This window comes from Pinus tabuliformis, chromosome 3_1 (genome assembly GCF_031772625.1).
Source record: "Pinus tabuliformis cultivar Carrire ecotype Pingquan chromosome 3_1, CPIR1, whole genome shotgun sequence".
NCBI lineage: Eukaryota > Viridiplantae > Streptophyta > Pinopsida > Pinales > Pinaceae > Pinus > Pinus tabuliformis.
This window is the reverse complement of record NC_142301.1, coordinates 167306717-167595074: the sequence shown is the minus strand read 5'-3', so window position 1 is coordinate 167595074 and position 288358 is coordinate 167306717. Positions and strand designations below refer to the sequence as shown.

The following is a 288358-nucleotide window of genomic DNA, read 5'->3' as shown; positions in this document are numbered from 1 at the left end:
AAAGCATGAAAAATTATGGACAGAAATAAAACGTTAATACCATAGGAAATGCAATATATACACATGAATAACTATGGCATAATGAATGTAAGGAACTTTTGTGGAGGTAAATCCTTTCTGCGGACAAAGACGATCCCTACTAGCCCAGACCGGGTCTAGCAACAATCACACAATGCTATCACGCAAGTTCCTAATTGCAAATAAAAAGTGGATGGTGAGAACCTACTTGGATTCCAACGCTAGTGTTCGTCGAAGAGATGTCGCCCTTGTTCCTTTGCCTTGGCCGGTCACGATCCCCACGATCTCCGTGATTGGACACCTGCACATGCAAAGAACAACACGAAAACAAGCATGAAATCTAGTAGATGCAATTATATATCAATCAGAAAAGATATAACTCAACATCAAACATAAAACAATGAGAGTGGAACCATAATGATAGTCATCTATTATTAATAAATAACAAAGAAGAATACAACCATAGTTCTGACGTCGAATCCTCCTTTGGCTGGGTAGTCAACTACACAAGTCTTGCAAAGCTTGTTGGGATGAGGAACAAGCCTCTCTCTCTTTGGGTGACAAGAATCTCCTTACTTAGATTTGGCCTTATGGGTGCAAAGAAGGCTCTTGCAGCTTCAAACTCTCTATCACTATGCTGGAACTAGAACTACTGTAACTATGACTAGCTTGCTCAAGGCATAGAGGCAAGATTTTATAGATAGAGAAGAAAGAGATAGGATCAACCACATTATTCATGGGATTGGCTTTATCATTTAGAAACTTCCATGAAAGGTGGCAAACCACTTTCCCTTCTATGGAGATTCAAAGCCAAACCATCCTAGCTCAACATAGATTCATTTGGTGAATGGGTTAAGGAGAACCTTCGGAAGCTTGTTGGTTAAAAACTTTACTCAATTCGGTTGGCGCGAGTGCAACTCTGAGACAGAGCGCCAATGGCGCGCCCTTTTTAGAGGATTTCCCTCATTGGCACGGGCAGTGAACTGTGGACCCGCGCTAATGCAAAAAGAGTTGTTTTCATGGGTATTTTGCAGGAGATGTCTTCAGGGCAAATGAAGCTCATACTTTGAGGAATATGATGCAAGTGGTTTCAGGTCATGTCACTTCTCACAGGTCCCGGAATGAGTCCTCCAGTGTGCGGGTGAGGGGTAAGAGGGACGGTGACAAATGGTGACAAATTGCTGTGTAACAGATGCCCCCTAAAGCATGAGGCCCGAGAGAGAGACGGGTGAAATGCTTTACAAGAACATGTGTGACTAAAAACACGGACGCCGGAGAACATGCGTAAAGAAGTACAACTGATATCGCGAGTACATGATATATGTGGTATGGGCGCAGCCATCCATAGCAGAGTACATAACAATCTAGATCCTAGGCATGGACGCAGCCATCCAGAGAGGATCAATAAATAGACTCAGGCATGGTCGCAGCCATCCAGTGAATGAGTCATGTAATGATCATAATAAGCCACAAATCGCAACCTAGATTCCAATAGACAAAATCTAGGGTCTTGCGCTCCATCTCGACCCGAACAGAGTACAAGCCCAAGCATGCGAATACATGAGTTGAAGTCGAACATGCATGAACATCGTCTGATTACGAGTCAATGATGAAAGTTGTTAACAGATGCGAGAGGCACCACCAATAATGACAATGGCCCTCAAGGTACTATAGGTACAATCTACGGTGTGCGAATAAGTGAGCTAGCGTCGAACACCCGTAGAATCATTCGATCGGAGGCCAATGATAAAAACCTCTCGTCGAACACGAAGAACCTGCCATTGAGGCATGCAGGCTACAAGGCACCGAAAGGGAGTCTCTAGATCAGCTTCCTGGATAATGAGCTGAAGTCGACAGGAAGTGACCTTGATCAAAGGTGGGCCATAGTGTTTCCCACATCAGTGACATGAGACAGAGGAAGAATGTTGTGGTGAATCAAAATTATGTGAGGTATCAGAGGAGGTTGTACTGCTGCAGAGGTCAACTTCTCTCGAACATATCGGCAGCACGACGGTGGACTTGGCAGTATTTGACATCAAATGAGCAAAGGTCATGGCGACAAGGCAATGAGCAGATGAGAGGTCAAATAGGATAACCCAAACCCACGGAGGCAAGTGTAAAACAAGATGAGATGTCCCCACCCAGACACAAATGCAGACTAGTGCCATGTTCAAGAGCGACATACTGCCGACACGACAATAATTATGGGTCCATTTTCCCCACCATTTCTGGCGAGTACCCCAGTTATTTTTAACAAGCTTGACGGGGATAGCATATGCTTGTGAGCGTCATTATGACATATCCGATGTCATTAAGTTTTAACGAGTCTGACAAAGGAAGAACTCGGCGTCTTTTCCTGTTTAGAGAGTCTGAAAAGACAACAAAAAAGAGAACTCCAGGGGGGTCCTTTTTCGTAAAGTTGTGTCTCCCAAGCCCGAAAAAGTATAAAACAATGCTCGAAAGAACCGCCCGACCATTACGATCGAGGAGTACTTTTCATTTATAGTGACACCGACCTGAAAAAGTAAAAAAGCGATCAACATCACGTCGTTTCGTAACCATTAACGAACCTGAAATGACAAGGGTTCGACGATCTTTTCGTTTTTACACGGTCGGAAAAGAGTTTAAAGACGACCGCCTCTTATTTACGTTTAACGAGTCAAGAGGGGTAACTCGGCGATCTTTTCATTTTTAGCGAGTCAGAAAAGAGCTGAAAGATGACTCCACAATGACTTTTTCGTGTATTTACCGAGTCCGAAAAAGTATAAAATACAACTCGTTTCACCATCGAAGTTGCGAAAAAGACCTGTCATGGCACCAAAAGCAAGCGTAAAATCCATTTTCGACCAAAAATATATTAAAATATTCAAAAAACAACTCTTTAACCCTAATTACAAGTCAAAAAGTCTATAAATATGGTGAAAATGTGAAAATAAGATTACTTTTACCTTTTTACCTCTTGCATAGTGGTAGTGGTCCATTTGGGGAGCGAACTTCGAGCAGCGATTACCGCCAATCTGTGTAACCATTTGAGATTTCGCCAGTTCCAGGTAATAGGCGCTCCCCTTAGCTCCATTTTCATACTATTTTTATGCATTTTGTTTCCTAATCGAGCCTCCGCAAGGGGGATTTCAAAGTTTAGGGTTGCACCCCATTGGCGCGGGTATCCGGCACGGGTCCGCGCCAATGGGGTGATTTGCCCAAAGGTGCCGCGCCATTGGCGCGACTGTTTTAGAAACAGTCGCGCTAACCGCGCGACCTAACTTTTTACTTAAATTTTCCCATCATTTTTTAAATTTGTCCGGTTTGTAAGCTTACCAGGGTTTCAATAATGATCTATTCATCCTTGTGGGTGCAGGAAACAAGCAAAAATGGTGGTGGAATGGAAAGAACGGGAGCATGATGCCGTAGATGCCTTGGCCATAGCGGATGAGGGATGTATGAATGCTCTGAGAGACTGTGGTCTCAAGAAATTCTTCCTCACCTCGTATCTACGAGCTCAACCGGAGCTATTACAGTTCATAGTGGATGCTTGGGATGTTGATGACCAAGTATTTCGATTACGGGATCAGACCTTAGAGCTGGATGTATCTGATGTGTACTTCATTACTGGGCTGTCACGGAGAGGGGCAAGCCCCATTCTGACCAGAAGCAGGCCTTCCGGAGAGAAAATAGGTGAAGTGAAGGCCCGAGTGTGTCCAGAGGCACAATTTGGGAAAAACAGTGCCAAGGTGGATATCGCCACCATCCATGACTTGGTTCTTAAGGTGATACTGTTCACCATCACACGTGCAGCTGGGGTACAGGCGCCCCATGAGGCAAGCAAGAATCATTTGTTACTAGCGACAGAATGTCTCAGCCCCACCATTTTTGACTGGGCTACAGCGGTGACTACAAATATCAAAAGGCAGCTTACAAAGTGTAAGCGCGGGGGAGTGAAACAGTTCGGGTATGGCTCGATTGTGGTGTCGTTCTTCTTGGAACGATTACCTCTCTTCCAGTACCAGGGAGCTGTAGTGGCGGACCCATTGCCACGAGAGCCTAGGATGGCTCATTGGGCAGCATTGATGCCCAGAGGAGGAGGGGGCCAGCAGATGTCTTGGCGGCCCGAGTTCTTCATATGGCTTCGCCGTCAGCTGATCGTGGTAGAGGATTGGCCATACGCGGGAACCAACTTCATGGGGGACCCAGACCTCCCACTGCCAGAGGGAGAGGAGTGGGAAGAGGAGTTAGGTATGACCTCTTCTTTTTGATGTTTTATGTATTTTCATTTTTTTTGTCAATACATGCATGTTCTGATGACAGTTGTATGTATATGCAGATGTGGGCCCAGAGCGACCAGCCGGCTTGTCTCCTATAGTGCGGAGGGGCCAACCTGCAGCTGATCCTCAGGCAAGGGGTGTCGTGGGGGAAGAGCTGGTGCAGAATCTCGAGGGACTTACCCAAGGGATTCCAGGTTACGCGAGATTGGCGGACGTGCCTTTTGCATACCAGAGGCACACAGTGGGGGTGTCGACCCGCATCCATCGTCTGTTGAGACGCTTGGTGCGCGCGGTGACGTGTTATCATGAGCACCACCACGAATAGACTTCTAGGCTTCTTTCATGCATATTTTTTGAGGGACATGTTGTCCGAGGATGTATCAGGATGAACATGTATTATTTTTGGACTTATGTAATGCACGCGGTGCAAAACTTTGTGACACACATATATATATACATATGCCTATGGTTTATTATTGTGCTTTTATGTGCTTACTTGTATAATGTTTTGATTATAAATTACGCAAATGTCTATCTAATACATGATTAGCCAATGCATCAGATAATGTGTTTAATCGTCTTGGAATGTGTTGATATGTAATAAAGTCAAAATTCCTTTCCAACAATTTAACACGTAAGTACAACCTTAAAATGTGACGGTCTCTGACGGAATATCGCCCATTGAGCTGATGGACGACAAGTTGAGAGTCTAGGTTAACAAGCAATGTACGAATACCGAGATTAATTGCCTCGGCTGATAATTCAATAACAGCGCTATATTTAGCAACATTGTTTGTAGTACAACCTAAACACACACCTTGAAGATCTATCAACTCACCGTGAGGATCGTAGATCACCCACGCCACAGAGGACAAATTACGAGTGCTGCGGCAGGCACCATCAGCAAAACCAATGTAAGGTGCACCCGACATCTGCACAAGAAGCAAAAAGACACAATAAGGTGCAATCACGCTTTCACACCAATCCGAAAACATGAAAACTCACACACACACACACGCATGTACAAATCGAAGCGCATGAATCATGCATAGTACTTTTTCAAGTACAGCCCATTGCGGGGCTTATCAAGAGGATTACCTTCGTAGTCGACCAGCTCGTATGCCCCTTTTTGCAATACTCTCTTCACAATGTAAGGGCCTAGCCACATGGGCTCGAGTTTGCTTGCCCCCAGCTTGTCATTTGCTTGGTCGTATAGCAGGACTAGATCTCCCTCAACAAAGGAACGAGGCTGAATGGTATGGTCAAAATGAGTTTTGACCCTCTTCTTTTGAGCTTCAATGGCTAGAGAGGCTAAGCGACGGGTCTCGTCTAACTATTCTAGATAAAGAAGCCGTTCCTCTACCGAAGTAGTGTTGGGAAGCAACTCAACGGCTATTTTCAATGAAGGAATTTCACATTCTATGGGAAGGGTAGCCTCCAGCCCGTAAACTAATTGGAATGGAGTGAAACCGGTGGCATCCTTCACAGAGGTTCGGTAGGCCCACAAGGCGGGAAACAACATCAGGTGCCAATTAGACTTATGCATGTCAACAGTACGTTGAAGCATCGTAACCAAAATCTTGTTAACGGCTTCAACCTGGTCTTTAGACTGAGGATAGTACGGGGTTGAAATATCGTGCCGTAAGCCTAGTTGGGTTGTTAGCTCGGTCATCATGTGATTACGGAAATGTTTTCCGTGATCTGTGACGATGGCCTGTGGAACTCCGAACCGCGTAATAACATGATTGAATAAAAACGGCGCGCTGTATGACCGTCTTCATTTAATGTGGGCATCACCTCGGCCCATTTTGTGAAGTAATCGACGGCAATGATAATAAACCCATGCCCCCCGGCCGAGCGAGGCTTACAGGTTGTATAATCAATGCCCCATTTTGCAAAAGGGCCTACGGTCACTACAGGGTGCAGCGGGGCCGGTGGCGCACACATCTTCCGCTGGTATATCTGGCATGCATGACACGAGCGAACAACAAGAATGCAATCCTTGAAAATGGATGGCCAGAAATAACCAGCGCGAAAGATTTTTTGAGCTGTGCCATATCCGGACATGTGGCCACCATTCAGGACTCTCTCAGCTTCCTCGAGGGTAAGACATCGGCGGAGAACGGAGTCAACGCCGATACGGTACAGGGTGTCCCCTATGATACGATAGGGTTAAGATTGATGGAGGATCCGCCGCCGAGCATCTTTGGATACAGAGGCGCGGAAAGAGGACGTTTGTAAATAAACGATAATATCTCCGTACCAGGGATAGAGGGTGTTGATCAGAAAAAGAGTTTCGTCCGGGATATGATCTTCTGAAAAAGATGGTGCAGAAGGAGACGGTAAAGAACAGAGTAACTCAGCGAAGACCAGGGACTTCTTAGACTTGGCAGCAGTAAATTCCAAGTCAAACTCTTGGAGGATTACGATCCATTTTGAGTATTTGCCCCCCAGCAACTGACGTGACAAAATGTACGTCATAGGGTTGCAGTCAGAAATCACGGTCGTGGTGCGCAACAGGATATAATGCCGGAAGCGTTGGACGGCACAAACAGCGGCCAATGCCAACTTCTCGACATAAGCGTATCGAGTTTCCGTATCCAGGAGGTTGCGGCTGAGATAATATATGACATGTTCATTGCCATCATCATCGTCTTGCACTAGAACCATGCCGATAGTGGTATCGGCGGCGGCTAGATACAGAGTATAATCACGGTGGTAGTTCGGAGGTCGCAATAATGGAGCAGAGACAAGGAGGCCCTTGAGTCGCTCGAAAGACTCCTGAGCGATAGCATCCCAATGGAAGGGTGTGTCTCGCTTCAATAACCGTGTGAAACCCTTAGCCACCTCAGCATAATTCGAAATGAATCGTCTTAAGAAATTCGCTTTACCCTGCAAACTCTGCAACTGCTGCAAAGAAGCAGGGGGAGGAAGGTTCAAAATAGCTTCGACTTTGAGGGGGTCCAGACGGATGCCCTCTCAGGAGACGATAAACCTGAGTAGTCGGCCTAATTCAACGCAGAAGACACATTTATGAGGATTGAGCCTGATACGGTAGTGTCGACAGCGGAGAAAAATTTCGCGAAGATGGGAAGGATGGTCCTGACGCCTGACTGAATGAGCTGGAAGGTCATCTAGGTACAGCTGTACAATGTGACGAATGTCATGAAAGGCATAGGACATTGCACGTTGGAAGGTGGCACCGGCATTCTTTAAACCGAAAGGGAGCTTCTTATAGGCAAAAGTGCCCCAAGGACAAATAAAAGTCGTCTTATGTTGATCGGTGGGCGCAATATTGATCTGGTTATATCCAGAAAAACCGTCCATAAACGAGTAGATTTTGCTTCCTGCACATTCATCAATAAGCTGATCGATGAAAGGCGTAGGGAAGTTGTCCTTAGGACAGGCGCAATTAATGTCACGATAATCAATACAGACGCGAATAGTACCTTGCTTTTTGTTCACATAGACTATATTAGAAACCCAATCCGTGAGTGGAATGGGGTAAATGAAACCAGCCTTGAGAAGTTTTTTGACTTCTGCTTTAATGGCTGCAGCCTTTCGGGGGTGCACGGGGCGTAGGCATTGACGAACAGGCTTAGCACCTAGATACGTAGGTATCTCGTGCACCACAATGCTAGGGTCGATGTCGGGCATCTCTTCGTAGGACCAAGCGAAGACATCACGAAATTCGCGAAATAGATTGGTGTAAAGTTGAACTTCCTCTGGAGTGCAAGTGACTCCAATATGAATATGCTCGACAATCCCTGGTTCCACAGAGATGTCGATAGGTTGGGTTTGCGTAATGTTTCCCATATTGCCCTCAGAAGACACTTGGTAAATCTGAATAGGTGCTTGAAGGGGCTGGAATGGGATACACGAAGCAAACTATTCGAGACATGCGATCATTTCCTGATGGGCAGGGAGAAACGAGGAACGGTGGTGATGATCTGACCAAGGAGGTTCCTCAAGAGACATGGTCTCTATGATGGCTTCATCGAAAGGAAATATTTCCTTTAATGGATCCGAAGTAGCATCATCTCCAAGCCAAGGGAAATGAACATATGAGTCGGGAACACCGCTCGGAAGAGCAGGTTCGGGAGGGGGAGCCGATGCAGCAACGATTTCGACGTAGTTGAGCTCGGCAGGACTCAACGGCATCATATCACCCCAGGATTCTATCTGATTGGCGGGAGGAAGGACCCACGGATCAGAACGCACGGAAATCATGTTAATAGGGGCGAGATTCGGAGGTGGAAGTGGAAAGACACCCATTAGGGCAGGATCCTTAAAGAGCCCAGCTCCCACACTCTCGAATGACTTGGAGGTATGCTCCACGAAAGGCACATTGCCTTCAGAAGAGGAGGCGAAGAAGGAGAGCTGGTCCACCGTGACAATCTTCCCCTGATGGGGGAAACGAATGACACGGAAAAGGGAGGAGGCCACGGCTTGCATGGCGTATGTCCAGCTACGTCCGAGGAGGAGGTTGTAGGTAAGATTAGCGTCGACAACTTCGACCTCCACTTCTACCGTCTTCCCTTCCAAGGAGATGGGCAAGCGTTGGAGGATACCGTAAGGATGGGACTCTCTTCCATCAAAGGCTTCTAACGTCGTAGGAGACTGGCTCAATGTTAGAGACCCAATAGCTTTCCAGCAAGCAACAGACATGATGCAAGTTAAGGCACCTTCATCAATGACTGTACGATGAATCGTTTTGCCATTGATGATGACCTGTATAAGGAAAGCGATTTGGTGAGGCAGTCTCGGTGTATAGCCCTCGAGATCAAAAGAAATCAAATCCGAGTCAACCGGGTCTATGCCACCGATGGTCGATAGCAAGGACTTCCTCTGGGAGGGGCAGCTCTGGAGGACTTCTAGAGAGGACATAGCAGACGGAGCCTGGGCTAAGTCCTCAACGATGTTGTAGTGCTGAGCAGCACGAGAATTAGGGTTGTAAGAAGACTTCCGGAGTACACCTTTTGGAGGGGGTCGGATAGTCGTCTCAGTGCTAGGTCTTTCGATGTGGAGTGGACTAGAATTGGATGGAGGAGCGCTGGAGGGGACCTCCGGCTCTTTCCCGGCCTGAGATGGATATTCTTTTGCTCGAGTAGTGACATGGATGGGAATCGTCCCAGCCATGAAGACTTGAGAGCCGAATGAAGAAGAGGGTTGCGATGGATCTGCCACCATTTGAGTTTGCTGTGAAGGGAAAGGTTCTTTAAGCACAGCAGGAGTCCCAGGAGCACCTTTCAATAACCGGCTAACTTCGGACCGCCTAGGGCAGTCTTTAGTGTAGTGATCCTCATCACAGATGAGACAAGGATACTTAGGTTTTCGTTTGGCTCCTTCCTCGAGTGGAGGTTTAGGGGAGTCCTGTTTGGGTTGTTCGGATTTATTTTTGGCCTTCCCTTTCTTTTTCCCTTTCGAGGATTTATCTGCCATGGTGGACTGAACGGCGTTAACCTCGGAGGTACTTCCAGAATTAGATTGACCCTGAGAAGTGTTTCCATTAGAAGCATTATGTTTTTGCTTCCCAGAGTTCGCAGATGACTTCTTTGAAGACGCGTTTACAGAGCCAATAAATCTGTCAACAGACGGTTTTGGCGGAGCTTTGGATGTTCCGGGTCTCGGGGCGTCTGGCAAATAATCATATAAAGTACCCGACTGAGAATATACTAAGTCAAGGTACTGAGCACGCGCGATAGCCTGCTCTTCAGTTACACAAGCTCCCATGGCGATGTCTCGTGCGATTGCAGGGACAAAGGAAGTCGTGAACCAATCGGTCAAGAGCTGATCAGGAATCCAAAATTTGATCAAGCGACGACGCCGTCTCCATTCATGTATATGATCGGATATATGTGTGGTCGTGTCCTGCTTGAGAGATGTAAGGAGATGTGTCCCTGTCTCATACCGAATGGGTAACTGAAAATGAGTTAGGAATGCCATAGCCAGCGAGTTGAAATCTTGAAATGTTCCGCGATTCAACTCAATATACCACTTAGCGGCCGAGCCGGTGAGAGTCCTTTGGAAGAGGCGGAGCCGGATGGAGTCATCAAGGCATGAGTTGGATGAGCACCAAAGGTGATAGGTCATGACATGGGCTTGAGGGTCCTCACCAACTTTGCCATCAAATTTCGGGCAATCACTGGGTATCATAGTTGGAACTGGTGGCCAATATGGATTATGAAGAATGGGGTCATTTGTCAACTTGGACACATCTGGGAGTTCCAACGTCGCTAAGAAAGGCAACTGGGGGTTAAAGGACATTTGTGGCTGTGGGCGAGAGGTAGTACCAGGGTTCCAACCAGGTGGTGGTTGCCCCCATGGACTTTGTCCGAATGGGCCTGGCCCATAAGGGTTCTGCCCATAAGGATTTTGCCCATAGGGGTTCTGTCCATATGGATTTTGTCCATATGGATTCTGTCCATAAGGATTTTGTCCATAAGGATTCTGTCCATAAGCAGACATTTGACCCTGGGTCTGCCCCCCAGCACCCCATGGATTAGCAACTTGACCGGCAGGTGCAACATACTGTTGTTGATAATTCTGGTAAGGAGTGACCTGCATTCATTGATAATTTTGATAAGGGGTAAATTGAGTTTTCCCCTGGGGTTGCTGGTAGCCATATGATTGCTAAGCTCCATACTGAGCCTGATAAGAAGGCTACGCTTGGTAGGAAGGTTGGGGTTGTGGCCCACCTTGCATTTGATAACCAATTTGAGTCTGGGGCCCAGAAGGATGTCCTTGAACAGCTTGAGCTTGGACCATCTGGCTGGAAGGTTGGCCTGGTTAGGTTTGGGACGGACCCGTTTGTCCAAAAGGATGAGCTTGCTGGGTACCGGGTTGTCCTTGAGCAACCGAGGGTTGTCCTTGAGCAACCGAGGGTTGTCCTTGCGGAATAGATGGTTGAGCGGGCTGGACGGCCGGTTGACCTTGAGGTTGGCCAGCCTGTCCAGAAGGATGACTAGGCGGGGCAGTGGGTTGGCCTTGCTGTGCAGAAGGTTGACCCACTTGCCCAGTAGGATGACTAGGCTGAGTAGTGGGTTGGCCCTGCTGTACGTAAGGCTGCCCCCCTTGCCCGGAAGGATACCCCTATTGGACTGCCGGTTGACCTTGTGGAATATAAGTTTGTCCAACTTGTCCAGAGGGGTAACCCTGCTGGATACCAGGTTGACCTTGTTGGATATAAGGTTGTCCTAGTTGTCCAGATGGGTAACCTTGCTGGATACCAAGTTGCCTCGGGTAACCAGAAGGTTGGGTCAGATAAGTAAAAGATGGACCACTAGCGGCCAAAGGTTGTCCCTGATAGGGTTGTCCTTGTAGGCCCCCAGGTTGTCCTGGGTAAGACTGGCCATAATATTGCTGCCCTTGGGGGGTTTGCACATAAGATGGCTGGCCTTGGTTAGGCGGTCCCTGGGGCTGTGCAGGCCTTACTTGGCCGCCATGGAAAGTGGTGGCATTCCAAGTAACGAATAATGGTACCGAAACCTCAAGAATAGGTTGAGTAGGCAAGGGTTGAGAGAGTTGAAGGTATTGTCCAGCAGAATCGTAATAATATAATGGACCTTGTGCGTTCGGATCCTGAACAGCTTGTCCATAGGCATCATATGGCCCCCCTCCTGGGACGGGACCAGAAGAGGGTGGTGCACTATGTGCAGGATGGATAACTTTAGGTGTGTGTGCTGGCTGGCCGCTACTCACTTGACCGTGAGGGGGACCAGCACCAGTGTTCAAAGCTGAAGACGTTGTAACGGCACTAACAACCGGAGTTGAATGTGCTATACAAACAGTTGGATTTATCGGAACTGAAGTGACAGGTGTAGTGTGGACTTGTGAAACAAAAGATCCCGTGGTGGGAGTGATATGGGGGTCCCACATAGTCGAAGCAGGGATCCTGGCACTTACCCTATCCCTCAACGACTGGTAGCGTGGGGGGAGTGGAGAAGTAGCTGGGATGGGAGTGTCGATATTCGACAACACAGGTGTCTCGCTCACTCTAGGAGATGTCTCATCCATGTGAGAGGTAGACATTGGAGACGAAACACCAGGGGGGTAACAAGAATATCGTCCTCGTCAGGCTCCCATATGGGATTCCAATCGACTTCGTAATCTTCGTCGCCCGGGGCACGAGAGTTGATTGATTGGATACTTGGGATAACAGGAAGAGTATCACTCACAACCGGCAGCTTAGGAGCAACAGAAGACGGAGACCCTTGATCGCTTGGAACAGGAGTCGATGGCTCAGCCAGGATGATAAACTTCAAACAGGACCTAAGGGAATCTAACGATAAAGGACCCTACTCAAACTAACGCACACAAGATCTAACCAGGTAATGTTAATCGTGGCCAAATAAATTTTAAGACGCATAGACACAACTTGACCTTTTCATGTTTTAAGAGTCGAGAAAAGGACAAAAAGGTGACTCTAGTCGCCTTCGAATGTTTTGTGAGCCCGAAGTGACAAACTGCTCAAGTGAGCCTTTTCTTTTAAGGAGTCTGAAAAGGATCAAAAGTGACTACTCTGGAGAGACTAGGCAAAGGGTTTACCAAACAAATCCGTAAAACTGCATATACACCTTGGCAGTCATATGAAAACCAAGGACTTCCCGTACAGCAGTCAATCTTCCCGAATGTTGTGTTCGGTGCGTTACGGCTTGTAAGGCGGCAGACACAGCTTCCTGTGGATAAAGGATGATAACCTAGTGGGGTCTCCCCTATATACGCGACGGTACGTGGGAGCTCAAGTCTTTGCTAGACCACTATCGAGTCACAAAAGGAGGAATCACCCAACCGTAGTGTGAAACAACAGTGACTAGGTTTAACGACGTCGGAGCACGTCTCTAGCCTAGACCTCTAATCAGTGAGCGTTATGTTCCAATGCGTTTTTAAGTTCATTCAGTTCATTTTATGGTTGATCTTTAGTTAAGTTTCAATTTCCAGGTCCTACCGTATGTAATCTCTCACAATTCCCTAAATGCAAACTATATGCCAAAGAATATCATTTCATTCGATGAATACTAACTACGAGAGAGTTGAGAATTTTTCAAACAAAATGACCACAAACAATCAAGAACCACTCTAATGCAGCTAATACAAACAAACGAAACTTTTCTTTGTTTTAAATCGCTTAATCAATGAAAAGCTTCTAATTTAAATTAACTAATGCAACGCAAAAGAGATTATTCGTTTTGTTTTCAATGGCAAAGTGCACTAAACAAATTTTGAGAGATAGTAACACCGAGCAAAAAGATCAATATCACTCAATGAGCACACAATCGAATCCCAAAACACCAAGATAGTCCTTGAAACCAAGAAGAAAACACAAAGACCTCTACGAGCTATGTAATCTAATCCCAAACGAAGTCAAGCGAAATCCAAGCGAAAAAGGAGCGAATCACTTGAATACCAACAAAAGGCTTTGACAACTACTAAGCAAGCGCAAAAAGTAATCACAGAGTCGACTGGACGATCAAAGAACCCAAGACTCCTACGGAAGGCTCGACGCACAAAGCCGCTAAATGCCCTAGGGCTAAAATGTGAAATCGACAAAAAAAGGCAAACACCCGAAGGATGAAGGTCTAAAACCAGTCAGACAAGGATCAAACACACTCCAGTAATTGAAAAAGACGCAGTAAAATACAAATCCAAGCTCAAAGGGCTTGAAGACAAGCGAACTGGAAAAGTTGACAGGCCTGGCACAACTGTCAGGCTGCAACTCGCGCTTTTATGGGATTGGCGCGGGTTGTCTTTGAGAAACTTGCGCCAATTGGCGCGACTGTAAAGCTAAAAAGCGCGCTAATCGAGTTTGCTAAGTCAAAAACAAAAGCAAGCAACCCAGGGCTTGAAAACAGTATCAAGGCAAACCAAGGAGCAAGAAACAGTAAGAAATCCAACCCAGAAAGCTATCTAAGCAATCAAACAAGAAACCAAAGAGACAAGACCTCCCCAGCGGAGTAGCCAAATTGTTGTGGAGGTAAATCTTCTCTGCGGACAGAGACAATCCCTACTAGCCCAGACCGGGTCTAGCAACAATCACACAATGCTATCATGCAAGTTCCTAATTGCAAATAAAAAGTGGATGGTGAGAACCTACTTGGATTCCAACGCTAGTGTTCGTCGAAGAGATGTCACCCTTGTTCCTTTGCCTTGGCCGGTCACGATCCCCACGATCTCCGTGATTGGACACCTGCACATGCAAAGAACAACACGAAAACAAGCATAAAATCTAGTAGATGCAATTATATATCAGTCAGAAAAGATATAACTCAACATCAAACATAAAACAATGAGAGTGGAACCATAATGATAGTCATCTATTATTAATAAATAACAAAGAAGAATACAACCATAGTTCTAACGTTGAATCCTCCTTTGGCTGGGTAGTCAGCTACACAAGTCTTGCAAAGCTTGTTGGGATGAGGAACATTCTTGTCTCTCTTTGGGTGACAAGAATCTCCTTACTTATATTTGGCCTTATGGGTGCAAAGAAGGCTCTTGCAGCTTCAAACTCTCTATCACTATGCTGGAACTAGAACTATTGTAACTATGACTAGCTTGCTCAAGGCATAGAGGCAAGCTTTTATAGATAGAGAAGAAAGAGATAGGATCAACCACATTATTCATGGGATTGGCTTTATCATTTGGAAACTTCCATGAAAGGTGGCAAACCACTTTCCCTTCTATGGAGATTCGAAGCCAAACCATCCTAGCTCAACATAGATTCAGTTGGTGAATGGGTTAAGGAGAACCTTCGGAAGCTTGTTGGTTAAAAACTTTACTCAATTCAGTTGGCGCGAGTGCGACTCTGAGAGAGAGCGCCAATGGCGCGCCCTTTTTAGAGGATTTCCCTCATTGGCGTGGGCAGTGCACTGTGGACCCGCGCTAATGCAAAAAGAGTTGTTTTCATGGGTATTTTGGAGGAGATGTCTTTAGGGCAAATGAAGCTCATACTTAGAGGAATATGATGCAAGTGGTTTCAGGTCATGTCACTTCTCATAGGTCCTGGAATGAGTCCTCCAGTGTGCGGGTGAGGGGTAACAGGGACGGTGACAAACAGTGACAAATTGCTGTGTAACAGGAACTAAAGCATGAAACTATACAGCAATAAACAAAACCTCGGCGTGTGCAGGGGCCCTCTGCACAACCTCGGGCAACAGCTATCAACCATGAATTATGCTTATGAACAGAGTCTTCTCATGTATTCAAAACGTAGTCATAAGAAAGAATAATGTCACGGAACAGTGGGCTTTCTTCACAGCAAAATTACATTACAAAGACTAACTACTATGCGTATGGAAACACATTATTTATAGCAAACGTTTACATAACTAATTTCCTAAAAACTGCGCTGACAGAGGACACGTGAACAACATCGTCCAGGGATCTAGCATCATGGCTGCCGTGATGATTAAATCTATTGAGGGTGGTTGTTGGATTCGGCTTATGGAGCAATCCACAGGTGTTGATATGTCCCCTGAGATCTAGGAACGGCCACGCAAGTCTTCACGTGTTGAAAAACGGAGTCCTGTTGTTGTAGGACTCTTATGTTGACCACCGCTTGACCACCTTTGACCACGACCTTCTTTGATGAATTCGACTGAGCCAATAGGACTCGGTCCATGTCCACGTCATTTCCAACTTGCCCATGTGGCTCGATTTGCCTAAAGACACCTGCAATATAGACTTTAACAAAAAGGCTTGGGAAAGTTGAATTGGCTGTGGAAAGTGACAAGATTCCGTAGCTCAATGAGAAAAAATCTAATTCAAACACCAGACACAAAACATAGTTAGGAAACCACTTTATATGCTCTTTTAAACTAATATGCAATGATGTTGACAACTTAGGAGGTCCAGGTAAATGGAAAAAGTCTAGAAAGGTGTATAGGAAAGATGCAACTTTGGGGCTCAACAATAATGATGAAGTGTTTCATATTTTGGAAAAGAGTCCTAAAGGTCTTTTCCTACATGCTTGACTTGAAAAGTCATTTGTTGTAAAGGCATGTTTTATTGGCTTGTTATCTAGTCAATCATTTGTATGCAGATATAAGACATGGAAGGGTTCACAAGATGTGAAATATGTTTCTTTGTTGAAGAAGGAGTTAGTCCATCTAGTTGTTGTCTGTATGCCTATTATTGTTAACAGTGTTGCTGGCAGCTTTTCAAATAGGTACAAATGAAATTTATGTGGAGCAGATGTACTTCACATTCATTTGAGCCATCTTGGATCAAGGATCAAGGCAAATAAGTTCAAAATACCTTCTGTAAACTTCACAGCAGAAGTTCTGCATGAAGTCAAGGAGGAAAACAGTTCTTCCCGAGATGACCAACCCATCCAAGAAGGGAAGTGGTTAGAGATTTTGCTTTAGAGGTACTATGTAAAGGCAAGTGTAGGGAGGCTGAAAGAAGAGGGTGTAGTTACTCTCATTTACTGCTCAGATCAGTATATCAGTCTTTTGGTGGACCAAAAGTTCTTTTAGTGGGAAGGCGTGATCCAAAATGGATCCTGAAACTCTCTAAGTCTTCATGAACCGTCTATAATTTATGCCAAAGATTAAAAATTTTGTGAAGATCAAGCTTATCATAGGAATCCTCATGACAGTTGCTAACTGCAATCAACGTGGATCAATGAGGTTCGTCGATCAAGCACGCGGAGCGGTGGACCATGGTAACGCGTGTTGTCGCGAATTAGAAAAATCAGTGATGGTTTGAGTCAACGGGGGAGGAATCTAATATGCGATTAGCGAAGCAAACACCTCGAAGAAGGAGAGCCACATGCGCCTGGACCGGAAAAATCATGAAATGAAGCGAAAAGTGTTTCGGTTCCGTTCGAGGTGGGATTCCACAGAAACCGGCAAGATATCGAAAGGGCTTTGAGCGGTAAGCGGTTTAGACCGAGTCCCGCTCGATGCCACACAACGAGTGACACACGTCCAGCGGAAGAGAGAGAAAATTGCTCACATCGGACGGGTAAACGTTGAGCAAGTTATCCACCCGATATGTGCGATGATCGTAGGATCTGGAGGGTCCAGATCAATGGCAGAGATGCGACCCGATGGATGACCGGATTTGACAAAGTTATAAAGTAGATTGTACAGGATTTTGAAGTCTGACGTGGATGATGAGTTGGAAGAGATTCGTGTTTTGTGGGCATTCTTGGAGTAAACGGAAATAACAGTCATTTCAAATGATCGAGTGTTTTCGGTGAACCTTACACGCCCATTCGTTAAAGGAATAGGTGGCCACGTCTCTATAAGGCGTTACGCAGTTACTATAACCGCTAAAAGAAGGGATTCGAATGGACAGAGGCAGGGAACCAGAAATTCGAGAAGCGGAAACGAACAGTAATGAAGCAGATTGGCTTTAAAGCCACAGAATGACAAAGAGGAGAGAAGGGGGCAGCCCAGGAAGCAGTAAGCAGACCGGGAAGCAGAGAAGCTAGAGCCGAGCTAACCTGAAGAAGAAAAGGCAGCAAGTGAGCCAGGGTCAAGACAGAGATAGAGAGAGTCAGAGAGTCTGTGTACTCCAGAGAAAGCTTGAGAGGTTCAAGCGAACTCCTCCGCATTGCCTGTCAGGTATTGAGTCTCAGATTGGACTCATACCATGATAATCAACAATGTAGGAGAGTCTGTGTACTCTAGAGAGATTTGGGGGATCCAAGTACATTCCTACTGATTGTATATGTTGTGTGAGACTCAAATTGAGCTCATTGTAATAGGCAGAGCCGCAGAGCCAGAGAGATCTAATAGACCTCTAAAGAGCCACGAGGCTGCAGTGAAGTTGCAGCACAACAGGAGATCAAATGATCGAGTTGTGGCTGGTTGTCTGAGGTGTGTCGAAGACAGGAGAAGGAGTTCTAGAGACAAATGCAGAATTCTGAGGGAGCCAGAGAAGCCAGAAGCTCAAGAAGCTCATAGCACTGACTGAAGGAGTCAAGTCCAGAGAAGCCTAGACATGTCTGCAGAACAAGGACAGCCAGGGTAAGATGGCATTCTAAGCCCATTGGTTCTGCTGTAAACCAATGGAGTTAAGTGTAGCACTTATAAAAGAATTGAAGCCATAATCCCAGAGAGCCTAATCGAGTTTATTAGAGCTCAAGGAGATGTAGCCCAAGATATCAGGGTGAACTCCATATTATATTGTTGTCTTATGGGTTTTTTGAATTGCTGCTTTATTTACTATTATTTGTGTTTCACATCAGCATAAGCAAATGAACATAAGCACTCAACAGTCAAAAATAAATACAAGCATACGCCTATATTTTCAAGCATTTCTTAATTCCACATTGGTTAATCATTAAGACTTGGGAAAATTTAAAGCTTTGGAAGTGGGAGAGGTTCTTGTAAGTTAGACAAGAAGCCTAAGAGCCCCATTTTCAAATCAATATCGAAGAAAAGTTTGCGTTTTGACAACCAAAAAATCAAAAATTTTACCACTAAACTTTAGCAGTGTTACCAATTCCATCCTGATCCATGCATCCTTGATTTGTTTAGCTTCATTCGATTCTCTTGTAGATTACTTAGTCATGTTGAGAACCTCTCTGAGATCTTCAAAATTATTAGACTCTTCCTTTCGATTTCTTCTTTTAATCTGCTTCAGTCTCGCTTGTGACTAATGATTATTGTCTATCTTCTCTCTTCTAGCTTCTTTCCTTATTGCATGAGGCTTCTTTCCACATCACCCCTAAAAATAAAATATGGTTTTTAATATTTGCCCTTATAAAGCATAAAGTTCACTGAAATCATATCTACAGAAAAATTTATCCAAACCCAAATCACTATCATACTTAAAAAACCAAAATAATTTTGTAAACTACCAAACCTTTACAAAACCCTAAACTCTATTTTTAATAAAACCCTTTTCTTTTTCTTTTAACTATTTTTTTAAATCAGTTTACAAATATCTCTTTTCTCTCTATAAACCTTTATAATCTTTCATAGAACTACATAAGCCTTCCCATTTAATGGACCTTTTATTTTTTTATAAAAGAAATATCTTTATAAAGCTCACTCAACAACACCTTTATAAGACATTTATAAGCAATCCTACACCTTTATAAGCCCTATAAGCCCTTTAATGAACAATACGTGAATATGACATGCATACTCATTATAAAAAGAAACTTTAACAAAGACTTTCGAATATTTTAAGCGCTTTAAACTTGCCTACGGATGAATATTAAAATTTTCACTCTATCTTAAAAAAAAGCTTTTCGATGGCCTAACTCTTCTCACAATATGGACAAGGCTCATTAAATGATTTTATAAAAAATGGATGAACCTTTTACTTGCCTCGAGTCAATTGAGACTAACTTGGCTTGAATAAGGTGTGGCCATGTTATTAAGTCGATGTGCTTTAATCTTGGGAGCTATAACATGGGTCTTTAAATTTGCCTCCTGCTTTACAACGCACATAGATCATTTTATAATGTGTTAAAAGAAAAAAAACAATTCTCTTCATACGCATAAAAGCACCTACTAATCTTAGCTTTCCCTTTGATATGTGACCTTAGCTATGATACCAATTTGATGGAAATGAGGACAAATAAACAAATATGCACATAAAATAATAATATTTTTATTCGTAAAACTTTTTACATACACAATTATCCATAGAGTTGGAGTTCTTGGTTTTCACACACTCACATTACGATGACTCAACCATGGGTATATAAGGACCTCATTCATTACGATGACTCAACCATGGGTATATAAAGACCTAATTTAATAAGTACAGAATCATGACAAAGCATAACTTGACTTGCCTTTTTATTTGGCTAACTCACACCTCACAAACTCACACTTGACTTCTAATATTGGAATTGACTTAACCCAACTCTTCTCTCCATGCAATTCATGCATATGGGAGTAATTTACTACTTCCAACAAAGTTATTTTGTTTTCCATGGGAAACTAAATAATTGTTCGCATCATTGCCCATGTTGCTGAAAATAAACACACATATAAATAGACAAAGAAGCAAGAAAACATGAACAATAAACATCTAAACGAGAAATTCATTAGATTATAAAATCCACTATTATTGTCATCCAAATGTGGTAGAAAATAGCAGGATACCTTCCTTTTTCTTTGACAGCTACCCATGGGGTCTCCTTTTACTCTCCCTAGTTGTATTAGCACCCTATTACTAAACAATAAGTTGTTAAATGAGCAAAGGTGTTGAACCTCCACACAACCCATTAGTCCATCAATTATTTCAACATTTTTTTGCAGGTTTGTCAATTAGCAATGTAAAAATCTATGAATAATAAATGAGTATCAATAATCCCAATACATGCATGCAACGAAGGCTTTCTCTCAATGCTCAACAAGTCTTTCTTTTTTTATGAGAAAATTCTTCGGTATAAATCACATGATCTTACATTTGTCCACGCGTTTCGAACCAACCAGTGTGGTTCATCGTCGGGACAAGTCTTTCTTTATCAATATTTATATAAATCCTTGCAGCATTAATGAACCTTGTTGTTACGTTGGTTTGAATGGGAACTTGACAAGTTGATCGAGTTGTCATGGTATAGTTGGTGATTACTCCAATTTGACTCCCATTTAATCTTGGTGCTCTTGTATTTTTTATGGTTTCTTTGTGTATGTTTTACTAAGCAGCATCCAGAAACGTCTCACTTTTCTTTTGTAGGTCCTTCGGTCTCACATTTTCTTTTGTAGGTCCTTCAGTCTCACATTTTCTTTCGTATTTGAACCAAAAGTATGAACTTTTTGCATGTGCGAACTCTTTGAGCAACATTCTCAAACTTTCATGATCATTTTTTTGAGTTTGCAATATTCTATAGAGCCTTAGAGTTCATGAGCAATTTTCCAGCCAATCATTCACTTCACCTCATACATTTACTTGTTACCATTAATTACATATATTCGATGACTATAAATAGCCTAAGAGGCCCCTACAACACCTTCCAATATCTATATGTCCCAAAATTATTGAGGGGGTGAATATAAACTAATCCAGGCTTGAGATATTGTGAATTTTTCTTTGTCTCAATAGAAGAGCTCCTTGTATAACTAAAGATATAATCCTACTAAGTTAAAGAAGTTTTTCCTATTTTGGAAATTCATGATCTGGTCCTTCAAGTTTTTTAATATTGTTGTAAAAATTACTTTTGATCCCAACTTGTGATCCACATCCTCTTTTGGCTACCAATTATTTCTAATCTAGCGTAAGAAAGCCCTTTTTGTTGGCCACATACCCATAAATTTTCCAATGAGGAATGATTCTACACATATTGAATTTTTTGCCTCACTTTGATGAACTAACCCCATATTTGGGTATCTTCTTTGCCTATTAAATCCATGAATGGGTGAGTGCATCGAGCTAGGTTACACTTTTTGGAAAAGAGAGGGCAAATTTATTTGAAAAAACAATGCTCGATTGAGCAATTTTAAGCACTTGATCAAGAAAATTTTAAGTGCTCGATTGAGCTGCTTATGTGCTTAAACATATCTCGATCGAGCATTTAAAAAAACCATTGACCAAGCTCCATTCTAACCTAATTTAAAATCTCAATCTAGAGTTAGGGCTCAATCGAGCTATATGGTTTGATCAAGCTCTATGGCTCAATCGAGTGTTATGCGTTGATCGAGCACTAATTCTTATTAAAAAAATCTAGGTCATAGTTTGTGAAAGCCATTTTGCGCAGACTGTGAGGAAAAAAGAGTTTGATGAAAGATTTCTAAGCTCGACTGAGATAGAGGAACTCAATCCAGCTACCCATCAAACCTGCCAACGACCCAGAGGCTAAAGCCAAGGTAGGTTTCCTGTCTTTTTTGTCTCTTTTTTTGTTTTTTCTTGAAAAATAAAATAAATTAATTCGTAAAAAATCCTACCATATGATAACCACAAAATACAACTTAGAAAACCACCAAAAAAACCCTTGAGGCCAAAAACATCCTAGAAAACCCTTGAGAGCTGCCCAAAAAAAATATTATTTAGGCTTTAAATTTTTATTTATTTCATTGTATAAGTTTTTTTTTTTCCCATGGAAAAATTCGTAATTTCATTCATAGTGAGAAATTACATTTTGTAGATGCATGTGCATATTTAGCAACTATCAATGACATGATTGTCATCATCCCCTTTCATTGTATAGGTTATCTACAATGGTAGTATGTTTATTATGAATATTTTCTATGATAAAAACTTTATTTTTAATTATTTTACATTTTAAATTTTTTTTCTTAGGAATTAAAAAAATAAAATCAACAAAAAATTGTTTTTTGTTATTTAAAATGCATTTTAAATTCCAAACAAATTTGACTAGAAATATGCCTAAAAAAATCCAAAACATAAAAACAACTGAATTATAACCAATAAATAATTAACTTAGGAGATTTAGATTGACATGATGAATATGGTTGCTCATGGTGAACTTCTATTAATTCATATAAGAAATTTTGTTTCATAGTTTATTTTAAATTAAAATTTATTTTTATTTTTATTTTTATTTTTTTAATAATAAATATAATAATTTGTTTAAAAAATTAATTGTATTTAAATAACATATTAACTAAATTAAAAGTCCAAAATGAGAACTTTTTGTTATTTAATTAAATTTTATTGACTACATATATGGTTTCGGTAGTTGGAACTAGTTTCATGATTATTAGCAACAACAGTGAAAGGAATTGGAACATGCAACAATATATTGGTAAAGCACTTTAGGAGCAGGGCCATTGTGGGACACTGGTACCCAATAATGTCCATTGATTTCCATAAGCATGTTATGATCAGTATGATGATTTTGAGGTTTTTGTACCTTCCAATGTGAGGAAACCTTGCTAAGGGATGGATCACCCAAGGGACTGGGAAGCAAAGAAGGGGATATCGAGGAACTTGGAAGGTGAGTGACTACACATAAGGGGGTGATTAGATTTCGTGAGGGACTGGGAAGCAAAGAAGGGAAGGCCAGGGAATAATTTTTATTTTGGTCAATAACATTGTTGATTGGAATTAGAAGCACATTGGGAGTGTGCCCTGGAACAATGAGCCAATAATTGTTCACTGAGAGAACAAGTAACACAAGGATTGTAGCGCTGGACATTGTAGGAAGGCTTTGATTTTGGTAGTGGATTTTCCTATTACTACATTGAGGGTGGAGGTGTGAGCCTTTGGATTCCCTTGTTGTTGATTCAAGCATCATATTATTTTATTTACTGTGCATATGTATGTATATGTATATTATGGTAAATATTGTATTGAGTTATGTTTAGTAAGCTCCATAAATAGTATGGTCATTTGCTAGTTGAAGCAAATGTGCATTCAACATTGTTCATGCTTTCCTGTATCAAGCACATAATTCTGTTAAAATCAAAAAGAAATTTTAGTAAATTCAAATCATACCTCATTGGTAGTTCATCAATAAGGTACACTTGCAATTTTGTTTACTTTATGCCACATCAAGTCTAATTATCTCTTTGATCAAATCATCATGTATAAACATATCACATCTGGTTAGCTCAAAGCTCTACTATCATAAATCAAAATCATAGACTCTGTGCATAATTAAAATTGAAATAAAATACGGATACTTATCTTTCAAATGGTTCTTTACTTCTTCCTTTGTTCTTTGTTCTAACTGAACACACATTGAATCGATTTCCAAACCCTGCAAGCACCCAGTGCCTTCTCTTCTCTTTGACCACATACACACACTAGATCAGTTGCCAAACCCGGCAACCACCCAATGCCTTCTCTTCCATATGAAATATCGAGAAGAAGGGAATCTAGAGACTATATCGCCTTTACCCTCCATATTAGCAACTCAAGATTGGTCTCTGTTAAACACACATGGGAGCAAGAACAATATGAATGATAAATCATGAAAGTACAATTTTTATTAACAAGAGATATACATTTATAGTACATTATGTGACCGTTGGGTTTCACATCCCAAGGTCTCTTGGACTCCTTTTGTCCATTCGGCTTCCACACTAACCCATTAAGGATTAGGTGTCCAACATTCCCCCCCTTAATCTGAAGGGTTATGTATGAGTCCAAGAAGAGAGCTGAAATACAAAATGTGCAAAAATGCATGGCAGCACTAGGCTGAATGTGCTCTATGAAATGTTGGTATAAAGGGCAGTGGTTTAAGGATGACCACCAACACTAGAACGCTTAGTGCAGTTCCCGGAACTCTTCCAAAACTGGCAAGAAACTGAAGTCCTCTGCTAGAGGAAGTGCTCCTATTGTTTTGAAAAGCGAAACCTTCAACCAAGAAAGGGAGGTCTCACCCCGCATAAAAAGGAGAACTTCAACCTAAAAAGGGAAGTATCAACCTGTGATGGTTTAAGGATGACCAACAACTCTGGAATGCTTAATGCAATTCCTGGAACTCTTCCAAAACTGGCAAGAAGCTGGAGTCTTCTGCTAGAGGAAGTGTTCTCAATTTTGTTCCTGGAATTCTTCCAAAACTGGCAAGAAGTTGAAGTCTTCTGCTAGAGGAAGTGTCCCAGATTGCCAACTGAAGGCATGTTCACAGGCATCTTAGTCTCTGGCTACAACTCTGAAACTGGTGTGGCAGGTTGTGGCTCAGGCTCGCTTGATGTGACTTTGAAGCTTGTAGATGACCATCATTTCCCCCCCTGTCAGATACAAGGTGAGATGATGGAGAAAACTCAGTTGCAAGACTTTTCAATACTCTGGAACAAGTTCTGACATGTGTTTGGAATATCTTCTTGGTTGTTGATGCCCATTGCCAAGAAGCGATCCATCCAAGATGAATCTTTGTTCTTGCAGGACGTTTGTTTTTGAATCACCTGTGTGAAGGATGGCTAGTTTTATGACAATGCTTACATGGATGAAGATCAAAACAGTGATCTTTCAGATGGCCAACTCGATCACAGTGTTGGCATTTCACAATCTGTTGTTGTTGTTGTTGTGGAAGAGGGGCAGAATCTGGAACAGCTGACAGTGAACTGTCATGAGGAGCAGGTGAACTGTCATGAATGAATCCAGCACTCTGAAACTGAATGGGCTTTGAGTAGTCTGGAATATGAAAGGACAAGTCCTTGTCATATCCAAGACCAGTTCTATGCTTGTTGTGGACAAGTTGTTCCCAAGGTCTGATGATGGGCTTGGGAAGAGCACACTGAGTTTCTACATCTGCATGTACAACTGCTGCTTTATTTGAATGAACGGTAACATTATTGACTTGTTGTTGATGGGTGGTTGTCTCAATGTTCTGAACAGAAACAGATTCAGAATGATGACTCCACTGTTGTAATTCTTCTTGTTGTAGCTGAGATTCAAGCTGCAAAAAATCAATCTTTTACTGTGCATTTTGTAGACATGTCTGAATTTATGAGAGAGATCCTATGTTGATTTGTAATGTGGCATCAATAGTAGATTGTATAAGAGTTTTCATGAACTCTAATACTTCACTGATTCTGGCCATTTTTCTTCAATGTCAGATTTACACCTTAAAAACGGATCACAATTATTACTTAATGCAAAAAAGTAATATCCACTCACAGTACACAGCAATATCTTGTATAAATGTGCAGCAAATGAATCAGGGAATCAATGCATATATATGTAGACAGAAACTATAATGGGTTTTAAATAAAATGCCACAATTGGGGCAGCAGTAACTGCAAACTTGCTTGGATCCTTCAAGTACTCCTTCAGAAATGATGGCTATCAAAACTTCAATAATTATAACACCATGTCATGAGTATTGGAATGAATCTCTAGCATGCTGAAACAACAGTGATAGACCTCCTTACATGTCCAAATACTTAGCAAACTGTATAGTGCTTGTCATATATACCATAGCATTTTATCATGACCTTTCAAGAGCCTTCCAACTATGCACAGTTTCAGGAAAACCTCCAGGAGATTGGAGAATACTTGCCCCTGCTTTAGATGTATATGCAGCCAATTATTAAGGAGATTTAACTATTTGACAGTGATAAAATCTACCCACAAAGGACAACTCGAACACAAACTAATAGAACTTGATTTGAAGATGCTTTTAAAACACTGGATTTTAATAATATATTGGCCTCCAACATATATTATTTTTTATATAATACCAAGAAGTCTTCTAACAACCGCAGAGCATTGTCTAGTACCACAATCCAACAGAAATTGTTAAGACATCGTATTCATCATAAACGAATATCATACACTAGGATATGAACCTGCAGTTGCCAACTTTTGTACATTGATAACAGCGACTATCGTGTACCTTTTCCATCATTCAAGCATGCCTGCCAGCCGAAGACACCTAATTTTTTTATCTTTACCATGTGGCTGAAGGAGATCCCAGATGATAGGATGAACTGACTCAATGCCACAACTTTAAGTACAATATTTTTGGGCAGTTCTAAAAGAATATTAGCTATTATTATCAAGTTGTCCTAAAAGAATATGCCTACTTCCACAACTGCTCGTGTGCTGAGAAAACCATGCGGTGCTTATTGATTGGGGGCAGAATAGCATGAAGCATTAAAGGATCTAGTAATCTAAGCAATAATAATTGGCACTGGTTAATGCGAAGGCATCGACTATTGATGGGCTAAGCCATGGTTACGCTAAAAAAATGAAATACATACTCCAGGCTCATAAACAGAAAGCAAGACTCGAAGTAGAAAGATGGCATGCTCCATCAGCTACAGGTAAGCATGCCCATTTGCCATCCTACATGGCATATAATAGTCTTGGTGTCCATTGCAGCATGAAGACAGCTGAAATGTATTAAAGCTTTTCTGAGAGATCTGGCGATGGACCAAATGATTTTACAACTTTTACTTTGAATGATAAGAACAGGTGCAGTCAATTTGGGTGTAACAATCAAAACAAAGACCGTAAACGCACAAGGATTTTCATGAGAACAGCCATCTTGGCCACTGATAAAGCCAGAACTCCACTTACTGATTAATACTGTGTCACTTCCACAAATTCTCTCAGTTTTGGCATTCTCGTTGATACCAAAAGGCCTGGAAATGACTCCCTGTCGGATGCTGCAAAACTGAATGTTCTTTGCAAGATAGAGCCACCACCACCTCGTGAAACGATCACAGACTTAGATCGGCTCAATCACACGAGCTCTGAATCGTTCATTCACGCCTCTGATACCAAATGGGGAGCGTTAAAGTGCTGGACAATGTTTAAAATATGGGACAGCATTAAAATGGAAACGCAGAGACCCTTCCGCTTTCCACTGATATACTGTAGGTAGAACCATACACTGCATTCAACGCATTCAAATATACCGCATTCAACGCATTCAAATGGAAACGCATTCAAATATACCGCATTCAACGCATTCAAATGTCGATACCAGGTGAATGCAAGCGTTAAGCATAAGACAATTTTAGCATTATACCACTTTTGTACCAAATGCGCAGCGTAACAGTAGGAAATACCAAGCGTTCATCAAACGGTTCTGACACCAAAACGTTGTTCATCAAACGGTTCTGATAGCAATGGGCATCGTAACAGTAGGAAATACCAAGCATTCATCAAATAGTTGTTTTCTACATCTCAGCTGAAACACAAGTCGACTTTTGAAAACTCCCCTCTGCACATCTGCATTAAACAATTATTGTTTCATTGATTCAGGACAGACAGAATCCTGACAAATTCTGCATCTAGATCAACCTCTGCACATCGATTAATCAGTGCTAAAAAAAATTAAATTGCTTTAATTCATGACTTTTTCAGATGTAATTCTTTAGCACTCGACTTTACCAAGCAACTCCATGTTTGAATTCACTGCATAATGTTCACAAACAGAAATCGACCCAACAAATCCTGTCTTCCTGTTATGAAATCGATTGCACAAAAATCGATTTATTAACCTCAACAACATTGTCATTTAGTTTAATTGTGATTGCCCATTTCATGCAACTCACCCAGCTTCAAATGCCTTTCCTCAACATGTGCAAACAAAGTCAATATGAATCGATACTCATTTACAAGCAGAGCTTACAATCTTTTAATACAAATATCGCTCATCATCCAAGAAAACAAAACATACTTCGATTACAAAATTCCTCTCATAGGCACACACAGCAAATTGTTGCTAACGTTTGAAGAGCATACATTACAATTCTTCTCTTATAAACCAGCAAATTAAATACTATCAAATTCATCATTTCAACTCTTAACACAGAAATTGACCCATACACGAATCGACCAAGTTAAGGCTCATAACTCAAATCCAACACTTTCATAAAACAAATGGTTCAAAGAAATTATGCAGGGCAGGAGTACACCCGCTCTGATACCATGTTAAACACACATGGGAGCAAGAACAATATGAATGATAAATCATGAAATTACATTTTTTATTAACAAGAGATATACATTTATAGTACATTATGTAACCGTTGGGTTTCACATCCCAAGGTCTCTTGGACTCCTTTTGTCCATTCGGCTTCCACACTAACCCATTGAGGATAGGTGTCCAACAGTCTCTTCCCAAGCTATCCAGGGCTCTTGGGACTACTATCTACCCCACAACCTCCAAGGAAACCAAGCTATTATAGGGCTTCAACTCACAACCTCTAGGGAACAAGATTTATTGCAGGGCTTCATCCCACAACCTTCAAGGATCCAGAGAACCAATCCCTAACATGTACACATACACAAATTATACATCCCAACTAATAAACCCACACACAGTGTATAAAAAAACGCATACACGTAGACATAGTACAACACAATGAATACACATGTCACTATACAATGACTACACAATACTCATGACATAGTACCACATGTACACACAAAAAACATGTACGACATGTACACAGTAGTAGTACCACCCATCCATAGACCACACCGTCTCTACTAGGAAACCTTTCCTCTAACGTCTTTCACACACCTTACTCTGTGCATCCACAACCCAAGTCCCGGGTTTATATCTATTTTCACTATCCATTCTTATCCAAGCCTACCATAAATCACACTGATTTCATTCTGCTAATGTATCCTTCAACATTGTCTATCCATAACATAAACATAGGCATAATTATAAGCACACAATATCAAATCATATCCACATGATACTAGGCTCATAAACCTTTTAAGGCCACTATGCACACTTGGTTCCTCATAAACTGGGAACCTTTTCATTCCATTCACCTGCATAAAACAATCATCCTTCCATAAGAATGACCCCTTACGATCTTGTCATATATATATTAACATAATCATGATCACAACACAATTACTAGTGTTCATAAGGTCAAGGTTAAGAGAACTTCCTTTATCCATGCACAACATGGAGAACAACATTTCCCAGCGTACAAAGGCATTTTCTACCTCAATCCATTTACTTTATCTTTCTTGTTACCTTTCTCATGATTGTCCTACCACTGTACATTTATCCCAATGGACCCAACCAGTGGAACTGGTTGTCATATTCTTTCCTTTAGCTTCCCTTTATTCATGTATTAGGCTTCATTCGAGTCTTACACTACCTATTGGGTTTCATTCAGCTCTCCCTGAGCTCCATTAACTTTCCTCTTTCCCAACCAATTCCTAAGACCCTCAAATCATAAAAGGAAAGATAAATAAAACAAGGAAAACCAAACAACAATACAACACCACAAACAAAGTGGCATGGCCATGCACTAGCCACAATCAATAATTCAAATCAAGCACAAACAAATGAAAAAACATTGAAAGCACAAAACGTCCAACAAACAACATGAATCAATCCCCACGGTTCCCAATGCTTCGAAGGGAAAGTTAAACTCGAGCCTTCCTCAATATCTATGGAAGTCTCTTTTTCCATGCAATTCCCTACATCATGTTACCATAAACATACAATTGTCAGTGCACAAATAAAGATGGCAATATACTAGTTACCTTGCCCTATTGTACCCATCTCACTACCTTGCAATTGAGCACCTGCACATATCATCTTTCAAGGGATTCCAATTCCCTTGAGGAATCCAGATATAACCATAAACCAGTTGTTATGCCTACATCTAGATAATCATCTTCCATGTAGCTTCCTTGGCCCAAAGTGCCTCCATTGCACTTAACTTGCTATATTTCACGATTCCAAAGCATGAGCATACTATACTACAAGATGCATTATGGATCTTGCTAGAACTCTTCCTTTGGTTCCACCGTCATCTTCATGATGGATTCCTAGTGACCTACCTGCATGTTATCCACTGCTACATAGATCGAAGGAATGCTTTGACCTACATCCCCAACTTTTTGCGCCTCCTAAGCACTGTATATATGAGGCCTACCATGCATCCACTATGCCACTTTGATACAAAAGGAAATCCTTCTTATGATGATATCCACCACAAGTTCAATACCACAATGGTTCTCTGCCATTACCTTTACCCTTCTTCTCCACTGGCTAAGACCCATGTTCTCTCTCAGGTGCATTGAATTTCTTATGAGGTCCCACATCTCCTTCTCACCTACATCCTGAGATCATAGAATTCCTTAGCCTCTCCATCATGATATTTCTCACACAAGTACTTCTTCCCAAAGATTCTTTCAAACTCATCCCATGTAAAATTATCTTCCTAATGCCCCTGACATGCTTAACATATTCCCACCATATATCTGCTTTCCCTTAAGATAGAAGGTACCTATCATGGCTTTAATATTTTCTGAATATTCATGCAATATGAAGAACTTCTTCATCCAAGCAACCATGCGTCTGCATCTTCAGATTTAGTCAACTCGGCTTCAAAAGAGAGGCTTGGATTTATTGAACTCATCCTATAATGATGTTTGCAATAATGGCAATGATTTCTCTCAGAACCGCAGCTAGAATAAAATCCATGAGTGTTAGCCCTCTTATGAGGTGTATCCAAGGATCTGCCACCTCTCGCTGTATCATGTCTATCCATGACTAATTCCTAGTTGTACCTGCTTTTTAAAGGCTATGGAGGATAGTTGCATTAACCTCAACTTGTTTTTCTTGAGCTCTGGAAAGCCTTTATTATGCCTTAATCAACTTCTCATTGTCTTCCTTGGAATTCACAATTTCCGCTTTCAAGCTTCCTTGGTGTATGTGCTATATCAGGAGAATGCCCCTCTTCTTTGTTCTCAACTTGATCTCTAAGATCCTTCCAAGGTATGTTTTGGCCTATATGGAGAGTTGTATGAACAATACTCAACTATTCTTCTCTTCATCTTTATTCTTCTATTGACTTGCAACAAGCCATGTTAGATAAACCAAATTGAAGGAATAATCAAAATCACACCTCAATGTATCTCAAGGGAGGATATCACATCTTCACAACTCCGTCCAAATTTGAATGATATGTAATAATATCAAGAATTAGCCGCAATGACAATAATTAGCATGCATTTGACCGCAATGCATGTAACAACAACTTACTATCATGCATGACTAACCGATGCTTGTGGATATAACTACACTAATTAACTAGCATCTATCATGCATATAACCACAAAAAAAATTAAAATGATAAGCATGCATATAGTCATGATGCACATAACAACCATTAACCATCATGCTTGCATACCACTCTGTAACACTTTCTTCCACATTTACCCACTTTTACAATCTATGTAGGGTGAACATAAGCTTAGTGTCACTATGGGATGACCCGACCTACAATTCTAGTTATTGAAGTGGGTCGTACAAACTAGAACACATACTAACATCCCTCAGAGACTATAGAACACTCAGGATCCTGATAGCCATCCCAGGTGTGTGAAAATTCCTTGAAATGCAGCAACTAGATATATTTCTCCTAACTAGAAAATTAATTATGCAATTTATTTTGTTGATGGAAAAATAATGAAGTATTCTCACAGCAATTTCTTCACCAAATAAAACATTGCAGACTTAAAAATTAGAAATATACTAGTACACATAACTAAAAATTAACACCTATATTTTGGACAAAAGTCTCTGGAAAAACCTAATGTGGGAAAACCAGTGGAGCAGTATGAGGGTTTATTTTACTATGAAGTAGCAAATTTCTGAGTACAATAATTTGGATGCTTTACTAGAAATCCAATCTAAGAGAAATACTGGAAAAATTATTGTGAGGATTTTTCCTCACCCCATATATAATTTATGTCCCTAGGACTGCCTCCTCAGCCACACATAGATCATTCTGCATCAACCTCTACACAGAGCTCGCATAGAATCTGTTGTAGCTTCCTCTGGAATACTATGAAATCAACAACTTTGTCTCTATCTGGAACTGGAACTGACTCACTGGATCATCTGACCAAAATACCGACCTCCAGATACTGAATCACTGGCTCCTCCAGCTAGATAGAACTATTATGCTACTATGCCTGTGTAGTCCTTATGCATACCCTTTGGGAATTTCGCACTCCCTCTCACTGCATCTTCTGGAACTAGAAGACTTCCTTCAAAAAATTTGTTGACCTCTTCTACAACTTGATACTCACCCTCTGGCTCAATATTCTCTGTTGGGTCTCTCATACCGAGAAAATCAAAATTCATGGGCAATTGAGTATCTGCACTAGTGTGTTCTCCATCTACCAATTGACCTCCTTTTATAATCTCTAGCTCGGACTCTAACGACCAAGATTAAAAGATAATCAATTGTTGAGATAATCTATGGATCAATCCATCTGAGTTTCTAAATTATTCACGCCTTATCTAAATTAATATTGATTAATTAACCCCTTTTCCTAAGTTTAGACTTAGGAACTATTTAAAAATAGGATAATAATCTAATTGATATGCTTCTACGTGGAATTTCCAGAAATAATTTTTGGGATATGGATTACTCTTAGTGAGGGAGGTGTTATAGTGTTGCATTGTTGCTACAACAAGTTGTCTCTATATCACCCTCTGTCACATTGTTGATGTCTGGCCACTATGACTTCCCTCCCCTGCCCACCAACCATTGTGTAACTCTAATGTTGCATCTGTGTTGCTATTGAACCTGGTATATTGTTGCCAACTATGCATCCGCACTGCAACTTCCTCTCATCTATTGTTGTTACAACTACAATTTAGAAGCATCCTAAATAAATTGTCCCTTCTATTGAAACAATTTTTGCACCATACCCATCTAGTCTCTAAAATAGACGAACTTATCTCTTCCTAGATATTTCGTGAGTATATCTGCAACCTACTCATCTGTGGGAACATACTATAGCTAGACCACTCCATGATGCACACAATATCTAATGAAATGACACCGAATATCTATGTGTTTTGATTGCCATAAAACATTGGATTCTCAGAGAGCTTGATGCAACTATTATTATCACAATAGACACTGGTCATCTCCATCCTTTTCCTGAACAAGCTTACCAACAACCTTCAAATCCATATAACTTCGCATGTAATTGTGCTTGCTATGATATACTTTGCTTCTGTAGATCTTAGTGCTTCTGACTTCTAATTTCTAATACACCAAGAAACCATTCCTAACCCAACATTGAAGCAATATTCAGAGGTACTTTTCTTGTCCACTGGACTTCTTGCCCAATCTACATTTGTGAACCCACACAGCCTGACACCATCCCCTCGGGTATATCTCAACCCATACTCAATTGTGTCATGCACATAACTCAAAATGTGCCTTGTTGTTGCCAATTGTACCATCTTCAGTTCCACCATGAACTGGCTGAGGGTATTGATCGTGAAGTAGATATTTGGCCTAGTGTTGACCAGATACAAGAGAGAACTAATGTGTTATCTATACAGGTGGGTTCAACATCCTTATCATCTGATGCATCTATTTTCTTCTAGTTGGTGATCATGGGCATAGACATGGGTCTACAATATAGCATTCTAAATCTATTCAAAATATGTGTACCTTATCTTCCTTGCCTAAGGAAGATCTCCCCATCCTTCCACCACACTTCCAATCCTAGGAAATAATTCATCAACCCCAAATCTTTCATATCATACTTTTTGCTAGGCTCCCCTTGCACTCCTATATGATCCTTGATGATATTGTTAGGAAGAGATCATCCACATACAATACTAGGATGAGTGGATCACCCTCTAACATCAAATAGTAAAGGTTGGGATCTACGTCACTCTTGACAAATCCCATTTGCTACAAGTAGTTGTCAATCTAACCATACCATGCCCTGGGAGCCTGCTTGAGCCCATATAGATCTTTCTTCATTTTACACACATGAGTGTGCCTCTCATGAATCTCAAAGCCCTCTGGGTATTCTATTTACACCTCTTCCTCTATTACCCCATTCAAGAATGTTATCTTGACGTCCATGTGGTGAATCTTCCACCCCATTTGGGCTACTAGGAATATCACTAACCGAATAGAAGTGTATCTAGAAACTAAGACGAAGGTCTCCTCATAATCTATCCCTTATTTCTATGCATACCCCTTTGCCACGAACCTATCCTTGTACTTCTCAACATTTCCATATACAACATACTTGATCTTGTAGACCTATTGAAAACCTACAATTGACCTATCCTTAGGCCCTGACACCACCTCCCAAACATCATTTGTCATGATAGAGTTGTATTCCTCAACCATGGCATCTATCCATAGGTGATGCTATGCAGCTTCCTGAAATATGGAAGTTTTTGTAGCCTGAGCCACCAATGCTTGGTACTTGTCAGGATATCTATGCTTTCTCTTGTTCATTCTAGGAGCTTCAATGAACTCCTCTGCATCTCTCAATGTTTGATGAACTTCTCTACTATTTTGAACAGTAGTGGTAGGAGGTTCAACTAGCTCCTCCTCATCCTCCCTTTGATGCTCTATCTATTGAGATCTCAATAGATCCCTTACACATGACGAAATGATAGTATTGGTCACTGTACTAGATCCCTATGACTTCCTCTCTAGTGGTCTGACTGGATGCCCCTCCTGCTATACCAATGGAGCTTCAATGGCTAATTTTGATCACCTACAAGAATCTCACGAAATCTCTTGAAAGCTCAATCTTCGATGAAATTTACATCTCGTCTTACTATAATCTTCCTATTACTAGGAATGTAGATTGTGTATTCCTTAGAGGTTTTGCTATATCTAACGAGGAACCTTTCTTTGCATTTGATCCAATTTGGTGCGCTTTTCATCTGGCACATGGCAATAAGCAATGTTACCAAAGATCCTGAAGTGACTAACTTCTAGCTATTCCCTGTGAAGACCCCTTCTGGCATTTTTCTTCCGCAATCTTCTATGAGGAGTCTTGTTCTAAATATAGAATTTTTGTTACATGCCTCTGCCCATAGAAACCAGGGCAAAACCTGGTCATATAACCTTGTTTTTGTAGCACAAACTATAGTTTTGATTTTCCACTTCACTACCCCATTCTTCTATGGATTGTATGGATTTGTCCACTCCCTTATCATGCCTTTTTTCGCACAAAATTTTGTGAAGCGTTTATCAATATACACTCCACCAGTATCTGAGCAAAGCACCTTGATCTTTTTCCATGTCGCATTCTCCATGAGAGCCTTAGATGCCCTAAAGCGATTGAAGACCTCATCCTTAGTATTCAAAATGTAGATCCAAGTTTTCCTAGAATGTTAATAAAAAAATGTGACAAATTATTCGTTCTCAAAGAGAGCTATATTGGACATTGGGCCATAAATTTCTATGTGTATAAATCCTAACACGCCATATGATCTGTTGTCACTTCTTGAGAATGTTTCCTTAGAATATTTCTAAAGCACACACTCTATGCACACCTCATCATGTTTCATGCCAACTTTTATAACCCCTGTTACTGTATCCTTGAGCATATTGAGTGCTCCATGGTGTAAAAGCGTCATTCTCCTATGTCATAGCTCATTCACTTCCTTCCCACTACTATTTTCATTGTCTACCAATGCCATTGGAGAATCGAGTTGAAACATGTATAACATGTTACTTCGAACTCCAACCTATCTCACCCTATTCTATCTTGGGTGTTTAACAAACACCCTCTTCCCTACGAAGTGGACATCATATCACTTATCTTGTAGAAAGGATATTGAAATCAAGTTCATACCTAATCCTGGAACATGCAATACATTGGTAGAGTTAGTACTCTCCCCTTAATCCCTCTGAAAATCGTTGGTACCTCTCCCTACTAGAGTACACTTCACTTTGTTTCCCATCATAATCTGGAAATCCATGTGTTCCTAATTATAGATAGAGAAATATTCTCTAACCCCTATCATGTGAGTTGACACTCCGCTATCGATATAGTAGACACCCTCTGAAGCTAACCTCAATAAGCAAACAAATTCCAATATGGAAGATAGATCTGAAGCCCCCTGAATATCAATTCAATCCATGGTCATACTAAATAATTCTGGGTATACTCTAGTGTGCTTATTTCTCTTCCTTCTAGTACTGAATATGCTCTAGAAAATTGTTTCAAACCCTTTGTGCCCAGAGAATAAATCTTCTCTGTGAAAATAGATTGAGCTGCTACTCCCTCTACCTGTTGGAATCGCTTCCTAGATAGTTCGAATTTTTTCGCCACCTGCAACTGAAAAATTGAACCCTCGCCAAAAAATTCACACTACTTAGATAGACACTTCACAACCCTTGAAATTTTTTTTCAACTACTCCCTATGAATAGTGAAATTTTATCCCTTCGACTTTGAGCCGTCTATCTGTCAAATATGCTTTGGTAGCATGCGAAAATTCCTTGAAATGTAGCATCTGGAATTATTTTGTTTACGAAAAAATAACAAAATATTCTCACTGCAATTTCTTCACCAATTAAAATACTATGGAAGTAAAATACAAACTAAGAAATATACTAGTGCACAAACATAAAAATTGACACCATTATTTTGGACAAAATTCCCCGAAAAAACCCAATGTGGAAAAATCCATACAGTAATATGAGGGTTTATTTTATTATGCAACAACAAATTTTTTAGTACAATAATTTGGATTCTCTACTAGCAATCCAATATGAGACAAATACTAGAAAATTTATTTTCATGAATTTTCCTCACCCCGCAGTTGATTTTTGTCCCTGGAATTTCCTCCCCAACCACATGCAGATCCTTTTGCATCAACCTCTATGCAGAGCTTCCACAATCTCCATTGTAGTTTCCTCAGGAAAAACTCTAAAATCAACATCTTTGTCTCTCTCTAGCTCTGGAACTGACTCACTTGATAATCTGACCAAAATCTTGATCTCCAGTTGCTAAATCACCGACTCCTCTAGGTACATCAAATTGTTATGTTGTTATTCTTGTGTAGTCCTTGTGTTGGGTTGTGTTATATTCTTTCCACAACTAACCTACGTAGTGAACCAGGGGGTTAGAGGGGGCGAGGATCCCCCCCTTCGTTGTGTCGATTGTGCAGTGAGGGGGGGTCACGGGGGGGCAGCAACCCCCCTTGTCCAGGGGGTTTGAGGGGGGGGGGGGGCCCCCCCCTATACGGGGTCCGGGGCATCACCCTGGGAAATTTTTTCTTAGACCCTATATTAGGTTGGGCGAACCTACCTATGGTTTTCGATCCATGGTATTGGATGCTTCGACATGTATGTATATGTATTATAACATTGAAAGGATTATAATGAAAAATCAAGCTGGTAGTCTCAGTTTTGGGATCCAGGGGAAAATCTCTGTGTATATGTGTTTAATGTGTTATGCTCTCGCATTGTTTATTTTCTATGTTTTAGAATTCATATGCAGGTAATTTCTGTACAGGGTTAAAACCTACATTTGGTATCGAAGTTGTTTTGGCTTCAAGGGGACACCTTTGTTGCTGAGGGGTTTCGCTTGGGCCCATGGTAAAGTCTGTTCAGTGGGAGATTTGTGAGATCGATTCTAGTGGTAAAAGAAGATGGCGAGCAGTGGAAAGATAGAGATCGAGAAATTTAATGGTCAGAGTTTTGAGTTGTGGAAACTTAAGATGGAGGATCTGTTGGTGGATAAAGATCAGTGGATCACAGTAGATCCAGGTACTAAACCAACGGGAGTGTCCGATGAAGAATGAAGAAATTGGATCGAAAGGCAAAGAGCATAATAGGATTGTGTGTCTTAGACTCAGTATTGTTGAATGTATCAGGGGAAGCTACGGCAAAGGCTTTGTGGGACAAGTTAGGGACTTTATACCAATCTAATTCATTGGTGAATAAATTGTTCCTGTGGAAAAAGCTATATAACCTGAGGATGAAAGATGGAGACTCGGTGACAGAGCATCTCAATGCATTTAATACTGTGGTAATTTAGTTAGCATATGTTGATATTAAAATTTCATATGAAGATAAGTGCATCAGTTTGTTGTGTTCTCTACCAGATTCGTGGGATAGTCTGGTTATTGCAATAGGTAGCAATGCAACTACCTTGCAGTTTGATGAAATAGTCTCAACGTTGTTGACGAGGAGATGAGACAGAAAAATATGGAGAGCCAAAATGGTGATGCCTTATCTGTACGAGGATGGTCCCAGAACAAAAATAAAAATAAGTCATCGAGTGGGAGATCTAAATCTAGAGGGAGATCTAAATCTCCAGGAAAAATGTAAAGATGGTGTGTTGGAAATGCGGAAAGGAAGGCCACTTCAAAAGGGACTGTAAATCTAAAGCTCCTGACAAAGGAAATGGATCTGATGAAGCTCCTTCTGTAGAGGTGAAAACCACCTCATATGAAGGTGGGGATGTGTACTTGGCTTCTTCAAGTACACATGTAGATCATGAGGCATGGTTGATTGACTCAGGTGCATCCTTTCACTTCACTCCCCATAGAGAGTGGTTCTACAAGTATGAGAAATATGATGGTGGTGATGTCTTCTTGGGGGATGACAGGAAGGATAAAATCGTTGGTCGCGGAAAGGTAAAGTTGAAGTTGCAAGGTGGAAGAGTTAGAACACTTCCGGGTGTTCTACATATTCCTGCATTGGCCAGAAATCTAATTTCTGTAAGCAAGCTGGATGATGCAGGTGTAAAAATAGTGTTCGAGAAGGATACCTGCAAGATGGTTCGGGGAGCACTGGTATTGATGTGGGGAGTTCGGATTGGAACTCTGTACAAGCTACAAGGTAGCACGGTTGTTGATGGGTGCAATAGTTCTATGGTTCCTGAATGTGGAGCAAAAAATCTAGTGGTCTCTGGAGAGAAGACCATGTTGTGGCATCAAAGGCTTGGACATATTAGAGAGAAAGGCCTTCGAATACTTCATGGTAAAGGTATGGTAGAAGGTATGAGTAATAGCTCTCTGGATTTTGATTTCTGTGAAAATTGTGTATATGGGAAGCAAAATTGGGTGAGTTTCCCCTCTGGTGGTAAGAGGGCGAAACAGATATTAGAGCTTGTGCACAGTGATGTGTTTGGACCTATGAAGGTTCCATCACTGGGTAAGTCTGTGTACTATGTATCATTTATAGATGACTTCTCAAGGAATACATGGATATATTTCCTTAAGAAGAAATTTGAAGTCTTTGACAAGTTTAAAGAATTTCAGGCTCTCGTGGAAAATCAGACAGAGAAGAAGATAAAGGTGTTGAGGACAGATAACAGTGGAGAGTTTTGCAATAAAGAATTTGAAGAATTCTGTAAGAAGTGTGGTATAGCACTATAGAAGACTACTCCATATACACCTCAGCAAAATGGAGTTGCAGAAAGAATGAACAAGGCGTTGATGGAAAGGGCAAGAAACATGCTCAGTGGTGTCGGGTTAGGACAAGAATTATGGGCAGAGGCGATGGATAAAACATGTTACTTGATCAATAGGTCACCTTCATCAGCATTGGAGGATAAGACTCCACAAGAGGTATGGACTGGTAAGAAACCCTCTCTTTCACATCTGAGGGTATTTGGATGTGATGCATATGTACATGTTCCAAAGGAGAAACGAACCAAGTTGGATAGTAAATCTGAAAATTGCATCTTTATTGGGTGCAAGGATGGTTTAAAGGGTTATAAGCTTTGGAACCTAGTAACAAGGAAGGTTGTGTACAGCCGAGATGTGGTGTTCAGAGAGGTGAAAGATGTTATTAAACATGAATTCCAACCAAAGGAACCCGAGAAGATAGAGTTTGAGCTAAAGGAGGAAGAATCAGACTCTACAGCAGAGGAGGAATCAGAAGATGAAGAGCCACAAACTTCAGATGTGAGAAGATCAGTTCGAGAAAGAAGGCAGCCAGAAAGGTATAGTCCATCTGCTTTCTGTTCAAATTTTTCTTTATCTATTACTGATGATGATCCCAGAACTGTGAAGGAAGTAGTAGATTCAGAGGATGGAAAACTCTAGAAAGAGGCCATGGTTGATGAAATGGAATCTTTGCACAAAAGTGAGGCTTGGGATCTAGTGGAGTTGTTGGCTGGAAGGAAACCCATTGGCAGCAAATGGGTGTTCAAGAAGAAGACAAATTCAGAAGGAAAGGTGGAGAAATACAAAGCTCGATTGGTAGCAAAAAGTTATTCCCAGGTGCCGGGAATTGGTTTTGGTGATATTTTTTCTCCTGTTGCCAAGGTAACTTCTATTAGGTTACTTTTATCGGTTGTTGTTGCTTCTGATTTTGAGGTAGAACAGATGGAAGTGAAGACAACATTTCTTCAAGGGTATCTGGAAGAGGAGATCTACATGAAGCAACCTGAAGGCTTTGCAATGAAGGGTAAGAAAGAACTGGTATGCAGTTAAAGAAGTCTCTGTATGGGTTAAAACAGTCACCAAGGATGTGGTATCAGAAATTTGATACATTTATACAGGGACTTGGCTTCACCAAAAGAAAAGCAGATCATTGTGTGTATTTTAAATTAATTGGTGACCGTGTTATTTATCTAGTATTGTATGTGGATGATATGTTGCTGGTTGGAAATGACAAAGAAATTATCCAGGATTTGAAGACCCAATTGTCCTCCAAATTCGACATGAAAGATCTTGGTGCTACAAACTATATTTTGGGCATGGAAATTAAAAGATATCGGGAAAAGAGGAAGCTCTGGTTAAAGCAGAGGAAGTATGTCGAGACAATATTACAGAGGTTTAATATGCAAGATAGTAAATCGGTGAAGGTTCCTATTCCTATAGGTGTAAAGTTATCTATTGAATAGTGTCCCAAGACACAAGAAGAGGAAGAGGATATGTCCCATGTTCCATATGCAAGTGCAGTCGGTAGCCCGATGTATGCAATGGTCTGTACTAGACCAGACATTGCGCAGGCAGTGGGAGTATTGAGAAGGTTTATTTCAAAACCAGGGAAGGAGCACTGGACATCAGTGAAGCAAGTTTTCAGATATTTGCGTGGCACGAATGATTATGGTTTGTGCTACCAAGGAAGACCAGAATTGGACAGAGTGTTGGATATTCGTGGCTTTGTTGATGCAGACTGGGCTGGAGATCTGGATCAGAGAAGATCTACAAGTGGGTATGTGTTTAACCTATTTGGAGGTGCAATCAGTTAGATGAGTAAGAAATAATCTGTAGTGGAACTATCAACTACAGAGGAAGAATACATGGCAGCCACTCATGCAAGCAAGGAAGCAGTTTGGTTGCAGAGATTGTGTTCAAGTATGGGGTTAGTACATGGAGCTATAAGGATAGACTCTGACAGCCAATGTGCAATTTTCTTGGCGAAGAACCCTACTTATCATTCCAAGACAAAGCACATTGATGTTTAGCATCACTTTGTGAGGGATATGATAGAAGACAAAAAGGTGTTGCTGGTAAAGGTGGACACTTTGAGGAATACTACAGATGCATTGACAAAATCTGTGAGCTCTGAGAAGTTCTCTTGGTGTGGAGAAACAATGGGTGTTTTCAGGGCTAGAAAAATTACTAAACTCTCCTGTGGCCCCCTTTGGAAAGAAAATAACAAGTGGGAGAATGTTGGGTTGTGTTATATTCTTTCCACGAATGGTGGAGCCCCCCCTTTGTTGTGTTGATTGTGCAGCGGGGGAGAGGGGGGCAGCCCCCCTGTCCGAGGGATTTGAGGGGGGTGGGTAGCCCCCCTCTATGGGGTCCGGGGCATCGCCCCGGGAAAAAAAAAAAAATTGGACCCTATATTAGGTTGGGCGAACCTACCTATGGTTTTTCAGTCCATGGTTTTGGACGCAATGGTTTTCAGTCCATGGTATTGGATGCTTCGGCATGTATATATATGTATTATAACATTGAAAGGAATATAATGAAAAATCAAGTTGGTAGTCCCAGTTTTGGGATCCAAGGGAAAATCTCTGTGTATATGTGTTTTATGTGTTATGCTCTCGCATTGTTTATTTTCTGTGTTTTAGAATTTGTATGCAGGTAATTTCTGTACAGGGTTAAAACCTACACCTTGCTTACACCCTCTATGAATTTTTCACTCCCTCTCACTGCCTCTTCTAGAACTAGAATACTTCTTCCAAAACTGGAAGACTTATTCGAGAAATTTTGTTGGCCCTCTCATTCTATCTTCACTGTTAGGTCGCCACTACTGAGAAAATAAAATTGCCTAGGAAATTGAGTATCTTCACTAGTGTGTTCTCCATCTACCCATTGACCTCCTCATATAATCTCCAGTTGGGATTCCAATGGCCGGTATTAAAACATAATTGATGGTTGAGATCATTTTTAGATCAATCCGTATGTGTTTCTTGATGATTCACAGCTTATCTCAATTAATATTGATTAACTAACCCCTTTTCCTAAGTTTAGACTTATGAAAGACTAATAATCTAATTGAGACACTTCTAGGTGGAATTTCCAAAAACGAATTTTAGGTTATGGAGAACTCTTGTGTTTTAGCCTTTCCACAAAATTTCGAGACTGGAACACCTATGATGCTACAAAAACTTTAACAAGGTGGTTAATCATTAAACTGGAAATCATTTTTCTCTGGATTAACTCCACAAACGCAACCATGACATAACATCCATGCGATTGGAAGGCTATAATCGCACCCACAAGCCTGTCTCCATGTTGTTGTGACCCAATATCCCCTAATTTGTGCATGTGATGGCAAAATATATACCACTTTTTCAAGCTAGCCTATAAACAACTACCCATAACTGCCTATAAATTTCCAGGAACATAACTAAGATGATAACAATTTTAGAGAAACAAAAATTGATCAAGATAGTCACCATAACATGCCTAGTACATGATAGACATTTCATCAAACAAATAGTAAACATAGAAGCTACAGGTCATGAATGCATATCTAATCATAAAGTTTTGAACTTCATCTGAGAATCACCAAGAAGGTTTTATGCCCTCTCAAACTAGATGCAACAACACTTGTTAGCCCATGAATTCGAAACACGTCGACAAAAGATTGGTTATGTGATTTTGCCGACTTATCAATTATGAACAATAGCCATAACTAGAGTACATCATAGAACCATGCATATAACAAACATATAACCATAATGGAAACCATGAAAATTAGCCATAAGATCACCATATTAATCATTACAAGTACTCATATATCACACATGTGAAAATGCCAACCTAGTCAAGGACTTCCGCGTACCACCCGACTATAGATTGGCCTGAACCAAATCTCTATTTTAACCAATCAACACCATGCCATATTCTAAGTATGAATGTGGGATCATAAGGGATTAAACAAAAAGGAACGAATGAAGGCTTTCAAAGGCCAAACCACCTCAACCCTCAACCACAGTGCTTTCACCCACTGGTCCAGAAATCACTAACATCAACCAGATCAATCTCTTCCCAAGCTGTCCAAGGCACCAAGGATTCTATCTCAACCCACAACCTCCAGGGACACAAGTTGTTACAGGGTTCCAGAGAACTACCATCTCAACACACAACCTCTAGGGACCCAAGTTGTTCCAGGGCTCCAAATATTCTATCCCAACCCACAACCATAGGGAAACTAAGAAACATTCAGAAAATCAAATGGGGAACCCACTATAGCATGGCTATCCAGGAAATGGCAAGGTAAGGCGGAAACCACCGTCAATCTAGGAAAATATCCATTCTAATGACAACACATAACCAAGGAACTATGTGCATATACCATGCATCCAGAAACTAGTAAGAAAATCACACATGCAACCTATTACCTACAAAGTATCCCTATTGTAGTTGTTGATCTCACCTTCTCCTTGCAATTCCTTTCTTTCCTTTGCTATCCCTTTGCTTTCTTTCTCCAATTCAATGTGAATGCTAGAATGATCCAAGAATGCTCTAAGCATGCAAGAGAGTAAGAGAGCAAAGATAAAACTGACAAAAAGATAGCAATTGTTTCTCTGATGCCATTTTATTATTGATGTCTCCTTTTTCTTTCATTTCCATGTAATTTCTCTTGCTTGCAAATTTGTGTCTCTTCACCTTCGTTTTCTCCTATTTTACTTTATTTTCATAATTAAAAGCCAATTATTTGCTCTTTTCCTTTGCCAATTTCCATAGTCATGACTAAACCACAAGTGGTTGCCATTATAATGTTTACCCACCATTCAACTTGTAATACGTGTCCCATGAGCTTGGTCTTATTTTATTTACACGGAAAACCAACCAGGGGCTAATACAAACCCCTCCTCCTTGAGGTAAAATCATCCTTGATGTTCAATGATGCTTATGACCAGAAAAACATATTGCTTATGGAGCTTTATATCATAACTCGATGTAGTATTTGCAATAAACAACTATTGAAAAACCATGACCATCATGACAAACATACCACTTATTAGAGCTTTATAACACAACTCGATGTGGTATTTACGAGGAAATACATATACTTATTCACATTTGCTTCAACCGACAAATAATCATATTACCTATGGAGCTTCATAAACACAACTCAATATAGTATTTACAATAATATACACATTCATACATACATACATACATATGCACATTTTTTTTAACTATCAAAGAAAAGGATACGATGCCTACATCTACAACAATGGAATCCAGAGGTTTACACCTCCACCCTCAATTTCGTAACAGGATTCACCTCCTTCCCAGGAAGTCCAGAATCCATTGCCAAAATCAAATCCTGCCTGCAATTTCCCTCGCTACAGTACTTGGGCTACTTGTTCTCTCAGTGAACAGTTACAAACTCATTGTTCCAAGCCACACTCCCAATATGCTTCTAATTCCAATCAACAATGATATTGACCAAAACAAATTTATTCCCAAACCTTCCCTACTTTTATTCCTAGTCCCTCAGGCAATATGGTCACCCACTTGCGTGCATTCACTCACCTTCCAAGTTCCCCGACATCCCATACTCTACTTCCCAATCCCTCAGACGATCCATCCCTTGGTAAGGTTTCCTCACATTGGAATGTCCAAAAACCTCAAAACCATAATATTGGTCATATCATGTTCGTGGAAATCAATGGAAACTATTGGGTAACAGTGTCCACAATGGCCCTACTCCTGAAGTGCTTTACCAACATATTGATGCATGTTCTAATTCCTTTCATTGTTATTTCTAACACTCTTGCAGCCAGTTCCAACCACCCAAACTGGGCATTTTTCATGCTTTCTTGTATCAAGCAGATGATTCCATTAGACTTAAAAGGAATTTTAATAAATTCAAATCATATCTCACTGGTAGCTCATTAATAAGTTACACCTATAGTTTTGTTTACTTCCTGTCACATCAAGTCAAATTAGCTCTTTGATCAAATTGTCATGTATAAACATCACATATGGTTAGATCAAAACTTAACCACCATAAATTAAAATCATAAACTGTGTGCATAATTAAAATTGAAATAAAATATTGATACTTATCTTTCAAATGGTTCTTTACTTTTTCCTTTATCCTTTGTTATTTTCATACCCACACTGAATCGATTGCCAAACTTGGTAAGCACCCAGTCCCTTTTCTTCTCTTTGACCACATAAACACACTGGATTGGTTTCCAGACAATCCAAGAACCTAGTGCCTTCTCTTCCATATGAAGTATCAACAAGAAGGGCATCCAAAGACTATGTTGCCGCTACCCTCCATATCAACAACTCAAGATTGGTCTAATCTCAAGCTATCTAAGGCTCCCACGATTACTCTCTCACCCATAACCTCTAGGGAACCTAAGCTTTTATAGGGCTCCAACCCACAACTTCCAGGGAACCCAAGTTGTTATAGGGCTTCAACCCACAACCTCTAGGGATCCATAGAACATATTCCCATCACGTACACATACAAATAATGCACACCGCAACACATACACCCACACATGGTATAACACAACACATATTCATACACATAGTACAACACAATGGATAAACATGTCACGATACAATGACTACATAATATTCATAACACAATACCACAAGTACAGACAAACATGTACCACATGTACATAAAACAACATGTACAACATGTACACATCAGTAGTACAACACATACAGAGACCACACCATCTCTGCCAGGAAACCTTACCTCTAGCATCTTTCCCACGCCTTATTGCATGCATCCACAAGCTAATTCTTGGGTTCGTGGCTCTTTTCACTATCCATGTTTATCCTAGCATGCCACATATCATACTACTTTCATTCCAATAATATATCCTTCAACATTTCCTGTCCATAACATAAACATAGGCATAGTTATAAGGACACAATATAAAATTATATCCACATGATACTAACCTCCTAGACCTTTCAGGGCTACTATGCCACTTGATTCCTCATAAACTAGGAACCTTTTCATGCCATTCACCCTCATTAAGAAATCATTCTTCCACAAGAATGACCCCTAACAACAATGTTAGACAATGGTATTCATAAATACATATATATAAGAAATTAGCATCATCATGATCATAACACAATTACCAGTGTTCGTATGGTCAATATTAAGAGATCTTCCTTTATCCATGCACAACATGCATAACATTGAGAATAATAGTTCACAACGTAACCAAGGCATCTGATATCCCAATCTATTTACTTTACCTATCATGTTACCTTTCCCATGATTGTCCTTCCACTGTCCATTTATCCCAATGGACCCAACTAACCCAACTGGTTGTCATATTCTTTCCTTCAACTGTTCTTTATTCATGCATTGGGCTCCATCTGGGTCTTACATTACCTTTTGAGTTTCATTCAACTCTCCATGACTTCCTTTAACTTTCCTCTTTCCCAATCAATTCCCAAGGCCTTTAAAACATAAAATGCAATAAATAAATAAAACAAGGAAAATGAAACAACAACACAAAAAAATTGGCATGGGAATGCACCAAACTTAATACAAACTACAAATCAAGCACAAAGAAATCACAAAACACAAAAATTCCAACAAACATGATGACTCAATCCCCATGGTTCGCGGTGCTTCCAAAGGAAATATCAACCCTAGCCTTTTGTTGGGCTATTAATTTTTCATTATTATTATAACTTCTTAACATCCATTTTATCCATTTCTACTATTCTTTTGTCACATTATTTACCATAATTTATTATATAATTCCATTTTATAATTGTTTATGCTCTTGTGGATAAGTAATCTTTGTTCTCCTTTATTTTTAATAAATTGATTATTATTATGCATGATTTTTCCAATGATGGTTTATTGGTGAATTTTTTATAACATCATTCATGATTTACCTTCCAAGGTCTCTTCCAGATTGCAAATTTGATTTTCAGCTCATAATCAAATATTTCAACTCAAAAATTCGTTGGGATAAAATGTGACAATTTTGCATCAGACGTTACGGGCAAACAAAGAAGAATTTTAAAAATACCAGACATGGGTTTTGTGTATAACAGACCAAATTAGTTTCCTTCTAAGACATTTTCCAAAATTCGATATGGATTAAGAGAAAATATAGGTTCTTAGAAAGACATATTCGCAGATTTTTTGTTGTGGCCATTTTCCAAATTGTCCCAATTGCAATAACCAGATTCGACTTGTTCCAACTGAATCATTATGGAAAGATCTCTCAGATTTCATCGTTTTTATGGAGATTTTGTAATCAATATAAATTGTATGGGAAATCATTTTGTTGTAAATTTCCCTTTGTTGTTTGTATATTTAAAAGACACAAATTAGAGAAAAAGGGGAGATAACACATATAGGGAGCAGATCAAATATTGAAGGTTTTCCTTTGAGAATGTAACAACATACTTCTGTCTTTTCCATTTGATTAATTCAATCTTGATCTTATAAGTATTATCTAGCCTTCGATCTTTTTTCCACAACCTTAATTAGAGAGTTGGGCCCACTCTCCTGATCAGGTGTTGTTGGATTAGTGGTGTGTGTAGATTTGTTTCTGTTGTGGTTATTTCTTTATCGCTATAATGGTTCATTAACTTTGTGTTGTTGTGAATCCTAATTTGTTGTTAATCTGATTGATGTTATTGTTATTTCTTGTTATTACACATTGTTATATTGTTGATTGAATGCTCAATGTTGGGTAGGGAAACTGTGGCCTGCATAGACTTTGCATGGTAGCCTTTATATAACAAGATGAACCCCAGATTGACAATTAATGTGGGGAAGGATGAATTCTATAATTCATATCTGAAAACCAACATTTTAGCATCATTGTCATTGAGGCTATCGAAGGCACAAACATACAACCATTATTGACCATAGGATCGATCTCTCGTCCTGGGGAGGGAAGTTTTCACCCTGCTCCAGGTACTGAGCATTAGATCGCTTTGGTTGCTTTGTTTTCTTGTTTTTCTCTCTCTTTTTTTTAGGACCACTCTCTCATCCCAGGGAGGGAATTTTTCACCCTGCTCCAGGTCTTGAGCATTAGATTTACTTTGATTGCCTTTTGTTGTTTTCAATTTCCTACTTTTTTATTGTTCGTAGGAACCCCTCTCTTGTCCTAGGAAGGGAATTTTTCGCCCTATTCCGGGTCCTAAGCATTAGATTTCTTTATTTGGTTCAATTTCTTTCTTTTTTTATTGATTATAGGAAGCACTCTCTCATCCTTGGAAGGGAAGTTTCCACCCTGTTTCAGGTCCTGAGCTTAGATTTGATGGTTGGTTTATTTTCTCTTTCTTTTGTCTTCTTGATTTTAAGGGCCACTCTCTCATCTTGGGAAGGGAAGTTTTCACCTTGTTCCAGGTCCTGATATTTGGATTCAATTGAATAATTCTTTGTTCTAGATTATATGAACAGAAAAACAAACAAAAGGGACAGAGGAAGACCCCCAAAACTCATGGGTCGAGGTCAAGGATGAAAGCATCAACAAAATCTGAAACCCAGTCAAATAACTTCATGATATGACAACTATGGGAAATCAGGACTATATTGAAGATTGGTTTCACTCTATTGTTTTCTTGCAACATCACTCCCTACTTCAAAAAATCTTGGCACCATCCTTAACAGGGAACTTGGTCTCTCATGCCCTAGTATTTATTGACATGCATTTCTCAAATTTGGGTATATACACACTTGAGGCCTTATTTCGAAAATGGTTCCTTTGTAAGTACTCTTACACATAAGTATATTTTATTTTTCAAGGTAGAGGAGGTTAGTGTAGAAAATAAAATAAATAAGTACATAAATAAATAAATTTCTTTATATGTAGAAAGGGTTGCGTTTGATGCAATATGCTAAGTAAATCAATATTGGTGGTAGATATTTGAATTTATTTTCGTATGTAGATGTATTATATTGAAAATCATATTTCTAGAAACACTCATCATCATTTAGGGAAGAAAAAAAAAATGCTTGATTATCATATCTTATGGCTTGTGGCCTTGATAAAACCATTGAAAACACAGTCGGGACAGACATTTTTTGAGGGACCAAATGGGCATATTTTCAAAACCTGTTTCTATTCTAAGTATCCCTTTATGTCTACTTTATAATCCAATTTGAATAACTCAATTTGGATTTGAAATGAAAACATTATCACCAAAACATTAACAGTATGTCTAATAGGCAGCTCAGGAACAGAGTTGGGACAGTCAGTTTTTGGAGGAATAAATAACTATATTTTGGAAACCTATTTCTATGATATATTCCTATATTAATATAATTTACAATGCAATTTGAATCACTCAATTTAGATTTTATATTAGAAATCTATGACCAAAATATTGATTGTCTATCGTAAATCAACACCTTTAAAACTTTGTTTTTCCGGTCGTTCCTTAGCACATTTGACCCATCAATTCTTCATGCCTTAAAAAATTGTTTCTATTGGATATTTATGAATATACTTTAATCTCCAATATGAATTAGTTCAATCCGTCACCAAACCAAAAAGTTATGCTTAAAATATCAATTGTTAGTCTAAGTTGGGAAATAAAAAATGACTCCCTTATGCAGGTTGTTCCAAGTAAATTTGACATATCGTATCATGGAATTTTTAAAATTTGCTTCTATTGGTGACATCTCTTTGAATTAATTTTCATTTGGCTTTGGAATAATTCAAATTGGATGAAAAGCAAAGGAGTTATGATTAAAACATTGTTGGTCAGTATGTGACCACTGCTCTCTCGTAGGTGACAAATAAATTTTTCTTTATCCTTTTGTGGATTTGTTTTACAAAGTAACCACTTGTTTTTTTTGCATATTTCTTGGAACAGGAGAACCCAATCACCTATCTTCTTCCATGATTTCATGTTTTATTGCATGTAGATGCTCATTTTTTGCAGGTCCGAGGAGAATAAAGAGGTCAATTTATGAACAAGTGATTCTTGAAGACAATGGTAATTAAATAATAACATTTCATCCAGGAATCTATTAAGAAATTTAATATTATATGATTTTAATTCTTTCTAGGTGCCATGATCTAAAAAAAATGCATCATAAGAGTTTGTTGCAAAATTGCTCCCGCTATTGTTCACCATCACAGAGGAAACAACATGAAGACTTTTCATCACTTAATAGATTTATAACAAGAGAAATGGGGAATTTATTTCCATTTGAAGATCCAAGTCATTTCCACCAAAACATTTTTCCATTCATTCACCATTGACTGATTGTTGTTTCTGGAAATAGATTAATGTTCCTAGGAAACAACATTGTTGCAGCCAAAATCACGGTGTTGTTTCTTTTCTTATTTCTCTTATGTTTTTATGTTTTAGGTGTTGTTTGCTTCAAATTCACATATTTTGTTCTCAAAATAAAATAAGTAAGTTCTCAAGTTTCATGACGTTGCTCCACATCTATACCTTTGTTCCCCAGTCTTATCAATATATGGTTTCCTCAGATCTAATATCAAAAACTATTATGGTGTTGTTGCTTCATTGGTGTTGATACTTCATCAATGTTGATACTTCACTGGTGTTGTTACTTCACCGATGTTGTTACTCTGTCAGTGTTGTTACTGTGCCGGTGTTGTTACTTCGCCAGTGTTGTTACTTCGCCAATGTTGTTACTCCGTCAGTGTTGTTACTCCTTCGTTGATGTTAATTCACTGATGTTGTTACTCGGCCCATGTTGTTACTCCGCTAATGTTGTTAATCCGTTAGTGTTGTTACACCGCCAGTGTTGTTACTTCACTAGTGTTGTTACTCTGCCAGTGTTGTTACTCCGTCAGTTTTGTTACTTCATTGGTGTTGTTACTTCGCTAGTGTTGTTACTCGTCGGTGTTGTTACTCTGTCGGTGTTGTTACTCCACCTATGTTGTTACTTCGTCGATGATGTTACTTCGTAGGTGTTGTTACTACACCAAGGTAAGTCGCCATGTACGTCAAGTAAGTCGCCAAGTACGTCCCCAACCGACTTCGTGGATTTGACTAGTATTTCACTTATGAGATGACCAACCATGACCGAGGACGATCATACCTTAGTTGGTGGGAGGTATTGCATTTAATAGCAAAGGTATCGTATTTAATAGAAATGATGTCCTGTCATCATTGTTATTAAATATCGTGTCAACTCGTACATCTCATGCTTATTACCACCATAATCCGTAACAATCTGTAACTCCTACCATACCTTGCACACTTATCCACACACATTGGAACTTGAATCATGTACGACGACATTGCCTTCGTGAATGGGAAATACTTTTAATTGTATAGATCCTCTTTGACATAATGATTGGGTAGTAAAATGGGAAATACTTTTAATTGTATGGGTCCTCTTTGACATAATGATTGGGTAGTCAATTTATCTTTGTTTATATATAAACGTAATCTTATTTTTAATGAATAATTATGCAAATATGATTTTATCATGCCAACTTTCAACTTTCCTAATTTGTCAAGTCCCTCATCTTGTAAAATTTATGATGATGGCCACAAAATTGTACTTAAATGTAACGAATAAAATATATAAATAATATATAATGTAAATGATAACAATCATAATTAATTATTAGTTAAGTAGTAATTAGGTTGAAGAGGCATGTCTAATTGAGACATGACGCTTCACGAAGAGACACTTCCTTGATATATAAGCAAGCCTCTCGTTCTCATTGTAAATCATCAATTCATTCTTATTCATATTTTTAATATAATATTTATATCCTCAATGGATATCTATATATTCCATGTTTTCTGGAGTAATTAATTTTTAGAAGGAACTTTGTTCGCTTCATTAATCTCGGATGGTTTGATCCCTTCGCAGTGCGACAATTTTGTTTGTCACTAAGAAGATCATATCAAGTTCTATCGAGGATGACTATTCCAAGAGAGAAAGACGTTCGAAGCCGAAAAAGAGATCAAGCCTTTTTTCATCGACAAGCTTTGGGGACAAAGCTCTTTGTGGAAGGAGGCAATGTAACGAATAAAATATATAAATAATATAAATATAATGTAAATGATAATAATCATAATTAATTATTAGTTAAGTAGTAATTAGGTTGAAGAGGCATGTCTAATTGAGACATGACTCTTCATGAAGAGACACTTGCTTGATATATAAGCAAGCCTCTCGTTCTCATTGTAAATCATCAATTCATTCTTATTCATATTTTTAATATAATATTTATATCCTCAATGGATATCTATATATTCCATGTTTTCTGGAGTAATTAGTTTTTAGAAGGAACTTTGTTCGCTTCATTAAATCTTTCTATCACTATCTAATGAACTATTCCTCAACCCCAATCTTAACAAAGCAAAATATATTTATCGTCATTTGAAGGTCATTAGTTTTTTAGAAGCAAAATTAGTTGAAAATAGTTACTACAAAACTTTTTACGCCATCCCTGGCCTGCCACCCCATCTATTAAGTAATATTTTTTTGATTAATAATAACCATAGTTGAATTTTAAACTTAAATAGTCAGCTGGAGGATAGGAGGTCTCATCACGAGCCGACCTACCATGATTATAAGTCTTAATAGAGTGACATTACAACCACTGGTCACCAAGCGAGGGTAATGGCCTTCGGTCATAAAACTAAAGGACAAGAGATCTCATCACGAGCCGATTTGTTCACTTTTATTAGCTCTCATGAATGGCATGGTTATTAACTGGTTACCAAGCCAAAACATTGATATTCAGTAGATATCTAAGTAAATTTAAATGCTTTTGTAACTATGTACTTTTTTCTAATAGATGGGACATTGGCATCTCAATGAGTTAAAAAGATATCCATGTCGAGGCTATGAATGCCTGCTAGAAACAGTGGCCATGCCTATGGTATATAAGTTAATTCAATACTATGATCTACTTGGTTACCTTGTTTACTCAAAACTAACTATCGATAAATCCCACTGTTGCATATATAAGTTTTGTTAGAACTCATTGTTCATGGGGTAATATTTAATCAGTTCTTAGATGATGGTGGTTATGGTTTATATCTATTATTGAGTTATAACTATTTACTTTACATGTTAGAGATGAAACTTTTAGGATATTTGATATTTGACATTTTGTATCATCTAATCTATCATTCATTTATTCTACAAGTTTTGTATCTTTTATCAAAGATAGTTGTTTTACCCAATCAATCTCCATTTATTCGTAGCTTAACAACACTAATATTATTTTGGGGTAGGATAAAGGGGCCTAATTCTGATTTTGAATCCTGACGAACTGTTGATTGAGGATACTCATGAGATGTTTTATAGAAATCTTGATGATATGGAAACTAATCAATTTGGGGGAAGGAAATCCTGCTACACTTTTTGATTACTTTCTTTCATATTGCATGGCTTCCACCTTCTGCATCACTTTCAGCATCAGCTCAACCTACCTCAACTTCAACAAATATCAATCCATACATGCCATTTCACATTTTATGGAGGTAAAACATGAGGTAAAAGAGCATAAGTTTTTTATTTATTAAAATTTTAGGAGAATGTCATGAAAAAAACCACTAAGCATTATTGATTCATATTTTTCAACCATTATTTCCCTTCTTTACCACTTCCTATTTTTCAAAAACAGAAAAGCCTTCAATTTGGGGGAGTGTTACTTTCATTAATTTATTCATCATGACCATGCCATTAATATTCTTTATCATCCATCAATCTCATTATTCATTCTCAAAACCTCTCGTATTTCATGTTGTTATACACCAAGCAAATATTTCAACAATGATTGTAGCAACCGCTTCAATTTGTTTTCTAGTGTAGCATGAGGGCATGTTAATTCTCCAGTTAGAGGGAAGAGTTGCTATGCATGATGGATGTTTTCTCATTCCTTCCTCATTTAACTTATACAATTTCATTCTCTTTTATAGTGCATAAATTGATTTGTATACATATTTGTGATTTTTGGACAACAAAGAGGTATCATTAACCCAAGAAAATTTAAGTTAAACCAATTTGTAAATTCCAAAAATCATGCACTGTTACCTACAACGATTTTACTGATATATTGAAATCCGTTCATTGGATTGCTTTGATTTTTGGTGTGGAGAAGTATTAAGGTAATAGGAACAAACCTGTGAAATTTCAAGCAAAACTTATTTATAATTTTTGAGAAATTAAACATCATTACCTACAGCCATTTTGTTTATATCTCGAGATATGTGCATCAGATAGATTTTATTTTTGGATTGGAGAAGCATTGATATAGTAGAAATTTGCTCGCAAAATTTCAGGAAAATCTCGTTTGTAATTTTTGAGAAAATGGTTAATGATGTTTGTTTTTACTTGTATCATACTTTGCTGCAACTTCATATGGTTGAAAGTAAATATGAAAATTGTTACAGCTTCACCAACATTGCTAGAATTGAACAACTATTGTTTTAAAGAAGCATTTGGGGAAGAAGCCTTTTGTTCCATCAATATCATGAGTTGGGGTGAGCATTTTGATTATTGTATTACATCTTGGTTAATAGAAAGGCATTGGGTTGCTTGAGGACATTCAACATGTTCAGTTTGGGGGAGATTTTGAGCTACTAATTTGTCATTATTATTATCAGTTCTTAACATCCATTTCTACTATATTTTATCACATTATTTACCATAATTTATTATATAGTTTCATGTCATAATTATTTATGCTCTTGTGGATAAGTAATATTTGTTCTCCTTTATTTTTAATAAATTGATGATTATTATGCATGATTTTTCCAATGATGCTTTATTGATGAACTTGTTATAACATCACTCGTGATTTTAGCCTCCAAGATCTCTTCCAGATTGCAAATTTGATCTTCAGCTCATAATAAAATCATCCAACTCCGAAATTCGTTGGGATAAAACGTAACATTTTTTCATAAAACATTACGGGCAAATGAAGAAGAATCTAAAAAATATGAGACATGGGTTTTGTGTATAACGGACCCAAGTAGTTTCCCATGAAGCAATTTTCCAAAATTCGATCTGGACTGAGAGAAAAGAAAGGTTCTTAGAAGGACATATTCATAGATTTTCTATTGTGGCTGTTTTCCAAATTGTCCCAATTGTAATAACTAGATTCAATTTGTTCTAGCTGAATCATGATGGAAATATCTCTCATATCTCATCTTATGGATATTTTGTAATCAATCTTAATTGTATGGGAGATCATTTTGTAATCAGATTTTTGTAATTTTCCCTTTGTTGTTTGTGTATTTAAAAGACACGAATCAGAGAGAAAGGAGAAATAACACATATAGGGAGCAAATCAGATATTGAAGGTTTTCCTATGAGAATGTAACAACAAACTTTTGTATTTTCCTTTTGATTAATGTAATCTTGATCTTCTGAGTATTATCTAGCCTTCGATATTTTTGCCACAACCCTGATTAGATAGTTTGGCCCACTCTCTTGATCAGGTGTTGTTGGGTTAGTGGTGTGTATAGATTTATTTCTGTTGGGATTATTTCTTTATCATTGTAATGGTTCATTAAGTTTCCGTTGTTGTGAATCCTAATTTGTTGTTACACATTTTTATATTGTTGATTAAATGCTCAATGTTGGGTAGGGAAACTGTGGTCCGCATAGAAATTGCATGGTAGCCTTGAAATAACAAGACGAGCCCCGGATTGATAATTAATGTGGGGAAGGGTGAATTCTATAATTCATATCTGAACACCAATAGCTTCCTTAGGATCTATGGAAGCCTCTTTTTCCAAACAATTCCTTACATCATGCTGCCATAAACACACAATTATCAGTGCGTAAAATAAACATAACAATATACCATTTACCTTTCCCTATTGTACCCATAACACTTCCATACAATTGAACGCATGCACATATCATCTCTCAAGGTATTCCAATTCCCTTGAAAAATACGGTTGTAACAAGAAACTATATTTTATGCCTGCATCTGATCAATACTCTTCCATGTAGCTTCCTCATCCCAAACTACCTACATTGCACTTTGACTTGCTTTGTTATTCAATTCTGGAGCATGAGGTTATTCTGCTACAAGATGCATTGAGGCTCTTCTTGGATCTTTTCCTCTGGTTCCACCTACACCTTAATGATGGATGCTTGGTGACCTGCCTGCCTTTTATCCACTGCTATATTGATCTAGGGAATGCTCTAACCTACATCCCCAACTATCTGCACGTCTTGAGCATTGTAGATATGAGGTCTGCCACATATGAACTACACCACTCCCATACAAAAGCTAATCCTTCCTGTGATGATCTCCACCACAAGTTCAATACCACAATGGTTCTCTACCATTTTCTTTACTTTGTTTCTCCTATAGTTGAGACTCATTTTATCTCTTAGTTGCATTGAATTTCTTATGAGGTCCCACACCTTCCTATCACCTACATCTTGAGATCATAGAATTCCTTGGTCTTTCCATCATGATATTTCTCAGACAGGTAGTTATTTATGAAGACTCTTCCAAACTCGTACCATGTCAACTTATCTTCCTAATTCCCTTAACATGCTTAAAATATTCCCACTAGATATCTGCTTTTCCCGTGAGACTAAAGGTAGATATCTTAGCTTTCATATTCTTTGAAGAGTCATGCAATCCAAAGAACGTATTTGTCCCAATCAACCATGCTTTTACATATTATGATTTATCCAACTCACCATCAAAATTCAAAGGTTTGGCTTTCCTAAACTCATCCTATAAGGATGTTGGTGACAATGGCGATGATGTCTCTCAGAACTAGAGCTAGAATAAAATCAATGAGTGTTAGCCCTCCTGTCATGTGTATCCAAGGATATTCCATCTCTAACTATGTCATCTCTGCCCATGGCTAATTCCTAAATGTCCCTACTTCTGAAAGGATCTAGAGGACAATTGCAATAACGTCAACTTATTTTTCGTGAGCTCTGGAAAGCCTTTCGTGTTCCTCAATCAACCACTCATTTTCTGCCTTGCAATTCACAATTTATACCTTTAACTTTCCTCATTGTATCTGCTAGATCAGGAGAATACCCCTCTCCTTGTTGCTCAACTAATCTCTACCATCCTACCATGGCCTCCTCTGGCCTATACGGATAGTTGTATAAACTATACTCAACTATTCTACTCTTCATCCTTATTCTTCTATTGTCCTACAACATGCCATGTTAGATAAACCAAATAGAAGACGCAATCAAAATCATACCTCATTGTATCTCAGTGGAGGTATCACATCTATACAACTCAGTCCAAATTACCATGATACATAATAATATCAAGAACTTAACCACAATGACAATAATCATCATTCATTTCACCTCAATGCATATAACAACAAGTTCCTATCATGCATGACTAACCGATGCACGTGCATATAACCGCACTAGTCAACTAGCATATATCATGAATGTAACTACAACAAAAATAAAATTATAGGCATGCATATAACCATGATGCACATAAAAACCATTAACCATCATGCCTGCATGCCAACTTTGCTCTGATACCACTCTATAACACCTCCTTCCAAATTTTCCCACTATTACAAGCTATGCAAGGTAAACATGAGTCGAGTGTCACTATGATATGACCTCACCTCTAAGTTTTGGTTATGGAAATGGGGCCTACAAACTGGAATATATACTAACATCCCTCAGAGACTATAAACCACTCATGAGTTTGATAACAACCCCAGTTGTCAATCCTGAGTTGGAACTCATTTTCTCTATCTTAACTCCATGAATGCACCCATAACACAACATCCATGTGATTGGAAGGCTATAACCACACCCACAATCTTGTCTCCATGTTATTATGACCCAAAATCCCTAGTTATGTGCATGTTGTGGCAAGAACTATGCCACTTTTTTAGGCTAGCCTCCATACCACTATCTATAACTACGTATAATTTTCCATGAACATAACTAATATGATAAGAATGATATACAAACAAACTTGAGAAAGATCTTGACCAGAAGATGCCTAGTACATGATAGACATTTCGTCAAACAGATAGTAAACATAGAAGCTATGAGTCATTAATGCATATATGTTGATAAACTTTTGAACATCATATGAGAATCACTAAGAAGGCTTTGTGCCCTCTCAATCTAGTTCAACCAACACCTGTTAGCCCATGCATTCGTCAACCATTGACAACTTATCAATCTTGAACAAGAGCCATAGCTAAAGTACATAATAAAACAATGCATAAAAGCAACATATTACCAGAATAGAAACCATGAAAAATACCCCTTAATATCACCATAATAATCAGTACAAGTACTCATAGATCACAATAGGGAAATAACTCATATTAATATATGAAAATACCAACCAAGTCAGAGACATCCATGTACACCAGACCATAGATTAGGTTAAACCAAATCTCCCTTTCAACCATTCACATCCGTGCCATATTCCAAGCATGAATGCGGGATCATAATGAATTGAACCAAATAGAACCAATCGGGCCTTCTAGAGGAAAAACCACCTCAGCCATCAACCACTATGATATCACCTAACCAAACAAGAAATCACTAACACCAACCAGATCAGTCTCTTCCTAAGTTATCCAGGGCTCCACGGATTCTAACTCAACCCACAACCTCCAGGGACCCAAGCTATTACAGGGCTCCAAATAAATATCATCTCAACCCACAGCCTCAAGGGACCCAAGATGTTCTAGTGCTCCAGATATTCTATCCCAACCCCTAGCCATATGGAACTTGAGAACCAATTAAAAAATAAAAAAGGGGAACCCACTACACCATAATTATCTAGGAACTGGAAATGCAAGGCTAAAGCCACTATCAATCTAGGTAAATCCCCATGCCAATGATAGCACAAAGCCATGGAACCACATGCATATACCATGCATCCAAAAACTAGCAAGGAAATGACACATGCGACTTGTTAGCTGCAAAGTATCTCTGATGTAGTTGTTGATCCAACCTTCTCCTTGTGAACCCTTTCTTTCCTTTGTTTGCATTTTTCTCTCTTTCTCCAAGTCAAAGTGAATGTTAGAATGCTCCAAGAATGATTTAAGTGTGTAAGACTGTAAGAGAGCAAAGCTATAACTAAAAAAAATCAATCAATTATTTCTCTGATTCCTTTTTATTATTGATATCTCATTTTTCTTTCATTTTCCTTCATTTTTCCTCTAATTTCCCTTGCATGCAAATTTGTGTCTCTTCACATTCCTTTTCTCCTATTTTCCTTTATTTTAAATATTAAAAGCCAATTATTGCCTCTTTTCCTTTTCCAACACCTTTGCCAATTTCCATGGCCATAAATAAACCACAATAGATGTCCACTATAATCTTTACCTACCACTCAACTTGAAATGTGTGTCCCATGACTTTGGTCTTATTTTATTTACATCGAAAATCAACTAGGGTTTGTTACAAATGCATCGACCTATGGGTAGTAGCAAGTAATTACACCATTATTACACTATTATATGTTATTGTTGTAATAACATCACATTCAAGTAAGTCGTGTAGTTCTTTTACCTAATGGAACCTGTGCCAATTTGCTTTGCTCATTTCACACACCCTTGAAGTCTTTTGTTGCAATGTTATTGTTCAACATATTTATCTGATTAGGTATCATTGAAGAGATCACTACAAGTCCTCTACCTCAATATTTATAACAAATAATACTTTATCCTATCATTGACTACAAAATTCTAATTTACAAATATGTAATGATTAACCTCTTCCAATATTTCCTTACGAGTTCGAGATGCTCCATAGACATGGGGAAGTCAGAAATATTCCCACCACTAAGCTAGATCTTAGAGTGTGGTTAGAAATTTAACATGAATTTCCAAAAACTGGTCCTATTTCCATTGATGTATACACTCTCGCCAAGGTCTACAATCTTCACCATTAGCCCCTACTTCTTTAATCAAAATAGTGGGCTTTTTCAAGTGTCAAACCATGCAAGCAAGTAGGGAGGTGCCTTAGTAGTTTCTTTACAATCAATTAAAAATCTCTCGAGTGCGTCATAACCACTTTCAATTTATACATTGTGAAGTCATCCAAGGTTTTATTATAAAGAACTAACATAATTACACCTCCATAATATATCTTCATCTTCATGCCTTAGCTACAAAGTACTCATAAGGTATGATTATATGTTGTTGTTGCCATTGATTCACGTTGCAATTCCTTTTGGCCTTCATTCCCTCTACTTCATTTATTAGTTCAGTTCATGCTCAAGAGATTAATATATGTAGCATTTGACAAAATTTAAAGATGATTCCTCCTTCGTTTTTTGTTTAGTATGGATCCTTTTGAGAAACACTCCCAACTTGTTATTCAAACATGAAGCAATAGACATGTGACCAGTTTAATGCTAACAAATTGTTTCTCTAACATTATTAATAATTACAAATTTCTTTATCACTACATAATTATGATCTCACTCCATTCAAGCAAATTGTGATATGGGCAATTAGTGATTGCATGCGACAATGGAATACAATTACTATTAATAGAAAAATTGCATTAAGGAAAATAAAGAAATTCAACCCCAAGGGGTTGCAATTGTGCTTAGTCTTTAGAAAATATTTCCTTGTACCAAATGCCAATAAAGCACCACTAAAACATTTCAGTGGTATTTGAAGTTTTAAAATGTTATACCAATAAATTTAGAGGATATTTTTGCTAGCATACAAATTGTTACATCCAACATTTTAGGTAATCAAATAAAGATAAATAAATAAATAAAAATAGTACTAATATTAATCTTTTACAAATCAGATAAGTCACGATTCATCGAACATTAGGCAATCAAATTATATATACATATATATTATTTATCTTATACAATAACCTATTAATCATCTTTCTTAAAAAAATAACGTGAATTTACAACAAATTACAATGACAAATATTAAACATATTTAGAAATACATAGAACCTTCTCTCCCATGGTATTTCATGAAATACATAAAAAGATTTTAAATATTAAAAAATAGTCTTTCATACAAATATTTGGAATATTTCATGTATAATTTCATGGTATTCCTAAAAGTTTCAATAACTACCTATAAGTTCATGGTATTCGCTAGAGTATCAATAGTTATCTAAAGACCTAGTTTTTATTCCCTAAAATTTATAATGCATGATTAGGGAATTTGCAAAAATGTTAGGGATATTTCTCAACATTCTTGAAATGTTTTATTCCTAGACTCAAACTCTAAATTTATAGAGAATTATTATCATAAATTAGGATACATTATTTTATTTTGCTTTTAATTAAAATATTTAATAATAAAAGAAAAGTCAACCTCAACTTTTTTATAACAGAAAATAACAACATTGGCTTGGTCATCTCTTAAAGATATTTTTTATGGTTTTCTTCCAAAATTTAAATTCATGAATGGTAATCTACATTTTGTACCTTGCTTTCTTTTCATATACATAGATGCACATTTTACTTACCCTAGCCAAACTCTATCTTGGGTTTCTAATCATTTGCCATTCTATTTTAGATGCCATAGCTAGTGCCTTTTTTCAAAATCTATGCAGCTTAGAACTATGAACTATGAGGCTTCATAAATCAATAAACTTTATCGAGATGGCCAAATCCTTGAATATTTTAAGCACAACCCTAATGGAACAATAAATAACATAAAAGGTGGAGACTATCGCCACCACCTAAATTTTGAAAAAAATTAATTGCTTCATATAAGGGATTGCATATAAACCTAAAAAATATAATGATTATCTTTGAATTAAAACAAAGATTAAACATACAACGCAATACCTTTGTTTGACTAGAAAAATCAAAATAGATAAATTTCAGTGCTACATACCAACTTGGTATGAAATGAACAATTTTTTGCATTCAGTGTAATGTTGGGCACCACATGGGTATTTAGCTAGAACAATCATCACTAGTAAAAATAATGCATTAACCTTTAATACAATTTTACGTAAATTAATTTTTTTTATACCCTGCCAACTCGCAAAGTTAAGCCAAAGTCCGAAAGGATCAATAGAAGATATGAAAGGTTGGAGAATATACCACCTTACATACATTAAATAAATTCGATATATTTCATATGAGGGACTGTGTATATAAACAAAACAAATTAATTACCATATCAGACTTTAAAAATGACAAAACAGAACACACAATACAATATTACATAGATTAATAAATAATTTTTTCAGATGGCCAATTCCTTGAAGAGTTCAAACATTACCCAAAATGAATCAATAAATGATGTGAAAATTGGACATTATTTCCATTTATTAATTTTGAATATATTTTAATGATCAATCTGAGCAACTGCATGATGCAGGGTTACCCTGCACATACCCACAATATGCATAAACACAATTGTCCTAGGTATTTGACTCTCAAAGGAGTCAAATCTTCACCATACGATGGTTCAAGCCCTTTATAAACAATTCCTTTTCTTTCAAAACCCAATCACCCTACCAATACCTCCTATTGGGAGTTGAATCACCCCTTAACATATAAATAAGACTTTATTAAAGTCTTCTTTTATATTCGTCCTATCGGAACCCTTAAAACCCTCTATCGGGACTTGAAGCCTCTTCAATCCTCTATAAAACCATAAACCGCATATATATTAACCTTTCCCCCTTAAAACGTTGGTTAATATATAAAAACCACACAAAACCAGATATCGGTGCTAAAATCCCTTAAAATCCATTTACAAAGGAAAACCCAACATTTCATACCTTTTCCGTCTTTCATATGGTCTTGGCACGCTTTTCAAGGTTGTACCTTTATCGTTGATCGCAATCAGCGTTCCGCGGGTCTTGAACATATATATATATATATATATATATATATATATATATATAGATATATATATATATATATATATATATATATATATAACTCATCACTCCTCTGACTCTGATCTCTGCATTTACATAGAATTATAAAGAAATCCACCCACAAACACGAAGGCTGGATCTCAAATGTTATTCTCTCGCATATATATTTATATCGTGTCCACACTTAAGTCACTCCACTCCTCCGATAGGCCGACCTTCAATTGCCCCAATCGCAGATCGCTTTATCACTATCGGCGTATTACATATATGTTGACCGACTGCTTCCACTTGGAACCGTCGATAATGTGATTAGCGATAAGATCTGGACCGTCGATCTAAATCTTTTTCTGTCGGTCTACACTTAATCGCAATTGCTCCATTTCAAAGGTTCGTTGTAATGTCCTCAAAAGGATTATGCCGACGTGATTTAATCCTGGCTGTTGATCTAAAGGATCCAACGGCTGCTGAGCTTCAATACTTCACTTCTCGCTCTTCCTTTTACTTTGGTTTTTACACTATTTTCAGTGTTGGCTATGGCTTACGATTTCTTTTAAAAGTTCTGATCCCTTGTTCTTTTCAATGCGTGCTATCTTCTAAGCTTCTCTCTTGAACCCTTTAATAGATTTAAAGGTTCCTCACACTTCTCTGTCTCTCCTTCTCTTTTGTGGATTCCACATAACTCGCCCTACATACATATTTACACAGAATGGTTGTTCACACCTAAATTATCATTCTACATGTGAATAACATAGTTACACGAACTGGAATCAAATCATTGGACATATATATATAAAGAAAGATTACAAATCAGGATGTTCTATCTCTTGGCCTAATTTTCACATTAGTGGCCTCTATTTCGATTATGCACATAGGCAACAAAATCTCAGATATCAGCCTAACCTTTCTCTCACCTGTCTAACCTATCCAACCTCTCTCTCTTAGTCTCGCTAACCTCTAAATTAGTCAAAAGCCCACAATTTATAGAAAAGTGGATTCATGAACCAATTCTGGTTCAGAACCAAAAATCTCTCTCTCCTAAAAAGTCTCTTCAACTCCACCCTTTTCTAAACAAACGCTAAATCAAGCTTTTAGTTTCCTCATTTTCCTATTCAAACCAAATAAAACTAACTATCTGGCCTAATCTCCACACAGGGAGGATCAATCTACCACTATACCCTTTTTTTCTCAAAATAAAACATTCTCACATATTTAAATAAATAAAATTAATTAAACTCTTGCCTTTCAACCCTTTGTTTGTCACAACATGTGATCATCCCATCACATTTCTCACTAGGTCTAAATGCTCTTACATCAAACTTCCAAGGTTGAAATATTTCATGGACTCCTATTCATGAGTCTTTCTACTTCCTTTGTTGTAAACTTCATCAGATTTCATATCCCAACTGGCTACCTGATCCCTTTCATCTGTAGGTGTATTCGCTGCTTCTTTTGTTTCTCTTGGGTGCTAAACTTTGTGTTGTGGATGTCTTTTTGCTCTGCATTCATAAGCATCTCCTTTGCATAATGTTTTGGTGTTGATATCCTGCATAAATACCTCCTCAAACAACCTAAATCTCTGCTTCTATATCCGTTGTTGTCTTGTCATCATCTCAATAGAATTTATCTCCATCTTAATGTATTTTCTCTTGTCTTGTACCTGATTGTTTCTTTTGATTTCTAATTCGATCACCAGCATCTCCTTCTGTCTATAAACTAGTTTCTTTATGTTGTCCTATATATCCTTCCATCTTCCCTTGACTCACTGACTTTGGAAATTCCTTATGCTCATTACCTTTGTAGTTTTCATCATCCACCTATCTAATAGCTTAAGTAGAGTCCTTCTAATCTCAAAAGAAGATTGGGTTTTGGTTAATACAAGAACATATAGCCTTCCAACTATATATTGTTCTCTAGCTACAAATATCTTAATTATTGAACTTTGTTCAATTTCCTCCATTTTCCTATCAAACTTAGTTGAACTGTTCACCCAATTCTCCAATTGCAACCTCAAGATAAACTCTTGACATTTAAGCCTCCTTTGTATTAAGAACAAAATCTATCTGTGGACTGTACTTTCACTTCCCCTGCAATTTTCTTCCTCTTTTGCAATAACTTGTTTAAGAGCTATGCCAACTCTCCTTCCCCTATTCGAAGCTTCTGAGTCAACTCGTTGCTTACTCTCATCTTCTTGTTTCCATAAGGAAAATTGACTTTCAGTAATTCCAGGATTTACACATTCCTTCATGTTTACTTGTGCAAACATATCTCCAAGAGTAGGTTGTCCTTCATCTTGAAAACCACATTCAACAATTAATAACTCAAAATCAGAAAATATACTACATTTTCCATCTCTTTCCTCATTAACCCTGCTCCATAATTTTTCTGATTTGTCATCCTCTTGATGTATATATGACATATCAAACTTGTCATGTCATCTTGTCTTGGAAAAGTCTTCTTTGGCTTCACTTTGTTCAAAATGTTGTCTAACTTCTGAATTCTGTTCTCTGCTCTTCTCTTTGGCCTTCCTTCCTTTCATACTCCTTTTCATTCTTCCCGTCCCTTCCTTACAAACCTGTAAACCACTGAGTTGTCATTTCCATTCCTCCTTTGTTTCAATCAAAATCTGCCAATCTCTGAGTTTATAACCTAAAGTTCTATTTGTTTCCATACAAGAAACAAAATCACCATATACCATAGGTTTTCCATTCCACTGTAGAGTCTCTTTTACAACAGTGAAAATTACTATCAACACCATGAATATCACCTCCCATTGCTCCCCTTGGCTACTCATTGCATATGCATAGTTCACAAAAGCATTCTTACCTTCATCCTCTGAGATTGTCTGTCTAATTTTAGTTTGTTGTTTACATTCACCTTTACTCTTTTTGCAATTTGTACAAATAACATTGTCTTCAATTTCCAGTTGTGCATCAGTGTCTACCAACCTCTCTTTGAGTTCCTGTTTATCCTCTTTTCCTTTCTTCTTCATAACCTTGAATGGATTAACTGTACCTCCTTGGGTTGAATTTTCTTTATAAGCCTTGGTTCTACCATTGTCCATAATACACTCTTTAGTAAGAGTTCTCTCCATTAATGATCCATTATGTCCTTTCAAGATAATTTCTTGTCCATTAACTATCAATACAGGTTCATAATTTTTGAATAAAAATTGAAGAGATAATTCCATTACCTCAAGTGTTTGTACTGCATTTACACTCTTGTTTGCTCCTTCCATAAGGTCGTCTTCATACCTCTTTTCTACTTCTCCTTTTACAACCTGCAATTTCCTTTTGTCTTCAGACTGTCTACAATATTTCTGCCAAGTCTTACTGGATTCATCATCTTTAGCCTCCTTAGTAGTCTTTAACATTTGTCCATCTCCAGTGTCCTTGAACAAATGGTCAATCAAGAATTGTTCTATGACATCCATCTCTTCTAACAGTTTCATTTCTTTAGTAACTTGCATAAACATATCTTCTAAAGGTTGTTCATCACCTGCATACATGCACAAATCATTAGTTTCAAAATACTAGGCTCCTTTTTCTTTGATGTTTCAATCATCACATCTCTCTGCTAGTTCGAACTTGTCCAACAATTCAAGAAATCATCTTTGATTCCTTCCTCAGCAAGGCAAACCTCTTGCTTCTATCCATAATAGCTATCTTCCATCTCTAACTCAGCTGCTCTGAGTTCTTCTCTTAATTTGATATACTTTCTCCTCTTTACTTGTTTCTGCAACAACTTCCACTTTATCTTCTTTCTTTTCATAGTCCAACCATACCTTTGGTTCTCTTCACATTTTTCTAGCAGCACTATCATGGCATCCATAATTGCCTTCAGTTCTGTAATTTCTCTGTCAAATACCTCTTGACTCATCTTCTCTCCTTTGCCTTTTCCCTTGGCATCTTCCTTTCTTTTGTTGTGGTTTCCCTTTGAACCCCTACTATGACTATCAGTAGTCATTTCCTCGTTATCTATATGAGCTTCTTACTCACTATGAGCTGCACTAAGCCTTTGCAACAACAAGTCCTCCCTGCTGTCACTTACCTCACCAATCCCTTGTCTGGACTTGGTCTTTTGGCAAGCACTATTTCTCTATCTCTGGGACCTCTTGAGCATTCTCTTTTGCTCTTTTTAGGCTTGTATCCTCACTCATCTTCTCTTGAGAACACTTTAATTGTCCTCCCTGTCCAACTTTCAGCTAGAATATTTAGGTTCACTGCCACTAACACAACTCCTCTCTTTCTTTACACAGTCTGCTACTGTGTGTTGCTGCTACCACTCTCTTCCCTTTATAAAAACAATTCAAATGAACCAATCATCAAAATACAACTCATACCTGTTGATCTATCTCTTTCATCTTTCACTGGCTGGATAATACACATGCTGCTTTACTTTTCACTATCTGTACTTCAATCCTCCTTTCAAGCGAATTCCTGTTCTAGCTAAATACATCCAAATTCATTTTCTTTCCTTACAATAGTTTTGCTGCAATTTCATTGCCTGCATTCACCTACACATACCATTTAAAGCTTTAAAATTTCAAGATCCTTACTAATCCTATCTTCCTCAAGTCCCTTTTTCCATAATCTCTCTTGAATAACTAATTGAAGTCTTCATTGCCTATAACATTTCAAAATTCTTCTATGCATGAATCTTTGTACTCTATTCTCCCTCTGTGTCAAATCCATTACAATGCCAATTATATATGCTGGAAATAAGATTCAGTCCCCCACTCAATCTCCTCGGAGCATTAATCTTGCTCTGATACCAAAATGATGCAGGGTTACCCCGCACATACCCAAAGTATGCATATATATGCATAAACACAATTGTCCCAGGTATTTGACTCTCAAAGGAGTCAAATCTTCACCATACGATGGTTCAAGCCCTTTATAAATAGTTCCTTTTCTTTCGGAACCCAATCACCCTGCCAATACCTGCTATTGGGAGTTAAATCACCCCTTAACCTATAAATAAGACTTTATTAAAGTCTTCTTTTATATTCTTCCTATTGGAACCCTTAAAACCATCTATCAACACTTAAAGCCTCTTCAATCCTCTATAAAACCATAAACCGCATATATATTAACCTTTCCCCCTTAAAACGTTGGTTAATATATATAAACCACACAAAACCACATATCAGCGCTAAAATCCCTTAAAATCCATTTACAAAGGAAAACCCCGCATTTCATACCTTTTCCGCCTTTCGTATGGTCTTGGCACGCTTTCTGAGGTTGTACTTTTATCGTTGATCGCAATCGGCCTTCCGCGGGTCTTTAACACACACACACACACACGCATAGATATATATATATATATATATATATATATATATAGATATATATATATAACTCATCACTCCTTCGACTCCGATCTCCGCATTTACATAGAATTATAAAGAAATCTGCCCACAAACGCATAGGCCGAATCTCAAATGTTATTTGCCTGCATATATATTTATATCGGGTCCACACTTAAGTCCCTCCACTCCTCCGATAGGCCGACCTCTGATTGCCCCGATCGCTGATCGCTTTATCGCTATCAGCGTATTACATATATGTTGACTGACTGCTTCCACTTGGAACCGTCGATAATGCGATTAACGATAAGATCTGGACCGTCGATCTAAATCTTGATCTGACGGTCTATGCTTAATCGCATGATCACGATCGCTCCATTTCAAAGGTTCGTTCGGATGTCCTCAAAAGGATTATGCTGACACAATTTAATCCTGGCCGTTGATCTAAAGGATCCAACGGCTGTTGAGCATCAATACTTCACTTCTCGCTCTTCCTTTTACTTGGGTTTTTACGTTATTTTCAGTGTTGGTTGTGGCTTATGGATTTCTATTAAAAGTTTTGATCCCTTATTCTTTTCAATCCATGCTATCTTCTGAGCTTTCTCTCTTGAACCCTTTAATATATGTAAAGGTTCCTCATGCTTCTCTGTCTCTCCTTCTCTTCTGTGGATTCCACAGAACTCGCCCTACATACATATTTACACAGAATGGTTGTTCACACCTAAATTATCATTCTACATGCGAATAACATAGTTACGCGAATTGGAATCAAATCATTGGACATATATATATATATATATATATATAAAGAAAGATTACAAATCAGCTTGTTCTATCTCTCAGCCTGATTTTCACATTAGTGGCCTCTCTTTCGATTCTGCCCATAGGCAACAAAGTCTCAGATATTTGCCTAACCTTTCTCTCACATGTCTACCCTATCCAACCTCTCTCTCCTAGTCTCACTAACCTCTGAATTAGACAAAATCCCACAATTTATACAAAAGTGGATTCATGAACCAATTCTGGTTCAGAACCAAAAATCTCTCACTCTCTCCTAAAAAGTCTCTTCAACTCCACCCTTTTCTAAACAAACGCTAAATCAAGCTTTTAGTTTCCTCATTTTCCTATTCAAACCAAATAAATCTAACTATCTGGCCTGATCTCCACACAGGGAGGATCAATCAGCCACTATACCTTTTTTTTCTCAAAATAAAACATTCTCACATATTTAAATAAATAAAATTAATTAAACTCTTGCCTTCCAACCCTTTGTTAGTCACAACATGTGATCATTCCATCACATTGCTAACTAAGTCTAAATGCTCCTGCATCACTACAAATAAATCTAAATAGTCTAACCACGATCTCATAATTAGAATAAAGACGAAGCATACACCACAATAGCCTTTGCTTGAGTACAAAAAGTCTAGTTAGATTAAATTTGAGGTATACATGTATCGTATCAACCAGGGAATAAATTAACATTTTATATATTTAATACAATGCTAGGTACTGCATTTATTGAATGCAAGCAACTATAGAGTACAATTAGGATGGAGATTTTCCCACCTTAAAAATTTTGAATAAATTTGATCTGCTTCATCTAAGGGGATCTACATATAAATCCAAACAATCTAATGGCCATATCAGTAGGAACAAAGACAAAACATGCAGCCACTCTACCCTTTGCTTGAGAAAAAAAAAATCAAGGCATATTAAATTCCAGGGCCACATATACCATCTCAACCTGGTAAAAAATTAAACAGTTTTTGAAAACATTCAAGACATTGTTGAGTGTCAAATAGTCTTATGTGCACACAAAATCCCTTATTTTTCGAATATGTGAGTATAACTTCCTAGTGCGATGATTTTATTAGGGTCTTCAATTCATTTATTATATTTAAAAATTATCTTGGAAAATTGTAGAACCTGTTGGCCATTCAATCAACCTCTGCGATTACACGTACCAATTGGCATATATAGCAAACAATTGAATTATTAACATGAAATTTGACTAGAATGTGACACAATCCAAAAATGTTTGAATATTATTTAACATAAAACAATATCTAAGACGCAATATCCTTCACATTTAATAATTTTTATAATTGGATATAATGAGCATCTTCAAAATTGGTTAAGTAATTTATTGATCCCAACCTTTTCTTTATTGAGCTTAGAGAATAAGTGATCAACATGCAAAAGGTCATATATCCTAGGGTAGTTTCCCATTCCTCTGATCAATATTTTCTATCAATCAATACAATTTCTAGATATTTTTGACTTTTTTCCTTCAACATACAATTGGGTTTTCACATACACTTGGGTATGTTAGTACCCTCAATCCCTTTCATGGTTTTTGTGCATATCTCTTTAAGATAACCTCTATTTTGTTGGGAATTCATTATCATCAGAGCGAAGTAGAAATGTTTCTAATGATTGATACACAATCACCCAACAAATCGTATGAGAATTTCCTGATGGAATATATAACTACTCATTTTTATGTTTATAATTGATTAACTAAGTCATGCTCTTTGTTTATAGTATAAAGTGATGGAATACGAATAATATGGAATAAAATATCATTGATATGGATTGAATCATTAGATTGTTTTTCATCCATCTTGATGCTTTCATAGTGGAAAAACTGGAGGAATCAACTCATGGGACCATTTTTATTGACAAGGCCTGGTTTGGGAAAATAGGGTCAGAAACCTTTCGGGAGCATTTTGAGGCATAAAACAATGTTTTCTAGGGCTAAAACTTTGTCACTGTAGTTCCACACCTTCTTTTCTCTTTTCTACACATAAATACATTTCAAATGGCATAAGAATCACATTAATCAAAGTTTGTATGCAAATGTTATGCCACTCAGAAGTTGACCTTGTTGTTTTCACCACCATAATTCGAGAGGATGCTAAGCTCAGTATTTTGATTGTTAACCTCAGTATTATGATTGTTATACCCGATATCCTACGAACCAATGAGTAATTACGTATTAGGCTCGTTGTTTGTCTCCACCGCAAGTAATGACTATGTTTGAATTAGGATCGCTTCTACATGACCTTTTATTTTTTCAAATACATGAGAAGAGGCTCAGGGATGGGTTTACCTAGAAGTGGTTTCAAACGCTCGTGCATGTTATCTTTCAAATGCCCATGCAAAGATCTAAGTTAAAATTATATAGCAAGTATTTAAAGGGTGGTGAAGAGGTCATCCAGGTTGTTGGTTACAATTAGGTAAAATCGATATTAATTCTAAGGGATGGAATGCATGAAAAAATGTTGTTTCTTGCTTGAACTTGTCAAAGGTATTCAAAGTATTAGAATGATATATGGGGTTTCCCAAATGATATATGAGTTAGACTGATTCATGATGATATTATTCTGTGCAATATGGAAACATTGGGTTTATGCTTTGTTTTTCATGGGTTTTTTTGGTTTCTGTTTACACTTCAAAACTCTAAAGTCAAGCTAAAGAAGCTTAGATAGCCCAAGACAAAGAGAATAGAGCTGACATTAAGAATAATTGAAGATAACATAAAAAAAACATAGAGTTTGCTTCCAAACAAAGAAATGATAACAACTATGTAATTTGAAGGTCTCACACAATTGGTAATTACAACTATTCCAGGCGTAACAACTCAGGTGACACACTACGACAGGGAACAATATTTAGAGGTATTTTTTTCATATACTCTTTCCCAATACATACCTATGTCTATATTTTCAATGAGTGTAAAATGAAATAAAAAATAAAAGCCCAAGAACATTCATAACTTAGGGAGAAAAGGGAGAGAATAAATAGAAACAAAAAAAATGAATACACAGAATTATATTTGCAGAGAAACATTTAGAGCCCAAAACTTTAGGAGAAAGAAACTGCATAGAAACAAAAAAAATGAATACATAGAATCATATTTGTAGACAAACATTCAAGGCTCAGAAATTTAGGGAGGAAATGTATATTTGGTATTGAATAATGAAGCGGAAGTTTACCCACAAGCGTTTTCCCTTTTTGATGAAGTTGGAAAATGGATACCCAAGAATAAGTATCACCTCTTGCAACACCTCCATGAACCATGGCACATTCGTAAGAAATAAATTCACATAATTATATTTGAAGAGAAACATTTAGTGCTCAAAATTCAAGGAGAAAATGTATAGTTGGTATTGAATAATAAAGCACAAGCTTACCCTCTAGAATTTTCCATTTTTGATGTAGTTGGGAAATAGATACCCAAGAAGAAGCAGCACCTCTTACAACACCTCCATGAATCATCACACATTCATAAAATGTGTAGGAAATTTTTCACGGCCTAATTCAATGGACAAATAACTCGATTGGTTCTTCAGGTTTATTGTATAGATGCACAGTGCTTGTTGTTTCCCTTCATTATTTCAAACCTACTAGTTTGAGAAAGATGGAAAGCAATTTCACTTCCTCCAAATGAAGAATCCAAAAAGACACATGCAGCTTTCCACGAAGCTATGGTTTAGCAGTTTTTGTGGCTTTGAGTAGCAGTGGCTTGGGATATGATATGTATTATCTATTGCAATGGCAAGTGAAAAACATTAAATGTCTTTCAATTAATGTTAAATCAAAACTATCATTAAACTTGCATTGGATTGAAATTTAAAACTTATTATCTTATGTTTTAAGAAAATGATACAATTTTCCCAGCAATAAGAGGTTGAATCTGAAACTTTGGATAAGATTTTGCTTGATCTAATATTTATATTAAAACATTGAATAGGGTAGTTAGTCATAGCACATTAATGTTGGGTCAATGCCTATCGATTACTATATTCCCTACAATGTCAAAGGCAGGGACTAAAAATTGCACCTGTGTTTATACTATTTAACCCATGCACATCAAACACAACATTCCTCTCACCTTTTCCATGCTTACGCATTGAAATTTTCTCACCATACCATTGCAATCAATTTCACGATGAATTCTTCTTTCCATGGCAAAAAAAAAAAATCATCAGTAGTAGCTTGGAATCCACTTTTAAAAAATATTGTAGACTCATTATATGTTAGGTAAATTGAATCAGGGATAGGGTCAAGGTTGACCAGGTTAAACAAGGGTGGTTTTGGGGCACGTGGTATTACATGTAATGGAGCCTATAAAAGGCTACGAGGACTTCATTGTAAAGAAGGTCAGGGAGGTGAGCAGTGTAGGCTCGCTTGGCCGAGTTGGCCAGGGTTTTGGCCAAGGATAATGAAATTTCATTATGGTATGTTTTTCCCCGGAGTTGGGGTTTTCCCAGGTAAAATAATTTGTGCATTATGTGTATGTGTTATTGCCTTGGTTATTTTTTTTTTCCTCTCGGTACATAGGTAATGCTCTCCAGTTAAATTTTCTTCATCTGGTATAAGAGTCGAAGGTTGTGTTTTGGCTTCAAAAGGATGCTTTTGTTGCCAAGAGTTATGTGGCCTGGTGAATGAAGGAGATTTGATTTGTTGATGCAGATCTATATCTGGAATATAATGGTTAGAAGAAATGGAAAATGTATCCATTCTACTGTTACACAATATTTTGTCACGCCTCCTGCACTTCCTTGTGGCATACCCCGAAGTGCCTAAAACATGCAGTGTACTCATCCTGATATATAGCTCATATCCTCCCTAAAACACTGATGGGAAATTGCCTTGAGATTCCCTGAAGAAAGGGGATCTAAAACCCTAAATTTGGGGTCACTGTTCCCCTAACATTGGCAACCTGTGTTGTCCGCTAGCTGCAGTTCACTAGCCTCGCGTTACCAACTCGCTTTTGACCTGGATACCTGCGATGATCCCTAAAAGGCAACTCTTCCCAAACAGAACAAGAAGCTTCATGATCTAGAGGCTTCCAAAATGATGAGATGGAGGTTGTTCGACATGGATGAGGTTGAGTTCTCTTAACTTGGCCCTTTGGTATTATCCCTATGAGCTACTTCCTTGAGATGAGGGTGTTCTCCTATGTTTGGAGAGATCCTAACTCCCTTTACCTGCCTATATATTCATATTTTCCCATTCCCAAATGGTGGGTCTTTGGCTATTTGCACTCTTATGCTGAGATTGTGCCTACATGCTACTCATTTGGCTTAGAGAATGAGTGCATGGAAAGCTTGAGCTTGGACTTGGGCATTCACTCAAGTAGAGCTTATTGACATCAAGGCTTTCTTGTATGCTTCCTCCTTTATTCTATTAATATATACAATTGCTGGTTCACTTTCCATAAATATTTGTATTGATGCATCATTTATCTTAATGCTATGTGATCTATTAAGTAGGTTATATTCGGTTATGTTATTTGTACTTGTATGTTTTGTTGTGTCTTTGATCTCTTGTGCATGCATTCAAATGCTGTGAGTAGTAGGACTGAGCCCGAGGTCCAAGCGATCAAGCTCTTCAATAAACGAGGATGCTATAGCATCAATATGAGGTAGGCCATCTTTCTTGTCTCTTATTTCATTTATAATCTAGGAAAATGTCTAGTAGATTGTCACGTAGGTTGCTAGTCCCACTGTTGTGGAGGTAAATCCCCTTTGCGGACAGAGGCGATCCCTACTAGCCCAAATGGGGTCTAGCAACAATCAAACAACGCTAACACGCAGGTTCCTAATTGCAAATCAAAGACCGATGATGAGGGCCTACCTGGATTCCAACGCTAATATTTGTAGAAGAGTCGTCACTCCCGTTCCTTTGCTCCGACCGGTCACAATCCCCACGATCCTCGTGAACGGACACCTGCACATGCAAAGAACGACACAAATACAAGCATAAAATCCAATAGATGCAACTACATATCAGTCAGAAAGGATATAACTCAATCACCATCATAAAGACAATAAGAGTGGAACCATAATGATAGTCGTCTATTATTGATAAACAAAGAAGAATACAACCATAGTTCTGACGTCAAATCCTTCTCAAGAGGGTCCAGCCAGCAAGTTCCTTAAGCATTCACCCTTGAAGGTAGATCTCCCAAGACAAAACTCTCTCACTCACAAGTTTACACAAGATCAAAACACTTCACAACCTTCCTTAAGCTCTCTAACAATCCCACACTTGTCACACCAGCTACCTATCAAGCTCACACACTATCAACAACACTCCAAGCACTATGAATTCCAAACTAGCAGCTCATAGTAATGGTGGAGACTTAAATAGGAGGAGTCTCCATGAATGGTGGGAAGATGAGCTTATCTCCAAGGAAGGTGGCTCAAATGATGAAACAGACATGCCAGAGAAGGGAGGGCGACATATACAAGGCCAACAACCAGGTCTGGAGTCATCTGGAAGGCCGGCTGTTAGAACAAACTCGCCTAGACTGGATCATCACGGGTGCATAACTGTACTGGAGCACTAACATCGTTACTGCATAACGGAGAAAGTCATGTCAGCGCGATCAAATATAAGCAACAGTCGCGCTGTCTCATGAAATTCGACCATCGTCGGAATCACGTGTACTTCTGCGATGGCAACGCGTTCGGTCTGTTTTGGAGCGCTCATCAGCGTGCTTATTTTTACAACAGTCGCGATGATGGAAAAACTTTGGCAAAGTGGGTCATTTGGCAACATCAAAGAGCATGAGCATGAATGATTTGGACTCATGACACAGTAGGAAGACTGGTATGAAGGCAGTGACAAATTATTGTGTAACAAATGCCCCTTAAAGCATGAAGCCCGAGAGAGTGGGAGGGGTGAAATGCTTTACGAAACTGGCTGAACTGGAACACCACCGTGAAGAACCTGCACTCAAGTACAACTGATATCTCTGATAATCAATTACATGTAGTCTAGGCATGGGCGCAGCCATCCAAAAGACATACGAAATGGGTTTGTGGTATGGACGCAGCCACCCAGCTAATGAGACCATGATGATAATAAAGGTATGGTCGCAGCCATCCATGAAGACTCAGGTATGGTCGCAACCATCCATCAACGAGTCATGTAATGATCATAATAATCCACAAAATCTCAACCTGGATCTCAACAGACAAAATCCAGGGTCTTGCGCTCCATCTCGACCCGAACAAAGTACAAGTGCACGAATGCAAATACAAGAGTTGAAGTCGAACATGCAACAACATCGTCTGATTACCAGTCAATGATGAAAATTGTTAACAGACGCGAGAGGTACCACCAATAATGACAATGGTCCTCAAGGTACTACAGGTACAATCTACGACGTGCGAATCAGTGAGCTGGCATCGAACACCCGTAGAATCATTCGATCGGAGGCCAATGATGAAAACCTCGCGTCGAACATGAAGAACCTGCCATTGAGGCATGCAGGCTCCAAGGCACCTGAAGGGAGTCTCTCGGTCAACTTCCTGGATAATGAGCTGAAGTCGACAAGAAGGGACCTTGATCAAAGGTGGGCCATAACATTTCCCACATCGTCGACACGAGACAGAGAAGGATAAGATGTTTTGCGTGAGGTATCAGAGGGAGGTTGAGTATTCTGCAAAGGTCAACTTCTCTTGAACATATCGGCGGCACGACAGTGGACTTGGCAGTATTTGACATTAAATGATCAGGGGTCATGGTGACAAGGCAATGAGCAGATAAGAGGTCAAACATGATAACCCAAACCCACGGAGGCAAGTGTAAAAACAAGATGAGATGTCCCCACCCAGACACGAATGCAGACAAGTGCCATGTTCAAGAGAGACATACTGCCGACACGACAATGATTGTGGTTCCATTTTCCCCACCATTGCTGGCGAGTACCCCGGTTATTTTTTGATGACAAGCTTGACGGGGATAGCATATGCTTGAAAGGTGTCATTTCGACAGAATCCGATGTCATTAAGTTTTAACGAGTCTGACAAAGGAAGAACTCGGCGTCTTTTCCTGTTTAGAGAGTCTAAAAAGACAGCAGAAAAGTGAACTCCAGGGGGGTCCTTTTTCGTAAAGTTGTGTCTCTCGAGCCCGAAAAAGTATAAAACGATGCTCGAAAGAACCGCCCAACCAGTATGATCAAGGAGTACTTTTCGTAAGTAGTGACTTTGACCCGAAAAAGTAAAAAAGTGGTCAGAAGCACGTCGTTTTGTAGCCAATAACGAGTTCGAAACGACAAAAACCCGGCGATCTTTTTAAGTTTAAACGGTCGAAAAAAGAGCTTAAAGGTGACCGCCTCTCGCTTCTTTTAACAAGTTGAGAGGGAGACTCGGCTATCTTTTCTTGTTTCACGTCGAAAAAGAGCTTAAAGATGACGTTTCGGGACCAAGTGCATATAGAACTGTCGTAATTCCACCAGCTGAGATCCTGCACAAGGAACACTGCACACGTAAACCCGTTCGAGATAATATAAACAATGCGCATAAAAACATAGTAAAAAACCATGTTGGAACCAAGCATATAGTAAAAACCCTGATAGAAACCCATATTTGTGGAAAATAATATTTAATTTTTAAAAATTACCATAAATAGGGGGGGTAAACAAATTTTTTTTACCATTGTTACCATTGAGGCCTTGTGGAGCGACTTGGAGCATTGAGGTTGGCGAGCGAAATTCGACCCCGTACGTGCATTATCCGTCCTGAAATCAGTTCCAGGTAGATACATCTTGCCCTACACTCTGTTTTGAAGTCTTTTTTCTGCATTTTAACAGTGGAATGTGGTTGTTTGAGCGGATTTTTTGAAATGCATCCCGCTCTCGGTCATCACGGATTTCCCTATCGGGTCCGCGATGATCGATAAAAACTTCCACAGGTCGCGCCCGGATCAGCGCGGAAAAGTGATGTACTTCTACGCTGACCCGAGAAAAATAACAAAGGCGCCCATTATCAGCGCGACTGTTTTAAAAAACAATCGCGCTGACGCCGCGCAACAAGTTTTTTAATAAAATTTACGTATGAAACTTTGCAAGCAAGGTGCTAATGTAATTTTTTTATTATTCCGGGTATAATGGCGTTCGTTTGGCAGGAACGCACTCACGATAACGATGATATAGCAGCTTTTGCTGATGCCGGGTGCCGAAATGCATTGCGGGGGTGCGGGTTGCTTAAATTTTTCTTAACTCCACGCTTGCGGGCACAGCCTGACCTTCTGGAACTCTTGATCAGGGCCTGGAATCCCACGGATGGGAAGTTCGTTATCCGAGGCCGAGACATTGAGTTTGATTACACAGACATCTATTTTTTGACCGGGTTGTCACGTCGAGGTGAGAGGCCTATTCTGGAGGGGCAGCGACCCGGTGGTGATACTTTAGATATGCTGATGGCTCAGGTGTGCCCACGGGCACGCAAGTCGCAGAGCGGAAAGGTGGCAATTCCTATGGTGGAGGACATAATCCTTTGAGCTATGCTCTTCATGGTGACACGGGTAGCGGGCTCCCAGGCCCAACACGAGGCCTCGAAGACCCATCTCTGACTGGCCCTCGAATGCCTGAATCCTACCATATTTAACTGGGCAGAGGCAGTAGCGACAAACATGAAGAGACAGCTGACCAACTGTCATCGCGGAGAGACGAAACAGTTTGGCTATGGATCGATCTTACTCCCGCTCATGCTGGAGCGGGTGCCGGCATTGCAACTGTAGGATATGGTTTTGGACCCACCCAGACCACGCGAGACGAGGGCCACATGATGGGCCCATGTCATGCCACGAGGAGGTGGTGGCCGACCAGTGGCATGGGGAGTATACTTCCGAGAGTGGTTGGAGCGACAGACGATCTTCATGGAGGACTGGCCGTATGCCGGCCTAGACTTCCACGGAGATCCTGACATGCTGCTGCCCGCTGAAGAGCAGTGGGATGACGGTGGTAAGACACTTGATCTCATTTTTTGATTTTTTATTTTTATGATGTTTTTTATTTTTCATGTACATGTCCTAATGACGAACGCTATGGTATGCAGATGTAGGACCGGCGAGACCCCTTGGCCTGGCTCCAGAGGCGCGGAGGGATGCGCAGGGCATTGGAGCTCTAGCCCTGGCTCCTCCGGGAGATGACACGATGGAGACAGTGATACGGAACCTTGAGGGCTTGCTGACAGGGATTCCAGATTACATGGGGATAGAGGAGGTCCCCATAGCATCCCAGATCCATACAGTGGGAGTAGAACCTAGGATGCACCGCCTGTTGAGGCGGGTGGCACGAGCGGCTGTGCAGTATAGGGAGCACAACCCGCCACAGTAGATATCTAGGTCTTTATTTCCTACTGGTGATTTTTGAGAGACATGTGTCTCAGATGTACAGAGAACACAGGCCCTATTTAGACATGTACACTTATTTTTGAGCGCCTTGGTGCGCCACACGATATATATATATATATATATATATATACCCATTTTGGATGGATCTTTTACATGTGATGATGTTTTTATATGCTATGCAAATGTCTAACACAAATGTAATCTAATGTATCAGTTGCATAACACACGACCCACATATTTTATTTTTACGCAAGCTTAAAAGCACACATGACAACACATATGCAAACTATGCTTGGAAATGGATTTTGTTTTATGCAAACTTAAAATCACACACACACAACACACTTGTTAAAAGCACACGTATGTACAAAAATAGAGTGCACGCATGATATTTGTTCAAGTCAAGCCCATTTCGGGACTTACCCTTTTGCATCGTTGTGTGACCGGCCTAGATAGTGTAGGCGTCGTCTCGGCCTGTTTTGTAAAATGATCGACGGCACTGATGATCTGCCCATGCCCCCCGGCCGAGCGAGGGTTACCGGCTAGATAATCAATGCCCCCCTGGGCAAAGGGGCCGAGGGTAGCGACAATGTGCAATGGGGAATCAGAACGAGTGGAAATCAAACCGATCGAGGCAAGATTCGGAGGTGGGAGTGAGAAGACACCCATGAGGGCAGGGTCTTTAAAGAGCCCGGCTCCCACATTCTCTATGGGAATGGAGGTATGCTCCACAAAAGGCACGTTACCTTCGGAAGAGGAAGCGAAGAAGGAGAGCTGGTCTACCGTGACAATTTTCCCCTGATGAGGGAAACAAATGACATAAAAGAGGGATGAAGCCACGGCACGCATGGCATATGTCCAGCTCCGGCCCAAAAGGAGGTTGTAAGTAAGGTTAGCATCGACAACTTCAACTTCCACTTCAACGGTCTTCCCTTCCAAAGTAATCGGCAATCGTTGGAGGATACCGTAAGGGCGAGATTCTCTTCCGTCAAAGGCTTCTAGTGTCGTTGGAGACTGACTCAAAGTGGGGGACCCAATAGCCTTCCAACAAGCAATAGACATAATGCAAGTTGACGCGCCTTCATCAATAATTGTACGATGAATCGTTTCCGAATTGATGATGACCTGAATCAGGAAGGCAATCTGGTGAGGCAATCTCGGTACATGGCTCTCAAGATCAAACGTGATCAAATCCGAATCAGCCGGGTCGATACCGCCAATGGCCGATAGCAAGGACTTCCTCTAGGGGGGGCAGTTCTGGAGAACTTCTAAAGCGGACATAGCTGACGGAGCCTGAGCTAAGTCCTCAACGATGTTGTAGTGCTGGGCAGAACAAGCATTGTTATAGACATTTTTGTGCCTTACAGCATTGAGCATGAAATGTCCATAATCCAAGGGATCCAAAGTCCCTAAATGAGTTGTTCCTACCCCTAAAGGAACAAGGTCAACCAATGACAGCTTCTCCCAGAAGTTCTCCTCCAAAAACCACTCAGAAACAGTCAATTCAGGATCAATTCAGAGGCTCCACTAGATGTCTGCGCTGAAATGCAGAGATTACACTGGCTAGGTGCACTGCAATGCAGGTAGAAGCACTACCAGGGTGCGCTGAGCGGGAAGTGACAAATGGCAAGCTCATTCAACGAGGTGGAAAGACCTTGGAAGCTTCCAAAATCTTCCTCAATGACACATGCCTCAATGAATTCGACTAGTGATGAGTAAGAGGTTCTCAACCTCCAAGTGGAAGCAAGAACTGACAGAGAGAAGCCACAAGTCAAAACATAAGCTGACTCATCCTCTCTGCTTACATCTATATATGGATCTCTCACCCAGAGGTTCAGGAGGCTGGAATTTGGTATTTTGTAGAGAATTGTTGTTGGTTTGAGATTGAGATTAGTAGATTGGGTGATTTATGCTTTGTTGGAGGAGAGGAAGGGATTGTTTTGCTGGGAGGTAGATGCTGGATCGGGACTCATTTGGTTGTATCTCCTCTTGAACCTTGTTATCATATTAATAAAGCTACTTGAGTTTCTCCTATATGCTTGTATTTCAATGATGTTTTTTTATATTTGCATATTTAGTTTATATATGATCCTAAACTAGTTATGAATGTGAATCTATGTCTTTTGTGTAGTTTTTCTCTCTTGTGATCTTGCAGGAACTGGGTGAAGCTGGACCAGTGAAAGAGCAGGAAGTGGGAAGCGAACAAAAGAGAGAGTGATTGGATCGACAAACTAGCGGAAGACTCCGGTTAGTTACATCCTTCTTACTCTATTTACATCTCATAAAGAAGAATACTCAGATAGTTTTCCTTGTTTGTTGCTAAGGCACTATCACCTCTTAGAGTGGGATAGGGGCATTCTGAATTGGATACTTTTCCCAACAACAAATTGGCGACTCCGCTGGGGAAAGTATCTTGTTAGTTTATTTGTGTTTCTATTGCTATTCATTTCATAAACTCAAGAGTGCCGAATCGAACTGCATTTTCTATTTACAAATGCAAAGTAGAGATCAGCTACTCTAGTCCACTCACTGGGCCTGTTTATGATCTGAACAGTTGATCCACAAGTGCTCTAACAGCCCTTTGTGATAGATCTTAGTCCTCCTATAAATCATCCTCCTAATTGTACCTAATTGATAGCTTTTATCCGGCCAAAAACTGTAGATCAAACTGCAAACCGTAACCCAGAACCCAGAAACAACTCTCATTTCTGCTTCAGCACAGACTCTGTGAAGAGGTTCTGCATTTCAACGCAGGTCCCATGAAGGCTACCTGTGCTGAATGTCAAATCCTCTGTGTTGGGAGTGCGCTGATCAGTCTTTGCCTTGTGCAGCTGTGGTTCCCTGCTTCCTTTTGCTCAGTTTCATCTCTGTTTTTTGCAGCTTGTTATCAGTCAGTGTACCTATCTGAAACCCCTTTTCTTTGCCTCAATTCCACCTCAGTTATATAAAGAAACTGTATTTGTTCTTTGTGTATTTGTTACAACATTTGCAGTTTCCCATTACAAAAGTAAACTAGTCATATTGTCGCCCTTAGATTTAGACCTGTCATAAGTGTCGTTTTGATCTTAGGAGTGAGTTTGTTTGTTGTTCACAGTTGATTTAGCTTTTACTTTTGTCTTTTGGTTTGAATTTATGCATTTCGAGTGTCAAAACAAGTAAATCATAAAGTGTCGTAATCGTCTTTTTGATTTCGAAAAAGGAACTTGTTTGTGTTTTCACTTGAAATCGAATTCAAATTTATATAACAGCTTTCTTTTTAGGCATCAATATTAAGAAAGTGAAAACAAATACATGCATATGTGCATTTGCATTTTGATAGTTTGCATGCTTTGATTTAGGGAAAAGTGCATTACAGTGTGCTCTATGCTCTTTGAGAAAAGATGGTGTCTTTCTTTTCCCCCTGTAGCTAGGATTTTCATTGTTGAAAAGATATAAAAGCTTGCTTATCATCTTTAGACTGCATTTAGGAATTGTATCATACATCTCGTGGTGATCCAAAAAGGCAAACTTCTAAGAAAGATCAACCTAAAATAAATTGAATGAACTTAACAACGCTTTGTAACTTAACACACAACATAGAGGTCTAGGCTAGAGACGTGTTCCGGCGTCGTAAAACCTGGTGACTGTCGATCTCGCTGATGGTTGGGTGATTCCTCCTGAGAGACGATAGTGCCAGTACGGATTGTGCTCCCACGTACCGTCGAGTATATATTGGGAGACCCCTATAAGCATAAAACCTTTATCCTTAGGAAGCCATGTCGGCCGCCCTACTGATCGCAATGCACTGAACACAGCATTCAGGAAGATTGACCGCCCGTACCCTAAAAACTATTCTGCGGTTTTGCGAAAAGTTTGGCACACCCTCTACCTAGAACTCCAGAGCAGTTCCTTTTGGCCTTTTTCAGACTCTATAACAGAAAAAGTCCATCTAAGCATTTGTCACTTCGGGCTCGTTAAAACATCGAAGGCGACTAGAGTCATCTTTAGCTTTTTCTCGACTCTTTAAAAGTGAAAAAACAAGTTGTGTCTAAAGCGTCGTTAAAATTTATTTTAAACGGAACAATCACCCCTTTTTCCTGCGTTGATCTTTGGGTTGAGAAAATGGAGCCCACCAACCAAGGAATTCCCCTTGGTGGAAATCCTAGTCCTTTCTCCTCTTGGGGAGATGTTGGTGCGCCCCATATGGCCACATTGTCGCTTCCAGGACTGACAATTGGCTTGCCAGTCTGGCTCTTCTCAACCAATGTCGTTCAGAACACCACTATTCCTGAACAGTCGAATCAACAGTTAGACCAGTCCAGAGTTGCCCACCAGCCTTCTACTTCCTCTAATTCTTCCTCTCCTCCTTCCTCTTCGCTTGACAGAACTGGTAAAACAAAAAACCAAGTTCCTAAGGAGAAGAAGGAAAAGAAGAAGAAAGAGAAGAAGAAGAAGGAGCCAAAAGCGACTGGGGGCAAACAAGTGTCGTCTGACAAAAATCCACACACAGCACTGACTAGGCCTAAATCGCCATGCGTCATATGCAAGGGAGACCACTTCCACAGAGATTTTCCCTGCATCCCTCGGATACTAAGGGACTGGTCTCCCCGTTTTCACAATCCGGTGGCATCAACCTCTGATAGCCATGTTGAATGCATACCGTCAACTAGCGAAAGTGAAGTCCTTGGACAAAAAGGGAGAGCTAGATCTCCCTGTAGACTGTGTGAAGGCAACCACGCCATCCACCATTGTCCCTTCTTAGACGAAGCGAAAAGAGTTTTGGATGATCGTCCGGTTTCACCGTTACGAATTCCTCCTGGATATAAAAAACTCTTGCCGAGTCCTTCGTTAGTTGAAAATCCAGCTGGCCCGCTCAAGTGGTCAGCTAAAGCGCCGGTCATTGAAGATGAACCAGCTGAATCCATACTCGATGAAAGTCAAAAGGTCGAGGCGGCAGTTGACCCGGTCTTGCCTTCAAAGGTTTTGTCTTCAAATGATACAGTCACTGAAGAGGATAAAGATGACACCATCCAAATTCTCTTCATCAACACAGACTCCGACGAGCACGAGGGCACTCCCCCCATTCCTTTATCGCAGGAAGGAAGTTCGTCAGAGCGATACCCGGCCGTCTACTCGGTCCCACCACCAAGCAACCTAGTTGTCTCCTTCGACTGGAACCAACTAGGCAGACCCCGTTTGCCAGCAAGCATACCATTCAGAATTATCGTCCAAATATACAGAATGGTCATGACTGGCACCATCATTGATGAGGGGGCATCTGTGAGTATCCTTTCCTCTACTGCTTGGAAAGCGCTTGGTTCGCCAACGTTTTTGCCTGAAATGAGAAATTTGACAGGCTTTGATAAAGGAACCAGTCGACCTTTAGGGATCCTCCCCAATGTGCCCATAACATTGAGAGGGAAGACCGTTCAAATGAACGTGATGGTCGTTCAAGGACCCTTGGATTATAACCTACTCCTTGGACGAGACTATATATATTGCATGGGAGCCATCGTCTCCTCACTCTTTAGAGTAATGTGTTTTCCGCACGAAGGAAGAGTGGTCAAGCTCGTGGACCAGCTTTCATTTCCCGGATCACGCATCGCAAATAGTCATATACCATCCCTAAATGGTCTCTTCACGCAAGAAATGTCTCAACCCACGGTCCGTCCCCCCGATGAGCGCGAGTGATTCGGAGGGATATGACTGGAACCCAGGGGGCATGCATCCTGGTCTGCTTCGGCAGGAAAAATTTGGGTATAAGGTAGGTTTCCGCGGGAGAATATGACCAGTCCGTACCCCGTCCGTGGTTGGAAGTGGGGTTGTTCCGGAATAAGATTCTCTTGTTAAAGTTATGTGTTTGGTGCTCGTTGTCACTCACCTTTGTCTATCTCGGTAGATATCGCCGAAGAAGTGTTTTATTTGAAAGATTAACAAGACAATCTTTGGGTAACCTGAAAGAGGTAGGTCTCTCTCGGTAAAACAATTGTTTTAGCGGAAGTGAAGTAGAGGTAACCTTGAAACTCTGTTTTATACCTGGGGGCATGCAAACCTTTTGGAGTGCAAGCAAAGAGCGGTTATTTATCTGTTTTTTGGGTTAATCGTTTCCTAACTTGCATAAAGAAAGGATGCGGGGCATAGCTTTGGTTAAGGCGCAAGCCCCATAAAAAATGGAATCTTACATGAGACATTCTTATCATATGACTGGATAATCGAGCAGTTTTAGCGCATAGTTAATGCTCGTTAAAAAATAAACATAAGATTGAGCAGTGTTTTCGTTAAAAAATGAACTACCCTCCGGTAAATAACCACCGCGAATGTAATATTATCAGCCATTAAAGCCTTGGTCATGTTTGCACCGTCACCTCCACTTTTCCATTGGCCGATCATTCACCTCCATATTTATTGTTTACCCATTTTGAGGAACAGCTGCGAAGAGTGATTTCACTAGCCATCCTTGTGACACTGCCGTGATTGGAAAATTCCAACCCTTACCTGGAATCAGCTGCTAACCCGTTTTATCACTCGTTCCTCAAAAGACGAGTCTCGTTTAAGCTCTTTTCATCTGACTCGTAAAATATGAAAAGATTGCCGAGTTTTGGCCTTCCAGCTCGTTAAAGTGATCGGAAGTGCTATCCCTCCTCTAGATTTTAATCTTTTTGGACCTGAGGGATTATTGCACAAAAAGATCGAGCGCTTATTTTGTTCGGCTCGTTAAAACTATCGAAAACTCATCCCTTCTGTATTGTTTTATACTTTTTCGGACTTAAGGGATTAGATGACGAAAAAGGAACTTTGGAGTTATCTTTATGTACCTTTTCAGACTCTCTAAAAATGAAAAGGACCGAGTTATCTTTGTCGTTAGACTCGTTAAAAAGCATTAATAGCGACAAACTTGTCTTTAGACGAGAACGAGTTTCACTATCGCTAGGCTCGTTAAAACATAGCGATGGGTTTGCCCGAAGGGCAAATTATAGAGCAAGCATATGTTATCCTCCTCAAGCTTGACAAAAATAAAGAGGTACTGGTCATAAATGACTGGGGAAAATTGAGAAGAAACTCAAAGAACTTTTATTGGTAGCAAGTTGCTCTTGAACATGACACTTCCACTCCGTGCCTGAGTCGGGTTGGGTTGTTTCATTCACCGGTCACATCACCATGGTCTCGCCATACCATCCATCTTTGGGGTAAATGCTACCAATCCATCACACAAGTGTCGCCGATATGTTCAAGAGAAGTCATCGAGAGAACTCAACCGTGTCCCATCCACTACCAAACATTATCCTTCATCCTTTCAAGACCACCACCCTGAACCATATATCATCAGATCGTTTTCACCTCCATCAAAATCATTTGCTCCGTTCCGTGTCAATGATGTGGGATACATTAAGGCCCTCCTTTGACGGATCGCTTCTTGTTGACATCAGCTCATTATCCAAGAAGTTGATCTAGGAACACCCCCTTCAGTACTTTGAAGCTTGCATGCCTCAATGGCAAGTTTCTCACTTCCGGCGACAGGTATACATCAATGACCTTCGACCGAAAGATTTTGCGTGGTGTTCGACGCCAAGTCCTTTATTCACACCACGTGAATTGTACTGTAGTACCTTGAGGGTCATTATCATTATCGGTGATTCCTCTCGCGCTTGTTAACAGTTTACATCATTGACTGGTAATCAAGCGATGTCTTTCCATGTTCGACTTCAGAACATTTCTCACATGGATCGACTTGTACTTAGAGTGAAGATCGAACGAGATTGAAGACCCAGGATCTAGTTTCATCCATCCGGGCTGCGATATATATTCAGGAAGAATAAAAAACATTGACATGTACAACATTGCAACAGATGATCATCCTACCAAAAGGATGATGATTTCATCAAAATCATCAGTCTACCATCAGACGATTGTCTGTTCTATGTACAGAAAAATGAATTTATAAAGCTGAGCATGGGAATGCCCACCTCAGCTAGATCATGAAAGTAGTATGAAAAATAATGTATTGTATTGTATCTTATTACAGGTCTCCTCCCAGCATTGGAAGAACTTCGGATCCTCCTAATAAAGCATTTCACCCGATAAACGGCCTCATACTTTAGGGGGCAACTGTTATAGACATTTTTGTGCCTTACAGCATTGAGCATGAAATGTCCATAATCCAAGGGATCCAAAGTCCCTAAATGAGTTGTTCCTACCCCTAAAGGAACAAGGTCAACCAATGACAGCTTCTCCCAGAAGTTCTCCACCAAAAACCACTCAGAAACAGTCAATTCAGGATCAATTCAGAGGCTCCACTAGCTGTCTGCGCTGAAATGCAGAGATTACACTGGCTAGGTGCACTGCAACGCAGGTAGAAGCACTACCAAGGTGCGCTGAGCGGGAAGTGACAAATGGCAAGCTCATTCAACGAGGTGGAAAGACCCTGGAAGCTTCCAGAATCTTCCTCAATGACACTTGCCTCAATGAATTCGAATAGTGATGAGTAAGAGGTTCTCAACCTCCAAGTGGAAGCAAGAACTGACAGAGAGAAGCCACAAGTCAAAACATAACCTGACTCATCCTCTCTGCTTACATCTATATATGGATCTCTCACCCAGAGGTTCAGGAGGCTGGAATTTGGTATTTTGCAGAGAATTGCTGTTGGTTTGAGATTGAGATTAGTAGATTGGGTGATTTATGCTTTGTTGGAGGAGAGGAAGGGATTCTTTTGCTGGGAGGTAGATGCTGGATCGGGACTCATTTGGTTGTATCTCCTCTTGAACCTTGTTATCATATTAATAAAGCTACTTGAGTTTCTCCTATATGCTTGTATTTCAATGATGTTTTGTTATATTTGCATATTTAGTTTATATCTGATCCTAAACTAGTTATGAATGTGAATCTATGTCTTTTGTGTAGTTTTTCTCTCTTGTGATCTTGCAGGAACTGGGTGAAGCTGGACCAGTGAAAGAGCAGGAAGTGGGAAGCGAACAAAAGAGAGAGTGATTGGATCGACAAACTAGCGGAAGACACCGGTTAGTTACATCCTTCTTACTCTATTTACATCTCATAAAGAAGAATACTCAGATAGTTTTCCTTGTTTGTTGCTAAGGCACTATCACCTCTTAGAGTGGGATAGGGGCATTCCAAATTGGATACTTTTCCCAACAACAAGCATTAGGGTTGTAAGATGATCTCCGAAGTACACCTTTAGGAGGGGGTCGAATAGGTGTCTCAGTGCTAGGTCTCTCAATATGGAGCGGACCAGAACTGGACGGAGGAGCGCTGGAGGGGACCTCAGGCTCCTTCCCGGCGGATGACGAATATTCCTTTGCTCGAGTTGTAATATGAACGGGGATCGTTCCAGCCATGAACACTCGGGAACCAAAGGGAGAAGAAGATGAGGATGGGTCAGCCACCATTTGCCTTTGCTTAGAGGGGAAAGGTTCTTTTAGAACCGTAGGAATCCCAGGAGCGCCTTTCAATAAACGACTAACTTCGGACCGCCTTGGGCAGTCTTTGGTATAGTGATCCTCATCACAGATAAGACAAGGATACTTCAGTTTACGTTTGGCTCCTTCCTCGGGTGGAGGTTTAGGGGAGTCCTGTCTGGGTTGTTCAGGTTTATCCTTCGCTTTCCCCTTCTTCTTTCCTTTCGAGGTTTTATCTGCCGTGGTGGACTGAATGATGTTGACCTCAGAAGTATTTCCAGAATTAGATACATCCTGAGAAGTGTTGTCGTTTGAAGCATTCAATTTTTGCTTCCCAGGGTTCGCGGATGATTTCTTTGAAGATGTATTTACAGAGCCAATAACACCATCAACAGATGGCTTTGGCGGAGCTTTGGATGTTCCGGGTCTCGGGGCATCAAGCAAATAATCATATAAGGTACCTGATTGAGAATAAACTAAGTCGAGGTACTGAGCACGTGCGATAGCTTGCTCTTCAGTTACACAAGCTCCCATAGCAATGTCTCGCGCGATTGCAGGGACAAAGGAGGTTGTAAACCAATCGGTCAGGAGCTGATCAGGAATCCAGAACTTGATCAAACAACGACGTCGTCTCCATTCATGTATATTATCGGATATGTGCGTGGTCATGTCCTGTTTAAGAGACGTGAGGAGATGCGTTCATGTCTCGTACCGAATGGGCAACTGAAAGTGAGTTAGAAATGCCATTGCCAACGTGTTGAAATCTTGAAAGGATCCGCGATTCAACTCAATGTGCCACTTAGCAGTCGAGCCGGTGAGAGTCCTTTGGAAAAGGCGAAGCCGGATGGAATCGTCAAGCCACGAATTTGACGAACACCAAAGGTGATAAGTCATGACATGGGCTTGAGGGTCCTCTCCAGCTTTGCCATCGAATTTGGGATAATCACTGAGTATCTTGGTTGGAACTGGTGGCCAGTATGGATTATGAAGAATAGAATCATTAGTCAATTTGGACACATCTGGCAGTTCCAAAGTTGCTAATAAAGGTAACTGAGGATTGAAGGACATCTGTGGCCGTGGATAAGAGGTAATACCAGAGTTCCAACCAGGTGGTGGTTGCCCCCATGGACTTTGTCCGGACGGGCCTGGCCCATAAGGGTTCTGCCCATAGGGATTCTGTCCATAGGGGTTCTGTCCATAACCGGACGGTTGACTCTGGATCTGCCCCCCAGCACCCCATGGATTACCAACTTGACCTGCAGGAGCAACATACTGTTGCTGATAATTCTGATAAGGAGTGACCTGCATTTGTTGATAATTTTGATACGGGGCCAACTGAGCTTGCCCCTGGGGTTGCTGGTAACCATACGGTTGTTGAGCTCCATACTGAGCTTGGGGACCAGGCTGCGCTTGGTAGGAAGGTTGGGATTGAAACCCACCTTGCATCTGAAGACCAGTTTGAGTCTGGGGCCCAGCCTGGGGCTGAAAACCGGGTTGAGCTTGAGAAGCAACCACCATTTGAGTGCCCGGTTGAGCAGGCCCAGAAGGATGTCCTTGAGAGGGTGGAGATTGGGCCACCTGGCCGGAAGGTTGCCTTGGTTGAGTTTGGGATGGACCTACTTGCCCAAAAGGTCGAGCTTGCTGGGTATTAGGTTGTCCTTGTACAACCGAGGGTTGTCCTTGCAGAACAGATGGCTGAGCGGACTGGACGATTGGTTGCCCTTGAGGTTGACCAAATTGTCCAGATGGTTGACTAGGCTAGGTAGTGGGTTAGCCTTGCTATACGTAAGGCTGACCACCTTGCCCAGAAGGGTACCCTTGCTGGATTCCAAGTTGTCCCTGTTGCATATAAGGTTGTCCTGGATTCCCATAGGGTTGACCGGAAGGGTATCCCTGTTGGACTCCAGGTTGTCCTTGTTGCATATAAGGTTGTCCTGGATTTCCAGAGGGTTGCCCAAGATACGTGAAAGACGGACCACCGTAGGCCGAAGGTTGTCCCTGGATGGGTTGTCCTTGTGGGCCTCCAGGCTGCCCTGGATAGGATTGCCCATAATACTGCTGCCCATAAGAAGGTTGCATGTAAGATGGCTGACCCTGATACAATGGTCCTTGGTAAGGCTGTCCTTGATCCGGACGGGGCGCTTGGCCACCACCATAACCAGTGGTGCCCCAAGCGACGCTCAATGGGACTGAGACCTCAACCGCAGGCTGAGATGGCAAGGAAGTATACAAATGATGCCCTATAGGGTCATAATAATGATATGGACCTTGCGTGCCTGGATTCTGGACGACATGCGAATACTGATCATGTTCCCCCCCTACTGGAATGGGACCAGAAGAAGGTGGGGCACTTTGTGCAGGATGAACAACTCTGGGTGTATGTGTCGGCTGGCTACTACTTACTAGGCCGTGAGACGGACCAGCAACAGTAGTCACAGCCGAAGATGTCGTAACGGCACTAACAACCGGTGTTGAATACGCTACACAAACAGTCGAAACAGTTGGAACTGAAGTGACGGGTGTATTGTGAACTTGTGAAACAAAAGATCCCGTAGTGGGAGTGATGTGGTGATCCCACATGGAACTTGAACAGGGGATCCTAGTACCCATATTATCCCTCAAATACTTATAGCGTGAGGGTACCGGGGATGTGGCAGGGATAGGAGTTTTGATACTTGACAAAACAAGTGTCTCACTCGCTCTAGGAGATGTGTCATCCATGTCAGAGGAAGACATTGGGGTCGAAACACCAGGAGGGGTAAAAGGAATATCGTCTTCGTAAGGCTCCCAAATGGGGTTCCAATGAAATTCGTAAGCCTCGTCGTCTGGGGCGCAAGAGTTAATCGGTTGGATACTTGGGATAACAGGGAGAGTATCACTCACAACCGGTACCTCAGGAGCAACAGAAGAAGGAGACCCTTGATCACTTGGAACGGGAGACGGGATCGATGATTCCGCCAGGATGACAAACTTCAAAAAATCCTAGGGAAACTAACGAGAAAGGACCCTACTCAAACTAACGCAAACAAGATCTAACCGGGTAAATGTTAATCGCGGCCGAATAAATTTTAAGACGCAAGGACATAACTTGACCTTTTCATTTTTTAAGAGTCGAGAAAAGGACAAAAAGATGACTCTAGTCGCCTTCGAGTGTTTAATGAGCCTAAAGTGGCAAGTGCTCAGATGGACCTCTTCTTTTAGAGAGTCCGAAAAGGAACGAAAGTGACTACTTTGGAGAGCTAGGCAAAAAGGTTTACCAAACAAATCCGTAAAACTGCATATACACCTCAGCAGTCATATGAAAACCAAGGACTTTCCGTACGGTAGTCAATCTTCCCGAATGTTGTGTTCGGTGCGTTATGGCTTGTAAGGCGGCAGACACGGCTTCCTATGGATAAAGGATGATAACCTAGTGGGGTCGCCCCATATACTCGACGATACGTAGGAGCTCAAATCCGTGCTAGACCACTATTGCGTCACGGAAGGAGGAATCACCCAACCTTAAGTGAAACAAAAGTGACTAGGTTTAACGACGCTGGAGCACGTCTCTAGCCTAGACCTCTAAACAGTGAGCGTTATGTTTCAATGCGTTTTTAGGTTCATTCAGTTCATTTTAAGGTTGATCTTGTATTAGGTTTCGGTTTTCAGGCCTTACCGTATGAAATCTCTCAAAATTGCCTAAGTGCAAACTATATGCCAAAATATGTCATTCCATTTGATGAATGTTAGTTACGAGAGGGTTTGAGGGCTTTCACGCAAACGAAATGATCACAAAACAACACATAGCTTCCCTAATGCAGCTAATGGAAATTCACAAACTTTTCTTCAAGATCACTAATCACTAATCAAAATGAAAAGCTTCTAATTCTCATTAACTAGTACAAAGCAAAAGAGATTTTTTTTGTTGATGGCAAAGTGCATTAAACGAACTTTGAGAAATGATAACAAAAAAACGTGAAAACACGGTTGACCCCAGACAATTGTGATCTGTGTCCGGGTAGTGAAAAGAAATCGAAACAATGTCAAGATCGGTTCAACAACGATCACTTAAACAACCAAGCAAAAGCAAGCAAAGAGGAAGGCTCAATCAAACCAATAGCAAGCAATAAACGAACCTCTGCAAACGAGTGACCAAGCAAAGTTGATCCAACAAACTTGGAATAATAAAACTAGGTCACAAGGCAAAAAGGCAAGATTCGCTCAACAAAACTCACAAGAGAGTGCTTCAATCTCCAGACAGTGAAAAACAAGTCATAAACCAAGTGAGAACAGCAGGGGATAGCAAGACCAACAGGTTCATGAGGCAGAATTGAAGAAATTCAATCCTACAGGAATCAGCGTGGGTGATACATAGCAACAATGCGCTGATAAAGATCTACGCGTAGCAACAATGCGATGTCGGCGCGGAAGTACACGCCTTACCCACGATGGTCCGTTTTACAGAATCGTCGCGATTGTTTGGTTTATTAACGCGATGAACAGGAGGTCACAGAAAGGGCAGCGCGATTGTTTAATTATAAACCGCGATGATGCTCAAAAACAACCACAATCAAGCCAAAAACTCCCAAACCAAGACAATCAATCTTTAAACAAACAAGGCATCTCCCAGACCGAACCAGGAAACCAATAAACAGAGAACTAATCCCCAAACTTTGAAAAGAGACCAAAACCAAGCTCAAGGAAAGAATGAACAAAAAGGACAAAAACCAGCTCCAAGCCGTTCAGTTCGTAAACCAAACCAGAGATTGACTGAAGTGGCGTTGATCTACTTCGCTAATGCAGAGCAATAGCGTTTCGAAGGCTATCTAGCCGTGCTTCAGGCTCCGTCTAAAGTTTACAAATTAAACAACAAAGTATCTCCAGCGGAGTCGCGAAATTGTTGTGGAGGTAAATCCCCTCTGCGGACAGAGGCGTTCCCTACTAGCCCAAATGGGGTCTAGCAACAATCAAACAACGCTAACACGCAGGTTCCTAATTGCAAATCAAAGACCGATGATGAGGGCCTACCTGGATTCCAACGCTAATATTTGTAGAAGAGTCGTCGCTCCCGTTCCTTTGCTCCGGCCGGTCACAATCCCCACGATCCTCGTGAACGACACAAATACAAGCATAAAATCCAATAGATGCAACTATATGTCAGTCAGAAAGGATATAACTCAATCACCATCATAAAGACAATAAGAGTGGAACCATAATGATAGTCATCTATTATTGATAAACAAAGAAGAATACAACCATAGTTCTGACATCAAATCCTTCTTAAGAGGGTCCAGCCAGCAAGTTCCTTAAGCATTCACCCTTGAAGGTAGATCTCCCAAGACAAAACTCTCTCACTCACAAGTTTACACAAGATCAAAACACTTCACAACCTTCCTTAAGCTCTCTAACAATCCCACACTTGTCACACCAGCTACCTATCAAGCTCACACACTATCAGCAACACTTTAAGCACTATGAATTCCAATCTAGCAGCTCATAGGAATGGTGGAGGCTTAAATAGGAGAAGGAGTCTCCATGAATGGTGGGAAGATGAGCTTATCTCCAAGGAAGGTGGCTCAAATGACGAAACAGACATGCCAGAGAAGGGAGGGCGACATATACAAGGCCAACAACCAGGTCTGGAGTCATCTGGAAGGCCGGCTGTTAGAACAAACTCGCCCAGACTGGATCATCGCGGGTGCATAACTGTACTGGAGCGCTGACATCGCTACTGCATAACGGAGAAAGTCATGTCAGCGCGATCAAATATAAGCAACAGTCGCGTTGTCTCATGAAATTCGACCATCGCGAGAATCACGTGTACTTCCGCGATGGCAGCGCGTTCGGTCTGTTTTGGAGCGCTCATCAACGCGCTTATTTTTACAACAGTCGCGATGATGGAAAAACTTTGGCAAAGTGGGTCATTTGGCAACATCAGAGAGCATGAGCATGAATGATTTGGACTCATGACACAATAGGAAGATTGATATGAAGGCAGTGACAAATTACTGTGTAACACCCACTCATTGGGTTACAGGGATTGTCTCTGTCCTCAGAGAGGATTTTCCTAAACAATAAAATGGTGGCTCCATTGAGGAAGTTATAACCCTCTTCATCCATTCCTTCAATCAAATTCTCTGATGAGTTTGACCAACCATCAGTTTCCTGGCTTGTTTGCTTCACTGTAGTTATTTGTACTCACTGATGATTTCCTGAGGACATTCAGTTTATTATGGTCTTGAAGATTTTTTATCCTTCCCTATTTTTCTCGCCCATCGCATGTTTGACTTTAACAGTCACGATGTATCGCTGCTTTTTTAATTACAGTCGTGCGGATATCCCTTGCAGCGCCCTTTTGCATATAACAAGCACGTTGATCCCAGAGGATAAAAAAATAATTAGGGTTTCTTCTTGTTTTCAGTGTTTTTGGCCTCTGTCAATGATTTTCCAGTGTGTATATAGTGTATTTGTCCTATTTGTTATGCTTATATGACTACAATCGTCTCTTGACTTTGTTAATGTGTGTTTAAGGCTTCATTTCTTTCTAGGGTTTCTGGGGCTTCTAGGTCACCCTCCGTTCATTTTTTGGTCTGCTTTCCCGAGGTTGATTGCTTTCATTCAGGATTCTTCATGCAATCAGTACATCTTTGTCAAGTTTCTTTTAGTTCATTGATGTGAAGTTGTTTTCATTTGTGTCGACTCATGTTGATGCTTTGAAAATTGCTTTAGGTTCCATTGTCAAGCATAGATTACAAATTGTTTGCTTTGGTTGGACTGAAAGAGAGTACTTGTTTTCATTCTTTTGCTTCGAAAAGTAAAACTGAAAGATCTCTTCATTTAAGTATTTTTGAGACGTTTCTGCATTCGAAATCATAAAGTGAAAGAATTTTTCATTTAGTTGAGTTGATTGCATTTTATTTTTCCCATTGCATTAGTTTGCATGGTTGAATCAAAGTGACAGAAGAAAAATCTTTAAGTGCATCTCAGTGGAAGGAAAATGATTTTCGTTTCTTATAGGATTGCATCATGGCATTGCATTTGTTGGTGAAATGAAAAATAGGATTTCGTTTTTTACATTTTGCATTAGAAGATAAAGAGTTGTGTTTGATTCATTTTACTAGTTTGATGCATTTTGTTGGTTGTCTCTCTTCCTTATGTAGTTTAGCCTTCATCGAATAAAAAGGCTTCATTTTCATCATTTAGCTGCATTATAGGAATACAGGTGACATCCTTGAGCCATCAAATTGAAACTTAATCCAAGATAAACTTAAAATTTACCTCAATTAACCTAAGGAGCATTTGTGACCTAATGCAAATATGTAGAGGTCTAGGCTAGAGACATGTTCCGACATCTTTAAACATAACAGTTGTTGTTAACTACCTGCAGTGTATCCCGGGGTGAAATCCCATCCCATTATGGGATGCATCAAGGCATCATAGAAGCCTTGAAAGCAAGAGATCGAGACATCATCATAGAGAAGCATGAAAGATGGTTGGAATCTATGAAAGTCAAGGATATAGCCATTGGGAATCTCATTGGGAACATAAGTGGCAAGGTCATCTAGTACAAGGTTCATCATACATCTATCAAAAGGAAACATCTGTTGATGGGGATACTTTAGATTCTCAAGATTCTTTGAAGGAATCTTCATTGAGAGGTTCACCGATCATGAGGAAAAGCAAGTGTTTCATCAAGAATTCCAAATTTGTGAAATTCATGGGATGATGGTATTATGACATAAAAGTGAAGAAAAATAAAGGGATTGAAGCTCTTTCAATCAAGAAAGAGGATGCATGAAGTCTAGATGACCCAAAGGAAAAATGAGGTATGTATGCTTACATTTGATATTATGGAAGTCATGTCATATGGTTGCAGGTAACATGGATCAATGCTCTATCTTGAGAAGCATAATCAAAAGGAAGGATCTCCTCCCTCGAAGGAATGAAGGAATGCATGGGTCATACATTCACAAGATGAAATCAACATAATATGTCCTCATATGAAGTATGATGTGGTTGACGAAAATTGAGGAACTCTAATTGGAAGCTCCTGGGAATGTAACGTGTGAAGAAAGGAAGGAATATATTTTAGAATATGCAATCATGGTAAAGGCAATCAACATCCAAAAGACCAAGAAGTTTTGACTAGGATATCTCCATGGAAGATATGAAGACTCTAATGGAGTTTGAGAAAGAAAGAGACCCTTTACAATATATATATTTGGGAGATGTGTCGATATGTATGCAAGATGATGATGTAAACTAAAATATGTCATGATGAAAGACCATCACAAAGGTAATGTTGATTTTAATGTTCATTCCTTTATTTTTGAATATTTTGATGGCTTTATGCGAGGTTTCCAAGGGAAGATCTATGGATATCTTCCACCACTAATGCACATGTAGTAGGATGAAAGATTCTTAAGTAAATATAGCATGAAGAAAGCAACATGGCATGAAGGAAGGCTAGATATGGACTGATGGATCACTTTCTGATGATGACATGGCTGACTCATGGATGAAAGTGATGGATGGTCAGTGCCTTGTGTAAAAATCCCAAACATGAAGACTCCTAGATAATGAAAAGAAGTTCATGACATGGTGAAGAGGAGCTCTTAAAGCAGCTAGTTGTTCCATTGATCCAAGTGGCTCGAGACACGTGCAGAAGTCCCAAAGGACTCAGAAATGGTCAAAATTCAAAGTGGTTAGATTGCTCCAAACTAGCACCAGATTGAGGTGCTCGTCGCCCTGATTCCAATGGTGCGAACGCCACTCAAATATAAGCTTGTATGGAGGAGATAGAGCCAGTGAAAGCTGTGGTCAAAGTTGGGTAGTGGGCCAGGTTTGAGTGTCCTACAAATTCACCGTCAACCAGCGTGGAAACTTAGCTCCCAAGAGCGGGCAAAATTGTTTCCTCTTTAATTTGTCTAATATCCCTTATATTAGAAAAAATCGAAAATGTGACCTATATTTAATAAAAATAAAAATAAAATATATTAAAATAGGTGGCGGGCCATGACCCCCATCACTTCCATCGGACCCAAATCCCAAACCATGTATCAATTTTTTTATTAAAAAATAGGTTGGCAGCGATGACCCCGCCAGACCTCCAACCACCATACCCACATGTTGTTATAACATACAAAAAGACAAACCAGGGTGGGCGGGCTATCCCCAATGGACCCGACCCACACCCAACCACCATACATATCACATTAAATTGTGGAGCTGGCAGGGATTGAACCCGCCCGACCCACATGGGCCAGCCCCATGTGGTAATACGCCAAAACAACAGATGGTTACAACCTCCACTCGAAATAAAAACGTGAACTGTAACCAAACTTTGTTAATTAATTCATTGCCATAATCGATGTTTAAAACTATAACTCACCGTGTATAATTTTGGAGATGTTAGGATTTGATCCCTGACCTCCCCGCCTTGAACACTCTGCCTTGACCAACACACCAGTGGCACTTTCCTGGCTAACTTTGCCCATTAAATTATATTTAAACCTTTATGTTCCCATTTTCCCGGGGAGAAGAATGGAGGCGCCGAACGGGGAATGGAGAAACAAAAGTGCAGTGGAACCATGACACAGTCCACAGAGGCAGAACCATGATGGCACATTTTTCGAGACAGAATTTTTGTAGAGAATCTTAAGATGCTAAAAAGATTCCTTGGGAGGTAAAAATTCATTTTGTCAGAATGTAATCAAGTTTACAGTCATTTTTCTCAGATTTTCACAGGGAACGCAATGGCGAGGTTGGATTCGCCTTTTGAGCAGCGGATTTGCATATTCCCAACAGAGGAGAATCTTGAGGGAATCTTCCAGATTCCTTGGAGGCTGAAATTTCCCAGATCCAGAATGCAGCCAACTTTATACTCATTCTTCTCAAAATTTCACAAGGATCTCAATGGTGAGATCAATTTTCTTATTTGAGTTGCAGATCTCCAGTCAACCCAGAGGAGGGAATCTTTGGAGAATTACAAGGGAATCTAAAAAATTCCTACAGGCCCAGATTTTGACAGTGTCAGAATTTAGAAAATAGATAGCCGATTTTACACCTCTCAACGACACAAATTCAGTAGTGCAGTCACTTTTTGTAGCTGAGCCTTCTCTTTTTTCAACCATTTTCTAGATTGGAGTGACAGTGTCAGATTTTAGAGTGTGGACAATCGATTTTATGCCATTTGACACCACGATTTCGATGGTGCTTTCAGATCCAGCAGCTAAGTATTCTATTCTTCAACCAAAATCAGAGTTGAGGTATATGAAGTGTTGTTGTCATGTACTTCTTTAATCATTTGTTGTGAGATGTATGATGTTGTTTCTATTCCTACTTGATGTATGACGCAGAATCTTTGTGTCTATTTCATGTGAGATGTATTCATCATGGATTATTATGTATGTTTTGATTCAGATCCCTATGTTGCCATGATGGTGTGATACTCAATGTCACCATGGGTGTTTTGTTTGAGATCCCTTTGATGCCATGATGTCGGGATACTCATTGTCACCATGTGTACAATTATGTCATGCTGATAGGAGGTATTTTGTAAGTGATAGTTCCTGTAGTGGAACGTCTCGTGGATAGACTTTGCCACTCATGTAGAGTGCACATATCCTTGTATGACAGAAAACATAGTCCATGTACATCTTCACCATTTTCAGCACTGAACGAAGTGACCAACACCGTCTTGACACCGGGCCCAGAGACGTAGTCCACACAGTACGAACTTCGTTATCAATGTCTCTTGTTTATGATTTGTTGATTGTCGTTATGTTTCCATTTGCTTAAGCATGTGTATATTCGCATTTATGCTCTTATAAAATGCAATTCTAACTACATCATGGAAGCACAAGATCTTGGTTAAATCCAGGATTTGAGTCAACTCGGATCAAGTTTGGTATCAGAGTGGTCTTCGCATGGATGTGAGCGTGAACAATGGAACGTGCAGCAATGGAGGATGACAAAGAGATGTACGAAACCATGCTCAGAGTGTCCCAAAAGGTGGACATAATGTATGAAGCTCTACAAGAAGAGACAGAGGAAAAGCAGCAATTGCAGCTTCAATTGCGAGCCACGGAAGAGGCCGTGGAAAAACTGAAGCACAACAACCAGAGTCTTCATGCAGATAACGATGAATTCAAGATGCTTCTACAAGAAGAGAAGGATGAGAAACATATTTTGCTACTACAGTTGTAAGCTAAGGACGAGGCCTTGGAAAAGCTGCAGCATAACCCCTGCGAGGTAAAAAGTAATTCTCCGGTTCAATGTATGTTTCCTGATGATGATTTCAATATTTTTTAAAATCATACCACTAGAATTGGCTCCAAACTTCTAAAGAGAATGGGGTATGAAGGAAAATTCTTGGGCATTAATGGCCAAGGCATTGTCACCCCCCATCAAAGTAGAGGAATTACCCCGTCAGGCAGGACTTGGGTATGTTGGGAAGAAAGTTGGGAAATGCACCAAGACAATTAGTGAACCTCCAACAACAGATGATGAGCATCCCTCATCAGTTCTTTCCAAATCGACATTGGATGTAAAAGATGTTGGTTTCCCTTTAGTTTCGTCTTCACATAGTATGATTTATGTTGGAGATGTGGAGATACCAATTATAGGGACAAACCTGAGGCTCCTTACCTCGATGAGGTACAAGGATGAAGAAGAACTTGGTGTTAATAGATAAGGAATTACTCAGCCATTGGAGGTTGTGCAAAGGCCTCAATTTGAAGGCTTGGGATACACCGAAGGAGAATGCTCAAAGGTGTCATATGCTTCCGAGACATCGTTGAAATCGTCAAGGAAAGAGAATGATGGGACACATATCCATCATCCCATGATTGTGACCATTGCAGGGAGAGAGCTGAGGCAAGCTCTCATCACCATAATTACACCAGAGACTACAAGGAAAGGTATACCAAGTCTTAGTATTCAAATGTTAATTTCAATTAGAATCGTGTTGTTAATGATAAACGTAAAACATGACATTGAAAAACATGTACTTTTGTGGTTTACATAACCATACATTTGTTGAGTGTTGGAAGAGAATGACAACACGAAAAAGGATGAGGCATGAAAGACCCTCTCAACAGCAAGCAAAGAAGAAGGTAAAGCAGATCTGGAGGAAGAAGACCTATTGCAGTCATTGCAACATAAGTGGTCACCAAAGGGCCACATGTTGGAGGTTCCATCTAGAGCAGTGCCTTAAAGACAAAGCGTTGGTGCATGAACTAGGTGAAATAGTTGTTTGACTAGTGAATGTGCCACAAGGAGACGACCCATTCACTTTGATAAGTGAGAAATGGTTCTTCTAGGTGTGGTAGAATTTCATGGTCTTATTTTTTCCAACGATGTGTTGCATTTTAAATTGTAAAAGTGATGAAGTGTTTTCCATCGCTTGTCGTGGCAACAATGATGTCTGGACTTATTTTGTGTTGCATTTTAAACTGTGAAGTAATGATGTGTTTTCCATCACTTGCTAAAGCAACAATGATGTTTGGCCTTGTTTTGATAATTGAGGTATTGTTTCCATTTTGATGTAAAATTGACCACCGAGTATGTGTTATAAACTCGTGGCAAGCATCAGATGCTTGGGTCATTAGTTGGTCTTGTAAATCAAGCATGTAATTTGCAAAAAAAATGTACTACAGGTTTACAGAGGATGCAGGTGTCGATGCATCGCTTATGGCTCCGAAGGACAAAGGTGAAGGAGAAGGGATGGTGGCTTATCAGACACTTGTAAGTGTAGACAAGGTAAAAGAAGATGCAGATTATTTTCATTCTTTTGGCAGACCAAAAGCTTCTCAGTGGGGAGGATTGATCTAGGTGGCTCCAGACACATGCAGAAGTCCCAGAGGACTTAGAAAGGGTCAAAATTCAAAGTGGTCAGATTGCTCCCAAACCAGCACCAGATCGAAGTGCTCGTCGCCCTGATTCCAACGGTGCGAACGACACTCAAATCGAGCTCGTATGGACGAGATAAAGCTTCAAAATTGCGGTCAAAGCTGGGTAGTGGGCTAGGTTTAAGTGTCCTACAAATTCACCGTCAACCAGTGTGGAAACTTAGCTCCCAAGAGCAGGTGAAATTGTTGCCTCTTTAATTTGTCTAATATCCCTTATATTAGACAAAATCGAAAATGTGACCTATATTTAATAAAAACCAAAAAAAATATTAAAATAGGTGGTGGGCCATGACCCTTGCCACCTCCATCGGACCCAAATCCCAAACCATGTATCAAAAATTTTATTAAAAAAATAGGACGGCGGCCATGACCCCGCTGGACCTCCAACCACCATACCCACATGTTGTTATAACATACAAAAGACAAACCGGGGTGGGAGGGCCACCCCCGGTGGACCCGACCCACACCCAACCACCATACATATTGCATTAAATTATGGAGCCAACAGGGATTGAAGCCGCCCAAACCAAGTCGGTCGGCCCCCACCGGGTGGCCCTATGTGGCAATACGCCAAACAATAGATGGTTACAACCTTTGCCAGAAATAAAAACGTGGATCGTAACCAAAATTTGTTAGCTAATTCACTGCCATAAGCGATGTTTAAAACTATAACGCATTGCGTATATTTTTTGAGAGGTCTGGATTTGATCCCTCGACCTCCCCGCCTTGAACGCTTTGCCTTAACCAACGCACTAGTGGCACTTTCATAGGTAACTCTGCCCACAAAATTATATTTAAACCTTTATGTTCTCATTTACATGGGGAGAAGAATGGAGGCGCTGAACGGGGAACAAAGAAATGAAAGAGTAGTGGAACCATGATGGCACTTTTTTCGAGACAAAATGTTTGCAGAGAACCTTAAGATACTAAAAAGTTTCTTTGGGAGGTAAAAATTCATTTTGTCAGGATGTAATCAAGTTTAGAGTCATTTTCCCAGAGTTTCGCAAGGAATGTAATGGTGAGGTTGGATTCTCCTTTTAAGCAACGAATTTGCAGATTCCTAGCAGAGGAGAATCTTTGAGAATCTTGAGGGAATCTTCCAGATTCCTTGGAGGCTGAAATTTCCTAGATCTAGAATGCAGCCAAATTTATACTCATTCTTCTCAGAATTTCGCAAGGATATCAATGGAGAGATCAGTTTTATGATTTGGTTTGCAGATCTCCAGTCAACCCAGAGGAGGGAATCTTTGGAGAATCACGAGGGAATCTAAAAGATTCCTATAGGCCCAGATTTTTTCGGTGTCAGAATTCAGAAAATGGATAGTCGATTTTACACTTCTCGACGACACAAATTCAATGGTGCAGTTAGTTTTTACAGCTGAGCCTTCTATTTTTCGGCCATTTTCCATATTGGAGTGATGATGTCAGATTTTAGAGTGTGGACAGTCAATTATGTGCCATTCGACGCCACGATTTTGATAATGCATTCAGATCCAGCAGCTGAGTATTCTATTCTTCAACCAGCATCATAATTGAGGTATATGAAGTGTTGTTGTCCTGTACTTCTTTGATCATTTGCTGCAAGATGTATGATGTTGTTTCGATTCATGCTTGATGTATGACACATAATCTTTGTGTCTATTTCATGTGAGATGTATTCATCATGGATTATTATGTATGTTTTGATTAAGATCCCTTTATTTCCATGATGGCAAGATACTTAGTGTCACCATGGGTGTTTTGGTTGAGATCCCTTTGATGCCATGATGTCAGGATACTCATTTTCACCATGTGTATGATTATGTCATGCTGACAGGAGGTATGTTGTGAGTGATAATTCCTGTAGCGTAACGTCTCATGGAGAGACTTTGACACTCACGTAGAGTACACATATCCTTGTATGACAGAAAACATAATCCATGTACATCTTCACAACTTCCAACACTAAATGAAGCGGCCAACACCATCTTGACACTGGGTCCGGAGACATAGTCCACACTTGACGAACTCCGTTATCAATGTCTCTTGTTTATGATTTGCTGATTGTCGTTATGTTTCCATTTGCTTAAGCATGTGTATATGTTCATTTATGCTCTTATAAAATGCAATTCTAACTACATCACATAAGAAAAATATATTAGTTAAATTCGGGAGTTGAGTCAACTCGGATCACCCTTCATCTCCACCTAAGATGTTGTATTAGGTCCTAATTAAGAGGGAGTTTGGAAACAAGTTTCTTACTTGGAAGAAACTTGGAAATTCCTAAGCCAAGAGGGGACTTATGTACATTCCTCCCGTATGAATGAGTACATTCCTTTATTGGAATAAACATGACCTCCCTAAATAAGAGGGAGAGATAGACACATCATTCTTTTCTTCACTTGGGAAGACATAATGGAGGATTGGGTAAGCATTTAGCATTCGATTCTCTTTGAGGATGTATTAGGGCATCCACGATAACAATAGTTGTAGAGGACCAATATTGTTTGAGGACTGGGAATCCAAGATAAGAATAGTCATGTTGGAACACACCCTCATAACTCGGGTGGGGTGTGTTCCGAGAGAGACAATGATTAGGGTGTATATACATTGTTGGTCTTGCCAGCATTGTGCTAAGTTCTCATGGAGAGATAAAGTTGTTAGTCAAGGCCTTGTTATGTGAAAATGCTGGTTGATATGATGCTATGTAGATGGGTTACCAATCTGACTCTTCTTATGAGAAATTCTTTAGATTGAGAATGAACAAGTACCATTAAGAATACTCCATAGTTAAGAGGGAGTGTTGAAAAATGTAACTAGGTTTGGTCTTCATAATGACATGTGTAATTGTTATTTTATGTAATTAATAAAAAGTAGAAAAATAAAATTATTATTGTAATGCTTATCTGATGGGTTTCACAAGCAAGGAATTTTATTTTTATTATGACTCCCATTGTGAGTCCTTAGGATTGGTCATAAAGTCAAATTGAGTCAATGTCATGTATGAAGGACCCTTCTTGGGCATATTACATTTTGTAACAATCATTAGATAAGTATAATTAGCCCTCCAAGACCAAGCAAGTCTCCTCCTCAAGTTAGCTTCAAAAATGAAATAATATAAGCCCTCTTAAGGACATGCCAGCTCACATACACTCGTGTAGGCTAATTACAAAGGCAAACCACTATAAATAGACGACTTGGCCTAAGTTCAGTGGGCAAAATTTCAGCAATACAGTTCCATCAAGATTTGAAGTGTGAGGGTCATCAAAGGAGCCAAATTACCAGAGATGAAGAAACAAAGTGCGGCGAGGTATTTTGTGTTGATTTATGATTGTTTTGTGGGTCAACTTACCTCCACACACGAAATTACAGACTTGTATATTACAACGGTGAAGGTCGAGGAAAGGTGAATTCTATTGAAGCAGTAAAGGCTAAGAAGAGAATTTTATAGCAGTAGTGAAGGCAGAAGTCTATTATGACAGTGGAAGCTAAGGAGAAGTGCAGTCCTCTTAGGGAGCCGAAGTGGAAGAAGGTCGAAGGTCTAACGTAAAGTAAAACCATAGTTGAAGAAGAAGTCGAGAAGGAGGAAGGAGCAGAAGGTTGACTATCATTGACTAAGGATCTTGTGTCTTGGTCTTGGAGTGACAGATAGGTCAAGCGTCTTGGTATTCATCAATTGGAATCTCTATAAGAAGAATTTGTTTGGGTTTTCCTCTCAAAGAGTGAGAGGTTTTGGCCCTTGCTGATAGCCTATATTCTTTGTCTCTTGTCTCTTTATGGTTTATGCATTGGTAGTTGTTTGATGAAGAAGAAAAATAATAACCTAAGTAAAAGAAGATCCTAATCTAAAGAAGTAAAAAGCACTCACAAGCAGTTACTAATAGAAGAGAAATCACTTAATCTCCATGTCCTAGATTTCTCAACAACTTTGTCCCTTTGCAGGTAGAGGTAATCCTCTTAAAGAAGTGGAATAACCCACTTGTGGTCCTACAATGCCGCCAAGGTTGAGAGGGAGAAGCAGGAGGGGAGGAGGAGCCAAAACTCAACCAAGGCAAAGAGGTGCTAAATTGTTCTCTCATGACTCATTGGTGACCTATTTCAATGCCATTCCTTTGGAGACACACTAGGAGATTTGTGAGCTGGAAATTAAAGTTGGGGAGGAGAGACAATCTCTCTCAGACTCAAAATTGTTGGAGGACATGTCTAAATGGGTTCCTAACCCTGGTAATATGAGGGGAAGGTGCAAGCAATACCTAAATTAAGTAGTTTTTCATTTGGAAATGAAAACGCCTTTGTGGTTGCTATTAAGAGACAAATAGGTTGAAAAATATAATATTTTCGCCTCGATTGAAAACGTGAAAAGGATGTTGAGGAACCCGAGGTTCTATGTGGACAATATAGCTACTCACTTAATGCTTGTGGAAAGCCACATTCTTTGTGATTATGAGGGAAGGGAGCAATTGAAACCCCTTGGCTCTAACGCACAAGCTCTAGCCAACATCTTTTCATCAAAGAATTATTAGTATGGGCAAAGGATGGTGAGATATCTCTGGGTCTTCCTGGTTGGCTATGCCAAGTTTGGTGGTAGTTCCTTCATTCACAGATAACGACGAGTTAGAAAGCTCATACTCATGGGCTTCATAATTTTGGTCATGGACAGAGTGCAGTGGTTGGTATGAAGCTATGGGTAAGGAAGGTTGTCTCCTCATTCGTAGCTTCATTGCTTGTTTTGCATGGATCGTGGACACCCTTGGATCGACATATGAACAAAATTCCCTTTTTCTTTTTGCGATGACAAAGTTTAGTTTGAAGAAGGGGTTCTTGACATTTCCTTGGGCCTGTTATGTGTGTAGTCATTGTGAAAATACATGGTTGTTTATGTTGGGTGCGATAAGTGCAAGTCTAATTGGAGTTGTCTAGTTTCAGTGGTTTTTTGGTGCAGGTAGATAAGCTTTTCCTCCCTCTAGCCGCCTAGATGTCAATGATGTAATCTAGCTTTGTAAAGTAATATACACATTTTAATTTACAAAAGAAGACAATTAAACCACATTAGAAAGAGGTACACTTTATTTCATTTTTATAAAGCTGGGACAAAAACAATAAAATCTAAGTGATATCATTTTACAACAACATGCAAGCAATGGAACACTCACTTGTTATATAAAAAAACCTACAAACTCATTGATGCACATTATTAAAGATTCTCTTTCACATAGACCCCTAAAATAGTAGTTAATAATAATTATATGAAGAGGAAGCTAATTATGTGTTGAAAACGGTTTAAAGCTTCTTTAGCCAAGTTCTTGTCTTGTGTTGATCGTGTTCTATTTATTAACAATACCGTGGAACGAAGATCTTCTATGGATGCCTATGTGAAGAAAAAGGGTGCATTTTCTTTAATAGTAGTGACATGTCCCCCAACATAATCTATTTTAGAAAATGAAGTCGTTGTTATGTGGATAGTGGATAATGATTTGATATTAGACATTGTAGGAAAAATGACAAGGCATTATGTCTAATAAAACCCGAATTATATTTTAGTGAATAAAATTTAGAACAAGCTTAGTATACGAGTTGATATATTATATGAGCCCCATTATTTGTAAATAATTTCTTTGTAATTCCACTATGGGGTTTTGCTAATAAAACCATGCAAATTATTATGAAAAATCAAATCTCGATTAGTTGCAGTAAACTCCATCATTTTATCACTAGGATGTAGCTTAACATATACTATGAGTGATTATATTATTGTTAAAGATTATGGATGTTTCAACATGGTTTTGGTTAGTTGGCCTTCAAGTATAACCTTACTACCATTTTTTTCTTTTTCTTATATAATAAAACTAATTTCCTTTTTTATTACCTTTTTTGTTTTGTTAGATTGGATTGAATTCTTAGGATATTTGCTTAAAAGATTCCAAAGTAGAACCACAAAGAATGTGTTGGGAATTGAGTTTGAATTGGTGAGGGTAATTTTTATTAATACATTATTGTAGCATGATTCAACCACTTATAGATAGCAAGCTTTGGGATAACATAGAGTTGAGATTGTATATATATACACGAGAGTCATGACCTCTTATTCTAAAAGTTGAATTTGTATGTTTACTTTAAAATACTGAAATGACTTCGTAAGAATGATTTTGGTCAAAATATGAGTTGAAGTCCATATAATTTGAACCTTGATACAAGGTATGAAACTCCTTGCTCTCCATCATTAGTCATCGTTAATTTAACATACACTATTCATATTTTTGTGCAATATGAGAATAGTAATCTTCATGGAAGATTGGTGCGTTCCATCCACTCTACGCATATTATTTATATTTTTCTCTAAGGAAAAAATTTCATAGGGATACCTAATGGACATGTCCTTACATTTATGGATAACATCCCTAGTAAACCCATCATCATAAACTAATACATCCCAAATAAGGGTACTCAAATCGAGAACATGTCCTTGGTGACAATGGGTGGAGCTAATCCCTTGGGCTAGTGTTGTGTGTGTATGTGGGCATGAGGACGCAATGAAGATGGTTTGCCTCAATCTCCTTTGTCTTTATAGTTTTAAGAGATCGCAAGATCAAGCCATATGGAAGGTGACCCTATGCTTTCTCACTGAAGAATCCACCATTAAAACACTTCAATTTATATGTCATGTTACAACCTTAATAGTGAGATTACCACTCCACCACTCCCAAATAAGTTTGAAGGGTTTGTCCCATCCAAAAGATGTAAGCGCGCTTCAATATCAAAGTAAAAAAATAAATGAGATTCCATTATTAAATCACTTCAATTTACGTCATTCTACAACCTTAATAGTGAGATTATCACTCCACCACTCCCAAATAAGTTTGAAGGGTTTGTCCCATCCAAAAGATGTAAGAACACTTCAATATCAATGTCAAAAAAATTGATTTGGGCTTGCCTAGATTACCCAACCACATCACCATGGTAAAAAGAAAAAATATCAATATAAAATAAAAATATAATTAAAAAAACAAATGGGTGCTACAACAAAATGATCTTTTAAAAAATACTTTGAGAATTTTTGATGTAATAAATTATTTATATTTTTAACTTTACAAAACAATTAAAAAATCCCAAACACCTCAAAATAGTTGTCATCTATAAATAATGAAGCTTTCAATGTTGAACATATAATTAAGAGACCTCTAACTATTCTATGTTTTGGATTTTTTTTTTCAAGTGTTTTTTGTTATTTAAAATGCATCTTTGAATGCATAAATAAATCCAGTATTTCAAAAGACTTACTATACTTTAGAATTGTGTAAATCTGAGTGATGTCATTGTGCACCATGAGAGCAACATAAAACCTACTAATATGAGTAATGTCATTCTACAACATGAGAGCAACATAAAACCTACTTAGAAAACCCTATAAATTTCAACTTGAGATGGATGGGGATTTGTTGACTTTTTATTTTTATTTTTTTAATTGACACCTTAGATTGATTCTCAAGGGAATATGCTGAACATATGCTTAGTCTGAATGCCTATTAGGGGTTGTAGTGTGTTACAGAGCTTGTTAAGTTGCATTGATTTTTAATAGATTTTAAAAATTAAATTCTTGCTAAGTGGCTCCCTGCCCATCAATTTCCTAGAGATTTGAGATTATTCCAATTCCAATAAGCTCCTCTATGATAAGTTCCTCATTATTATTTATAATATTCATTTATATATAAGCAAATTTTATTTAACAAAATGGTCTATTACTTTTAATAAATTTTAAAAATTAGATTGGTGCCAAGTGGCTTCCCGCCCACCAATTTCCAAGGGATTTGAGATTATTCCAATTCTAATATATTCCTCCATAATAAGTTCCTAATTATTATTTATAACATTCATTTATGTATAAGCAAGTTTTATTTAGCAAAATGATCCTTTTTACAATAAGATGTATAATTTTTGTTTTTTGTTTTTTGTTTTTTTCCAAGTTAAAGTTGACCCATAACCTTTTTATACATGGTTAATGTAAATGTGTGCATTGGTAAGACATTCTTCACGATGCAAGAGGTAGAGATGGGTATCAAGAAGTTGGGTGCTGGAAAAACAAAATATTTAGCTGAACTCCAAGCAGAGTATCTAAAGTGGGGCTTAAAGGTTCTTGCAGTTCACATTAAAAAATTTTCAACATCATACAACAAGGGTTCCCCACAGATTGGACAAATAGTCTCGCAATACCTCTTTTCAAGAGTGGCGACGTCAATAATCCCTCTAGTTATAGAACCATAATGATAAACCCCTTGTTTGTAAAGTTATTCAGAAGCATGCTAGAAAATAAAATCAGCAAGCGGGCAGAAAAAATAGATAAGCGTGCTAAAGGGCAAGCAGGTTTTAGACCTAAACATTCCACAATTGATCATTGTATAGCTTTAAGGCACATCATTGAAAAAGTTTGGGAGAAAAAAGAAGAAGCGTTTTGTTGCTTTGTTGATTTCATAAAAGCGTTTGACACGATTCCTAGGGATAAGTTGTGACACAAAATGAAGAAATTTGGGGTTCCTAAACATTTGAGAGCAGCTGTGCATAAGCTGTACGAAGAGGTGAAAGTTAAAATTAGAACTTCAACAAGAATTTCTAAAAGTTTCAAAAGCGATATTGGGGTCAAGCAAGGTTGCCCATTGTCTTCTACCCTTTTTCGTTTATATATCGACAAGCTTGAGGAGTGGTTAAATTCGCAAGTGGGTGAAGGTACCAATTTGAGCAAGTTTGTTATAAGGCTTCTTTTGTATGCAGATGACCTTATTCTGATTGCTAAATCTGCTCTTGGTTTGCAAGAGAACTTACTATCCCTTGAGCATTTTTGTAGAAGGGTGGGGATGCACGATCAATATTAGCAAAATGAAAGTAGTGTTTTTCTCTAAAAAAATAAAACATAACCAACATAAGTTCTACTTTGAAGGCAACATTCTCGAAGAAGTTGCAATTACAAATACCTCGGAATTGACTTCAACAAAAATTTAAGCTGGGATGACTGTAGAAATAAAAGAACTTTGGGGAACATTTTATGCTTTTCAAAATAGGTGTAGAGAGGCAGACTTATGGGATTGGAAAACCACTCAAACTCTTTTTAGGCTTCTAGTGATTCCGATGATTCTCTATGGTCGTGAACTGTGGGCCAACAGTACATCCGACATGCAATGGAAACAAATTGAGAAAATTCAGAAGTGTTTGATTACAAACAAATTCAAAATTAAAAGTACAATTCTTTATGTCGTCTTATTAAGTGAAATATGGGTTGCCCCTATTGAAGAAATTGCTATGGTGCGAGTCATAAGGTATTTAAAATTATTTGAACAAATGGAAGAGGGCACATGGCCTAAGGTTGTCTTTAATGACATATTGTGCAAAAGAAAGAAGATTTGGATGTAACAAAATAACAAATGGTTCAGTAAATGGGGTATTTGTGTGAACACGTGTTCCATAAACAGTGAAGAGATAAAAACATTTGTTATGGATAAGTTCCACAAGCACATTTGGGATAAGGAGCTAGGGAGAAAGAAAAAGTACTATATTGAAGTGTTTAATCCCACTCATAATCATCAACAAAAAGCGTAAATAGGGGCCAATATTTCTTGGAGAGCCAAAATTCTTATTGCTTAGTTAAGGACTAATTCTCATCTACTTTGTTGTGAAACAAGGCGCTTGAAAAGACCAAAAGAAGTGTGGAAAGAAAGAATATGTATTTTTTGTTTTTTTCGGAAAGTGGAAACAGAAAAGCATTTCATTTTAGAATGTGACGTCTTAAAAGACAACATAGAAAGTTATGTAGATATTTTGGCAACTAGCTCTTGGGATAATCTATTTAGCGAGGGGTTTGTCGAGAAGCTGAGAGCGTTTATTGTGAGGACTAATTCTCATCTACTTTGTTGTGAAACAAGGCGCTTGAAAAGACCAAAAGAAGTGTGGAAAGAAAGAATATGTATTTTTTGTATTTTCGGAAAAGTGGAAACAGAAAAGCATTTCATTTTAGAATGTGACGTCTTAAAAGACAACAGAGAAAGTTATGCAGATATTTTGGCAACTAGCTCTTGGGATAATCTATTTAGCAAGGGGTTTGTCGAGAAGCTGAGAGCGTTTATTGTGAGGCTTCAAGGGAAATCGCTGAATACATCAACTAGATGAAGAAACACCCTGTCTCATAGACTATCTTTAGCCTTATAGACATTAAAATAATTTTATTTCTTTCTTTCTTCTTAGAAAGCAATAATTTTTTTGTTTTATTTATAAAATCTTCAACTATATCAACCACATTAATATTTTTAATATCATTATAAAATATTTAACATTTTTAATATCATTGTAAAATATCCTGTGCTGAATAAACAAAATAATTAATAATAATTACACCATAATTAAGCCAATCTTATAAGAAAAGGACCTTTTTATTAATCTTCTTAAAATAAGAATTTGAATATTTTTAATATAAATAAAATTTTACCCTCGCTCAAAATGATCCAAAATCCATTGCAAGTCCAGTTTTCGAAATTTCCAATTGGGGGAAACCATCCATCCTCTACGTCCGAGGATTCCGACTGAGAAAAGGAAGTTTGTAGACTGCCCGGCGTACGCAGTTTCGAGGGGCCGACAGCCACAGTTCCCGACAAGACGGTCGGATGGTGTCAATTTTCCGTTGAAATATTCATACTTGGCTTTTCGATCAGAACGGGGCGGGAGGGACGGTATTCAGAATAATGTTACCTTTAACTTTAATACCGTTGTGGGAGGAGATGATGAAGAAACCGTGCTTGTGTGTATGAGATGGAGGGAGAGCGTCCATGGGTGGCATTGCCGTTTTTAGTTACCAGAATTGTCCTCACAGTAACCTACTACTCCCAATTAGGTCTCTTGTCCTGCACAGACATCAGTACCATCGCCGGAATCCACAGCAATGGCGGCCTTGCCGGACTTCGAGAAAACGAAATAACGATAATAGGCTTTCAATGAGAGGTGCCTTGAGGTGTTCAGCAGGTGGCGGAAATGGGATTGGGGATGGTGATGTGGAATGGGAGGGAGGGAACGCTAGTCTTGAGCAGCGGGTTTTCGATTTCATGCAATCTTCTGGGAAGCCCAACGATTTCCCAACGAAGGATGAGTTGTTGAAGGCGGGACACCCTGATTTGGTGAATGCCATAATTGCCCACGGTGGCTGGCTAGCTGCCGGCTGGGCTGTTGAGGAACTTTCCCACAGTGATTCTTCTAATGATGATGAGGAAGAGTGCATTGCTTTTGAGGAGGAAGAAGAATATTGCGAGGATGGGGAACTTCAGAAGCCCTCTTTTCAAAACCCCATAGATGTGAGCGCCGAGGAGGTGGCCGAGGTGCATGTGGATACCGGGGATGGAGATGAAAGTGGCATAGCTGGGATGCTGAGCAGGCTTGAGAGGGAAAGATCGCGGTTCTACAGTGAGGTTTCGACAGGAGAGAAAAGGAGTAAGAAATCCACCCACGGTACAGAATCTTGGAGTGGCGTCCATGACTTGCGGTTATCGGTAAGTTACAGAGTCCCTAAACTCCGCAAATGTTTTGCTCCAAAATTCAGTTATCGATGTTCATATTGTGCGTTAATGTTCATTGCTTAAGGCTTGTAACTAAGACTTGTACAGTCCCATCTAAACTATACACCTCCAGGTTGCATATCTCGAGTTCCAGTATTCGACACTTCAGCTATTAGTGTGAACTGAGTATATGCATCCTTAACATTCACAACGGCGGTTTGGTCGGGACTGTGCTAGTATCTATATTCAATACACTTAAATGCGCCATGTAAATTCAATGCACCATTACACACAGGGGCACACATGTATCTATATTCAATACAGTCGACGTGCCATCTAAATTCAATGCACCATTGCACAGGGGTACGCATTCATCCTTACCTTTACAACGTCAGTTTAGTTGGATCTGTGCGAGTGCCTATATTTACCGCACTCTACGCACCGTTTAAATTAATGCACCTTTTCAGACACTTGCATAGACACACAAAGGAAGAGTTGATGGATTGCGTCTACCCCTACCCGAGACTGGAATGCCCCTCGCTTCTCAAGGTGCAATGCTGACGATGTACACGTGAGACAAAATAAGACTACTCGAAAGAGCTTTTCTATATCTAGTGTGTCTCAAGGTCTTATGCCTGGGAGACAATCAACAGTTAGCTTAAGGATGGAGGATGAGGATGAGGGTGGGGTTGAAAATGGGGTGGGCAGTGAATATGTGTTTTTTCATACTTTCACCACCTACCATTGCCATATGCATTGAATTTCCCTTGAGGTGGAGAAGAAGGTATGTGTAGCCCGCCAAAAGTGGGGTACCCCTTTGGAGAGCTTTCCTTTCTAATGTATTCTCCTTCAGCTGGCAGCAGCAGCCCCTGACAGCCACCCGATAGCTTTGATGTGCTACTTTATTTCTGCCACATGAGCCAACCATTATGTACCCTTGCTCATCTGTCTAGATCATATATTTGAAGGTGGATCATTCAATCCTAAAGGTATGGTTTTTCATTATGCCATTGAGTGTTTTTGCTTGCTTTTCTTGGGCACACTTGGGTATGGATTACTGGGTGACTTGGAAGGAGGAAGGGTTTCACTGTAGTCTTGTACCTTTACCTTCACTGGGGGTTAATCTTCAACCCTAGTCCCGTGGGATCTCCTTTACTAGCTTATAGCTTTAGGATGGACACTACTTGGGAAACCCTGAGTTTGGTAGCATTGTCCCATTTTCCCATTCCACATTTTTACTCCCCTCCGCACATTACATGCCCTATTTCATCATCTTCCCTCTCTGGGTCCACAAGGCTTTGGTACTCTCCCTCCCCTTTTCCACATGTTTGCAGCTTTGGCTCAAGGCTCGGAACGATGCCCCAAAGGTTTATGCAGCTAAAAAAAAGGAGATAAAAGCATAAATGGCCACATACAAAAGAAAATAATACCACAAAATGCAAAAGATGGTCGGGACAATAAAATTAGCATGTGGGCAAAAGCAAAACATGAGCTCTACCCCTTATCATTATGGCCATCACCCTGGTTCCTAGGGCCCCTATGAGGTCCCCCTGCATCATTAAGGAACATGTGCATGTCCCAACCCCTGGTGGGTAATGAAATGCCTCACCTTAAAGGCGTAATCATTGCTACATCATACACAACATGCTCTCTTCCTTTGGAGCCCCGCGTAGTTTAACAAAAGAAAAATCAATAAAAGGCAAAAGGCAAATGAAGAAGGGTGGAAAAACAAAGGCTGTGGTAACTCATGTACCATGATTGCTCCCTTCTACATTCATACACCCAAGTGTGTGGGCATCCCTCATCATTACCACCCTTGAGTCCATGTCATTTGGCCTTGAGACCCCTGTGTCCCCCATCCACTTCATTATTATCCACATTACACCTACTACCACTTGAAGGTTGTACTTTGGACATGTCCTTCCCTTTAGGGGTTGGGAACATCTAATAGGGTTGTTTATTAGCCACTCCTACCTAGGAGATAACACCATTACATGCTCAAAGCCCCAAATTCGGAAAGGAAACCCACTATGAAGTCTCATTTTTGCCCTTGATTAACAAGCTTATTCACTAAATTGCACTAATGAATTATTGTGTCTGAAGGTGAGGAGACGCATTGGATCTTATACATGATTGCAGGTGGGTTTTCATCTTGGACTTGGCCTCCCTATATGAGATCCAAACCCTCTAGAGGATCATGATGGTATTTGTAGGGTGAGCATTGAGAGCCATGGGCCTCCATTCATGCAGAGCATTGATCGCCACACCATGGGCTTCGTCAGCACCACTATTAGCTTATTCGTTGCCCCAATTATTCAAGAGATGATGTACTTGGACCATGATTCCCTAATCGACTACACATTGCACCTGATACTTGGCAGCTGATCCAAGGCCTAAAGGAGGTTGTGTCTTTCCTAAGGAGACATGGGAGGGCATGTGTCATCCTTTGAGCCAGTTGGAGACCCATGAGACCCATTTTGGAGCCCCAAGCCCAAAATAGGAGTCCTGGAGATGTTTTGAAGCATCATGAGGATGTCACCCTCTTCATCATGATTTTTGAGGCCTTCTACCAAAGTTCTAGCACAAGAGGCCCCAACGTTGCCTCTCTAGGCCTATTTGCATGCATGATGTCAACCTTGCGTGGGCTAGAGAGAGAGATCAATTAAATTTTAAAAGCTATCATGGTTGGCTTGTAACCATGGGTGGGTTACCTAGTATTTTAGATATGTTAGAGGGGCTTGTTCATTTGTAATTTGACCTCTTAGGTCTTGTATGTATTAGGGAGACCTCATTTGAGATCTTACCATCACTTGGGATTTTTGTATACCTCATTAGAGAATTCAGACTTACAATTTGAGGAAACTTTTGAATGTTTTGGGATGCACTTTGATGTTTGGATCTTTATTGTTATATTTTTGGAGCATGTAAAGTATTGTTGATAGATGGATATACTCTACATTGTTGTGTAAGTGTTTCTTTATGATGAAATTATCTTGAAAATAATGTCTAATGCATGGAATTTGTTCTCATGATAGGAATTCACACTTTGTTTTATTGAATATCTTTCAAAATTATAATCTTGGGAAGTTTTGCACATGTTATTAATTGATCATGTGGAAAGATTGCTCCTAGTGGATAATAATTGCATTTAATCCATGAAACCCCATTAACTAATGCTAAAGAAGGTAATTGTTGAAAGGGGTAACTAGGGTTTCCTCTTTTGGCCTCCTCGAAGTTCAATTTAGCCAACTATAAGCACGCATGACTCCATACTCCCAATGGTCTAGGCACTAAACAAATCCCTTGGTGGTCACACATAAATTTTCCTTTTTTTTCTCTTTTAAAAAAAATTGTCCCTTTAAGGATAAGGAGGCCATCTAGGGCTTGGTGCAAAATCTCTTGGAGGAGGTATTTTTGAACTTTGTTTGGATAGAACTCTTCCTTTGTGTCTCCTCTAAAGGACCTCAAATTTTGGTGGAATTCCCACAGGGGATCCTCCATAAATTTTGATGCCCTAAATGTCGCCTCAAGAGGGAACTCTAGAAACGAATCCTTCAACTTAGGGATTCTTTGAAGGTAAATTCTTTAGTACTTGGTGAAGTAAATCATACATTGTCTTTTCTCTTACTTACCTCGACCTCGGATGCACATATATTTCATGTCAAGTCTCAATTTTAGGTCTTGTGTGTTATTTCCAAAGGGGTTTTTCGTGGAAAGTCTTATTAGCCTCTCCCAAGGCTTGCACTTTTGTTGAATCTTTCCATTGAGTGAGCTTCCTTTCCTCGCTTCAAACCTATCAAGAAGATCATATCACAAGTGAGTATTACAATTTACTGGGACTCCTCCTGTTGGTGAAAATCCGAGAAGAGTAGGGGACTTAGGTTGTGGTGGCAGTGGGCCTCTGTCCTAGGTGTTCTTGTGCCCTCTAGCCTTTGCCTTGCAAAGTATCCTTTCATAAGGTCTGCTAGTTTGTGCAACAAGAGTATGAAAATGTACTGCTGCATCCCCTCACACCCAATCCCACTTTATGATGCTTTAGGGGGTAAACGTGTGAAGGATTCTAGTCTAGATACAACTTAGGTAATAGGGATTAGAGAAGCTAATTTGTACAGGTTGTTGGGTGGACCTGTTTCAGCCTTAGTGCATAACAATGATAGCTTGTGTGAGTTGTGGCACAAGAGGATGGGGCACCTGTGTCACAAGGCATTGCCTAATTTTAGGGAGATAGTTATTGGATTTTAAATGTTTGTTTCTAACATGGAGCCTTCGTATAGCTTTAGTAAATTTGCTTTAACCACATAATGAATGCTCAAGTGAAATGGAACATCCAATTGAAAGGCATTATTACCAATCTGTTGGATGATCTTATATGAACCATAGTGCAAAGGATTCAATTGATGTGAGTAGTTATCTTGAATATTTATTGGTCCAAATCAGTGTGGAAAAAGTCCTGAAAAAATCGGGATTTATTCCTAAAATTGCGATTTTTTCAGCAAAAGGATTAAATCGGCCGATTTTTTCATAAACGAAAAAATCGCGATTTTATCGAAATACTCCCGATTAAATCGCGAGTCGATGGAAAAAATCGGCGTGAAATTTTTTTGGCAGATAAAAAGCCGCAAAGGGTTATTTCAGTTTAGTTTTTGGCCTGTGCGTTTTTCATTGCTCGTTGTGGCTGCTGTGGAGAACCGAGAGAACGAGGGTTTGCAAGCGTGGAGAGGAGCCGGCGTAAATTCAAATTGTGACCCGGATTGATAGCATTTGCCAAGGTTGACCGTTGAATAACTGTTCCAGTTCAACATTGCCGGTAGATCCAATGTTAAATCCTTTCCTGTTTATTGCTTTTCATTTCCCTATAAATATTAAAAACAAAAGTCCTGCATGAATTGGTTCTACTGCTACACACGTTAAACTTTTAAAGGATTCTGGTGGTTGATTTCTCAATTTTGTGGGTTTGAAAATTTTCGATTAAGAAAGAACTCGAAGGGGTCTTTTCATGAACAATTATCAAACCAACAACCTTCTCTTCCACTTTAGCACAAATATCAACACAAAAATATGCTTAATATAAATTTATTGAATGCTCCTTATTAAAAACTACAAGCCGTAGCATTGTGATCTAGAAACTTAACAAGTTAACAGTTTATTAACCAGTGGAAAACCATTCCAAGTCAAAGGGAATTGAATCATTCATCGTATCATAGGATCAACAGTTACAATGAAGGTCTGTTTAGGACAGCAGAAAGCATGAATTTGATGAGTAAAATTCAACCACAAAAATATCAACTGCTGTAGAAAAGGACGGTGAAATAGTTGAATCAAACCATTGAATATATGCTATATCTCGAGTCCTCATTAGTAATTACTAATTACCATATCCACACATCCAATATTTTTGAAATTTCTTAACAAGATGTGGAAATGACAAGGGCTGAAAATTGAAATCACAGTGACAGTACCACTTTCATGCATTCTTTCCATTCAAAGAAAATGCGAAAACAGTCATCAAGGCATTTTCATGGACAATAACAATAAAGTTATAAACTTCATCAATTGTGAAAGATTCATGGAAGCCAAATGGGGCTGTTCCAAAATCTGGGAACATGTTGAATCCAAACGTTGGGATGAAGTTGAATTCATCAAAAGGAAACTTGCTGATGCCTGTTACATGGTAGCTTTCCTCACTTGCACTATGCTAATTTTTTAACAGATTCATGCCCATGGAGTCACATTAATGCCTATGAAATTTGAATCTGTTAGTGGGCAGTGTAGAGTAGCACAGTTGGATGATGATGCTGAGGAGGAGGTGACACCATCTAGGGTGGGCAGCAGCAGCAGCAGCATAGCACAGAGGCCACCTCTTCCATCGGCTTCTAGAGGACGATTGAGTCCATTTCATTTTGTATCCCCAGGGGCAGGGTCTTCTTCCTCTAGAGGAAAAGGCAAAGCCATTCCCTATTCCCGTAAAAGGGGAAGAGGATCTCAGTGATAGTGATTACTTGATGACTTTTAGATGACTCATGATGTACATTTATTATTTTTTTGTTGATATTTTGACTCTTGAGAGTTGAGACTCAGACAGGGCTCAAAATTCAGGAGTTGATTCACTATTTTGATATGTGATGTAGCACTAGACTTCATATACATATTATATATTAGCTTTCTTTACATGTTTATGTGGAAATGCATTTATTTGATGTTGTGGATACTCTAGATGTTAAACAAAATTAAAAAAAAAAAGAATAATTTTGTGTTTTTTAAATTTAGCTGACTTTTTTGAAAAACTCCCGACTTTGCCGAGTTTTTCAACTTTTGGACCCTTGCCGAATTAATCCCGACTTCGACTTTTTCCACATTGGTCCAAATACAACTAAATTTAGTCGCCAACTTGAAGAGATAATGTGGAACTCTTTTTTTATCCATTTGTTCTTTCTATTTTGCTCGAGTGCAAAAAGGAATATCCAAAACATGTTGACGAAGTTACTTCATGCGAGAAATAAATGACGTAGATTTGAGTTGTTCATTTTCTTGATATTTAGTAGCTTGATGAGGCAATGCCAAAGGGAGCTCCTAAGGATCTGGCTACTTCCTAAACTCTCAATTATATGTGTAAATGTCTCAAGCACAAAGTGAAAACCCAAGGGTAACTTAGAGGGCTCACCATTGTCACCTCAATAACTCCTTCTGTCACTTTAGGTTGGTTCTTCTCTAACACAAAGGGGGATATTCCAAAGTAGGATTGCTAAGGCCATGACAAGGAGGTTCTAGGTTGTTAAGAGATAAAGCACAAGCAAGAAAATTAGGAGGAAAAGGCTTTAAGCTATGTTTTGCACATGTATTCATCTCATGATATTAACTTATACTACATGAATTTGACCACCTTTAGATCTAGATCTCACTGACAAGTGACAACTCATTAATGAATAATAACAACACTTTAGTAGTAGATAAGGATGACATTTCATAAGAAGCTGGTCTCAGATTTTGTGATTGTCTAGGGAATCACAATCTAACAAAGGTGATGTGAAGGGATAGCTTAGCAAAATATTGCTTTTTATAGCTCAATAAAACAATGGGGTGATGGAGGACAAGGGGCTAATGCTTATCCAATGCTTCGAAAAATGTAATCAAAAGGTCAAACTAAAGAGAACAAGTTTATGAATGGTTAAGACAAATAGAGCCATGCCACAACAGGCCTTAATTGTATTAAATGATGTAGAAATAAACTTGGAGGGGATTTTAAGGGTGCCATATTCAAGCAACACTATGAGGGTACTTCCTACAATGTAGTGTTAACCCAACAATAACTATGAAAAGATGATAGATGTAAGATGATACACTTAGAAATAAGACGTCATAAGAAATTAATTGGGGAAAATCTCTCGCATTAAACCCTTCCAACATGGGAAATGCACTCTTCCATCTTTTCTTCTCTATCATGTCCTTTGCGAATAATGTTGATTTTTGTAACTTGGGTGGGTACTTTTGCACAGGCCTTGCTTTTAGGGGGTCACACAATTTGGCTATGACCTTTGATTTATTAGCGCTAGTCTCAGTTGTTGAAAACTGCCCAGACGTTAACTTATATGCATTTTTTGTGTTTACGAAATCTGTGAGATATATCCCACATCCACCAGGTCGAGAGACTTCTTGGCTTTTATATACAACAACAGTTGCATCTCTTAACGACGCGTAGTGCACCACAATGCCCCTTGTGGGATCCTTCCTTGGCTCGACACTTGTGCTGGGCGCTGACTTGGTTTGTTGAAATTCGTTGCATATACATAGATGAACTTGGAGATCGGGGATGCGCCATTTTTAAAAAAAAATTATAATAATTTTAATTAAAAATAAATAATTTTATAAAAATTGATATTTCTATAAAATTAAACTCATTTATAATATAAAATTATTATTAAAATAACCAAAAAATTAGTATATGCATAGGAACATTTTTGCCATTTCAATTTGCATATGCCTGAGAATTTAGCCGCGAGGCAGACTTGCAAAAATTCAAAGGTGTCGAAAAAAGTTACATCGGCTCCAACTGGGGCCTACTTCCCCCTGTGGGATGCAGAGAACCTGTAGACCTGTGCCTTTCTGTTGGGCTATGGAGTCATGCCACAAAAAAAATTATCCATCTGCACTTTGAAACCTGCAACCTGTAACTTGTGAATGTTCTCAAACTGCAATTAAATCCAATTCCCTGTTGAAAACTGCTGCAAATCAAGAGCTGAAAACACGGATGCTGAGAACCAACCGACATTACATAAACTAATCCATACTGCAATCTGAAAGTTGAAACCAAACTGTATACCAATGCTTCTCCATTGGGCTATGTAGTCATTATTAAACTGATCTAATGCTTATAATGTAAACTGAAATTGCTGAAATTAAATCAATCTACACGCTGCATACTGAAACAATCCCTAACTGCACTCTAGAATCAATCTGATCTAGTACACACACTCCTATTTTATTGGACTGAACGTATAAACTGTCTAGTGTAGTCATGCTTCCAGTGCAACCATGGCAGCATTGGATTAACTGACAGACCACCTTGCATGTAGCTGAAAACTTGAAAAGTATATACAATATGAAATTCAAATTCCATAAGAAAGTGATGCTTACAAATGAATTTTGAATAGTGCATCCTCTTTAAACATCAGAAATTGTTGATCATTGCCATGAGGAAGAAAAACATGCAGCTGCATGCCATTATCATAGCAAGAGATGCACTTCTGATTATTTTGAACCAGTGGAATCAGTAACCTAGTGGAATCGCCATATAGACGAAGTGGAGCCGCTATGTGAAAGAAATGCAACCAATAGCAAATGCCTATCCTTTGTTCACCAGCAAGGAATAGAACTAATCAACTATCGTTTTCCGGGGATAGATATCTTTGTTACTTTGCTCCCCGACAATGGCGCCAAATGTTTCTTGAAGGCAGTTCTTGGCTGCGAAACTGTGCCGAGAAACCAACTTGACCAATCTTTAGGTTCAAGCTGGCCCTCGAACCAGAGGGGGCTCTCTCAAGTGTTACAGGGCTTTTTAATGCTGTTCACTGTCAATGGACTGCAACCTATGAAGCATAACGGCCAGATCTAGGATTTGTTGTGTAGGTGGTTGTTGACGTGTCACAAATCCCTGCTCACAAACAAAGCCATCTCTTGCAAAGACCTTATCAAAGTGCCAGCGTTCAACTATGGCAGAATAACATAGCTTGAAAGGATTTGATGGAGGAATGGAGGAGATATTAGGCAAATAAATATCCTTCCTCGATGTCTAATTATCTAACTAAGAACAAAAACTTATAGAAGGATCTCGACAACAAACAATAATACATTTAAGAATTTGTATAGAAGCAGCAATTTTATGATTTAGAGGGATCAGCAATGACACATTGTCAACATGATCTACTCAGTAAAGAACATAACACTGCGGTAGGCTGTCAGGGAGGTTGTGATACTTAACTTAGCCTTGCCCCAGTGTCCTATACAACCACAAACATATGCAGAAACAAGATATGTAATACTGGAAGCACAAACATGTGAACAATTTCTGTCATAAAACTGAAGCCATAAACTTTGATTCAAAATTCTGTAGTAGAAGTCTTTACAAAAAATGCCAGGGTTTTGGCATCAAAAGCCAACCCTTTTACATTAAAAATGAAACAATATATAGGAAAAACCCATCCTGAAATTAATACTAGTCTATAGGAAACAAATCCTAACAAATAAACTAAAAATACAATAAAATATTAAATTTGCTGTAGAAAATCTGGAAATGGCAGAAAGTCTTCTGCCTTTAAATCTGGGAGTGATCTTTTAGTTTCTGATTCTTCTGCTAAGAAATCTGAAGCTGTTTAAGATTCTGCCCTGTAAATTTGGAAATGATTACTTGACTGCTGATTTTGTTCCATCAAATCTTGGACTGCTGAAGTTGTTGAAACTATCCACTAGAAAACTGCTAATCTCCTTTAAGTAGTGTTAACACTGCCACTTGTATTCTTCACTTGACCTTTTACCATCCATGGTCAAAATATTGCTCAATTTACCTTTACAACGAGAATCTAGATCTCTCCAATGCGCATTTCAGGCATGAAAGACTGCAGGTAGTTACACTATTCCTATCTGATCGTGGTGATAACCCAAGTATGATTTGATGAAGTCCCTCACAGATCCTTGGAAATTTGCATCATTTAATTCCGAGTCCACATCTTCTAGCTGAGAGGAAATAATTCCAGTAATGTCCAGGCAAAATGACATTTATAATAAAAGCAACTCCACCATTCAGGAATTTTAGATTTGGGAATAAGAGAGCCTATAAAAAAATTCCATATTAAATAAAAGCGGATGACGCTACAGTTGCTAGCTGCTGAGTAGGTGTCAAGCCAATGGCCACCATTCGATAAAATGTACAGTAGGTAAAGGTCAGGAACATGAAGATCAGGTAAAGGAAGAATTTTCCTGTTGTCTTATCAAAATTGGGCATAAAGTATGTAACGGTGTCATCTATCAACTTTTGTACTAAGATATATGGAATTTCTCCCAGACCCTGAGCCAATGCATATGGAAAGGCAGCATACATTCCAGTTGCCTTCTCATGATAATATATGGTTCTTTCTACAGAAACTACTGGCTGTACTGAGGACGCATTACTGAATCCAACAAACAAGACAGTAGAAAAGAATGCCCCCATCACATTGAATACATCTTGAACTGTATCTCTTTTTGAGCCATGATCCCAAAATACTGAACCAACGATGAATGCACACATTGTTGAAAAGAAAATCCTAATCACATTGTAGTGGGGGTTCCACCAATATCACACATTTGTTTCCAATAGCATGCATGGACTGATTAAAAATACTTTGCGCAAACTGGGTTTGAAATAATGGTCTCAACTCTGGTACTAGAATGCTTAACTCTTAAATTAAAACCTCTGCTCTCTTATAAAGATCTGAATTTTTGTACATCGTTGCAAAGTCCCCTCCAATATGCTATTGAGCTGCTTGAGTACTGATTTCAAGTATCCACTTGGCTGGATTATAACCATATTTGATTGCAGGCACTCCAGTAATTGCCTTCAGTATGTAAATAGGCCTCCCGAACATCCCGTATATCTGAAGATGCTAACAATGCATTAAATGCCTCAGCTGTATCAATGACCTTCCAGTGGCCATCCTCATGAGACAAAAATATTCGACCAGATCCAGGATCATTCCCTGAAGAACATGTTACAAATTGCCAATAGCGATTATGTCTGCGATCTTGGCCCAGAGGAATTGACCTATAAACATATAACTCTCCCGCCTTCAGTCCTATGGAAGCTTTTAAACGTGCACGTGATTTTTCAGTTGTATATCCAGTTTGCTGTGCCATGGAAGCTTCCTAGATAAATGAATTCTCTTGCAATGGCAAACATTTTTCCACTGATGCATTAGAATTTGCTGATGCTGACAAATGGTTTGGAACTGAGATCAGGTCTGCCGATGCTTCACATTTGGGTTGAGGGAAAACAGATGCTTCAGTTCCCTTGATATCCATTCCAACAAAAAGGGCTCTGCCCACCCTCAAATGCAGGATTATTATTAGTTCCTTCAGGCTTTATTCCCCTGAGAGCTTGAGAGCTTGAGATCTTGAAAAAAGTTCTTCTTCTAGCCGTCTTCTATCACTTCGTGCATCTGCCCACATTTGGCACTTAAAAGCGTTTGCAGCTTCTAATCGTTCTTTAAGCACCACACGTATGGTATTGCCTTCATTTGCCATACCAAGTTCCAACCAAACAAACAAGAGCATTTAAGTGCTCTTCAACACTCAGATCAGAATATTTCCCTTCCATCAGCCCCTTTTGAGACCATACGCTGAAGAACATTTTGAGTATCCTGTACAAATTCCAAGACAGATAAAGGAGATGGCTCTGTCTCAGTAGTCTCACAATCTTTTGACTGATCATTATCTGGGCTTGCAGGAGGGCTAAGAGGAATCTCCTAAAAATGGCGTAGAAATATGGACAGCATGGCATGAAACGTGGGTCTCTTTGAAGGCTTAAACTGTAAACATTCACCAATCATCTTTCACAGATCTCCTGGGATTCCAACACCAACAACACTAGCATATTCTGGTGGCTGCTCCCGACCCTTGACAACAGGCCTATAGATCTCCTCTGGACTTGGGTTATTCCACGGAATTGCTCCAGCGCACATCTCAACCAAGGTGCAACCAAAAACTCTAGGCATCAGACTCTGAAGAAATTCCATTTTCCTTATCCCAAAAATGTTCAAAGAAGACTTCTTGAGTGGTTCCCAAGCTTCTGGGGCTGTATAATGAGGATTTAACATAGTATACTCGACACATGAATGTGTCCTTGTCACATCATCCTCTGGGGTTGAGCGAGATCTTCTGCATTGAGGTTTCTTCAAAATTTCTGGAAGACCAAAATATGAAACCACTGCTCACCCTCTTGTATCTATAAAAGGTCTGATGGTTTCAGATTCATACATGAGACACCTGCTGCATGAAGCTCTGCAACACCACGAGAAATATCTGCACCATATCTTCAAAGAAGTAACGCTGTGTGGAATCCAGCAGTCATATATAAATTCTGGAGTCCATCACGACTTTTGACCAAACGTTGACAACCTTCGAGGAAGAGAAACGGTGGTTTTGTTAAAACCGAGAAAAGAATGCGGAGGGGGGTCTTAGTGGTAAGCGGTTTTGTGCTGGAGGTCCCCACAATCCATATGGCGCTGCCATGTTTGAATAAGTAGTTTTGAAGAAACCACCAATTGCGGACCCTCGCCCCCTCATTTAAACTTCGAAAAGCAAGGGGGTTGCGCAATTCAACTATTACCTTTGATTTATTAGCACCAGTCTCAGTCGTTGAAAACTGCCCAGACGTTAACTTATATGCATTTTTTGTGTTTACGCAATCTGTGAGATATATCCCACATCCACCAGGTCGAGAGACTTCTTGGCTTTTATCTACAGCAACAGTTGCATCTCTTAACAACGCGTAGTGCCCCACAACACTCCTTGTGGGCTGCTTTCTTGGCTTGGCACTTGTGCTGGGCGCCGACTTGGTTTGTTGAAATTCGTTGTATATACATAGATGAACTTGGAGATTGGGCATGCACCCTTTTTAATTTTTTTTTTAATAATAATTCTATATTAAAAATAAATAATTTTATAAAAATTGATATTTCTATAAGATTAAACTCTTTTATAATATAAAATTATTATTAAAATAACCGAAGAATTAGTATATGCATAGGAACCATTTTGCCATTTCAATTTGCATATGCCTGAGAATTTAGCTGGGAGGCAGACTGGCAAAAATTTTGAAAATTTTGAATTTTTGCCACTCTTTAAAGATGTCGAAAAAAGTTACAACAGGTGGCATCCATCAAGTTCAAAGCAGGACCTTGACGGTTTGTGTATGTCAGTCTTGGAGATAATGGACATTATTAAAATAGTGTATTTCTCAAAGCAGGAGCATTAGCTTCAGGTGTGGCCTCTATAATGATGACTGATCTACTTCATCATTTTTGTTCAAAGTATGACTGTAGTTGCATTATTGATTTAACAGTAAATATAGGGCACGCTTTGAATTAGTAACAAGTATAAGCTATGATGCTGCTTGGCCACAGGTTTGTGGAGACCTCGAATGTTCTCTGCAAGTTACATGTTTATTCTTCTTTTTAAATCAGTAATAAAGCATCATTATATTATATTGGAGTTATTTATGTAGAATCTAGATTACAAAATTTGTTCAGGTGAACGAGTAGGGATACAGTGATACACCCTATTATGGCCTCAGCCATCAACAAAGTCATTTATAGACCAAGTAGATAACCATATAATCTAGATTGCATTGTAGCTACCTGACAGAAAATGAAACCCTAAACTATCAGACAAAGCAGCCATGCAATGCTTGTGGGTCAATGATAAAAGCAGTGCTGACAGTAGATAGTATATGGCCTGGCAATAAATGTTAGAACAGACAGTAGAAAGTGGGTAGTTAGACAAAGTAGAAGATAGACAAATGAATGCAGGACTAACTGGCATTGACTGACTCCCAAGCTGAGCATCAACCTCCTTGGCAATGGTCTTCTCAGCTGCAAGCACACTCTGTTGGAAATCACGATTGCCTTTATACCAAAACCTGCGGCTGTTAGTCGATGATCGCATTGCCAAAGATAAGGATCTACGAGAGCAGTTAGTCATGCCGAACACACGGGCAGCTCTGGTTTATCCAATGTCCAACAATCTCCCCCCAATGCGAGTCGGGTGTGTATCAAACTGGTGACCTATGCTTTTGAGACCACTTGTTGGGAATCACGATTGCCGTTAGACCAAAATCTGCAGGTATTAGTCAACGATTTCATTACCATAAATAATGATCCATAAGAGGCGGTTAATCCATGTCATGAAACTCATGGAGAACACTGGTTTATCCAATGTCAAACAATCTCCCCTTGCATGAGCCGGGTGTGTATCGAACTTGTGACCTATGCTTTGATACCACTTTTTGGAAATCGTGATTGTCATTAGACCAAAACCTGCAGGTGTTAGTCAACAATTGCATCGCTAGAGATAAGGATCCATGAGAGGTGGTTAGTCCATGTCACAAAACACATGGGGAGTGCTGTTTTATCCAATGTCCAACACACTCCTAGTCTGAAGCTTGACTAGCCTAGCGATGTTTTTGTGAAGTGCCACCAGATTTTTTGTGATGGGCTTGAGGGTCAGCTTAAGGAAATTCAGCATGTCATAGACAGCGTCTCTGTATTTCTTTTGGGCATCTATCCCAGCAGCCATGAAGTCCCTGTTGTGCCACTATATCTCCAAAATCTGCTTGAAAAGGTTATCCTTCCAGTTGTGTGATGGGTATCCTTAAGGGGCACACATGAGGGTTACACTTCAACCCAGCTAACCTCTTTTTCTTCCTCTGGCCTCCTGCTCTAGCTGCTTGACCTCCTGCTCCAAAAGCAGAGTGCAGATTAGCATTCATCATCTTGAATTTGAGGGAATGCCCTCTTCAAAGATCGAGGGGTGATGCCCAGCAGCCGTATTCTTGTGCTTGCTGGAGCTTGAGCCCTCTGAGACAGGAGTGATCTCTCTTGCACTCCTTTTCCTTGGACAGCAAACTCACTTCTTGGCAGTCCTTGCAGAGGCTTGATACATCAGCATTGAGGGGAGACTCATCCTTTCCTAAGCCATCATCATTTTGCCAGATGAGAACGGGGCTTACCCTATCCATCCTTCCCCATTGCTTGTTGTCTGAACAGGAAGCCTTGTAGAGAGAGGAAGGCAGAGATTTCCCACAACTGAACTGGTCTTCTAAGATGATCAAAGTGCAATAATTTGAGAAATCTGGCCTTCCATTGAAATAAAGGTTCCTTGAGTGCTCACAGCAGAGAAAAGGGACTTTGTCATGACCCGCTTATTGCCAATGCCAATCAACTGTCCTGACTCATGTGAGAAGAGAATATCATATTGGGTTGAAGTGATGAGCAGAGCTCAACCTTGTGCCTCGCTAAACTCATCGGAAACTCATCATTTGAGGGTGTGAGAAGGTGTTAGTTGTCTTTTACCCCACCTGTCACCATCATCTTCAGTTTTCACCCCATCCAGGACAGGTCTCAATTTTATTCTGAAGAGAAGCCTTTGTTTTAATTAAAAGAAAGAACCTCGGCAATTTTCAAAGGCAAAACATATTGTAAATTAGATGATTAACTTTGATCTTCTTGGCATTTAGGCAACTAAATCATTCACTTGCTTTTGGATATTGTGAAGATGTGTACAATTTGGCTTATATAAAGGAAACACAAGTCGTCAAACTTGAGCAAATTCTGTCAGCACATTGTAATCTTGAGAAACTGTTATAGTGATGTCTTTATTTTATTGCTTTTTGTTTATAGTATGTGCAGTCATCAAGCTTCTTTATTTGCTCAGGTATTCAAGGTTGATATTTGGTCTTCTATTAGCTGCTGCAATCTGCAATTCATTTTCTCCTTGTTCAAGATTTATGCAATTGGCCTTTATCACATTCCCTATATTATCACATATATTTAGTTTGGGTATTTTCTGATTTGTCTGAGAGTAGAAATTTAGATATCTACTGCATTTTAAGTTTAAACATCTCCCATGGGGTAAGTGCTGTTAACTCTGTTTTTTTAATTTGATATACAACATTCTTGCATGTAAAAGTCAGTAAATGGCAAAAGAAAAGCGGATTCCAGGATTGTTGGATCAAAAGAAAGTGAAGGGGCTTTGCGGAGCCTTGAAAGAGATGCATCTCAGGCAGAATATGAGAACACAGACCTGGATTTTGGAAACAATTTTATTAAACCAAGAGGATGGGAGAGGCCAATATTTGAAAGGATGGAAAACAAGGAAGTTGAAACTAAAGGTAGTCCATTTACAGTATATCGAATGAACTTTTGTAATTTCATTTCTTTTATCTAATTATTACTTCACTTATGAGAAGCATGATATGTAGGGGAGCAAGGTTTCTCAAGAGTATTTTGGCAAAGGCCAAGAAGAACAGGGCAAAATATTTCATCGCAAACCATGCATATAGATGACAAAGCAAATGTGGTAGTGGACAAGATTGATGGAACAACTGACAAGATGCCGGACTGGAGGCTAGATGTCAAAAGAACCTACAGTGGAGATTCTCAGAAAATATATTCAAGAGATGCTCCAAATACTATTACATCACGTATTCAGAACCTTGAATTCCAGCTTTCTTCGACTCTTGGTTTGCTGAGATCTGGAAAAGATGCCACTGATGTAAATAAGGCAAGTTATCTCACCTTTTCAATATTAATCTGTTTAAAATCGACAATTATGGCAAGTACACCAATTGCCAATTCTGCATTTACTTTTATTGCAGTTTATATCTGAAAGCTGCATCTTGAATTGTTGTGAAAGAACTTCATATCTGTTAAGTTTTGGTATGTTCTATGCTTAGAGCAATTTATTTCAATTTTCACATTTAGCTCAATATCTTTTCTAGATTACAATCACATCAGCATTAAAGTAAACTGCAGATAGAACATAAACATAAATCGCAGAAGACAAACCAAGACAAGAGGACACAAGATGTGGCGCTAGCCAGGGACAAACCCCACAATGTGGGGAAACCCTTGATCAATTCTTCTTTTATGCTTTTCAAATTTCAGCAGAAAAAGTGAGAGAGATAGTACATTTACAATAGAAGTTAACACTTTGACTTTTGATATCTGCAGAGATCAGTTGAAGACATATTGCTTCAACTGATTCTCTAAGGTGACTCCTTCACCTATCATAGTACTGCATCTCGTCCATTTGCTGCACCTTACCGTGTAGCACCATGCTGCCCCATCACAGTGCTGGACCTAGATGACTGAGGTGCTCTCATCTTCATGCTACATCTTCCATGGTCTCATTCATCATCAAGCTGCCCATGCTTATGATTACATTCATCATGATGCTGTCCATGCTCCATGTATCATTGTGCTGCCCATGCACATGATCTCATACATCATGCTGTCCATATTCATCATGCTGCCCATATATATCATGCTGCCTATATACATCATTATGATTTCACTGTGATTGGGCTGCTACAGCGTCCTCATCACACCTCCTAGGTTAGGTTATGACTGTACCTCAGAGACATCCGAGATGGTGACCTTGCTGCTGCCTTAATTTCACTGTGGCCAGATTACTTCTAGTTGGACTGCGGGTGAGGGCTCTTTAAGAACAGCGGATCAGGCCTGTGGAGGACACTTAGGACTGCGGATATGATGCATATAGAGCCCTCCTTGACTGCGTTCAACATGTCTCTATAACTGCGTTTTTATTCCTTGAATATTGTGCATAAGGTCTCCCTTTATTAACTGCGTAAGGTCTCCACACTGTGCATACATATTTTTGTGTGTGTGTCTCTATTACCAGCGTACTGATTTGCGTATTAGGGCACTATTACCAGCGTACTGATCTGCGTATTAGGGCACTATTACCAGTGTATATATGTATATTTTTACTGCGGCTGATCTGCGTATTAGGGCACTATTATCAGCGTATATATGTCTCCATTCACTGTGGATAAGGTGTCCATATTTACCTGCATATATCCTTATCATGAACAGCGTGTATTGATCTCTATTGCTGTGCATATATATCGCCATTGCTGCGTATATGTATCTCCATTGCCTGCGTATATGTATTGCCTTTGCCTGTGTGTAGACATCTCCATCTAGGATTTCTTCCATAACAAACAGTGTATAAGTCTCATATGTCTCTATTATGAACAGCATATAAGTCTCCTTGATCTACGTTGGATTAGGGCATCATTTTAGGGCATCCTTCATTAGTGTATCTCCTTCTCCAAAAACCCAAGACGTGGAGAGGAGATCCCATAACGAATGTGTATCAAATGACTTAAAGTCTTCTCTTATTTATACTAAAAATGTAGGTGATGAATGGACATGACTATTGAGCTTCTGAGCCTACATAAGATGCTGGCCAACTTGATAATTAGTCTTATAATACAAATAAATTCATAACTTCATAAATACTTATCGGAATCAGATGATCTTTAGATCAATTCTACACCTCTCGATGAGAGCGATCCAATAAAAATATCAGCTGCCATAAATAAGATGACCCACATGGAGTTTGGCCCTAGTTGCCAATTTCAACACTCCCTCTCAACTAGGGAGAACTCCATCTGCTGATCCATATGTTTGACTGTACTATCTCTGCCATCAATGCCTTGCACTGCTCTGCCCAGCTCTGCTCAGCTCTGTTGGCTCTACTTTGCTCTGCTGGCTCTGTTTTGCTCTGCTCAGCTTTGCTGGCTCTGTTCTGCTCTGCTCAGCTCTGTTGGCTCAGCTCTGCTCAACTTAGCTCTGCTGAACTTTGAAGAAGAAGAATTGATCGAGAATGTCTCATACCATTCTCCACTGACCCGAAGTTAGTCTTAGAGTGCGTACCACTGGTCCCAGACTAGTCTCAACCGACCCAAAGTCAGCGTCATAGTGGGTACCACTCCTACCACTAGTCCTAGATCAGTCCTCCACTGACCCGAAGTCAGTCTCAGAGTATGTACCACTGGTCCTAGACCCGTCTCAACCGACCCGAAGTCAGCGTTATAGCAGGTACAACTCCTACCACTGGTCCTAGACCAGTCCTCTATTGACCGAAAGTCAGTTTCAGAGTATGTACCACTGGTCCCAGACCAGTCTCAACCGACCTGAAGTCAACGTCATAGTAGGTACAACTCCTACAACTGGTCCCGAACCAATATCATTGATCCCAGATCAACGGAGGTCATCCTAGCATAGGGAGTATGGTAGATATAGCGATGCATCCATCGATACTATTATGGTCCCTATCCTCATTTTCTTGCTCATTGATCAGATGAGGGGTACTTCCCATGAGTCCCGGACTACATGGGTAGGATGCCTCGACAGGAGAACTAATCAATCCTGTCCTCATAGGAGAACTAATCATCCTGCTACACAATCGCCATGGAGAACACATCATCCAGGCCTCACAGGAGAGCTAATCATCCTGCAACATAATCGTCATGGAGAACACATCATCCAGACTTCACAGGAGAACTAATCATCCTGCTATATAGTCGTCATGGAGAACACATCATTCAGACCTCACAGGAGAACTAATCATCTTGCTACATAGTCGTCATGGAGAACACATCATCTAGACCTCACAGGAGAACTAATCATCCTACTACATAGTCGTCATGGAGAACACATCATCCAGACCTCACAGGAGAACTAATCATCCTGCTACACAGTGGTATCCAATCAGCTCACTGAAGAGCTTTCGTAACCAAACTGCCTCTCAGCTAGCCATGTTAGCAGCAATATACTCTACCTCGGCGGTGCTCAAAGCTACCGACTTCTGCTTCCTGCTTATCTAGGATATCGAAGCAGATCTCAAGGAGAACCAACGCTGAGAAGTGCTCTAGTGATCCTCCACATTGCCTGCCCAGTCAACATTCAAATAATCATGCAGTTTTCATATTTTCGGCAGTGTATCTTAATCCATGAGAAATTGTGCCCTGAAGATATCTCAGAAGATTCTAGGCACCAATCTAGTGAAGTTCAACCAAACATGAGCTCACCATACTAACTACAAAACATATGTCCGGACAAAGGTTCACCAAGAACATCAATGTGAATGAGTTTATGAAACTCAGAGGCATTTCCCAAATATGGTCCGACATCACTACCATGTAACTTCTGAAAGTTAAGATCCTTGAGGTAGTCACAGGTTTGCAGTTTATATTTCCACATTCGAAATCCAACTCTCTCTGTCTCCTACAAATGAGAGGGTCTACACCTGTCAGACATAGGTGTCGGTATGAGAGGTCTATCATCCACAACCTTCGAGTAATGGTTTGGATCGATTTCACTCCTAGTGAATCTCAGCTTCATCAGACAACTATCAATCCTCTCATACTACGCCCGAGGTGTTTTGCTTCAAGCCATAGAGGGCTTTCTTCCACCTGTATACATGAGATTCCGATCATGAATCTCAAACTCCTCAGGTTATTCCAAACCTGTGGACCTGTGGCATGAGGGGAATGGTCCCCTTTTAAGATTTTCCTTTGGTACATCTCAGACATGTACCTTCATGTTCCTTTTGAATTCAGGCATCCCTGTCACCATCTGACTCATAGACCTCTGGTGCTGTGTCAATGGACATGGTCCCCAACGGACTTCCCGCAACTTGATACAACCATGAACTTGAAAACATCTTTGAAAAATCTATTTTCAAACACGTACCTTTCCATCGATGAGTGCTACCCTGAACCCTTGACTTTCATTTCTGAAATGGACACCATGTTCTTTTTGCGATCAGGTACATAAAAGTGTTTCTGTAAATGAATCAAGTTACCCTCATTGAATTGAAGGATAACATTCCCAACATCCTTTCCGGGATAGGTGGCATCGGCTCCAAGTATAATTCCACGATTGTTTCCATCTTTACCAAATTAGAGAGTGTACCCATCTATCCGATGAAGACCCTGGGGTTCCTTGCTTTCTCTGAAAAGTCAGCCGTGTCCTTGATGACCTGCATCTTTGCTATTCGGACACTCCTTCGCATAAGGGCCGAATTTATTGTAACCAAGGCATCTGCCTTTCCTTCCATCCTTAGATCCGAACTTTCCAATGAAGTGATCTTTAGGTAGGCCTTCAGAAATTACCGCTGCACCAGTCTGATAATATTCTCTGCTTCGACTTCACCCTGGGTGAATTATGAGGAACCCATTGATCCTTTTGTCTTGTCCCAACTGTCTTTGGTGATTGCTCTTTCACTCTTGCTTGGGCATTGTCTTCACCTTAGCTTTGATACCATGTTAAGTTTTGGTATGTTCTATGCTTAGAACAATTTATTTCAATTTTCACATTTAGCTCAATATCTTTTCCAGAATAGCAATCACATCAACATTAAAGTAAATTGCAGATAGAACATAAACATAAATTGCAGAAGACAAGCCAAGACAAGAGGACACAAGATGTGGCGCTAGCCAGGGACAAACCCCACAATGTGGGGAAATCCTTGATCAATTCTTCTTTTATGTTCTTCAAAGTTCAGTAGAGAAAGTGAGAGAGACAATACATTTAAAATAGAAGTCAACACTTTGACTTTTGATATCTGCAGAGATCAATTGAAGACATATTGCTTCAACTGATTCTCTAAGGTGACTCCTTCACCTATCATAGTACTGCATCTCATCCATTTGCCACACCTTACCGTGTAGCACCATGCTGCCCCATCATAGTGCTAGACCTAGATGACTGGTCACTGAGCTGCTCTCATCTTCATGCTGCTCATCATGTTGCGTCTTCCATGGTCTCATTCATCATCAAGCTGCCCATTCTTATGATTACATTTATCATGATACTGTCCATGCTCCATGTATCATTGTGCTGTCCATGCACATGATCTTATACATCATGCTGTCCATATATATCATGCTGCCCATATACATCATTATGATTTCACTGTGATTGGGCTGCTACAGCGTCCTCATCACACCTCCTAGGTTAGGTTATGACTGTACCTCAGAGACATCCGAGATGGTGACCTTGGTGCTGCCTTAATTTCACTGTGGCCAGATTACTTCTAGTTGGACTGCGGGTGAGGGCTTTTTAAGAACAGCGGATCAGGCCTGTGGAGGACACTTAGGATTGTGGATATGATGCATATAGAGCCCTCCTTGACTGCGTTCAACATGTCTCTATAACTGCGTTTGTATTCCTTGAATATTGTGCATAAGGTCTACCTCTATTAACTGCGTAAGGTCTCCACACTGTGCATACATATTTCTGCGTATGTGTCTCTATTACCAGCATACTGATTTGCGTATTAGGGCACTATTACCAGCGTACTGATCTGCGTATTAGGGCACTATTACCAGCGTATATATGTATGTTTGCACTGCGGCTGATCTGCGTATTAGGGCACTATTATCAGCGTATATATGTCTCCATTCACTGTGGATAAGGTGTCCATATTTACCTGCATATATCCTCATCATGAACAGCGTGTATTGATCTCTATTGCTGTGTATATATATCGCCATTGCTGCGTATATGTATCTCCATTGCCTGTGTATATGTATTGCCTTTGCCTGCGTGTAGACTTCTCCATCTAGGATTTCTTCCATAACAAACAGTGTATAAGTCTCATATGTCTCTATTATGAACAGCGTATAAGTCTCCTTGATCTACGTTGGATTAGGGCATCATTTTAGGGCATCCTTCATTAGTGTATCTCCTTCTCCAAAAACCCAAGACGTGGAGAGGAGATCCCATAACGAATGTGTATCAAATGACTTAAAGTCTTCTCTTATTTATACTAAAAATGTAGGTGATGAATGGACATGACTATTGAGCTTCCGAGCTTACATAAGATGCTGGCCGACTTGATAATTAGTCTTATAATACAAATAAATTCATAACTTCATAAATACTTATCGGAATCAGATGATCTTTAGATCAATCCTACACCTCTCGATGAGAGGGATCCAATAAAAATATAAGCTGCCATAAATAAGATGACCCACATGGAGTTTGGCCCTAATTGCCAATTTTAACAATATCCATCTTCTCTCTCTTCACAAAGTCCAGTTTATTCATGGCTAGAAGTTTGTCATGCCAATGGAACATTTGGATAGTGTCTGAGTTTGCTTCCTGTTATTGATGTGATTGTTACCTGAACGTCTGTTTTCACTTATAAGATAACAAGATGAAATAGTTTCTCAAATAGATTGAAACTTATTGAAGTTGAGACACAGTGGCTCATAAGATCAAAATCATTTAAGACAATTTTTTTAATCTCTATTATGAAAAAACAATTACACAAAGAATCCAAGAAATTCTAAGAGAGATACTTTTTAGATAAACAAATTGAGAGAGCACATGAGCTTTTATCGTGTAGGAATGGCATAAACCCTAAGTGCATAAACTCTAATATGATTGGAATGTACTTTATGTCATTAATACAAGCAGCATGGATTAGACTAAATGAGAAGTGACTTTATTACTATGCCTAAGCCTATAGTGTAAATGACTGCTATGAACTAAATATCTCTAACATGCTCCGTTAATGTTCATTCTAGAAACTACACGAATTTTGTTCCTAAGTGTTACAAATTTATCCAGTCCAATAGACTTGTTAGAATGTCTGCAGTTTGGCCCTGAGTTGGACAATATTTCAGCTCAACGTTACCATCTACATGTTGTCGAATGAAATGATATCCAGATTCCGACCTCAATATGTTTGTTTTGCTTATGGAAGACAATGTTGTTTGCTAGCTTGAGAACTCCTTGGTTATCACAAAAAAGTACCATTGACTCACCCTGATTGACTTGCAAATCTATAACCATTTTTGATTTTCTATGCCAAACTGCTTCACGTGCTACTTTTACTGCTGCTATGTATTGTGCTTTTGTACAGGGAAGTGAAACTGCATATTGTTTCTTGTTTATCCAAGAAACTTCCCTTATGCCAAGACTGAACACATGACCTGTTGAAGATTTCCTTTCATCCATGGATCCTGTCCAATCTGACTCTGAACAACCACACAGCTGAGACTTGTTGCTTTCCCCATATATAATGCCAAAGTCCAATGTTCCATTTATATATGGTAGCCGTTGTAACTTGTACCCTCTTTGTTGCTGTCTAATGTTATGTTTTTGGAGCTTGCATAAATTGGGAGATATTGCTGGCTGCATAGCTTGACTTGTGTCTAGTGGTGGTAAGGTAGATCATGCTGCGCACTAGTTACCTCTAAGTCTGAACAACCACACAACTGAGGTCCTTGCTGTTCCCATGGATAATGCCGAAGTCCAATGTTCCATTTGCAAATTGCAGCATCTTCTTTGTTGCTGTCCAGTGTTATGTTTTGGAGCTTGCATAAATCAGGAGATATCACTGATTGCATAGCTCGAGTTGGGGATAGTGGCAGTAAGACAGATCAGGCTTCTCACTATTCATTGGCCACTTTTGAATCATTGTTGGCTGAGGTGCTTTCTCCATAGGTGTAGATGGTGTTTCACAATATGCCATCCTGAATCTATTTGACAGACTTTTGGCATATTTTGTTTGTGAAACAAAAAATATGATTATTTGCTTGTGATACTTCTACACCTAAGCAATAATGTAGGGTGCCTAAATGTATAAGGTAAACATAAATCTGTTTTCACCTTTGCAATTGCGCCCATCTCACTATCTGTCATGATGATGTTATCAACATATATTACTAGAATCACCACATTGTTAGATACCTAATCCTTGGGATTATGGGATGTTGTAAATATTAATTTAGGAGAAATATGAAGAGTCATAGGTGAATAGGAAGAGTCATCAGACCTCTTGGAAGATGAAACCAAAGGTCACTTTTCATTGTATTAATGTATGGTTCACTTTAATGAAATCAATTCAATCCGTGAGTTACTCATCCTTGGGCTGACAATGGTATTAGAGCCAGTTTTCTTAATCAGGAGATATCACTGATTGCATAGCAGCATAGCTCCAGTTGGGGATAGTGGCAGTAAGATAGATCAGGCTTCTCAGTATTCATTGGCCACCTTTGAATCATTGTTGGCTGAGGTGCTTTCTCCATAGGTGTAGATGGTGTTTCACAATATGCCATCCTGAATCTATTTGACAGACTTTTAGCATACTTTGTTTATGAGACAAAAAATATGATTATTTGCTTGTGAAACTTACACACCTAAGCAATAATGTAGGACGCCTAAATGCATCCTGTCAAAAGGTAAACATAAATCTTTTTTCACCTTTGCAATTGCGTCCATCTCACTATCTGTCATGATGATGTTATCAGCATATATTTCTAGAATCCCCACATTGTTAGATACCTAATCCTTGGTATTATGGGATGTTGTAAATCTTTGTTTATGAGACAAAAAATATGATTATTTGCTTGTGAAACTTCTACACCTAAGCAATAATGTAGGACGCCTAAATGCATCCCGTCAAAAGGTAAACATAAATCTTTTTTCACCTTTGCAATTGCGTCCATCTCACTATCTGTCATGATGATGTTATCAGCATATATTACTAGAATCGCCACATTGTTAGATACCTAATCCTTGGTATTATGGGATGTTGTAAATATTAATTTAGGAGAAATATGAAGAGTCATCAGACCTCTTGGAAGAAGACACCAAAGGTCACTTTTCATTGTATTAACTTATGGTTCACTTTAATGAAATCAATTCAATCCGTGGAGTTACTCATCCTTGGGCTGACAATGGTATTAGAGCCAGTTTTCTTGATAATTATATGAGACAACCTTTGTCTTATCTGCTTCCTCGCTCAAATACTTCTTTATCATATTGTTCATCTCATTCCTTAGTGTTGCATTTTCAAGCGTGGAACACCTGAGTGTTTCAAGATTGGACTTTGATCCATGAGTATCGAGTTTTTCACCGCCTTGCATCACTTTGATGTGAAGGTGTAGAAGATTTCACTTTCTGAATTTTTTACAGTCAAGGGAGTTTAGGGTGGAAGCAGTAGAAGTAGCAGAAGCAATAATAACACAAGCTAAAACAGATTTGACAAGTCTTGACCAGATGAATCTTGTTTTGCAGCTCGAGTGTTAAATTCCCAAATACTAGCCAGATTTATTTTCTCACTGCAATTAATTTTATTCCCAGTAATTTATTTATTTAGCCAAATAATACTGAATTGCCGAAAAATAAAATCACTTGTATTTTTAACTTCTAGAAATGAATATACGCAACCGAATTTAAATCAAAGATATCAATCACATGTTGCAAAAATAATTCACCCTCAACAATTCTCCATCCTCTATTAATATGGAAAATATGGGTTTTCGACTCACGGAGGTACAAGCAAAAATACTATAGCTGGAACTTGTAACTCAACCACATAGGATGAATTCATCCCAAGGAATTTGACCACCTAGAAATCGGCCTCTGGAAGAAATCGACTTGGAGAAATTTGACCCAATCAATCAATTAGAAAATCGACTTGTGCCCTCCCTACAAGCTATCATTGCGCTGTAGGAAACTCGACCCCTAACAATTTGACTTTCTCCAAATCAAATCGACCTTCCTCCAACAACTCGGCCCTAGCAATTCAACTTTCTCCAAATCAAATTGACCTTCCTCCAACAACTCAGCCTTGCAATCTCCTAAACTCAACCTCCTGGATTTGCCCTCAATTCTCCCATACTTCTCCTTTGCGCTCCAGTCTACTCAGCCACTTGCACTAGAGAAGATCGCTCTCTATGAGGACTCACTCTCTTGAGTTCTTGTGTTGTGTCTTCACCTCTTTGCTAGGCTTCCTTTATCATCTTCATTAAGTTCAAATCCCTAACCCTAATGTCCCTTCTGGAAGATCTTGGAGATCAACGATTGAGATTATTTCTAAGTCACTTAAATAATTAAATTATTTATCTTTAGAAAATGACTTAATAGTCCACAATAATTAATTGACTTTAATTATTGTCTTTTCTCCTAAGTTAAACATTCGAAAGTTGACATAAATCACTTAATACACCAAGCAAGCACCTAAAAAGACAATAAATCATCTTCCACATGCCAAGACACCAAGCATATGCAGAAGACCTTTCGAAGCTACCACAAGCTTCAATACTCCCTCTTAGCAAGGAAGGGATTCTCCACCACCCCCAACTTATCTCGTACTTCACAAAATCCCTTTCATTAGAGGCTTAGTGAGAATATCTACCACCTACTCCTTTGTAGAGATGTACTGTAGTCTCACAACACCTCTTCGAACCCTATCTCTAAAGAAGTGATATTTGATCTTGATGTACTTGGACCGATCATGAAACATGAGATTCTGAGAGAGCTTGATGCATTGTTGATTATCATAGTGAATCACCATTGGCCCCTGTTAGCACTCTAGGAAACTCTCCTAGGTTGTAGCTCAGAGATGCTTGGCAACATATAAATCTTCAATATCGTTCTCTGAACTATTGGAATGGATTGGGTTTGGATCAAGTCAGATGACTGTTCAACTCTGTTTTCACTCAAGACATGCATGAACACCCTCAGTTTGACAAGGCTTTCGACCACTAATGCTCAATAGTTTATAGATTCAATGAATAGATGGAGAATCTTGACTGTACCAGCAGATACATACATAAACACATATGAATGGCTAGCTACAAAAATTAAATGAAGCTTGCAAATCTAATTTATCAACACAGAGATAAGATGACAGTTATCTGGCATTAGACACAGAAGAAAACATGAATTACCTATTCAAGTGCAAGCTTAGAACATAAGAGAAGATGGCGATTGAACATGTAACAACAAAAGAAGCTTGTATTACTAGAATGAAGATGAGACGCGAGGAGGAACAAAGTATCCACAGTCTCGAAAAGTTGAACCTCTATTCCTTCGAACTTTCGGCCATTTATAGGCTTTTTACAATACTCTCGAACTCTCTGAGGCTTGGGATGTCTTAATCTGTCGCCTTTGTCTTCTAACTACTTGATGCTATAACCAGACAAACATGAGCTCAGAGAGCTGTGTTTCTAACAAATATGGTAATCAAATTCTGGTAATTTCGCCGCGCTGTCAGGTGGTTCACTCGTGCCAGCACGTTCCATGATCATTTCTGTTGGTTCGGCTGCATCGCGCTGTTGTTTTTTCCCCTTTTTGGCCATGCATTCTGTTATTTCAGTTCACTGTCCGATTGTCAAAAACACTGACAAAGCCAACAAATTTCCTCCCCAGGTGATTGGTGGGAAGTGGGGTGGGGGGCCATTGGATGGTGGTCAGGCGGCAGAGGATGAACTATGGTGATCGTGAACGAGGGTCGTTGGATTGGGAGGAATGGACGGAGGAGATCAATCGCCGGAGACTTGAAGTCGTGGCGGGAGCGGAATAAGTCCGAGCCGTCAGATCCTAGATGGGTAGTTCGAATAGCTATTGGGTGGAGGAGGTGAGCATAAATCGTTAGTCGGATGAAGTGTGGATTGTCAAATCAGTGGGAAGATTGATGGCGGGGATCGGAGAATGGAGAGCGCAACAGAAAGGAGATGAACTGAGAGCGGACCCGGCGATATTTATGAGCGTAGGTGTATAATTTTGAAGTCCGGCTCATGGCCAAAGCGGCGCAAGAGGAGACGTGGACCATCAGAGCTAAAACAAGGGACATTTCCGTTAAAATAGTAGCAGTGCACCTCAGGGCTAACACTGGCTCCTTCTGGGGATGAAAGCCTTCCTGTGAGGTTTCGAGAACTGCAGACTACTGCCTTTCTAGTAACAACCAAAACAAACTTATCTCCTAGTGTTCCATTGGGCATGGAGTTTATTTGCATAGAAAACAAAAACTGAAAAAACATATTACAATGTTAAGGCCTTAAAGCCTCATATGAAGTTAAGTTTCAAAAACTGCCCATTGACTGGGCCATCAAAAACACTTTCACCCTCCAAATTGTGCAAAATGAAAGTATTGTTCATCTGAACTTGAGCCATGACAAACAATCCCGTCCATAAGGCATCAAATTTACCATGGTTGCCCTTCTTTTCCTTCAATGCATCCCATTTGAGAACACAGTCACCAACCTGAAAATTGTCCATTTTTGCCTTTCTATCAAAGGTTTCTTTTATCTTCTTTTGATGAATTTTGATTTCTCAACCATTTGTTCTCTGATCTGCTATAATTCAACCAAGTTACTCATTCTCCTCGCCATGTTGTTCTCTTCATCCAGTTATTCTTACAAAAATTTGGCCACAGGGAGAATTAGCTGGATAAGAAAAACAACATCAGCGCCATAAACCAGCTTAAATGGAGAATTTCCTATGGACTTCTTGTTGGTAACTCTGTCAGCCCACAGTGCAAACTTCAACTTGGAATCCCAGTTCTTTTTGTTGTCCTCCAACAATTTTTTTATTATCCTTACAAGACTCTTGTTAGATGATTGTGCCAGGCCATTGCCGTGATATGAGGTAGAATGCACCAATTGAATGCCCATGGATTCACACATGTCCACCAATTCTTCTGCCCTGAAAGCTGTTGCATTATAGTGACTAGTTTGGTTGGGCAACCAAATCTAGTGAAAATATTCTCATTCAAGAACTTTATGATAACCTGATGATTAGCATTTTTAGTGGGTATAGCCTCAATCCATTTGGTGAAATAATCGGTGGCTACCAAGATCCATTTGTGATGGCCACTGGAATGTGGATTGATTTCACCTATGAAGTCCAAGCCCCACTGCTGGAAGGGACCATTGGCGTGTACTGGCTTCAAAGGCAGAGATTTTAGCTGTTGTCTTCCTGCAAACCTCTGACATTTGTCACAAGACTTCACAAAAGAAAACACATCAGAGAACAGAGTAGGCTAATAATACCCAACGCTCAGGATCTTGTGGGCTGTGGTTTTCCAATAATGATGCCCTCCACGGATGCTAGAATGGAACTGTTGCATGACTTCCACAGATTGTCCTTTGTTTAGACATCTCAAGAGGATCCTTGATGGGTCTTTCCAATAAAGCAGGTTTTTGTTAATGCAGAATTTGGCTCATCTGAGCTTAATGGCCCGAGCTTGACTTGAGCTATGCCTTGGAGGCAATGTTTTAAAGCTCCGACTCCGACTCCGTATTGACTCGGCTGGCTCGATTTCAATGACTCGGTCGTTGTAAAAAATACATTAAATATTTATTTTTTATAAAACACATAATTTTAAAGATTTTCATTCATGTTTCCAAACACACAACATTAGAATATAGATAGAAGACAACAGATGATCAAAGTAGGCTCATGAATATATCCATTATATCAAAATGGCACCCAGTGCACTTTCCAATACATACACGATGATGATATAGAGATCAAAACAAAAACATATAACCAAGGAGGCTATAAATGGCCTCTGCAACAAAAGTCTGTGACAAGTACTACTGGCTACTGCTAGAGTTGCCAACATCATCTAGTTCAGTGTTACTTGGGAGCGGGAGCGAAAGTGGGGAGTGAGAGCGAAAACGGGAGCGGGAGCGAAAGTGGGGAGCGAGAGCGAAAACGGGAGCGGGAGTGACATTTTCAGAAGCTCCTGGTTTGGGAGCGAATCCCAGAGGAGTTCGACAACCAATGTCACTAACATCAAGGTACATAGAGGAATTGGTGCTCTTGATTAAATACGAGTTCCATACCCTAATACATGACAAAATTCAATGGAAACATTGCAATCCTCCAATCCTAAAATCCTGAAAAACTGATAAGTCTATTGGATTTTGAATGAAATCTAAAATTCTACTTTCTCCAAATGAAATCCAATGAGGCCGGAGCCACTCTCAAACATCCTGAGTCATTTCATGGTAATGTTAAAAATTTAAGTAAAAGGATGAAAAGGAAGATTAAGGGGAATGTCACTTTTACTTTAAGAATTTAACATTACCATGAAATTTGAATAACATATCAATACTAGGAGAGGGGAATGGACCCCAAATAGCATTTAACTAATTTAGAAAACACCTTGGAGTCCCCAACACTCAGCTAACAGTTAAAAATTAAAAAAAAAATATGAAAAATTGCATTTTTTTTGGGGCTTACAGGCCGCATTCATTGACTCGGCCGAGTTATTGCAGAACCAGCCGAGTTGATCGAGTCATGATTGACTCGGCCTCCCGTTCCGTTTTTTTCTGCCGGGTCACAAAAAATTCCAATAACTCGGATCAACTCAGTCGTTTCAGATTCGATTCGGCCGTTTTTTAAAACATTGCTTGGAGGGACTTCTAGCTTCTGCAAAAAATGAACTACACTGGAATACCATTCACAGGTGGCTAGATTTTCAGCCAAAGACTGATTCTACTCTTGCTCTTCTGCTGCTTCCTCTGTCCGCTCACCACCTGAGTTTGAACCCATGCAATTGATGTCTAACAAAATGCAAATTTCCTCAGCCATAAGCTTAGCCAAGCCCTAGCCTTTGACAAGCTTGGTGGGCTTCACCTCTATGTTGAACTCTATGAATTTTGCAATCCATTTAGCTCTCTTTCCATCAATATCTGGCTGAGTTAGGACATTTTTTATTGAGGTTGAAGGTACATACACAACCACTTTGGAATGCAGAATATAAATTCTGAATGCTTTTAAAGATTTTATTAGAGCATAAGCTTGTTTTTCAATAAGGTCATACCTTAGTTCAACATCCCTTAGAGTTTTGTTGAAAAAGGCCACAACAGTGTTGCGGGGGAGCACCCCTTCCCCTCGATCCCGCTCCCAATCCGCGCTCCGGGCGGGAGCGACTCGGGAGTCCGCTCCTTAAATTTTTTTTCGTTCCCTGCCTTTTCGGGAGCGTTTTGCCTTTTTTGCAATTTTTTTTTGTAGTAATGTTCGAAATGCAATTTTTTTTGAAAGAAACAAATAATTTTTGAGTGAGGCAGCTTAATGATCAAGTCTATGTCCCTAGTATTGATATGCTATTCATGGTAATGTTAAATTCTTAAAGTAAAAGTGACATTCTCCTTAATCTTCATTTTCATCCTTTTACTTAAATTTTTAACATTACCATGAAATGGCTCAGGATGTTTGAGAGTGGTTCCGACCTCATTGGATTTCATATGGAGAAAGTAAAATTTTAGATTTCATTCAAAATCCAGTAGACTTATCAGTTTTCCAGGATTTCAGGATTTGGGGATTGCAATGTTTCCATTGAATTTTGTCATGTATTAGGGTATGGAACTCGTATTTAATTAAGAGCACTAATCCCTCTATGTACCTTGATGTTAGTAACATTGGTTGTCGAACTCCTCTATCATGACCCTCCTAAAAATGTATGCATCACTCACACAAAATCTTGACTTGACATGCTGTGCTTTTTGTATCTTATGTTAATGCTTAAAGGGTGATATTAATGACAAAGATTCCAATACAGATACAGAGGTAATGACAAAGATACCTCTGGATATTAATGCCTAGAGGGTGATATTAATGACAAAGATCCTGATTTTCCAACAAGACTAAAAAATTAGACATTTCTCATGGTGGAAAGAGGCCCAAGCATAAGAAATAGATAATAGATTTACTTTTCTTTTCTAGTTTCTGGTAGTTTTCATATTTATGATGATATTTTTTTAAACAATATACGACAATTTAAGTTTGAAGTTGGCAATTATAACTCATTAGTAATGAATTATGAATATGATGCTTCATGAAAGTTGAAAGTTGTTCAATTTCATTTTATTTTATAACATTTCATTTCATGTTAGATATTATTTGTTGTAATGGTTACACTTAGCTTACAAGTACAACTTGGTGATCAATGATGATAAATGTTATATATTGAATTTTGAAAGCTTGAAACTTTAAGATTGATGAATCATGAGACTCAATATGTTGTATGTTACTATGTTACTAACTTGTCGACGTGGTTGATGAAGATTATAACTTCTAGATGATTGTTGTTATATGGTTCAATCTATGTTTCTTTTATGTTTTTTTATATCTAATTCACTATTCTACATGTTTTTGTTGACATATATTTATCAAAATATAAAACATATAAAAAATGTATATATTATATAAAAAACGCTCTGGATTTGCTTCCAAACCGAGAGCTTTTGAAAATGTCGCTCCCGCTGCCAAGTAACATTGGGCCACAAGGTGCTCTACACCTTCATCATTTTTTGCAATAGAACTACTGCAAGTGTATCATAAGAGGCAAAAGAGAAGATATAAAACTCCCTGGTATGATCTGCACTGATTAGAGTGGGAGCTTCCATGATAGCTTGTTTGATGGCTTCAAAAGAGCTTCTTGCACCATCTGTCCATTTTATTTATGATCCTTTCTTTAGCATGGAAGTGATGTGCTTCACTAGCTCTGCAAAGTTTGGAATAAATCTCCTGACAAAGTTAATCTTACCCAGGAAAGATTGAATGCCCCTTTTTGACCTTGGGATGGACAATGTCTGAATTGCTTGAACTCTTGCTGGATTGATTTTCACACCTTCAGCAGAAACAATATGTCCCTTTTTTGGGTTCACAGAAATTCCAAACCGTCTGCATCTTAGAAACACCTTCTTCAAATGCTGCAAATGGTCCTTGTGACTGCTGGAAAAGGCTGTTATGTCATCAAGGTAAATAAGGACAAACTTGTCCTTCTCTCCCACAAAGGCTATGTCCATGGCCCTCTGAAAAATAGCCCAACATTCATCAGTCCAAAAGGCATCTTGGAGCACATGAAAGTGCCCCAAGGAGTAGTGAAGGCGGTCTTTTCCTGATCTTTTAGATGTACAACAACCTGATTGTAACCTGAAAATCCATCTAAGAAAGACATGACTCTAGCCCCTGAAACTTTTTGCAACAAGTGTTCCATCTTAGGTAGGGGGTAGTTGTCTTTTTTAGAGCATTTGTTCAGATTCCTGAAGTCAACACAAAGCCTGATTTCTCCATTCTTCTTTCTTACTACCACAAGGTTAGCTATCCACTTTGAATACCTTAGGGGAACTATGATCTTGGCATCCAACAGCTTCTTGATTTCCTTTTCAATCAAAGGCAATAAGAGAGGGCTGATAGGTCTTAATTTCTGCTTAAAAGGGATGGTGTTCTTCTCCAGTGGAATCTTATGTTGAATGATGTTGGTGTCATAGGTCTTAAGATCATTGTACTCCCAAGCAAAAATATCAGCAAATTGTTTCATCAGGGTGCAATACTCGGAACTTTGGGTAGAAGACAAGTGAGTGGACAGATTTATGTACTTTGGATGGGCTGGACTCCCTACATTATGTCTATGAACTGCAGACTCATTTTCTTTTTTGGCAGGCTTATAAGGTACATCATTATGATCAAACAGCTTCTCTAGGGGCACCAATCCTTTGGGTATATGGTTACTAGGCAGCTAAACAATGCTATCTTGACCAATCTCATCTTTTAGCTTGGACTGGTTGCATTCTTCAATGGTTTCGTTTTCCTCGTCAATGTGCATTTCAGAAAATTCATCAATGACTTGTAAAAACCTATTAATTTCATCATCATCTTCAAAAATTTTCTAGTATTTGACATTGTCAAGCAGAGATGGTCTATATTTCACCTGAACTTCATAAGTCAAGTTAGGATGCAAAGGAGGAATAAACGTGCTAGCAGACACAACAAGGGAATCGACAAGCTGGTTCTTCATTCTAGGGATGTAGGAAATGCTGAAACTATTAAAAGAACCCTTGAGCTTCCATACTTCATCTCTGTATGCTTTCAGCCTTGGATGCTTTGCTTGGAAAGTTTTGTTGACCTGCTGAATGATAAGGCCTGCATCTCCAGACACCTTCAGACCTTTGATGCCCATTTCTTTAGCAGCGTTTATGTTCAATATCAATGCTTCGTACTTTGCTATGTTATTTGTGACCTGAAAAGTTAACTTGAAAGATAAATGAATGAATTCTTGTGTGGGGGACACAAGGACTACACCTGCCCCTACAGCCTCCTTAGAGCAAGCTCCATCAAAGAAAATGTTCCAAATTTGTGGGCCTTCTTCCTCTGTGATCTGGCAAACCGGTTTCCTAAGCTACATGGAGGCCAACTGGGATTCTTCAATCTGAAGAATACAAGCTCCAAAATCAGTGTCGACAACATAGATGGGATGATTAGTGGGATTCCTTTCATCACTAATGATATAAGCCAACTGAGCTTCTCTGTATAATCTCCTACTCTCACCTCCAAAAACTGGGACAGTAGCATAGGACAAATAATTTTGCAATGTTCCACCTAATCTCTTGATCCAACCTCTGGAAAGCAACATGCCAAACTTGGGGGGTACATCTGCTACCACAATATCCATCATCATGCTCTTCATGGGCAGCTGAGACAAGGTGATGGCTAGGTCTTTGATTAACCCCAAACATTTCACTTTTCTAGAGTCAAAAGAAAACAAGTCATGATAAGACTTGGTAATGTCAAGACCTAACTCATCCATGACAACCTTGGGGATTAGATTATCGCTGGCTCCTGTGTCTAGAAGGCAGTTGTGAAGTATTTAAGAGACATAGAACGATGGGGAGCTGTCATCACAATTTTCAATCATTGGGACGAGAATAACAACTGGTTTGTCGTCTTGCAGATTTACATAGTCAATGGAGGCTTGGATGGCTTTAGGCTCAAGGGCATTGAGGATAGATTTCTTGAAGGACTCATTCTTCACTAGTTCAATCAGAGGTATAGGTATGCTTAGCTTCTGAATGTCTGATTCAAAACTGAAAAGAGAAGGAGACTTGTCAAGGTCTCTTACCTCGTGAGCTGGAGCTTTGAGGATGATGGGATCAACTGCTGGTCGTTTCTGCTTAACAACTTGTTTTATTGTAAGGACAACAACTCTCCGAACAGTCCTTGGCATTATTCATCTTCGACCTCAGATCATATCTGTGTTGATCATCAGTTTGCAGAACAGCTCCACCATCCCACTCTTGGCTGATCTAGTCATTGAATAATGACTTTTCATAGGCAACTGAGGTCAAAAAGGAGGCACTGCCTTTGTCTTCCAGACAATGGATCTCATCATCTTCTTCAAACTGCTCTTCTTTCATGACTACATTCTGGAAAGGGGTCTTCACCTTTGGTCTTTATTGACATCTTTGCTTCTTTGCAGAATCTGCAACTGCTCATTAGTTCTTCTATATGGATTTGGATTTCTAGGAGCAAAGATATTAGGAACTCTTCCTTTCCCAGGGTGTTACTCAACCTTTAATTTGGAGATTTCAGAGGCTAATGACTCTATCATCTTGGTCATTTTATCTATATTGGGATCTGAAGATGATGAAGATTCGCCCCTCTGTCTCCTTCTATCAACATTCCCCTTGAGCTTCTCTGCAGCCATGATGTTCAATTCTACTTCCAAGGCTGCATCCTGCATATCAGTGAAGGTATCATATCGTCTCTCCCTCAACAGTAGACAGAAGTCCGAATCAAAGGCACTGGCATATGTGAGTTTAGCAGAGGTGGTGGTGGGTTTTACTTCAGCTGGTATCTTGCTATACATGCGGTTAAACCTCTTATTAAAATCAGACAACAACTCGCCATTTTCCCTCTTTAAGTTTCCAAACTCGGTGTGGTAGTAGAGTAGATCCTTCTTATCCCCTCAATGCTTTAGGAATGCATCATCTAAACCCTCAATATCTACTATAGACCTTGGGGTTAGTTCTCTGAACCACATTCTAGCCTCTCCATCTAGACGTTGAACAAAGACTCTCATCCATACATCATCTTCACTAATGTCTAGGTTATTAGCATAGCTATAGAATGATTCAAGATGTTCCTTAGCTGTAACACCTTCAATCCTAGTGAACTTAGGCATATACTTGTGATATTCTCCAGTAGGCATGGCATTCAAAGGAGTGGGCAGTACTAGAGGTCCATACCTAGTAGCTATGATTCTTTCCATTTTGGTAGGTGCTGCCATAGCTGTGGTGGCTATAAGGGTACTGGAAGTTTGAATGACAGAGGGTTGAGGAGTGACTGATAGGACTAAAGGAGTATGATGGATAGGAGGAGAGGCTTCCTTTGGGCTTACAACGAAAGGAGAACCTAAAGCATAAGGAGCTCTATGAATGTCTGAGATTTTTTCTTCACTGCTAGTATTAGATGCTATACTCTCAACATGTGTTTGTTCTATTACAAGATTTTCTTGGAGAGATATAGAATATTGTTTAGAACTACTTGAACCTGATGCTCCTTTCTGCAATGCCTTTCTTTCTTTGATGATTTTTTCAGTGTCAGGTACTGGGTTAGCTTGTGGCTTTTGAGGATTTCTCCGAGTATGCATCGCAAACTGAGCTAGAACTATGGAGTGGAGTTGCCAAGAGGTTCGTCCTCCAGTAGAGTCGCTAGACAGATAATTACAACCCAAATAGTGTCCAGGCTTTGTCTTTCATCAAAGTTGGATCTGTGTCGTCCCCCAGGGAAGCTGAGCTTCAGTCTCCTCTCCCTGGCAACGACGCCAATTATGTTAGCACTCCAGGAAACTCTCCTAGGTTGTAGCTCGGAGATGCCTGGCAACATATAAATCTTCAATATCGTTCTCTGAACTATTGGAATGGATTGGGGTTTGGATCAAGTCAGATGACTGTTCAACTCTGTTTTCACTCAAGACATGCATGAACACCCTCAGTTTGACAAGGCTTTTGACCACTAATGCTCAATAGTTTATAGATTCAATGAATAGATGGAGAATCCTGACTGTACTAGCAGATACATACATAAACACACATGAATGGTTCTTGTCTCGGCTCCACCATGAGTTGGCTGAGTGTGTTCATAACAAAACGTATATTTGGCCTGTGAAAATTTCACCACTGAAATCCTATTGCAACAGTTGGAATTAATTCTTCTAACTGTTAATTAATTTAGCAGTTTATTGCTTACGGCAACAACGAATTAATCACACTGCAATGTTCACAAATAAATAAATACTGTGGAAGATAAACTGGAATTTGACAAAATACTGGCACACACAAAAAAAGTGACAGTTATTTTTGGACAAATGTCCCCAGAAAAACCCTACTTGGGAAAACCTGTGCAACAACTGAAGGTTTTTGTTATTAAGCAGTAGTGAGAAATTCTGAGTACAATAAATATAAGCCAAACTAGTGAATCTATGCAAGAGGAATACGGGCAAAAATTATCTGAGTGAAATCACCCTCTCTTTGAGCAATCTCGACCAAGGTTACTTGGGCACAGGAGCGAAAACAGAGAGCGGGAGCGACATTTTCAGAAGTTCCCGGTTTGGGAGCGATTCGGGGAGTGAATTTTTATATTATATATATATTTTGATGCATATATGTCAACAAAAACATGTAGAATGATGAATTAGATATAAAAAGCATAAAAAACATAGATTGAACCATATAACAACAATCATCTAGAAGTTATAATCTTCATCAACCACGTCCACAAGTTAGTAACATACAACATATTGAGTCTCATGATTCATCAATCTTAAAGTTTCAAGCTTTCAAAATTCAATATATAACATTTATCATCATTGATCACCAAAGTTGTACTTGTAAGCTAAGTGTAACCATTACAACAAATAATATCTAACATGAAATGAAATGTTATAAAATGAAATGAAATGAAACAACTTTCAACTTTCACGAAGCATCATATTCATAATTCATTACCAACGAGTTATAATTTCCAACTTCAAACTTCAAACTTAAATTGTCATATATTGTTTACAAAAAATATCATAATAAATATGAAAGAGTCAACAATTATAAAAACTACTAGAAACTAGAAAAGACAAGTAAATCTATTATCTACAACTTCCTCTTGCCGCCACGAGAAATGTCTAATTTCTGAGCAGGTAGTGGTATTGGTGGTCTTCTAGGAGTCTCCTCCTGCATAGTTGCACGACTAGAACCAGAAGACACATACCCTCCATGTGAGGATGTAGATGGAGGTGAAGACAACAAAGGAACAATAGTTGGAACTCGAGCACTGGCACTGCTACTAGATGGTGGGGGTGGCATGGTTGTTGTTGTTTCATCTTCATCTCTGAAAAGTTCTGCTTCCAATTCTTCATGTATGGTGCCATCCTCCAAATTATCGTCCTTTGGGTGGTTGTCCCAAATTTTACATGTTGGATCCTCATAAGCCCGATCATAATAATGACTCAACAACCTCAAGTTGTAGTGCACATAAACCAAGCTTTCCGATTGGTTTTCATTGAGTTTGTTTCTTCTCACATTATGTATCAAGTTGTAGGTGCTCCAACACCTCTCTACAGAAGAAGTATTTACAACCTGTGAGAGAGCTTTTTTTGCCAATTTTGGCAAAAGTTCCATGCCACCATATGCTTCCCACCATGTGAGAGCATCAAATCTATCTCTATCTTCCATTGGATGCAAGGAACCAAACAATCTAGTGCAATTGAAGTATTTGCCTAATTCAAGACGCAGATTAGCACACTCCTCCCTATCAAGGACTAGCTTGTCTAATGCTTTCATATATCCCTCTTGTACCTTTGGATTTGTATGGGGTTTGGCCCTAACCCCACCCCCAGGTGCAAGTTTACCCAATCAAGATGGAGAGTAGTATTTTGGCATAAGGATATACGTGAAGGCATGTAGTGGAACATTAGGTTTATTCCACCGTGTACGCACACAATTGTGAATCATTATATACAAGTTGGGATCATTTTCCTGAACAATATCTTTTATTTGCCCCAACATGCTATCCATCTGCTCATACACCTCCCCAATCACTGGTTTACTTGTATCTGCAAAACAAATCATGCTATAAATGGGCCTGTTGAATGACAATACTTCCCTCACACCTACCCAAAATAGACCATCAAGAGTGGTCTCCTCCACCTGTTCAAAACCTTGCTTGTCAACTGCATTTGTAGCCCTGTCCTTTAATACCTGCCAGTGTTGACTTGATACCATGCTAGCCAGTGACTCTCTTACCTTCAAAAGGCTCCTGAAGATGAGGTAATAACTAGCAAATCTAGTCTTTGCAATCTTCAACAATTTCAATCTTGAGTGACTGCGGAAAAGCCCATGGGTATTGCTGTGATTTGTAATAAATTTTATCATTTGTTTGCCTCTCGTGTACAAATCACCAATCCATTTGTATTGTTGGTTTTTGTTCTTAATAATATCATGCATCAAAAGGTTCATTGTGTGAACCAAACACCCAGACCAAAATATGTTGGGGTATTTATCCTCAATAATTGCTCCCGCTGCCTTACAATTAGCAACATTATCAATGATGACTTGGATGACATTGTATGGCCCAATACGTTCAATTGTTTCAAGTAGTGGTTCTGCAATGTTGATGCTAGTCTTGAACTTCTGTGAGTAATCATATGTTGAAAGGAAGACGACACCACTAACAGACACAACAAGAATACTTATGAATGGCTTGCCTTTTACATTTGCCCATCCATCAGATATAATGGACACCCCATGCTCAGTCCAAGAATTTGTCATTTTACTCAAAGAATGTGATATTTTTGCTTTTTCATGATCAAGTCCAACGGTTCTAGCCTTGTCATACCCAGGGCTCTTGTATCCTTTGGGGCATCATTTGTGGCAGAAACCATTTCATGCCAATAAGGTGAGCGAAGAACATTGAATGGTATCCCATATGCATAGAGAAACCGGTAAACTTTTGAATCCACATCATTCCTACACCCTTCGTCAAGGAAATCTGATATGGTTTTACGCCTTAAAGAGATGTTTGTTCCTGTGCCTCCATATCCATTGCCATGGGAGGGATGTTGATGGAGTTCTTTGTGTTTGTGATTGAGATCTATGTTCAAAGAAACCCTTTGATTTTTTAGATTTGTATTGGGCTTCCTCTTCCCTTATGTATTTGGCTCTTTCTGTTGCCGACACACTTAGACAAGCTTTTATTTCTATTGGTTTATATCCATCCGATGGCTTTTTCCCACAGAGGTGCCTTCTGGTATGGGTGTATGAACTTGTGTAAATGTTGTTGCAATGGTTGCATGTAAATTTAATGGTTCCACTCCCTTTCCCCGCTTTAGACTTAGTAACATGTTTCAACTATGGGGTTTGGTATTGTTTAGTTTTTGGGGCCTCATCATGTCCACTCTCTTCCTCCTCACCAAAGTACTCCTCTGGGTTTTCATCAAATCCACTATAACCCACTTTTTCATCCTCTTCTTCATCATGATCAACCCTCCTCCTTCTACTCTCCAACACCATAATGACCAAAAAAGGAACTAACAAAAAGAAAATGCCAAGCCATACAGCCATTATGAAGTTTCGAGTTTGCAAGAATATGGAGTAATGGGAATGGGAAATAAAGATTTTTTTTTTTATTATTATTAGTTTTTATTAATTAAGCAATGAACATATAGAAAACAAAAATGCTAGATTAGAGTGTAGATCCTACTTCTTTGGCCTTCAATCCCAAGCTCCAATCTCCCTTGCAAGCTCCTCAAGCTCCTTTAAGCTCCTCTCTCTTGCTCTTCCAAGCTCCAAACTCTCTCTTGCTCTCTCCAACCTTGACAAATGGGTAAATAATGGGAGGGGAGAAGGCCTTTTTAACCTTTCCCCCACCCTTTCCTTCCTCCGCTGCACGACCTTTTTTCGGTGCCGATGGGAGCGCTTTTTTAAGAGGGGGAGTGGTCGAGATCAATCACTACCCGATTTCTCCCCCTCTTAAAAAATCGCTCTCAGAGCGAATGCTCCTGACTGCTCCCTTAAACGCTCCGAGAGCGAAGAGGAGCGGTCAAAGAGCGAACGCTCTTAACCGCTTCCCTAGACGCTTCGAGAGCGAAGGGGAGTGGTCAAGGAGCGAACTCTCTTGACCGCTCCCTTAAACACTCCCTCAAAAATAGGGAGTGAATTTTTTTTAAGGGAGCGCGCTCCCGAGGTCGCTCCTTAACGCTCCCGAGTGGTGTGAGAATCGAGAGCGGGTACCGGGGGGGGGCCTCCCCCGCAACCCTGACCCCGACACTTGACTACCACTGAAAAGTTAGCTGTCCAACTAGCTCTGCGCAAGCTTCTGTCACCCTAACGTAGTCCCTTCCATGCTCTGCCTGAAACAATTGCTAATCTAGCTGTCATGCTTGAAACAACTGCTAATCTCACCGCCCTGCCTGCTGCTAACTGGGAAAACGCTTCTCCGACCCTTTGGAAGATTTTCCTGAAATCTGGAACTGAAAGCGTCCTACTCTTCATTTGGATCGAATTTCCTTCTTGCGGCTCTGCGCTGCCTCTACGCAACCTCCTGGAGAAAATCTTGGCCTCCTTTGTTTGACTCTCTGGAACTGGAAAATATTCCTACGGACTCACTGTCCCTGCCTCCTTGCTTCCTTCTCTGGCTCAAACACTTCTGGCAATTGCTGTTGCTATTTGGAGGATTGCACTGCCCAAGGAAATCGATCTCAAGTGCGTGTTCTCCATCTACCCATCGACCTCCTCTTATAATCTCTAGTTGGGACAACAACAACCAAGATTAAACCTTAATCAATGGCTGAGATCATATCTGGATCGATCCGTGTGAGTTTCTAGATGATTCTCACCTTTTTTAATTAACATTGATTAATTAACCCCTTTTCCTAAGTTTAGACTTAGGAAATATTTAAAATAGGCTAATAATCTAATTGAGACACTTGTAGGTGGAATTTACATAAACGATTTCTGGGTTATGGAGAACTACTGTGTTTTAGCCTCTCCACAAAGTTTCGAGACTAGAACACCTATGATGCTACAAAAACTAACATGGCATAGTGTTGACCAGATACATCAAAAAACCTATGAACTCCCTGTACAATGTGCACCTACTCACTTTTCGAAGCACTTAGCTTCTTTTAAGTTAGTGACAATTGGTGTAGACATAGGCCTGCAATCCTCCATCTTGAACCTCCTCAAGGTCTCAACTGCATACTTATACTGTCCAAGGAAAATTTCTCCTGGTTGCTGCCACACCTCTAATCCCAAAAAGTAGTGCATCTAGCTGATGACCTTCATCTCGAACTCTGAAGCAAGATCCTCCTTGCACATTCGTATGAGTTTCTCTGATCCTGTTAAGAAGAGAGCGTCCACATAAAGTACGAAGATGAGCGACTCACCCTTAGCAAGTACATAGTACAAGTTGGGATCCACCTCACTCTTGGTGAAGCCTAAAGTCCCAGACCAAGAAGATATCCATCGATCTTGGCATACCATGTGCGTGGAGCCTGCTTCAACCCATAAAGTGTTGAAGATTCTAGGGCACACATATTTTAGTGTGATTCTTCGTTACATGATAACAATGTGAAGTGTTTTACAATTTTATCTTAGCTTTATCTTCCATTCATTATTAATGTGTGTGCTTACTTCATTAAACTATTATCAAATTATAAGAGACAAGAACACAAATATTTGGCTTTCTGCTAGGGCCAAAACCTCTCCCTCTTGGTGAGGAAAACCCACGCAAAATTCTTCTTATAGAGATCCCATTGACGAATACCAAGACCAAGACCATGACCCTTGACACAATATGCCTCTCCAAGACCTAGACATCAACCCTCTGCTCCATCATTGTTGAGATCTTCATGATTGCTGCGCCATTGAAGTCATCACTGCTGCATCTTTCTGATGTCACTGAGATCTTCACTGTGATCTTTATTCGATGCTTTCATTAAGGGCTCCATTATGATAGTCATTATGATGACTGTTTCACCATGTTTCCTTAAGCACTAGGATCATCACTATGCCTTACGATCATATATCAAGACCGAGAGATCATTGTGATCCTTCTTATGCAAAGACAGTGAGTCTTTCATCATCATATATGATCCGGATTTAAACAGGAACACAAAAAATTACAGAAATAACCATAAATACAGAGATGCAGCGGAAATAATACTTCATTTCATTAATGTAAAACACTGAAGTATGCTTACAAACATAAATGGAAATAAACCAGCTAGGGCGATGGTAGCTTATCTCTGAGAAGAGATGTGGCAGCTACATGCCTCTAAACTGTGTTACAATGAGGCTTATTTATTGTTGAAAAATAATGGAAAACCCTAAACATCCAAAAATCTAACCCTAGGAGATGAAGCGCCAAACTATGGGCCCTGTTTTGGGTAAATTGGTACATCAACTTCCCGGGGTCGTAACTTTGGCATACGATCTCCGTTTGACACGCACAATATCTCCTTAGAAAGATCTATCTGCGGACTACAACTTTGAGAAGAACAACAACAATCCTTGGACCCATGTTGCTCCTAGATTTCCCAAAAAAACGTCGTTTAGGGCCTCAAAACGGCTCCGGAAGTTCACGACCCGAAAAACTCCTAAAAATAGTGAACTGTGCTACAATTAAGGAAACTGAAAAACTGAAAGGGATAGTTGTGGGGGTCCAAGTGGGCTAGGTGGGTGGCCACCAACATCCACCTGGATCATTCCTCCCCCCTTAGGAAGTAATGGTCCCCATTGCGTTGAGTTCCTCCATGAGATGAGAAACTTCTGCTGAACTTGGTCCCTGGTGCGCTGTTCTTCAACCTCTGATGTGTCCAGTAATGGTGGGAAGCTTGGTCGAGGGTGGTCCACATTGAACACTCGGTGCAAGCGAAGGAATGGGGGAATGCTGTGCTCCAAAGCATTGTTTTCCACAACCTTGGTAATGGTGTAAGGACCATGTCGGAGTGGTCTGAGCTTCTGATGGGCTCTTGTAAGGCGTTCTTTCTGCAGATGCAACCAAACTTTGTCGCCCACTTGAAACTTGTGTGGTACCTGATGCTGATCATGTCATTGCTTGTACTTGGCATTTTCTAGAATGGAGTGGCGATAGATCGACCTGTTGGGGAGAGGTGCTCCGGAAGTTAGATAGGACGAATGCTTGACTTGACAGTGCAACGGTACCCCTGTGGGTGAGGAGAAGATGTTCTTGTCTGCTTTCATGACCGTATCCATCTGCTGCTGCTGCTGCGTGGAGGAACCCTTCGCGGGGGTCATGGATGTGGCAACGATCTTCCCCTTAATTTGAGAGCGAACCAGACAAAAAATAAATTTCCTAGTCTGGGAGATGAGCTTGCTGCATTTCTTAGCAGTGATCAAAGAGGTGGCATTAGGTGGGGCTACCTCCAGTATCTTGTATAATGGATTACCCAAAGAAATAATAACAACGCGAGGCCTTGACTCATACACAGCATGTCGCCTCCACAAGTATGGTTGGCATAATAATACATCACAAACATCAAGCGGTGCAACATGACACAATACCTCATCTGTGAAGGGCTTGATGCTGTAGGGAAGGCGACATTGCTGGCGGACTCAGAGATCTCGTCCTTGGTGAAGCCACCCGATGCTGTACGGTTGCGGGTGTGGTATGGTTGGTAGTCCCAACCGCTTCATGACCTCTGCTAAAATGAGGTTCTTTTGGCTACCACTGTCGACAATGAATTGTAGCGGCAAACCCTTCACTCACATTTGTGAGTGGAAAAGACGCTCCCCCTCTTTTGGATCTTCGGGCTCATCCTTCTGGACCTTGGCGGTGGCAACATTGGTGTTGGGCTCCGCATCAATGATTTGCTTCCCTTTGTCATTCCCCTTGTCAGGTTTTGATTCAGGATTGGAACATGTATTTGATTTGGAAGTTTTCAACTCGGCCACCAGCGACTGCTTGGTCCGACACTCACTTGTGTTGTGAGTGGGGCTCTTATGGAACTCACACCACTTTCCTGTGTCCTTCTTTGACTTTGTGGTGTTGTTCTTTTCTTGCGGCTTCGACGGGTTGTCTTGGGTCACCCCGCCTTGGCTTTGTCCTTTGTTCTTCGGATTCGCAGATCCAAAGTCTCGCTTCTTTTGTTTAAACTTCTGCTTGATTTTGACAGCGTATCGGTACACCGTGTTGAGCGAGGAGATGTTCAGGAACTCCATCTCGTCCTAGATGTATCTGTGTAGGCAACTGCGGTATTTGAGTACCAAATGCAGCTCAGAATCCTTGATAACCGTGTGCGAAGGGTATGAAAAATGTTTGTGAACTCCAACACATCTTGGTCCCTTCCCTGCCGTAGTGTGGTCCACTTTATGTATTTGTCCTCATAGCTTTTGACAGGGTAGTACTACTCCTTGATGGCATCCCGGAATGAATTCCAAGTGGGTGCGGTTGAAAATAGTGAGCCCATACTTTCATCCTTATGCTCGCAGTAGGTTTCCCAGTAGTCCTTGACGTGGGAGGCTGCTTTGTGAAGAGCGAAAATAATCTTTTCCCGACTGGAAAAATCATGAACAAAAAATACCCTTCCAGCAGATTTAACCATTTATCTACGGCATCTGCATCTATCTGACCCTCCAATATGGGGATTTCAAAGTTAACTTGTACCTTAAAGGGTGTGGCGTTTCTAGTGTAGTTGTTGGAAGCTGATGCGTCACCCCTGGGTAGCCGCTGAAGGATTTGGGCAAAGGTTTCTATCATCGCGTTCCTTTGTCGCTCGAGGGCTTCTTCGAGCAAGATTTTGATAGGATCTCCTGCCCCCTCGTCTTTCTTTTCATTCACCATGGGAGGCCGTCGGGATTTGCGAGGCTGGTCTTACAAAGGTTCGACCAGTTCAAGCCCTAACTCTTTATATCCTGACCTCGTTGGGGAGAAGCAAAGAAAAAACAGAGAAAGAGCAGACCCCTCTGATACCATTGATCCGGATTTAAACATGAACGCAACAAATTACAGAAATAACCATAAATACAGAGATGCAGCGAAAATAATACTTCATTTCATTAATGTAAAATACTGAAATATGCTTACAAACAGAAATGGAAATAAACCAGCGAGGGCGATGGTAGCTTATCTCTGAGAAGAGATGTGGCGGCTACATTGCTCTGAACTGTGTTACAATGAGGCTCGAAGGCCTATTTATTGTTGAGAAACAATGGAAAACCCTAAACATTCAAAAACCTAACCCTAGGAGATGAAGCGCCAAAATATGGGCCTCGTTTTGGGTAAATTGGTACATCAACTTCCCGGGGTTGTAACTTTGGCATACGATCTCCGTTTGACATGCACAATACTTCGTTAGAAATATCTATCTGAGGACTACAACTTTGGGAAGAGCAATATCAGTCCATAGAACCATGTTGCTCCAAGTTTTCCCAAAAAATGTCGTTTAGGGCCTCAAAACGGCTCCGGAAGTTCATGACCCGAAAACTGCTAAAAATAGTAAACTGTGCTACAATTAAGGAAACTGAAACACTGAAAGAGACAGTTGTAGGGGTATAAGTGGGCTAGGTGGGTGGCCACCAACATCCACCTGGATCAATATAAATACGTCCTTCAATTCTGATAGTGTTCTAGATCCTCTCCCTTTCATTAATGCCGAGACTGTAATGGATATTGTGCACCGAGACTACTGTTATCAGGACTGCATCTTCGATACTGTAACTAGATCTGTTGAGGATATACAAGGTAGTAAGAGTACATATATACTTACATATATGGCGAGATTAATAGCACAAACTTCATGCTATTATTGTGACTTTATCCGCAGTCCTCTCTCCTTCATCCATTCGAGATCTGCTAGGTAGCCGAGTATGAGATTTGAGATCCATCTTAACTGCACCTACAGGTATGCCGAGAATAGGATCTAGCCCAGACTTTAGTCAATGCTGCATCCTCATCCGAAGTTGTTCATGCACCCGAGATTTGGTCATGGATGCACCTAATACCCAACCGAGGTGTAGTCGAGTCCTAATGCGGATTTGCTCCTTCCTATTAGGCTTCAGAGGAATGCGAGATCTCTTTCTTGATTGCGGATACCTTATGCGAGATTTGTCCCTCCTTGACTGCATATACCTGCACCCAATAATCACACGAAATTTAAGAGAGAAATGCGAAGTTGTGATCTGCCTTTTGGTGGATACCTTGACGAGGTATTTATAGTGGTTGATGCTCCTATTTGAGCCGACTTGTAGCATGAACTGATGTGTCTATTCCCTTGAGCTGACATGATTTCCATTTATCCATTTAATTCTATTTTTGAGCCGACTTGGTGATCTCTTCGTTGTTTTGCTTGCAGACTTCGGTGTGCTTGCTTTTGGAGGATTGTTCTTGGTCTTGGAGGGCTATTACACATTGTTGAAGACTTGTATACATTTACATGAACTCATGAAGAGTTTCTTTTTCATATGACAAGACTGTTCGACAAATAAATAAAATCCTAAAGACACCAAGAAGAAGTCTTTTACCTAGTGACACTTCTTGCTCATGAAACCCATGTAGCAAGGCATATATAAAAAATAATAATTTATTACATCATTTACAAAGATCATGTCATTATGAAGACCGAACCTAGTTACACTTTCTTCAACACTCCCTCTTAACTAGGGAGGTATTCATAATGGTACTTGGTCATTCTCAATCTGAAGAATTTCTCATAAGAAGAATCGGATTTGCAATCCATCTGTTATAACATCATTTCAACCAACATTGTTTCATATAGCAAGGCCTTGACTAACAACTCTATCTCTCACTTAGATCAGAGCACACAATGTTGGCGAGACCAATGATTGATAGACACACATCATCATTGTCTCTCTTAGGGTCATACCCACCCGGGTGTTCTCCGAGTATGCCCTACTAGGACTATTCTCATCTTGGGTTCCCAACCCTCAAGAATATCGGTCCTCTTGCCCACTCTTGTCTTGGATGCCCTACCACATCCTCAAAGAGTGTTGGATGCTAGATGATTACACAATCCTCCATTCTTTCTTCCAAACTGAAGACAAGAATGTCGTGTCTAACTCTCCCTCTTAACTAGGGACAAGTTCCAAGTTTCTCTTCACTCGGAAACTTGCTCGAGTTCCTTTACTCATAGGAACTTCCCAGAGCTCCCTCTTACCTAGGGACTCTATCATCAATACTTTATAGGGTCTTCTAGTTGACTGATGATCCAAGACTTCGATGTCATTAATTTCTTCATATGTAGGGTTCAACCATCCATCACTTTCCTCCATCATGTCATTCCTTCTTTTCCCGAAAAGTATCCTCCTTGGCTTTACATCTGGGGCTTCCTTCATAGGGCTGTCTTTTCTTCAACGGTGATTGCTCTAGATCATGAGGTACATAGTTGTGACATCCTACACAACTCTTCTTACCATGGCCCTACACACATACCCAGACTTTCCCCAAGAGGTCAGAAACCAAAAACAAATCACATATTACCTTTTTGGTGATGGCCTTTTTCCAGTGACATCTTCTTGTAGGTATCAACACCCTGCATACATGTTGACATATCTCCAAAGATATCTGATGTCAAGGGTCTTCATCTTTTCACACTTCCATCAAAGTCTCCATATCTTTCTGAGAGATTTCCTAGTCAAATCTTCCTGATGCTATGGATGTTGATTGCCTTCATCATGGTTGATTATTTCATGATCTCTACCATCCTCACACCCTTCATTCCCAGGAGCTTCCAATCAGAGTTCCTTAATTGTAGTCAACTACCTCGTACTCCATATGAGGACATATTTTGTTGATTTCATCTTTAAACCTTCTAGAGGATGAGATCTAGATTATGCTTGATTCATGTTACCTACAACCATATGTCATGACATTACAATATTAAATACTAGCATACATACCTCATTTTGCCTTTAGGTTTCTTCCAGTAACTTCCTAGATTGAAAAGATCTTCAATCCCTTGACCTGCTTCATTTCTCAAGTCATCATACCATTATCTCATGAATTCCATAAATTGGATTTCTTGATGAAACACTTGTTGCCTTCCCAGATTAGTGGATCTTTCGCTGAGGTTTCTATCAGAGAGTCTTGAGGATCTTGCATATCCCCATCTGGCAAATGTTTCCTTTGATCTGGATGACTTTTTCCTTTCCTTTAATGTCCAATGAGGTTCCCACAAGCTACATCTTTCATGTTAGATTTCCACGGATTATGCCCTTCATGATTCCCATGGTGATATCATGAACTCTTGTTTTCATGATGCTTCCATGATGCCACAATGCATCTTATTATCATGGTCATATCTGCAAGGGATTTTGAAGCCTATGATAGGATCATTTTATGAGGGACACCATCTCACTTATATTAGAGGTCTGTTACTCCCTCTTTCCTTGGTCCTCTTCTTCAGCGTCCTCCACCCTTTTGGCCATATGAGCTCCTCTTCCATAGTACTATTATGTCTTGTCAACCTTCCCTTTCCTTTCTGCACATATTTGTGTCCTTTCAACTTGTCTTTCTCTATCTGGCATAGAGACCACAAATTGTTGCACGAGGAAATTTCCATATCCCGAGGACAATTGTCATCTTGCTTATTAAGAACGTAGATGATTATTTTCATATCATCTTTCTCAGATCTCCCAGATGAGATCTCATGAAGTTATTCTTCCTTCACTGCATGTCAGAGATTACCTCTTCTAGCATTTTATATATCTCTTATCTGTCTCCTTTCTTGCTACATAGAGATGAGAGGCCTTTTAAGAGTTCCTTCTCATGAGTTCAAAGGAGACCTGTTCACTGACTTCCCTTCTCTATAAGGATTCTGTCAATCCTTCTTATTCCATGCAAGGACCTTAGATAACCCATCTATCCTATAGATCTCCTTGCATTCATGAAGTCATTTCAAAGAAAAATGATTAATGAAAATACTTACTTGAGATGTGAAGATGAAATCTTCACCTTGACCATGTTGGCAGTAGTGGAGGCAGATGTATTAATGCTTCCATCGGATGAGATCCTTGATAGGAAGCTATCTTGATATACAAACTGTTGATATAATTGTACTTCTGGAACCTTGTAGTACACAACTTCATATTGAGTTTGCTTGTCCATCGTATAGTATGGCTTCTATAACGAGTACTTGTCCATTCCAGCTCCTATATCTGCCCTAAATATATATCATTAAGTTCCGATAATCCGAGATTTCAGGACTGTGATTTTATAGAAAAGAATAGTGGCATGTTGTAGACCGAGACTGTGGGAGGCATCAAAGCTGTTGGTATGTATCCTGAGATCTGAAGGTTTTTATCTTTTGACTGTAGATCTCCAAAACCCTTGCTGATGAAGACTATCTCCTTGATTGGATAAACATCAACCCTTGTTACTATATACTGCTGTTGTAAGCTGATCCTTTGATCCAGAGTTTGACCAAGATGTAGATCTTCAACTTGTTTAGATGCTTTGCTTCAAACTTGATCTTTGCATGTCTCTTTTCTGTCCTTTCTCTGCCTGCTGAACCTTCGCTCTGAGACCATGTTGAAGAATCTAGGGCACACATATTTTAGTGTGATTCTTCATTACATGATAACAATTTGTGAAGTGTTTTACAATTTATCTTAGCTTTATCTTCCATTCATTATTAATGTGTGTGTTTACTTCATCAAACTGCTATCAAATCAAAAGAGACAAGAACACAAATATTTGGCTTTCTGCTAGGGCCAAAACCTCTCCCTCTTGGAGAGGAAAACCCTCGCAAAATTCTTCTTATAGAGATCTCATTGACGAATACCAAGATCATGACCCTTGACACAATCTGCCTCTCCAAGACCAAGACATCAACCCTCTGCTCCATCACTGCTGAGATCTTCATGACTGCTGCACCATTGAAGTCATCACTGCTGCATCTTTCTCATGTCACTAAGATCTATTGAGATCTTCACTGTGATCTTTATTCGATGCTTTCATTAAGGGCTCCATTATGATAGTCAGTATGATGACTGTTTCACCTTGTTTCCTTAAGCACTAGGATCATCACTATGCCTTATGATCATATACCAAGAGAATATGTAAAGACTGAGAGATCACTGTGATCCTTCTTATGCCAAGACAGTGAGTCTTTCATCTTCATATAAATACGTCCTTCAAGACTCTGATAGTGTTCTAGATCCTCTCCCTTTCATTAATGCCGAGACTGTAATGGATACTGTGCACCGAGATTACTGTTATCCGGACTGCATCTTCAACACTGTAACTAGATCTGCTGAGGATATACGAGGTAGTAAGAGTACAAATATACTTATATATATGCCGAGATTAATAGCACAAACTTCATGCCAATACTGTTACTTTATCCGCAGTCCTCTCTCCTTCATCCATCCGAGATCTACTAGGTATGCCGAGTATGAGATCTGAGATCCATCTTGACTGCACCTACAGGTATGCCGAGAATAGGATCTAGCCCAAAATTTAGTCAATGCTGCGTCCTCATCCGAAGTTTGTTCATGCACACAAGATCTGGTCATGACTGCACCTGATACCCAATCAAGGTACAGTCAAGTCCTAATGCAGTTCTACTCCTTCATGCTAGGCTTTAGAGGAATGTGAGATCTCTTTCTTGATTGCGAATACCTTATCACGAGATCTGTCCCTCCTTGACTGCGTATAACTGCACCCAATACTCACACGGAATTTCAGAGAAATGCGAAGTTGTGATCTGCCTTTTGGTGGATACCTTGACGGGGTATTTATAGTGGTTGATGCTCCTATTTGAGCCGACTTGTAGCATGAACCGATGTGTCTATTCCCTTGAGCCAACATGATTTCCATTTATCCATTTAATTCTATTTTTGAGTCAACTTGGTGATCTCTTCATTGTTTTGCTTGTAGATTCGGTGTGCTTGCTTTTGGAGGATTGTTCTTGGTCTTGGAGGGCTGTTACACACCGTTGAAGACTTGTATACATTTACATGAACTCATGAAGAGTTTCTTTTTCATATGACATGACTCTTTGACAAATAAATAAAATCCTAAAGACATCAAGAAGAAGTCTTTTAGCTAGTGACACTTCTTGCTCATGAAACCCATGTAGCAAGGCATATTTAAAAATAAATAATCTATTACATCATTTACAAAGATCATGCAATTTATGAAGACCGAACCTAGTTACACTTTCTTCAACATAAAGTGCCTTCTTCAACATACATGGGAATCTCTCTGATGCACCTTAAAGCCCTTAGGCCACTCAATATACACTTCCTCAATCACCCCGTTGAGGAAAGCAGATTTGACATCCATCTGATGTATCCTCCAGCCCATCTCTGAAGCAATGGACATAACTGCTCTAATGGATGCATATTTGGCGACAAGTTCGAATGTCTCCTCGTAATCCACTCCCTCATTACAGGAGAATTGTCCCGCCACAAACCTCACTTTGTACTTCTTGACACTGCCATCAACTACATGTTTGATCTTATAGATCCATCGAGAAGTGACAACAAACCTTCTCTTTGGTCTCGGCACTAGGTCCCACACATCATTGCTCATGATGGAGCTATACTCCTCCCCTAGGGCATCCCTCCAGACCAGTTCGTTTATAGCGTCCTCAAAAGTCGATGAAACACTTGCTTTTCCTCATGATCGGTGAACCTTTCGATGAAAATTCCACGAGAGAATCTTGAGGATCTAGAGTATCCCCATCAGTAGATGTTTCCTTCTGACAAATGTATGATGAACCTTGTACTAGATGACCTTGCCACTTATGTTTCTAATGATATTTCCAATAGCTATAACCTTGAATTCCATAAGTTTTAAGCATCTTTTATGCTTCTCTATGATGATGTCCTGAGCTATTTCTTTTAATGCTTCTATGATGCCTTGATGCATCCCATTTAGTGAATCATGATAGCCATATCTTACAACAGAAGACTTAGGAATTTGAGAAGAACTTAGCTAAGGAAGACTATCTCAGTCATAGTAGATATCTCTTACTTCTTCTATCTTGGACTTCTTATTTTCAGCTTCCTCTACTTCTTTGGCGATATGGGCTTCTTCTCTTCCTCTCTTGTTGTCCTTCTTAGGACAATCTCTCTTGTAGTGTCGATATTCGTAACACCCATAGCATTGAATTTTAGTAATGTTCTTCTTTTTCTGAGGACCAAACTTTCCAAATTGTCCCTTTCTTCTTGTCATTGTAGCATAAGCTTGATTTTGCTCACCTGCTTCCACATTAGATTTGCCCTTTAGTCTAGATTCTTCAATCTTGCACAATGACCATAGATCTTGGAATGGAGTAGCTTCTTTCTTCTCATAAATACTTGAAGTAAAGTTACCCCACTCCTCCGGTAGTGCATTTAATACCATTGTAGTCATTTCACTATCAGACATGACTTCTCCCAGATCTTGTAGTTGATCCCAGATCTCAAATATCCTCATAAAGAGTGAGGCTATTCCATCTTCCCTAGACATCTTCAGCTTGTGGAGTTCTTGCCTTAATGAGATGACTTCTTCAACAACGCTTACAGAATACAACTCTATCAGTTTGTCATAGATTCCTTTTGAAGTTTTGAGTTTAGATACATATAGGATGAGGGGATCCTTGATGGATTCTATGAGTATCCTTTGAGCCCTAACTTCCCTCATATACTTCGCAAGAGCTTGAGCATCTTCCTCTCTTGGTTTAGTGATAGAACCTTTGACATGTTCCGTAACCTCATTTTCAATGAGATTCAGATTTGTCTTTTTCTTCCATGCTAGATAGTTTGAAGCCCCAACGAATTTGTTGCTTTCCTTGCAAGAGGACATTTTGACAAATATACTTACTTGATAGAATGCTCTTTCTTCTTGCTGCTTCGTTGATGTTGATGATGATATAGAGGATAGAAAACTTCCTTTTGATGAAGATAGTTTTCTTCAATAATGATCCTTGATCCCACAGAGGGAGATCCCTTGAATCTTTTAATGATGATGATGTCTTCAATGGTAGGGATCTTGCTTGAGATCGATCGCCTTAGAGTCTTGATGACAACGCCTTTAGCTTCCTTTGGATGAATAGGCTTCAAAACATTTCAACTTGATTTGTAGATCCTTTCAACTTGAATAGATATAGGGCTTTGGCCTTTTCTTTTCTTTGATGATGATCCTAATACTTATTTGTAGACTTTTTGACTTCAAGATGATCTTCGTTTTGATGCCTTTCTTGAGATTTGATCCTTGAGTGTCCCTTTATAATATGCCTCTCCTTGACTTAGTCATCTTAGCTCTAATACCATGTTGAGAAATCTAGGGCATAGTAATTATGTGAATTCTCTTTTAGTAGTAATCGCCTATGAGTGCTTTTTACTTCTTTAGATTAGGATCTTCTTTTACTTAGGTTATTAGTGTTCATTTTCATCAACCAACTACCAATGCATAAACCATAAAGAGACAAGAGACACAAAATATAGGCTATCAGTTGTTGAGAAATCTAGGGCATTAGCATTAGGTGATTTCTCTTTGATTAGTGACTGTTTGTGAATGCATATTACTTCTTTAGATTAGGATCTTCTTCATGTTAGATTACTAGAGTTCTTCTTCATCAAACAATAACCAATGCATGAACATAAATTGACTAGAGGCACAACATGTAGGCTATGAGCCAAGGCCAAAACCTCTCACTCTTTGAGAGGAAAACCCACACAAATTCTTCTTATAGAGATTCCAATTGACGAATACCAAGACGAAGACCCTTGACTTATTAGCCACTCCACGATCAAGACAAAAGTCCTCTTAATTGTCAACATTCTGCTCTGGTCTTCTTGATTCCTCTTCCACTTCTTAACACTGAGACTACATCACTTGAGACCTTCACTGTGATAGCAATGAGAGAGTTCCAAAATCCATCACTGTAATATCATAACAAACCTCATCACTACACGGAGATCTTCATTATCGAGATCTTGTCACTTTGTAGGAGCACCGAGACTTCATGAATGGTAATCATGTCCAAACTGTGACATCATTGACACTGTGACTTGAGCGAGGTTAGCACTGGATCCTTCTCCCTGTGGCAGTACCGAGACTTCTTCAGAAATTGCACCGAAACATAGTCTTCTCATATCATCGAACAATAGACTCTCCTCAACACTGAAACAATGTCACTGTAGTCTTGGATACAAAGTACAGAGGTATCCGAACTTGTTTGCACTAGGCCACTCGAATAGAGGTATCTGAATTGTTCATTGTCTCTGTCCTCCAAAATCACAGAGAGAGACCACTGAACCTCTGACTCAAGGTTACTTGGGAGCGGGAGCGACTTTCAAAAGCTCCCGCTTTGGGAGCGAATCCCGGAGTGTTTTTTATATTTTTTATATATATATTTTTTATATTTTGATGCATATATGTCAACAAAAACATGTAGAATGATGAATTAGATATAAAAAACATAGATTGGACCATATAACTACAATCATCTAGAAGTTATAATCTTCATCAACCACATCCACAAGTTATAACATACAACATATTGAGTCCGATGAATCATGATTCATCAATATTAAAGTTTTAAGCTTTCAAAATTCAATATATAACATTTATCATTATTGATCACCAAAGTTGTACTTGGAAGCTAAGTGTAAATTACAACAAATAATATCTAAAATGAAATGAAATGAAACAACTTTCAACTTTCACGAAGCATCATATTCATAATTCATTACCAATGAGTTATAATTACCAACTTCAAACTTAAATTGTCATATATTGTTTACAAAAAATTTCATAATAAATACGAAAGAGTCAATAGTTATAAAAACTACTAGAAACTAGAAAAGACAAGTAAATCTATTATCTATTGCTAATGATTGGGTCTCTTGCCGCCACGAGAAATGTCTAATTTTTGAGTCTTGTTGGAAAATTAAGATCTTTTTCATTAATATCACCCTCATTAACATAAGATAGAAAAAACATAGTGTGTCAAGTCAAGATTTTGTTCAAGTGATGGTTACATTTTTAGTAGGATCATGATAGAGGAGTTCGACAACCAATGTCACTAACATCAAGGTATATAGAGGGATTGGTGTTCTTCATTAAATATGAGTTCCATAGCTTAATACATGACAAAATCCAATGGAAACATTGCAATCCCCCCAATCTTGAAATCCTGATTAGTCTGCTGGATTTTGAATGAGATTTAAAATTCTACTTTCTCCATGTGAAATCCAATGAGGTCGGAACCACTCTCAAACATCTTGAATCATTTCATGGTAATGTTAAAAATTGAAGTAAAAGGATGAAAATGAAGATTAAGGAGAATGTCACTTTTACTTTAAGAATTTAACATTACCATGAATCACGTATCAATAATAGGGCCATAGGCTTGATAATTAGGCTGCCCCACTAAAAAATTATTTATTTCTTTGAAAAAAATTGCATTTGGAATGTTACTACAAAAAAAAATTGCAAAAAAGGCTAGGGAGCGAAAATTTCACTCCCAGATTCGCTCCCATGCGGGAGTGATTTCGGGAGCGCGCTCCCTGGTCGCTCCTGAGTCGCTCCCAAAGGGAGCGCGATTTGGGAGCGGGTTCGAGGGGGGGCATTCGCTCCCCCGCAACCCTATGAATCTGACTGTAATTTTCTTCATGATATGGAAACGTGATTACTTCAGGAACATCACACTGTGGTCTATACAAAGACCAATCTTCTTCTTTGCTGTCACAGTGATCTCTATTTAAGAGGGATCTGAATTCCCTTCCCTACAAAACTATAGTCGTGTAACCTTGTAGCCTTCACCGAAACAGAGGTAACCCGAGTCTCTTTTCTGCTCCCGAAAAACTCAGAGATATGTGAAGTTTTTTCTGTGGTTATGCAAAGATCCTAGCCTCCTATATATAGTGGTTCGTCCATATACTCAAGCCAACATGAGCATCCGAATGGGTGGGTCTCCTTAATGTGAGCCGACATGAGTTTGTCACTGATATAGAAGCCGACAACAAGAGACGAGGATTGTGCTTGTCTTTGGGGGGCTTTCTAGACTCTTAATTGACTCATATACGTTTTACACATGCTCAAGAAGAGCTCTTCATACATGACATTAATTCTTTGAACTTAATGACAAATCCTAAGGCTTTCAATGGGAGCCATCTAAAATAAATTTCACTTGCTCATGAAACCCATGAGGCAAGGCTTACACATAATTTTATTTTCTTTATTACATCATTTACAAAAGTCACAATTACATGTCATTATGAAGACCAAACCTAGTTACACTTTTCAACACTCCCTTTTTACTAGGGGGGTATTCATAATGGTACTTGGTCATTTTCAATCTGAAGAATTTCTCATAAGAAGAATTAGATTGGTAAACCATCTGTCTAACATCATATAAACCAGCATTATCACATGTCAAGGCCTTGACTAACAACTCTATCCACATGATCATAGCACAATGCTGGCGAGACCAATGATTCATAGACACCAAAATCATTCTCTCAAGGTTCATACTCCCACCCTGGTGTTCACAGAGTATGACCTTCTTTGGACTATTCTTATCTTGGATAGTCAGTCCTCAAAGAATATCGGTCCACCACTACTCTTATCTGGGATGCGCTATCTCATCCTCAAAGAGTGTCGGATGCCAGATGATTACCCAATCCTCCATTCTGTCTTCCTAGGTGAAGACCAGAATGATGTGTCTATCTCTCCCTCTCAATTAGGGAGGACATATCTATTCCAATAAAGGAATGTACTCATTCCTACACAAGGAATGTACCTAAGCTCCCTCTTGGCTTAGGAATTTCCAAGTTTCTCCCAAGTAAGAAACTTGCTTCTAGGCTCCCTCTTAATTAGGGACCTACAACAGCTCCTCGACCAGCTGCTTGAAGAGCTCCTTCCTTCGATGTCATGAATTTCTTTGTCCAAGAGTCTTCATCTTGTTGTGGCTTCTTCATAGGGCATGAGCCATCCATCACTTTCATCCATGAGTCAGTCATGTCATCATTCCTTTCATCCGAAAGTGATCCATCAGTCTTCATCTGGCCTTGCTTCATGTCATGTTGCTTTCTTCATGCCATATTTTTCGGAAGGATCTTACATCCTTCTATATGGTCCTCTTGGAAGTCATCCACAGTTCTTCCCTTTGGCAGTCCTGCATAAGCCCATCCAGATATTTGTTCAAAAATAAGAAATGAACACTTAAATCAAAATTACCTTTGTGATGGTCTTTCATCATGACATCTTCCTGTAGGTATCAGCATCCTGCATACATGTTGACACATCTCCCAAAGATATCCATTGTCAAGGGTCTCCATCTTTTTTAGACTTCCATCAGAGTTTTCATATCTTTCCGGGAGATTTCCTAGTCAAATCTTCTTGGTCTTTTTGATGTTGATTGCCTTTACCATGGTTTCATACCTCACGATCTCTTCCTTCTTTTCACACATATCATTCCAGGAGCTTCCAGTTAGAGTTCCTTAATTGTAGTCAATCACCTCATACTTGAGATGATGACATATTATGTTGATTTCATCCAGTGTGACCTATACCTTCCTACATCCTTTCAAAGGAGGAGATCTTTTTTCTTTTGATCATGCTTCTCAAGATAGAAGTAGTGATCCATGTTACCTGCAACCATATTACATGACATTATAATATTAAATACAAGCATACATACCTCATTTACGTTTAGGTCATCTAGGCTTCTTTCAACAACTTCCTTGATTGAGAAAAGATATTCAACCCCTTGATTTGCTTCATCTCTTATGTCATCATACCATCATCCCATGAGCTCCACAAGTTGGAGGTCCTGATGAAACACTTGCTTCCTCTCTAGATTGGTGAACCCTCTGATGAGGATTCCATCAAAGAATCTTGGGGATCTTGCATATCCCTATCTGACAGATGTTTCCTTTTTGATTGGATGTATGATGAGCTTTGTCCTGGATGAATTTTTCCTTAAGTTTGCAATGAGGATCCCAAGAGCTATATTCTTCATATTTGACTGCCAAGGATTTTGTTCTAGACATCCTTCATGTTTCCTATGGTGATGTCATGAGCTCTTGTTTCTAATGCTTCCATGATGCCACGATGCAGCGTATTATTTATTATAGTCATATCCTATAACATAAGATTTAGAAGCTATGTCAAGACCTTTTGTGAGGGAGACTATCTCAGCGTAGTAGAGATCTCTTACTTCCTCTTTCTTGTACTTCTTTTCTTCAACTTCCTTCACTTCTTCGGTGATATGGGTTTCTTCTCTTCCTCTTTTGATATTGCCCCTTTAGGACAATCTCTCCTATAATAACCATAATTTTTACATCCATAGCATTGAATCTCAACTATGCTCTTCTTTCTTTTTCCGAGGAACAAATTTTCCAAACTTCTCTTTCCTTCCTGCAAATATTTGAGTCTTTAGTTTTCAACACTTTTTCCCTCAACTTGTCTTTTTCTATGTTGCATAGAAACCACAAGTTGTCGAATGAGGTAACTTTCTTATCCCCATGGACATTTGTTATCTTGTTCATCAATTAGTGCATTTAGAACAATGATGATTATCTTCTTATCATCTCTCCCAGATCTCACAGTTGAGATCTTATGAAGATATCCCTTCATTCTTTGATACCTTCAATTTTGTGTAGATTAGATCTAAGTCATGTGACCTTCTTTATCGCATCTTCAGAGAATAGTCTTACGAGCTTATCATATACATCTCTTTGATGTCTCCAATATTGCTATATGAGGGGACCTTTCATAAGAATACCTTTCCATGTATTTAGAGGAGACCTTTTTCATTGATGTGTTCAATGACTTCACTTTCTTCGAGGACTATGCCTATCCTCCTTTTTCATGCAAGGAATTTTGATGACCCAACCAGCTTATAGATCTCCTTGCAAACATGAAGTCATTTTACCAAATTTGATTAAAGAATGAAATATACTTACTTGACAAGTGAAGATGAAATCTTCAACTTGATCACTTTGATGATGGTTGAAGAAGATGTATGTTTTGCTGCTTCCTCGAATGATCTTCTTCAAGGACAAGGAGAGGATCCTTGCTTCAATGAGAGGGAACTTACCTTATAGCTTTGAAGATGATGATAATGCCTTCTCGCTTTCAAGATACTTCAACTACTTTGGTAGTGAATGAGTGCAGATCAGAATTGCTTCTAGGGTTTCGACTTTCTTCAAGATAATGTGATCTTCGCCTTCAAAGTATTTTGAGCTGTCTTGCTTTGTAGATAACTTGATGAGGGTCTTTGTGGTCTTTTGATGATGACTAGAGGATCCAAAACTTTTGCTGTTGTAGACTGCTTCTTTGAAGTAGATTTTGATCTTTTGCTTTGATAACCTTCGACTTGCTTAGATGCCTTTCTATTGAGAAATCTAGGGCATGAATAGTTAAAAGATTTCTCTGCTTGATAGTTGGTTGTGATATACTTTTTACTTCTTAACTTACAACCTTTTCTTCGTGTGAAAATACCTGAATCTAACACATCAGAAACCCCTACTGCATTTTCTGGTTTACTATCTCCTACTTGTTCTTTGCATTAACAAGTTGTTTAAATACATAAATATTGAAGTAAACACAAAAGCAACCTTCACAAATATACATATCAACAAATGAAATAAACTGAGACAACACAAGGGACACCGTTATTTTTGGACAATCGTGCCTGGAAAAACCCAATGCGTGAAAACCGGTGCAACATACAGAGGGTTTTATTATTAAGCAGATTCTGAATACAACTAGGGGACCAGAAATGGCTCATGCTTCAGAGAATATCCTTGGTAGCAATACCTCTATCCGGAGACAGATATTTCAACTGATCAGCAACCGGATGACAATCCCACAGTGACTCTGGCTATTCCTTGTGTTGGACAACAAAAGTTGCTCCACAAACTCCTCTGGAACCATGCCATGCTCTTCGGAATTGCGTCATCCTTTTTGGCTTTGCGTCTGCCAATCAACGCTCAGTCTGTCCCACAGAATCACCTCAGTGCAGCCTCTGAAACTCTGTGTGTCTTCTGCGTTAGCCTCTACGGCCTTTGCGTTAGCGTCTTTGGCCCTCTGCGTCCTTTGCGCTAACCTCCTTAGCCTCTGCGTCAACCCTCCTAGGCTTTGTGTTGCCTCTGCTGGCACTTTGCTGCCTCTCTGATATGTATCCTTAAACCTTGGATCGAAATCCCTTGCTGAACTGCTCCTTGCTGCAACTGGTCACTTACTCGATTTTCTCAGCGAACCTCGCCCCAAAAAATCGAATTCTTGATCTCTTTTGGTGTGTCTCCAACTGACCGTCAAGCCTCCTCTTATACTTTTCCTAGTTGACGATTCAACGGCCGAGATTAAGTCCCTAATCAACAACTAAGATTAGATTTGACTTGATCCTCGTTATTTAGAACTTTCTCCCCCATATTATATTAATACACATTAATATTTTAATTTTCCTAAGTTTAAACTTAGGAACTCATTAAAAATATTAATTATTTTAATATCTTTTCATCCGGGTGGAATTTCTCCAAACGATTTCTGGGTCTTGGAGATCTCATGTGCCTTAGCCTTTCCACCAATTTTCATTGCTAGAGCACATCCGATGCTACCTAAAATCAACACTTCATTATGTTATTATTGTGTTCTTTTCATCAAGACAATTACCAATATGCACAATAAAAAACAAGTGACAGTATGTAGGCTTGTTAGCAAGGGCCAAAACCTCTCACCCCTTGAGAGGAAAACCCGATCAAAATTCTTCTTTTAGATCTTCAATTGATGAGGACCAAGACCATGACACAGATCCTTGACTCTAGTATCCTCCCAAGAACCTTGTCACTAACCTTGATGCTCTGCCTTTTCCTTTTCTCGACTTTCTCCTTGATCTCGAACTGCTCTCGTTGGTTCCTTCTAGAGAAACTTGGTCTCTATCCTTCACACTGCTTCTTCTCGGCTTCTCCTAGAGAATCTCGGTCTTTAGTCTCCACACTGCTTCTTCTCGACTTCTCTTAGAGAATCTCGGTCTCTAGTCTCGATCACTTAGAACAAGTATCTCAAAAGAACCCTTTCTTCGCTGCCCCAAAAGAATCCTTCCTTTGCTATCCCAGAAGAACCTTACTTCGCTGACCTAGAAGAATCTCTCTTTTGCTAACCTAGAAGAATCCTCCTTCGCTTGCCCAGAAGAAACTCTCCTTATCGCTTCTTTTCACTTCTCTTTGTAGCCTTCTTCTTTGCACTTCTTCACTAAATGCTTGTCGAGTTGCTTACCTCTAAGTGAGGTCGAGTGTGGCTATATATATAGTTCATCTCATGTCCTTTAAGCCAACAAGATCAAAAGTAGTTAGGCCGACTTCTTCTAGCATGTTCTTCCATCGTTGTAGGTCGACTTTGAAGAGGATAAGTGACAAGGTCTTGGAGGATACTTTACATAGACAAGATTGACCTTTTACAAAGTATAACATGACTTCATTTCATGACAATGACTCTATCATTTTATGACTAGATGACAAACAATTCCTAAAGACTCTCAATGGGAGTCTTGACTCAAAAATAAAATCTCTTGCTCATGAAACCCATGAAGCAATTTACATCTCATTACATAAAATCATAATTACATGTCATTATGAAGACCGAACCTAGTTACACTTTTCAAACCTCCCTCTTAACTAGGGAGGTATTCATAATGGTACTTGGACTTTCTCAATCTGAAGAATTTTCTCAATCTGAAGAATTTCTCATAAAAAGAATTCAGATTGGTAACTCATTTGTATAACATCATATCTACCAACATTGTTACATAGCAAGGCCTTGACTAACAACTCCATCTCTCCACAAGATCTAAGCTCAATGTTGGCGAGACCAATGATTTATAAACACTCTCATCATTGTCTCTCTCGGAACATCCCCTACCCGGGTACTCAGGGTATGTTCCATGAGGACTATTCTTATCTTGGACTCCCCAGCCCTCAAAGAATATCGGTCCTCCACGACTACTCTTCTATTGGATGCCCTATCTCATCCTCAAAGAGTATCAGATGCCAAATGATTACCCAATCCTCCATTCTGTCTTCCCAGGTGAAGACCAGAATGACATGTCTATCTCTCCCTCTCAAATAGGGAGGACATATTCCAATAAAGGAATGTACTCATTCCTACAAAAGGAATGTACCTAAGCTCCCTCTTGGCTTAGGAATTTCAAGTTTCTTCCAAGTAAGAAACTTATTTTCAGGCTCCCTCTTAACTAGGGACCTACAATAGCTTCTCAGGTGGAGATGTTGGGTCTACCAGCTGCTTGAAGAACTCCTTTCTTCCTCGATGTCATAAATTTCTTTTGTCATGGAGTCTTCATCTTTTGGGACTTCTTCATAGGGCACAGACCATCCATCACTTTCATCCATGAGTTAGTCATGTCCTTATTTCATCAGAAAGTGATTCATCAGTTTTCCATTTGGCTTTGCTTCATGTCATGTTGCTTTCTTTCATGCCATATTTTCCGGAAGGATCTTACATCCTTCTATATGGTCCTCTTGGAAGTCATCCACAAATTTTTTTGGCAATTCCTACATAAGCCCATCTAGATATTAGTTCGAAAGTAATAAATGAGCACATAAATCAAACATTACCTTTGTGATGGTCTTTTATCATGACATCTTCTTGTAGGTATCAACATCCTGCATGCATGTTGACACATCTCCTAAATATATTCATTGTCAAGGGTCTCCATCTTTTTCCGACTCCTATCAGAGTCTTCATATCTTTCTGGGAGATATTCTAGTCAACTCTTCTTGGTCTCAGATGTTGAATGTCTTCTACCTTTGTTGCATATTTTATGATCTCTTCCTTTCTTTTCATACACTTCATTTTTAGGAGCTTCCAATCAAAGTTCCTTAATTGTAGTCAGCTCCTTTATGATTCATATGAAAACATATTATATTGATTTCATCTAGTGTGACTTATGCCTTGCTGCAATCTTTCGGAGGAGGAGATCCCTTCTTCTTTTGATCAAGTTTCCCAAGATGGAAATAATGATCCATATTATCTGCAACCATATGACATGACTTTCATAACCTATGTAAACATACATACCTCATCTTTCCTTTGGGTCATCCAGACTTCCTACAACAACTTCTTTTGAACGAAAGTGATTTATCCTTTAGACCTGCTTCATTGTTATGTCATCATACCATCATCCCTTGAATCCCACGAGTTGGAATTCCTGATGAAACACTTGCTTTCTTTCTAGATTGGTGAATCCTCTGATAAGGATTCTATCAGAGGATCTTTCATATCCTGACCCAAGATACGTTTCCTTATTGACTATTGTATGGTGATCTCGGTCGATAATGACCTCTACTTTCTCTAAGTATCACTTGAGATTTCAATGAGGTTTCTAAGAGCCCTTATTCTTTGTAATCAATAGAATTTATTCCAAACATTCTTTCTGCTTCTCATGTCAAGAGCTCTTACTTCTAATGCTTCTACCATGATGCTATAATCTGATGCATCCTATCTTATTTACATTGCTTCCTATCTATAAATTACAAGTGGAAAGTACCTTCTAGTGAAGAAGATCATCTCAATCATAGTAGAGATCTTTTACTTCTTCCTTCTTAAGCTTCTTTGTCTCAAGTTCTTTCACTTCCTCAATAATATGGGCTTCTTCCCTATCCCTCTTACGTTTAGGACAATCTTTTCTATAGTGCGCAAGTTCCTGACAACCATACCATCTGTCCTTAGATGTGTTCTTCTTTTTCTTTGGAGGACCAAATTTTCCAAATTTCCCTTTTCTTTTTGTCAGTGATTGATCCCTTCTATCTAATCTTTTGTCACTTTCTTTCTTCACCCTGTCTTCTTCTGCCTTGCAGAGAGACCATAATTTGATGATTGGGATAACTTCTTCTTCCTTAGTAGATATGAGGTTACCTTGTTCATCAATCAATGCATTTAGAATAACATAGATCATTTCTTTATTAGATACCATCTCTTCTAGATCCTGCAATTGACCTTTTATTTGAGATGCTTTTGAAAGGCATGACGATATCCCTTCATCCTTTGACACCTTCAATTTATATAGATTAGATCTAAGTGATATGGTCTTTTCTATCGTGCTTTCAGAGAAAAGGTCTACCATCTTATCATATATTACTTTAGATGTCTCCAGCTCGTCTACATAGGGAATGGGAGGATCTTTAATAGATTCCTTAAGAATCTTTTGAGCCTTTAGATCCCTTTCCATGTATTCAGATAATGCTTGTTCTTCAGATGGCTTGGAGACCTTTCCATGGACATGATCAATGACTTCATTTACTTCGAGGACTATGTCTATCCTTCTTTTCCATGCAAGGAAGTTTGATATCCCAACCAACTTATGGTTCTCCTTGAAACATGAAGTCATTTTTACTAGATTAGATTATAATAAAAAAAAGGTACTTACTTGTGAAGATAGAATCTTCAACTTGATGACGAACTTGTTTCTTCAGATGATCCTTTTAAGAAGGTTCTTACTTTGGTGAGGGAAGACTGCCTTCTTTAGGATGATCTTTTCCAAATGAGATCCTTGCTTCAATAGAGAGAAGATTGCCTTTTGATCTAACCTTCCTTAGATTTGAAGAACTTCCACTTCTTTGGTGATATATGAGTGATGATCTCTGAAGTGCTTCTAGGGTTTCAATGTTTCTTCCTACTTCCTTCTTGAAGATAATTTCAAGACTCTTGCTAGTGTATATTTCTTCGATCTAGGGTTTTGATAGATCTTGATTTCTTGCTTGGTGTTCTTTGACTTGCTTTGATCCTTCTTCAAAGCTTGAGTCTTGTGTGTCTACTTGCTTTGAATGCCCCTTCTTGTCTTTAGCACCTAAGTTCTGATACCATGTTGAGAAATCCAGGGCATGAATAGTTAAAAGATTTCTCTGCTTGTAATTGCTTGTGATATGCTTTTTACTTCTTAGCTTATAGTCTTTTCTTCATTATGTTATTAATTTGTTCTTTTCATCAAGACAATTACCAATATGCCATTAAAAGACAAGTGACACAGTATGTAGGCTTGTCAGCCAGGGCCAAAACCTCTCACCCCTTGAGAGGAAAACCTGATCAAAATTCTTCTTCTAGATCTTCAATTGATGAGTACTAAGACCATGACATAGACCCTTGACTCTAGTATCCTCTCAAGATCCTTGTCACTAACCTTGATGCTTTGCCTCTTCCTTTTCTCGACTTTCTCCTTGATATCGAATTGCTCTCGTTGGTTCCTTCTAGAGAAACTTGGTCTCTATCCTTCAGACTGCTTCTTCTGGCTTCTCCTAGAGAATCTCGGTCTCTAGTGTCCTCACTGCTTCTTCTTGATTTCTAGAGAATCTCGGTCTCTAGTCTCGATCTCTATTTTGAACACTTAGAACCCCAGAAGAGTCCTTCCTTCGCTATCCCAGAAGAAACCTTACTTCGCTGACCCAAATGAATCTCTCCTTCGTGACCTAGAAGAATCTCTTCTTCGCTGACCCAGAAGAATCCTCCTTTGCTTGCCCAGAAGAATCCTCCTTCGCTTGCCCCAAAAAAACTCTCCTTATCACTTCTTCACACTTCTTTTTGTAGCTTTCTTCTTCGCACTTCTTCACAGAATGCTTGTCGAGTTGTTTGCCTCTAAGTGAGGCCAAGTGTGGCTATATATATAGTTCATCTCATGTCCTTTAGGCCGACATGATCACAAGTAGTTAGGCCGACTTCTTCTAGCATGTTCTTCCATCATTGTAGGCCAACTTGAAGAGGATAAGTGACAAGGTCTTGGAGGATACTTTACATAGACAAGATTGACCTTTTACAAAGTGTAACATGACTTCATTACATGACAATGACTCTATCATTTTATGACTAGATGACAAATAATTCCTAAAGACTCTCAATGGGAGTCTTGACTCAAAAATAAAATCTCTTGCTCATGAAACCCATGAAGCAAGCAATACAATAAATTTATTTTTCTTCTTTACATCTCATTACATAAAATCATAATTACATGTCATTATGAAGACCAAACCTAGTTACACTTTTCAACACTTTCTTGAAACTTGATCCTTGATCAGATGCCCTTCCTTTGACTTCTATACCTTAGCTCTGATACCATTTTGAGAAATCTAGGGCATTAGCATTAGGTGATTTCTCTTTGATTAATGATTGTTTGTGAATGCATTTTACTTATTAAGATTAGGATCTTCTTCATGTTATATTATTAGAGTTCTTCTTCATCAAATAGTAACCAATGCATGGACCAAAATAGACAATAGACACATCATGTAGGCTATGAGCCAGGGCCAAAATGTCTCACTCTTTGAGAGGAAAACCCGCACAAATTCTTCTTATAGAGATTCCAATTGACGAATACTAGGACCAAGACCATTGACCTATTAGCCACTCCACGATCAAGACACAAGTCCTCTTAACTGTCAACCTTCTGCTCTAGTCTTCTTGATTCCTCTTCCACTTCTTAACACTAAGACTACATCACTTGAGACCTTCACTGTGATAGCAATGAGAGAGTTCGAAAATCCATCACTGTAATATCATAACAGACCTTATCACTGCACTGAGATCTTCATTACTGAGATCTTGTCACTTTGTAGGAGCACAGAGACCTCTTGAATGGTAATCATGTCCAAACTATGATATCATTGAGACTGTGACTTGAGCGAGGTTAGCACTGGATCCTTCTCCCTGTGGCAGTGCTGAGACTTCTTCAAAAATTGCACCGAAACATAGTCTTCTCATATCACCGAACAATAGACTCTCGTCAACATTGAAACAATGTCACTGCAGTCTTCTATACGAAGTACAGAGGTATCTGGACTTGTCTGCACTAGGCCACCCGAATAGAGGTATCCGAATTGTTCAATGTCTCTGTCCTTCGAAATCACAGAGAGAGACCACCGAACTTCTGACTGTAGTTTTCTTCATTATATGCTAACATGACTACTTCAGGAACATCGAACTGTGGTCTATACATAGACGAATCTTCTTCTTCGCTGTCATAGTGATCTCTATTTAAAAGTGATCCAAATTCCCTTCCCTACAGAACTGTAGTCATGTAACCTTGTAGCCTTCACCGAAACAGAGGTAACCTGAGTCTCTTTTCTGCTCTCGAAAAACTTAGAGATATGTGAAGTTATTTTTTGTGGTTATGCGAAAAGCCTAGCCTCCTATATATAGTGGTTGGTCCATATACTCAAGCTGACATGAGCTTCCAAATGGGTTGGTCTCCTTAATGTGAGTCAACATGAGTTTGTCACTGATATAGAAGCCGACATCAAGAGAAGAGGATTGTGCTTGTCTTTGGAGGGCTTTCTAGACACTTAATTGACTCATATACATTTTACACATGCTCAAGAAGAGCTCTTCATACATGACATTAATTCTTTGACCTTAATGACAAATCTTAAGGCTCTCAATGGGAGCCATCTAAAATAAAATTCACTTGCTCATGAAACCCATGAAGCAAGGCTTACAAAAATAATTTTATTTTCTTTATTACATCATTTACAAAAGTCACAATTACATGTCTTTATGAAGATCGAACCTAGTTACATTTTTCAACATCAACCAGAGCCAAAACCTCTCACTCTTTGAGAGGAAAACCTGGACAAATTCTTCTTCTTATAGAGATTCCAATTGACGAATATGAAGACCAAGACCCTTGACCTATTTGCCTCTCCAAGACCAAGACACAAAGATCCTTTGTCAACGATAGTCCACCTTCTGCTCCTTCCTCCTCCTCGAATTCTTCTTCAACCTTGGCTTGCTTTAGACTTTCAACCTTCTTCCATTTCAACTGCCTAGGAGGACTGCACCACTACTGCAACAAAATTCTTCATTGCTGCAATAGACTTCTCCTCTTCTCGGCCTTTACTGCTTCCATAGACTTTCACCTTTCCTCGACCTTCACTGCTGCAATTTACTTTCACCTTTCCTCGGCCTTCACTACTGCAATATACTTTCACCTTTCCTCGACCTTCACTGCTACAATACACAGGTTTGCAATTTTGTGTGTGTGGAGGTAAGATGGCCCACAAAACAATCCCAAATCAACACAAACTTCCTCGCTGCTCTTTCTTCCTTCCTGACTGGTAACTCAGCTCCCTTGATGACCCTCGCACTTCAGACTGTGATGTGCGAAAATATGCCTCTAAAATGATGCCAAGCACTCCTATTTATAGTTGTTGCCCAAGGTAATTAGCTGACCTCACATGTAGGTGAGCCGACGTGACTGTTGGAGGAGACAATTAATTCCACTTTGAAGCCATAATGCTTGTGCTTGGTCTTGGAGGGTTACTTGTCATATTCATTGACTCATATACAAATATAATATGCCCAAGAAGGGTCCGTCATACATGACATTGGCTCAATTTGACTTTATGACCAATCCTAAGGACTCACAATGGGAGTCAAACTAAAAATAAAATTCCTTGCTCACTAAACCCATGAGACAAGCATTAAAATAATAATTTTATTTTTTCTTCTTTTGATCAATTACATAAAATCACAATTACACATGTCATTATGCAGACCGAACCTAGTAACGTTTTCAACACTCTGTTCCATCATCATTTCACATGACACCTACCACTTGATTGGTGTACCTTGGACTTCTCATTACCTTAGAGGTTGAAACCACTTAATAGGGTCCTTCATTAACCTTTCTTGCCAAGGAAGGAAACACCTGGGCATGTCAAAAGCCCCAAATTTGGAATGGAAACCCACTATGAAGTGTCCACTTTTTCCCTTGATTAGCGATCTAATTTACTCAATTGCACTAATGAATTTTTGTATTGGAAGGCAAGGAGACATGTTGGATCTTATACAAGATTGTAGGTGGCTTGTCATCTTGGACTTGGACTCCCTATACGGGATCCAAGCCCTCCAGAGGATCACATTGGCATTTGTAGGGTGCGCGTTGAGAGCCATAGGCCTCCATCCATGTAGAGCGTTGATTGCCACAACATGGGCTTCTTCAACACCACCACTTGCTTGCTTGTGCCCCAGTTATTTTGAGATGATGATGCCCTTAAACCACGTTGCCTAGTCGGCTACACATTGCACCCGATACTTGGCAGCTGATCTAGGGCCTAAAGGAGGTTATGTCTTTCCTAGGGAGACATGGGAGGGCGCATGTCATCTTCTAGCCTTCATTGCTGGAGCATCGACTTGATTATGAGTCACTTGGAGACCCATGAGACTCATTTGGAGCCCACAAATCCCAAATACGTGTTTGGAGACGTTTTGTGGCGTTTGGAGGGCATCCCCCTCTTGTTCATCATTTTTGTGGCCCTCACTCTCATCCTTAGCACATGAGGCCTTAATGCTTCCCTTCTAGGCCTCCATGTCAGCCTTGCATGGGCTTAAGAAGGCTTATTCGACTTAATTTTTGAGCTATCATGGTTGGCTTGTAACCATGGGTGGGTTACTAGACATTTTAGGCATTGGAGGGGCTTTGTCTTTTCATTTTTGAACTCATAACTCATGTATAAATAGATGAGACCTAGTCTCATTCTATCCATCATCACTTGGATTTCGATATCTCTTCTTAAGAATTTCAGACCTGCAATTGTTGGATGAATCTAGATAATTTGGATGCATTTTAATGTTTGGAAATTTTCGCTATCTCTCTTGGAGCTTCATTTTGGCATTTTGATGGATGGATATATTCTTCATTGTCTTGTAGGTGATGTTTAATGCTATATTTATGATTTTAATTGATGTCTAATGCATAGAATGTTGTCTCATGGTTTTAAATGTGCCCTAATTAATGGAATTTTAATTAAACATTGAAGCTATTGGGAAATTTGCATCTGTTACCCATGGATAATGAATGAATGAATATTCCTAGAGGTTTTATTGCGTTTTTCATCCTTGAAACTCCATCAAAAGTGTGATTGAAGTGTAAATATCTAGAGGTTGTTTCGTTGCCGCTTCATTAGGGCTAGCGAAGCTACTTCTAGGTCTCCTTGAAGAGCGAATTCCCATATAAAAATTATCTTTGACTCCAATTCTCCCAATTGTTAGGCACTGGTCTTAATCCTTGGTGATCATAATAAAATTGATAAATCATCTTTTTTCACCTTCTTTCATCCTCTTTTCCTCGTCCCTTTAAGGATAAGGAGGCCTCTCTAGGGCTTGGTGCGAAATCCATTTGAGGAGTATATTTTGAATTTCGCTTGGATAAATCTCTTCCTTAGTGCCTCCTCTAGTAATCCTCATGTTTTGATACAACTCCCACAATGGGATCTTCGGAAATTTGATGCCCTAGCCATCACATCAAGTGGGAACCCTAGAAGCTAATCCTTCAACTTGGGGATTCTCTGAAGGCTTTTGCTTTGATACTTGTTGAAGTAAATCATAGATAGCCTTTTGTGTGGCCTACCTTGGCCTTGGATGAACTCTTATCTCTCTAAATATCTCAAACCTAGGTCTCGTGTAGCCTTCCTTTTAAGGGGTTTTTCGTGGAAAGTCTTACTAGCTTCTGCCAAAGATCTGTTATGAATATAATTCATATAAAAATAACAAAATAAATGTAATAAATAGTAATTATAATAAGGTTAAACTAATTAGTCACTAGAAATGAAAAGACATGTCTTAAAGATATGACCATTCATGAAGAGGCAATTGCCTAGGTATATAGGCAGGCCTCATTTGTAACATTCACATCATCTCATCAATTCTATATACATTATTTAATATACATTACTTGTCCTACTATGGATGTTTATGTTTTCCAAGTGTTTTGAAGATTAGTTCACTGCGTATACGAATCTTGTTTGTTACATTGGTATCAGAGTTGTTTGGTCCTTTGGCCGCTCGACCACTGCATGAGAACTAATCTGATCCGGCCTTTGGCCATGAATCCTTTGTAAACCTTGTTGTCATCGCAATTGAAGCATTTCGTTACACAAGTTGGTGTTTTTCCATTGTTGCCAATTTGCCCTTGGCCATGAAAGAAAGAAAAATAATTAAAAAATAAATATTAAAAGAAAAAAATATATATTAAAAAAAAGTTAAATAAAAATTGGAAGAAAGAAATTATTAAAAGAAAAACAGTGAATATAAAAGGGAAAAAGAAAAATTATATATATATATATATATTAAATAAAAAGTGAAAAAATATATATTAAAAAAAAATCAAAGTAAAAAATAAATAAATATATATATTAGAAAAAAAATTCAAAAGAAAAAAGAAGTATCTATTTAAAAAAAAGGGGTGTTATATATATATCAAACAACCTTACTTGGTCATTGTCTCACTACATCTCCCCCGTAAGATTCGTCATGTTACCGATGTCGGTCAACAACCTCTAGCCACCATCGAAGTAAGCGCAACCGACAGACCAGTGTTCTGACTGCCGACCGATCACCACAGGCATCTGCCTATCTCCATGTCTGACGCCACATATTTCGAACTCTGCAGAGTTGCACATTGCATTGAAACTACAGTTGATTGCATGTCCCTTCTGCTGCATCCACGTTCTGACCACAACCGTTTGAACCGTTGCATCGAAGCTCTACCCACAACAGTTGTCTAGCCACAATCTAAAAACTATTGCTGCACTCTCCTGAGCCACTGGGTCCCATTGCTTACATGCCGTCTGCAGCTCGCTTGAGCCATTACCACCGCCACCAGGTTATTCCCCAAAACAGATTCCCCAATTGTCTTTCACCTTGCTTCGATTTTCACCACTGTCGTTTCAAACACCAACAACCGTGTCAAAAGCCAACAATCTCGTCGTTTCATTCTATCCAACATACATACCATCGATGTGCCTGTTTTTAAAAGTTTATTATTATTTGATAGCTATATAAATTAAGTATATAGTAATTAATTAATTAAAGAATAATAATAATAATAATAATAATAATAAGCGGAGACAACTGTTGAAAAAAGAAGATGAATAACCTAGGTATGGAGGAAAGAAGATTTTCCTACAAAGGCCTTTTAATTATGGATCACAGATTTAATTACATTAAAAGGATGTATCCAAGGAAAAGAAATTAATATTGCTATCAACACAAACAACGAGAAAAATCACATCAATATTAATTTGACAAATTAGCTATTAATTCAAAAGCCAAGCATTGGTGAAAGAAAGGATATTTGTGGCCAAAAGGAGTATGAAATTAGCTATTTACAAGTGACAATAGATCATTATGAATACATATCTCAATTTCGTGTTGTAACTATGTTTAATAGAGAGATTGACATAATTCTCGGTCAACCTTGGTTTAAGGAATTGGGTATGTTCATGTTAAACATAGAGAAACAATTTTTGACGTTTCCTTATAAGGGGAAGATGGTCACATTTCGAGACATAACAAGCAAGTCAGAATCAATAACACCTTCATTAGAAGACTTTAAGGATATTTCATAATTGATGTTTCAAGATAATAAAAAAACTATACCAAAGAAGCAGAAAGAGCTTGAAGAAGTCATCTCCAGTAAGGACAAAGAAATTTCGCGCCTTAGAGATCATAATGAAAAAATACTCGAATAAGTCAAGAAAGCTAAGGCCACAAAGAAGGAACTCAAGAAATCCTTATCAGAACAAGAAGAGGAAAAATTACGTTTAAAGAACCTTAATCAAACATTATTATAACAAATCCAAAGTTTAAAAGATGAAGAGTATACTAAACATAAAGTCAACAATCTAGAAGGCGAAGGGCTTTTACGTGTAAGAAATCATAACCAAAACCTTCTTACGCAAATAAAGAAGCTTAAAAGTGACAAGAAGTAACTAAATGACAAGTTAGAACAACTTACTCAAGAAGTATTGAAGTCTCCAGTCGTAACAGTCCAAGTCGAAGATAAAGGAACAAATACTGATCCAGTCAATATCACATTTCAAGAAGAGGATAAATCAGTGAAGGTGAAGACATACTCAAAAGTTGTAGTCCAAACAACAAAAAAATCAAGTGAAGGTCTCGCAATTAATCAAGCAATTTTTGAACCTGAAATAAATCAGATGCCCCCAATAAAACAAGAAATCACCATGAACAGATTAGGGAAAAATCAAACCGCAAGAACTCCTTATCGACATCCGAATCAAAAGAATAGACAACTAAGTCAGTCTACATATTTGAACCATTCAAAACAGAAACAACAGATTTATGTTACAAGGAATACTAAAGTTTGTAGAATCCAGTTCTATGATAACAATTCATTACAAATTTCCAGTGATTGGAAGATTCCACAGAAGATTAATTTAGGATAGTTAGATCCCTTCTCAATTCGACAATTTTATTTATCACTCCAAGGATCATATCGTCTTGTATCAATGAAGATGAGAGTACTGAGACACGAAGATATTCAAATCGGGAAAAGAGATCAAGCCTTTCATCAATAAGTTTTGAGGACAAAGCTTTTTGAAGAGAAAGGCAATGTTATGAATATAATTCATATAAAAATAATAAAATGAATGTATTAAATAACAATTATAATAAGGTTAAACTAATTAGTCATTATTAATGAAAAAACATGTCTTAAAGACATGACCATTCATGAAGAGGCACCTGCCTAGGTATATAAGCATGCCTCATTTGTAACATTCACATCATCTCAACAATTTTATATACATTACTTGTCCTACTACGGATGTTTACATCTTCCAAGTGTTAATTATCCTTTCCATTGAATGAGCCACCTTCCCTCACTTCTGTTAGAGAATCTAGGGCAAAGTAGTGTGAAGTGATTCTCTGTTGCTTGATAACAATTTGTGATGTACTTTTACAATTTATCTTCTTCTTCTTATTAGTGTGTGTGTTTCATCAAACTGCTACCAAAAAGAAATAACAAGAACACAAAGTTTGATTCTCTGCCAGGGACAAACCCTCTCCACTCTTGAGAGGGAAACCCTTTGTAAGATTTCTCTTATTGAAGCTTCTTATTTGAACAACTGCCAAACCCTAGACCCTTGACTAGGATATCCTCCAAGCATAAGTCAAATCCTTCCTCTTTCTGCACTGTCACTTCCGGCACGTGGACCTCTGTCTTCCGACACTTCTACTCCTTAGTACTTCGTCCTTTTTTGCTGCTTGTCTAAGTTAGGAAACCCTAGAATCTTAGGGTTTCTCTACTTCGCTATAAGGAGGACCTTCTTCGCTTTTCTTGGAGACCTTGTAGACCTTGTTATACATCTAAATGAGGTCTCTTAATATGTTGCTGTCAAATCTGCAACAATATACTTCTGGAATATTCATACATGTGGATAGAAACCCTAGAACAATCCTCCTTTCTTCTCTTTCTCTTCTTTCCTTCTTCGCTGGGTGGGGAGGCCTACTAGACCTTGTGTGTTAGCCCAAATAGAGATATTTGCTATTACGATTTCCTACTATACTTAGCCGCAGACAGGTCCTTTATTCCTTGCACGTGTGACTGTTGATGCCCTAGAAACAACCCTGCACCTTCGCTGTTTTTGTCCTTGTCTTGCTGCTCTTGTAGACTTCTTATCTCGGCTTTCTTGTCTCCCTTTTGCTTGCGGATTAAAGAGATTATATTCCACGTTGAATTAGGAGTGGACAACCTCTATAAATAGAGGTCTATCCCACCTCTTTAGGCCGACTTGACTGTCTTTAAGGCGGACTTAAAGTTTGTACCATAATTCAATTTTTATTCATCTTTTTGCTGCTTGTAAACTTCATTGGTGCTAGGAGAGTATTTGACCATGCTTAGAGGTATTCCCATGACCTTGTACGATGACTTATATTATGTAACATGCCCTCAAAGGGTCTTATCATAATTACATTTTGACTTTGATTCTCTAGAAGCACTTCAAAATGTGCTTGACCTATTTTCAATGAGTAAGAAACTCATTGACAAATAATACAAAAATAATTTCTCTTTTCTTGAATAAGTACAAATATCAAAATTACATTTATGATGACCTAGCCTAGTTACATTTCCTTCAACACTCCCTCTTAACTAGGGAGGTATTCATACAACATTACAAGGTGCTTGGCAATATTCAATCTTGAAGAATTCACATAAGAGAAACCGGATTTGAAATCCATCTGTTATAGCATCATATTCATTAGCATTGTCATAGTGCAAGGCCTTGACTAACAACTCCATATCTTTACGATACCATGAGCTACAATGCTAGCGAGACCAATGATTTATAGACGCCTTCATCATTGTCTCTCAAGGTACATACCCACCTGGGGGTTCACCGAAACTGGATTTGCAATCGATCTGTTATAGCATCATATTCATTAGCATTGTCATAGTGCAAGGCCTTGACTAACAACTCCATATCTTTACGATACCATGAGCTACAATGCTAGCGAGACCAATGATTTATAGACGCCTTCATCATTGTCTCTCAAGGTACATACCCACCTGGGTGTTCACCGAGTATGAACTTCTAGGACTATTCTTATCTTGGGTTCCCAACCCTCAAAGAATATCGGTCCTCTTGCCTACTCTTGTCTTGGATGCCCTACACATCCTCAAAGAGTATCGGATGCTAGATGATTACCTAGTCCTCCCATTATTTCTTCCCAAGTGAAGACAAGAATGTTGTGTCTATCTTGTGTCTACATTTCCATTCATGGCCTTCATCTAGACTTACGGCTGTTAGTCCTGGTCTAGTGCATGACCCATGAAATGGAAAACACAATTGTCACTCCTTTGTAATCAAGGGTGATTCAAAAACTCCCTCTTGATCAGGGACTTGTTAGAGCTCCCTCTTAATTGTGGACCTTTTCCTTCATCAACTTCTTCTTCATGGGTCCTTCAGTTGCTTGATCTCCTTCCTTTCTTGATGTCATGAAGTTTTCGATCGAACTTCTTCTAGGTAGGGCACCATCCATCGATCACTTTCCTTCTTGGTTTGTCATGTCATTGCTTCATGGAAAGTGATTATCAAATTTTCTTGTCATCTTGGCTACTCCTTTGTCATCTTGTCCATCCTTCAGAATACCCTCCTCATGGATGTTTCATGGTACTTGCTAGGTTATATGCTTTGACCTAGTAGCCCATCATGACTTCATCCTGATATTGCTTCAACATTGCCTCTTTTGTTGGATGGTTTCTTCATCACGACATCTCTGTAGAGTAGAGTCAATTATCTGTACCTTTTATATCTCCAAGGCCTTCATAGGTGTCAAGGGTCCTTTCATCTTTTATCAAAGTTGTCCTGCCTTCCTTCGGGAGATATCTTCAAGGCCTTTCATCAGATAGTGATTCTCGGTGACCATGGTGTTCTTTACATGCTTGATCTCATTCTTCATTTGCTTCTTCTCAGATAGATAGGTCAACCATCTAATGCTTCTTGTGAGAGCATTCCTTTGTTGCTTGCTTTCTGAACTTGTCAACATTTCTTCTTGCTTCTTAGTTAGCAATCTTATGCTCCTTATGTGAGCATATTCTTTTGTTGACCTTCATTGCATTGTGGTACATGCCTTTGAGCATGTTCTTGGTGAAAGAGATTCTTTCATGGTTGATCATGTTATAGAACTATACCCATGACTCAATAGTATACAAATGATAACATGATTTAAACTTTGATGCATACATACCTCATCTTGATTCTCCTTTGATCATCCTTTGGTGTGGCCCTTCTTGCTTCATCTTAGCTTCCCTGCATATCATCCTTTTCTTGAAACCTGTGAATGGGATTTCCAATGAGACCTCTGCTTTGGTCCATGAAACTTCTTTTTGAAGATTCCATCATAGGATCTTAAAGATCCTTGTCTTGCAAATGTTTCTTTTCCTTTGATGATGGAGGTCTTATAAGATACTTAATCATGATCAAATTTTCTTTTATCATGGATGAGGTTCTATACTAGGTATGCTTTTTCTATATGAGTATATTGAGCTATATCTACCATGCTCCTATATTCTAGAAGATATTTTTACCCATGCATTTTGTTCTTCTCATAAATGCTACATCTACATGAGTGTCTAGAACTCTATGTACATCATGCTTGCTAGATTCTAGAGGGTGTTTCTAGCCATGCAATTTAATTTATTCCTACATGCTCCTATTCTACTCAAAACTTTGAAAGAAGTCTAGAAGTAAAGAGTTTGACCTAGTCATAGTAGAGATCCGGAGGATCTTCCTTCTTTTGCTTCTTTCCTTCTTCTTTCATCTCTTGAGTTATGTGAGCTTCTTCCCTCTTCCTTTTATTATTGTTGTCCTTCTTAAGCTTAAGACAATCCCTTTTGTAGTGTCCATATTCTTGGCATCCAAAACATTAGATCTTGGACATGTCTTTGTTGTTTGTTCTTCGTGGACCAAACTTGCCAAATTTACCCTTTCTTTTGGCCATGGTAGCAAGTGCTTGCTCCTTTGATCCCACATCTTCTTTTGCCTTAAGTTTGGTTTCCTCTGTTCTGCATAGAGACCACATGTCACTGAGAGTGGTTGCTTCCTTCTTGGCATAAATGCTAGATGTGAAGTTTTCACACTTCTCAGGTAGAGCATTGAGTACAACAGTTGTCATCTCCTTGTCAGACATGACTTCCCCAAGCTCTTGAAGTTGATCTCTCATTTTGGAGATTTTCATGAAGTAGGGAGCTATCCCTTCCTTTGTTATCTTCATCTTGTACAATTCGTTCCTCATAGATATTACTTCTCTATGTTGCAGGAAACGTAGGGCAAGGGGGCGTTTCCGTACGGAAACGGGTACGAAATGCTGAAACGCGTATGGTACGGCCCTGAAACGCATTTCAGGCCGTACTGCCATGTTTCACGAAACTGAAACATGGCTAGTATGGCCTGAAACGCGTTCAAGGCCGTACAACTCACGTTTCAGCTTTTTACTTGTGTGTTTTTTTTTTAATTTTTTAATTTAATTTTTAATTTTTTAATTTTATTATTATTATTATTATTTAAATTTGTTTTCTAACTTATTTTTAGGTTATCTTAGTGACTTCTAGTTGCTTCTCCTTTATTTTTCATTTTCATCTTTTTACTTAAATTTTTAACATTACCATGAAATGACTCGGGATGTTTGAGAGTGGTTTCGCCCTCATTGGATTTCATATGGAGAAAGTAGAATATTAGATCTCACTCAAAATCCAGCATACTTATCTGTTTTTTAGGATTTCAGGATTGGGGGGATTGCAATGTTTCCATTGGATTTTATCATGTACTAGGGTATGGAACTTGTATTTAATCAAGAGAACCAAGCCCTCTATGCAGGGGAGACTCCCAATAATGAAGAGCATGTAGGGTACTAGGGTATGAAATTTGTATTTAATCAAGAGCACTAAGGTCGTTCGATTATGTAGGAGGAGACTCCCAATCAAGCATGAGATAAGAAATTAGAAATTTCTCGTGGCTGATTTTGGATATTTCTATTTTCATTATGTGATCATTCATGAGTAAATGTGATGTACATTTAGAGACTTATAGTTTATGCATTGACAATTGACAATTTTATCATAATGTAATAAATTAGAATGTATCATATATGCTTTATGATTGCACATATTTCTTAACTGTCTTAATATATATATATATATATATATATTCGCGTTTCCCTGTTTCCAAAATTGGGGAGGTCATGTTTCGTATTGGTTCCCGTTTCAGAAACTCGTACCCGTTTCCCTGTTTCGTGCAACCTAGTTACTTCTCCGGTTTTGGATACCGAGAATAGCTCTACTAGATTATCATAAATTTCTTTTGATGTCCCAAACTTGGAGACATTGGGAATGAGGGAGTCTTTGATTGATTCTAATAGAATCCTTTGAGCTCTTGTCTCATCCTTATTGTACTTGGCTAAGGCTTGAGTCTGTTCCTTAGCAGGGATAGTGACATTTCCTTTGACATGCTCTAGGAGTTCATTCTCCTTGAGTAGTAGATCAATCCTCTTCTTCCATGCAAGAAAGTTATTGGTACCTACCAATTTATTGCTTTCCTTGCAAAAAGACATTGAAATATATTCAGAAGGAGACATGTACTTACTTGATAGATTTTGGGATGTAATGGATTTGCCTCTTCCTTGAAAGCTTGATGGCTTGTCTTCCCTGGATCTTGATGTTCTTCAAGTTGCCTTCTACAAGTGGACTTGCTTGGTGATGAGGTTTGCGTGAAGACTTGTAGCTTGATGTAGGTCCTGCTTCAATCTGCTCTTCTTTGTAGGTGTCTTTATGTGAGGCTCTTCTTCTAGGTTTGTAGACCTCCTTGGTGAATGATGGATTTTAGACCCTTCTTGTCCTTGAAGTGATTGGGACTTCTAGGCTTGATGCTTCAACTTTGTAAATGTTTCTTCTTGATGAGTGTTCTTGAGTTGCCCTTTCCTTGATGTGTCACCTTAGCTGTGATACCATGTTAAAGAATCTAGGGCAAAGTAGTGTAAAGTGATTCTCTGTTGCTTGATAACAATTTGTGATGTACTTTTACAATTTATCTTCTTCTTCTTATTAGTGTGTGTGTTTCATCAAATTTCTACCAAAAAGAAATAATGAAAACACAAGTTTGGCTCTCTGCCAGGGACAAACCCTCTCCCTCTTGAGAGGGAAACCCTTTGTAAGATATCTCTTATTGAAGCTTCTTATTTGAACAACTGCCAAACCCTAGACCCTTGACTAGGATATCCTCCAAGCATAAGTCAAATCCTTACTCTTTCTGCACTGTCACTTCTAACACATGGACCTCTGTCTTCCGACACTTCTGCGCCTTAGTACTTCGTCCTTTTCTGCTACTTGTCTAAGTTAGGAAACCCTAGAATCTTAGGGTGTCTCTGCTTCGCTATAAGGAGGACCTTCTTTGCTTTTCTTGGAGACCTTGTAGACCTTGTTATACATCTAAATGAGGTCTCTTAATATGCTGCCTGATTTGCTGTCAAATCTGCAACAATATACTTTTGGAATCTTCGCACATGTGGACGGAAACCCTAGAACAACCCTCCTTTCTTCGCTTTCTCCTCCTTCCTTCTTTGTTGGGTGGGGAGGCCTACTAGACCTTGTGTATTAGCCCAAATTAGAGATATTTGCTATTATGATTTCCTGTTGTACTTGGCCGCAGACAGGTCCTTTCTTCCTCGCACGTGTGGCTGTTGATGCCCTAGAAACAACCCTGCACCTTTGCTGTTTTTGTCCTTGTCTTGCTGGTCTTAGATTTCTTATCTCGGCTTTCTTGTATCCCTTTTGCTTGCGGATTTTAGAGCTTATATTCCACGTTGAATGAGTTGTGGAAGGCCTCTATAAATAGAGGATTATCCCTCCAATTAAGCTGACTTGATTGTCCTTAAGGCCGACTTACAGTTTTGCTCTATAATTCAATTTTACCCATCGTTTTGCTGCTTGTAGACTTCGTTGCTGCTAAGAGAGGATTTGACCATGCTTGGAGGTGTTCCCATGAATTTGTATGATGACTTACATGATGTAACATGCCCTCAATGGGCCTTATCATAATTACATTTTGACTTTGACTCTTTAGAAGTACTTCAAAATGTGCTTGACCTATTTCCAATGAGCAAGAAACTCATTGACAAATAATACAAAATTAATTTGAGCAAGAAACTCATTGACAAATAATACAAAATTAATTTCTCTTTTCTTGAATAAGTACAAATATCAAAATTACATTTATGAAGACCTAGCCTAGTTACCTTTCCTTCAACAACTTCAAACTTACTATAGATACATATCTATCATAAGTGATCATTATTGGGACTCCTTCCATCGGTGAAAATATGAGAAGAGTAGGGTACTTAGGCTGTGGTGACAGTGGTTCTTTGTCCCAGGTGTTGTTGTGCCCTCTAGCTTTTGCCTATTTACAAGGTCTACTAGTTTATGCAACAACAGATCCCTCATAGAGTAGCGGAGGCCTTGACGGAAGACGCTGCATGCTTGCAGAAGACATGATGGCCAGGTTGTACCATAGAACCAGAGAGTAGTGATGACCTTGTGGATGTGGCGTTTCCCGTCTATTACAAAGCATTGGGCACTTTGATGGTCCCAATAGTTGATTGACACCTTAGAGCACCCCTAGATGATGAAACGCTGAGCTCACTTTGCTTGGTGTTGGAGATTCTTGATGTTTTACCCAATAGACCCAACATGCCATTGGGTTGGCCTTTGTACTCTTTGATCGACATGATTTGATCTAGAGTCCAGATGATGATGGTCATCCCCAGGATGATAGGGGAGGGTTTGTACTACCACTTGGAGCCCCAATGCTTGAGAGAGAGTGTGCCACGTCATCTTGCTAGCCCCCATGGAGATGACACACAACTAGAGCAAAATTTTGACACATGTATGAATTTTGAGGCATGACTTGAGGGCTTCCCCTCAAGGATAGAGTTGATTATGGTGATTGGACATCCATCTTGTCCATTCCATGCATTTCCAAAGCATTTATTGCCCAAAAAGGGCACCACGTCTTGATAGAGGAGAGTTTCAACCCACATGTGTGGGCTTTTGTGGCTTATTTTTGTTATGTTAAGCTATTGGGTTAGCTTGTAACCCATCTTCTTCATGTATACTCAAAATCAAACTTGGCAGGGCTTTTAGGCTAATAATTAAGAGTGAAAGACCTCATATAAATAACGGATCACTCTCTTGTCATTTTTCATCATCACACTTTGATTTGGGCCTCTTCTTGAGAGGAGAGCTTAGCCGTTGTGTAGCTCGCTACTTGTGGAGATGTGATCATTATGTTGTTCTTGCTATTGAAGATTGGTTTTTGTCTTGGAGACGTCTTTTTGGGATTTAAAGAAGGCTATTTCATGGAAGAATTGTAAGTTCTATTGCATATTTTATTGTTTTACACGTGATTAATTATTCTTAGGATTTTTCTTTATTCCATGTCTAAATGCAAATTATTTATGGAAAATCTTGGTTGATTATTGCATGATAAATATCTCTTCCTTGAAATCCATAGGGGACTCCCTAGAGAGCTTCCCCTATTTAATTTCCCCTCTCACAAAAAAGATAGTTAGGGTTTGTATAAGTGAAATCAAGATATTTTCTCCCTTACTCCAAGAATTTATCCATTATCCCTTGAATTAGCCTTAAGAACTCCATCACCCAAGTAGGATTTGGCACTAATAACCTTGGTGTTGATAAAAAACTTCAAAAACTTTAATATTTCTCCTCTCTTGTTTTCTAAGCCTTTCAATGCAAGCTGCTAGGGCATTTTTCTAGGGACGAATTCAATTAAGGTTATTGTAGATGAACATTGGAGGTAATAACACTTGAATCTAACCTTGTTGATCCCCTTAACTCAAAATCTAACTTTTTGCATGGTTAAATTTACCTTGGAAGGGCTGACATCATCTTTCTCTAGGCAATTTGTGCCCTAGAAAATCCTAACCCTAGCTAGGGCTTCAACTTAAGGCTTAATTTGAGGTTTGTCTTATTCCTTTGTTGATCTTATTTTTGGTGAACCCTTTCTTTGTTGCATGTATGCATAGAAACCCCTTTGTTGCTACATATCTTGAAACCCTAGGCCATACTTGTTATCTCTAGGCTTGGTGTATGATATGCTACTCCTTTACAAGAAGAATTGTGCCTTTGTCCATTAAGTAGTGTCTTCTTCACTTAGCCCATATCAACACCATCTTGAGCGATAAAATCTAGAATAACCTTAGGTGATAACTGGGAAGCCTCCCTTGTGATGCAATCCCACTAAAGAGCAGGAGGGAGATTGCTGAGGTGACAGTGGCAATCTACCTCATTGTTGCAACAAGGTTTGGCCTTCACCTTTTGAGGCCTCTCACAAGGCCTGCGAGATTTGAGGCAACAGGTATTACACAATATTTCCATATAGAGACTATCAGAAAATTAAAAAGAATTATCGAAATATGATGGTAAGGACTGTATAGGAGAAGTCATTCGGATCAACAAAATGGAAGGTATCTTTCAATCAATCCCCTAGCTAGGTGAAAAAGAGAAAATAATGACAGTTTCAAAGTTCTAACTACTTATAAGGGGAAGCGTGTGATTGGTTTCTATGGTGGACCAGAAAATGTGATGCTCATTCCTTACATTGGCAAATTCTCATGACTGCCTTATTAAAAAGGTTCCATGATGAAGAAGATAATGACCTGTATGACAAATTTGTAAATCTTAAACAAAAATGAAGCGTGAATGATTATACCTACGAATGGGAAGTTCTGGAAACTAGACAAAATGGATTCACAGATGAGAAATTGCTAAAAAATATATTTGTGGGTTGAAGGATTACATCCCTAGTGAAATAAAACTATGGAAGCCTAGAGTTGTTGAGGATTCTAGACATGCGGCAAAACTAATTGACCAAAAATCAAGTTCAATAGGCAATCATTCACCAAGGAAGATGAAGACTGACATCAGGACCCAGATAAGAAAGGGATAGACAAATGTAGATATTGTGGTGACAAATAGTCATCGGGGCATAGATGCTACGATAAGAAATTATAAACTTACGAAGTCGAGAAGGACTCAGACACATCTAGTAGTGAATCAGAGAGAAGGAAAATGAAGGAAAACAATTGTCATAAGTGTGGAAAAAAATGGATACCATGAAATAGATGTTACGCCATTATAAAATAGTGGATGGAATGTAAGTACAAGTACAGAAGCCAAATGCTGAAATCACTATAACATACTATGCAGATTCAGACCATGACGAAACAGTACAAAAAGTATCACTAGCTTCAATCTCACGTGGCCAGCAAAATAGGAATGAAGGTACCAAACTTCAAAGAAATATATTTACTCCAAAAGACCACCGATTGCAAAATACATTCCACCACACCTCAGAAAGGAGAAAATCCAATCTCCAAGGAAAAAAGAAAACAAAACTATAGTTCCACTGACAACCATGATAGGAAAACCACAACCTAAGACCCTAAAGTTTGAAGGAGTTATAAAATATGGAAAGGTCACATTGCTTGTAGACTGGCAAAACTCATAACTGTATAGACGTTGTTACTAAACAACTAAACCTTTTTGTGTACTGCATCAAGGACCTCACTTGACAAAAGGTCGAAGAAGTAGGAAAATGTCATAAAGTTTCAATTCAATTACAAGAACTGGAACTACAAATATAACTCTACCCTCTATCAGTGGAAGAGATAGATATAGTGCTAGGTGCAGAATGGTTGATGCAGTTGGGAAATTATACCACAAACCTTGAATAACAGTTCATGGAGTTTTATTGGCAAGGTCAACACTATAAATTATCTGGTGTTGAATCTTCCACTCTGAAGAAGATGCAAACAATAAATAGGAACCTTACCAACACTCAAAGTGCAAATGAAGTCAAATCCATAAAAATAGATAAACTTCATTCCATGAAAGAAACATGCTCAACTAGAGAAAATCCTATTTACTATTCTTTGAGGATAAAGTAGTCCTTAAGAGGACGGCAATGTTATAAACATACAAATAATAATAAAATATAATAAAATAATAAGTTAATAAGTAATGAAAAGTCAAAGGGCACTTACCCCTTTGCCTCATGACCAGTCAGTGCTATAAGTAGACCATCACGAGGCTCATTATAACATCATCATTTTCTTATCAATCAATATATGTTATATATTACAGGAATTTGAGTATAACAAGAAGTGATGAGAAGTTGTTAATTTAAAAGCAACCCAAGTGCATCCCATTGCCAGTGAAGTTTTGCAGGCTGTAGACTATCCAGAACATGCATGAGCTGGCCCACCAACAATGTTCAATCTGCAACATGACTCTTGAAATCTCCATTTTTAAATCCGATTTCTTTGATCTTGTGAAGGAACAAATGATTTAAAAGCAACCCAAGTGCGTCCCATTGCCAGCGAAGTTTTGCAGGCTGTAGACCATCCAGAAAATGAATGAGCTGGCCCACCAGCAATGTTCAATCTGCAACATGACTCTTGGAATCTCCATTTTTAAATCCGATTTCTTTGATCTTGTGAAGGAACAAATGATGGCGGCTGAGAATCAATAATAGTATGCAAAAATAGTTTCCCAGGAAAGGGGTAAAAGGGCCTTGAATTGGGAATGTACATTCAACCCCTGTATTTCCAGTATGGTTGCAAATCCAGAAGGACTTGCATCACAAGCAAGGTGGCATTACAAAGCATGAGTATATCACAGGCAAACACTCCAAATTGATTCATATATATGAGGGGTAGTGTTGGCATTCACTAAGAGCATCCTTATGTTGAGAATGAGGAATAACAGGCAGCATTTCTTAGCCCCATCTTTAGTTTGTTACCTTCCTAGATAAAACTTTATATAGAATCTATCGCTGTATATTACACCCATGTTTCTTACTATTCTTAGGGATGTAATTGTTAGGAAGAATTGTCATTGATGTCAAAGGGTGAATGGGCCATTGACAAAGATGAAGAATTCCCTATATGCCTGTTTTGCCTTGAGAGGTTTGATCAACATATTAGTAGGATTCCCATCACTGTTTGTAATCATTCTGCCCACTCTTCGTGTGTTTCAAAATGGATGGATTTATCATGCCCAGTCTGTAGATGTTGAGCAGCAACCCTATAAGTCAACATGTTTAGGCTGTTCAACATCTGAGAAATCATGGAGCTGTGTTATCAGTGGTTTCGTTGATGCCCTTGGAGCAGTGTTTGCAGGGCGAGGAAGATTCAACCTACAGTTCTCTGTTGTCTGCTCCTTCCATTCGATACTCTCCACCTCCTGCAGCATCTGTTATAGAGAAGATTGGAGATGTAAGCAGCCATATCCAACTTGGAAGAAGTGCATCAAATGTACTGAGGAAAGGGTACACTAGTAATGATGAACTTGATGAACTAAAGTTCTCCCTCCCGTCCTTGTTAGACGAAACTATGGATGGATTTGCACCCCAGAAAATCCAGTTGCAAAGTAATGAAAAGTCTAGAGGACATACAAACCAGCCAACTGGCAATGCAGGACTAAACAGGCGTTATCAACTACTTTGAGAGGCATGGATTGCTAAGTGATGGGAACGCTCATGGTTGGAAAAACTTATTTCCTGCTTACTTGACATCACATCAGACCTGTTCATCATTGGCATCACAGTTGCTGGAGCTCCACGTTGAGATTTCGATACCCATCTGTTGGAATTTTCAATTTAAATAGGATCCTACAATTATTCTAGTCGGCTTCAATTGACAGGTAAACTTCGAAAGCCACAAGTCGGCTCCCTCCTCCCAAAAGAAACGACGATTCAGGTAAGGTTTGAACACTATAAATTAGAAGCTCGTCTTCCCATTTGGCAATCCAATTCAGCGAAGGAAAAGAGAAGATATACAAACCTGAGGTAGAAGAAAAAATGGTTCATAACTCGTGAACCTCAGAGCTGATCAAGAGAGCAAGATGTGGATCTTTTCAGGATTTTTGGTTTAAGGTTTTCTCTGTGATTTTCATGGCTTCTTGGGATTCATTTGGGAGCAGGTCTTGGCCCCTCGTGGGAGCAGACATCAGGCCTTTTTGGATCAGGTACGGCCCTGAAACTAGAGCACATCTGGTACAGACTTCGGCCTCTGTAAAAACAAGTTTCGGACCTGTAGAAGGATTCGGGCCTGAGGAAATTTCAAGACTGTATTTTGGTCTCTTTCCTTGGACTATAATAAGGTACAGGGCTCAGTCCAGAACTCGTCTTTCTGAAGGATATTTTCAGTGGTGTACCCGGGTTCTTGTGGATAGGCTTGTCACACTCCTTGACATCAGTTTTGAAGACCATCAAAGTAGTCCTTTTGCATATTTTGAAGAAGAGTTTAGAATTGTTTTTGAGCTGAGTTTGGAGATCCTTTGAGCTGCTTTGGAGAATTATTGAAGACCTCTTGGAGCAGCTTCTTGAAGCAAATTTGAACAGACATTGTAGCACTCCTTGAGCTGACATTAGAGAGGTTTATCTAAAGAATTTTCTCAGCTTTATTGTAGGAGACTTGGAGAATCGTTTGAGCAGGCTTTGAGGAGTGACGAAGCTTTCATTAAAGCACACTTTGAAGTAGCTCCTGAAGCAAATTATGAAGAAGTCTATGGATTGAGACAAGCCTTGAGGTAGACCTTGTAGTTACCTTTAATAACCTTTGAAGTATTTTGGAATGACCCTGGATCAAAAACATTTGAGCAGCTGTTAGAGATCATGGAGCAGCCCTTTGGAGAGATTTGTTGAAATAGATTTTGGAGCAGTATGTGAAGCATTGTTGGAGCTATATTGGAGACATCCTTGAAGCGTTGTTGGAGACCTCTTTCTAGACTTGTTAAAGAAGCTTTTGGAAGTCTTGAAGCAGTATTGAAGCCACCTTGAAGGATTGAAGTAAATTGAGAGGGTTGGAGCCCTAGAGGATTGGAGTCCTCATACAAGGTTGGAGCCTTGTAAGAAACCAGGTTGGAGCCTGGATTGATTTTTGAGGATTGGAGTCCTCATAAGAGGTTGGAACCTCGTTGAGATCAGGTTGGAACCTGGATTGATATTTGAGAATTGGAGTCCTCATTCAGGGTTGGAGCCTTGAAGGAGTTAGAATTTTATTGTACAAGTTGGAGCCTAATTGTTTGTAAGAGGATTGGAGTCCTCATCAATTTCATTAATAAATTTATTTTCTTGTTGGACATTCACGCCCCCCCTGCTTCCCCTCAGTATTTCCAATAGTAATCACTAATCAGGCATTTTGGAAAGCTTGGAAATATGTTTATATTCTCTCTGAATAAAGATATAAAAGTTTCCTCTAAATGCATTTATTTTTTTGGTCGTCTTGTTTCCTCAGCAACGATGTAATTGCTACATCCACAATATAATCTGGCTATTTAACATAATTATATTGCGTGTTGTTAGATTTTGGTGGTGCTGAAGTCATTTTCATTTACGGACTGTGCATCAGCATCACTGATCCGTGATATATGCAGATATCTGTAGCTATTATTCATTAATGCCTGCTTGTGCTGTAGCAGGATGAACAGAGCTTATTAGAAGAGTTCGAGAAAGCTTCAGATGCTCTAGAGTTCCGAGAAACTGAAATCATGAAGATGAGAGCTAAGCTTCGCTCCACCCATGCCAAGTTAGCTGCAATGGAAGGAAAGATGGCCATGGAAATTCTGTATGTTTACCTTTTTCTATGCGTGAACTCCATATTATTTCTGTTGGGGTTTTCTATCACAAACATAAAATGACGATGCTTACATTCTTGATAGAGAGGTTCGCAAGGCAATAGAAGAAAAACAAAGAAAACTGGAGGAGGCACAAAAAGTTCTACGCCTTATGCGAGCTGTTCGTATTGTGTGGCCCAATTCTGCCACTGAAGTGCTCCTAGCTGGCTCATTTGATGGGTGGACAAGTTGGGTCGGTACTTCCTTTAATCCTTTAAGTTTTTAACCATACTTTTCCTTGCATCATCCTTAGTCTATTTTCTATCTGCAGCATCATATGTATTTACTCTGGCAAAAAAGAATCTTTTTATTGGCTTTGCAAAAGGTGGTGTCTGCCACCCTATCACAATGTAGCACAGAAGATGTATAAGCTGCAGTTGGCTGAGAAGCCACAGGTGAGTGGTATCTATGCAGTCACAATTGCCCAGGTCTTGCATCTGGCCTAGATCATAAACCACATAATAGCCTTCTTCCTGCCCGACTGTTAGATATAATTGTCAAATAAGGGCTTAGTCACACTTTAGACATTTAATAGAGGCTTACTTACAAACGTTATAATAAAGTAACGTAGTCATTAGTTAATAAATGTAGTCATTTAAATATTAGGTATTCTGGCATTACATAACTACTCTCTCTCCAACTTTCTGGTGAGATTTTGCATCAATCAATAATGAATCAATATATTTTCTCTTAGCTCATGTGCATACCTGTCTATACCTGTGCATACCTGTCTATATCTATGCATAGCTCATGTGTGTGTAGAAACTGACATGGTATTAGATCCATGGTGAGGAGACATTGAGGAAGTGATGGAGCGTAGAGACTGCTGTGATCAAAGTGTTGGTTATAACATCCAACATAAGTGTTTCTTGTCACTTGATGAAGCACACACATATGCACTAATAATAAGAAAAAGTATAAGCTAACTAGAAAAAGTAAAAAGACTTAACAAATTGTTATCAAGTCTCGGAGAATCATCACAACACTACTTTGCCCTAGATTCTCTAACATGGTTTCAGAGCATAGGTGACACATCACGGAAAGGCCAACTCAAGAGCACTCAAGTACCTACAAAGTTGAAGCATCAAACTTAGAAGTCTACAATCCATCATCTCATCAAGGAGGGCTACAAAGCTAGAAGAAGAGCCTTATATAAATGCACCTACAAAGAAGAGCAGATCGAATTCAAGCAAACTTCAACACCAAGCAAGTCCACTTGAAGAATGCAGCTTGAATGGCATCAAGATCCAGGGAAGACAAGCCATTGAGCTTTCAAGGAGGAAAAAAATCCATCAAATCTTAAAATCTATCATGTAAGTACATGCCCCCTTCTGAATATAAATCAATGTCTTTTTGCAAGGAAAGCAATAAATTGGTAGGAACCAATAACTTTCTTGCATGGAAGAAGAGGACTGATCTACTTCTCAAGGAGAATGAACTCCTAGAGCATGTCAAAGGGAATATCACTATCCCTACTAAGGAACAGACTCAAGCCTTAGCCAAGTACAATAAGGATGAGACAAGAGCTCAAAGGATTTTGATAGAATCAATCAAGGACTCTTTCATTCCTTATGTCTCCAAGTTTGAGACATCATTTTTTTTATGATAAACTAGTAGAGCTATTCTCAGTATCCACAACCGGAGAAGTAATATCTCTGAGGAATGAATTATACAAGATGAAGATAACAAAGGAAGGAATAGCTCCCTACTTCATGAAAATCTCTAAAATGAGAGATCAACTTCAAGAGCTTGGGGAAGTCATGTTTGACAGAGAAATTTTCAACTATTGTACTCAATGCTCTACCTGAGGAGTGGGGAAACTTCACATCAAGCATATATGCCAAGAAGGAAGCAACCACTCTCAGTGAAATGTGGTCTCTATGCAGAACAGAGGAAACCATACTTAAGGCAAAAGAAGATGTGGGATCAAAGGAGCAAGCATTTGCTACCATGGCCAAAAGAAAGGGTAAATTTGGCAAGTTTGGTCCACGAAGAACAAACAACAAAGACATGTCCAAGATCCAATGTTTTGGATGCCAAGAATATGGACACTACAAAAGGAATTGCCCTAAGCTTAAGAAGGACAACAATAACAAAAGGAAGAAGTAAGAAGCTCACATAACTCAAGACATGAAAGAAGGAAAGAAGCAAAAGAAGGAAGATCCTCCGAATCTCTACTACGACTAGGCCAAAATCGTTTCTTCTAGACTTCTTTCAAAGTTTTGAGTAGAATAGGAGCATGTAGGAATAAACTAAATTGCATGGCTAGAATCACCCTCTAGAATCTAGCAGCATAATGTACATAGAGTTCTAGACACTCATGTAGATGTCGCATTTATGATAAGAACAAAAATGCATAAGTAGAAATATCTTCTAGAATAGGAGCATGACAATTATAGCTCAAGATATTCATGTAGAAGGAGAATACCTTGTATAGGACCTCATACATGATGAAAGTAAAGTTGATCATACTAAGAATCTTAGAAGACCTAAATCATCAAAGGAAGGAAACATTTGCAAGGCAAGGATCTTTAAGATGCTATGATGGAATCTTCAAAAGAAGATTCGTGAACCAAGGCAAATGTCTCATTGGGAATCCCATTCATGGATTCAAGAAAAGGGATGATATGCAGGCAGGCTAAGATGAAGCAAGAAGGGCCACACCAAAGGATGATCAAGGAGGATCAAGATGAGGTATGTATGCATCAAAGTTTAAGTCATGTTTTCAGTTGTATATTATTAAGTCATGGGTATAGTTCTATAACATGATCAAGCATGAAAGAATCTCTTTCACCAAGAACATGCTCGAAGGCATGTACCACAATGCAATGAAGGCCAACAAAAGAACATGCTCACATAAGGAGCATAAGATTGCTAACTAAGAAGCAAGAAGAAATGCTGACAAGTCCAGAAAGCAAGCAATGAAGGAATGCTTCCACAAGAAGCATTAGATGGTTGACCTATCTATCTGAGAAGAAGCAAATGAAGAAAGAGATCAAGCATGCGAAGAACACCATGATCACCAAGAATCACTATCTGACAAAATGCCTTGAAAGATATCTCCTGAAAGAAAGCAGGACAACTCTAATAGTGGAAGAAAGGACCCTTGACACCTATGAAGGCCTTGGAAATATAAAAGGTGTAGATAATTGATTCTACTCTATGAAGATGTCGTGATGAAGAAGCCATCCAACAAAAGGAAAAGCAATGTTGAAGCAACATCAGGATAAAGTCATGATGGGCTACTGGGTCAAAGAATATAACCTGTCAAGTACGATGAAGCATCCATGAGGAGAGCATTCCAAAGCATGGATAAGATGACAAAGTAGTAGCTAAAGATGAGAAGAAGAACCTGATAGTCACTTTCCACGAAGCAATGACATGAAAAACCAAGAAGGAAAGTGATCGATGGATGGTGCCCTACTGAGAAGAAGCATGAACAAAGACTTCATGACATCAAGAAAGGAAGAAGATCAAGCAAACTGAAGGACCCACGAAGAAGAAGTTGCTGATGAAGGAAAGAGTCCCCAGTTAAGAGGGATCTCTGACAGCTCCCTGATCAAGAGGGAGTTTTTGATCACCCCTGATTACAAAGGAGTGACAATTGTGTTTTCCATTTCATGTGTCATGCACTAGACCAGGACTAACAGCCGTAAGTCTAGATGAAGGCCACGAATAGAAATGTAGACACAAGATAGACACAAAATTCTTGTCTTCACTTGGGAAGAAAGAATGGGAAGATTTGGTAATCATCTGGCATCCGATACTCTTTGAGGATGTGTAGGGCATCCAAGACAAGAGTAGGCAGGAGGACAGATATTCTTTGAGGGTTGGGAACCCAAGATAAGAATAGTTCTAGAAGGTCATACTCGAGAACACCTGGGTGTGTATGTACCTTGAGAGACAATGATGGATGTGTCTATAAATCATTGGTCTCGCCAACATTGTAGCTCATGGTCTTGTGAAGAGATGGAGCTGTTAATCAAGGCCTTGCAATATGACAATGTTGATGAATATGATGCTATAACAGATGGATTGCTAATCCGATTTCTCTTATGTGAATTCTTCAAGATTGAAAATTGCCAAACACCTTGTAATGTTGTATGAATACCTCCCTAGTTAAGAGGGAGTGTTGAAGGAAATGTAACTAGGCTAGTTCTTCATAAATGTAATTTTGATATTTGTACTTATTCAAGAAAAGAGAAATTATTTTTATATTATTTGTCAATGAGTTTCTTGCTCATTAAAATAGGTCAAGCATATTTTGAAGTGCTTCCAGAGAGTCAAAGTCATAATGTAATTATGATAAGACCCTTTGAGGGCATGTTACATCATGTAAGTCATCATCCAAGTTCATGGGAACACCTACAAGCATGGTCAAATCCTCTTCTAGCAGCAACGAAGCCTACAAGTAGCAAAACGATGGGTAAAATTGAATTATAGGGCAAAACTGTAAGTCGGCCTTAAGGACAGTCAAGTCGGCTTAATTGGAGGGACAATCCTCTATTTATAGAGGTTGTCCACTCCAAAAGATAACGTACAACAAGCTCTGAAATCCACAAGTAAGAAGGAGGCAAGTAGGACGAAGACAAGGCAAGAGGAAGGGTCTATTAGGGCAACGAAGAAAGAAGGAAGGACAACGAAGGTGTAGGGCTGTTTTCTAGGGTTTTTGCTGCCACACGTGCGAAGAAATAAGGGACAGTCTGCAGCAAGATCAACAGTGAAGTGACAGGGGTATATTCTTGATGGTTTGGGCTAGTAATTAGGCCTACAAAGGCCTCCTACTTTATCAAAGAAGAAGAACTCTCAAGCAAAGTAAGGAAGCAGAAAGTTGAAGTATGAAGGACTGTTTCTAAGGCTAACAGTCATACGTGCAAAGTGCAACAAGGGTATGAAAGCAGACATTCCTTTTTGTTTGGGTAAGAGATCAAGCCTCCAAAGGCTCACAAGCCTAGTGAAGGAGCCCATCTCTCTAAGGTGAAAAAGGCTCTAATTGGAAGACAAAGTGCCAGAAGAAGTGCCAGAAGTGACAGTGTTGAAAGAGGAAGGATTTGACTTATGCTTTTAGGAGATCCTAGTCAAGGGTCTAGGGTTTGACAGTTGTTCAAATAAGAAGCTTAAATAAGAGAAATCTTACAAAGGGGTTTCCTCTCAAGACTGGAGAGGGTTTGTCCCTGACATGGTAGCAGTTTGATGAAGCAAACACACATGCACTAATAAGAAGAAGCAAAAGTATAAGCTAACTAGAAAAAGTAAAAAGGCTTCACAAATTGTTATCAAGTCTCAGAGAATCATCACAACACTACTTTGCCCTAGATTCTCTAACATTTCTTTCAAGATGATAGAGTCTTTGTGAAGTGATGGCTAATTCTTCCTTGATGCTCTTCCTCTTATATTTGGCCCTTATGTATCATTTTTCAATTGGGTGATCTTCAAGTTGCCTTTCCTTCTCACCTTAGCTTTGATACGATGTTGAGAAATCTGGAGCAACTAGATTAAATGAGATTTCTCTTACTTTGATAACTGCTTGTGATGTTCTTTAACTTCAACTTGTAGAATTTATAATTTGCTTCTTCTTCACTTGATTATTATTGTGTTCTTATCATAGAAAAAATACCAAAACATGAAGATCAATAGAATAAGTAGACACAAGAAATAGGCTGCTAGCCAGGGCCAAAACCTCTCCAACAGAGGAAAACCCACAATAATTCTTCTCTTCTTATAGAATCTTCAAATATGAATTCCAAGTCCTTTAGACCCAAGACAAAGACCCCTCCAAGACCAAGTCAACCTTCCTTGTAGATGAGCAACAAATTTTGTCCTTCCAACAACTTTAGCAACTTCGACCCCAACAACTTTCTGCAACTTCAACCCCCAACAACAATTTCGTCCTTTATTGTAGGTCTGCACCTTTTCGGCCCTTCTGTAGCAATTACAACTTCGCACGTGTGGGATAGATAGGTTATTTTAGGCCTCCTTACTCCTTCGCTTGGCTTGCTTCTTCTTTCTTGAATAAATAGATGATGTCTTGTCTTTTGATCACAAATTTTGACCTTCCTTGGAGATCTGAAATTTCATCCTATGTAGCTGCAAAAACCCTAGCTTCCTCTTCGCACGTGTGAGAGATATTGACCCAAAAACTTCAAATTTTGTTGTCTTCTAGTCCTTGTCTTGTCCTTCGCTCTTCTTTCTTGCTTTTCTACTTCTTCTAGTGATCAAACTTTCTTGGATGATCTCCTTCAAATGAGGTCAATTGCTTCTTATATATAGGCAGCAGGCTTCTTGTCCTTTGCTCTTCTTTCTTTCTCTTTGACTTCTTCTAGTGATTGAACTTTCTTGGATGATCTCCTTCAAATGAGGTCGACTTCTTCTTATATATAGGCCTGTAAGGAGGTCAAATTACCCTTCATGAGGTCGACTGCTTCTTATATATAGGCTTCTAAGGAGGTCAAATTACCCTTCATGAGGTCGACTTGTTCTCTTGTAGGCCGACTTGGTCTTGGAGGGACTTTTGACACAATTTTGACTCAAATAAATTATTTTGACTTGATACAAGATGCCCAATAGGGTCTATTACATACAACAATGACTCTTTTGACTCCTTGACTCTATGACAAAACCTTAGAAGCACACAATGGGTGCTTTGACCTACAAATAAATTGACCTTGAGCATGAAACCCATGCTATAAAATAATAATAATAGATTTTCTTTCTCTTTTACATCAAATACATAAAATCAATAGTACATAGAATATTATGAAGACCGAACCTAGTTACATATTTCAACAAAGGGTTATAAAATTAATCCTTAGTAGTAAATCAAGAGAAAAGAAAAAAGTCAAGATGATGAAAAAACCCTAATGTGAAGGCTTGTGCAAATAAACTGGCTCTCCATGGCACACAAATAATTCAAGGAAGACCTTGGGCACTAGAGAGCCTCCCAATTCATTTGTAATTGGAAAAATGGATAATGTAGAAGCTAAAATTGAAGGGACCAAGGAAAAAATTGACACTCTTACAAACAAAAGGAACTCAAATTTGAAGTTGCTGAATGAGGAGCTCAAAACATTAAGGAACAAAAGTGATTGAATAAGTATTCCAAATTCCCACACATCATTTTCATGGCCACACCAATCACTACAACAATGTGATGAAGAATTAGAAACTTTGAAAGGAACAATATTTTTTAGTAAATAACTCGTGTGAAGTGCATATATTGGAATCTAAATTAAAAAGCAGTTTGAAAAGACAAAATACCTCAAAAAATGACTACAAATATTAGAGAAAGAAAATGACTTACGAGCAAAGAATTGAGTATTAGTTTGACAAGATGTTGCAGTTCAATGCAAATGAGAATATATGGAGAAGCAAGATATAGAAATTTACAAATTTCATCAACATAAAAGAGTTGCAACAAAAAAATAGCAACCCAAAAAGCTCTCACAAAAGAAATATTGAAAATATCAATAGAAAACTATTGTCCAAAAAAAATGAAATTTCTTGTTTGAGAAATCATAATAAAACTCTACTTGTAGAAATGTAGAAGTTGAAGAATGAGAAGAAGTTGCAACAAAAATCTCAGACCATGGATAAGAGTACTAAATCGACACAAACAACATTGAAAAACTAAATGTTGTTATTAATGACACTGTATTAATTGAAAACCTTCTAAAAGTAGAAATTGCAAGTAAACCAACCTCAATAGAAGGGATCAAGGACTTAAAAATGGAAGCGATGCATAAAGTTGAATATGAATTCAATGAAGCTAAAGAGAAGCTTTATAAGTTACAAAAAGACAACGATGAGTCAAAATAAGAGCTTAAGAAGATATATGACCAATGGTGTAAGATGCAATCCCTTAATGAATCACTCATTAAGGAGGTTTAGAACTTAAAGTAAGAAAATTATAGCAAAGTGGTGTTGGAAAATGATGAGTCAAGGGAAGAATAGAAAAGAAAGATGAAGAAATCAAAAGGTTATGTAAGCATAATCAACAACTTCTTAATGATTTTAAGGAGGTTAAAAGGCATTTACAAGAGTCTGAATCAATTGATAGGGATGAATATATTATTGCAAAAATTGAAGAGGATACTATAAAAAAAATTGAGAAAATTTGCAAGAAGGTTGAAGAATCCCTAAATACTAATGAGGTAAAATCATAAATGCAATCTAGATTTGAGGAAGGACATACGATTTGATAGATGGAATCACATTGTAGCTTCAAACGGAGGAAAAAGAAAAGATTGAAGGAGGTCATCAAAAAATAATTTAAAAAGTTGAACTCCATTTGGAGAATGTACATGTCAAATATTATCTTCAAGGCTAGGGTAATCAAGGACCAAGCAAAGATGTTAGATGATGCCATTGTCCCTTGAAAGAAGATAGATGTAATGGTTGTGTAGACTAAAGGAAAACGATCACATGTGAAACCATATCGATATCCTCATGTCTAAGGAGGTTTTGAAGGAAGACAAGAAGATCGATATCGACATTATCTTGGAATAGGGAATCTCAAAATAATTATTCAACAAGACATTATTTGAGTCCAACAATTACTAGAAATTGGAGAAGTCGCAACAACAATACATGGAACTGAAGGAAAGGAAATTATGCAACAATCAACCATCAAGGATGAAAGTGAAAAGATTTGAGTTGGGATGGATTGACCCCTTTTTGATGCACCAATATTGTTCAAGGCTTCAAACATCATATCGACTTGTGTCCTCAACCTTATCTAATTGATTGTTTCTCATCGCCTATGCTTTGAGGTCAAAATATTTTTAAGGAGGGGAGATTTGTAATATGCCTTATATTACATTTATTATCTTATTGTAATAAATAAATATCATGTAATAATATAGTCATAGGACAACTATTATATAATGTATCATTAATATGTAATAATGATAAGTCACGCGCTTTGGAAAGGACATGACTTATCAACCCTACGTGCATTTATATTCACTCTTATTGTATCTCAAGAACATATCAATGAAAAATGAATAATAATTATTTATCCCTTGAACAATATATGGATTTTTCCTTGTTATAATGGATTCTTAAGTGATGTTGTTGGAAATGTAACTAGGTTTGGTCTTCATAATTATCACTGTACTTGTATCAATATGTATTTCATGTAAAAACAAAAGAAGAAAAATAAAAATAAAATTTAGATAGAGGAATGACCTGTTGTAGAGTTTTGTGAACCCAACGTTTCCGACTACCAAGTGAGTCCATCATCAGGGGAAGATGCAACAATAGATATTCTTAAGATCTTAATGATGTATCCAAGAGCTATAGTAAGGGTATATATATAAGTTATTAAACAAAATAAATAAGAAATAGGTCGGCTCTTTTTTATTTAATTAATTAATCAAACTATTTATTGTTATTATTATTATTATTATTATTTTAATTTATTCAAGGGGATAACTTAATTGATTAATTTTATTATTTATAGAATTGATTATTATATTTATTAATTTGTTCAATTTATTCATTAATTTGTTCAATTTATTCATTAATTTGTTTGATTAATAAAATTAATTAATTCAATTATTTATTCTTTTATTTATATTATTAATTATTAATTATTAATTTGATTAATTAATTTATTAATTAATAAGTTTAAAGGGATAAATTAATTTCTTATTTTTCTATTTCTAGAATTAATTATTAGGTTTCTTACTTTTATGATTTTTTTTTTTGATTAATTTATTACTATGTTTTACTAATTAACTAATTTTTTGATAGTTAATTAAACGAATAGATTAGTTAACTAAATTTATTTATTATTATTATTTAATAAGTTTATTAATTTAATTTTATGTATTTATTTCTTTGTTTAATTATTTATTTCTTTGATTAATTTGTTATATTTGCTTAATTAATAATTTAATTTTATATCATTTTTATTTAATTTTATTATTATTATTATTATTTATTATTTATATTATTATTTATTTATATTTTTTATATTTTAATTATTATTATTATTATTTTTTTTAAGATTTAGTGAGTTATTTATCTATAATTTATAGAGTTAATTTATTATTTATTTATTTATTTTATTTTATTTTCTATTTATTTATTTATTTTATTATTGTTTTTTTTAATAATTACACCTACATGCATTTTATTATGATTATTATTATTTTAATGATATCAAGTGATTATATGTATGTTACATAATTGATGTTTTTGTTATTTATTTATTTATTTATTTATTTATTTTTTTAAGGGTTTTTTAAGGGAAACAGAGTTAATTATTGGCTTTTAAGGTTTCAAGTAAAGGTTTCCAGGTATTGCTTAGTTTTAATCTATCGTCCCGGTTCATGTTGTTCATCCTTTTTTCTATTTCAATGGCTTCCTTGAGTTTCCTTTTGAGGTAGTGGTCTTCTTTTCTAACTAGTTTGACGTCTTCCATGCAGATGTAATGAGAGGAAGAGTGAACATGTTCAGCTAACGCTGATTTAGAGGTCCTTTCTCTTCTTAAGTCAGCAGTGTGTTCTTTAATTCTAATATTAAGAGACCTACCTGTTTTCTAGTCAAAGCATGTTCTTAATGCTTCTAGGGTTATTTGAGTCAAAAGAAAAATTTTCATGAGTCAGAAATATTATTGAGTCAAAATCCCATTTGGACTATTTGTAAGAAAAAGAAAAATCATTTTATTTGAGTCAAAAAGTCAATTTTGTCATCCACAAGACCAAGTCGACTCTCCTGGACAAGTTGGCGTATAGAGACAACTTTTCGACCTCCTAGACTTGTATAAATACAATGTGATTCAACCTCATTCACAACCAGTTCATCATTTCGATTTTCTGTGCCAAGAAGAGAAGGAAAACCAACAAAAGCCAAGAAAGAAAGAGTGAAAGTCAAAGGAGAGAGAGCGAAGGTCAAAAGAGAGAGAAAATCGAGATTTTTTGCCCTATTTCTATTCACACATGTGAAATTTCAGAGCTGCTACAAGGCCAAAAATTCAGAGATACTGCAGGTCCAAAAATTTCAGTTTGACTAGATTTTGAGAGCGTTGACCAACGTTGACTTTGTTGACTTTGACTTGGTTGAAGAAGGCTTGAAGGAGGGCTGACTTGGGGCTTTTGTGGCAGTCTTGGTCTTGGTTTTTGGGTCATGGATATTTCACTTTGATCTGATTCTATAAGAAGAGGATTTCTTGGGTTGCCTATTGAAGAATGTAACTAGTGTCAGTCTTCATAATTGTATTTGAGTCATGGTGTAATGTATTTGTCAAAAAGAAAGAAAAGAAAAGTATTATAAAAAGAAATTGACATATTAAAGCATGGGTTTCATGCTTGGGTCAATGGTCAATAGGTCAAGGCACCCATTGAGTGCTCTAGGCTTTTTGTACTAAGTCAAAGTCAAAATGTATTAGACCCTTCTTGGGAAAAGAAAGTTATTTTTATGTCTTATACTCCTCCATCAAGTCGGCCTCCACACCTTTCAAGTCAACCTCAAACAACTGTCAAGTCAACCTCTTTAAAGGTTCACATCCTCATAGAAGAACATATATATATATATATATATATAAATACATACTAGTGTTATTCAACTTATTGTGAGAGGAAATCACCACCTGCAATTTGAACATCAAGAAGGAAGTGCGAAGGGGTAAAAAATAGAAGTCTTTTGTCATCTCTATGAAGAAATTGTCATAGCGAAGGAAGGAGAGACTATTGGAGTCAAAGTTCTGTCTCACATGCAAAGAGAATAATGAAATTACAAGGCTGAAGATCAAGCTTCAGAAGTATGGATCAGACTAGTACTCTTGTTGACTCGTTTTGGAGAAACAAACCTTGTTGACTTGTGAAGAAAAGGAAGGAGAGATACTTGACTAGGAGGCTGACATGATGGATGGAGAATATCTATGGTCCTGGTTGTCTCAATCTGATGTGAATCTACTAGTGGAAGAGTTTGACTGGGTTTTCCCCTTCATAGGGCTTTTGCTTTGGCTGAGTGCCTACATATTGTGTCATCTTTTTTGTTCTTCATGTTTTTGACATTTATTTGATGATAAAAAACTCTAATATAATCAACAGAAGATAGATATAATATCACAAATAAATGTCATGAAAGAGAAATCAAAATAAAATTGCCCTAATGCCACCCTAATGGATTCCTCAACATTGCCCTGGCTTGGAGCCTACATCTTTGTGTCCCATGTCTTTTGTGATCTTCATGTTTTGTATTTTGGTAATTGTTTGATGAAAATAACATAATAAAAGTAATAAAAGGCGAATAACACTCACAAGTAATTATCAAGTAAGAGAAATCAACCCTAATCTACGAGCATATTGATTTCTCAATAGATGTGACCAATGTATTCAGTCCAGATACAATACAATATAAATCACATGACTAAATAACCACTAGCGCACAAGACAAGCAAGAGGTTAACTAATCCAATAAGACAAGAAAATATAAGCAACAAATTCGTTATGCCTTCTTTGTTGAGTTTCATTAAGAGGGGAGGACCCTTAGGGAGGTGAGGATGAAGTAGAAGAATGAGAAGGTACTTTCTCAAAGAAGTAAAAGAAAAAAAATGTAATATGTTGAACCACCATGATGTGGAGGAAATTATTTTAGTAAGCAAGCAAAATTCTATGTCAATGGTTGAAAGATTGACTACTGAATCTATTACCCCACATTTCAACAGGGGTACATAAAAGTTTTGCAACTTTTTATCACCACCATTATAAGCCTAAGGTCACAAGTCAAAGCATTGTTACAACCATGTGAGGATTTGTATTAGGTATTCTGAGCCCGTGTCTTCTTCTTGAATTTGTATCTTGTTGTTTTGGTCGGGCTGTAGCCAGTCCCTTGTAGTTCACTTTGGGTGCATCTCTTCCTGTATAACGTTGGAAACCCTTAGGTGATTTTACTTGAGGACTCGTGGTTTTATTGGATCCTTATTTCGTAGGGTTAAGCACTAGTGTGTGGGCTAGTCCAGCCCACGTCAAGGTGCACCCATGTCTTTACCACATGATTATGGTTTATAGAATTTGTAGGTGGCCTTGGCTTTGGTGCAATATTCCTCAGATAACTCTCATGCATGGCAACGTTTTTTTTTGAAAACTTTCAGGTTTCCCAAGGCAAAACATGATTCCCAATGCAAAGTGGTCTTGGTGGTCGAAAGGTTAACTTGGTGTTAGATTTCTTAGCTTGATGAGAGAATCCCATGCCACATTCTCGTTTTCCAATCATAAGTGGTAGTGGCTAGTTACAACTTGGTCAACAGGTCAAATAGATTTCTAGGTGGTAGAACAATGGCAACATTGGGTAGAATCATACATGCATCATGCCAAAAATGATCAACAGAGTGAGAGGAAGTAAACACAGTTTCTAGATTTTAGAGATCCATCTGGGTGTTAGAGAACAAGCATGGGGGTAGATGACGTGATAAAGCAAGTGATGATGTGGCAATGCCATGTCGGATGTGAAGATTCCAAGAGAGACCTAGTTTAGATCTCTGTCGGTTTAGCCATGCTTAGGTTCTAGAAAAGTCAAAAGGTCGAGGGCATTGTAAGATCCAATTTTGAGGTGGCCAAGTCGAATTACTGGAGGGAAAAATCAAGTCGAACTAGCCATTGGAGAAGTCAACTAGCCATTATGCGAGTTAATTAGTTGTTCGAAGGGTTATGGATTGAGAAGTTAAGTGTTGGACCAAGAAAGTTGCCATTAGAAGATGAATTCAACCTCTAAATGACCAAGTCAACTTCCTCTCTCAAGTTGAACTACCTCATGGACCAAGTCAAATTTCTTCAAGGGCATCCAGTGGAACATTGAGCCACTTTTTCCTACCATTCTTCATTGTTGATCATAATGGGGCCATTAACAAAGGCAAACATGGACCAGATTGGAAATTTTAATCAAGTCGACCCCTTGGAGGGAAATTAAAAAATTGTATTGAAACAACTTGTGGATGACTAGTAAATGATATTTTGAGGAGTTCAAACCAGTGTTGCACGAAGCGCCCCCCCCCCCCGGTTCCAAGCCCCGAAGCGCGTCCCGTACGGAAGCGCCTAGGAAGCTTGGCCGGAAGCGCGCTTCCGAAATTCGGAAGCGCCGCTTCGGCTTTTTTAGACGCTTCCTGGAAATTTGGAAGCGCTGGCGCTTCCGAAGCGCCGAAGCGCGCTTCGTACGACGCTTCCCAGACGCTTCCCAGGCGCTTCCCAGGCGCTTCCCAGACGCTTCCGTACGCTTCCAGAAAAGCTTCCGGAAAAGCATTTAGAAAATCGTTTTTTTTTTTCAATTTTTTTTTAAATTTTAGGTGAGTTTGCTTGTTGGGGGTGGGTCCACCTTGGGTTAGGGTGACAAATGAAAGCAAAAAAAAATATAAATATAGCAGATGCTCCCTCATGGTAATGTTAAATTCTTAAAGTAAAAGTGACATTCTCCTTTATTTTTCATTTTCATCCTTTTACTTAAATTTTTAACATTACTATGAAATGACTCAGAATGTTTGAGAGTGGTTCCAGCCTCATTGGACTTCATATGGAGAAAATAGAATTTCATATCCTATTCAAAATTCAGCAGACTTAACAGTTTTCAGGTATTCAGGATCAATGGGATTGTGGCATTTCATTAGATTATATCAAGTATGAAGGTATGCGATTAGCATTTAATCAAGAGCACCAAGCCCTATATGTACCCTGGTGTTGGTGGTGTTAATTGTTGAACTCCTTTGTCACGCGGCACGCCCTTAGCAAAAAATTACCTTTCAATCAAGTCAAAATCATCGATCAAACATGTTAAGCTTTTTCTACCATATTTTAAGTCTTGAATTAGGTAGTTTGATCAAAATTGGGCAATGTTGACTAATATCCCTAGACAATCGAGGTAGAGGCAAAGGCTAGACAAGAGGAGAAGAATCTAGATTCTAGATCATTAATGTACAATGGATGTTATATCTATCTTGATTTATGCAAAAATATGCATGTTTTCATGTCTTCTACAATTAATTTGGTATTTGGGATGTTTGTTTTGAGTATAAATGCAAAAAAATATAAAATATATATATAGCAGACGCTTCCGCGGACGCTTCGCTTCCTAGATTTTTGGAAAATGACGCTTCGGCGTCCCCGCTTCCAAAAAACGCTTCCGCTTTGCTCCCGCTTCGTGCAACATTGGTTCAAACTAACTATTAGCTAGTAGTTGCAAATTGTTCTATAAAGGCTAGCCTCCCCTCATGTATTTGTTGTTGTTGTCATATTAAATTAATGCCATCATTTGATAAAAGAGCTCACTTTTTGCAAACCTTTGTCCATATATTTCATGTTCATTGTGTAAAGTGGATTTAATTTAATTTATTTATTTTTATCGTGTTGCTATCATGATTATAATCTAATAAACTCAATGATAAGTAAAACTACATAGTAGTTAATAGGTTGAAGCATCGGGGGGCTACTTTGATCCGGATTTAAACAAGAACGCAACAAATTATAGAGATAACCATAAACACAGAGATGTAGTGGAAATAATACTTCATTTCATTAATGTAAAATACTGAAATATGCTTACAAACAGAAATGGAAATAAACCAGCTAGGGTGATGGTAGCTTATCTCTGAGAAGATATGTGGCGGCTACAAGCCTCTGAATTGTGTTATAATGAGGCTCGAAGGCCTATTTATTGTTGAGAAACAATGGAAAACCCTAAACATCCAAAAACCTAACCCTAGAAGATGAAACACCAAACTGTGGGCCCCATTTGGGTAAATTGGTACATCAACTTCCTGGGGTCGTAACTTTGGCATCCGATCTCCATTTGACGCGTACATTAGCTCGTTAGAAAGATCTATCTGAGGACTACAACTTTGGGAAGAGAAACATTGGTCCATGACCCATGTTGCTCCCAGTTTTCCCAAAAATACGTCGTTTAGGGCCTCAAAACGACTCTAGAAGTTCAGGACCCGAAAAAATTGCTAAAAATAGTAAATTGTGCTACAATTACGGAAACTGAAAAACTGAAAGAGATAATTGTGGGGGTCCAAGTGGGATAGGTGGGTGGCCACCAACATCCACCTGGATCATTCCTCCCCCCTTACGAAGCAATGGTCCCCATTGTGTTGAGTTCCTCCATCTGCTGAACTTGGTCCTTAGTGAGCTGTTCTGCAATCTTTGATGTGTCCAGTAATGGTGGGAAGCATGGTTGAGGGCGTTCCACATTGAACATTTGGTGCAAGCGAAGGAATGGAGGAATGTTGTGCTCCAAAGCATTGTTTCCCACAACCTTGGTAATGGTGTAAGGACTATGTCGGAGTGGTCTGAGCTTCTGATGGGTTCTGGTAAGGTGTTCTTTCTGCCGATGCAACTAGACTTTGTTGCCCATGTTGAAATTTGGTACCGGAGGACAGGTGGTTCCCTTAGGCTTTGATCTTTGGCCTAGGGAAAAGTGTCCAAAAGAATTTAATTTTTCTCCTAAAGTGACTTTATAATTTTATAAAGTTAAATCTAATTTAAAAGTGACTTTAAGTGATAAAGTTATTAAGTCTAATTTTAAAGTGACTTTTATAAAGTCAATGAAAAATTAGAAAGGAAAAGTGACTTTGGAAATAAATGACTAAGTGGGTCTTTATTAAAGTGGGGTGAATTAAAAAATAGAAAGTGAGATTTAAATGAGCATTTAATCTCAACCATTGATCTAAATCTATTTCAGCCATTGGATTTAGAGATCACCCAAAAGTCACTTGGATCACCCAAAAGTCACTTGGAGTTATATTAGAGGAGGAAAAGGAGGAAAAGGTCATTCATTCTTTCATGAGCAGATTGGGAGAAGGAGAGCAAGAGAGCAAGAGAGATTTCTGAGCAGGGAGGAGAAGGAGACAGCAGCTTGGCACACATTCCAAGGCAGCAGTTGAGCAGATTTGTACAGCTGATTCAGCACATAGTGAAAGGCAGATTTTTGCACAAAAATCGAGGAGCAGTTTGCTGATTTTTCTGCACACAAAACGGAGGCCGTACAGCATTTATTGCTGTCCTGTTTGCTGTAATTTCCAGATTGCTGTGAGGCACGGGAAAGGAGATAAGTTGTAAATTTGCTTGCTGATATTTTGCTGAATAATTCTCACTGTAAAAAGACAATTTTCAGAAATAAAGAAGAGCTCTCAAACTGGTTTTCCCCAAGAGTTGTAGGGGGTTTTTCCAAGGTCAAGTTGACCAAAAATATCAGTGTTTTAATGTGTTTTAATGGCTGTTTTTAATTGCTGATTTTTAATTCTGCAATTTCCAGCATTCTGAAAAATTTCCAGAATTTGTGTTTTCAGCAATATTTATTTTTTTCAGTCTGTTAAATGTATGGTTATGGGAATGGGCATTTAACTACATGGGAGAAATAAGGAGAAACTAAAAACCGGGGTGGGAAAACAGAAATTTTTACATGGTATCAGAGCTTGAGTGCTGAAGGGCAGTTTGGGACAGCAAAAAGAAAAATTACAGTTGCTGATTTTTCACTCAGAAAATTCCAGCAAGCTGATTTTTTCATAAACAGCAGTTTTATCTTTACTACAGCAGTGCTATTTTTCAGTTTTAGGACAACAGGATGTCATTAGGATTGAGGGTGGAGGATAGGCTGGATGGGCATATAAATTACAGCGTTTGGAAGGAGAGAATGCAGAGTATCTTTGAAGAGGCAGAAGTCTGGGATATCATGGTGCATACCGCACAGAACCCTGTTGTTGTGCCCACTGATGTTACTTAGTTGGCTGAGTATAAAAAGAAGAACAATAAGGGTAAGAGGCTGATTCTAGACGGAATCAAAGACCATTGCATTCCTCATGTGAGAGGAAAGAGCAATGCCCATGAGATGTGGACAGCATTGTCCAATCTCTACCAGAGTACCAATGAGAACCGGAAGATGGTCCTGAAGGAGAAGCTGAAGAACATTAAGATGGGTAATGATAGTGCAGCTGGATATCTCACAAAGATTACCAATGTGAGAGATGAGTTGGCAGCGATTGGAGAGGCCATTCCATCCACTGAGTTGGTGCGTATTGCAGTGAATGGCCTCCCCCGTTCATGGTTGAACTTTGTTGATGGGGTTTGTGCACGTGAGACCCTTCCCACATGGGAGAGGTTTTGGGATGATTGCATTCAGACAGAGATCAGGAAAGGACAGCTTGGGGCAGCCAAGCCAGTTGAGCAGGATGAGGATGTAGCACTGGTGGCAGGAGGCAAGAAAGGCAAAGGGAAGAAGCAGGCTTCCACAAGCAGTGGTGGGGGCAAAGGCAAAGGTAAAGGTAAACCGGGGAACACACAGAAGGACTATTCCAAGGTGAAGTGTTGGAATTGTCAAAAGATGGGACACTATGCAGTTGTGTGTCCGGAGAAGAAGAAGAAGAAGGGAAAGAACCAGGACGTGGCAGCTTCAGCTGAGATTGAGGACTTTGCAGGTCGTTTTGACCGGGAGTTTGCGTTCACTACATGTGAGTCCTCTAGTGCAGGATCACCTGCCACACAGGTTCAGAGGGAGCATGCTTTTCCCTCGATTAGCGGAGCATCTACAGGTATTTGGTATGTGGACAGTGGGGCTTCACGTCACATGACAGGAGTCCGTGAGTACTTCTCAGAGCTTTCAGAGAGTGGCACTGATATTGAGGTAGTACTCGGTGATGACAGAGTTGTTAGAGCAGTCGGGGTGGGGACAGTGACATTTCAGAGGGAGTCCAAACCTCCCTTGAAGGTGTCAGAGGTTCTTTATGTGCCAGGGATGAGGAAGAACCTCATATCCGTCTCAGCTTTGGAGGACAGAGGATATGACGTACTGTTCAGGGGAGGACATGTGTTTATGTATCCCAGGGACACTCTAGCTGATTCAGCTAGAGTGATAGGTGTACGCCATGCAAAGGTGTACAAGTTTGCATTTCAGCCCATTTTGGCATTGAGCAGTAGTACCGACAGCATAGCTAGCAGTTCTGAGCTGTGTGAGATTTGGCACCGCAGGATGGGACATATGTATCATGGAGCCTTGAGGACATTGCGGGAGATCACTACAGGTGTGCCAGATTTCAGTACTGATCACTTTGATACTTGCAGAGGTTGTGCGATGGGCAAATTTGCCAAATCCCCTTTGCCCAGCAGTGACAGCAGAGCGACGGGGATACTTGATTTGATTCATTCCGATGTGAGCGGTCGGATGTCTCATGTTTCCTTGAGTGGGTATGAGTACTATGTTTTATTCATTGATGATCACTCCAGGAGGACCTGGATTTATTTCTTGAAGACCAAGAGTGAGGTCTTCAAGCGGTTTCAGGAGTTCAGAGCTCTTGTGGAGACACAGACAGGCCGAAAGATCAAGTCCTTGAGGTCGGACAATGGAGGAGAGTACACCCTTGGAGAGTTTGTTGACTATTGTGCGGAGGCAGGCATTAGGAGGGAGTTCACTGTTCCTTACAACCCCCAGCAGAACGGGGTTGCGGAGAGGAAGAACAGATCCATCATAGAGGCTGCCAAAGCTATGTTACATGATCAGGGGTTGCCATTGTTCTTGTGGGCAGAGGCCTGCAACACAGCTGTTTACTTGCAGAACAGGAGTCCGCATCGTGCCTTGGGGCACATGACTCCGGAGGAGGCTTTCTCTGGGAAGAAGCCTGATCTTGGTCATCTTCATATCTTTGGATGCATTACATACTCCTATATACCCAAGGAGAAGAGGACCAAACTAGAGCCCACCGCAGAGAAGGGTATCTTTGTGGGCTACAGTGAGACCTCAAAGGCCTTTCGGATTTACATTCCTGCACAGAGGAGAGTTGTTGTCAGACGGGATGTGAAGTTCGAGGAGGACAGGGCCTTTAGGAGGTCACGGGAGTTAGAGTATCTGGATCAGCCAGACCCTCAGCAGCGGTTGAGTCAGTCGCAGGGATCCAGTGGGCAGGGATCAGGAGGATCCGGAGGTACATCTATGAGGATGTCAGGTTCGTCAGTGAGCAGTGGCTCATCGAGCCAGAGGGGTGGTGCTCCGGGCAGCATGCAGAGCAGTTCACAGAGCAGTTCACTAGGGAGTCCACTGATGGACAGTTCACACGGTACCTCAACTTCTACAGGTTCAGGTGCAGGCAGGAGGACAACAGACAGACAGTCAGGAGTTCAGGCTACTGATGATGATGAGGAGGAGGAGTTTCATTCTCCGGTGGAAGAAGTGCGCTCAGGGAAGAGGAAGCCCAAGTGGCTTCAGGACACCTTGAGAGATGCCACATCTGTTGCTGAGCCGAAGAGGCCGGTCAGAGAGAGTAGACCACCTGAGAGGTTTTGTAGTTATATGGCGATGGTTACCAGCATCCTTGACTTTGAGCCTTCTAGCTATGAGGAGGCAGCTAGCTAGCAGGTCTGGAGAGAGGCCATGCAGGAGGAGTATTCTTCTATCATGAAGAATGATGTTTGGGAGGTGGTGCCGAGGCCTGAGGGCAAATCCGTGGTTACTTCTAGATGGCTTTACAAGGTAAAGCATGCTGCAGATGGCAGCATTGAGAAATTCAAAGCGAGGTTTGTGGCTAGAGGGTTCTCCCAGGTAGAGGGAGTTGATTATGAGGAGACCTTCGCTCCCGTGGCTCGATATACTTCGATCCGCTCCATTATATCGATAGCAGCAGAGATGGGTTGGAAGATCCACCAGATGGATGTGAAGACCGCATTTCTCAATGGCTTCATACAGGAGGAGGTGTACATTGAGCAGCCACAGGGCTTTGAGGTGCATGGGAAGGAGTCCCATGTGTGCAGATTGAAGAAGGCCCTTTATGGCCTGAAGCAAGCTCCCAGAGCTTGGTACTCCAGGATAGATGCATACTTGCAGGGGATGGGTTTCACAAAGAGTGAGGCAGATCCGAACCTTTACTTTATTGTGATTGGTGAGGAGCCTCTCATTCTGGTGCTGTATGTGGATGACTTGATCATTACAGGTGTAGAGAGACTCATAGAGCACTGCAAGAGAGATCTTGTGGCGGAGTTTGAGATGAAGGACATCGGCTTGATGCATTACTTTTTGGGTTTGGAGGTGTGGCAGGAGGAGGGGCATTTCTTCCTGGGGCAGGGGAAGTATATTGTGGACATCCTTAGCAGATTCCACATGGAGGATTGTAGACCCATGTCGACACCGATGATCACCAACTGGAAGAAGCTTCATGCTTCGGATTCCGAGTTGGTGGATCCCACATTGTACAGGCAGCTGATTGGTTCCTTGATGTATTTGGTCAACACTAGACCAGAAATCTGTTTTGCAGTCAACACGATGAGTCAGTTTATGTGTGAGCCTAGGAAGGTTCACTGGGTGGCTGCAAAACACATTTTGCGGTACTTGCAGGGGACAGTGGATTATGGTCTGGACTACAGGCAGGGAGATGGAGTGAGATTGGCAGGATACACTGATTCTGATTGGGCAGGTTGTGCTTCTGATAGGAAGAGCACTTCAGGGTGTTGTTTTGGGTTGGGTTCAGCAGTAGTGTCATGGTTCAGCCGGAAGCAGCAGTCAGTAGCACTGAGTTCAGCGGAAGCAGAGTATATGGCAGCCAGTCTAGCTAGTTGTGAGGCCATCTGGCTTCGCAAGATGTTGTTTGGCTTATTTGGTCAGCCGTTGAGACCTTCAGTGATTTACTGTGATAATCAGAGTTGCATTAAACTCACGGAGAATCCAGTATTTCATGACAGGTCAAAGCATATCGGGATCAGATATCATTTCATCAGAGACTATGTTCAGAAGGGAGCTGTGAAGCTTGAGTATATTTCCACTGATGAGCAGGTTGCAGATATCCTTACCAAAGCCTTACCATGGGGCAAGCATGTCTACTTCAGAGACAAGATGGGTGTGGTGAGGAACACCTTCTTCGGTAAGAGGGAGTGTTGAAATTTGGTACCGGAGGACAGGTGGTTCCCTTAGGCTTTGATCTTTGGCCTAGGGAAAAGTGTCCAAAAGAATTTAATTTTTCTCCCAAAGTGACTTTATAATTTTATAAAGTTAAATCTAATTTAAAAGTGACTTTAAGTGATAAAGTTATTAAGTCTAATTTTAAAGTGACTTTTATAAAGTCAATGAAAAATTAGAAAGGAAAAGTGACTTTGGAAATAAATGACTAAGTGGGTCTTTATTAAAGTGGGGTGAATTAAAAAATAGAAAGTGAGATTTAAATGAGCATTTAATCTCAACCATTGATCTAAATCTATTTCAGCCATTGGATTTAGAGATCACCCAAAAGTCACTTGGATCACCCAAAAGTCACTTGGATCACCCAAAAGTCACTTGGAGTTATATTAAAGGAGGAAAATGAGGAAAAGGTCATTCATTCTTTCATGAGCAGATTGGGAGAAGGAGAGCAAGAGAGCAAGAGAGATTTCTGAGCAGGGAGGAGAAGGAGACAACAGCTTGGCACACATTCCAAGGCAGCAGTTGAGCAGATTTGTACAGCTGATTCAGCACATAGTGAAAGGCAGATTTTTGCACAAAAATCGAGGAGCAGTTTGTTGATTTTTCTGCACACAAAACGGAGGCCGTACAACATTTATTGCTGTCCTGTTTGCTGTAATTTCCAGATTGCTGTGAGGCACGGGAAAGGAGATAAGTTGTAAATTTGCTTGCTGATTTTTTGCTGAATAATTCTCACTGTAAAAAGACAATTTTCAGAAATAAAGAAGAGCTCTCAAACTGGTTTTCCCCAAGAGTTGTAGGGGGTTTTTCCAGGGTCAAGTTGACCAAAAATATCAGTGTTTTAATGTGTTTTAATGGGTGTTTTTAATTGCTGATTTTTAATTCTGCAATTTCCAGCATTCTGAAAAATTTCCAGAATTTGTGTTTTCAGCAATATTTATTTTTTTAAGTCTGTTAAATGTATGGTTATGGGAATGGGCATTTAACTACATGGGAGAAATAAGGAGAAACTGAAAACCGGGGTGGGAAAACAGAAATTTTTACAGCCCACCTGAAACTTGTGTGGTACCTGATAGTGCAACGATGTCTCTGTGGGTGAGGAGATGTTCCTGTCTGTTTTCATGACCCTATCCATCTACTGCTGCTGTTGCTGTGTGGAGGAACCCTTCGCGGGGGTCATGGATGTGGCGGCGATCTTCCCCTTACTTTGGGAGTGAACCAGACATAAAATAAATTTCATAGTATGGGAGATGAGCTTGCTGCCTTTCTTAGCAGTGATCAAAGAGGTGGCGATAGGTGGGGCTACCTGAGGTATCCTGTATAATGAATTACCCAAAGAAATAATGACAGTGCAAGGCCTTGACTCATACACAACATGTCGCGTCAATAAGTATGGTTGGCCTAATAGTACATCACAAACATCAAGGGGTGCAACTTCACACAATACCTCATCTATAAAGGGCTTGATGCTGTAGGGAAGGCGACATTGCTGGGGGACTCGGAGATCTCGTCCTTCGTGAAGCGACCCGATACTATACCGCTGCGGGTGTGGTGTAGTCGGTAAGCCCAACCGCTTCACGACATTTGCTGAAATGAGGTTCTTTTGGCTGCCACTGTCGATAATGAATTGTAGTGGCGAACCCTTCACCCACATTTGTGAGTGGAAAAGTCGTTCCCCCTCCTTTGGATGTTCGGGCTCATTCTTCTGGATCTTGGCGGTGGCTATAGTGGTGTTGGGCTCCGCATCAATGATCTGCTTCCCTTTGCCATTCCCCTTGTCAGGTTCTGACTCAGGATCAGAACATGCATCTAATTCGGAAGCCTTCAGCTCGACCACCAGTGACTACTTAGTCTGACACTCACTTGTGTTGTGAGTGGGGCTCTTATGGAACTCAAACCACTTTCCTGTGTCCTTCTTCGACTTTGTGGTGTTGTTCTTTTCTTGTGGCTTCGACGGGTTGTCTTGGGTTTCCCCGTCTTGGCTTTGTCCTTGGTTTTGCGGTTTGGGGAAACCCAGTGTTGTTAAAAGCGCGCGTTTTTGCCTTTGCTGAATAAAACCCGCGTTTTATAGGAAAAAAGCGCCAATTTTTTTTTATACCGCTTTTTTCCGAAAAAGAGCGATTTAAAGGGAAAAAAGCGCCGAGGGCGCGGGCAGCGGGGTTATAACAATGAAATGCGATTTTTTTTATGTCATTTTTGACTGTCGCCGCGCGGAGGAGGAGGAGAAGCGTTGAGGAGAAGAGCTGAAGGGTTTGGGTCCACTTTGGGAGCGAATCCAAGTGCTTGTAGGAGAAATCCAAGAGGAGATCACCAATTTGTCCATAAAAACGGTATGTAGATTAATTTTTTTTTGTTTTCCTTGTTTAAAAACTTTGTTTTTCATTGTTTTTGGTTGGGAAACTTCATATGGGCACCATTTTCCTTTTGTTTTCATTGTTTTTAAAGAATTTTTTGTAATTTTTCATTGATTTGGGATGGGTAACTTGGTATGACTATGGGAACCAATTTTTTATTTTTATTTTTTCATTTTTTTTAAACATTGTTTATGTTTTTTCATTGTTTTTTGGCATTTGCCATTTGGTTGGGTAACTTGGGTTTGGAAATTGGGATTTTGGAAATAATTAACTTGTAATTTTGTAAATGCTAAATTGTAATTTGTAATCCTAAATTCCTATTTCCTAATCCTTATTTTTCCATAGGTTTGCAAATTCAAAATTCAAAAACAAACATGCCAAGGAAATTGGATCCTTTCTGGGAATATGGTGAACCTAAAGCTCCGAATGATAGACAAAACTTGAATTGCAAGTTGTGTGGAAAGGAGATACGCGGGGGGGTGTACAGGTTGAAGTACCACCTTGCACAAATCCCTGGACATGATGTGGGGCCCTGTATAAATACAAATCCTGAACTTATCCAAAGAGCCATGAGAGCATTGGGAGAATTAGAGCACACTAGAGAGGCCAAAGAAGAACTCAAAAGGCAACTAAGAAGGTCAGCTGAAGGAAGTGGACCAAGTGGCACTGGTTCTACTGCAGCGTCAGTCAATCCAGTAGTTGCATCATCATTTTTTGTTCCTCGAACCACCCCTGGTTCACAACCAAATATCGGTTCAATGCTAAGAAGAACTGAAAAAGAACAAGCTGATAGGTTGATGGCAAAATTTCTCCTCTGGAGTGATATTCCTTTCAGCATTGTAAGGAATAATCTATTTTTCCAACCTGCTGTTGATGCTATTGCCAGTGTTGGCCCGGGGTACAAAATCCCTTCTTATCATGATTTCAGAGGCCGACTTCTTCAAGATGAAAAGCGTGACTGCACCCAAAGATTGGAGGATTTTAGGGCATCATAGGCACAAACAGGATGCACTGTTATGTCAGATGGTTGGACTGACCAAAAGGGGAGAACCCTTATAAACTTCTTGGTTAGTTGTCCCGAGGGGACTATGTTTATCAAATCTATTGATGCAACTCATCAAATCAAAGATGCAAGAACTTTATGTGATTTGCTGGATGTGTTTATTTTAGAGGTGGGTGCAGAAAATGTTGTCCAAGTCATAACAGACAATGCTGCAAATTATGTTGCTGCTGGTAGAATGCTTATGGACAGGCATCCTACTTTATTTTGGACACCTTGTGCTGCCCATTGTATTGATTTGATGTTAGAGGACATAGGGAAAATTCCCTTTGTCAAAGATATTGTTGACTCATCAAAAAGCATCACAAAATTTATTTACAATCATACATCTGTGCTTAGCTTGATGAGAAGATGCACCAACAACAAAGAGTTGGTGCGCCCCGCCATTACACGGTTTGCGACGAGTTTCATATCTCTTCAATCCCTTTTGAATTCTATGTGGGATTTGAAGAGAATGTTTCTTTCAGAGGAGTGGCGTGCTTCGTCAATGAGCCGCAAACCAGAAGGAGAGGCTGTATGCAGACTAGTTTCATACCAGGAAGACTTCTGGGCGGGAGTGCAGGAGGTGTGCGCCGTTACTGAACCTTTGGTAAAGGTTCTTCGGTTGGTTGATGGTGAGAAGCCCGCAATGGGCTATTTGTATGAAGCCATGGACAGGGCCAAAGAAGCCATTCGGTCCTACTATGATGATAAGGGAGATGATGGGTTTCAAAAACAACTCCTTCTATGGGAAGTGATTGATGAGCGATGGAACAACACACTCCATCGTCCCATTCATGCTGCTAGGCTTTTCCTGAACCCTGCATTTTCTTATGCATGTGGGTTTGATTTTGATGCTGAGGTCATAGATGGATTATTATCCTGTGTCCAGAAGATGGTGAGATCTCCAGAACAACGTATAGAGATCTCTAAACAAATTGAGACATATAAGATGTCAGGTGGCACATTTGGCTTTGAGATGGCTGTCACTGATAGGACGATTAAAATGCCAGGTATTTTTTAGTTTGTACTTTGTAACTTTGTTTCAAATTTCATTGTCTCTTCAAATTCCATTTTTTTCTTATGTTTATTTAAAATTTTATTTGTAATTTTGTTGTAGACGCATGGTGGAAGATGTATGGTGGCAGAGTACCCCTTTTGCAAAAGCTTGCCGTGCGCATCCTCAGCCAAACATGCAGCTCCTCAGGATGTGAGCGCAATTGGAGTGTATTTGAAAAAATACACAGCAAGAAGCGCAATAGGTTAACACTTAAACATTTAAAATATTGCAAATTTCCAAATAAATTTTTGAATTCATTAAACAATATTTTTTTTATAATATTAATTATTATTTTATGAACTTTGTACAGGTTGGAGTCCCATAGACTTAATGACATGGTCTATGTCTACTACAATCTTTGATTGTGGGTGAGGCAACTAGAGAAGACACCTGATATGGATGCCATCTCATTGGATGGGATTGACACCACTGCTGAATGGAGGGTTGAGACCGAGAGGCCTCTCATGGATCCCACTGATGATTGGTTAGTGCAGGATGAGGGGGAGGAGGAGGGGGAGGAGGAGGAGCAGGAGGAGCAGGTGGAGGAGGAGGAGCAGGAGGAGGAGGTGACACCGCCTACCCGGGCTACCACTACCACCAGTAGAGGACGTGGTCTCCGTCTACCTCCTGTAGCTGCTACTACTAGTTCTTCAGCTTCTAGAGCACGTCAGACTCCACTGCCATTTCCACCAGCACAGGCACCAGCTTCTACATCTAGAGGGAAAGAGAAAGCTGTGACATTTTCTCGCAAGAGGGGCAGAGGAAATCAATAGGATTAGACTTTCATTTTATTGTATATGACATTATGACATGATGAGATACATTATCATATTTTTTGTTGATATTTTGAGGCTGAGTTGGGACTCAGGACTTACTATTCAGGACATGATTCAATGTTATGTGTGATTTTAGCGCTAGAAATGATATTAAACATCTTATATATTAGTTTTTTTTATCATATTTATGTGTCAATGTATTTATTTTATGTTGTAGATGGTTTAGATATTAAAAAAATTGAAAAAAAATGAAAAAAAATGAATATTTTTGTGCCAAACGCTTTTTCCCGCTTTTTTCCGCTTTTTTCCCGCTTTTGCCGATTTTTTCCGCTTTATTCCCGACGCCGATTTAATCCCGCTCGTGCTTTTAACAACATTGGGGAAACCTTTCCCTTGCTTCGGATTCACAGATCCAAAGTCTCGCTTCTTTTGTTTGAACTTCTGCTCGATTTTGACAGCTTATCGGTATGTCGTGCCGAGCGAGGAGATGTTAAGGAACTCCATCTCTTCCTGGATGTATCTGTGTAGGCAACCGCGGTATTTGAGTACCAAATGTAGCTCAGAGTCCTTGATACCCAACTGTGTGCGAAGTATGGAAAGTGTTTGTGAACAACAACACATCTTGGTCCCTTGCCTGTCGGAGCGTGGTCAACTTTATGTATTTGTCCTCATAGCTTTTGACAGGGTAGTACTGCTCCTTGATGGCATCCCGGAATGAATTCCAAGTAGGTGCGGCTGAAAATAGTGAGCCCGTACTTTCATCTTTCTGCTCGCTGTAGGTTTCCCACCAGTCCTTGACGTGGGGGGCTGCTTTGAGAAGAGCAAAAATAATCTTTACCCGACTGGAAAAATCATGAACAGAAAAATAACCCTCTAGCAGATTTAACCATTTATCTATGACATCTGCGTCTATTTGACCCTCGAAGATCGGGATTTCAAAATTAACTTGTACCTTAAAGGGTGTGGCGTTTCCAGAGTAGCTGCTGGAAGCCGATGCATCGCCTTTGGGTAGCCGCTGAAGGATCAGGGCAAAGCTGTCCATCACCGCGTTCCTTTGTCGCTCGAGGGCTTCTTCGAGCAAGATTTTGATAGGATCTTCTGCCCCCTCGTCTTTCTTGTCATCCGCCATGGGAGGCCGTCGAGGTTTGCGAGGCTGGTCTTGCAAAGGTTCAACCAGTTCAAGCCCTAACTCCTTATATCCAGACCTTGTTGGGACATGCAAAGAAAAATAGAGAAAAAAAGTAGACTGCTCTGATACCATTGATCCGGATTTAAACAGGAACGCAACAAATTACAGAGATAACCATAAACACAGAGATGTAGCGGAAATAATAATTCATTTCATTAATGTAAAATACTGAAATATGCTTACAAACAAAAATGGAAATAAACCAGCTAGGGCGATGGTAGCTTATCTCTGAGAAGAGATGTGGCAGCTACATACCTCTGAATTGTGTTACAATGAGGCTCAAAGGCCTATTTATTGTTGAGAAACAATGGAAAACCCTAAACATCCAAAAACCTAACCCTAGAAGATGAAACGCCAAACTGTGAGCCCGTTTGGGTAAATTGGTACATCAACTTCCCGGGGTTGTAACTTTGGCATCCAATCTCCGTTTGACGCGTACAATAGTTCGTTAGAAAGATCTATTCGAGGACTTATAACTTTGGAAAGAGAAATATTGGTCCATGACCTATGTTGCTCCCAGTTTTCCCAAAAATACGTCTTTTAGGGCCTCAAATGGTTCTCGAAGTTCAAGACCCAAAAAACTGCTAAAAATAGTAAATTGTGGTACAATTACGGAAACTGAAAAACTAAAAGAGATAGTTGTTGGGGTCCAAGTGGGATAGGTGGGTGGCCACCAACGTTCACCTGGATCATACTTAGTCATGTGGGGAGGATGAACGAGGGGGATTCCACTTAGCCTTCTTGTTTGTAGGTGGATCACTCTAAGCGACTGGACCATTCCAAAGGGGAGTTTCAAATCGTGTCGGGGTTTGTATTCATTGCACACTCAATCTAAAGATTGTAAATACCACACCAAAGGCTTCACTCCTAATTGGGCTTGAATGTTTTTTGGGGTTATATATTTAATAGTGGGGTTGATTTCTCATATAGACCAAACCCACTCCCTTGATATATCAACAAGATCAACTTAAGAAGGTGTAGATTGCACACTCTGGGAAAGGTGAGGTAAGTTGGGCACAAGGTATTCACTTAGCAACCACTTATTTCTTTCAATGACTCAAAACTTTCTTTTTAGCATTATTGTAGGATTTTATTTACTCGTTGATTTTTAATTGATTTATTTTACTAGTGGGTTAAAAACGTTGATTTTTAATTGGTTTATTTTAGTGGTTGATTAAAAACCTTGGAGAAATATGATTTATTGTTAGATCTAGTCTAAGGATAGATACCTATTTTATATGGGTATACCTTTCACTTTAATGGGATAACTCCTACTTGTGAATAATATTTAATATCCAAACTATGCAATGAAGAATGTAATCATGTAGACCAAGAATAGAATTCTGCGGGAAGGTTGAGAGATTGAGAGGAACGAGTGAAAATAGGGATGGAGATTTAATGATAGAATCATGGAGATATTGTGGAGGAAGTTGAGGAATTGGTTAGAACCAAAAATCTTATTTTGTCATATTTGTTATGGTCACCATAATTGTAAATAGTGACCATCTTGTATAATAGAATACACATGGGAATTATGGATTAATAATATAATTCCTCTTCGGGGTTTCTTGCATATTATTCCTATGTCCCTTGCTTTGTTCTTTAGCTATTAAGCCAACAATTGGTATCAAAGCGAGTGGAGATCTTGTGGAACTATTGTAGAGCGTTGATGTTGGTTACGTGAAAACCTGTGGAGTCTCGCGTGGAGTTGAATTGTGGGTGCGCAAATTGCACTGCATGGATAACGATTGGTGCGGGAAACTGTTGAATGCTACAATTGATGCTAAACACTAGATGTGTTGGATGCAAGTTGAGGTTTTGTAAAAGTTGTATATAGTGGATGTTAGATGTGGGATGGTTTCAACGCCTTTTGACCTTTCAAAAAGGCACTCTTTAAAATAATCGTTTCTCATATGGGATATGTTGTCGCTCAAATTGTACAGGCAAGATGCGACAATGATCAGGTGAGGGGTTGTCACTCTGATCCTTGACCTCTTCGTTCTAGATGTCTCCATACAACAGGCTATGGGAGGTAGTCCCTATGAAATGTGAAGATAGAGAGACCTGTCGGCAATCGACAAGTTCGGGAGACAAAACTGAATGGCCTAGCAACTTGGTTAATTTATCAAGTTAAATGATTTGTTTAGATTACTTAAAAGACCAGTGCCTTAAATGGAGTCAAAATACTTTCTTTATGTGAATTATCTGTGAAGTCATCAGATGAACGATCGCTGCTTTAGGATGCTTCACTATCCTAGATGAAATGCAATACCTAAAATCTACATGATATGCAAGATCTTGGTTTATTTTAGATTAGATGCCTAACTAGATGAATCCTCCCTTAGCTGTTTTGAAACTAGTCTCTAAAGTAGGTTATGGAGGGAAGCTCGAGGAAAAATAGCAATGGCTATATTAACAATACCTCCCTTGGAAATCTAACCACCCAATGCCTCCAGCACTGCAGAGACTGTGGCTCTGACGACTGCAAGGTCATCGTGTTAACCACTAAAGAGGTTCTAGACTTCGCAAGCTAGATGAAAAAGGTGGTCCTAAGAGTCTTTCAACCAAGCTTATGCTTGGAGGTAAATTAATTAAATGCAAGTCTAATCCTAGGATGCAAATGCAGGATGAGAGATTACTTTTAGTGAGATTGTTAAATGTCTTAAGCACTTAGAGTTAAATTATGACGATATTAGAACAACGAAGTACTTAATGACAATCTTCACTAAAAGAGGAGATGCTCAATGGAACAAGATAGAAGGCGCCAAAATGTTGTCAAGATCAAGACAATTTCTCATGAAACAACCATAAACACAATGCTTCCTTCAATAATGCCAATTAGGATGCCAATTAACAATAGAGTGCCAATGTGTCAATTAGATACACAAGATAGAGAACTTAAACACAACTAACAATTCTTTTGGATTACCACAAGAGTATTCTTATTAGGATTAATATTATCAATTGGCTTGATTAGCAAGAGTGTAAACTTAGATATAGAGCTCACTTGCAATACACAATATTAGTTACACTTGTCACAAAAGAAATTTCCACAATGACCATAAGAAACAATGTAACTACTTATTCAATTATCCACTTAATGTGATTGCAATGACAAGTAAAGATATTCCTTAGAACCAATGTCACAATGAAATGAGAGAAAAGAGCATTAATCCACAATTTTATTTCTTAGAGCAATGGGCCAATCTAGTTAGCCTTTTAGAGCACTTATGAATTAGATTCAGGGCCAATCTAGTTACCCTTTTAGAGCACTTATGAATTAGATTCACCAATTATGTTCTTGAAGCAAGAATGCTAAATCAATGAAAAGCACTTAAATGCAAAATGCTAATTGCAAAAGATGACAAGACACCAATGAACCCTTTGACCAAACTTCAAGCCCAAATCACTTCAACAATTAATGCTTATGAATTAGATGAGTTCCTTAGTTATTTTTAGAGCCTTTAGTGCAATTTATTACTGCTGCAACCTTGTATTCAGAGGTCTGCAAATTTATATCAGACCTTGAAATTATTATACCAACACTTGGAAAACAATGCAAGATGTCAAGAATGAGCTAGAAACTCAAAACAAGAGACCTTCCAATGACTGCCAATTAGTTTTGAGACCACTTATAGGCTATAGATCAGACATTTAACATTCAGATCAAACCTTTAAAGAGCATTTATCATACCTATATCAACTGAGAAAATCAGTGATTCAGTCCTCCAAAAAGCCAACAAGGTGCCAAACACGGAAACACGTAATGCCAAATGAACTCCAATGATTACTTGATGAAGTTAAGTGATTGATTAATGATTTTTTGTTACTTTTATTGGGGTTATGAGACTAAATAGATGGCTGTAGCAAAACAAAGAAGACAAGGAGGGATAGAAGAGAAAACCAAGAGGTCTAAAGGCCTAGTTGAGGGCTAGAAGGCTTGGAGATGACTTCCACTTCCTACAACCACAATGTTAGCAAGAAAATTGCTGCAACACAAGATGTTAGAGATGAAACACATTGTAAAACTTTACCACAGGCTTGCAACCAAAAGAAAATCTCAATTTTTAATGCCAGAAACCCCACAACCAAGCCAAAAATGCCCAACAATGGAAGGGAAAAGCCCAATAAGGCCTGTGGCTAAGGAAAAATGGCCTCTAAGGGCTGTGTTGAGGGAGGAAAAACCCTAGAAGGGGTGTAGCTAGCCTAATTAGGCTTGCGGCTAAGGGAGAAAGGCCGTTAAGGCCTGCTGCAAGCCCTAAAGGGGCTACAACTAGATGGGAAAGGCCCTTAGGGCCTGCGGCCAAGCCCCAAAAGGGCTTCCGCTTGGGGAAGAAGCCCTTAGAGGGCTGCAACAAGGAGAAAAGGGGCCCTAGGGCCCGTGGCCTAGGGAAAAAAAGCCGTAAAGGGATACCGTCTTCTGTTTACCCATCCGAAATCACTGAACTTTTGACTATAAGTGTTATGCGAAAATCTCAGAGACAGATCTAAATTTCTGTATCCTAATGTGAAGAGCCTAGCTGGGTATATATAGTATAGCCGACATGACCATTTGAATGGGTGTGACACTTGGGTGAGCCAACATAGGCTATTTTCTTCATATTGCAGGCCGACATCAAGTCAAGAGAACTATGCTTGTCTTTTGGAGGGCTTTCTAGACACTAGATTGACTTATATACATTTTACATACGCTCAAGAAGAGCTCTTCATACATGACATTAATTCTTTGACCATGTTGAGAAATCTAGGGCATTAATATTAGATGATTTCTTTTCTTGTGAATGTGTTAAAATTGGCTACTAGGGCCAAACTCCATGTGGGTCATCTTATTTATGGCAACTGATATTTTTCTTGGATTCCTTTCGTCGAGAGGTGTAGGATTGATCTAAAGATCATTCGATTCGAACAAGTATTCATGGAGATATGAATTTATTTGTGTTATGTGACAATTCGTCAGGTCGGCCAGCAACCAAATTACCCCCACTTTTCCTCCACGTTTTAGTATAAATAGAGGTGCCTTGCAAGTCATTTTAGACACACCTCTTGTGATCTCTTCCTCTCCACTTGTCTTTGGGTTTTGGTGGTAGGAGAGATCCTAAGAGTATACGCTGCCCTAAGAAGAAGATGCCCTAGCTCTACGCTGTCATGGAGAAGCTTAAATGCTGCCATAGAGAAGGCTCTACGCTATAGAGAAGCTTAACACTGGTATGGAGAAGCCCTAACTGCTAGCCTAATGATGCCCTAACTAACATGCAATCATGAAGGCAAGAAGCCCTAACGCAGTCAGGGAAGAAGGTGATATCACAGCAAGGAAGTGAGTCCTAAGTAAAGACTTCTAGACGCAGTCCAAAAAGGAGAATCTATCCTTACCCTAGTTGTAGTGAGGAAGTGTCTTAGCCACAAAATTCTGGTTGCAGTCCTGGCCCTAAACACAGTCTTCTATCAGCAATTTTTGAAGAGACTTGGCCGCAGTTTTATGTGCCCTAATTGTAGTCAGTTCAAGCCCGAATTGCAGCCATAATGTTGGCTCTCATACACTGTTCAAAGGGTCCTCAATCTGCTGTCCTAAGGACAGGTCTATACGTTGTTCTAAAGAGACCTAGCCACATTTCTGTGTTTGCCCTAGTCTCTGTCCAGATGCATCCTAAATGCTGGCCTTATTCCGCAACAAGAGAAGGACTCTATGCTGCCCCAAACCCAGTCATCAAAGGTGTTATAATCCACTATTTAGAAAGAGTCAAGGATGCAGTTAGAAGGAGGTCTTAAGTGATGCTTGTAAAAGCCTTTCACGTTGTCATAAAGAAACTCTACACAGCCTAAATGCTGCCATAGGAGAGGACCTTGAACGCTGTCCTTAAGTAACACCATGTCATGAAGAGTGTAACTATAGCGTAGCTGCTCTGCTAGGCTGCAACTTATAGCAAGCAGCTAAGGCTGGTAATTATATACAATATTGCAGAAGGCTGGTAATTGGATACAATATTGCAGTGTAGTGATGATGGACATGGTGTGACAGGTGACAACATGATGAGGGCAGCATGGTGCAGTATGGTGTAGCACAATGGATGCAGCATGATGCATTGTAGCAGCTTGAAGATGATGGGCGCAACAGCTTGATGTGAGTAGTGCAACAAGAAGAATGTATTGCAGCAGCATGATGATGATGTATTGTAGTTAGCATAATGCAATGAAGGGTACAACACAGTGCAACATGAAGGATGCAGCATAATGATGATGAAGAGCAACATGATGGGTACAACTTGATGATGAGGTACAACTCAATGATGGGAGGAACATAGTAATGAGAGCAGCTCTGTGATTGGGTGCAACACAGTAATGGGTGCAGCATGATGATGAGGTGCAACATAGTGATGGGTGCAACATGGTGATGGAGTCACCTTGTAGGATCAGTTGAAGCAGTATGTCTTCACCGGAGTTCAGATCAACTACCTCATGTGTTATCTTCATAGAGAAGATCTCTGCTCTTATTTTGATAAGTCAAAATGTTGACTTTTGATGTATATGTACTATCTCTGTCTCTCTGCTGAACTATTGAAGAACATCAGAAGAATTGATCAAGGGTTTCCCCACATTGGGGTTTGTCCCTGGCTAGAGCCACATCTTGTGTCCTCTTGTCTTGGCTTGTCCTCTGCGATTTATGTTTATGTTTTATCCGCATTTTACTATCATGCTGAATGTGATTGCTAATCTGGAATTGATATTGAGCTAATATAGAAAATTGAAGTAAATTTGCTATCATCATAGAACACACCTAAAATTAACATGGTATTGGAGCTGAGGTGAAGACAAATCCCAAACAAGAGTGAAAGAGCAATCACCGAAGATTGTTGGAAAGGACAAAAGGCTCAATGGCTTCCTCATCCCTCTTCAAATTTACCAAGGGTGAAGTCGAATCAAGAAGATTATCAGAGTGGCGCAACGGAAGCATCTGGTGGCCTACCTAAAGGTCATTTCAATGGGAAGTCCAAATCTAAGGATGGAATGAAAGGCAGATGCCTTGAGTTTGGCCATTATGTGAAGGAGTGTCTGAATAGAAGGGACACATCACTTGATGATGATAACAATCATTCCAGGGGCATCTTCAATGATTGAAGGAATGACAAGTTCAATGGCAAAGGAAAAAAGAAAGCAGGTCATCAGGAAAATGGCCGACTCTTCAAGAAAGCAAGGAACTCCAGGTATGAAGAATCAAATGTTGTTTCTGATAAGCAGAAGGAATATTATCTTATATTGGCCCTCTCCGCTACTTCTCTGGACTTTGGAAATTTGGCTTATTGATAGTAGTGCTTCAAGGAACTTCATCGGAGAGAAGGAAACAATCGTGGAGATTATACTTGGATTCAGTGCCACCTATCCTGGAAAGGGTGTAGGGAATGTTACCCCTCAATTGAATGAGGGTAACACGATTCATTTACAAGAAGTTCTTTATGTACTTGATCTCAAGAAGAACCTGGTGTCCATTTTGACAATGGAAGTCAAAGGTTTCAAGGTGATATTCATTGATGGAAAGGCACGTGTTTGAAAAAGGAATTTTGAAGTTGCTTTTATTCTTGGGTTCAAGGTTGGCAATTTGTATCAAGTTGTAGGAAGTCCATTGGGGACCATGTCAGTTGACACATCTCTTCTATAGCACCGAAGGTCTGCTTATTATGGGGCCCTACCCGATATGAGTCAGATGGTGACAAGGATGCTTGAATTCAAGAAGAGCATGGAAGTACATGTACAAGATGTACCGAAGGAAAACTTACTAGGGGACGATTCCCCTCATGTAGCAAGTCCACATATTTGGAACAACCCGAGGGGTTTGAGATTCATGATCGGGAATCTCATGTATGCAGGTGGAAGAAAGCTCTCTATGATTTAAAGCAAGCACCCCGAGCTTGGTGTGAGAGGATTGATAGCTATCTGATGAAGTTGAGATTCACTAGGAGTGAAGCTTATCCAAACCATTGCTTTAGGGTTGTGGATGATAGACCTCTCATACTAGTAACTTATGTGGATGATCTCTGTTTGGCAGGTACAGATCCTCTCATTTACAAAAGTAAGAGGGAGTTGGATTCCAGATTTGGAATGGTGAACTACAAGCCCATGACTACCTCGATGAAGCCTAACTTGAAGAAGCTATGTGGTAGTGATGCCAGACCTGATTTGGGAAATGCCTTTGAGCTTCATAAACTCATTCTAGCATTGATGTTCTTGATGAACTTCTGTTCGGATATATGTTTTGCAAATGGCATGTTGAGCTCATATATGGTTGAGCCTCACTCAATTGGTGCCAAGAATCATTTGAGATATCTTTAGGGCACAATCTCTCATGGATTGAGATACACTGCCGGAAATGTGAAGCCGCATGAGTATTTGAATGCTGATTGAGTAGGTGATGTGAAGGATCACAGGAGCACTTCTAGATGCTGGTTCTCTTTTGGGTTCTGCTTCAATATCCTGGATGAGCAGGAAGCAGAAGTCGGTTATTTTGAGCACCGTTGAGGCTGAATACATAGTTACGAGTATGACCTCGTGTAAAGCTGCCTGGTTGAGGAAGCTCTTCAGTGAGCTGTTTGGACACATATTGGATACCATCGTGATCTTCTGTGACAACTTGAGGGGGATTCGATTGTTGATGAATCCCGTGTTCTATGATGCTCCAAGCATATAGACATCAGGTACCACTTTATCTGGGACATGGTATATCGAGGAGCAATAAGGTTCCATCACATTGGGACTGATGTGCAGGTCACCGATATTCTGTTGAAAGCCCTGGGAAAGGTCAAATTATTGACTTTTCGAGAACGATTAGGAGTCGTGGAGAGAGTCTCTCCTAAGGGTCCTGTATGATATGGATATTGAGCTCTGGGAGATCCGGGAGGCTTGGGGGTACATCTTGGAGCGATGAACAACCATAGGGTGAGTGGTTCAGCCTTCCCCTAGTGGTCTGCTATGTAGGCAAGATGAGTGGTTCATCCTTCTTTTGTTGAGACACAATCATAGGTTGAGTGGTTCAGCCTTCCCCTAGGATACCCCTGGTGACATGTAGGCAGGATGAGTGGTTTGTCCTTCTCCTGCTGAGACATCCTACCCATGCAGTCTGGGAATCATGGAAGTACCTCTCATCTGGCCAATGAGTAGGGAAATGAGGATTGGGACCATAGTAGTACCGATGGATGCATCGTGTTACTACCGTACTCCCTATGCTAGGATGAAATTGATCTGGGATTGATTGGAACTGACTTCGGGTCAGTAAGAGTGATATAACTCACTCTCTTTTGGAACTGATTTTAAATCAGTAAGAGTGGTATGACACACTCTCTTTATTGGAACTGATTTCAGATCAGTAAAAGTGGTATGACACACTCTCTTTATTGGAACTGATTTCAGATCAGTGAGAGTGGTATGACACACTCACTTTATTGGAATTGACTTCGAGTTAGTAAGAGTGGTATGAGATACTCTCTTTTATTTGGGACTGACTTCGGGTCAGTAGAGGATGGTTTGATACATTCTCAATCACTTCTTCTTCTTCATAGTTCAGTAGAGCAGAGAAGTGTAGGGCACTGATGGCATAGATAGTATAGTCTGGTAGATGGATTAGCAGATGGAGTTCTCCATAGTTGAGAGGGAGTGTTAAAATTGGCAACTAGGGCCAAACTCCATGTGGGTAATCTTATTTATGGCAGTTGATATTTTTCTTGGATCCCTCTTGTCGAGAGGTGTAGGATTGATCTAAAGATCATCTGATTCCAACATGTAATCATGGAGATATGATTTATTTTTTTGTGTTATGTGACAGTTCGTCAAGGTCGACAAACAACCAAATTACCCCCACTTGTCCTCTATGTTTTAGTATAAGTAGAGGTGCCTTGCAAGTCATTTTAGACACACCTCTTGTGATCTCTTCCTCTCCACTTGTCTTTGGGATTTGGTGGGAGGAGAGATCCTAAGAGTATACGCTGCCCTAAGAAGAAGATGCCTTAGCTCTACGCTGTCATTGAGAAGCTTAAATGCTGCCATAGAGAAAGGCTCTACTCTATAGAGAAGCTTAATGGTGGTATGGAGAAGCCCTAACCACTGGCCTAATGATGTCCTAACTAACACGCAATCATGAAGGCAAGAAGCCCTAACGCACTCAGGGAAGAAGGTGATATGACAGCAAGGAAGTGAGTCCTAAGTAAAGACTTCTAAACGTAGTCCAAAAAGGAGAATCTATCCTTACCCTAGCCGCAGTGAGGAAGTGTTTTAGTCACAGAATTTTGGCCGCAGTCCTAGCCCTAAACACAATCCTCTATCTGCAATCTTTGAAGAGACTTGGCCGCAGTTTTATGCGCCCTAACTACAGTCAGTGCAAGCCCTAAACGCAGTCATAATGTTGGCTCTCATACGCTGTTCAAAGGGTCTTCAATCCGCTGTCCTAAGGACAGGGCTATACGCTTTTCTAAAGAGACCTAACCACAGTTCTGTGTGTGCCCTAGTCTCTGTCTAAATGCATCCTAAAGGCTGGCCTTATTCCGCGATAAGAGAAGGAATCTATGCTGCCCCAAAAGTAGTCATCAAAGGTGTTATAATCCGCTATTTAGAAAGAGTCAAGGACACAGTCAGAAGGAGGTCTTACGTGCTGCTTGTAAAAGCCTTTCACGTTGTCATAAAGAAACTCTACGCTGCCTAAACGCTGTCATAGGAGAGGACCTTGAACGTTGTCCTTAATTAACACCGTGTCATGAAGAGTGTAACTATAGCCTAGTTGCTTTGCTAGGCTGCAAGCCATAGCAAGCAACTAAGGCTAGTAATTGGATACAGTGTTGTAGTGTAGTGATGATGGACATGGTGTGATAGGTAACAACATGATGAGGGCAACATGGTGCAGTATGTGCAACACAATGGATGCAGCATGATGCATTGTAGCAACTTGAAGATGATGGGTGCAACAGCTTGATGTGAGTAGTGCAGCAACAAGAATGTATTGCAGCAACATGATGATGATGTATTGCAGTTAGCATAATGCAACGAAGGGTACAACACAATGCAACATGAAGGATGCAACATAATGATGATGAAGAGCAACATGATGGGTACAACTTGATGATAAGGTACAACTTAATGATGGGAGCAACATAGTGATGACAGCAGCTCTGTGATTGGGTGCAACACAGTGACGGGTGCAGCATGCTGATGGAGTCACCTTGTAGGATCATTTGAAGTAGTATGTTTTCACCGGAGTTCAGATCAACTACCTCATGTGTTATCTTCATAGAGAAGATCTCTGCTCTTATTTTGATAAGTCAAAATGTTGACTTCTGATGTATATGTACTATCTCTGTCTCTCTTCTGAACTATTGAAGAACATCAGAAGAATTGATCAAGGGTTTCCCCACATTGGGGTTTGTCCCTGGCTAGAGCCACATATTGTGTCCTCTTGTCTTGGCTTGTCCTCTGCGATTTATGTTTATGTTCTATTGCATTTTACTATCATGCTAAATTTGATTGCTAATCTGGAATTGATATTGAGATAAGATGGAAAATTGAAGTAAATTTGCTATCAGCATAGAACATACCTAAAACTAACAGAACACTTTTTACATGATTAGGTTAGGATCTTCTTTACGTTAGATTCTTAGTGTTCTTCTTCATCAAACAATAACCGATGCAAGAACATAAATAGATATAAGACTCAACGTGTGGGCTATGACCCAGGGCCAAAACCTTCAACTCTTTGAGAGGAAAACCCGCACAAATTCTTCTTATAGAGATTCCAATTGACGAATACCAAGACCAAGACCCTTGACCTATTAGCCACTCCAAGACCAAGACACGAGTCCTCTTCTGCTTTTGTCTTCTAGATTCTTCTTCCACTGCTGAGGCTACATCACTAGAGACCTTCACTGAGATAGCAATCCGAAATTCATCACTGTAATATCACTGTATTGTAAGCATGTTTGAATTGCAACATCATTGAGACTGTGACTTGAGCGAGGTTAGCACTGGATCCTTCTTCCTGTGACAACACCGAGGTTTCTAAACATAACTTGATTCAAAACACAAGCTTCTTATCTTCGAGACATTGGACTCTCCTCAACATCGAGACAATGTCACTGCACTAGGCCACCTGAATGGAGGTATCCGAATTACTTTTATTCCATCTATCCGAAATCTCAGAGAGAGAGACATTCGAGCTTCATTCTGCTGCTACCCATCCGAGACCACAAAGAGATTTGCGAAGTTCTCATTGTTGTTCATCACCGAAACTTCAGAGAATCCAAACTTCTGTCATCTGTTACCCATTCGAAATCACTGAACTTCTGACTATAATTGTTATGCGAAAATCTTAGAGACAGATCCAAATTTCTGTATCCTAATGCGAAGCGCCTAGCTGGGTATATATAGTAGTTTGTCTGTGTACTCAAGTCTACTTGATCATTTAAACGGGTGTGACACTTGGGTGAGCCGACATAGGTTATTTTCTTCATATTGCAGGCCGACATCAAGTCAAGATGATTGTGCTTGTCTTTTGGAGGGATTTGTATACATTAGATTGACTCATACATTTTACATATGCTCAAGAAGAGCTCTTCATACATGACATTAATTCTTTTGGAGGGATTTCTATACAGATTGACTCATATACATTTTACATACGCTCAAGAAGAGCTCTTCATACATGACATTAATTCTTTGACCTTAGTTGACATTAGTTGAGAAACCTAGGGCATTAGTGTTAGTTGATTTCAATTTCATTAGTCACTGCTCGTGAATGCTTTTTTTTTACTTCTTTACGTTAGGATCTTCTTCACATTAGATTATTAGTGTTCTTCTTCATCAAACAATAACCAATGCATGAACATAAATACACAAGAGACACATTATGTAGGCATTAGCTAGGACCGAAACCTCTCACTCTTTGAGAGGAAAACCCGCACAAATTATTCTTATAGAAATTCCAATTGATGAATACCAAGACCAAGACCTTGACCTATTAGCCACTCTAAGACCAAGACACAAGTCCTCTTTGACAGTCAACCTTCTTATTTGATTCTCTTCCACTTCGATCTTCTTCTTGTCTATGCTTCCCCATGTGATAATACCGATATAATCACTGTGTTATCTATGTCCTGTAATGACCAACCTGTAATCTTCTTATTGAGATATCAAAATTCTCCTTTCAAATCACTGTCCCTGTGTATGGTCCTTAATTATCTTCACTGTACCTTCATTTTTTCTCCGAATTGTCTGCACTTTGTCACTGTAATCAAAGGGTTCTAATCTGTAATTTAAACTACATCTCATTGTCAATGGTCACCCATCCGAGATCACAGAGATGTGCATCAAAACTTCTTTCCGCTCTCACCTATCCGAGATCACAGAGGTATGCGAGAATTTGATTGTGATTCACCATTAATCTTTTCACTGTGATTCCCTACTGAAACTACATAAGAAGTCCGAATTGTTGAAACTTGTAAGTCTGACACGTCAGAAATTCCTAATGCATTATCTGGTTTATTATCTCCTACTTGTTCTTTCCATTAACAAGTTATTTATAAATATAAATACCAAAATAAACACAAATGTAGCCTCAAAATATATACAGATCAACAACTGAAATAACTTAGACAATCACACAAGGGACACTATTATTTATGGACAATTGTCCCTAGAAAAACCCAATGTGGGAAAACTGGTGCAACAAATATGAGGGTTTTATTATTATGCAATTTCTGAATACAACTAGGGTGCTAGAAATGGCTCACCCTTCAGAGAATTTCCTTGGCAGAAATACCTCTCCTTGGAGACAGATATTCTGGCTGATCAGTCACCAGATGATCGATCCCACAACAACTATGACAACTCCTTAGCTGGACAACGAAAGCTACTCCAAGCTTCTCCACTGCTTTGCATCACTCTCCAAGGACTACATCACCCTATCAGCTCCAGTCTTCCCCACGAAAATCTGCAGCCCTGCCTCTTGGCCTTGCGTCAGCTCTGCTACTCTCTGCGCAGCTACTGTTGCCTCTGCGTCAGCCCTCTAGCCCTCTACCTCACCCACACTGGCCTCCTCAGCCTTTGCGTCACCCATGCTGGCCTCCTCAGCCTTTGCGTCAGCCCTCTGGCCCTCTGCATCACCCACGATGGCCTCCTCAACCTCTGCGTCAATCCCAATTGCCTCTGTGTCAGCCTTCCCATGCTCTTTGTTGTCTCTCCGGCACTATCTCTGCCTCTCTGCTATGTATTCTCGGCCTTCTGCCGAACTGCCCCTCACTGCAACAGATCACTGGTTCGATTCTCTTAGCAAGCCCCACTCTAGAAAATCGAATTGACTGATCAATTTTGGTCTCTCTAACTGACCCTCAAGCCTCCTCTTATACTTTTCCTGTTGAGTCTTCAATGACCGAGATTAAGTCCCTAATCAACGACTAAGATTAGATTTGGCTTGATCCTCGTCTCTTGGAACCTTCTAACCCAAAATTATATTAATACACATTAATATTTTAATTTTCCTAAGTTTATACTTAGGACCTCATTAAAAATATTAATTATTTTAATATCTCCTCATCTGGGTAGAATTTCTCCAAACGATTTCTGGGTTTTGGAGATCTCATGTGCTTTAGCCTCTCCACCAATTTTCATGGCTAGAGCACATCCTATGCTACCACAAATCAACACTTCCTCTTAGCGAGGAATGTGCTCTAGTAATGCTTCATCACTAAAACATCACATTGATCCTCTGCACTGGTACCTGTGCTGATGCTTGGCCTGCTGCCTCACATCCACTGCACTGCTGCTTCCTGTACTGCTGCCCATGACACTGCCACTGCCACTGCTACATCTGTACTGCAACTCCCTCTCAACATGCTGCCCATAGCACTGCGACTGCTAACTGCTTCACTGCAACTCAGTTATTGAGAAGTAGGTAACTGAGTTCCCCCAAATATTGACATCCCAGTTAGTTGGAAACCTCGTGATGTTGAAGCTGCCTCAACTACTATCTTGTGCTCCCTCTGTTGCCATTGCGTTGCTGCAAACACTTATGTGACTCTCGCACTGTTGCAACCTCCACTGCGCTGCTACATACTTCTGCACTCTAGCTCTGCCTTATCGCTCCATCACACCATGCTCCACCCGACACCTGTCATCATGCTACTATCTTTAAGGGCTCTCGTAGCCGGATGTGATCCAAGAGTTTGGGCACCTCAAGGATCCTACCCCGTGCATGTAGTCCTCCTGACTAAAACTTGATGTCTCCCCATCTCTTCTTTAGAGGCGCATGGGCACTCGTGATACAATCGTCATCAATCTCAACATCCTTCTTTGCCTTTCCTGGAGTTGCCTTTGAGTCAGAAGCCTCTCCCTTGCCTTTCTTCCTGGGGCAGTGAGATGCATAATGTCCCAGCTCCCCACAGTTGAAGCACTTGACCTTAGAGATGTCCTTCTTCTTCCTCTTCCCTTGCTGTCCCGCGGATGCTAGAGCCACATCCTCCTCCTCCTCTTTCTTGATTCGACCTCCCTTGCCACTACTCCCCGCCTTAGTCATCCTCTTGATCTCTTCATGGTGAAGAGCTGCCCACATCTCCTCCCAACCAGGAAGAGCAGCCCTGCCCAAAATACTTTCAACAAACGTCTCCCACTCCTTGGAGACTGCATTCAAGGCAGTCCTGACCATAAATTATGGATTCGGTGTCGACCCCACGGAAGTAAGATGGTCGCAAATCTCTTGCAACCTGAGAAGGAATGGATCTATCTGTTCTCCCTTTTGCATTTTATATGACCACAACTAATTCTCCAATGGCATCTTCCTTTGCACGGAAGAGCCCTGGTATAAGATGGTTAGGGTGTCCCACATCTCCTTTGCTGTGTTCTTTTCAATAATATGTGGTATGACATGATCTTTGACCCTGTCTAGGATCATGCACTTCACCCTCGCCATTGCATCCTCATATTTCTCGTTCTCAGTTGGGTCAATTGGGATAACCACAGTTCTCAAGGGAAAGTCCTTGATGCAATGTCGATCCAGGATTGCCAAGATCCTGGCCTTCTAGATGACAAAGTTGGAAACCCACTCCAACTTGTCTTGATCCCTTAGTCCGTTCATTGCCATTTCAACTCCTCTTCTGGACTCTCTCTGAGTTTTGACGTCCCTCTTGGAAATCTCTGTCTAAGTCCTCTGTCCAGCTGTCGAACCGCTCCTCTCCAATCCTCCTTGCAACTGCAATTGGATATGGATTTCTTGCCTAGAAATCCATCAAGGTAGCGACTCCCTCGGCCTTGGTCCCATCTCCTTAGACACTGTTCTACTTCGACAGAAACAACGTCCTACCAGCTCCTCAAATCACAATCTGCCCACAACTCCCTAAGCCCCGACAACCGAAGAAACTGGGCCTTTCTGGCTTTGCACAATCCCGACAACAGCTGAATTTGCACCTTCTGGCCACAACGTCGATCCTTCCTTGCTGAGAAGGATGACCTGGCACTACTTAGGTCTGATCTGCCCCTCTTTGCCTCTGCGCTGACCCTCCTCCTGGCTTGAAATGATGATGCAGGCTCTGCGTCACTTCCTCTCTCACTGCTTCTGCTCTAGAACAACACTATCTCTCGGGACCACTGCTACTGCTGCAAAATCTCCAGATTACTGCTGGTGCCTTCAGTTCTTCTGTGATCTGCAATGCTCTGATACCATGTTGAAATTTCTAAGTCTGACACGTCAGAAATTCCTATTGCATTATCTAGTTTATTGTCTCCTACTTGTTCTTTCCATTAACAAGTTATTTATAAATATAAATACCAAAATAAACACAAATGCAGCTTCAACATATATACATATCAACAACTAAAATAACTGAGACAATCACACAAGGGACACCGTTATGTTTGGACAATCATCCCCGGATAAACCCAATGCGGGAAAATTAGTGCATCAGATACGAGGGTTTTATTATTATGCAGTTTTTGAATACAACTAGGGTGCCAGAAATGGCTCACCCTTCAGAGAATTTCCTTGGCAGAAGTACCTCCCTTGGAGACAAATATTCTCGCTGATCAGTCACTAGATGATCGATCCCACAACAACTATGGTAGCTCCTTAGCTGGAACACGAAAGCTGCTCCAAGCTTCTCCACTGCTCTGCGTCACTCTCTAGGGACCGCGTCACCCTCTCAGCTCTAGTCTGCCCCACGAAGATCTCCAGCACTGCCTCTTGGCCCTGCATCAGCTCTACTAGCCTCTGTGTCAGCGACTTGGCTCTCTGCGTCAGCCCTCTGGCCCTTTGCGTCACCCATGCTAGCCTCCTTAGCCTCTGCATCAGTCCCAATTGCCTCTGCGTTAGCCTTCCTAGGCTCTGCGCTGTCTCTCTGGCACTATCTCTGTGTCTCTGCTATGTATTCTCGACATTGTGCTGAACTGCCCCTTACTGCAACAAATCACTAGTTCGATTCTTCCAGTAAGCCCCGCTCCAGAAAATTGAACTGACTGATCAATTTTGGTGTCTCTCCAACTGACCCTCAAGCCTCCTCTTACACTTTTCCTGTTGAGTCTTCAATGGCCAAGATTAAGTCCCTAATCAACGACTAAGATTAGATTTGGCTTGATCCTCGTCTCTTGGAACCTTCTAACCCAAAATTATATTAATACACATTAATATTTTAATTTTCCTAAGTTTATACTTAGGATCCCATTAAAAATATTAATTGTTTTAATATCTCCTCATTTGGGTAGAATTTCTCCAAACAATTTCTGGGTTTTGGAGATCTCATGAGCTTTAGCCTCTCCACCAATTTTCATGGCTAAAGCACATACGATGTTACCACAAGTCAACACGAACTGTCTTCTCCACCGAAAGATCCAGATCTGCGAAGTTTATTCACTGTTATTACCCACCGAAGTTGCAGAGGTATCTGAGATTTCTGAACTATCTTTTTGCGGAGACCATAACCACGTATATATAGTGGTTTGCCCCATATATTTAAGCCGACATGACAGTGCGAATGGTTCTGTCTATTGATGTGAGTCGGCATGAGATCTTCAACACAGTTTGGAGGACGACTTTGAAGAGGATGGCAAGTGCTTGTCATTGGAGGGCTATCTAGACAGATACATAGACTCGTATACATTGACTCATGCTCAAGAAGAGCTCTTCAAACATGATATTGACTCTTAGACTTAATGATAAATCCTAGAGCTCTCAATGGGAGCTACTAACAAATAAAATATCTTGTTCATGAAACCCATGAAGCAAGGCATACAAAAATAATTTTATTTCTTTCATTTCATCATTTACAAAGATCCTAATTACGTCATTATGAATACCGAACATAGTTACACTTTTCAACACTCCCGCTTAACTAGGGAGGTATTCATAATGGTACTTGGTCATTCTCAATCTGAAGAATATCCCATAAGAATATCAATCCTCCACGACCAGTCTTATTGTTGGATGCCCTATCTCATCCTCAAAGAGCATCAATGCCAAATGATTACACAATCCTCCATTCTGTCTTCCCAGGTGAAGAACAAAACGACGTGTCTATCTCTCCTTTTTCAAACCAGGAGGTTTTATTCCATTAAAGGAATGTACTCTTTCCCATCACAGAGGAATGTACCTAAGCTTCCTGCTTAGGAATTTCCAAGTTTCTTCCAAGTAAGAAACTTTTTCTCAGGCTCCCTCTTAACCAGGGACCTATCACAATTCCTTCATGTGGAGATCCAGTAACTACCAGTTGCTTGAAGAGCTCCTTCCTTCGATGTCATGCATTTCTTCTTTGTCAAGGAGTCTTCACTTTTGGGGGACTTCTACATAGGGCACACATCATCCATCACTTTTATCCATGAGTCAGTCATGTCCTTAACTCATTAGAAAGTGATCCATTAGATTTTCCATTTGGCTTTGCTTCATGTCATTCTGCTTTCATGCCATATTTTGGAAGGACATTACATCCTTCTACATGATCTGCTTGGAAGTCATTTACAAATCTTCCCTTCGACAGTCCTACATAAGCCCAACTAGATGTTAGTTAAAAAATAATCAATAAACACTTCAACTAAAAATTACCTTTGTGATGATCTTTCACCATGACATCTTCCTGTAAGTGTTAGCATCCTGCATGCAAATTGACACATCTCCCACAGATATCCATTGTCAAGGGTCTCTATCTTTTTCTGACTTCCATCAGAGTCTTCACATCCTTCCGGGAGATCTTCTAGTCAAATCTTCTTGGACTTCAGATGTTGAATGCCTTCTACCTTTGTTGCATATTATCACGATCTCTTCCTATCTTTTCACACACTTCATTCCCAGGGGCTTCCAATCAGAGTTCCTCAATCGTAGTCAACCACCTCATACTTCATATGAGGACATATTATGTTGATTTCATCTAGTGTGACTCATGCCTTCCGACATTCTTTCATAGGAGGAGATTCCTTTCCTTTGATCATGCTTCTCAAAATAGAAGTAGTGATCCTTGTTACCTGCAACCATACGACATGACTTTATAATATTAAATACAAGCATACATACCTTATTTACCTTTAGGTCATCTAGGTTTCTTTCAACAACTTCCTTGATTGAAAAGATCTTCAACCCCTTGATCTACTTCATCTCTCATGTCATCATACCATCATCCCATGAACTCCACAAGTTAGAGTTCTTGATGAAACACTAGCTTTCTCTCTAGATCGATGAATCCTCCAATGAGGATTCCATCACGTATATCCTTATTCAGCAGGTGTTTTCATTTTAAATAGATGTATGATGAGACTTGTCTTGGATGACTTCTTCCTTTGATCTTTCAATGAGCTTACCAAGAGCTATATCCTTCAAAGTTGACTATCAGACATTCTTCATGTTTCCTATGGTGATGTTACAAGCTCTTGTTTCTAATGCTTTCATGATGCCATAATGCATCTTATTATTTATTATAGCCATATCCTATAAGGTTTAGGAGCTATGACAAGAACTTTTGTGAGGGAGACTATCTTAGTCGAGATCTCTTCCTTTCTCTTATCTTAGACTTCTTTTCTTCAACTTCCTCCACTTTTTCGGTGATATGGTCTTCTTTCCTTTCTTTTGATATTGTCTCTTTAAGACAATCTTTTCTGTAATGTCCATAGCCTTTACATCCATAGCATTGAATCTTAGCTATGCTCTTCTTTCTTTTTTGAGGACCAAAATTTTCCAAACTTTCCTTCCAACAAATGTTTGAGTCCTTAACCTTCAACACTTTTGCCCTCAACTTGTCTTCTTCTATCTTGCATAGAAATCACAAGTTGTCGAATGAGGTAACTTTCTTATCCTCATGGATATCTATTACCTTGTTCATCAGTGAGTGCATTATAGATCAATGATGATTATCTTCTTATTATTTCTCCCAGATCTCGTAGTTGAGATCTTATGAAGATATCCCTTCATTCTTTGATACCTTCAATTTTTGTGTAGATCAGATCTAAGTCATATGACTTTCTTTACCACACCTTTAGAGAATATTCTTACGGGTTTATCATATACATCTCTTTGATGTCTCCAATATTGCTATATGAGGGGATCTTTCATAAGAGTCCCTTTTCATGAATTCAGAGGAGACCTTTTGATATGTTCAATAACTTCAACTTCTTCGAGGACTATATCTATCCTCCATTTCCATGCAAGGAGTTTTGATGACCCATCCAACTTATAGATCTCCTTGCAAACATGAAGTCATTTTACCAAATTGATTAAAGAATGAAAGATACTTACTTGACAAGTGAAGATGAAATCTTCTACTTGATCACTTTGATGATGGTTGAAGAAGATGTATTTGCTTCTTCCTTGGATGATCTTCTTCAAGGGCAAGGAGAGGAACCTTGCTTGAATGAGAGGGAACTTTCCTTATAGCTTTGAAGATGATGATAATGCCTTCTCACCTTCAATATACTTCGACTTCTCTTGTAGTGTAGATCAGAAATGTTTCTAGGGTTTTGACTTTCTCCAAGATGATGTGATCTTTATCTTTAAAGTCCTTCGAGCTTATATTGCCTTGTAGACAACTTGATGAGGGTCTTTGTGGCCTTTTGATGATGATTATAAAAACAAAAGCTCTTGCTGCTATAGACTGCTTCTTCGATCTAGGGTTTGATTCTTCAATGTAGATCTTGATCCTTTTCTTTGATAACCTTCAACTTGCTTTGATGCCCTTCTTAAGACTTGATCCTTGAATGTCTCTTTGATTCCCTTCCTTTGACTTCATCACCTTAGCTCTGATACCATGTTGAGAAATCTAGGGCATTAGTGTTAGTTGATTTCTCTTTCATTAGAGACTGCTTGTGAATGTTTTTTAACTTCTTTAGATTAGGATCTTCACATTAGGTTATTAGTGTTCTTCTTCATCAAACAGTAACCAATGCATGGCATGAGCTAGGGCCAAAACCTCTCTCTTTGAGAGGAAGACCTGCACAAATTCTTCTTATAGAGATTCCAATTGACGAATACCAAGACCAAGACCCATGACCTATTAGCCACTCCAAGACTAAGACACAAGTCCTCTTTGATAGTCAACCTTCTTCTTCGATTCTCTTCCACTTCGATCTTCTTTGTGTCTATGCTTCCCCATGTGATAATATCGAGACCTTGTCATATGCTAGTGATCACCTTCGTGGGTCAACGTCGAATCCTCTTTGCTGTAGGACAAAGATTATACCGAGATCATCACTTTGGTATCTATGTCCTGTAATCACCAACCTATAATCTTCTTATTGAGATATCGAAATTCTCCTTTCGAATTACTGTCCCTATGTATGGTCCTTAATTTTCTTTGTTGTACCTTCGTTTCTTCTCCGAACTGTTTGCACTTTGTCACTGTAATCAAAGAGTTCCGAACTGTAATCTAAACTACATCTCATTGTCAATGGTCACCCATCCGAGATCACAAAGATGTGCATCAAAACTTGTTACCGCTCTCACCTATCTGAGATCACAGAGGTATGCGAGAATTTAACTGTGATTTTCCATTGATCTTTTCACTATGATTCCCCACCGAAACTACATAAGAATTCCGAACTGTCTTCTCCACTGAAAGATCTAGATCCGCGAAGTTTATTCACTGTTATTACCCACCGAAGTTGCAGAGGTATTCGAGATTTATGAACTGTCTTTTTGCGGAGACCATAGCCACGTATATATATAGTGGTCTGTCCCATATATTTAAGTTGACGTGACAGTTCGATTGGTTGTGTCTATGATGTGAGCTAACATGGGATCTTCCACACAGTTTGTAGGCCGACTTTGAAGAGGATGGAAAGTGCTTGTCGTTGGAGGGCTATCTAGCCATATACATAGACTCAGACATGGAAAATTTTAGGGGCTAATATTCACAGGTGAGTTAATTTTCCATGATTTTTCCAGAAAAAAAGGTTCACTAATTTCCATTTTTTTATAAAAACGATTTGCCTAAATTTTAACATATAAAATTATTTTACCTTAAATATCGCCAACATTATATAGAGAGTATATATAAAATCATTATAAATTTGAACACCATTTCAAATACATCAATAAATATTTTATAGTTTTCATATTAGGGACTAGTGAGATTTGCCAATTTTTTAAACTTCAAGATAATTTTCCATCCTTAAAATTTTCTCTGGGTCACTCATATACATTGACTCATGCTCAAGAAGAGCTCTTCATACATGACATTGACTCATGCTCAAGAAGAGCTCTTCATACATGATATTGACTCTTAGACTTAATGATAAATCCTAAAGCTCTCAATGGAGCTCTAACAAATAAAATCTCTTGTTCATGAAACCCATGAAGCAAGGCATACAAAAATAATTTTATTTCTTTCATTTCATCATTTAAAAAGATCATAATTACATGTCATTATGAAGACCGAACCTAGTTACACTTTTCAATAGGCTAGCCTTTAGGAGGCAAATAATGAACTCGAGCCCCCAAAACCCCAAAAATTTACTTCAAACCCACTTTAGAAAGGCTTAAAGAACTGCATAGCTTCCCTTCTCAAGCTGGACGTTGAGTTTCTAGAAGCTGGGTAGACTAGATCTTACACTCAAGGGCCTAGATCAACCTTCCCTTCTTGGATGAATAACCCAAAAATAATTTGCTGCTTCAAACCCCAAATATATATACAAAAAACTCAAAACCTTAAAACCCCAAGAGCTCAAAAATAACAAGGGTTAGAAAAATAATTTACAAAATATTTACAAATGTACAATATTTACAAAATAAAATTACAAGCTCTCATTAGCATATTAATTCCTTTTAGCCCAAGATCAAATAATAATTTTGAAAATATTTTTTAAATAAATGACAATGGATGAATAAATTTGAAATATAGATTGGCCAAAACCCTTCTACAAAATTAATTACCACAACGAAAGCCTAGAGCCCAAACAAGGTCGGCTCTTCCCCACAGTTTGTGAACTTGGAGCCCAAGAGCTAGCGTACCTGTAAATTTCTATAAAAGTTTCTCAAGATAAACCTTTAATTCATATGGTGAATCAAATCACCTAAGATAGCTCATACTAATAGAATGCTCTTATCACCGACAAATGAAATAATAGTTAAAATTCATTTAGCACAATATAGGATAAACACATAGCTAACACATACCACAGATCAACAGATAGAAGAACACCATGAATTGAACCCCAAAGTCTTTCTATTATGATAAAAATGTCCCCAGTAGAGTAGTAGTTCAATGCCAACGTTACAAAATTTTCCTCATCCAAAGATTCAATTACAAATAGAAGCTAAATGGCTTCTTTATATAGAGAAAACCTTTCCAAGTGGAAAATAACGACTAGTTGACATGATCCTCGTCAAAATCATCTTGACCATTGAAAATAATTTGATCATCTTTTAATCTCCACTGTCGAATTTTTAATTTTGAGAAAAAAATCTAATTTTCATTTAAAACCATTTTTTATTAATTCAAAAATAAATATTCTCGATTAATTTCCTCAAAAGTTTCACTTTGACTTAACCACCAAGGTCCAAGGGCTCAATTTTTCTTAAAATATCTATTTTTCCCTTGGTGGAGGACCACCAAAAATTGACTTTCTTTAGACCCGCGAATTTTTGATTATTTTCCACTTGGAGAGAAATTAATTCTCTCTATAGTTATTTTTGACTCAAAATTAATTAATTTTATGGCCTAGGATTTTAAATTAATTTAGCCAGAAAAATTAATTAATTGACCCTAGAAGGGATTTAATTATTTTTTCCACTAAAATATTTTTACATCAAAATATTACAATGAATTCAACCCTTAGAAGGGGACATACGCATTTACACTAGACACTCAATAATTTGCCCAATTCTGTGACACAATATGATCTAGTATGGAACCAAGTGTGCTTGTATTAAAATAAGTTAGCCATGGTGTCTGATTGTGAGGGACCATGCACTAAAATTATTCCCAAACACACTATTACAATAGACTCGATAACACTAGGACTCGCCTAAGACCTCGTTAACGAATTCCACCCTAGCTTTGGGGTTTTAGCTAGAAAAAAAACTCTATCGATTAGGCGTGTTTACAAACACATAATTTGGGGATGTTAAAAAACTTCCTAGGATCAGATCCTTTGCCAAAATCAAAGGCTTACCTAGGTCTTGTTACATAATTAAATGGTCATACTAGCATCATTTACAATAAAACTTGCGGAAATTGGGTTTACAATGACATTAATGTGATAGATGACTTCGACCTTTGAAAATTTTTGTACATTGCTTTCTCGGATTGCTGACAAAATTGTGGATAACAGGCTATTTATACCTTGTCGCTTAATGTGAAAATTCTATCACTGCAACCACTAATTTACTTTTCCTACTTATTCCACGATAAGTTATTTATGAAATTACTTCAATAAACATTAAAATAAATACTGCTGCAGATATCACACCATAATACAGAAACAAACATATGCACAAGAATCAACACATTGACACAGTTATTTTGGACAACAGTCCCCGAAAAAACCCAATGTGGGAAAACTGGTGCAGCAAGGGAGGTTTTTATTATTCAACAATTCTTTAGTACAACAGGGTGCCAAACTGGCTTACCCACAGAGAAAAAAATTCTCCAGCACTTCTCCCAATCCTAGTGTCAACCCGACTGACCTCTGCGTGGCTCTATGACCCTCTGCATCAGCCCTGGACCTCTCTGTGTCACCCATGCAGGCCTAGTTAATGACTGCGCAGTCTCCTGCTGCCTCTGTGTCAGCCTTAAATGCCCTGTGTCTCCGCTGATCTCTAGTGGCTGATCCTGTCTCGCTGTTCTGTACTCGCTGCCTCTTGACTGCTCACCAAACCACTGGTTCGATTTCTCAGCTAACCCCACTCCAAAAATTGAATTGACTGGTCTCCCTCAGTGTGTCCTCCAAGTGACTCTCAAGCCTCCTCTTATACTTTTCTCATTGTTATGCTTTTCTCGTTGACACATCAACGACTGAGATTAAGTCCCTAATCAATGGCTAAGTTTAACTCTGGCTTGATCCATGACTTTTGGACCCTTCTAACACAGTTTTATATTAATTCACATTAATATTTTATTTTCTCTAAGTTTAGACTTAGGGACTTTATTAAAAATATTAATTACTTTAATATCTCCCAAACTGTTTAGAATCTGCGCAAACCATTTTTGAGTATTGGAGATCTCGTGTTTTAGCCTCTCCACCAATTTTCGTGGCTAGAGCACATCCGATGCTACCCCAAATCAACACTTAATAGATAATCACTTGCTTTAGATTGAGTTTTGGGGTGGAGTGCATGGTAGAGTGGATGGATCAAAGAATGCGTGCTATTGCTTGAAGTGTGAAGCATTGCTCTTTGTGTGGAATTCAACTAGTAGTGCTTGTGCGAATAAATCTGAAGACTTCACAATAACCGGATGAATCTTGATCAAGTAGATGTTGTGGTCACTAGTTTAGATGCCTTGCATCACTAGTGGCACACAATAAAAATATAATAATGCAAAGAGGCCCCCAAAATTGCTAAAATATGGTGTTGGTTGGATTTCAACTTGCACTGTTTATCTGTGACAAGTGAGCATGTATCTTCCAAAAAAGAAGGTGGAAGAGAGGTAGCGTGGAACACAACATGTGGATTGCTATGTGATAGTTGGTGTGTGTTGTGTGGACATGTGCAATGTATTCAACTGTGTGATATGTGTGGAGTGAAGGATAACCTGAAGCTTAAAGCATGGAGCATATATTATAACCTCCAGCTCAAGGACCTATATTGAGTTGACTTCAAAACACAACACATAATGCTTAAGTTGGAGCTTGTGCCACAAAAGAGGATAGGTGTCCTCAAAAAGATCAGGTTTGAGCCTGTGCCAGAAAAGAGGGTTGGTGCCCTAAAGGATAGGAGTCCTCAAGAAGATAAGGTTGGAGCCTTGTGGAAGATAGGGTTGGAGCCTCGTGAAGTCCAAGTTAGTGCTTGGTAAAGCACTGGTTGGAGCTTGGTGGACTGAATATTGGTGTCTTCATCTAGGGTTGGAGCCCTAAGCATTATTGTACTTGATTTATTATAAAGAAGAGAATTGGAGTCCTAATTTTTTTTGATTACTGAAATTATTTATTCTGTATTTTGTTCATTTTGTGTTTTGTTTATAAGTGATCTAAACTGGTAAAGTAACAATTGTAAAAGAAATATTGATTCACCCCCCCTCAATATTTCCAACAAGTTCCCCTCATAAAATATATTGAACTGTTTTTTTTACTATGTCAGTATAGTTACTCGTTAGTATTATGCTTATTTTTGAAGTATAGAAACCATTTAGAGCCTCTTTGTTGATGTATTTTAGTTCGAAGATGTATTGCAATCAGTGTTATTTTGGTTATATGTGTTATTTACTTGTTATATAAATGAGAAACTTTTGATATTTGTGTATAATGGTTTGGATTCATATGGATGCAAATGAATGCATATGTTTTTTTTTCTTTTCCAAATTTGAATATTTTATGTATTTTTTGGTTGACTGCTTTTTTTGGACTAGTTTATTCCCGGTTCCGGTCCAGTTCACATATTTGGGGTCAACTTGTTTGATGACTGGTCCGGTTCCGATAACACAAATTTGAGTTGGGTATCTATAAACCCACTTTTGCATTTGTATTCATTATTTTTTTCCATGGCCGCCCATTTAGCTTAAGGGGAAATGTTGAGAATGATGTAAGCTGCACTTTTGACTGGCCTTATGTTGTAAGCATTTTAATGTATTTCACCTAGTCAACACTAATTTATTATATTTCTGGGTTGGTTAAAGCTGACTTAGTCAATGTGGGCCCATAATCTCCATCGGAGAAAGTGCTTTACCTCCTGAGTTGTGTATGAATACATAAGTCTCATTTGTAACAACATCTTGATCTGTTGATCTCATTATACAAGTGACTCACTTTTTGGCATAAGGGAAATTATACTCTATTTAAGTCTCTTTAATGTTTTCATCCTTTCTCCTTAGCAGATTCGTGCACTGTCTAGTGCAGTTATGATCAGCTCCAGCACTATTGTTATGGGTCATCTCTCTCTAAGGCTTGTGTAGCCTAGTGTTTTTCTTTATTTAATGCAGGATTTAAGGTTTGCATGCGTCAGGCCAAGGAGTAACTCCCAAACTTGGTTGTATTGCATTAATGGGAACATAATTATTAAACATTAGAGAGCCAACTTTTCATCTTCCAAGGCCGGTTCCTATTCTAGCTGTTCATATTTCCCTTTATTTACATATTTTACAATTTATTCACCCAATCCCCAAGGATTAGGTGTCTAACAGCATGTTTGTTCCATTTAATCCTCCTCTCTCCTGTGAATCTCAACAGACACGAATATTGAAAGTCTTCTCACTGAGATTCTTCTCATTACACCATTTGAGAGCTTCATCTTGATTGCTGGTCCAATGCCAGAACTTAAAATGTATTAAGTATAAGGGGCCCAACCCTTTAAGATCAGTGCCCTGTGATGGATAAACTCAATCTGCAACGTAAGAAAGCCAATGCTTTATTTTGACCAGTGAGACAAAATTATCAAAATGGACTTCAGCTCGACCTATGCCTATCAGGGGCAGTGCCTTTTAATGGAGAGAAATTCAAAGAAGCAGGTGGGGCATTTTCAAGATGCAAAGTGGACAATACTGATGGGAAGTTTTCAGACAACTGGATGCTGAAATAATTGTTGTCCCATGAAACTGACTATACGACATCCTCCAGAAAATTGATAAAGAGGAACTGGCGATCTCCAAAAGGGAGGACCTAGTCCTTAACAGCCAAAGGTGCAGCCTGCCATTAACAGCCTGCAAGACGAAAACCCTTTGAGCCAATGGAAATCCATGTTTTTGAATTTCATACTTGCTTACTAACCAGTTTATTTTATTACCTTTGTGCATCAACATCTAGTGACCTCTTTTCTAAAGAGTGGCATTTTAAAAAACTAGGTTTAAAGTTGTTTGTGCACAAGGTTGCTCAAGGTGATGCATGTATTACTATGGAAATTAGTCTATGCAGGAGCTTTATTGCCATAATTGAATATCATGGAGATGGAGTTCAGTTCTTTGTATACGTTCTGATTTGATTTTTGAGGTCAGCTGGATTCTGAAGCTCCTATGAAGCAAATACGATTGTTTCTTCCTTTGTCTTGTATGATTGCAGCTATTTTTCCTGCTAGTTAATTTCACTTATACATGACATTTACTGCCTTCACACTTGTAATCTGTAGATGATATTTGATCTTACGGAAGTTAAATTACTTGTATTCCAGAAAAAAATGAAGAAGTCAAATGCAGGCGTCTTTGTTATATCTTTGCAGTTATACCCTGGTAGATATGAGGTATAAATGTAGTGCAGTTCATGTCTATTTGTCTTAGAGTATATTCATTAATTTCACTCAATAATTTTTTTGTTAATTTCAGTTCCTGATCCCTGAACATTTTATGTTACAGATTAAGTTTATTGTAGATGGTGTCTGGAAGGTGGACCCACAACGGCCTGTTGTTTATAACAATGGTTTTGAAAATAATTTACTGATGATATACTGAGATGTTCCTTTTACAGGAGAAGATTCTAACAGTGTGGTTTTGAACTTCTGATTGTTTCGAGTATCGTCTTTATTGGAGAAGCGTGGCATTGTTGTAGAGTATGTACTAACTTCTGATTGTTTCGAGTATCGTCTTTATTGGAGAAGAGTGGCATTGTTGTAGGGTATGTACTAACTTCTGATTGTTTCAAGTATCGTCTTTATTGGAGAAGAGTGGCATTGTTGTGGAGTATGTACTAACATGTATTTCTTCAAAGCTCAGGTAACATGATACTGATTACTGTTGTTTTGCACATCAGCAAAACATTCAGACACTATTTTAAGAATGTCAATGGTCTTGGAAAATATAAATTGGGTGTTTCACTTTTTCCTTGTACCAGTGTTGGAGTTTTGTCTTCTGAAGCTTGTCTCATAATGATCATTGTACCTACCATCCTCATTTTCATTATAGCGAGATCATCCTTCACTCATTTCCCTGTGCCAAAGTAAATTTCTAAATGGTTTTTCGGTACTGTCTAGATGTAGAACAAGGTTTATATTACAAAATGTGAATTTTTTTGACCAATTATATCATAATCAGGGATGATCAGGCTAATAATCTGTATTGAGATTTTCTGTACTTGGTTTAAAATCATGGAGAAATCTGTTTGGTTATTTCTGTTATTGAAGCTCTATCTTACTTAGAGCAGTGGTGGATGCAATAAATCTTCATCTCAGAAAAAGAGTGATTTAATAAGGTTACACTGTTAATATAAAACCAAGATAGAGGGGATGTCCCGTGGAGGTTCAGATATCACAGACCCAGGTCACTAAAATATGACTAACAAAGGAATACAAAAACAGTGTTTTTTGCTAACTTATTTCAGTTTTAACTTGGATATAAAATGTTAAAATTTTGTATTTTTTCAGGTGCTGTTCTTCATGCCATCACCCTGAAATTTAAGGGTTCTCTGTAGTCACCCCTGTTCCCCATCCCCAAACCAGTGTGAAACATAATATTAAAGATAAGGGTTAGTGAGATGCTGTACGGCCTGATGGTGGAAGGAACATTTAAAAGACACTCTCTCACTGAGAAAGTATATAAACTTTTACAGTTCACAATCAAGGAGTTTATTAGTGACCATTTCTGCACAAGCTATACAATAAATCGACAGTGAACTTTGAAAAGTATGGCCATAAACAGTGTATTGGGTTTAACTTATCAGAATTGTCCGCATTCATTCTCATTAATCCCGTGAGTGTGAGGCAAATGCATCATCGTAAGGAAATTTAGTTCTTTCAGGATTTGAATTTGGAGGAAAAAAAGGTGAGCCCAAATTTTCTAGTGGATTATTTGATTAAACAGCCAGATAACAGCAAATGACCCTTCTAGTGCTCAAAGATTAATATTGGCATTTACATGTGGTTGTATCATATCGCTAGTCTGCAGTTTTTAGTTGATGTCTCAATGGTCGGATGTTCATTTGGAACCCATCAATTTTTTGGGCTTTGTGTGCAATATTTTCAAGTCTGGTTAAGTACTTTTTAGGATTGGTGTATGTATAGAATTCATGAATGGGGGCACTCATCTAGATTATTAATTTTCATCACCTAAATTGCTTGGAATGATGACACGGTACATGGAGGACATGGAAATATGAGTGTCCAACACGAGACATGATGACCCTAGAAACATGACACTAAGGGGACACATAGACAAATATAGGAAAATTAGCGAATTAAACATACAAAGATGGAATATGGATAACGATTCAATTTTGTTAGAATTTAGAAACTAAAACATTTCCATAATGAGCCAGTGATATGCTCCATCGCCGATCTATCGAGAGCATATGTTTGAAGGTGGGCATTCTAGTCATAAAGGTATGTTTTTCATTGTGCAGTCAAGTGCTTATGTTTGTTTTTCCTTGGGCACTTTGGGCATGGATTATTGGGTGACTTGGAAGAAGGAAGGATTTTGACTATAGTTTTGTTCCCTCACCTTAAATGGGGGGTTAATCATCAATCCTAGTCCCATGGGATCTCCCTTATTGGCTTATAGTTTCAGGAAGGACACTATTTGGGAAACCCTGATTTTGGTAGCGCGGTCCCGTATTTTCGTTTTACATTTTTCACTTCCCTCCGCACATTACAAGCCCTATTTCATCATCTTCCATCTTTGGGTCCACATGACCACTGGGTCCATAAGGCACTCGTATGCTCCCTCCCCTTGTCCACATGTCTAGGTCGGGCCTCGAAATGTTGCCTTGAAGGTTGATGCAACTGAAAGAACATTAAAAACGTATCATGGCCACAAGCAAGAAACAAAGAAAAAAATATTACAAAATGTAAAAGATCACTGAGACATTATAATAACACGTGGGCGAAAGCCAAACATGAGCTCTGCCCCTTCATTATGACCATCACCCTAGTTCCTAGGGCCCCATAGTTCCCCCACACCATTAAGGAACCCATGCACATCCCAACCCTTGGTGGAAGATGAAATGCCCCACCTTAGGGGGGGTAATAACTGCTTATGTCATACACAACATGCTCTCATCTTCTGGAGCCCCAAGTAGTAATACAATGAAAAATCAAGAAAAGACAAAAGACAGGTGAAGAATGGTGGAAAACCAAAGGCTAAGGTAACTCGTGTGTCCACGATTGCTCCCTCCATATATACACCTAAATATGTGGACATCCATCATCATTACCATCCTTGAACTCATGGAATTTGGCTTTGAGACCCCTGTGTCCCTATCCATCTCATCATTATTCACATAACCCCTATCTATTGAAGGTTGTACCTTGGACTTGTCTTTCCCCTTAGGGGTTGGGAACACCTAGTAGGGTTGTTTATTAACCACTCCTACCTAGGGGGGTAACACTTACAATTAAAGCGCCAAATTTGGAAGGGAATCCCATTATGAAGTCTCAATGTGGCATTGATTAACAATGTTGGTTCACTTAGATGCACTAATGAATTATTGTACACAATGACGAGGAAGTGCATTGGATCTTATATGTAATTGACAGGTGGTTTCATCATGGGATGGGAAACTTAACTAGGGTCCAAGCCCACTAGAGGATCATATTGAGACCCTAGGAGATGTGTCGAGAGCCATGGGACTCCATCATGTGTTAGAGCATCATTTCATGCCATGGGAACTCTCAACACCTTCAACAATTTTTCCATTGCCCCACATTATTCACGAGATGATGCACTTAGACCAACATGCCCCAACCAACTTAGCATGATCACGATAGTTGATCCAAGTCTCATAGGATGTTTGTCTCACCCTTGAGACATGGAAGGGCATGCATCATCATTAGAGTCCTCATTTGGAGCATCGTTCATGCTTTTCTTTCATTTGGAGACCCATGAGATGAACAATTGTGCCCTAAACCCACTTTGGGGCCACACATGATGACTTGCATGGAAAATTAGGGGCCATCCCCTAATTCATATTTATTGGAGCCCTCTCTCTCATCATGGCACTTAGAGGACTCAATGTGGCCCTCCAATGACCCTAAATCATCATGATGTCATCAACTTGATTTGCATATGGATGACTAATTTATAACTTACATAGTTGCTTGGTTGGCTTGTGACTAAGACTTGTTTTAGCACATTATTTTATAATTTTGGGGGGCTCATTAAGCTAATTTGATTTAGAAAAACTCGTGTAAATAAAAGTGAGTCTCATTTGTGAGAACTCATCATCATCACGTGGGATTTTCGGTCTGCTTAGGAAAATTCACACTTTTTCTCTTGGATCTTTTGGAGTATCTTGGACGGAGTATGATATTTGGAGCTGATTTTTGATCTTGTCTTGGTGTTGTTGAAAATGTAACTAGTGCTAATCTTCATAATGAATTTCAAATGTACTATGAAATATTTATTATATTCATTCATTATTATTTTATTTTATAGTCAAAGGATGTTCTTTATGCTTCTAGTGTTTATTGAGTAAAAAAAAAAATTGTCACGAGTCAAACATATGTAATTGAGGCAAAGTCCCATTTGGACTATTTGAAAGAAAAATAAAAATGAATTTATTAGAGTCAAAAATTCAAATTTTGTCACCACAAAACAAAGTCGGCCCTCCTGGAAAAGTCGGCCTAGAAAGGCATCTATTCGACCTCATGTACAACTATAAATATAACACAATTCAACCTCATTTAGAGACCAATTCATCACATCAATTTCTGTGCCAAGAAAGAGAAAGAAAACCGGTGAAAGTCAAAAGGAAAGTGAAAGTCAAAGGTGAGAGTGGAAGGTCAAAATAGAGAGATTCTTGTGTTTCTACCCTAAATTCTAACCCACGTGTGAAATTTTAGAACTGTTGCAGGGCAAAAAATTTCAGAGATATTGTAGGGCTGAAAATTTCGAAGTTTAACCATATTTGAAGAGCATTGACCAACATTATATTTGTTGACTTTGACTTTATTGAAGAAGGTTTGCAGGAGGACTGACTTGGGGCTTTTGTGGTAGTCTTGGTCTTAGTTTTTGGCTCTTGGATATCTCACTTAGATCTGATTCTATAAGAAGAGGATTGGTTGGGTTTTCCCCCTTGTGGGGATTTGCCTTGACTTGGAACCTATATCTTTGTGTTCTTTGTCTCTTGTGATCTTCATTTTTGTATATTTTTGGTAATTGCTTGATGAAGAGAAGATAATATAAGTAAAAGAAGGCCAACAACATTCACTAGTAATTATCAAGTAAGAGAAATCACCTTAATTTATAAGTATATTGATTTCTCAACATGGTATCAAAGATAAGGTGAAGGAAGGGCAACTTGAAGATCACTTTTGTTGGCATGGTTGAAGGCATCTCTATAATAGTCATTTCACTTTCAATACATATTTACATTAGCTACATTGGAGGACACTACTTGCAACAACTATACTTGAAGAAGAAGTAGGCACAATGATCATCATCATTAGCAGTGATCACCTTGAAAAAGACCATCATCTTTGTTGCAACAATCTCTTTATTTTGACTCTATTAGAAACCTCTTGCTCATCTCTCATCATTGAATACATCATAGCAACTTAAAAGACATCACTAGAGAAACCATCATTCAACAATCCTTGAAGTCTCGTGGAAGCATCATCGATAGCAAGTACACTAGCACACTCTATATCTAAAATTCCTACTCAAATGTCATCTATCTATATGGAAAGCAACAAACTTAATGGAGCCTTTAATTTTAAGGCTTGAAAGAAAATAATTGATTTGGTTTTCAAAGAAAATGATGTCATGATTTTGTTGAAGGCAAGACTCCAACATAAGATAAGCACAATGCTCAAAAAATGGCCAAGTACGATAAGGGAGAAATAAGGGCTCAAAGAATTTTCTTCGAGTCCATGAAAGATCACCTTATCCCCTTTGTTGCAGATTTGGCCACATCAAAAGAAGTTTATGACAAATTGGTAAGATTATACTTTGTCAATACTACAAGCCAAAAAATATCTTTAAGGAATCAACTTTACAGAACAAGGTTATCAACAAATGAAGATTTGGCCTCATATCTTGTGAAAATCTCGAAAACTAAAGATCAACTTCAAGGACTTCGAGAAGTCACATTTGATTCCAAATGAACTAGTTGCGTACTCAATGCTCTACCTTAAGATTGGAATAGTTTTGTAACCAACATCTATTCAAGAAAAGAAACTCCAACATTTGAAGAATTATGGGCACAATGTGTTCTAGAAGAAGCAAGTTGGAAGCAAAGGACGACACCGAACCCAATATTGAAAATGCTCAAACTTTTGTTGCTAGGTCAAGGAAGAAGTTTGGAAGATTTGGAAGATTTTAACTCCATCATAGATACAACAACAACAACAACAACAACAACAGTTAGCCACGTGGAAACCAAGATATGTCTAAAATACAACAACAATTAGCATCGGATGTGATCTAGCCATGAAAATTGGTGGAGAGGCCAAGGAACATGAGATCTCCAAGACCCAGAAATTGTCTGGAGAAATTCCACTTAGATGAAGAGATATTAAAATAATTAATATTTTTAATGAGACCCTAAGTCTAAACTTAGGAAAATTAAAATATTAATGTGTATTAATATAAAATGAGTGAGAAAGTTCTAAGAGACGAGGATCAAGTCAAATCGAATTTTAGCCGTTGATTAGGGACATAACTTGACCGTTGATTTGTCAACAGGAAAAGTATAAGAGGAGGCTTTAGGGTCAGTTGGAGACACATCGAAGAGAGATAAATAATTCGATTTTTTGGGGTGAGGTTTGCTGAGGAAATCGAGTTAGTGATCAATTGAAGTGGGGCAGTTAAGCAAGGGATTTCCATCCTAGGCTAAAGAATACATAGCAGAGGGGCAACGCAGTGCCATAGAGACAACGCAGGCCCTAGAAGGGCTGATGCAGAGGCAGTAGGAGCTGACGCAGAGGATGCATAAGCCATAGAGGCTGACGCAGAAGGCCCTAGAGGCTGACACAAAAGACCCTAGAGGCTGACACAGGCAGTGCGGAGGGCCGTAGAGTCTGAGACTGGGCTTCAAAGGTAGTGCTGGGGAGATTCTGTGGGGTAGACTGAGAGCAGATCATCTGGGAGAGGGTGACGTAGTTCTTGAAGGGTGACGCAATTTCAGAGCAGTGCTTGGAGCAGCTTTCACTATCCAGCGCAAAGAACAATTAGAGTCACTGTGGGGTTGATCATTCGGTCGCTGATTTGCCGGAATATCTATTTCTGGATAGAGGTACTACTACCAAGTATATTCTCTATTGGGTGAGCCATTTCTAGCACTCTAGTTGTATTCACGAATCTGCTTAATAATACAAACCCTCTATACGCTGCACTGATTTTCCCGCATTGGGTTTTTTTGGGAACAGTTGTCCAAAAATAACGGTGTCCCTTGTGTTATTGTTTCTGTTTACTTCAGTGCATGATCTATGTATTTGTGAAGGATACATTTGTGTTTACTTTGATATTTATGCAATTAAATAACTTGTTAATGTAAAGAACAAGTAGGAGATAGTAAACCGGAAATTGCAGTAGGGTTTTCTAATGCGTTAGATTCGAGAATTTTCACATGGTATCAGAGGGATTGCATATCAAAGGCGACTAAAGACACCAACTGAAAAAATCTAAGAATTTGCAGCAGAGAAGCAACTGTCCCGAGAGACAACGTTGTTCCAGGGCTGAAGAAGCGAGAGGAGTGACGCAGTGCAAAGAGTGTGACGCATTGTGTTTTTCTGGGGACAATTGTCCAAAAATAACAGTGTCCCTTGTGTTATTGTTTCTGTTTACTTCAGTGCATGATTTGTGTATCTGCGAAGGATACATTTGTGTTTACTTCGATATTTATGCAATTAAATAACTTGTTAATGTAAAGAACAAGTAGGAGATAGTAAACCAGAAATTGCAGTAGGGTTTTCTGATGCGTTAGATTCAGGAATTTTCACATGGTATCAGAGGGATTGCATATCAAAGGCGACTAAAGACACCAACTGAGAAAATCTAAGAATTTGTAGTAGAGAAGCAGCTGTCCGGAGATACAATGTTGTTCTAGGGCTAAAGAAGCGAGAGGAGTGACGCAGTGCAAAGAGTGTGACGCAGAGGCTCACGCAGTGCCTGCATCAACTTTCTTAGATGGGAGAGGAAGACGCAGTAGTTGGGAGAATCCCACGTAGTAGCTGCGTCAGCTGTCCAGTTCAGCGCAGACGCAAAGGGAGACAGATCAGGCTTACATAGTGCAAAGTCATCTTTCTGAGCCAGGAAGGATTGACGCAGTGGCCAGGAGGAGCTGATCCAACTTTCATTGTGATTGCGCAGAGCCATAAGGGCTCGGATTCTTCAGTTGTCGGGGCTAAGGGAGCTGAGCAGATTTTGATTTGTGGAGCTAGTGGGACACTGTTTCTATGAGTGTAGAACAGTGTCTAAGGAGATTGAACCAAGGTAGAGAGAAGCACTACCTCGAAAAATTTCTAGCCAAGAAATCTAGATCCGGGTTGCAGCCGCAAAGGAGGATTGGAGAGGAATGATTCGACAGTTGGCCGGTTGATTTTTGAGAGGGAAATCATGACTCAAAGGGAGTCTAGAGAAGAGGAGCAGAGATGGCAGTGAACAGATTAAGGGATCAAGACAGATTGGATAGGGCTTCCACTTTTGTCATCTGGAAGGCTACGATCCTGGCAATCTTGGATAAACATCGCATCAAGGACTATGCCTTGAAAACAATAGTTGTCCCAGTTAACCCTAATGCAAATGAGAAGTATGAGGAGGCCGAGGAGAAGGCGAAATGCATGATTCTAGATGGGGTCAAGGATCATGTCATACCACATATTGCTGAGAACAACACAACAAGGGAGATGTGGCAAACGCTGACCACCTTATACTAGGGATCTTTTGTGCAACGAAATATGTTATTGGAGAATCAACTGAGGTCATATTAGATGTAGAAAGGAGAGGAGATAGATCCGTTCCTTCTCAGGTTGCAAGGAATTCAAGACCAACTTACTTCCATGGGGTCTACACCGGATCTAGAGTTCATGGTCAAGACTGCTCTGAATGTAGTGTTCAACGACTAGGAGACATTTGTCCAAAGCATTTTTCCCCAGTTGGGAGGAGATGTGGGCAACTCTTTGACATGAAGAGCTCAAGGGATTGAGCAAGGCAGGGAGTAGCGGTAAGGGAGTTTGAATCAAGAAAGAGGAGGAGGAGGATGCAACTCTAACATCTGCAGGACAACAGGGGGTTCATAAGAGGAAGAAGAAAGATATCTCCAAGGTCAAGTGCTTCAACTGTGGGGAGCTGGGACATTATGCCTCACAATGCCCCAAGAAGAAAGGCAAGGGAGAAGCTTTTGACTCAAAGGCTGCTCCATCAAAGGCGGAGAAGGATGTCCAGGATGATGATGATTGTGCCATGAGTGCTCATGCGCCTCTAGAGAAGAGGTGGGGAGACATAGAGTTGTATTCAAGAGGACTACATGCAAGGGCAAGATCCTTGAGGTGCCCAAACTCTTGGATCACATATGGCTACGTGAGCCCTTAATGATAGTAGCATGGTGACAGGTGTCAGGTGGAGCAAGGTGTGATGAAGCGACAAGGCAGTGCTAGAGTGCAGAAGTCTATAGAAGCATAGTAGAGGTTGCAGCAATGCGAGATGCACAAAGGTGTTTGCAGTAGCGCAGTGGCAACAGAGGGAGCACAACATAACAACAGAGGTAGCTTCAACGTCACGAGGCTTCCAGACTGACCGAGATGCAAGCATTTGGGGGAAGTCAGTTACTTACTTCTCGGTAATTGAGTTGTAGTGCAGCAGTTAGCAGTATTAGTGCTATGGGCAACTTGATGCAGCATTTTGAGAGGGAGCTGCAGTCTAGATGTAGTAGTGGCAATGGCAGTGGTAGTGTGGCAGCAGGCCAAGCATCAACACAGGTATCGATGTGGAAGATAAACGTGATGTTTCTACAATGAAGCATTACTAGAGCACATTTCTTGCTAAGAGGAAGTGTTGATTTTTGGTAGCATCGGATGTGCTCTAGCCATGAAAATTGGTGGAGAGGCTAAGGCACATGGGATCTCCAAGACCCAAAAATCGTTTGGAGAAATTATACTCGGATGAAGAGATATAAAAATAATTAATATTTTTAATGAGACCCTAAGTCTAAACTTAAGAAAATTAAAATATTAATGTGTATTAATATAAAATGGGTGAGGAAACTTCTAAGAGACGAGGATCAAGCCATATCTAATCTTAGCCATTGTTTAGGGACTTAATCTCGGCCATTGATTCGTCAACAAGAAAAGTATAAGACGAGGCTTGAGGGTCAGTTGGAGACACATCGAAAAGAGATCATGAATTCAATTTTCTGGGGCGAGGTTTGCTGAGGAAATCAAGTTAGTGATCAGTTGCAGTGAGGGGCAGTTTAGCAAGGGATTTCCATCCGAGGCTAAAGAATACATAGCAAAGAGGCAGTGCAGGCCCTAGTAGCGCTGATGCAGGCAGTGCATAGGGTCGTAGAGTCTGATGCTGGGCTTTAGAGGCAACACTAGGGAGATTCTGTGGGGTAGAATAAGAGTAGATCAGCCGGGAGAGGGTGACATAGTTCTAGAGCAATGCTTGGAGCAACTTTCGCTGTCTAGCACAACGAACAATCAGAGTCACTGTGGGGTTGATCATCTAGTTGCTGATTTGCCAAAATATCTATCTCTGGACAGAGGTACTATTACCAAGGATATTCTCTGTTGGGTGAGCCATTTCTGGCACCCTAGTTGTATTCACGAATCTGCTTAATAATACAAACACTCTATATGCTGCACCGATTTCCCGCATTAGGTTTTTTTTAGGGACGATTGTCCAAAAATAACGATGTCCCTTGTGTTATTGTTTCTTTTTACTTCAGTGCACGATCTGTGTATCTGCCGAAGGCTACATTTGTGTTTATTTCGATATTTATGCAATTAAATAACTTGTTAATGTAAAGAACAAGTAGGAGATAGTAAATCAGAAATTGCATTAGGGGTTTTTGATGTGTTAGATTTAGGAATTTTCAGTCCTTGATAAAGAAGAAGCTCACCCATCTCAGCTGGGAAGAGAAAGCTATGATTAGATCTACATTGATTGGTTTGACATGTACCATTGCTACTAATGATTGGAAGTTGTCATAAAGTGCGAAAACAAAATCCTGTTATAGTACGAAGGAAGAAGAAGTGAAGGCTTGTGCAATCAACTGTGAAGAAGTTTAGCTCCGTAAGATGTTTGCAGAACTACTTGATGACATGTTGGATTCAAATCTAGAAGAAGTGTTGGTAATGTTGGCGTTATTGTGCACTGATTATGGTGATGATATTGTGCAAAGGCTGATTTATGTTGAATGTTAGATGGTTTGGACTGCAAAAGACTGAAAGTGATGTGAAGTGCAAAGGCTATGAAAAGCAATGTGAAGGTTGAATATGATCAGATGGAATGTAAAATATTGAGACACAAGTTGAAAAATATATGTTTTCATTAAACAAAATGTATGATACAAGATAATACAAATCTGATCTGTCTCTTGTAATCATTGATTATTGAGCTGTTTTATTTTAGGTCTAATTTATATTACAAAAGTTACAAATGAAGATACAAGCTTGTGAAATTTTTTTATAAGACCAAGAGACAATGTCGCATTTTATATTCTTGCAAAGAATACAAACAACCAATAAATAACCAATAAACAACCAATAAGGCTTGCTTATAAAATATACAATGTGGTATGGAAAAATGACTTTTGGAAGTGAAGCAATTTGCATGAGAAAGTTGATGGACAACAATAAAAGACTTAGAGTTGTAAAGAAGAACCTGTAAAGACTTGATAGCAAAATTGTATATCAAGTAACCAACATTTGTGACTTGATGTTGTGATTGAGAGATGTTTGTCCCTTTCTATGTTGTAGCATGATAAATAACATGTTGTAGCCTGTTGAGGTAGGAGCCTCATGTGGGTTGTAGCCTACAGAAAATTGGTGGGAGTTGGAGCTTCCTTTGAGGCAAGAGCCTCTTGTAGGTTGAAGCCTACAAAACTCTAATGTAATAAAGAGCAGTAGCTTGCCTTCTCACCACTTTTAGCCTAAAATTCGTGGTTTTCTCCCTTCGGGGTTTCCACTTATATTTGGTGTCTTCATGTGTTGGTTTTTGAATGCTGTGTGAATGATCTTGAATAATTGATAAATATATCTTCATATTTCTCTCTCTGACACTTGCAAAAGGAACTCAATAATAATCAAACACATACATAAACCATTTGCTACATAAGAGGAAAATTAAGTTGAGCAAAAATAAAAATATTAAATCATTGATTCACCTCCCCTTAGTAATTATCATAAATATCAATTGGCATCAGAGCCAAGTTCCTTCAATATTAGTCTAAGAACTGGAAGGAGGTCCTCAGTCAGTGAAATGGCTAGTCAAGAAGGATGCTCAACAAATAAAGCCCCTCTATTTACTGGTACAAATTATGCCTTTTAGAAAGTAAGAACAAAGACATATTTATTGTCTCTAGGAGTAGAAGTCTAGGGTGTTGTGATGGTTGGGTATGAAGAACCAAAGGAAACAACTAGTGACAAAGATGCCAAACTGAATTTTATAGCTAATGCAAAAGCTATGAATGCGCTTTTGAGTGGCCTATGTGAGTTTGAATTTATCAAAGTAATGCATTGCAAGGCAACCAAAGATATCTGGGTTAAATTAGAAAATATTCATGAAGTGCATAAAAAGGTAAAGATGACCAAATTACAAGTGTATAGAATGCAGTTTGAGACCTTAAAAATGAATGAAAATGAAGATATAGCTATATTCTTTTTAAGAGTTGATGAAATCGTAAATATCATGATAGGTCTAGGAGAAACAATCGAAGAAAGTATAGTAGTTCAGAAAATATTGAGGTCTTTACCTTCTAAATTCAATCCTAAGGTTTCAGCTATAGAAGAGACAAAAAACTTTGAGACTTTGAACAAGGATCAATTACTTGGCTCTTTGACAACATATGAGATGAGAATTCCAAAAGGGAAGGTAGTCACTAGAGATGCAACTTTCAAGGCAGACAAGTCCATAGAAGAAAATGAATGTTCATGCTCAGGTTCTGATGAAGAAGAAGCAAAATTTGTCAGAAGATTGAAGAAAGGTACATGTAAGTACAAAGGAAAACTTCCATTTAAGTGTTTTAATTGTGGAAGAGTGGGGCATTATGCTTCAAAATGTCCTTATAAGAAAGAAGAAAACCAACCTAAAGGGAAAGAGAAGAACAAGTCTAATAAAATGCAGAAAGAGAGAAAATTTCAGAGAAAAACTTTCTATGCTCAAGAACTTAACAATGTATCGAAAGTTCCAATGAATCCTCTAGTGAAGATGGAACTAGTGAATTCATGTTAATGGCCTTGGGAGAACTTGAAAAAGATTCCCAAGAATATGAGGAAGAAGATGAAGGTGAAGTAGACCTTGAGGGGGAGATGATCAATGCCCTGAATGAGATAGAAATGCTTAAACTCAATAATAAAAACAGAAAGAGATCCTACTAAAATATGTAAAAGAAGAATCAATTTCAGAAGACATTATCAAGTTGAATGTTGAACTTGAAGAAGTAAAGAAGGTGGAAGACATTTTGATGCAACAAATAAAAGAGAAAAATCGGGAGTGTGAAAGATTGGAAGAAGAGGTGGTAACTCTGAAGAAGAAGCTAGATAAGGCTCTAACTGAACTAAACATGAATTTTCAGCAAATAAAAGGGTCTAAAAAACTGGATGTGATATTAAATGGTTAGAGGTCTCCACTCATAAAGACTGGGTTAGGTTATGAAGGAGAATGCAGTAAATCCAAGGCAGAGGATAAAAGGACAATCACCTTCATAAAATATACTAGGGGAGAGAATGACAACTCACATCAATCTGAGAACAAAAATTTAAACAACACTTCAACATCAAATGAACAAAGAAACATTGCTAGAAAAGTATAGGAGACAAAAGGAATGGACAATCAAACAACAAACCATTGGAGACCATACTTCTTGAGGAGACAAGATTATCAAATGCCTAGATGGTTATTTCCTCAAACATCATCCACTGCCAGGTACATATATTTTTTCTATGGCTATTGTTACTGTTGTAAAATTTTTGGGCATAAAGCCACAAGTTATAGAGCCCTTGTCAGAAGAATTAATTTGGGAAATTCCAAGAGAAGTAAGGCTAATAATGGCTTCACATACATCAAAACAAACATGAATCTAAATAAAAATTCATATGCTCCTCTCCTTGATATCATTGAGTGCTTCCATTGTCACAAATTTAGGCATGAGTTATATGAATGTCCGCTTAAGGACAATGTATTATCATCTCAGAATAATTATAGACCAGATGGATGCATGCAATGGAGAAAGAAGAAGGAAGAAAAGAACACTGATAAGTGTGACCTAGTTTTATATGCTCAAGATTAAAACAATAAATGGTATGTGGATAGTGGCTGCTCTAGACATATGACAAGAGATAAAAGCAAGTTTTTATCCTTGGGTGAAAATAAAACTGGAAATGTTACATTCAGAAATGATGAAGCAATAAGAATTAGAGGAAAGGGTACAATCAGTTTGAACAATGGAAGAGGAAAGGCTCATGTTGTACTCATTGTAGACTGTCTAAAACATAATTTGTTGAGTGTAAGTCAGATGTGTGACAAAGGTTGTGATGTTCTCTTTAGAGCTCAAGAATGTGAAATCATGTCAACATCTACAGGGAAGATCCTGGCTAAGGGTGTCCAAATAGAGAATAACGTATATCTTTAAGGAAGAGAGTGATGAATGCTACATCAATAAACAAGATGAATCATAGCTATGACATAGGAGATTAGGGCATCTCAATTTTGATCACATCATCGAATTCAGTAAGAAAGGAGAAGTTAGAGATCTACCAACAATAAATAAGCCTCAAAAAATTATTTGCAAGTCATGTCAAATGGATAAACAAACAAAAACATCATTCAAAGTCAAAGATAAACTATCAAGTAATAAGCCTCAATAACTAGTCCACATGGATTTATGCGGGCCTTTCAAAATCGAAGCACCAGGAGGAGAAAAATACTTCATGCTAATAATTGATGACTATTTGAGATTTACATGGGTGGAATTTCTCATAAATAAGTCAGAAGCGTTTGAGAAGTTCAAAATATTCAAGGCACTGGTAGAAAAACAAACAGGGTGCAAGATGAAGTGCATAAGGTCAGACAGAGGAGGTGAATTTACATTAGATGAGTTTGCAGACTTGTGTAATGAACTTGGCATAAAATGACAATATACTATTGCAGACACACAATAGAATGGAGCTGCAGACAAAATAGAACTGTTCAGCAAATGGCCAGAGCCATGATGTAAGAAAGAAACATTCCTCAAACCTATTGGGTAGAAGCGGTGCATACAACATTACATATTCTCAATAAGGCTCATCTCAAACCAAACTGTGATAAGACACCTTATGAGTTGTGGCACGGGAAACCAACATCAATCAAACATTTTAAAGTATTTGGGAGTAAATGCTATATCAAAAATAATGATGAAAAGCTAGGAAAGTTTGATGCTCGATCAGATGAAGGAATATTTTTGGGATATTCATAAAAAATTAAGGGATATAGGTGCTATAACAAGAGGTTACATAAGATTGTGGAATGCATAAATGTAACATTTGATGAAGAACTGTCTGATAAGAACAAGTAGTGGTTTCATTAACCCTCCTGAGCATCATCGCCATGACAATAAAGAGAATGAAGTACAAGATGAAGCATTTGAAGATACAAAGACTCATTCAAAAGGAACCTTAAGACACTCAAAAGAATCATCCAGAAAATCAAATTATTGGAGATAAAAGTGAAGGATCTCAAACAAGGAGGCAACTAGCAAAAATATTTGAACAAGTTCATGTAGCTATGCTGTCACAGATAGAACCAAAGAACTTTGATGAGGCAAGTAAAGACCAAAGTTAGATAGAGGCTATGAATGAGGAGCTAGATCAAATCAAAGAGAATGATACTTGGGAACTAACGCCAAGACCAATCAGAAAAAATATCATTGGGACAAAATGGGTATTCAAGAACAAAATGAATGAACAAGGCCAGATTGTGAGAAAAAAAGGCAGACTAGTATGCAAGGGGTATTCACAAGTAGAAGGCCTTGATTATGAAGAAACCTTTGCACCAGTTGCGAGATTGGAGGCAATCAGGATATTTTTGGCTTTTTCCTATTACAAGGATTTCAAAGTATACCAAATGGACGTGAAGTCTGCTTTTCTAAATGGAGAACTTGAGGAAGAGGTCTATATGGAACAACGAGAAGGATTTTTGTTATCAGATAAAACTTCCTATGTCTGCAAGTTAAAGAAGGCACTGTATGGTCTTAAACAAGCACCATAAACATGGTACTCTAGACTGGACAAGTACCTTCAAAAACAAGGTTTCAAGAGAGGAGGAGCTGATAGTAATCTGTACATAAAAGTTGATGGATATGAACTACTAATTGTGGTTGTTTATGTGGATGATATCATGTTTGGAAACAATAAAGATCATCTAGTAAAGGGGTTTGCTGAAGAGATGAAGTTTGAGTTTGAGATGCCAATGATTGGAGAACTTACCTTATACTTAGGGCTTCAAATCCTACATAAGGTTGGAGGCATGTTTATTTATCAAGAGAAATACCTAAAAGATATGCTGAAAAGGTTCCAAATGGAAGACTGTAAACCTATCTCAACCCCCACGATTACTAGGTGTAAACTATGTGCAGAAGATGAATTCCATGAGGTAGACCAAAAGCTATACAAATCTATCATAGGGAGTTTGCTATACCTAACAACTGCTAGACCAGATATAATGTTAGCAGTCAGATTAGTGGCAAGATACCAATCAAAACCTAAACAAAGTCATCTATTAGCAACAAAGAGGATATACAGATATTTGAAAGGGACTATAGATTATGGATTATGGTATCGAAAAGCTAAGGGATTTACATTGACAACATACACAGATGCGGATTGGGCGAGCTGTGTGGATGATAGAAAACATACAAGTGGCGGTGCATTCTACCTAGGAGAGTCCTTGGTGGCATGGCTAAGAAAGAAAGAAACATTGGTTTCTCTATCGACAACATATGCTGAATACATAGCAGTTGAAGCATGTTGAACACAAGTGTTGTGGATGAAACAAACACTTCAGGATATGAAAAGAACAAGTGGTTGAGAAAACAGTGAAGATGGAGTACATACCCATAAAAGAATAGATAACATACATATTTACAAAGCCTCTTGCTAGAGAACCATTGAGTATCTGAGAAACAAGCTGGGAATAGTGCCTGCAAGTGCTTCTCATTAATGTAACTTCAAAAATACAATCTATAACTTGAAATTGAATGCACCATCTAAGGGGGAGACTATAGGAAAACGAATCATATGATTTTGTTAATAATTTGAAGAAACTAAGAAGCAGTAAGAATAGAGGCATCATAAAAATATGAGATCAAGTCATCATCTTCATGAGCGCAAACAACATCAATCAGGGACACCAATCCTTAATGCAAAGTTTTTTTTTTTTTTAATTTGTACACATGTATATATCCTACATAAAAGTGTGTAAATAAATGTTTTAAAATGAACATTTTCATAGCTAGACAAAGCATGATAGCATCATTAGTATTTTCTTGAAAATTCTCATCTTCTAAATGTTTGTGAGAAATACATCAATGCAAATCTTGATGACCCTTGTATTTAACTATCATGTGATCTATGAAATAAGAAAAATTATGACGTCTGCAATTATATGAAAGCAAAAGAAAAGGATTTCCATCAAGAGTAGGAGAAAATTCTACTCTCTCTCTCTCTCTCTCTATATATATATATACATGAAACCAGAATCAGAGAGACCACTATGGAAGTAAAAATGGCTCTTACATCCAAAGGAAAACTAGTAATTAACCTGCAATGCTACATTCAAAATTTGAGATATCTTCAAACATGTATGCTACCATCAAGCTAAGAGGAGCAAATTTTATTCATCTTTGTGGCAAGTCTCCAAGAAGTCTTCATCATGAAAAATCATGAGATTGACATTTGAACCACACTATTTGCAAGCTTCACATGAAGAAATCTAGCTCAATAGAAGATCATGTACAAACTACTGCAAAGGATTACGTCATTCATAGATCCTTTTTTTATTTTTTATTTTTATTGCAAAGCAATACTATTGAAGGAAATCATGAACATGTTTCGACAACTAGAAAGGCAACATGTGATTAAACTACATTTCCGCATCTTAATGCATTATTAGGGTCCCTCTAACTCCTTCAATGTTGTATCAACACAAAGATATGAATGCTATTTTTTGACCAATATCCATGCATGAAAATGGTGAATTCTTGAAGAAGTAAAATGAATTTATCAACAAATAAGAAATTCCTGAAGTGATTCAACAACACAATTGAATAAAATACATTTTGTTGTTCCAGAAAAAAAATCCACAATCTCATAGGAATTTGAGTGGAGAGTCAATTCATCCGGAACTCATCACTATTCGAAAACAAAACATTCAGAATCAAGAAATATTTTCTGAATAAGATCAACAAGTTTGAACCTATTTTGATATTGAGTTTATGTGAAAAATAAATTGCAGCCTACGCAGAGGTCATTCTGGATACCAAGGAAGACAATGGAGTTCATCAGTCACATATCAAGCAGCTACAGTCATTTGAAGAAAATGAGTTTTTGCAATATCAAATACCCTAAGAGAAAATTCTATCAAATAAAAATATTGAAGAATTCAATTCAGAAGATCGACATTCAAATATATTGTATTGCAGAACAAAAGGAAATTGTATACATTGAGAATTTGGTTGAGATCTACTCTGTGTGAATTGTTCAAAGAGAAGACCAAGCGAGTAACCAAACAATTTGAGAATGAGGAGCTCAAAGAGAATTGAGTGCTCAAATGATTTCTATATCTAATGATCAAATATGAATAGTGGCAAGGAAGGTAACACAAGGAAAAGAAAGAGTAACACTTATGTGCAATTATGAATGTCAAAATTTGACTGGAGTAGAGATGTTAGGGACAGAAAGACATGCCCATACATAGTATTGACAACTAGTGGGATTGGAGCAACATTGAAATCCATTGAGACATCACGGAATCTCCTCGAGCAGTGAAATAATGATTTGGCAGTGGAATAATGATGCATAAACAATGATAACGACATGGCAGTGGAATACTAATGTGCAGTGGAATAATAATTATTCAATATAGTGTAATATTGATATCTCCAACATTCGATACATTATTCATGAATAAATTACATGCAGGGTTAATATATTTCATTGCAACGTTTTTATTGAAGAATTTTTTGTTGATTTTTTCCAGAAGAAAAATCTATATTTGTTATATTGAGATCATATAAACTGTTCTGATGATTACATGGAAGTATGGATCGGATTGTTCCATCGATCACATATCGGGTCCTTCATAGTCGATCTATTGAGGAATACCAAAATAGGAGAAATGTGTTCAGAAACCATAGATACAAAAATTCACATAACATTCACATACATATCCTTGACCATCTGCCGACCAAAGTGGGAAACTATGTTCAAAATTCATATATACAAGAAATCACTGATATGTTGTGCACAGTGCCGGAAAGCCGATGATAATGGAAGCTAGAGGATGTTGAGCCGCCAGAGGAAGGCCGCCTGTAGAATGAAGCCGAAGAGAGATGTGATCTAATCCGGTGGCAGAGAGCCGGAAATTAAGGAGATGATGGTCTCGGGAGGTGGAAGATAATCCTGAAAAACACAGCAACATCGCCATTTCCAAACATGCCAGAGCGTGAGGAGGAAGATGGCATGCCAGAAGGGGCGCTGAGAGGACCACCAGGAGAAAGCATCCTTGACCGAGGGGAAAGAAAGGACAGGAAACCCATAGCATGACGATAGATCGCTCCATTTGAAGAATTTTTTGTTGATACCTTCAACATTAAATACCTTTGACAACATTAGTGGTTATTATTGTTCAAAATTCATTATTATCATAATCAGGCGTTCAATGGAATTATCAAGCGTTCAATGACATTATTATTATCATTGCACAATAGCCTTATTGATGCACAATAGGTATTCAACGCCGGAGAATATATCTGTGCCAAGCAAGATGTAATAGTTACCAATTTTATTATCGCTACGTAAATTATTATTATCACTGAACAATAATATTATTGTTGCATTCATTATTGGAGTATTATTGCCAAGCAATTACAATTCCTTTTGGTTTGTTTACCATGTTGATAAAACTAGAAACACTGCTAAACACAACCCAACGACATAGGGTGCCTTCTCACGACATATTTCGGTATATCATTTCTATGAAGTTCTTGCTTAAGAAGTATGGTGGAAGGTATTAACGTCTCAACTATGGAAGAATATTATATGTGATTTGGGTGTTAAACAACCGATCAATATTATGCTATTCGACATCTCTTATGCTATTCGAAATCTCACAAATGATCAATATTATGTTATTCAACATCTCTTGCTAGGGGTTGTCAGAGCATGTGCGTTATTCAAATAAATCGGTCATATGAACCTTGAAACAAGATCTCAATCTTATAATAATAAGAAATCTCGAAATTGTTAACTCTTACATCACTTTCCTTCTGGTGCTCCAAATCCTTGCCATGACTGTTAATTATCATAATGTTGCCATCAATGCCAAAGGGGGAGAATGTTGGAATTGTTGTCAACTAATTATGGTGATGATATTAGGAAAAGGCTAATTTATGTTGAATGTTAGATGGCTTCAATTGAAAAACGCTGAAAGTGATGTGAAGTGCAAAGGCTATGAAAATCAATGTGAAGGTTGAATATGATCAAATGGAATGTAAAATATTGAGACACAAGATGAAAAATATATGCTTTAATTGAACAAAATGTGTGATACAAGATAATACAAATAATATCTGTCTCTTGTAATCATTGATGATTGAGCTGTTTTATTTTAGCTCTATTTTATATTACAAAATTTACAAATTGTTTTTAGAACTGTAAATGAAGAGACAAGCTTGTGAACAATTTTTGGAAGACCAAGAGACAATGCCTCATTTCACAAATTTCCTGCAAAGAATACAAACAACCAATAAGGCTTGCTTATAAAATATACAATGTGGTATGGAAAAATGACTAATCTACATGAGAAAGTTGTTGAGCAACAATAGAAGAGGCACATAGTTGAAAATAAGAAGTTGTAAAGACTTGCAGTAGACTTGACAACAAAACTGTATATCACACAACCAACATTTGTGACTTGATGTTGTGATTGAGAGATGTTTGTCCCTCTCTATGTTGTAACATGATAAATAACAAGTTGTAGCCTGTTGAGGTAGGAACCTCTTGTGGCTTGTAGCCTACATAAATTTTGTGGGAATTGGAGCTTCCATTAAAGAAGGAGCCTCTTGTAGGTTGGAGCCTACAAAAATATGATGTAATAAGGAGTACTAGCTTGCATTCACATCACTTTCAGCCTAAAATTCGTGGTTTTCTCCCTTCGGGGTTTCCACTTATATATGGTGTCTTCATGTGTTGGTTTTTGAATGCTATGTGAATGATCTTGAATAATTGATAAATATATCTGCAAATTTCTCTCTATGACACATGCAAAAGGAATTCAATAATAATCAAACACATACATAAACCATTTGCTACATAAGAAGAAAATTATGTTGAGAAAAAGTAAATATATTAAATCACCGATTCACCCCCCTCTTAGTAATTTCCAATCATAAATGTCAAGAAGATTGTTAGAGAATTAGGAAGGCCGAAGCTTGTTATGATGTGATTTAGTTGGAGCTAAAAAGCTACAAATTATCTCCACAAAAGAACATATAACCGATTCATTAATGAGTATTATATCAGACAAACTTAGGCTTGTGGTTGTTCCTCCTTGTTTGAGGAGTGAGGATTTCCTCGTTGGTTGAGAGGGAGCAAGGATGGACATCACATTATCCATGTGTCATGCACTATGGCTAAAATTAACAACCATAAGCCTAATGAAGGCACCAGTAGGGAGAATGGTGGATTGGATAAACATATCAGACCGATACTTCTTTAGGAATTGTATCAGAGATAGGAGTAGTCTTGAGGACCGATTCTTTTTGAGGATAAGATATCCAAGATAAGAGTAGTATTGAGGATCAATATTATTTGAGGATGGGTGATATCCAAGATAAAATAGTTCTGTAAGGACATACTGACTAAAAATATGGATGCGGTATGTGCCTTGAGAGGTAATGGTGGCGTCCAAATGTGTGCTTCCTAGCATTGTGCTCTGATCTAGTGGAGAGATAGAGCTTGTTAGTCAAGACCTTGCTATGTTTATGAAGCAAAAAAACTTATAGCTTGTTGACTTTAGCGTAAAATGCACAAAGGTATTTGTAATAATAATTTATTAATATATATAAAATGTACAAGGATGATTTAGTGTTACGATGAGGCCCTGCTTATATACCTAGGGAAGAGTCATTTCATGACTGGGCATGTCTTTTAGACATTCCTTTTCACTTAACTAATGATTATTTAAGATAATCATCATTTGATTATTTATTATTTACATTTTTATTTATTTATTTATTCATTATGAATTATATTCATAACATTGCCGCTCTCTTCAGAAGTTTTGTCCTCAAAGCCTTATCGATAATAATTTCTTTCATGTTGCATACGTCATTTTGGCATGTCGATTCCCTTCTTTGCGAAACCCCTTTTATTTTTAAGTAAATAATATATATATATATATATATAATTAAATAATTTTAATTAATTAAATTATATTAATAATGTAACTATACGATGAGCAAAAACTCGACCCACGCTATAATGTAACTATGATGTAATGTGTATCGAGCCACACTATAATGACTATGCAAAACTCGACCCACACTATAATGACCATGGTGTATCAATCACACTTATATATATCGACCATAATTGTATAATGTAGCTATGTAATTATGTAATCGAACCAATGTTGTGCCTTTTGACCAGGGTTATGATGTTTGACTGATCTATTTACTGTTGATGATAAATTGCTATCCCACTCTTTATGATATCCCGAACAATCATATCTGTCACATCCATCATCTTACCTGTCATAACCCTTATCTCTGTACCTATTAATTCCAGAAAGGATTCGACTCCTTTCCCTGTAGCTGTTTTGTTCATAAGGCCTTCGACTTTGTGGTTGGTTGGTCGAGATGGGCTTCGCTTCTACATCATTGAGTGGCGACTTCCCTTTTCTTGGTCTATTTAGATCAATTTGCAGCTCCTTGATTGGGCTCTATAACTTTTCCATTTTCCCTTCAAGTCTTTCCATTTGAGCACCATGTGACTTTGAGACAGATCGCTGATGGTTACACATAATTTCTACCCCCTTGTTTGCACATGGGATATGTATACTTCCTTCTTCTTCCCATTCTACCTTCAGAATAAATACCCGATTGATCCCTCTATTCAAAACGAGAGGAAGTTGATGGAGAACGTCCTCCCTTTGTCTTTTCATCCCATTTTTCTCATAAACATTAACATCGATCAGATATTGTTGTAGCCCTTGACTCAAATTTTTATTTGAAACAAGAGGGTGCCTATTCATTACAATTCTAGACTTCACCTCAAACCACTTTCCCTGTTTCTAGATGCACCTATTTTCCTTCATTGCTAATACCCCTTATTGTTAGAGAATTATATATTGCAGAAATATAAACACAAAAAACACATAAAACAAGAGAGACAAAAATATACGTGGTTCACCCAGTTTGGGCTACGTCCATGGAGAAATAACCTGTCCTTGTTTTTATATTATCCAACAAACTGAAGAGATATAACCTACATCAGATCTGCTATAATTCTCTCTTCGCTCTCAATCTCCTCTCTGTTCCTCACTTAGAATATTGATATACATAGACGCAATAAAATTCCCTCATATATAGCGAGGGGTTGCCCTCTAGGGCAAAAAAACCTAAATTAAACATAACTTCTACCGTTAGATCTCCGACTAATGAACGACCCAGATTGACTATGAAATTACGACATTTTACAAGGCAATTTTACATCTATTCTCAGCTGTGGGGGCGCTGCTCTTGATCCCCCTGCCAGGGGGGCTCCCAAAGGTCACAACCACCCCCCTGGACCCCCCATGTAGCGAATATTTTACAAGCGGCATTGCCGCTCCATTACGAACTGGGGTCCAATGCGGTGATACCTTTGAATACAGAACATAATCAGGCTCCACACCCAACAATCTCCCACTTGGAGAATGATTATAGCAACTCCACCGCTACTTCCTTTGCTGGAGAATGACTCCACTTTGGACCTGGCTGTTTCTCATCTTCTTCATCATACTTGAAGACCAATTGAAATTGAGAAAATTCTCAGTTTCTCCCTGGTTACAACTTTTGTTAACATATCTGCAGGATTCTGTCTAGTGTGTAACTTTTCCAGCTTCAACTCCCCATCTTCCAACGCTGACTGTATGAAATGGTACTTGAGTTGTATATGTTTAGTCTTGGAATGAAATGCAGAGTTCTTTGCAAGATGTATAACACTCTGGCTGTCACTGTATAACTTGCTCAACTCTTGCTTCATACACAATTCATCCAGAAACCTTTGTAACCAAATCATTTCTTTACTAGCCTATGTAGCAGCAACATACTCTGCTTTTGTTGTTGAGAGTGCAACAACACTTTGCAGTTATGAGACCCAACTGACAGCTATTCCACCTACAGTAAACACATAACTTGTTGTGCTTCTCTTGTTATCTCTATCGCCCACCATATCTGCATCAACATATCCCTGTAGAGAAATGTTTGAACCACCAAAGCATAATGCTTGATTTGTGGTACCTCTCAAATACTTGAGAATCCACTTCACCGCCATCCAATGTTCTTTCCCTGGATTGTTCATGTACCTTCTTACAACTCCCACTGCATGTGCAATATCAGGCCTTGTGCAGACCATTGCATACATTAAGCTTCCAGCTGCTGATGCATATGGAACTTTAGACATATGAGCCATTTCTTCCTGAGTCTTGGGACACTCCTCCTTACTTAATTTGAAATGGCTAGCCAAAGGTATACTAACTGGTTTTGCATCCTGCATATTAAACCTTTTCAACACCTTTTGTATGTACTCACTTTGAGACAATGTTAATTTGCGATTCTTCCTGTCTCTAGTTATTCTCATACCAAGGATTTGTTTTGCAACACCCAAATCCTTCATTGCAAATGAGTTTGCCAATTTTATTTTGAGCGCATTTATTTCTTGCATGTTAGAACCTGCAACAAGCATGTCATCTACATACAATAACAATATAATATAGCTGCCATCATTTTTCCTTTTGAGATAAACACAATGATCAGAGTGACATCTAGTATAACCTCGTTCAAACATAAATCTGTCAAATTTTAGATACCACTGCCTTGGAGCTTGTTTTAAGCCATACAAGCTCTTCTTCAACCTGCACACTAGTTTCTCCTTCCATTTTACCTCATATCCTTGTGGCTGCTGCATATATATCTCTTCCTCCAAATCCCTATGGAGAAAGGTTGTCTTTACATCTAACTGCTCAAGATGAAAATATTTAGCTGCTACTAGACTTAAAATAGTTTTGATTGAAGTCATTTTAACAACAGGAGAAAATATCTCATCAAAGTCTATACCCTTTTTATTTGCAAACCCTTTCACCACAAGTCTAGCTTTATACCTTTTTCTACCTCCATCTTCTTCCTTCAACTTGTAAACCCATTTATTCTGCAATGTTGTCTTACCCGCAGGAAACCTGACTAAGTCTCAAGTCTGGTTATGTGCTAAGGAGTTCATCTCTTCTTTCATGGCTTGCTCCCACTTCTTCCTGGTTTCTACCTGCACTGCTTCTTCATAACATTCTGGTTCACCAGAATCAGTCAACAATACATAATATAATGAAGGAGAGCATCGTTCAGGGGGTCTACTTATCCTGGTAGATCTTCTAACACCACTTTCAGGTGTTTAAGGTGCTTGTTGCTGTTGTGGTTGTTGTTCTAGCTGTTGATCATTAGATTTTCAGGCACCATCACTTTTCCTGTGATCTCGTCAAGCACTGTGTATTCTTTGTTTTTTTTTCCTGTTTCTTTTCCTGCAACTGATCCTTATACAAAACCTTTTCATTGAATATGACATCTCTACTCCTAATGATTTTGTGTTTTTCATAATCATAAAAGCAATAACCAAAATCATGAACACCATATCCAATAAAGGTACATTTCTTTGATTTTGCCTCAAGCTTTGTTCTATTTTCTTTATTAATGTGGACAAAGGCTTCACAACCAAAAGTATTTAAAAAATAGTAGTTTACCTTTTTACCTCTCCATGCCTCCTCTAGAATACCACCATCCAAGGAACTTGAAGGCCCTTTGTTTATTAGATAAACAACAATATCTGCAACATCTACCCAAAATTGTAAAGACAATCCCGCATGCAATCTCATGCACCTTCCACGCTCCATGATTTTCCTGTTCATCTTTTCTGACACTTCATTTTCTTGTGGTGTTCTTGAAACTATCTTCTCTCTACGAATTCCATTCTCTGAACAGTACCTATCAAACTCTTTGCTGCAATATTCACCTCCATTGTCTGATCTAAGACACTTCAACCTTTTTTCTGTCTCATTTTCAACCAAAGCTTTCCATTTTCTGAAATTATCAAATACATCAGATTTATTTCGAATACAATAAGTCGAGGTTTTTTTGGTTGCATCATCAATAAAGGTAACATAATAACGAGAGCCACCAAGAGATGATACTTGAGCAGGTCTCCATACATCTGTATGCACAAGCTCTAATTTTTCGCTTTTCTTTTCTTTCCCAACTCTAAGGAATCTGAATCTCTTTTGTTTTCCATAAACACAATTCTCACAAAATTTTAAATCAACATGCTTCAAACCTAGCAACAAATTTCTTTAGTGAAGAATCTACATCCCCTTCTCACTCATGTGCCCAAGCCTATAATGCCACAATGCTGTATCTTCTCCTGTAGAGGTTAAAACATTAACAAAATTAGAAATACCATTGCATAAATACAATGTACTAACCTTTCCTCCTTTCGCTATTACCAGGGATCCTTTAGTGACGTTCCAGGTTTTATTTGTGAAAGTAGTTACGCAACCTTCACTTCCCAACTGCCTTGTTGAAATCAAATTTTTCTTCAGATTTGAAACATGCCTTACCTCCTTCAATAGCCACTGATTTCCATTTTGTTGTTTTATGAAAACTGTACCCATTCCAATGATTTTACAGGGTTTATCATCACCCAATCGAACCTGTCCAAAATCTCTTTGAACATAATCATAAAAATGCTTCCTATCAGGTGTGGCATGGAATGAGGTCCCTGAATCCACCACCCAGGCATCAATAATATTTTCTAATGAAAGAATCAAAGCATCTTGCAACACATCACATGTTACATTCGCTTCATGATTATTTTCTTGCTGCGCATCTCCTTTTCCCTTTCGAAACTTGTAGTCTTTCTTCAGGTGTCCTTTCTTCCCGCATTTCCAGCACACTATCCCTGATCTGGACTTGTATTTTCCTTTTCTTGACTTATTGCGATATCCAGGGCTCTTTCCTCTTTCCATTTTTCCTCCCCTAGTCTCTACAGTCAAAGCATTACCTGATGTCTCACCGGAGTTTTTCTGTTGCATTTCCTCGCTAAGGATTGCATCGACAACATCATCAAACTTTAAAGTACTAGATCCAGAGACAGAGTTACTACTGGCCATAACTAAACCATTCCAACTTTCTGGCAATGAGCACAGAAATAACAGATCCCTAACTTCCTCATCAAAAGTTACCCCTACAGAACTTAATTGACTAGTAACTGTATTAAACTCATTTAAATGATCAACAACAGATCCACCTTCTCACATCTTCATATTAAATAAACGCTTCATAGGAAATACCTTATTTGAGGCCAAGGGTTTTTCATATAGTTTGGCCAATGTCAACATT

General features: G+C 39.2%; 1 protein-coding gene across 3 annotated transcripts; it reads left to right on the top strand.

Moving 5' to 3' along the window:
• The first annotated feature begins 112809 nt into the window (after positions 1-112809).
• LOC149186320 (protein PTST homolog 2, chloroplastic-like) lies at positions 112810-261198 on the top strand. 3 transcript variants are annotated; one of them, XM_089410962.1, is made up of 7 exons: positions 112811-113832; positions 130054-130255; positions 130346-130647; positions 203320-203465; positions 203560-203707; positions 260544-260612; positions 260725-261198. In XM_089410962.1, exons 1-7 carry the CDS (start codon positions 113119-113121, stop codon positions 260818-260820), a joined length of 1677 nt encoding a protein of 558 aa, XP_089267088.1. In that variant the 5' UTR covers positions 112811-113118; the 3' UTR covers positions 260821-261198. The 3 variants fall into 3 exon arrangements, with proteins under 3 accessions (XP_089267090.1, XP_089267088.1, XP_089267089.1); XM_089410963.1 differs by having other exon boundaries at positions 203560-203711; XM_089410964.1 differs by lacking the exons at positions 203320-203465; positions 203560-203707 and having other exon boundaries at positions 112810-113832.
• The last annotated feature ends 27160 nt before the right edge of the window (positions 261199-288358 follow it).

What these genes read in the sequence shown, in the direction of transcription:
- LOC149186320 (XM_089410962.1), top strand. Translation starts at nt 113,119, where the DNA reads ATGGGTGGCATTGCCGTTTTTAGTTACCAGAATTGTCCTCACAGTAAC. An exon ending in CAAGGAAGTTGAAACTAAAG is followed by an intron (nt 130,256 to 130,345) that starts GTAGTCCATTTA and finishes CATGATATGTAG; the next exon opens with GGGAGCAAGGTTTCTCAAGA. An exon ending in ATGCCACTGATGTAAATAAG is followed by an intron (nt 130,648 to 203,319) that starts GCAAGTTATCTC and finishes GTGCTGTAGCAG; the next exon opens with GATGAACAGAGCTTATTAGA.